The sequence below is a fragment of the Stegostoma tigrinum genome, chromosome 36 (assembly GCF_030684315.1).
Source record: "Stegostoma tigrinum isolate sSteTig4 chromosome 36, sSteTig4.hap1, whole genome shotgun sequence".
NCBI lineage: Eukaryota > Metazoa > Chordata > Chondrichthyes > Orectolobiformes > Stegostomatidae > Stegostoma > Stegostoma tigrinum.
Genome location: NC_081389.1, coordinates 21,575,457 through 21,863,814, shown reverse-complemented (window position 1 = coordinate 21,863,814; position 288,358 = coordinate 21,575,457). Strand labels below are relative to the sequence as shown.

At 48.6% G+C, this 288,358-nt stretch overlaps 3 protein-coding genes across 4 annotated transcripts in view; 2 read left to right on the top strand and 1 right to left on the bottom strand.

Annotated features, from left to right (window-relative positions):
* Positions 1–2,178, top strand: part of ppip5k1a (diphosphoinositol pentakisphosphate kinase 1a) — a 160,264-nt gene extending 158,086 nt beyond the window's left edge. Inside the window, exon 17 of the mRNA XM_059640191.1 lies at positions 1–2,178. This exon is cut by the window's left edge and continues 4,600 nt beyond it. The gene's annotated coding sequence lies outside the window, so the exon portion shown is untranslated.
* A 50,686-nt stretch (positions 2,179–52,864) lies between these two features.
* Positions 52,865–179,981, bottom strand: map1aa (microtubule-associated protein 1Aa). Of its 2 annotated transcripts, XM_048520872.2 has the most exons (7): positions 179,721–179,981; positions 164,124–164,225; positions 78,672–78,754; positions 77,499–77,636; positions 65,706–75,753; positions 62,181–62,413; positions 52,865–61,247 (listed from the first exon to the last, which is right to left on the bottom strand). In XM_048520872.2, exons 1-7 carry the CDS (start codon positions 179,929–179,931, stop codon positions 61,092–61,094), a joined length of 10,971 nt encoding a protein of 3,656 aa, XP_048376829.2. In that variant the 5' UTR covers positions 179,932–179,981; the 3' UTR covers positions 52,865–61,091. The 2 variants fall into 2 exon arrangements, with proteins under 2 accessions (XP_048376829.2, XP_048376830.2); XM_048520873.2 differs by lacking the exons at positions 164,124–164,225; positions 179,721–179,981 and adding an exon at positions 97,642–97,678.
* Positions 179,982–194,121: 14,140 nt separating this feature from the next.
* Positions 194,122–288,358, top strand: part of tp53bp1 (tumor protein p53 binding protein, 1) — a 128,269-nt gene continuing 34,032 nt past the window's right edge. The window contains 16 exon segments of the mRNA XM_059640190.1: positions 194,122–195,481; positions 199,175–199,362; positions 200,392–200,476; positions 203,710–203,803; positions 207,535–207,623; positions 208,648–208,791; positions 209,369–209,447; positions 213,079–213,251; positions 215,556–215,670; positions 216,928–217,022; positions 219,958–220,175; positions 221,752–223,174; positions 225,229–225,345; positions 226,339–226,548; positions 228,326–228,374; positions 231,470–231,562. Coding sequence (XP_059496173.1) covers positions 195,406–195,481; positions 199,175–199,362; positions 200,392–200,476; positions 203,710–203,803; positions 207,535–207,623; positions 208,648–208,791; positions 209,369–209,447; positions 213,079–213,251; positions 215,556–215,670; positions 216,928–217,022; positions 219,958–220,175; positions 221,752–223,174; positions 225,229–225,345; positions 226,339–226,548; positions 228,326–228,374; positions 231,470–231,562 — 3,248 coding nt within the window. The 5' untranslated portion in view covers positions 194,122–195,405.

Below are 288,358 nucleotides of genomic sequence, written 5' to 3'. Positions count from 1 at the left end.
CCAGTATGTACAGTTGTTCCAGAATTACTCCAGCAGGGATTATTACTTTGGATTCATTACCCTTACAAAACTTGCCTGCCAAAATGTATCAACCTTAGCTTTGAAAGGTTGATTTGACCCCTCAATGCAACACCTCTTTGAGATGAGAGTTGCAGGTTTTCACTGCCCTTTGTGTGAAGACTCACTTCCTGATGTTACTTACATTTTTAAAAAATAATGTATATGTAGAAGGATTAATTTTCTACTGTCAACCTCCTGCACTTAATAATGTAGTAAAACATCCCAAATTTTTCACAGCACAGTTATTGACAACATTTGGCACTGAACCTCATAAGATGAATTTAGGACAGATTGTTAAAATGACTTTGGTTTGAAAGAGTATCTTAAAGAATGAATTGGGGTCCAAAGGATTAGGGAGTGTATCCCAGAGCTTGAGGCCCAGGGAGCTGAAGATATGGCTGTGAGCAGTGGAGTGACAGAAACCTGGGATCGTCCAGAGGCTGGAATTAGATGAGAGCAGATATCTTGCAAAGCTACAGAGCCAGAGGGCATTATGGAGAAACAAGAAAACAAAGAAGAGGATTTAGAATCAAGGTGCAATTCAACTGTCAAACATATAGAGTGATGAAATGAATGAGATAGTTGGGATATGGGCAGCAGAATTTCAGATGATCTTAGGTTTCTGTTTGATTGAACAGAGAAAGATGGCCGGGAGTATGTGGCTGTTGTAGAGTTGAGCTATAACTGAGGCATTCTTGAGGAGAATGGGTGTGATAGGGGCATCTTTGTGATTTAAGGAAAAATTGAAGAACAAAAGCCATCTAGTAGTCCCAAGCAGCCCATCTGTTTTGATCAATCTCAATTGTTTTGATCAATCTCAATCCTACCTGAACAACTCCACACCGCACATTCCCATCCCTTTAGTCAACTGTAGGACCATCCAATTGTTTCCTGAGCATGTAGCTATTGCCCATTTTGTTGTGAATTAATTCTACAATTCTGACCTTTTGGATGAAAGTGCTTCACGTGGCCCGACTTCCTGTTTCTCTCTGGAGTTGCATTCCCTCGCAGTTCGATCTGCTGCAAATTGAGTGAGGAAATTTGAAATTTCTTTCCTGAAACCAGTTTGACACACACTGTCAGTGAGTTACATTTATCACCTAGGCAGAAATTGCACTGTTTGCTGATATTAAACAAAAAATTATTTACACATTCTGTACATGTTTTTAAGGAAAATTCCAGAACAATATATTTGACTTAGATAAATTTGTGTAACTGAATCAATTTTTAGTTTACTGTTGAAGGCACGAGACTAAGCAAGGAAGTGTATCTTAGAATGATGAGCAGTGAAGCAAGTCAAGTGATGGCAGCCATCAAGATGTGTATATTCAGTGAGTATCTCATCTGTCTTTGGTTAATTGTTACTTGAAGTGAGCCTGCTCAGCTTGCTAGAATGATATCTTGGTGTACTGTTGTGAGCTTATGGGTCATTGCAATTGGCAGCTGAATGCAAACAAAGCATATCAAAGCGGCAGCCCTCCAGAAGGTTAAGCAAACGTCTGCTTTCAGCTCTGGGACCTCCTCCCCCACCCGCCCAATCTTGTTGATACTCCACATAGACATGATTTGTTCTAAAGTGAGTTATTGCAACTTGTTTTTGTATGAAACAGGTTTCCAAAATCCTTTTGCTGCCAAAAACTTTGTGTGTGACTGCCAGAGGGTTTTGACATTAAATTGTTTTCAAGCTGATTTTATGGACAGCGCAATAAGAATCTGATCTTGAGCTTCTGTTTGCAGCTGTAGCTCAGAGAAAATGGTCAGATTTGGAGAGGGTAGGGGGTATGATGAACCATTCTGTTTCTTTTGTCATCCTTCCAATATACTCAACTGTGGATAATAGATTAGCTTGTTGCTGGGAAATCACCACAATTGTTTGTCTTAGTCTCGCGTTTGTAATTCATTTTCTATGGCAAAACTTGTTGAGATCATTACACTGGTGAATACAGTTAATTTTTTTTTCTAAAAAAAGGCAATGAAAGACTTTCTATCATACATATGATTTGGGCTGTGGAGAAATGATGTGAAATGTTCATGGAATCATGCTGTGTTAACTTATTAAAATAGTTCCCATTTGTGTGGTTTTTAAATTATTTCATTAATAAAGCTTAACAAATGTAACCAAGCGCTTGCAATGTGTGGTGCATATACATGGGCCCCTCTGTTTAACTTGCTGCATTCTGCAGGCTATATGAATGTGAAATGTACAGCTTCCAGAACCTGTCTAACTGCAGCAAGTATTATGACCCTTTCTGTCAAAACTTGATTCTGTAAATCCTTTTAAATTCCACGTGAGGTTAAGCGTGCATTATCACAATCCCATCCCTTACTTCCTGTTGTCACAATTTGTTGCCCGTACTTTTCTGTCTGTGTTTCCCATTGTAAAATGATATGTCAATACTTGCTGCTATAAATCTGTCACACCAGTTATCACAGCTAATGGCTATTTTCTGAAGCCCATGTCGCAAATCTGTCACAAATGTTCATGTAAGCTAAATTACTTAATCCATTAATGAATAATAATAATAAACAGTTATATTGCTAAAATAATTCAGTAAATTATGACTAATTCTGTAATTCAAATGATCTGATTTCACTTTTTGGACCAAATTCTCACCTCTGTTAATCACATCACTCAGCTCAAATTAGCGTGGAAAACAGTCGGTGAACTAGTGCATATTGTACCCAAGAAGATATCGGTATTTGAAATAAATAGAATTGAGAATTTTTCAGCACAGAGACTGAGGCATTCTGGTGGTGCAAAGGATCCAGTTGATCCATATCTCCTGTTTATTCCCCCCCCCCACCCCAACAAAAGACTTTCTAATTTCTCCCCTTTGTTTATTTGTTCCCTTTAGTAACATCCTTTTGCCCCAAGTGGTACTGTAGCACATCCACAAGAGGACTGCTATTCACAGTGTATGAAGTTGATATAGACTGTCCCTGTTTAAAAATTAATATGTAGAAACTTTTAAAGGAATTGGCAGAAGGTGCAGCAGACACGAGGTTTACTTATTAGGTCAAAAGTTTACATCATACTTATTAGGTTAAAAGTTTACATCGGCAAAACCTGTCATCAGTTATGGAGATTTATAATAGGAAAAGTTCAGACATAATTTAGCAACATAAATGATACAGCCATAAACTGGAACAAGTATCCACTCCTTACTCCCTCAAATATGCTTCAGTGAATGAGACCATGGCTAATTAATCTACAATCTAACTCCATGTAACCACCTTTGCCCCATGTCTTTAGCACCTCAGAATCTCAGATTTAAAATTTGCAATTAATCTGGCATCCATTGCCTCTTGTAAGGTTCCACTGCTGTAAGCTTTTGGATACAGAAGATTTCCCATATTTTGCACCGGTAAGATCCACTTTTTTTGAGCTTAGCCTATCCAACCAGCAGAAATTATTTCCCTCTCTGTCTCACCCTAACTATCCTCCTTACATCTTAAAATTTGATCAAATCAGATCTGAACCTTCTAAATTACAAGGAGCACAATCCTTTTATGTGCAACCTCTCCTTGTAATTTAACTCTTGGGATCTTTCTGATAAATCTATGCTAAATTCGAGGGAGTTACATCTTGCTCCAAGACAAACGTGTTTTTATAAATTGCAGTGCCCAAAGTTGCTGGTGGTATTCCAGGAATAGTCTAGCCCAAGGCTTTATTTAGTCAAAGCATGGCTCCTCTACCCCTTTCATTCTAGCACTAGCCTTTCTGATTACTTTATCTGCCTATTCATAATATGTTAATGACTTTTATACCTGGGATCTCCAAATACGGTGTGGACATAGATTCTTCAGATATTGATCAAGGCTTCTATAATTGCTTGGCTATTGGTATACGCATGTGAGGGGTTTCTTAGCTTTTCAAACAATTTAATAATTTTATTCTTAGTTAAAATGTGCATCCACTGTTCAAGCAAAATTGCTTTTGTTGAGGCCAATTTCTAAGCAGAAAAATTCCCAGGTTTACTGAAGAGGCAGAAGGTCACTAGAAATAGAAATGTAGAATCACAGTGTGAGACAGCTCATACTGAGTAGTGCCCCCATGCTGTCTGTCTCTGCTTTGGATAAATAAGCTGCTACTCTCCTCCCTGACATTTGCGCTCCTGGGCCAATTGTTTTCATTTTCCTTCCAGATGCAGACAAATCAGGCCACAATCAAACTAGCTGAAGCTGGTGTGCACTCATCGTCTTGGTGCCTTAGAAAAACACGAGACTAATGTCTGAATCGTAACAGTCACACTGAGAAAACAAGAGATTCAATTCAAGGTCAAGTCAGGTGTTGCAAATAGCTTTCCTTGTACACCTGTTGTCCCTGATTCCATTGGTGTGGCATGTTTGTCTTTGTCTACAATATGGATGTGTGCCTCTCTCCTTCCCTTGTTTGTGCTGTATCTCTTTTTTTTTGTCTTCCCTCTTTGCCTGTTATTTGTACATTTCACAGGTTCTTTTGTGCATCACATCCACAGCATATTAATCAGATCATTAAAGACATTCAAGGATCAAATGCAATAAAACCATGCAAAATATTTAATGATTGAATGGTAAATGAAACTTCTCTCTGCTGGGAAGCTTGCAGTGTTAACTCATTCTGAGCCCTTTACTCAGACAGATAATGCTAAGAATTCAGAATAGCTGTACCAATTTATAATGTCAAAGATTGTCAGATATAATATGGTAGTAGAGATATGAAATTAGCTGTGTTCGTTCTTTAAAAATGCGACTACCTTGCTGTTAAGTGAGTTGATGTAATCTCATAAATAGTTACCTACACAGTCACAACCATTAGGATATTGAATCTGCTATTACGTGGCACAGTCTTTCTGAGAAGGGATTGGTGTTTTTGATCAGTTTAATTCAGTGCCTGTAAATAATGCCAAAGAACAACTTTGTTTCCTCATCTCGCTAATTCTTACTGCAGTCCCTGAATCCTGCAAAATGGTGAAGCTCCTTGTTGCTAGGGATGACAGGATGCTGACACCTGGGATATTCCTCTTAAAAAGGCGACATCATGGTCTGAATAGTTTGACCTCTGAATGTTTTTTGATATTGATAAGTATTACTCTGAGGCCAGTGAATCAAACACTAAAAAAAAGCAGCAAAATGCTGGAAACGCTCCAGGTCCGAGCAGGAGATTAAGGGGTGAGTTAATTGAGGCATTTAAAATGATTAAAGGATTTTATAGCGTAGATTGAAGAGAAACCATTTCCTCTGGCTGAGAAGCCCAGAACAAGAATGATTAACTGTTGAAGTAGAGCTAAGCTGTTCACAAAGTCCAGAAGTACTACTTTACAGAAAAGGTGGAAGTCTGGGCTTCTGTCCCGATGAAAAACGCTGTAGAGGCTGGGCAGTTGAATTAGTATTTTGTAACTGTGATTAATGGTTTATTTAGTTAAGGATATCAATATTTTGGAATCTCTGAGGATGGGGTTAAGGTACATATCAGCCATTATCTCACTGGAAAGCAGGGCAGATTCAGGGCTGAATGGCCTCATTCTGTCCTTGTGTCAAACAGAAACTGGGGAGAGAAATTGGTGGACTTTCATCAAGGCCAAATAAAATGCCATTCCGACCAGCAAAATTGACAACACACCTTTTTGTTTGCCAATATAATGACTTTCAGATGTAACCATACAAACATGGCAACATATTTACTGACAATTAGATTTGCCAACTCTTTAGGTTTGCTTTGGAGTCTCCAGGAATTAAAGTTCAGTTTCCTGTGTACTGCAACAAGCCACAACGGAGTAAAATCATCATGGTATTAATATTTTAGCTGAAAACACACAGTAATGCTGTCATGTGTTAAATATCAGCTCCTTGGTGTTTAAAGTCAATATTGAGGCTGTTTGCAGTGTTTGCAGTTTTTGAACTCTCCCGAACTCACCCAACAACCAAAACAAACCAAAGAGATGATCTTCCAGCAAATTCAAGGATAGGTTCACAACAATCCTTTCCATGTCAAAATCAATTATCTCTGATTCACACTTTCTCAACTCAGTGGACCTCCTGGTCTTGCTCAGTCCTCATACAGAGTTTCATCCTTTAAAATCCAGGTTTGGACATTTCAAGAGACATGCTAAGTTTTATCCAGTGAATAACTCTGGTAAGGAGTCCTCAGAGTTTCAAGATTTCTCTACACACTGACCCAAGCTAAGTTAATTCTCTGCATTCCTGAGTAAGAGAATGGGCAAACCAAGTGGTGAGAGTGACCCCTATCTGATCGTATCTTTCTGCACAAGTTCATACTGGTGTTGGGTTTATTTTTTGTCCAATGTTGAGAGCAGATGCCCCCAACACCCTATCCCACCTCACCCCAAGTTTCCTGGTCAACATGTTCCTTTTTCCCCATTTGCCAACACTTCTAAAAAGACATCAATTGATAGTGTTTCTCATTACAGTCCGTGGGAGCTTGATGGTTGCAGCATTTGTGATAGTCAAACAATGACGTTAATCAAAAGTAAACAAAAACTGAAAGAACTGTGAATGTTGGAAATCTGAAACAAAAGCAGAAATTGCTGGAAAATCTGTCTGGAAGCATCTGTGGAGAGAAATCAGAGTTAACATTTTGGCTCCAGTGGCCTTTGGGGGTCACTAATTAATTTAGTTAATTAGCTGTAGGTTAAGTTGAGGTGATAGAAGAGACTATATAAAGGAAGGATGTTGTTTTTTGCATTATTCAATAATGTTAACCAGGTTGGTGTTTGGGATAGTCTGTGGAGCAGTCTCTATGTTCATCCTCAGACTTTATTCTATTGAAGGACCCCAGATGATTCGCCCTCAGAAGTGCTGCCAAGATTGAGTTAGAAAAGATGGTGCTTAAACTGCCCTAAATGTAACTTCTGTTCCCTGGGAATGTGTAATTGGTAAAGGTTCCAAGAGTAGAGCTGCAGAAATGGTCCCAATCTCACTTTTCTCACAGTAATTATTGAATAATTGATTTAAATTATTTTTGAATTCAAAATCTTCTGGCTGATTCACCATGAGTATGTCAAGCCAAAAATAAATTTCAAGTTATTTGCATCATGGTTAACCAGTTGAAGAATAAAGTAGGTTATCATTTTTTAAACTATGCCCCTTTCATAAAGACAATGGTAAAATCAAATCAAAGTGTTGGAAATGCAGAGTCTGGCCTGAACTATCAACAGCAAGTTGCATTATTGTTGTGTCTTTCAGAGTCCAGGTGCCTCAAAGCCAGTTATTTTTAAAAGCCTTTCATTAATCTAATGCAGGATATGGACATCACTGGTTGGTTATTGATTCTTGAGAAAGTGGTGTTGGGCTTCCACCTAAAACTGTTTATGTCCGCGGGGATTGGGTGCATTCACAATGCCGTTAGGGAGGCAAGTCCAGGATTTTGACCCAGTGACAGTGAAGGAATGGCGATATATTTCCAAATCAGGATGGTGAGTGGCTTGGAGGGGAACTTGCAGGGGGTGGTGTTCCCATGTATCTGCTGCCCTTGTCCTTCTAAATGAAGTGGTTGTGGGTTTGGAAGGTTGTGTTTGAGGATCTTTGGTGAATTTCTGCAGCGCGTCTTTGTAGCTGGTGCTACTGGGCATTGATGGTGGAGGGAGTGGATGCTTGTGGATGTGATGCCACTCAAACTGTCTGTCCTTTGTGAAGCTTCTTGAGTGTTGTTGGAACTTGACCCATTCAGGTAAGTGGGGAGTATTCTATCACACTCCTGACTTGTCAATATATGTGGAACTGGAAAAGCACAGCAGGTCAGATAGCATCTGAGGAGCAGCAAAGTCAATGGAAACCCTCTGTCAGGACCTGTCACATTCCTGGCTTGTGCCTTGTTCACAGTGGACAGGCTTTGGGGAGTCGGGAGGTGAGTTACTTGCTACAGGATTTCCAGCCTCTGACCCGTTGTTTTAGCCTCTGCATTTATACTGAGAGTCTAGTTCAGTTTCTGGACACTAGTAATGATATTCTTATCTCAACTGGAGAGTTACAAATTAGATACCTTTTACAGGACTAAGCACAATGTTAAAGCCACATTGCTACTAATTTATACATTCTCTGTCTCTCTCTCTCTCTGTCTATAGCACACGAGAGGTTGCGACTTGGTTAATTAAACTCTGCACTAAAATTGACTGCTCCAAGTGCCCATTCCAACTGCCTGCCAAAGTGCCAAGAATGATGATGTTAATTGTTGGTACTTTTTAAAAAAATTGTAAATGACTTACTGTACTGCCTTTTTGGTCGAGACTCTTGACTTGTCACTTGGCACCTGCAGAGCATCACAAGCGATTTCTCACTCGGATCACCTCTGGGAATTGTCTGTGATCGAGCAAGAATATAAAATACCCAACCATAAGATTCTGCTTCCAGCTGTTTTTATAATTCCTGTCCCAGTATGATATCCCTCCCATGACTCATTTTCCCCTACTCCTACTGTGGGGTCCCTGTATAAGCCAGTATTTGCACCTGTTATAGCCCCCTTCCCCATCTGTCAGATTTAGAGAGGGGAAGCCGTTGGAGCCAGTCGGATGTACAATGCTGTAAATACAAAGCCTGTATTCTGTAAAGGGTTGATGGGTGGGTGGTGATGTCTGGAGGCGGGAGCGTTGGGAGGGGATGGGAGCTCCCACAAGTGTCACAAGGACAAGTGTCTCATTTCCTGGTGCCAGATAGCCAGCCAGCATTGGGCACCTTGTATCTCCACAGCTGCTGCTCCTAGCCTCTAACACCGTTCTGACACTGATCGCTGTGCCATTCCCCAGTAATGAGTAATGTGCAGTAATGATAGGGTTTCGATATATTCCTGATTGTAGGTTTGAATTGTTACAGCAAGCCCACGTTCCTCTGAGCCTGACAGAACCTAATATTAAGAGGTGGAACGAGTTGAAAATATGAGCAGAATCTGAATGAAGCTTCAATCACTGGACAAACACCTTGGTATTTACAGTGTCAGAGCGAGTACATCACTTTATACCATCTGTGTGTGAGAGGGAGAGAGAGAGAGAGAGAGAGAGAGAGAGAATGCAACCAGACTGGGAATTTCTGTTCACTCCACTCTCTCCTTAGGGTCTCAACTCTTTTTTCCTTTCACCCATCAAATGAAGGTGTCGCTGCTAGACAGCATTTATTGCCCAGCCCTAATTGCCCAGAGGGTAGTGAAGAGTCAATCACATTGCTGTGGGTCTGGAGTCACATGTAGGCCAGGACAGGTAATAGAGGACAGTTCCCTCCCCTGAAGGGCATTAGTGAACCAGATGGGTTTTTTCTTGAACCCAGCTATTTATTGAATTAAATTCCACCATCTGTCATGGCAAGATTTGAACGTGAGTCCCCAGACATTAGACTGTTAACCCAGAAACCTCTCTGTGATATTATCACTGGCCCATCACCTCCTTGTGTGAGATAAAGGAGCAGCTTGTAACCCCTGTAATCCCAAAGCTGAGCTGGCCCTCTCATAGAAATATGTAGGCGGGTTGCTCCACACATCACCACTGCTGCACCGCACCCCCCCCCCCCAGTCCGGGCAGAAGGGGGCTCAGCAGGATGACGGTTTGGTTACTTGAGTGAGCCTCTGCCTTTGGGATTGTGCCGTCCAAGCATGCTGCTGTCCCCAGTGGAAAGTCTGTGGAGAGTAGATCAGTCCCCATGGCTTTTGCTGACTGCTGGCATGGAAATTAGCTCATGTACAGGGGTCTGTGTGTGTGGGTACAGAGCTCCAAATGGGAATCTGCTCCACAGTCTGCGGCTGGTGGCTCTGACAATTTCCCACCCAGATATCAGACCCATTCCGGAGCTAGCTTCCAGTCGGCTGGTAACATAACAGGGAAGACCATGGATGGGGACGGAGGGTGGTGGTCTAATCCTGAGGGGGGGTGGGGTGCGTTTTAATTGTTTACCCTGTGTGGAGAGTTGATTGAAAGTAGCTTGTGGACCCAGTGCAAACATTCCTACTCCTCTTGGCCCACAGTTCTGCAGTTACCCTCTGTCTGAAACCGTCCTCATCTCCTTTCCACTGCCACTGCCTGGTTTTCCAAAGTTTGGGAATTCCAGTGCCCACTGCACAGTGGGTTCTGTCAGAGGCTGCCATCTTAGTTAATGTCATTAAATTGCTAACCTGCTTTTATGAAAAGTCCCCTTTGCTGTGAAACAGCAGCTGCAGTAATCTTGGGCCTAGTGCAGGGAAGTGGAGTTGAAATGCCCATCAGCCATGATTAAAATGGCAGAGTGGACTTGATGGGCCAAATGGCCTTACTTCCACTCCTATGTCTTATGGTCTTATCAGACCACCTCCGTCCTCCACCCACCCCGAGTCTACTCCCTGCCCTGTCCTAGCAGAGCTGCAAAGAGACCCTCTTGGGCCCCACCCCTGGACTGAAAGACCTGGGTTCAAGTCCCACCTGCCCCAGCATTGTGTACTAACATCTCTGAACAGGTTAAGCAGGTGGGGAGAAAAAGGGTTAAATTTTTTAAAAATCTGAGGGGATTAGCTGTGGCCCCATTCACAAGCAAGATTATCTGGGAGAGGTGTTTGGTGTCTCTGTGGAGCCTGGCCTTGCCCGAAGTTCACACCTGCAGAGCTGGCCCTGCTGGAGCAGTATTGAGGGAGTGCTGCACTGCTTCACTCTCAGCAGATGTGACAGATCGACTGTACAGCGACGATTGGAGGAAGGACAGGGGAGTCATTCCTGGTAACTTGGCCAATATGTATCATGTGATCAACATCATAACCAAAACAGACTCCTTTCCTGGGAGGTTGCTGCTGTATTTCCTCCATTTTAAAAGTGTATCATTGGGTGTAAAGCACCATGAGATATTGTGAAGCTGCATGAGTAAGCCCCATGTACTGGGTGATGTGTTCTTTGATAATTATCCCCTCCTTTGAAAGACAGTACTCCTCCAGTTATGGAGCTTCATCAGAGAGGTAGCATTTCAGCAGAGAATAAAAAATGGGAGCAGAATGAACAGATTTCTATTTCTGTGGCCTCTATTTAACTGCATTCCAACTAACCAAGATTTCAACTCCAGTTAGAACAGAAAGAAACTGGGCCAAACCGGAATGTGAACAGTTAGTGCATTTGGAAAGGATTGTTGCCTCTCTAAGTGTTCATTTAATGGGTGAGAGGATGTGAGACAGTGTGTGTTAGGGAAATGAACTGGATTAATGTGAGATACACGGCGACTGTCTGTCTTTAGCAAGTATTTAAACAAAGCTGTTTCAAATTTGATACAGCCAGTTGTGTTTGAGTTTTTGTGGGTAACTGGAGAATGTGGAAATGGGACAAAGCAAACTCTATGATGCTGCCTGGCCTGCAGTGTTCCTCCAGCTCCACACTGTGTTGTCTCTGACTCCAGCATCTGCAGTCCTTGCTATCTCTGGTGATTTTTCTGTGGGTGCTTCTGGTTTGAACTTTGCACCTCCCTAGGCCTGAGAGAGACCAGCTTGCTTCTACATTCCTCCTTCTCTCTCTGAATCTGGGAGCTTGAATATTCAGTACAACTCCCGCCTATCCCCCACAAATCTCCTGAATAACTGTCCCAGCCCCAATGCAGCATTGTGAGTCACTCTGACCAAAACCTCCCAGTTGGGCCAGCTTTGCCACTCCTCAAATAACAGAGGGGACAATAAGTGAGGAAGATGCTCCCAATTGCTGTACAGTTCTGGGGCTCGAGAGGATGGGGTGATGCATTCACAGTCAATTAGCCTGCTGACATTCTGTGATGAGGCTTTCCATCTAGGGAATGATCCCAAACCTGAGGGGTGGTTTATTAGAAAAGGTTAAAAAGGCTGGGACACTTTTGCCTGGATGTGTTAGGATTAGGATTAAGGGTGACCTGTTCGAAGTCTTTAAGATCAATAAAGGATTTTAATACAGGAGACATGGAGAAAATGTTTTCACTTGTGGGTAACACCAGCACTGAGGGCTCAGGGCATAATATAAGATGATCCATTTGGGAATTCAGGAGAAGCCTGTTCCCAAGCAAGTGATGGGAATAAGGGACATGCTCCCACAGGGAGTGGTCGAGGTGAGGCAATGCGTTAAGGAGAAGCTGGATGAACATTTGAAGAGAAAACAGAACTGAACTATATGCTAATGGAATGAGGTGATGGGGGTTGGTGTAACGGAGTGGGGAAACTTCATGTGGCGCACCATGGACGAGCTGGTCCAAATGGCCAGTTTGTGTGGGGGAACCCACCATATGGGTAAGGTACAAGGCTTTTCAGCTCCAGAGAACAAGAGTCTCGGAGTGGGGCTTCAGGAGACCATGGGGGGAAACTGCAGGAGCAGAAACCCTCACAGGTTTAAAAAAACAAGGGGCCAACTTCATCACAGCATTAGCATCTTCAGTTGCCATGGCCAAACTCGAATCTATTCCATTTTAATTACAGCTGAACATTCTTTGGACAATTTCATGCCCGATGATTTATTCAGGAGTAAAGATCCTTCCTTTGTTCACCTTCGGTGACTGATAGAAGCTTTCTCACCACTATCCCTTCTTGCCTCAGTACCACTGCTGATTGACAGACAAGGAGATACTATTGAGTCACTGGGTGTTAAACGTTGACAAAATGGGGAATTCCTGAAAGATGAAGGATAAAGAAGGGAAACGCAGACCACACTGTACTGGAATCAATCTACCTGCCCACTTCGGGCCTACCGTACAGAGAAGCCTCACTCTATACCAGTGGATGCAGAAAGATTTGAAGTTGCCATGGAAACCTGTTTAGCTGCTGGAACCAGGCCTGCTATTTTAAAAAAAAGGGTCCAGCCTTGGCTTTAATAAAAATGTATAAAACGGCGCACGGTGGGAATTCATGAACCAGCTGAGTTACAGCGATGTATACTCAATTAAAGAAGGAGCTGGAAGAGGCCAATTTCCATAAATTTTCATCAAGATGGGCTTTGTTCAGCAAATTAAAATGAAGTGAAATATTTTGACAGATGATGTTGATTGTGGAGAATCTCAGCAACAATTCTCTCCCCACCCCCATCCTGTTAGTTCCCAGGGTTCTATGATTCTCTCTTTTTGCTCCACTACAGCCTGCCTTATAAATCCATTATTTATCTGAGATATATTTCCACAGGCTGCTGTGAATGCCATCATCTGATTGTTGCAGTCATTTGGAAAAGATTAACCTCCAGCAAATAACAGTCCAAATTTGAAATTTGCGAACAGATAGCAGTAAAGCAAACGGTAGTGCACTGGCACCTTGATTAATGCCGTCCCCACCTCCGACATGTACAGACCCCAATTAACCTCCCCTCTTCCTCTCTCTCTAACCACGCACTGGCACTTATGCTCACACACATGGACAGACATGCGCACGCACACCCACACATACACACATGTGCGCACATTGTGTCATATACACATGTGTTCGCATGCACGCACACTGTCACATACTCTCACAGACACACATACAGTCTCACAGACACACATGCGTGCACACACTGTCACACTCTCACAGCACCCACACAGTTTTACACACACACACACACACAGTTTTACACACATATTGACACATACACGGACACACACTGTCACACATTGACAGCGCATGGTTCTTATCCTCAGGAAATGGTTGTGAATTTTTCCACTATTCAGTGTTATGGATACTCCATCATTGAATACAGGTAAAGCTGGCACCCACAGGTATTTGGGTTTTTCAAAATCGATAGGTGAGTGGACAGAAAGGGGAGTCAAAGCCAAAGACCAGCAGTAAGACCATAAGACATGAAGCAGAAGTGGTCCATTCAGCCCTTTAATGAGATCATAGCTGATCTTATAATGAGGGAGTAGACTTGATGGGCTGAATAGCCTACTTTTTAGCTGAATTCTCATCTACTTACACCAGTCACTAGTGGTGTACCACAAGGGTCGGTGTTGGGTCCACTGCTGTTTGTCATTTTTATAAATGACCTGGATGAGGGCGTAGAAGGATGGGTTAGTAAATTTGCAGACGACACTAAGGTCGGTGGAGTTGTGGATAGTGACGAAGGATGCTGTAGGTTGCAGAGAGACATAGGTAAGCTGCAGAGCTTGGCTGAGAGGTGGCAAATGGAGTTTAATGCAGACAAGTGTGAGGTGATGCACTTTGGTAGGAGTAACCAGAAGGCAAAGTACTGGGCTAATGGTAAGATTCTTAGCAGTGTAGATGAGCAGAGAGATCTCGGTGTCCATGTACCCAGATCCTTGAAAGTTGCCACCCAGGTTGACAGGGCTGTTAAGAAGGCATACAGTGTTTTAGCTTTTATTAATAGAGGGATCAAGTTCCAGAACCAAGAGGTTACGCTGCAGCTGTACAAAACTCTGGTGCGGCCGCACTTGGAGTATTGTGTACAGTTCTGGTCACCGCATTATAAGAAGGATGTGGAAGCTTTGGAAAGGGTGCAGACGAGATTTACTAGGATGTTGCCTGGTATGGAGGGAAGGTCTTACAAGGAAAGGCTGAGGGACTTGAGGCTGTTTTCATTAGAGAGAAGAAGGTTGAGAGGTGACTTAATTGAAACCTATAAAATAATCAGAGGGTTAGATAGGGTGGATAGGGAGAGCCGTTTTCCTAGGATGGTGACGGCGAGCACGAGGGGCATAGCTTTAAATTGAGGGGTGAAAGATATAGGACAGATGTCAGAGGTAGTTTCTTTACTCAGAGAGCAGTAAGAGAATGGAACGCTTTGCCTGCAATGGTAGTAGATTCGCCAACTTTAGGTACATTTAAGTCGTCATTGGATAAGCATATGGACGTACATGGAATAGTGTAGGTTAGATGGGCTTGAGATCGGTATGACAGGTCGGCACAACATTGAGGGCCGAAGGGCCTGTACTGTGCTGTTATGTTCTATGTACTTCAGCGCTGACATTGACGCTCTCCTTTTGAAATTTTAGCCTAGAACGTCGAGGGGACTGTCTTACTCCAGGGCAGCTTCACACTTTCCCTAACACATCCAAATCCTTTGCTTTCAGAGTGTCCAGTGAATCTTGGAGTCATTAGTTGCCTTGTCTGTAATAGTGTTTCCAAAGGAATGCTGCCACATAAACTTCATGTTAGTTACTGTAGCTAAGGGGAAAAGAGTGCATGGCTCGGCATGACGACCAGACTAAAACTCAGAGCTTGAGGGGGTTTCTTTTTTAACCATGAACTAACAGTTTGAATTGGAACAACATAAAGCACCTCGTTTTCTTTCCAAGACATGTCCTAAACTTCATCTCAAAAAAAACGTTGCCATAGTAACCCCTCTACCCTATGCAAAAGCACTTCAATAGGCCTTGGTTTCTGGGGCCTTAAGTAGGCCCTGGCCTGGTTCCCTTCAATGCTCAGCTGCAGCAAACCTCAACCATCTGCTTTAAGTGTCATCTGGGGACGTAAAGTGCAACAAGTGGGGCTTCCACAACATAAACGCGGGGGGAAAAGCAGGCTGACTACTTACCACAGGGTCTTCACAACAAGGTCTGTTGCAACGTTTCTGCTGACACACAAGAATACAATTAGATTCTGTCAGAGAATCAGGAATTCCAAAGGAGCAGCTTAGAGGGTGTGGAAAATGTTGTTTTCACTTTGTTGAACAAACAATGTCCACTACTCAACAAGAATCTCAGAAAGACAGAACATTGGAAATAGCGAACTCTCGACCTGTCTTGTATCTGTCGAAATGAATCTCCAATGCGACCATTTCCATGCATCACAGGTTCCAGTTACCGTCATTCACAGTCTGGACGGATTGAGGGTTTGTTTCTGGTGTATACTCCTTTCTGATTGTCTCAATGTGGATAGATATACAACAGGAATGTCAGAACCACGCGCATTTTTGTCTCCTGGGATAATGGGAACTGCAGATGCTGGAGAATCCGAGATAACAAAGAGTGGAGCTGGATGAACACAGCAGGCCAAGCAGCATCTCAGGAGCACAAAAGCTGACGTTTCAGGCCAAGACTCTTCATGGGAACCCTGCAGCCCGACAGTATCAATGTGGATTTCACAAGCTGCAAAATCTCCCTTTCCCCCCCACTACATCCCAAAGCCAGCCCAGCTCATCCCTGCCTCCCTAGCCTGTTCTTCCTCTCACCTATCCCCTCCTCCCACCTCAAGCTGCACCTCCATTTCCCACCTACTAACCTCATCCCGCCCTCTTGACCTGTCCGTCCTCCCCGTACTGACTTATCCCCTCCCTAACTCCCCACCTACACTCACCTCTACTGGTTCCACCCTGCACCTTTAACTTGCCTGTCTCCTCTCCACCTATCTTCTCCTCTATCCATCTTCGACCCATCTGCCCGTCTCTCCCTATTTATTCCAGTTCCCTCACCCCATCCCCGTCTCTGATGAAGGGTCTACGCCTGAAACGTCAGCTTTTGTGCTCCTGAGATGCTGCTGGGCCTGCTGTGTTCATCCAGCTCCACACTTTGTTATCCAGTATTTTGTCTCCTGTTTGACTGGACCCAGGTATTTTGAGGTCAGGAGCTGGACTGCCTGGTTTCCATTTTATTTTAGCATTAATGGGTTTTTGTGATTTTTTTGCAGGGGTTTGCAAATGTCAGAGTGAAATCTGACCCCATTTCAATGAGTGTAGGAACATAAGCAGACTCGGAGCTTCAGAATGAAGTGGTTACAAACAGTGAGGAGCGTGAATCAATACAAGGGGCAGTGAAAATCTCTTCCAACAACGACGCACTCAAACATATAGCAGGAGTAGGCTATTTGCCCCCCTCAAGCCTGCTCTGCCGTTCAATAAGACCGTAAGACATGGGAGTGGAAGAAAGGCCATTCGGCCCATCAAGTCCACTCTGCCATTTAATCAAGGTTGATGGGCATTTCAACTCCACTTACCCGCACCCTCCCTGTAGCCCTTAATTCCTAGTGAGATTAAGAATTTATCGATATCTGCCTTGAAGACATTTAACATCCCAGCCTCCACTGCGCTCCGTGGCAATGAATTCCACAAGCCCACCCCTCTCTAGCTGAAGAAATGTCTCCTCATTTCTGTTTTAAATTTATCCCCTCTAATTCTAAGGCTGTGCCCAGGGGTCCTAGTCTCCCTGCCTAACGGAAACAACCTCCCAGCGTCCATCCTTTCTAAGCCATACATTATCTTGTAAGTTTCTACTAGATCTCCCCTCAACCTTCTAAATGCTAATGAATACAATCCCAGGATCCTCAGCGTTCATCGTATGTTAGGCCTACCATTCCAGGGATCATCTGTGTGAATCTCCACTAGACACGTTCCAGGGCCAGTATGTCCTTCCTGGGGTGTGGGGCCCAAAATTGGACACAGTATTCTAAATGGGGCCTAACTAGAGCTTTATAATGTCTCAGAAGCACATCGCTGCTTTTATATTCCAACCCTCTTGAGATAAACGACAACATTACATTCGCTTTCTTAACCATGGACTCAACCTGCAAGTTAACCTTTAGAGAATCCTGGGCCAACACTCCCAGATCCCTTTGTATTTCGGCTTTATGAATTTTCTCACCGTTCAGAAAATAGTCCATGCCTGTATTATATTTTCCAAAGTGCAAGACCTCGCATTTGCTCATGTTGAATTTCATCAGCCCTTTCCTGGACCACTCTCCTAAACAGTCTGAATCTTCCTGCAGCTTCACCACCTCCTCAGTACTACCTGCCTGTCCACCTAACTTCATATCATTGGCAAATTTCGCCAGAATGTCCCCGGTCCCTTCATCCAGATCATTAACATATAAAGCGAACAGCTGCAGCCCCAACACCGAGCCCTGCGGGACACCACTTGTCACCGGTTGCCATTCTGAAAAAGAGCCTTTTATCTCAACTCTCTGCCTTCTGTCAGACAGCCAATCCTCAATCCATGCCAGTAGCTCACCTCGAACACCATGGGCCCTCACTTTACTCAGCAGCCTCCCGTGAGGCACCTTATCAAAGCCCTTTCGGAAGTCTAGATAGATAACAGCCAATGTTTTCCCTGGTCTAACCTACTTGTTACCTCTTCAAAGAATTCTAACAGGTTTGTCAGGCACGACCTCCCCTTACTAAATCCATGCTGACTTGTTCTAATCTGACCCTGCACTTCCAAGAATTTAGAAATCTCATCCTTAACAATGGATTCTAGAATTTTACCAACTACCGAGGTTAGGCTAATCAGCCTATAATTTTCCATCTTTTGTCTTGATCCTTTCTTAAACAAGGGGGTTACAACAGCGATTTTCCAATCATCTGGGACTTTCCCTGACTCCAGTGACTTTTGAAAGATCACAATTAGCTTTTCTAGCGCTTTCTCTTTTGTAATGCCTACCATACTCAACTCTGCCCCCGACTCTCCTTAATTGTTGGGATATTACTCATGTCTTTCACTGTGAAGACTGACACAAAGTACTTACTAAGTTCTTCAGCTATTTCTTTATCTCCCATCACTAGCCTTCCAGCATCAATTTGGAGTGGCCCAATATCCTACTTTTGCCTCTCATTTGTTTCTAATGTACTGAAGGAAACTTTTTACTATAATTTCTAATATTATTAGCTAGCCTACCTTCATATTTGATCTTCTCCTTCCTTATTGTTGTCTTTGTTATCCTCTATCTGTTTTTGTAGCCTTCCCAATCTTCTGATTTCCCAGTGCTCTTGGCCACTTTCTCGGCTGTCTCTTTTTCTTTGATATATTTCCTGACTTCCTTTGTCAGCCATGGCTGTCTAATCCCACCCGGTACAACCTTTCTTTTCTTTGGGATGAACCTCTGTACTGTGTCCTCAATCACACCCAGAAACTCCTGCCATTGTTGGCCCACTGTCTTACCCGCTAGGCTCTGCTTCCAGTTGATTTTTGTCAATTCCTCTCTCATGCCCCTGTAATTACCTTTATTTAACTGTAACACCACTACATCCGATTTTGCCTTCTCTCTTTCAAACTGCAGACTGAACTCTACCATATTATGATCGCTGCCTCCTAAGTGCTCCCTTGCTTTAAGATCTTTTATAAAGTCTGGCTCATTACATAGCACTAAGTCCAGAATAGCCTGCTCCCTTGTGGGGTCCATCACAAGCTGTTCCAAAAAGACATCCTGCAAACATTCCATGAATTTCCTTTCTTTGGATCCACCGGCAACATTATTCACCCAGTCCACCTGCATGTTGAAGTCCCCCATGATCACCGTGACCTTGCCTTTCTGACATGCCCTATTTATTTCTCGGTGCATCTTGTGCCCCTGGTCCTGATCACTGTTGGGAGGTCTGTACATAACTCCCATTATAGTTTTTTTGCCTTTGTGGTTCCTCAACTCCACCCACACAGACTCCACATCTTCTGACCCTGTGTCATTCAGTGCCATAGATTTAATTTCATTCTTAACGATCAAGGCAACCCCACCCCCTCTGCCCACCTCCCTGTCTTTTCGATAGGTTGTAAATCCTTGGATGTTTAACTGCCAGTCCTAAACTCCCTGCAACCATGTCTCTGTGATGCCTACCACATCATAATCATTCAGGATGATTTGTGCCGTTTATTTATTTACTTTGTTACGAATACTACGAGCATTTAGGTAAAGTGCCTTAATGCTAACTTTCTTATCATTATTAGAGATATTGGACATCATAAGATGTCCTAAGTTATCCTTCCTTTTTGCTGCATTCCTAGTCTGCCTCGAGCTTAAACCCACCAGCACACATGCTATCCTGCTGCTTATCTTTCCATTTAACTCCATACTCCCAATCGCTTTCACTTTCGCTCTTCCTTCCCCCCGACGCAGAAGTTTAAAGTCCTACTGACCACCCTATTTATCCTTTTCGCGAGAACATTGCTTCCAGATCATGGCTGATCTGATGATAAGCTGAAATCCACATTCCTGCTTACCCCAGTAACTTCTCACCTTACCAACTGTATCTTTTCCTGAAAAATACTCAAAGACTGTACTTCCACCACTTTTCAGGAAAAGCATTTGAAATGTCTTGGTCTTCGAGAAAAACTGTTTTACCTCAGCTCTGTCTTAAACTTAAATTTTAAACAGTGACCCTGGTCCTGCACTCGCCCCTATTGGAGAAACATCCTCTCCACATCTACCCTTCAGAATCCCACGTTTCAGCTGAGGCGGCTTCATATTGTGTATTCCCTGGAAGTGGTTTCTATTGCGTGAGCTCAGAGTGCCCTTGCTGCAGAGCGCAGTACAAAAAGGATATGGTGGCATAGTGGTAGTGTCACTGGGGTAGAACTCCAGAGTCTCCGATGAAATCCCTGGGATCATGAATTCAAATCCCAATGAGGTGGAATTAAAATTCAATCAGGAATTCTGGAATTGGAAGCTACTTTCTGCAAAGGTGACCATAAAATCACCAGCAATTGGAGTAAAAGCCTATCAGTCCCAAAGGGGAGGTAATGGTAGCCTGGTGACATTAATGCTTGACTGTTAATCCAGAGATGCAGGTAATGTTCCAGCAGCTTGGGTTTGAATCCCACCGCAGCAGATGGTGGAATTTGAATTCAATAAAAATCTGGAATTAATAGTCTAATGATGACCATGAATCTATTGTTGATTGTCAGGAAAATCCCATCTAGTTCACTAATTTTCTTTAGGGAATGAAATCTGCCATCCTTACCTGGTCTGGCCTACATGTGACTCCAGGCCCCATCAATGGAGTTGACTCTTAACTGCTCTCTGGGCAAAAAGGATGGGGGGGGCAACAAATAAAAGTTTGCTAATGCCCTTCCTTCAGGAAAGGGAATCTGCTGTCCATACCCATTCTGGTCTACATGTGACTCCAGCCCTACATTCACTCTAAGCTGCTTGGCCACCTGTGAGTCTGCACAACCCTGACGCATCAACTTCTGGTTTCATAGGAAGGTTCCTAGTCCTTCAGGAATGTCTCTTGTACGTTGCCTTAGCTGCCCTCTGAACATGGCAGCGTTCAGTGGCAATTAGTATTGGGTGTCAATGCCAGCAGTGTTGCCCATATACCATGAAAGAATTTAGAAAATAAACAGGAAAAACCACTGCCACAACTGACCAACTCTCAGAACTGCACGCGGACCAATGCCAATCAGGTGCTATCTGAAGCCTCTGTTGCTTGTTGTTGGCTGTTGAACACAGTGGGTTTTCAGCTTTCAACAAGGAAGGCTCAATATCTGCAGGTCATGCCCCACAACCTCAAGCCATCATTTTATTATTTTCCCAAAACAGGATTCCCAAAATCGAATACAGTGCTCCAACTGCAACCAAACCAATGTTTTATAAAAGCTCACTCTGTATTCCCTGGTTTTAGTTAAAAAAGCTTCATTCTTTTGTACACATTATCAACAATTCTCTCAGTCTGCAGTGCCATTTGTACACATATGCCCCAGGTCCCTCTGTTCCTGCACCATTTTTTTAGAGTTGTACAGTTTGTATTAAATTGCCTCAGAAAGTTCCTCCCGTTAAAATACATCACTGGACAGTTCCCTGCGGTTAATTTCATTTGCCACATGACAGCCCCTTTTCTCAGCTTGCCTCTTAATGACATCCCTGGCCAGAGCTGGGGACTTTTTAAAAATTCTTATGCAGGATGAAGACATCGCTGGCCAGGCCAATATTTATTGCCCATCCTTAATTGCTGAGAGGGCAGTTAAAAGTCAACCACATTGCTGTAGGTCTGGAGTCACATGTAGGCCAGACCAGGTAAGAATGGCAGTTTCCTTCCCTCAGGGACATTAGTGAACCAGATGGGTTTTTACATGCATTCATACCAGTTTCATAGTTCCCATTAGGCTGTTAATTTCAGATTTTTATCGAATTCATATCCCACCATCTGCCATGACAGGGTGCAAACCCAGGTCCCTAGAGCATTGAGCACGTCTCTGGATTACTAATTTAGCAATAATACCATGTGGTCCATTATACCCTGAGTCCTTCTATTTAAGAGCAAGAAATAGGAACAAGAGAAGGCCGTTCGGCCCTCGAGCCTGCTCCACCATTTAATAGAATCATGAATGATCCACATTCCTCATATTTACTTTCCTTCCCCTTTCTCACAACCCCCAATTCACATTGTGCCCAGAGATAATGACACTGCAGATGCTGGAGAATCCAAGATAACAAAGTCTGAAGGTGGATGAACACAGCAGGCCAAGCAGCATCTCAGGAGCACAAAAGCTGACGTTTCGGGCCTAGACCCTTCATCAGAAAAGGGGGATGGGGAGAGGGAACTGAAATAAATAGAGAGAGAGGTGGAGGCAGACTGAAGATGAATAGAGGAGAAGATAGGTGGGGAGGAGAGTATAGGTGGGGAGGTGGGGAGGGGATAGGTCAGTCCGGGGAGGACGGACAGGTCAAGGAGGCGGGATGAGGTTGGTAGGTGGGAAATGGAGGTGCGACTTGAGGTGGGAGGAGGGGATAGGTGAGAGGAAGAACAGGTTAGGCAGGCGGGGATGAGCTGGGCTGGTTTTGGGATGCAGTAGGGGGAGGGGACGAGCTGGGCTGGTTTTGGGATGCAGTAGGGGGAGGGGAGATTTTGAAGCTGGTGAAATCCACATTGATACCATTGGGCTGCAGGGTTCCCAAGCAGAATATGAGTTGCTGTTCCTGCAACCTTCGGGTGGCATCATTGTGGCACTGCAGGAGGCCCATGATGGACATGTCGTCTGAGGAATGGGAGGGGGAGTTGAAATAGTTCGCGACTGGGAGGTGCAGTTGTTTATTGCAAACCGAGTGGAGGTGTTCTGCAAAGCGGTCCCCAAGCCTCCGCTTGGTTTTCCCAATGTAGAGGAAGCCACACCGTGTACAGCGGATGCAGTATACCACATTGGCGGATGTGCAGGTGAACATCTGCTTGATGTGGAAGGTCATCTTGGGGCCTGGGATGAGGGTGAGGGAGGAGGTGTGGGGGCAGGTGTAGCACTTCCTGTGGTTGCAGGGGAAAGTGCCGGGTGTGGTGGGGTTGGAGGGGAGCGTGGAGTGGACAAGGGAGTTGCGGAGTGAGTGGTCTGTCTGGAAAGCAGACAAGGGGGGGTGGAAAAAATGTCTTCGGTGGTGGGGTCGGATTGTAGATGGCGGAAGTGTCGGAGGATGATGCGTTGTATCCGGAGGTCGGTGGGGTGGTATGTGAGGATGAGGGGGATTCTCTTAGGGCGGTTGTGGCGGGGGCGGGATGTGAGGATGTTGCGGGAAATGCGGGAGACACGGTGGAGGGCGTTCGCGACCACTGTGGGGGGGGAAGTTGTGGTCCTTGAAGAACGAGGACATCTGGGATGTGCGGGAGTGGAATGCCTCATCCTGGAAGCAGATGCAGCGGAGGTGAAGGAATTGGGAATAGGGGATGGAATTTTTGCAGGAGGCTGGGTGGAAGGAGGTGTATTCTAGGTAGCTGTGGGAGTCGGTGGACTTGAAATGGACATCAGTTTCTAGCTGGTTGCCTGAGATGGAGACTGAGAGGTCCAGGAAGGTGAGGGATGTGTTGGAGATGGCCCAGGTGAACTTGAGGTTGGGGTGGAAGGTGTTGGTGAAGTGAGTGAACTGTTCAAGCTCCTCTGGGGAGCAAGAGGCGGCGCCGATACAGTCATCAATGTACCGGAGGAAGAGGTGGGGTTTGGGGCCTGTGTAGGTGCAGAAGAGGGACTGTTCCAGGTAACCTACAAAGAGGCAGGCATAGCTGGGGCCCATCCGGGTACCCATGGCCACTCCCTTTGACTGTAGGGTGGCATCATTGTGGCACTGCAGGAGGCTGCTGTTCCTGCAACCTTCGGGTGGCATCATTGTGGCACTGCAGTGCCACAATGATGCCACCCGAAGGTTGCAGGAACAGCAACTCATATTCCGCCTGGGAACCCTGCAGCCTAATGGTATCAATGTGGACTTCACCAGTTTCAAAATCTCCCCTTCCCCAACTGTATCCCTAAACCAGCCCAGTTCGTCCCCTCCCCCCACTTCACCACACAACCAGCCCAGTTTCCCCCCCCCACCCACTGCATCCCAAAACCAGTCCAACCTGTCTCTGCCTCCCTAACCTGTTCTTCCTCTCACCCATCCCTTCCTCCCACCCCAAGCCGCACCCCCATCTAACTACTAACCTCATCCCACCTCCTTGACCTGTCCGTCTTCCCTGGACTGACCTATCCCCTCCCTACCTCCCTACCTATACTCTCGTCTCCACCTATCTTCTTTTCTCTCCATCTTCGGTCCGCCTCCCCCTCTCTCCCTATTTATTCCAGAACCCTCACCCCATCCCCTTCATCATATGTCAGCTTTTGTGCTCCTGAGATGCTGCTTGGCCTGCTGTGTTCATCCAGCTCCACACTTTATTATCTTGGATTCTCCAGCATCTGCAGTTCCCACTATCATAGAATCAATGAGAGCTTGCTCTCTCGCCTTTGATACTTCCTGACCTATCACATTTTGTTTTCAGTACAGAGTCCAGCGTCTGCATAATCTGCTCCGAAAATGTCAGGTGCTGTTGTTTGGAACGCAAATAAAGTCTAAATCATGTCTGACTTGAACTATGGGCCCTGAGTATAAGACGGACATAGATAAATCCAACAGCGAATTCACCCTGAAAGTGGAGCAGTATATCACAGGGGATACTGCTTAGCACAATATAGAGCGAGCACGACATAGAACAATGTGCGACAATAAAATGTGTTGGGGACAAAGGGACCGACGGATGTGGTGGTAGGGTGTGGTGAGGAAAAACAGGAGGGAGAATCATGTGGAGCTTAAGCACTCGGCCAGTCCTTAATGGGGCGAATGGCCTGTCTGAGCTCTTCAGATTCTCTCAGACAGACATCTGGGTGAGAGACTGACTGAATCTGCAGCGCTGTCTAATTAATATGCAAATCACCAGCCTCCACTATAAAAGGTTTCCAATATTAAGAGATAATGAATCCTCCAGGTCTTACATGTGTCAGCCCTGCCACCTGCACGTGTTTACCTAACTATTCATTAAAGTTAGGACCAAAAATATACTAAATTTACCGCCAGTGGCATCAGCTGAATGTTGAAAAGCTGCCTCACTAACATCTTATTTTCTCCCACCAGATGCCGTTTCACGAAAAGAGCTGGGGCCAGATTTTCAGATTTTTGTTATATACATCAGATTCAAAAAGTTTATTATATTACACCAACTCCGTCACAGAAAGTTCAGCAAACTCTATCCAGACTATTTGCAGCATTTAACGAACCGAACAGGGCGATCTGTCCCGGGACGTTTTCAGGTTTTTTTTTCCTGGGACTAGTCTAGGATGAGACGTTTTAATTTCTCTCTCGGAACCAGCTCACTGACCCACAGTTGGGTGGGCGTACGACTCCATCTGCAGGTCATACATACGTGCATTTACATAGCGCCGTCCGCGACCGCAAGTGTCCCAAGGCACACTTTACTTTCCAATGTCGTCGTTTTTCTTTCGTCGAGTTGCAGTCACTGATGCAATAATGTAGGAAAATGCAGTGGCTAGTTTGTGCACAGCAAGATCCCGCAACTAGTGATGCGATCCCACCAGATAATCTGCCTTTGTGATATTGGCGGGTGTCGGGAAATGCTGGCTCCAAACTAAAGCTTTGGGGATACGGTTTCAATGACAGCTAATTAACTCCTTTATGTTTCACGAATAAAATCTGCAGCTGAAGTGAATCTCTATGATGGTGACAGTTAAATGATCTGTTTCATTAATGCCCTGTGAAGACAGAGGCCTACCGTCCTTAGCCAGTTCGGTCTACACGTGACTCCAGACCCGCTGTAACTCTGTTGGCTTCTGCCTTCTAAAGACTGTTGCTCCATGTATAGGATGAGAGAGCTGCCAGACCAAGTAGTGGAGCCAGGTGCAATTGCAGCATTTAAAGGGCATCTGGATGGCTACATGAATAGGAAGGGTTTAGAGGGATATGGGCCAAATGCTGGCAAATGGGACTAGATAAGTTTGAGGTGTCTGAGTCAGCACAGATGCGTTGGATTGAAGGGTCATTGGGACCAAAACATTAACTCTGATTTCTCTCCACAGATGCTGCCAGACCCGCTGAGCTTTTCCAACAACTTCTATTTTTGGGCCAAAGGGTTTTGTTTCCATGCTTTGTGATTCTATTTGAGCCTAATCCATTCTAATCCTGTCTGTGTCAATGGAGCACCCTCTCTGTGTTGCTGTGAAATCTAGATTTTGAGCTGAGTTATGTTCAACTGTACATCATGAAGCCATTCAGTGTAATGGCCTATTTTGTTATATATGGTTCACACAAACCATCTCTTTGTCTATTTATTTCAGAGTCATTTATTGTACTAAAGGGGCTATTCGGCCCATTGTAACTATGCAAACCTGTGTAGAGCCTTGCTTCCCCAACCCTTTCCCATTGTGACCTCTTTTTGAGGTTTGAAATGTTGCTTCTTCTTAGGGAGTGGTGACAGAAGGCAAGAGAGATTAGGAGGTGGGTTTTTAAGGTGGGTGGGGACAACCATTCAGCTCACAATCCCGAAATTGCAGTTTGCAACTGCATTTGAAGTCTCAATGCCCACTTTAGAAGCCCTGCTGTGGAGTAATCCAGACCAGCCCCAATTCCCTGCTCTGTCATGTGTGAAAGGGCAACTATTGGAAAAACTCTGAGCGACACATACAGGCTGGGGGTTGTTTTCCTAAGAACAGAGAAGGCTGACCTGTTAGACTGAGGTATAGCAAATTATGACGGACATAGACAGGGCAGATGGAAAGAAACATTTCTCATTGAGCAGAGCGGTCAATGACCAGGGGACATGGACTCAAGGTAAAAGGCTGAAGGAATAACATTTTCACCCAGAAGGCGATGGGAATCTGGAAGCAGCTCACTGAAAGGGTGGTCAAGGCAGGAACTGTCATAACATTTCAGATGTATTTAGCCAAACATGTGAAGCACCAGGACATTGAGTCTCCAGGCCAAGTGTTGAAAAATGGATAGGTGTTTGATGACTGGCACAGGCTCAATGGGCCAAAGGGCCTTGTTCCATGCTGTAATACTCTATGACTTGATCCTTGCTGCTGGCAACTTTATTCCCTTCAAGTGATTCCCTTTTGAAATCACTGACTGATTCCATTTCCAAAGCCCCCAACGTCTTGATCATCTCACTCCCAAGTGAAAAAGATTCTTCTCAAAGGCTGGCTCTGCTCCTCTAGCTTGAAATCTGTGATCCCTGCACCACCCCTCCCCATCCCCCTGTCCTTGTAATGGTGCCTGTTTTTCGTGGTCCACTTCATCCCAACCTCTTCAGTTGGGTAAAACCTCCCCACAATCCCCAAGGAGAACAATCCCACCTCCCCCAATGTAACCTTGTCACTTAAACCACCCCATCCGGAAGCTGGGGAAAAACCCTCCACTCCCCTCTCGAGGACAATCATTCCTCCCCTAAAGAATAGTGACCAGAAGCAGTTGATGCTTTAGGAAGGATGATGGGAAACTTGACATGGTTCAGAAACGATTTACGAGGATGTTGTCAGGGTTGCAGGGTTTGGGCTACAGGCAGAGGCGGAATAGGCTGGGGCTATTTTCCCTGGAGCATCTGAGGCTGATGGTGACCTTACAGAGGTTTATAAAATCATGGATAGAGTGAATTGTCAAGGCCTTTTCCCCAGGGTAGGGGAGTCCAAAACTAGAGGAGCAAAGGTTTAAGGTGAGAGGGGAAAGACTTAAAATGGACCCAAGGGGTAACTTTTTCACACTGAGAGTGGTGCACGTATGGAATGAGCTGCCAGAGGAAGTGGTGGAGGCTGGTACAATTACAACATTTAAAAGGCATCTGGATGGGCACATGAATAGGAAGGGTTCAGAGGGATATGGGTGAAAAACTGGCAAATGGGACTGGATTAATTTAAGATATATGGTTGGCCTGGACGTGTTGGACTGAAGGGTCACTTTCTGTGCTGTACGTCTCTATGACTATGATTCTAGGTAAGCACATTGTGGCCTGACCGGGTCTTTGTAGAGAGTCAGTCAGCTGTAGTGAGGAGCATTGACCTGTTGGCCTGTTCCTGTGAGCTGTTGGCATGTTCCTGTTGGCCTGTTTCTGTGACCTGTTGACCTGTTCCTGTGACCTGTTGGCCTGTTTCACTGAGCTGGTTGGCCTGTTTCACTGAGCTGTTGGCCTGTTTCAGTGAGCTGTTGGCCTGTTTCTGTGACCTGTTGGCCTGTTCCTGTTGGCCTGTTTCAGTGAGCTGTTGGCCTGTTTCAGTGAGCTGTTGGCCTGCTTCTGTGACCTGTTGGCCTGTTCCTGTTGGCCTGTTTCTGTGACCTGTTGGCCTGTTCCTGTGACCTGTTGGCCTGTTCCTGTTGGCCTGTTTCAGTGAGCTGTTGGCCTGTTCCTGATGGCCTGTTCCTGTGACCTGTTGGCCTGTTCCTGATGGCCTGTTACTGTGATCTGTTGGCCTGTTGCTGTGAGCTGTTGGCTTGTTCTTGGAGGTACTGGGACAGTGACAGGAATTCCACTCCTGACCATTTGATTAATCTGTGTGTTTGTCAGGGAGGAAATTGTGATACTTCACACAAAGCCGCTGACACTTTAATTAAATTCATTCCATCAAAGCGCATGGCTTCTTTTTAATTTCACGACAAATCCCTAATTACATTGGGGATCTTCGACATAATCTGCCTTTCGATGGAAAACAACAGATTCTCTGTCTTCAAGGATGGGGGTCTTTATCCTCTGACAATCATTATAATCTGCAACAAACTTCACTCAGAATTCTTCAAAGCTCAAGTTATTTATTAATCAGGCTTCAGTCTAGTCAACAATAATGTGGGGCACATCTGCATGACACACCATTCACATTTCTGCATGGGACTTCTCCCAGTGGTTTGCTGGTTAACCGGGACCGAGGTTTACTCACAGTCCCAGGGGACCACAGGGCCGTGCCCTCATTAGAGAGACAGATACTCCTGGTGGTGGTTTAACCTGAGGTTGAGATAGAGGGTCCCTTGTGTTAACTTCAGCCAGTGTAGGAATCATGCTGTTAGCATTACTCTGTGTTGCAAACCAGCCATCCAGCCAACTGAGCTAACCAACCCCCAATTAACCCTGTGCTGTCCATCTCCTGGGAGTGTTTGTTGGGAGACTTTTACTCTGAATCTAACCCCATTCTGTCCCCTGTCCTTAGAGTGTTTGACAGGACAGTGTAGAGAGAGCTTTACTCTGTATCTAACTTTGTGCTGTCCTGCATGTGTTTGACAGGACAATGTAGAGAGAGATTTACTCTGTATCTAACCTTGTGCTGTCCTGCGGGTGTTAGTGGGGACAGTGTAGAGAGAGATTTACTCTGTATCTAACCTTGTGCTGTCCTCCTGTTTGGAGAGCGTTTGATGGGCTTCGAGTAAAGGGAGATTTATAACCTTGTCCTGTATAGATCGGGTATCATTTACACCCCGAACCTTCTGGGAATGAAGCAAAATGTGCTTTAAAAAAGAGAAATCCCGGGGCCAGGAAAGTCAATGTTTAGCCCAAAACATTGACATGCCAGCTCCTCGGATGCTGTTTGACCTGCTGTGCTCCTACAGCTTCACACCAATACACTCTGGCTTCCAGCATCTGCAGTTCTCATTGCCTCCCAGAAATCCCAGGAAGTTTTGTCCCTTCGAGAAAATATCGTTGAGTATAAACATTCCTCACGTCAATGACATCCCGAGAGAGGACTAGATCTGGAAGCAGTGATCATGTGCAGCCTCAGCGCTCAGCAGAGCTGTTTCTGAGTGGATTCAGAGAATCAGGTCCAGCAGGGTCTGAGTCCAGGCAGCAATCTTGCTCATGCCAGCTCCCATTACTGTTTATTCACACACACTACACAGGCTTCAGCTGTGAAGATGCTGCTACTGGGAGTGATTCAACAGATATGGAAGTTTACCAACAAATTCTGCCAGCATCAATGCAACGAAACCTTTCCTACACAGAGGCATGCACAATTATATACTGATCCATGTATAACACACATGCTTCATACATAGATAAACATGCTCATGTATATAACCACACTCATAAAAGTTATTGGACATACTTATACATGTATGAATATGCATGAATAGTCACATTCATACATAACTAAGTGCGCTCACGCTCTCATGTAGATATTCTCACGTATAAACGTGCACATTGACAAACAGTCTGAAGTAGGGTCCCAGCCCGAAGCATCAACATTCCTGCTCCTCTGATCCTGCCTGGCCTACTGTGGTCCTTCAGCTCCACACTGTGTTATTACATAGACACACACACACACACACACACACACACACACACACACACTTATGTAGACACATGAGTAGTTAGAGCACTAGGGACCAGCACAGTGAGGGCTGCAAGCTGGTGCTACAGGCTGTTCGGATCAGGAGCTAAAGGGTGTCGGGGTGGGGGTATCAGGGTGGAGGGAGACAGAGTGTGGGTGTGTAAGGATGCGGGTGAAGGTGTGGGTGTCGGGGTAGGAATGTGTAGGAGGGGGTGTGAAGGTGTTGGGGTGGTCAGTGTGGGAGTTTCGGAGTGGGGTTGTAAGAGTGGGGGAGTGGGAGTGGAGGAAGCTTGTGTCGGTTGGAGTGGGTATCAGGGTAGGGGGTCTTGGGGTAGGGTTGTGGAGTTGGGGTAGGGGTATCAGGGTGGAGGGAGTTTGGATGAGAGTGTTGGTGTGGAGGGTTGGGGTGTATGTGTCAGAGTTGGGGCGTGTGGGAGGGGGTATGGGTGTGGGGTCGGCGGAGGTGGAGGTGATTTGGGTCCTCAGGGTGGGTGTAGGGGCGTTGGGTAGGGTTGGGACTGGGGGAGTCGGAGTGTCAATGTGAGTGGGGTGTGGGAGTGGGGGGTGGAGTCTGGGGGTTAGGGAGATTTGGGTGTCAGAACGGGAATAGGGGTGTCGGTTTGCAGGTGGGAGCTGTAAGCGTGTGGGAGTGGGGATGTGGAATTGGGGGAGTCAGGGTATGGGTGTGAGAGTGTGAGGATGGAGGCTGGAGGGTGGGGGCAACTTGCGTGTAGGGGTGTTGGTGCAGGATTGAGAGGGGTAAGGTGTGGCTATTGGGGTGTTGGAGAAGGGGAGTGGGGGAATGGATTTGTGTGTAGGGGTGTGGAAGTGTGGAGGTGAGGAATGGAGGCTGGGATAAGGGTGTCAGTACTGAGGTGTCGGTGTGGGTGTGGGGATGGGAAGTGTAAATGAGTGGGATGTGGATGTGTGTGTGGGGATGTGGGAATTTGGGGATGGGGAATGGAGGCTGGGGTGTGGATAGCTTGGGTGTCAGGGTTGAGGTGTCAGTGCACGTGTGTTGGTGTGGGGGTGGGAGGTGTAAGCGTGTGGCTGGTGAGGTGTGGATGTGGGACGGTGGTGCTGGTTTTTGAGGGGTGGGGCTGTGGTCCAAACTCAACAGGAAAGGCTTGTGATTGGAGGAAGAAGTAAAGAGTTGGGTTGGGGGGAGTATTGGAACATTGTCCTTGGGGTTCACATTCTGGAAATGTTAGCAATGGGCCAGAAACAGGAACACTCTCCAAACATCACTCCCTCACAGAAATCCCTCTCTGGAATTGCACCTTGATGTCGTGCCTGGTTTCACTCTGAGCTTGGATTATGGGAAGTATTTGTGCTGCAATCACAGCGATTCCAGGTCCATGCTGTGGGGGTTCTGCAATGTCAACGGTGCTATCTTTCAGTGAACACATCAGACTGAAGTCCCACCAGCCTGCCTTGGACAATACTGAAGATCGTTGACATTGCTACAGAGGGAGTCCCTGTTGTTCTCTCTCAACACTCAGGTTAGACTGTGTGGAACCGATACATTTCACAACTGGAAATGCACTTTGAAAGTCATTTTTAGTAAATGTAGCAAATTGATGGAATGATTTCATGATCATTTTGCCTTTTCAATATCAAACATTCCCAGGGTAGAACAGCGCAGGTTGTGATACAGAGTCAAGCTTCCTCTACACTGTCCTCAGCAAACACTCCCAGGACAGGAACAGTATGAGGTTAGATACAGAGTAAAGTCCACTCTACAGTAAGACGGATTGACTCCAAAGTGGAGTAACTGGTGAGTCTGATATAGTAGGAACTGCAGATGCAGGAGAATCTGAGATAACACGGTGTAGAGCTGGATGAACACAGCAGGCCAAGCAGCATCAGAGGAGCAAGAAGGCTGACGTTTTGGGCCTAGACCCTTTTTCTGAAGAACTGGTGAGTCATTCATGTTTAGGGTAGCGAATTATAAGCACTAAGTTTTCTAATGTTTCCAAGAATGAATTGATTAGACTGTGTGTCCCTGGAGTGAAGGCATGTCAGTTGGACAGTGCTACAAGGTGTTATGATGGTGGGGTTTAAGAATCTCAAAAAATCCTGAGTTGGTTGGGCATAAATGAACAAATGGAAAAGAACAACTAAAGGACCTGGAAATTTTCAGTGGCTCAGAAAACTATGAGCAGCTAAAGATATAGATATTCGGTCTGCACTTAGCTCCAATATTGGGTCGTATCTGTAGATTCATCCTCTCTCCACTTCAAATGCCAATCTGTTGACTGTTTTATACTCACTGAAAAGAACAATTTTTTTCCCAAGCCAGTTTTTTAAAAAGAAATGCCTTCTGCTTCTATAAAGACTGAAAGTGTCATTTGTGTTTTCAGCTGTAGATGTTTCCTGCCTGGATGTGCACAGATCCGTGTGGAAGGTCCGAGATAGTAAGAACTGCCAGAGATAACACAGTGCAGAGCTGGAGGAACACAGCAGGCCAGGCAGCATCAGAGGAGCAGGAATATCAGGATCCTTCTTCAGAAATTTCTGCTGCCTTCCTCCAGCTCCAGACTGTGTTATCTCTGTGAGGAAGATATTTCTTCTCTTAGGTGTCACTGATGCCGGAGTTATATCTATTAAACATGACATTTTTATAAATAAGCTTCAATCCAACAACACATTACCAGATCAGAAGTCTCAAAGACCTTTGTAAGACTATGAATAGTGAGAGGAGCATGGGAATCCCTGGCTGGATCAGAATTTACGCTCTTCCCTAGTTGCCCTTGCGAAGGTGGCGGTGAACTGCCTTCTTGATCCACTGCAGTCCATGTGCTGTAGGTTGACCCACAGTTCCATTAAGAGGGTGTTCCAAGATTTTCACCCAGTGACACTGAAGGAACAGCGATACATTTCCAAGTCAGGATGGTGAGTTGTTTGGCGGGGATTTTGCAGGGCGTAGTGCTCCCATGCATCTGCTGCGCTAGCCCTTCTAGATGGTAGTAGTTGTGTGTTTGGAAGGTGCTGTTTAAGCATCTTTGGTGAATTTCTGCAGTGCATGTTGTAGATGGTACGCACTGCTGCTGCAGAATGTCAGTGGTGGGGGGAGTGTATGTTTACAATGGTGAATGGAATCCAAAAGAACAAAGCATGAGTGGAAGAGGGTCACACTGAGAAAGATTTTGAAGACAAGCGCATCACCAAGAGCATGGAGGAGGTTGTTTATGGTGGAACAGGTTGACTGAAGGAGAAGTGATAGAGAGACAATGAGGATGGAGAAGACTGGAGGGTATACCCAAAGGCTGGAAGATTCCTCAGAACAGGTCAAGCTCCATTGGTTTATCTTCACTGGAAATTATATGTTTGGAATTCCAGTGAATACAGCCTAGCCTGCCTAACCTTTCTTCATAAGACAGCCTGATGAATCCACGTAATAGTTTAGAAAATCGTCTCTGAACTATTTCCTGCGATACTGTACACACTTCTCCAAATGTTATCTCGCCACTGCCCCATAGAACTGAGGCATGATCTCAGACTTTTTTCGTTCAATCACCCTTTGCAATAAACAATTAAATTCCATTAGCTTCCCTGATTTCTTGCTATACCTGCAGACAAAGCCTCTACGGTTCACACACTAGAACTCCTAGGTCCCTCTGCATCCCTGAGTTCTGCAGCCCTCACCATTTTGATCAGATGCTGCTTTTTTAATTCTTTCTGCCAAAATGGACAATTTCATGTCTTCCCGCTTCAAACCTCGATTACTCTTTGCAGTTCAAAACCACTGTGTGAAAGCAAAATGTGACCAATGTTGGAGAAACTCCATCAGCCTCGCAGAGAAAAAAATAGACCCAATGTTTCGGATTGAAGTCCTTACATTTGAATAGCTTCAATCTGACACGTAGTCCCGTTTTTCTGGTCCTCCAGGTGTAAGTCCAATTGTTTTTTGATTATTTTCGGTCTCTGTTGGTGATCTTTTTAACCGTTGAAGTATCTGGAGTCCTGAGTCTCTTTGGACACCCACAGTTTTTACCAGACAGTGCTCCTCTCTGCCCATTTGACCTTACATTTGTCAATATTAAAAATCATTTTCCACAGTTTTGCCCAGTCATTGAATCTCCTCAGATCTCTATGTAATTTTATTCTCCCATAAACTGTGCCACGCCACTCACTTTCTCTGCCACATCATCCTCCTAACTTCTCACCCCAGGAGGTAAAGCTGTTTTTAAATATTTGCAGGGATGGGAAATCCAGTTCATTAAATGCAGGAATTTCAGCCTCCAGTATCACTGCTTTCCTGGGTTTTCCAAACAAACTGATATGTTTAAGGCCTTTTTTAATTTCAGCCTCATTAATGAGGTCTAATAAAGGTGCTGACTCTCTCCTATGTAGCAATGAATCTGAAGCTGATGTGGTTGCTACAGCAACACTTTTCAATGAAGGTTAGGAGCCGGCCTAAAGATCAGCGATGAGAAGCATGACGCAGGCAGATTGAAATTTATTCTTCTGGGTATTGAAGAATAGAAACCTGGGTTAAGAAGTGATAGTGTGTTTGCTTCTGCATGTGTGTTTTGTGTGTGTGTGCAGGTGGTGGTGTAATTTTTGCTTGTTCTGTCTGTGTCTTTGTGTGCATGTTCTGTCTGCATGCGTCTGTGTGTGTGTCTACATGTATTTGTGACCCTGTGTGCGTGTGCGTGTGTGTGTGTGTGTGTCTGTGTGTGTGTGTGTGTGTGTGTGTGTGAGTGCATGCTCTATGACTGTGTGCTGTTCCAGTTTGCCTCAATGTGTTAGAGAAACTGTGTATTGTGACTCTGTTTCTCTGTGTGTGTGTGTGTGTGTGTTTTTGTGCTATCTGTGACACTGTGTATGTGTGTGTGTGTTTCTGTGCTATCTGTAACACTGTGTGTGCGTGTGTGTGTGCTATCTGTGACACTGTGTATGTGTGTGTTTCTGTGCTATCTGTAACTGTGTGTGTGTGTGTGTGTGTGTGTTTGTGTGCTATCTGTGACACTGTGTATGTGTGTGTGTTTGTGTGCTATCTGTAACACTGTGTGTGTGTGTGTGTGTGTGTGTGTGTGTGTGTGTGTGCGCTATCTGTGACACTGTGTATGTGTGTGTGTTTCTGTGCCATCTGTAACACTGTGTGTGTGTGTGTGTGTGTGTGTGTGTGTGTGTGTGTGTGTGTGTGTGTGTGCGTGCGTGTGCGCTGTCCCTTCACAGTCAATTGCTCACTGAGTAAATGTTCTGCCCACACAAAGTAGCAAAGCCTCAGACCCCAGATTAGTCAAGGGGACTGATGGGAGCTGGAGTCTTCACTTAGACACTTTTACCTTAACTTTTCCCTCACAGATTCCTCAATCCATTTCCTCACATTTTTGTGAATTTCCTTGAATCCCTGGGAAACAGAGTGAGGACCCCAGTGAATCCCATCAGATTGTACTAAACCAACAGCCTTGTCCCAACCTCACAGCAACAACTGGAAGAGGCAGATGGTTACAAAGCCCAAAGTCAGACTGGGCAAAATATAGAGGGAGAGCCAGCTGGCATATCAAGAGCGGTCACTTTGTGAAAATGCTTTGATAAACCTGAATGATGGACAAATAGTAATTAACATCTCCCACAGCCTTAGGTAAATATGTGTAGAAAACTTGTACCATCCAATTTACAAGATTTTATAGAAGCCCTACAGTGTGGAAACAGGCCATTCAGCCCATCAAGTCCACACTATCCTTCTGAAGAGCACCCCACGCAGACCCATCTCCCTGTAACCCTGCATTTCCCATGTATAATCCACCTAACTTACACGCCCCTGAACACTATGGCCATCCATCTAGCCTGCACATCTTTGGACTGTGGGAAAAAACCCACCCAGACATGAGGAGGGCATGCAAACTCCACACAGACAGTCGCCCGAGGGTAGAATTGAACCCAGGCCTTTGGTGCTTCGAGGCAGCCGTGCTAATCACTGAGCCACCGTGCCACCCAGTGAATTTCTAGTGAACTCTAAAAGCTTTGTGTAAAGATCCTGTTACTGAGTCAAGAGTGAGGTGACATGAAGGGAGTAGGGAGGTGTTTTGGGTGAAGATCAGACTAGATGGAGCACGTAGTCTCTTCCTGTGCTGAAGACATCTACAAAACGAATATATTTGCTACAAAGCCTTTGCATTGGGTTCTGTACCGGGTTAAGAATCTTCTTTACTATCTCCCAAACTTCTCATTTGCATATTTTCTCTGGAACAGTTCGAGAGCCAGGTACGAAGCTTCATGTGTTGGTGTAGCCAACACTGTCATCTCAGCCCTGACCATTTCCTGCTCTTTTGGGAATTCCTTCTCTCCGAAGGCACTTGCTGTTACAACATGCCGTGGCCGCAGAGCATGAAGAGGGGCCATAGAGAAAACTCTCTTCACTTCTTTATTTTCATATTTAAATTCTATTGCTCTTAAAACTAGTCAAATTTGATGGAATTATGAAATGACCAGGGCTGATTTATTTCCAGAAGCTTCTGCACTGCATAGACATTCAAGTACAAGCTGAAACAAAAGGCTTTGAAAGAGGCCATCATCTCCATCCAGCTCTGGACAAAAGAAAATAATAAAACCTATTTTGCTAAAATAGGCACAGATGCTTTCACCTCTCAATGGAAACTCTGACAGGAGAAGATAAAGCTAAGCAATTAGTACCCTGAGCTGGGGCTGGGACCGTCACCGTCACCATCACCATTTTGAGTGAGTTACTGTCCAACCTCCAGAGGGAGTGTCAGACTCTAGGCTGAGGTGGTTTCTTGCTTCTCATCCTCCACTGCTCTATGCAAGTCACTAGCTGGAAGGAAAATTTCACTTTGCCTCATAGAAGAGAAACTAGTGGGCCAGCTCACTAACAAAATAATCATTAGCCACTGATCACCAGGAAACTGTAACTTCCATCAACTGATTTTTGTCTTGTCATTTATAACCTATTTCCTCTCTTGCCCTAATAGGCCAGGCAGCATCAGAGGAGCAGGAAAGCTGACGTTTCGGGCCTGGACCCTTCTTCCATTTCTGAAGAAGGGTCCAGACCCGAAACATCGGCTTTCCTGCTCCTCTGATGCTGCCTGGCCTGCTGTGTTCATCCAGCTCCACGCTTTGTTATCCCCAGCATTTTGAATGTTTTGCTAATAAATCTTATCTTAAAGGATTTTGCTATGAGTTTATTTCAGAAATTGGAATCTGTAAACCCAGGGTTTGACATACTGCAGTGCGAGAGTATAAAGGTAAGGGAGTATATCGTATAATACCCTGTTGTCTTGGGTTTAAGAAAAGAAAAACAATCATACCTTTAATTCACTGCTTTGTCTGAGAGAGGGGAACTAGTTCCATGATCCAAGCACCCAATCCCTAGAGGTTAACAAACGGTGAGTTTCCAGTCCAATCCCACTATTAGTTAATGAATGATATGGGATCCTATGAGATACAAATAGAGGCGCAGAGTGCTAAGGCCAGGAACTTTGTAAAATACAAGTTCACCCTCCCCTTGAAACAGTTGGCCTGTTTCCCCTGCCCCAGGTGAGGGGTTGTATCCAGCCCTGGGGCCCTGCTCTTTAGGAATGATCCTGGGGACCTGTCCTCTTGCCTTGTCCCATACTCGGTGAGAATGGGGATCCCCCCAGGCAGGATGATGACTTATTTCTCATTAACAGCCTTTGTTTTTTATTCATTCACAGGATGAGGGCAGCGCTGGCCAGACCAGCATTTATTGCCCATCCCTGATTGCCCAGAGGGCACTTTAGAGTCAACTACATTGCTGTGAGTCTAGAGTCACATGTAGGCCAGACCAGGTGAGGACTGCAGTTTCCTTCCCTAAAGTGAAATAAGTGGTTGGCAATTGATACTGGGACAGATTGGGGAGGTGATAACTTAGTGGTCTTATCACTAGATCATAATCTAGAGAGCCAGGAAATACTCTGGAGACATGGATTGGAATCCGGTCAATTCTAGTGGAATTCGAAATCAATTAAAATCTAGAATTAAGATCTAATAATGACCATGAACCCATTGTTGATTGGTGCAAAAACCCATCTGGTTCACTAACGTCCCTTAGGGAAGGAAACTGCCTTCCTTACCTGGTCTGGCTTACATGTGACTCCAGTCACACAGCAATGTGGTTGACCCTGAACTGCCCTCTGGGCAATCAGGTAAATGCTGCCTGGCCAGTGACACCCTCATCCCGTGAGTGAATGAAGCAAACAGAGGGAGCTGCCTGTGGGTAGAGAAAATGTGACACTTTGTGAAGACAGTAGCAGAGATTTGCTAAAATGGCTACAGTGACACACCGAAACTGAAGCAGCTGGGGTAGAGTGAGGAAGAGTGCTGGTAGAGATGTTAAAGCCTTCGAAGTGGGTTGCTTTCTCTGGCTGACGGGTCAATAATCGAGAGTGATATGGGAGAAACATGATTTTATAAAACGTGGTTAAGGTCTGGAATGCTCTGCTTGCTGGGGCGATGGAAATGTGTCCAATAATCGTTTTCAAAATGGCAATGGCATGAGGGAAACATTTGACAGAGAAACAGAATTGTAGGGGTGTAGGGGGTGGGGGCTGAAGACTGGAACCAGCTGCATTGCTTGCTGATGGAGATTGAATGGGATGGTTGGTCCCTTTCTGTGCTGTGCAGCTCTGTACGTCCAGCGTTTAACACCCAGCTGGATGCTTGTCCCACCACTGGGTAAAGTGGATGCAATGACTGGGAGCTTTCTCTCCCTTGTGGAGCTTCAGGGCTAGTTAGGCCCCTCCCAACACCCTCTCTGTGGTCAGCCACCTTAGCAAGGATACCACAATACCATTGAATTAGCCTGCCATCCCACAAAGTATACCATCACTCATTGGACTCCAGGGGGAGTCATGGAGCCAGCTTGGGTACAGGGCTACTTTTGAACAGGGAACCTATTCTTTGCGTAAGCGAGCTCCGGATTGATTCAAGTGCACAGCCTTGGTTTGGATCACTGAGCATTCGCTGCACCTCAGATAACCTCGGTAGCTTATGGCTGAACTGTCAGCACACAGCAAGCTGGTAGATGCTGATGGGTGGAAACACAGACAGATTACATAACACAAGATATAAACATTGAAACAGTTAGACAGATTTTTTTTTGGTCCAATTAAGTGTCACATTCGGGAGCTGGGACTTAGAGACGCCCCAAGGCAAAACACACAGGCTTCACATTGATAAATGTCCCAGGTCTTTCTCTAAGGCTCCATCATTGTCCAGAGTGGCAGGAATAGAAAGGGATTGTACAGTCTATATTTTCTGAATATTTATCTAGCCATTTAACTTACTGACACTCTCTGAATGCAGTGTTTATACAAAAATTGCCAAACAGCTATTGGAATTGGCTATTTTCAAGCATCCTTCAGGCTAATATTATCAAGAGTTTCAGAAACCTAACAGTGAGACAGTAGTGCCTAAACTGAAGCCATTGAGTCATAAAAAGAATTATAAAGACAGGGAGGATGAGTTGAAATGAAGCTGCTGGACTTACTCCCCAGATCTGTTAGGAGTGTGTAGCGGAATTAACAGCTCAGGTCAATGACTTTCATTAGAAGTGAGAAAAATTGCAAAGGTTTGAAACAAAGGCAGAGGCTGGGAAGGGAGGAGGGGCAAGAAAAGTGGGGGAAAGGAGAGTGAAGGTTTCCAACAGAGTAGGAAGCTGAGAGTTTCTAACAAATGTAACAAAAACAATGGTACAAGCGAAGGGAGTAATCGGGGAAGAAAAGACTGAAAGGAGGTGCTCAGATGACGTGTCAGTGATCTTGAAATGTTAATTCTGTTTCTCTCTCCACAGATGCTGCCAGACCTGCTGAGTTTCTCCAGCAATTTCTGTGATTGTTTCAGATTTCCAGCATCTACAGCCCTTTGCCTTTTTAAAGAATAAAAGGTGTGTCTGAGAAGATGTTAATGGGAAATTTCTGCAGTATTACCGACAGCTGCCATTCGAAAACTAAATCAGTGAAGTGAGAGGTTTTGATCTGAAATGAATGAAATTGATGTTGCTCCGAAAGCCCTCACTGAAGGATGGTCTCACGTTGCAGTGGCTAGTGCTGCTGCCTCTGAGCCAGGAGTTTGATACCAAGGATGCTCAAATAGGGCGATTTTCAACCTGTAAGTGCTTCCAATGCACCAGTGGCTGCTGATGAGAGCAGGAGAGTTTCCTGGCCATCAACCGACAGCTCCAGAACAACAGTCTCTCCCACGTTAAAGCTCTCCAATGTGCAGGTTCTTGCAGCAAGCAATCGTAATCCTCATTCCGAGGGGATCCCCAGTCTCTCATATCCACACACGCGCATCCTCCCAACACACTCACACACACACACGCATGCACACACACACACCACCCCACACACACACATACACATACACACGCAGACACTCACACACACACACAGACACTCACACACACACACACACACACACACACACACACACACTCACGCACATGCACACACACACCCACACACACACACAGACACTCACATACACACACACACACACACACACCCACACTCACACACACAGACACACAGACACTCACATATACACATACACACACACTCACACACACACACTCTCTCTCACACACACACATTCACTTACATAGACACATAAACACATACACACACACACACACACACACACACACACACAGACACTCTCACACACACACTCTCACTCTCACACACATACACACACAGTCACACTCAATCTCACACACACACACACACACACACACCCAGACACAGGCACACACACATATACATACATGCATGCACACATGGACAGATAAAGACACGCAAAAGGCACAGACACACAGACACATATACACACATGCGTACAGACATGCGCACATACAAACACATACACACACATACGTACAGACATGCACACACAGACACATACACACACATACGTACAGACATGCGCACACAGACACATGCACACACATACGTACAGACATGCACACACAGACACATACACACACATACGTACAGACATGCACACACAGACACATACACGCACATACGTACAGACATGCACACACAGACACATACACACACATACGTACAGACATGCGCACACAGACACATACACACACATACGTACAGACATGCACACACAGACACACAGACACATACACACACATACGTACAGACATGCGCACACAGACACATACACACACATACGTACAGACATGCGCACACAGACAAATGTATGATACACGTAGGCATATGCATGTATGGACACACACACAGATATCACACAAGTACAGACACATGTACACATTTAAACAGACGTACACACCTGCATGGGGATGAGGTGCTGTTGTTGCTCTTTGACTGAGAGGCCCATGTGAAACAAAACAAAAACAAAACAAATATTGCAGAGAAACTCAGCAGGCCAGATAGCATCTGTAGAGAGAAAAAAAACAGTTAACGTTTCAGGTCCAGTGACCCTTCTTCAGAGCTGATTGTCGCTTGGAAAGAGTTGGTAGGTGTGCTGAAGTTTGGGTGGGGAGGGGGTAGGGGGAAGTTGTGAACGATACACTGAGATGGAGCCCAGAGGGAGAGAGAACGGCAGTTGGACAGACAAAGTAATGGGTAAAGGTCAGCCTGGGGTAATAAACATTTGCTAATGGGGATCATAGGGGCTAACAACAGGTTGTGTGTGGTAGCGACCCATATGATGACAGGGTCATGGGGGTGCAGGGTCCCTAAGAGGCGAATGAGGTCCTGTTCTTCTAGATGTCGCTGGAGCACTGCAGCGAGCACGAGACAGGGATGTTGGCTGGGAAACATGGAGCTGTGTTGGAATAGCAGATACCCAGAAGCTCAGAGTCTTTTTTGCCGACACAGCATAGGTGTTCTGCATGGTGTGTTTGGGATCTTAAATAGTGAGGAGCAGGGGATAAATAAACATGTTTTCTGTGATTGTACGGGAAGGTGCCATGGGACAGTTGGGGGTGGAGGGAGTAACAGAGGAGTAAACCAGGGAAAGGTTCCTGCGGAAGGCGGACAAGGGAGGGGAGGGGAATATGTGTCTGGTGCTGGCATCCCGCTGGAGGTGGTGGAAATGGCAGCTTAAAAATCTTTGGTTTTTGGGGTGGGTGTGGTAAGTGAGGAGCAGGGGAACACATTGTTTTTGTGGGAGGGAAGAGAAGGGATCAGGGTCGAAGCGTGGGTGATGGGTCAGGCATGGCTCAGGTCGCTGTGAACCACAGAAATGGAGAATTCTCAGTTGAGGAAAAGGTGGACATTTTGGAGATTAACCTTTAGCTAGCTACAATCGGTTCTGAGGAAATGTCACTGGATAGGAAACGCTAACTCTGCTTTCTCTCCACATTTGCTGCCACTGCTGTTATTTCAGATCTCCAGCCTCTGCAGTTCTTTGGAGATTTTCGCCAATGTGCAATGAGTTTAACAATAGTCTCAAACTTGCTTGTAGCCAGCCTGGGTAAACACATCAGAACTGAATTGCCACAAAATGAAGGTATCTAACACATCATCATGTCTTGATCACTTGGACGGAATAAACCTGACCAATGGTCCTTCTATTTGCTATTTTTCTTTGCTTGTTATGTTCAAACTAGGCCAGTTAGTGTTCACGTTACTGTTGGGTAAAGCATTACAGTTAATCTGCTGATACAGTGTGGAGCTGGAGGAGCACAGACCTGAGATAACAAAGTGTGGAGCTGGATGAACACAGCAGGTCAAGTAGCATCTTAGGAGCACAAAAGCTGACATTTCGGGCCTGCTGTGTTTTTCCAGCTCCACACTGTGTTATCTCTGACTCCAGCATTGGCAGTTCTTACTGTCTCACAGTTAATCTGCTGTGCATGATTTGAATAGTGATTGTGAAGTGTCAGATGAAGTGTTAAGAGTGTATCTTGTTTATTAGCCTAGGTGGAGAATTAAAGCTTCCACAATGTCTTACAAGAGGAGAATGCTCCTGATGACCTGATCAACATCTCCTCGCAACACCGCTCCCCCCGCCACCCCAGCCTCCTTCACCATGAGAAACAATTCTTTGGGAAACAGTTGACAAGTTGTTGCTTTAACTCCAAGTCGATGTGTCAGTGCACCTTTTAAGAGTTATGTTCCTCATACCATCTGTACCATAGTCTGTGAACTGGGGGTAGGAAAGTCTCAGGCTCCATCTTACCTCAGATCACTGGAAGCATGCCACTCTACTGGCAGCATGTTGCTCTGTTATAGGCCAATGGCTTATTGTTAGGCCAGACACTTGTGGCCTGAGGAATGTTTGTACTCAATCATGTACAAACACCTGCTGGATTTGTCAATTCCATAATTCTGGAAGCAAACACCGCGCCCCCCAGAGACAAACTTACTGCACCAATCATAAATCCCATAGCTGTTACTGGGATCTTGCTGTGTAGCAGGTAGCTGTCTTGTCAGCTGCCACAGAGACAAGCCATTGCATGTGAACTGTTTTCTGTTTAACCCCAAAGGCTCAGTATGAATGTAACCCCTCCCAGTGTGTGGGGACATTGATCACACCGTCACACACTGACGTACAGACAGACAAATTATATTCCCTGTGTGTGAGGGACTGCTCACAACCTGAGTCCCTCATTATCCCTGGGCGATGATGCAAAGCCTGTTTCAGGATGGGATTTTAATCGTGGGTCTTTTAGAGATTCTAATTCAGCCTGCGTTGTCTGATTGCACTTGATTTAAAAGGGAAATTATAACAAGAACAATGATTTGATATTTGTAGTGGTTTAGGAGAATCGGGATTCAGGAAGTTGCTTTCACACAGCCATTGGGAGACTCAAGAGATAAGACACCAAATGCCAGATTGACACAACACAGTTTATACAGGGCACTGCTCTATGATGGAATCTTCAAACCTCCTTTCCCCATCACCATATTCTCATATTCCCTTCTCCCTTATCCAACTTCTTTTTAAAAATATTAATACTGATAAGTTATTGCTTCTAGCTATATCAAAAACTAACATTAAGAAAATGGGTGTGAATATCATGGTATTGAAGTATTCAGCAGAAATTTGCAACATGTTCACAGGCACCTCAGTGTCTGGGATAACATTAAGTCATTAGTTGCAACAGGACAACAGTTTCAAGTAGCATCATGCTGGCTCAGTGGTTAATGCTGCTGCCTCACAGCACCAGGGACCTGGGTTCAATTCCACCCTCGGGCATCTGTGTGGAGTTTGCACATTCTCCCCGTGTCTGCGTGGCTTTCCTCTCACAGTCCAAAGACTGCAGGCCAGGTGGATTGGCCATGCTAAATTGCCCAGTCTCTAGGGCTGTGTGGGTTAGGTGGATTAAAAATGGGAAAAACAGGGATAGGATAGGGTAGGGGTGTGTGTTCAGGGTGGGACCCTCTTTGGAGGGTGGTGTAGACTCATTGGGCTGAATGGCTTCTTTCTGTGCTGTAGGGATTCTATGATTTACACGATGCAGTGCAGAAATTTACCATGGCTCCTTCAACAGCACTTTCCAAACCCATGACCACTTCCATCTGAAGAAAAGTTAGGCAGGCTAGTCTTGTATTCACTGGAATTCCAAACATACAATTTCCAGAAAAGATAAACCAGTGGAGCTTGAGGAATCTTCCAATTTTGGTTATATCCTCCAGTCTTCCAAAGCAGCATGCTTCTCCCTCCTGATCGCCTCTGCTTCACTCTCCATCGTTTCTCCTTCAGTTACCCTGTTCCACAATGAACAACTTCCTCCATGCTCTTGGTGATGCACTTGTCTTCAAAATCTTTCTTAGTATGACCCTCTTCCATTAATGTTTTGTTCTTGTGGATTCTGTTCACCATTGTAAATATTCACTCCCTCCACCACTGACATTCTGCAGCAGCAGTGCGTACCATCTACAACACTCACTGCAGAAATTCACCAAAGATGCTTAAACAGCACCTTCCAAACACACAACTACTACCATCTAGAAGGGCTAGCGCAGCAGATGCATGGGAACGCCACCCTCTGCAAGATCCCCGCCAAGCCACTCACCATCCTGACTTGGAGCTGTGTTGCTGGGTCAAAATCCTGAATAGGCTGGGGATAATTTTCCCGAAGAGTTGGAGGCCGAGGGGTGACCTTATATAGAGGTTTATAAAATCATGAGGGGCATGGATAGGGTGAATAGCCAAGGTCCTTTTCCCTAGGGTAGGGGAATCCAAAACTAGAGGAGCATAGGTTTAAGGTAAGAGGGGAAAGGGGCCTAAGGGGCAACATTTTCACTGCTGTCCCTTCATCCAACACTTTCTTCCTTCTTCCTCACAGTTTACTCCCCCCGCCCGCACCCCCCCCCCCACCCCCCACCAACTCTCACTCCTCTTTCTACAACCTGGGGAGAAGGGATTGGGCTTCTTTCTTCAAGTTGCTGAGTTAAAAGAAAATGTTTCTGTTAAACCCAGTGTTTAATTCTTTAATTCTAAAGCACTGAATGAATGTTTCTGGTGTCCCTTTCTCCTTCCTCTGGCATTAATGACAATGGGGTTGAGTGATTTATTGACAAATAAAGTCCCAATCACAGACTCTAATTGGATTACCTTTTCAGAATTACATGCTTAATAAACATCTCTTACTTTGTTGATTCGATTTGGCCGCTTTCACCAATTAACCTGCTCACAAATGATCTGCTCCAGGAACTAGAGGGTCAAATGCAGACTCAACAAGATTGGTGCCACGGTAAACTGTTTGCCTACAGGCATTTCACATCTAGTGCCAGCAGTCGATGTTCTGGAATATTCTGTGGGGAAGCAGTGGCACCATGTATCTATGCTGCTGCTGCTATTTGCTCTAATGAGAAGAACAGTCTGATGATTCCAGTAGGACTCTGGAGATTTTACTTCGATTTGTTTCATCTGGCAAGATCGAAGCGCCGGGCTCTGGGCATATACACTGTTATATATATCCTGTAACCTTGACTCTCTCTTCCCCTTAGCCCATAGACTATCTTTGCTCACACAGAGACTCGATTCCATTGTTAGGATAGTCTGAAGATATGTGAGCTGGGCTACTTGTCTGCAACCGCCTTAAATCGCATATTTAAAATATTCTAAAAGCAACACTATTCCCGGTCTGTTTCAGTCTATTTGAGTTAGGGAGATCTTCTGTGGCGGAGGGCGGGGGTGGGGGTGGGGTGGGGGTGGGGGGGTGCACAATCCATGAGATACTAACTTTTAAAAAATTGTCAGTGCTCATTATCAGAGTTGTATGTGGGTGGCTAGCTTAGTAAATAATGGGCTGTTTAGTGCAGCTGGTAAATGGTGCAGAATGTTCACAGTAACATGGATTCAATCCCTTTTCTGGCTGTGGGAGTTCAGGAGACTCTCATTTCTTACCTTTTCCCATTCTGGCTGTGGAATAGTATTCCTCACAGAGAGGAAGTGGTGGAGGCTGGTATGATTACCACTTTCAAAAGGCATCTGGATGGGTATATGAGCAGGAAGGGTTTAGAGGGATATGGACCTAATGCTGGCAAATGGGACTGGATTTACTTAGGATATCTGGTTGGTATGGACATGTGGGACTGAAGGGTCTGTTTCCATGCTGTACAGCTCAATGACTCTATAAATAACTACTTGTTTCTCACTGAGAGAGATGTCAATGCTCTCTTACAGAGTTTGATGACTTTGCCACAAGGAGAGCTGGCCAATGAAGACAGAATAAATCAAAGCCAATCGATTCTGAACCTTTCTGCAGCCATGTCTTGGGCTATCAATGGTATGGAGGCAGAGGGAGAGAGTTATAGGGATCAGTTTCCTTCGTAGTAAACGTCTACAGGATCTCCCATTATCTCAGTCTACAGGATCTATTTGAAATAAAACTCCGTTGACGACAACAAACAGAACTTGTGAATGAACATTCAGAAATGCCTCAGATTTGGGGACTTCTTCGGTGAGATTTAATAATTGGAAGATAATTATACAATAAATATAACCTCCCCCCCCCAAAAAACAAATCCAATTTGGAAATCAGGAGACACTTCTTTACCAGGAGTGATGATAATGAAAATCTCACTCCCAGAATGAACAACAACTATATTTTGAGAGTTAGAAGAAGGAAATCAGCAATGGAGGAGTTAAAATTAAAAAAAGCTTTCTCTTTTAAATTTAAATTTAATCTCAGCCCCACTCCCCCCACAAGGACATTTCCACACAATCTGATCTCTCTACTTCACTGAATCCGACCTACACAGGACAAGTACAAGATGAGAGCTGTCCTGTTAGTACCCTTTAACCCACCTAAGGGGTCAGTCAGCTCAGTTGGTTGGATAGCTGGTTTGCAATGCTGAATGATGTCAACAGTACAGGTTTGATACCCACACCAGCTGAGGTTAGTGTAAAGATATTCCATTGTCAGGCCCTCCCCTTACCTGAGGGGCAGTGACCACCATCAGTCTCTCCCTGTAAGGTGAGAGCAATGGTAAGTTCCCCTTTACCTTTGGACCAGAAAACACTTTCCCTCACAAAGGGGCTTTGGAAATCTGGAATGTTTACCTTGAAAAGGAAGGAAGATGCTGCAGAACTCGGTTATGGTGCTCAAGACCGAGATTGTCAGGGAGTTTTATTGGGTTAAAACGCCAAGTGGCAGAGAGCGAATGTGAGTAAATGGAGTTAAGGATCAAGTCAGCAATGAGATGCTGTGTTTCTGATGGCTGGGATCTACTAGATTTCTGTCTCTGGTGACTAACCTGTGAAGGTCAGAGAAACTCCATTCAATAGGCAAGGAGCAGTGAGGGGATAGTTGTTAGATTAAATGTCCAGGATTCTTATTGATGGCAACCAGTAGCTATGGAGCATGAACTCCACTGACATTGCTGCTGAAACACTTTGGTGAATGGAAGCCACTGGATAAGGTCAATCAAATACACCTCGTGCTATCCTGGTAGTTATGTGATACCTGACAATGGAAACGCTTTATTGTGAAAGCAACTTTCTGTGTGGAGTTTGCACGTTCTCCCTGTGTCTGCGTGGGTTTCCTCCCACAATCCAAAGATGTGCATGTTAGGGTGGGTTGGCCATGCTAAATCGCCCATAGTGTCCAGGGATGTGCAGGCTGGGTGGGCTAGCCATGGGAAATGCAGAGTTACAGGGATAGGGAGAGGGGATGGGTCTGGGTGGGATGATGTTCGGAGGGTCAGTGCAGACTCAATGGGCCAAACAGCCTCTTTCCGCACTGTAGAGATTTCATGATTCTGTCTATGAACAACGGACTGCCACAAGAGTTGAGGTAAAGCCCCAGCGGTGCAAAGTTTTGGGAAGAATAGATTGAAAAACCCCCATTCCCCGTTACACAGCTCACTCTGCGTGTGTCAGCTTCTGTTCTCCATCAGGGAGAGGCAGAAAGCAATGGAGTATTGAAGGGAAGATGTATGAGTGACAGGGATTCGGGGCTTGGACCCTGACCTTTCCCTCGAGCAGGCCCCATTGCCATTGTCCTCCGAGTCTGTGGCTCCAAGTTGTTGCTGCCGTTGACATGGGGCTGGGAACTTTTATGAGTGGATTCGTCTCCCCTGGGTGCTGATGCGTCAGTGTATAAATCCCGCAGTAAACTTTTTATTGGAACTGCAGCCTCTTACAACCCTTGTGTCTCATCGGAGCTTCCCCGTAGCAATTCATTGGCCCTTCATTAGAATGTCAATGGGTGGCACCGTCTCCCGTGCAAATCATTCTTCCAGACTGAAGTAATCTGTTCTGCTCGACTGAGGGAGATTGTTAGGCATCGTTCCTCCTTTGCCCTAAGTCAGGGCCTCCTGCCTTTCACTATGTTAGCTCCCTCACTTCAGCACAATGCCTGTTTTCTTCAGCAGGCCCATTGTTGGGATGAATGACAATCCTGTCCCCTCTCTGCATGTGTTAAAAAAGACCCTGTGAGTCATGGCATGATGTAATCGGTAGACCATTCAGTGACGGCCAGCACTGTCTCTGTCTAAAGCTTCTCAAAACAGCTTTTCCTGGCCAACAAACAGCCAGACACCAACCCCCACCCCCCCCACCGCCCCGTCTTCACTGAGGGAGATTATACCATTGTCATCTGGAAAGAATATGAGTTTGTTGGAAGTCGAGTCAGAGCCTGTGACTGAGCAAACATTTCGGGGATGTTTTTCTCCTTTCTCGCTGTAACATTAAGCTGTTTGTACTGGATGGGGATGGAATAATAAATCTCATCTGATGTGCCACAAAAGGTGACAGTGTTTCTTTAATAAGGCTAAAGGAATGAACAAATCTTCTCCTGTTCTCCATGCATTGTGGGAGCTTGACCAGATCTGTTCTCTTCTCCCTAGCCCATTTTAACCCCTTCATCCTCACTGTTTGTCCTCCAGACCCTGGCTCAGACAGAACTTGTTCACATTCAAACGCAAGCAAACAACTGCTGGATGCTGGAGACCTCAAACAAAAGCACAGAGAAATTGCTGGAGAAAACTCAGCAGGTCTGGCAACTTGTGGAGAGAGAGAAAAACAGAGTTAACTAGTTCTGAGCTACCAGTTGAAGTTCTGAAGAGGCATCTCACCAGGACTCAAAATGTTAACCCTCATCCCAACTCCTTACCTACACTCACCCTTACTGGCTTCATCCCTGCCTCCTTGATCTGTCCATCTCCTCTCCCACCTATCCACTCCATTATCTACCTGCTATCACCGAGCCCACCTATTTATTTCAGAGCCCCCTCCCCTTCCCCCATTTCTGGAGAAGGGTCCAGACCCAAACGTCAGCTTTCCTGCTCTTCTGATGCTGCCTGGCCTCCTGTGTCCCTTCAGCTCCACAACTTGTTATCTCAGACTCCAGCTTTGGCAGTTCCTATTATCTCCAAATGTTAACTCTTGTTTCAGATGCAGTCAGACTTGCTGAGTTTCTCCAGCATTCCCCCTCCCTCATGCAGGAGCTCCGACAGCAATCGTTGGCAAGCCCTTTGTGCAGTGAAACATTCAATTGATCCTGTCTCCCCGTCTCATTCACACCACGAGCAGGACGGGAAATGAGGAACTGAGATCTCGCTTGTTTTTCAGCATCAGTTACAGTGCGAGACACTCTGCTATTCATTGGCTGAGCCGTTGTGGGAAACTGTACAATTTCAGAATTCCTAATCCAATCGCCAGTGGACAAGACTAAGAATTCTCCTGTTAATCCCGCCAGGATTCCTGTACACCTTTCTACAATGATACCAGGCATAAGAATTTACATTTGTATACCACCTTTTACAAATGCAGGGCATCCCAAAGTGAGGAGGAACATCATCCCCCAAAGGGTTGTGAATCTGTGGAATTCCCTGCCCCGTGAAGCAGTTGAGGCTTCCTCGTTGAATGTTTCAAATGCAAAGATAGATTTTTGAACAGTAAGGGAATTAAGGGTCAGGGTGAACAGGTGGGTAAGTGGAGCTGAGTCCATGAAAAGATCACAAATGATGAAGCAGGCTGCTTTAACACCAGTGGAGTATTTTTGAAACATCACCGGTGTTTTAACAGAGGAAAGGCAACAGGCAACTTGCCTCCTTCAATGTTATGCACCCCCACAAGCTTAATACAGAGGGAAAACTAACCCAAAGGAAGTCTGGAGAGAGATGCAAAGGCTTTTGTTGAGGTTTGTCGCGTGACTCGGGACTCTGTGCTCTACGGGATGTTCCCCAGGACACACACCCTGAGACAAAAATCGACTGCACCTGGAGGACTATCAACTCGATGAAAGATGCTGCCGTCAAAGAACACTGAGCTGGAAAAGCACAGCAGGTCAGACAGTATCTGAGGAGCAGGAATGGCAACATTCGGGCCAAAACCCTCCATCAGGGCTGGGGAGGGCAGCTCAGAAGTAAATGGGGGAGGGGGGGAAAGCGGGGACGTGAGATGCAATAGGTGGATGCTCGAAGGGGCTTATTGTGCTTGGTCAGCAGGAAGGGTGGAGTGGATAGGTGAGGAGGAAGATGGACAGGTTGTGGGTGGAGAGATATTGAAGCAGGTGAAGTCAATATTCAGGCTGTAAGGTGCTGTTCGTCCAGTTTACACTTGGCCTTATGCTGACCATGGAGATGGCCAACGATGGACATCACCAGGGGAGTGGGAGGGGGAGGGGGACTAAAAGTGGATGGCAACCAGAAGGTCAGATTGATTGGTGTGTGCAGAGCGCAGATGATCCACAAATTGGTCCCAGCATCAGCATTTGGTCTCCCCTCTTTCATCTGTCCAAAACTTGATCTTCCAGAGCAAGAAGGTTGACCCCGACCGAGGCTAGCAGACTGGCGCAGTCCAAGGTCCAGGGCTACATGCTGAGGGATGCACTAAAGCTTGGGACAGCTTCAACCAAAGCGTAGCGGGGCAAAAGACCAACGTCTAAGGTCTTTCTGCCTAAGTCATCAGACCCACTGGGTGCTGCAAATATAGTCGTGTTTAAGTAAGAAATGCCTTGGGCCTGTTTGTTCTCCATCCCTGGCCATCTCTACGGTCAGCATAAGGCCAAATCAATCTGGTGCATCGATTTTAAAACATTATGAAAAGGTGCTGACAGTAATCAAGAAAGCTAATGGAATGCTGGCCTTTGGATCTGGAGGAACGGAGTCCAAGGATGCAGAGGTTATGCTGCAATTATGCAAAACCCTGGTTAGGCCCCCCGCCTTGGAGCTCTGTGTGCAGATCCAGGTACCACACCTTGGGACAGAGAGACTGGCCTCAGAGGGAGGACCATGTAGGTTAGCAAGGATAATGGCTGGACTTCAGGCCTGTTTTCTCTCAAATTTAGGGAAGGTTAAGGGGGTGATTTGATTGAAGTCTTCAAGATATTAACAGGAAAAGACAAGGTAGATAAAATACTTCCACTGGTTAGGGATTCTAGAACTAGGGGCACAGACTGAGAATCACGGCCAGGCCATCCAGTTGAGATGTTAGGAAGTGCTTTGGCACTTCAAAGGGTGGGAGACGTTTGGAACACTGGCAGTGGACACAGAATGAGTTGTCAATTTTAAGTTGGAGATAAATAAATTTTTGTTAAGCAAAGGTATGAAGGGATATGGGCCAAAGGCAGGGATATGGAGTTAGGTTTCAGGTCAGCTAGGATCTCACCAAATGGTCAAACAGACTTGAAGGGCTGACTCCTACTCCTTTGTGAATAGGAATTTGGAGAGTGATCAGGATTCTTACTGAAGGCCCCTCAAGCAGTAAACAAGGTAACAACCAGATAGTCTTTGGGGAGCAGTGCGGGAGGTTTTAGAGTTTGCATACAGACAGGGAGTTCATTCAGGATTGGTCTCCACTCTTACTATCTCCTCTCCCTAGGGAAACATTCAAGTCTTTCACCCTGCACGCAAATCAAAAACAAAATGTGGACACTTATCAAGTGTGTGAACAGCTTGGAACACCCCAAGTGACTCTCAGACTTGCACACAGCATAGGGAGAAGTCACACGATCCCAGGTTATAGTCCAACCGGTTTATTAAATTCACACGCTTTCGAAACGCTGCTCCTTCATCAGGGGCAAGGTCAGACTTCACTCGATGAAGCAGCAGTGCTCCGAAAGCTTGAGGTTTCAAATAAATTTGGAGGACTGTAACCTGGTGTCATGCGACTTCTGACTGTCCACTCCAGTTCAACAGCAGCATCTCCACACCATAAAGGAGAAATCCAAGGCAGGGTGGGAGATGAGATTGTAACAGATCTGTCACATGTAGGGACTGAAACCACTAAAGATGCTCTTATGACTAGGTTTTAATAGATGTACTTTTTTTATTGGCGATAATCAGACTGTTCCCTTTTACAATAAATTTCAGTAGTTCGCGATTAAGAGATACAGAATATTGCACACAAATTCTGAACTAAATATTAATATTGCGCAGAGAAATGATCACTACAGTATTGTTTTTACACCATGAAACTGAAAGGAGGAAAGCTTCAGGATGTTTACAAGTCCATCTGATTACAGTTAAGTTGCTTTTTATATCTTTTTCAATTTTTTAAAACTATTACATACAGGAATATAACATAGGGATAAATGTCACATGCAAAAACCAAGCAAGAGGTCTCTTTTCCTTAAAAAGTTTTAATTAAATTCCCAATGTCCTATTCTAAACAGGGGTGTGTCTCAAATGTAATATCATCTTTGTATTAAATCTAAAGAGTTTTGACAGGCTCTTTTTAAAAAAATTTTTGCTGAATTACAATTCTTTCCCCCATATTTGAAAACCCCAAACTCTCCCGTTGAACTTCCAACTGAAAAATTAAAGTGGAAATGTGCTGAATTTAGCTCTTTGTATCTCCCACGGGATTGCAAGGGTTGATGTATTCACAGTTAGAGACAGTAAACACAAATGGTATTGTCAGAGAGGTCAATATTCTTTAGCTCACAATACATCCTTTGCCAGTTTCTACACTCACATGTACATCTTTGTTTTTTTTAAGTATTCAGTACGTTCTTTTTTTTAAACACCTATCTGTGCTAAAATGGATAGCCTTTATGGAAAATTTTCATTCACACCTTTTTTTTAAAACTTGAAATAAAATCAAATAGCTTTTTCACATATATATAAATTTTAAAACACACTGGGAAGACCCAGTCAACATGCCTTGGGCTCTTTCAGAAATGTTCAGTGGCATCCACCTCATCTCTAAAGAAATGGTGCCTTTGAAATCTGAAGATTAATGGTACGGTTGGGGGGAGATAAAGGGATTAACCTTTTAAAATTTGAATGGTGACCAGTTTACTGCAAACAGAAACTGGTCAGTGGAGTCTTCAAATCAGAAGGAGTCAGTAGTTTATAAACAGACAGATACTGGTCACAAGGAAAAGGGTCTTTTTTGCAAATAATTCAGTCACACACAAAGCAGGGAATGTTCAACATTAATTTCGACTATTGCTCTCCCCACTGCCTCAAAACAATTCTGATTAGAATGTGCATTGTAGGAGCTGGGATGAGGGCACTCATTGATAAATGATGAATAGTTGGGTCCCTTTTGGATTCGTGTGTTAGAAAATGCAGTTGAAAAGTTAAATTAAAAATAATCAAAATCACTGTGACGGAAGGAAGAATAGGATGCTCGTGTTGACGTCGACAATGTACAAGATTTTGAGACGGTTAATAGAGAGGAACAAGATAAAAAGACTACAACAGTACAAGGCCGATTTAGGGTCATTGTCTGCCACTATTAGTGGAGTAGGACCATCCTAATAAAAGATGGCAGCAAGCAAGAGGCTTGTCCTAATGCCAAGGCAAGGATAAACTATGGTGCATTTGACAAGATTCACAAAAACCTGCTTCTCAATTCTCTTGACTAATGCTCATTAAATTTATTGCTGTGTAAACAACGTGGAATTACTGTGAACTTGGCAGCAGGCAGTACCAGTCTAGCTCGCTATCTTTGCGAGCGAACAGAAAACTGAAGCTTGCACATCATACGTAATGCCCAGAGCATTGACTCTGGGGGCTCAGGAAATTGGGGCAAATATTTGGGGTGGGGTAGAGGGAATATCTTTTGAACATCAATGGAGCATCTTCCACAACGTTGCTTAATACTGGCCTTCAGCATTCAGGCAAACTTGGCAAAATCCAACCAGAGAGGGGGGCAGGTGCAGAATTTTATTTGTTTTTAAAGGCAATTTATTGGGATACCGCAACATTATATTTGTTATCCCGACCAGGATTGAGTGGGTTAAGGTTGTACCGTCAAGCTAACACAGAGTAAAACTTAAGGAGCTTCTGGATTCTGAAGTCAAATGATGATAAAAGATTAAGGAAGAGGGAGTGCAGTCAGAGAACATTGGGCCTATATATTAATACCTACCCTCCTCTGACTCCCACTCCTGTGCCCGTTCCCTAGTTTCACTTTAATGTTTGGTCCAATGGAAGGAAGAGATAAAATTCCCACACTCTGGAGGATTCAGACAGCATTATGTGACTGAGTTCACTGCACCTTCTGAACTGGCCACTGCCCATCTAAGCGTCTTAGGGTCTAAGAGTTGCTCAAACTCTATTAAACAGAAACAATAAATAGTTTGAAAACAAAAAGCCCAAAAACCAGAAACCGAATTCTGAAACTGTCTCTGAAAAAGCAGCTGTTCTACAAAAGATATCAATCCAATATCTTGGCTTTGGTTTATCTGTCCAGCTGATGGCTAGACGTTTGGGAACCAGCTTTCAAGGGATTTTGCAATTAGTTATCCAATTACAGAATGATACAGCAACAAGGCCATTCAGCCAATCGCACTGGTACTAGCTCTCTGGAAGTTATCTAATTAGTCTTACTCCTCTGTTCTTTCTCCATAGTACTGCACTGAACATCTTGATCCATTTTTCCTTGGTCCTGCCAAGACGTACATCTCTATCTCTCTCTCTCTCGATGTGGTGATGATTAGATTGTCAGAACTGAACAAACTTGCACAGGAATGAGATGAAAGAAACCACCTCCCTGTGGGAAGGGCTTGAAATAACACACAACTGAACGGAGTCAATACGTACCACCATGGCCACCCCATAACAGAAAACAGCACAAAGGCCAAGGCAGCATGAAAATAATTACTAGGACACGAGAAAAGGCAAGTTGTTTGACACACTGTTGGAGATTTGGAAATTGAAAGACTGCAGAACTTCACTTAGTCCCAGAGTGTTAAGGATGCATTTTATTAAAGATCTGAGGCTGATGTCTGGTTGGCAACAGTTTAGACATTACAAGACTGGATTTAGGCTGAGCTGGTCCCAGGGGTCAGACGCATTCTCTGTAGACAGGTTCTGGGCTCATCCTGTAAACTGCGGGTTAGGATGGGATAGTTTGATGCAAAATTGGAAAGAATATTGTGGGAGAACTTTGCTCTATGTCAAACAGAATATGGAGATTTACAGGGGAACCAGGGAGAGTGTAATTAGGCTGCAAGAAGACAGGGAACAGGTGAATAGTCACCGATAGGGAAGGTGGAGGGGGTGAGAAATGTATTTAGGCTGCGAGCAGACTGGCAGTGGTAAATTGAGTGGTCATTCCTTCAGTGTGAATGAAAACAATGGAGGAATTAAATATATCACAACCAAATTATGACCTTTCGGGATCTGTGTCAATACTCTCCTGGAAGTGGAAGGGGTGGGGGAGAAACTTCTTCAAGAAAAAAAGTTACTGAAAAATCTCACGCTAAACTGGAAGTTCAGCACCTTTCTTTAAACAACAGAAAATGTATTTGTGATCGAAATGAGAAGAGAATTTGTTCCATTGACTCTTAGACTTCAGAATTAAAATATAAATGCAAATGAACCCATGTGAAAGGCATAGCCTCTATAAATGGAGTGCAAACAGACTATGTAAACATGTCATCCAACAATACTGGTTAGAGTTGTGCTTATAAATTAACAAACTATAAATCTATATAAAACACTGATTATAATCTACAAGACAAATAAATTATAAATTACGCTTCACAAGAACTGATCTCCCTTTGGACTTCAGTTATGTTCCCTATAATCTAATGATGAATAACTCATGTTGTAGAACGTCATGGTCAAACATATACAAGGTTTTGTACTGAAGAAATATGGTTAGAACACTGTCACGATGAAAAGTGCGGGCCCACTCCTTTTGAGGAGAGGATCTTGAAATAACAAAGTAAACATATTAAAAGAAGAAAAAAACCTTTTACATTTCTCAAGTTATAAACAACCCAAAACTAACAATACTCCCTTTAGTACCTTCTTCTAATCTGCACTTTCCCCTTGTTCAAGATGAAGTCCTAAATATCTTGGGGGTGGGGAGGGGGCAGAGGGGATTTAAGGATTCCAGAACCAGGTGGTTGGTAATCTGGAGGGAAGTAATGCAAGAATAAATTGTTGCCCTCCTATACGTTGGGATACTGGGGAGAGGACTCCGTATTCCTGGTGCTACGGTCACTGTGGAAAGTCTACTTCACAATCCGTCATCTATTTCAGTGTCAGTGCTACTCTCTGAAGTGAAAAAGCTGTCAACTGGAGAAATGCCAATTCACTGACATCAAATGCACATTTCGAATGCTTTCCTCTCCATGTTTAGTACCACAGTGCCTCCTAACACTGTACAATTTGTTTAACATGCTAATGAGATAAAGTATCAGATCAAAACAGACTTTACACACTTCCTCTGCTAATCTAAATGCCTCCCTCAATTTTGGATAGCACTACGTTTCAAAAGAAAGAATGATCTACAGCCAACAGCACAGACCAATCTGTTCAATCTGTGGGCTTCACTCTCAAACACTGATCTGCTTTTGGACAGATCCAGTACCAGGTACAATACATCTCACTTTTTATGCATTACATTATACACTGACCCAACAGAGGCTAAACTACAGATGTTTATACACTGTGTTAAAGACTTCCAAATGCAAATCTAGATGCCTTGAGATCGGATGCTTGGGACATTCCATTGTCATCCTATTGAGCTGCCTAGATGCACATACATTAAATATATACAAACCCACATTATACATCCATACCAACCCGCTTCCAACACACACACACACACACACACACACACACACACACACAGAGGGAATGACTCAGGTCCTCAACATTTCCCTCTGCTATAGACAAGGTTAAATTATGTGCGTCGAGATCCTGTGCTTAACAAAACCAACACATTGTCACATTGCCTCAATTTCCCTGCTCCAGCAATGAACAGGAACCAGAGTTGGTCACTATCCCATAACAGAAGCCCAATACTGTGGACGCTGGGGATTTGAAGTGAAAATAAAAAAATGCTGGAGCGACTCAGCTGTTCTTGCAGCATTTGTGAAGGGAGACACAGAGGTAATGTTCTGGATCTGATACAACTCTTCAGACGTATCCAGCAATGAAACAGTCTCAAATATAATTAGTGCACAGTGTAACCAACTCATACTTTGCAAGCAACTCAGTTCTGAAGTCATACTGCACTCTATATATTAACTGTCTTTTTTCTTTCCACAGATACTGCTAGACCCACTGAGTTTCTCCAGCACTTTCTGCTACTGTTTTTAAATCCTAATTCTTGCTTCTCTCTTCCTTTGTCAGTTTACTTTTTTCCGCAGTGTTCTTTTTTTCCCCAGAAGTGGGCATTTAACTCTATTAGCTTCAAAACTGAAAGGGAAATTCTTACACACCCACCCCAGCATGTTCAGAACAAAAAAACGTATCCCCCAATGCTCCCCAAAATCATTCTGCCAGACTAACTGGAAGATCTGATTCTCAGAGTGTGACTGTTTAACTTGGTTGACTATTTGTTACTTCAGTTGTTTGGGGGTTGTTCATATTTAGCTAGCTTCAAGTGAAGGTACTCGAGAAAAGCAGCCTCTATTGTGTTGAGCACCTATTATTTTGACAACAGACGCATCCAGAGGGGTGTCAGTCTGCAGTGTAATTAGTGACTAATCTATTGTTCAAGGGACTCCGTGCTGGGTAGAATTAGCCATCACCTGATGGAACTTACAGAACTGATAAGAGGTGACAGGAGAAATAAAAGGGGCAAATAGTTCTGGTCGAAATTGTTTTAGACTAACAACAGCTGCAATGAAATGCTTAGGAAATGGAGCACCTACATAGCTATATGAATCGACTGAAAACAACAGTAAAGCCAAAGACTTGTTCAACCTACTGTCAGGGAGTCGTTCCCCTACGCTGCACAATTTTATCACAATATTACTCTTCCCTTAAATCCGAGTTGGATATAGATTTGGTCCCCTACACTATTAGTTTAAACCTCTTGTGGGATTTTAAGGAAATGACACAACAAAAACAGAACTCCCTCGAAATCGACAGTGGGACCACACTGCCCGAAATATGCCCACGAACAGAGCGCAGTAAATTGGCAACACAAAAACAACACAGCCAGTCCCAGCTCTGCATTGCTGCAGCAGTAGTGCATTAATTTAGCTACATTCATCCTAATGTCTAAGGCAACCACACCTGATATTTAAGCACAATGGAGGTTCCTCACACTTCCTTTGGTTTGTTTAAAAGGCAATATCCAACTTTAACACCCCCCCCCCCCCACCTCACCCTGCCGTTGTCATTAAATCCCAATACTCAAAATAGGGAGCTGTCTGGTCATGGTATCCTGATCTCGTACAACATGCAGTGGTCTAATCGTCCATCGATTGCTGTGTCACTGAGGTCATGACCACTACCAGGAGTTTGAGGCGGGGAGGGGTGGTCAGATCCAGTGAGAACTTAACACTTGGCTCTAAGCAACATTATCAACATCAAGACATCATCATTTTCGATTTGCCGAAGAATCAGAACTGCCCCATGAAAAACCATGGGTAAAATCTGATTCGATGGCTAAACAGGGAGGTCACTGGAATGCAGCTCGAGATGTATTACACTGAGATGGAACTATTACAGTGAACCCCCTGCACCATAGCTCACTGCTTTGTACACTTTGTTTATTGGTCCGCAAAGCACACAATACACTGCATCAGTGATGTGTTCCGCTCAGTCCGGCAAGCTTCAAACGCCTTTGACAATAAGCTCACATTGAGGATGTCTGTTGGGAAACACACAGGAATCATCACTAGCCTTTCTAAAGCACACTTGACCTGTGGGATCAGAATCTGCCCAGTGAAGTGTGTGTGCTTAAAGACTGATAACTTTAAGTAGTACTATTTAAAACCAGATATTGCCTTCTTAAAGAGACAGGCCCCCTTTTGTTAGCTTTGATAGGTTGTGTTTAGCACTTGAAACAAAACCCCTTTAAAAGGTAAATTCTCAGTTCCAAAGTCAGAGTTTCTTTACACAACTCAAACAATTTAACTAATGTGATGGCTAGAAATAAAGTGAATTGATCTTTAGTCCAAGTTCTGTATTTGTATTTTATGCAGGGATAGTTTTTGTCGTCCAGTTTGAGGTGACTGGTACAAAAAAGGATTCTGTCTCTTTAAATATATATCAGTATCTATTGCTCATGTGTCTTGTTCACAGTTGCATTGTAACTCATGGCAAACACTGAAAATGCCTGAATAACTGACAGGCTTCCACACTCATGGAAGTATTCCCTGCATAGATTGCCCCAAAACATGATCAGTCCCCGCTTTTAAGGAAATTTTGGACAACCGATAGAAAAATAATTTAAATACTTTGTAACAAGAGGACTGACAATACCAGGAAGTGGACTGTTTGATCTCCAACCCAATTAATCTGAATCCCAGTGTTAACACTGTCTCAGTTTCAGCTGCTATACCAAGTCATTACATCTAATGCTCCCCTCTATGATCTGACTTTTGGTACTTGTCACCCCCAAGGTTAGACTTGTAACAGTCTGCAGTTCTGACTCTGGAGCATCATTACATCATGGCCAGTTTACAGAGCGGAGAATCGAACGAGGAACTACTAACTCGCCCCCTCTTCCAACTCTATGTTGCTATCGCACATTTTCACCACCTGCCTGAAGTTAGAGGGTAGAGAAGGGTGTGGATGCTACTCTGGAAATGAAAGGTGTGTTTTCGTTCGAGCCTAGGAGGCAAAGTTTCCTTTTCATACAAAATGTACTCTTAAAATTAAGTTCCTCAAAACCATCTTAGTCCCTTAACCTGCAAAGGGAATCATTGAACTGGACATGTTCACTTGGAGTGAAAATCTGACAATCATCTTAAGTTAAGCAGGCAGCCTTCCACATCTATGAAACCATGCAATGAGTATAGAAATAAACTAATTATTTCAATGGTGTCCCAGTTCCAATCGTCGATGTGCAGAAACAGTAACATCTTTGAGATGATCCACAGTAAAATGAATCCCCCAACAGCAAATCAGTCTCCAAACTAGTCCCCTTTTTGTGGAGGCTGTCACACTCATTTTGTTTCCTTTTCTTAACATTAAGCTGCAAATATAGCCTTAAAATGCGCTTTTGACCTTAGTTTAAAAATAAAAATTAGTGTAGGAAGATAAGAAGGGAATGACAAAGCAGGGTTCCTCCATCAGGTTGGCAAGCAGGGTGATTGGAGGTGGGTGAGCTCAGAATTCAATCTTGCATGCTGGGAACGACTCATCCTGCATTACCACCGTGCTGCTGCTGGCCAGCACCATGACGTTTAGCTCTTGCTGTCGCTCGTGGGTCTGTTGGTACCACTCCCGCGTCACTTCCGTATCATGGGTTGGTATTAGAGTCACCTAGAACAGGCAAACAAAGCCTCCCTGTTACTGAACTGCAATAAATAGAGACATTGTAGTACAGAACACGAGTCTCACTGAAAAGGAGGAGATGTTGCCAAAAGTCTTGTGCGCGTCAGGACAAAAGACAAGAATGCCAAAATTTCAAAACGTCACAACAACTTGCACTACAGTTAAAATAAAAAATGGTGCTGATTGTCTGGAAAGCTCACTCTGACTGGGCAAAGCGTTGCCTTTTCACAACAACAACTTGCATTTACATAGCGTCACTCAGAGAGCAAAACACTTTTGCAGGACCAGTGCTGCATCAGGAGATACTGGGCTGGACAGTTGTCAAAGAGTGGCAGGTTTTTCAAGGAGGGAGGGAGGGAGAAATGGAGGGAATTCCTGAACTCGGGCCCCAAGCTACTGAGAGCACAGTGCCAATGGCAAAATGCTTAAAATGGGGATGCTCAGGAGACCAGAGTTGGAGGAGCACATATTTCAGAGGGTTGCAGGGTTACAGGGTGGAGGGATTCAAGGGGAAGATGTTCCTTTTGAAGCTGGCTTCTACAAGCACTTTGGTTGGTGTATGCTGGAATAGGTAAAGCAGCAAAACAGCATGGAATTCTCTATTCACCTCTTTGTAGGAGACATAGAGGAAATATTTCCACTTGGAGGGAAAAACATAATTGTACACCATCAATGTGGAACCATCACTAATAAACAGGGTCAGGAAATCAGGGAAAGAACCCCTTTATCCAGAGAGCGGTGAAAATGTGGAACCTGCGAGTGGAGGGGAAAATAGTGTTGGCACAGTTAAGGGGATAAATGTCTGAGGGAGAGACAGGAATAGAAGAATTCCCTAATGGGTCAGATGAAGTAGATTCAGAGGGATTTGATGGATTGTTTCCGAGAGGGATGGGAAAGACAACTTCAATGGTTGATACCCACCTGAAGATTGTTGCCCCATTGGGCCTTTCCTTCCAAAAGGGCATCCAGCACAGCTCTGCTTGGTTCTCCACTCCCAGGGTCATTCCCGCTCACCACGTAATAGGAGGATCGGACACGTTTGAAGAATTCCAGGTCTACGTTCTTCCCGCTGCAGTGGTTGGGAATGTAGGCCAGGTCCACGTACACTGGAGGGCCTGGGGGCACTGTCGAGCTGGGCTTGGAGTTGGTAGAGGCTGTCAAAGGACCGACAAGTGGTTAGACAGTTCAACGCGGGCCCTGCACTGTCCAAGACAGCAGTCAACACGCAACAAAGCGACGGGCAGAGACCTCCAAAATCGACTGCTCCAGCTCATTAATAGGGAATAGCGGGAGGAAAATCCCAAAGGGGGTGGGGAAGAGGATGCAGAATGCACCACTGCCTGAAAATCAACCTAGGAGCAGATGGCACAGTCTCCGAACAAAGGGGCACCGATCTACGACTGAGATGAGAACGGATTTCTTCTCTCAGACAGTAAGTATTTGGAACTCCTTGCCAAAGAGAGCCGTGGGCAGATTCCTTGTGTACACTTAAGGCAGGGATACAGACATTTTTGTCGGTTGAGGAATCAAGGGTTACGGGCAGAGGGCAGCAAAGTGGACACCTGGGGAAAAAGCCTCATACATCCCACTCTATCCATGCCATTCCCAATCTTATCAGGTCGCCCCTCAACCTGCTGCATTCCAATGAAGACAAAGCCAGAATACAACCTTTCTTCATAGCTAAAACCCCCCAGGCCAGGCAGCATCCTGGTGAAACTTCTCTGTACCATCTCCAAAGCATCCACATCCTTCTGGTAGTGTGGTGATCAGAACTGCACACGATATGCTAAATGTGGCCTAACTAAAGTTCTATAAAGCTGCAGCATAGCTCGTCTATCCTTACAGTCCGTGGCCCTTCCAATAAAGGCAAGCATTCATAGGCCTTTTTTGACTGCCTTAACTACCTGTGCTGCTACCTTCAGGGATCTGTGGACCTGCACACCCAGATCCCTCTGCATATCAATGTTCCTAAGGGTTCTACCATTCACCGTATACTTTCCACCTGTACTTGGCCTTGCAAATTGCAGCATCTATGACCTGACGAAAGTGATGAATGTAAGTTCAGTGTGTGCAACTGATTAATTTGCTGTGTTTATACAACATAGAACAGTACAGCACAGAACAGGCCCTTCAGCCCACGATGTTGTGCCGACCATTGATCCTCATGTACGCACCCTCAAATTTCTGTGACCATATGCATGTCCAGCAGTCTCTTAAATGTCCCCAATGACCTTGCTTCCACAACTGCTGCTGGCAACGCATTCCATGCTCTCACAACTCTCTGTGTAAAGAACCCGCCACTGACATCCCCTCTATACTTTCCTCCAACCAGCTTAAAACTATGACCCCTCGTGTTGGCCTTTTCTGCCCTGGGAAATAGTCTCTGGCTATCAACTCTAAATACGCCTCTCATTATCTTATATACTTCAATTAGGTCCCCTCTCCTCCTCCTTTTCTCCAATGAATAGAGTCCGAGCTCAGTCAACCTCCCTTTATAAGATAAGCCCTCCAGTCCAGGCAGCATCCTGGTAAACCTCCTCTGAACCCTCTCCAAAGCATCCACATCTTTCCTATAATATGGCGACCAGAACTGGACGCAGTATTCCAAGTGCGGTCTAACCAAAGTTTTATAGAGCTGCAACAAGATCTCACAACTCTTAAACTTAATCCCCCTGTTAATGAAAGCCAAAACACCATATGCTTTCTTAACAACCCTGTCCACTTGGGTGGCCATTTTAAGGGATCTATGTATCTGCACACCAAGATCCCTCTGTTCCTCCACACTGCCAAGAATCCTATCCTTAATCCTGTACTCAGCTTTCAAATTCGACCTTCCAAAATGCATCACCTCGCATTTTCCAGGTTGAACTCCATCTGCCACCTCTCAGCCCATCTCTGCATCCTGTCAATGTCCCGCTGCAGCCTACAACAGCCCTCTATACTGTCAACGACACCTCCAACCTTCGTGTCGTTTATGTCTGATCTATGTCAGAGAACCTGTGCTCTTCTTTGTTCCTGAGATAATTGCAGACCAGGGCAAAACAGATCTTTAATTTGTTCTTAACTGATCACTTGAGGGCCTCAACTGGCAGTCGCTGGTCATTTCCTTCCTTCACATCACACCGGTGTCCAGTTTTTTAAATCAACTTTCCCGCGACGTTATAACACACTTTCGGAACGGGTGGGACTTGAATCCAGATGATCTAGACAAGATGTAGACACACTACCACTGCACTAGAGGGCCCTATGCATTCTGTTTACGTGAAAGCTGACCCATCTAGGCGCAGTCCTTTCCTCTGGCCTTCAAGTGAGATTATTCTCACTGAGGAACATAATTCATCTTCTCTCTTTTAATTCTGTCTACAGAATTACAAAACAGAAAACTTCATGACAACTAGAATCATAATTAATTAAGATGTTGGTGTTAAGGATAAAGGCGAACACACTATAGTCCTACTGGATCATATGGATGCTCTCTCTCACTACCAAGAATAGACTGGTGGTTTAACCTGAGGGTCTCCACTGAGGGGAGAGGTACAGAAGGGCAGCCCTTCAGTAACTTCAGTGGGGGCAGGAATTGAACCCACTCTGTTGGTGTTAGACTCCTGTCTTGGTGGCAGTGTTTTAGGGGAAGGAGGAATACTGAGTAACTTGCTTATGATGCCTGCTGCTCTCAAAGGGACAGAGCATTTGCTGCTTCTGAAGCAAAACTGAAACAGATGGTGCGATATAAAGGAGCCTCGTGGCTGGGGCAAGATTTCAAGCGTTTGGACCTGACATCTTTTGATATAGCTAGAAGCCAAAAGAACTGCAGATGCTGTAAATCAGAAACAAAAACAGAAATTGCTGGAAAAGCTCAGCAGGTCTGGCAGCATCTGTGCTGTGAAGTCAGTGTTGATATTTCAGATTGTGACCCTTCCCTAGAACTGGGCACTGGAACCCAAACATTAACTCTGATTTCTCTCCACTGATGCTGCCAGACCTGCCAAGCATTTCTAGCATTTGTTTTCATCCTTTGGAAGAGCATTTGCTTCTTAAAAAGAAAGCTCTGCATTAACATAGCAACTTTCACAAGCCACAACCATCTCAATGCATTTAAGGTATTGTTTGAAAGGCAGTCGCAGCTACAATGCAGGAAAGACTGTAACCAATTTGCACTCTGTGAACTCCTACAAGCAACTGTGCAATAAGGACAAGGTCATCTGTACCTGGAACGTCGACTGGGAGATAAATATTGGTGCAAAGCAGGAGTCTCAGCTGAAAATAGGGTCCTTGGGCAGTGGAGCTCTCACCCAGCGCTCCAGGAGGCTCCAAGGGTGGGATGTGAACCGAGGACCTTGTGATTGTGAAACAAACACAATAGACTGGACCACAGCTGGTGCCGGGGGGTGGGTGTTGGTGCGGGTTTGGGTGGGGGGGGGGGGGGGGGGGGGGGGGGTTTCTCACCTGAATTTGACTTGATCCCATTGACCATAGCCTTGCCCATGCTGGGCTGGCTGGACCTGGAGATATCGTCTCGGTCATCGGCCCGGGACACGTGAACATCGCTTGCCCTGGAGGCTCGCACTTTTTCAGACGGCTCTTTCTCCTTCTTCTTTGTCGAAGCTGCCTTCGGCGATTTCTCAGCGGAGTCTTTGGCTGGAGACGGCCTGGCAGGGGCTGCCGGCTGCTTCCCCTTCAACTCCACTTTCCGTCCGGGAGACGCCGACTTCGACTTGTTCATCGTTTTCTTTGTGCTCTTCACCTTGTCTTTCAGGTCCTTCTTCATCAGTCGTTCCGCCTTGCTGATGTTCTGCTCGTTGGCCAGGACATCTGGATCGACCATGCAGACGTCCGGCTGTGGGGGGTGAGGCTGAGGGTCCACCAAGGGAGCAGGTGGTGGGTCAAGGCCTGGTCGCGCAGCTGAATGGTGAGCTGAGCCAGTGGTCTTGTCAACAGGAAGGTAGTCTGCATCTTCGTCAGAGTCAATGGCAGCATCAGCAGTGATTGAGGGACACTCCTCGGTTTCAGGGGGGACATCAGAGTCAGAGTTCAAGGGGAATGATTCGCTGCCTGAGGTAGGCGGCGTTTCTTCACCCAGGGTCACATGGGGTTGGTTACCCAACAGCTGGGGGGCGCAGTGCTTCTGGACCGAGGTACGGACATCGTCCTGGGAATGGCCGTCGTCATCGTCGTCGGACAGCTCGTGGGGGCTCGGGTTGATGAATGAGGGCGAGAGCTCGTCCTTCTGGTGCTTGTACTCGCTCGAGGTGAAGCCCAGCTTGTGGTCAGACATCGCCCCCGGGCACCCTTCCAACTCATGGGCAGCGTCCCCCTGGTCACCTGCCATGCTGCCCCTCTGAGCATCCGGCAGAAAGGGCCGGAAGGTCTGGTCAGCGGAGGTGAGAGAGGACGGCCGGACTAGACACTCTGCCTCGTCCTCGGAGCAAGATTTTCCGTGCTCGGAGCCCGGGCTGCTTTTGTCGCCTGACATTGCTGAGGTGCTGAAGGAGTCTCGATCTTTCTCCGGGGTGCCCTGCGCCGACAGGGGGCTGAAGCTCATCTCCGTCGGGCCATTGCTGGTGGCTGGCAACTGCTGAGTTGGAGGAGGGGGTTGGAACAGGGTCAGCGGCTGAGCTGCCCTGCTTTCCTCCAGCAGCTGCCCAACCTCCGATGGCACCACTACCTTCTCCAGTGTTGTTTCGCGCGCAGAGGGAGAGGCCTCTGACCGTTGGCATTCCACCCGACAGGATAGCGTGGAGTCTTCAATGTCACACAGGTAAGCTGAGCCATGTTCCACGGGCAGAGGCAAGAGGTCCTCCGCTTCCTCAGACTGGGAGGCTGCCTCGTCTGCTGGGACCAGGGCAGAGACCTCATCCAGGCTTCTCCCTTTGGCTTCACCGGGAGTTCCCGGCAAAACCGTGGTGGCGCAGGAAGGCAAGGGAGGCTGGAGGGAGGATTGTTGGGGCTGAGCTGAGGCACAGTGACCTTCCTCCAACTTTGCACCGCTCGGCTCCCCTGGATCGGCCTGTGGGAATGGTTTACATTCCACAAATGGACTCGGAAGTGACATTAGAGATTCACCTTTTGGCGACACCTCCAAGTATTCATCCTTTATCCTGCTGTCTTGTAACGGTGCAGCCAGGAACGGTCTCTCCTCCATAAAGGAGGAATATTCACATGGAGCCCCGGAATGCTTTACACTCTCCAGCTCTGGGCATTTGGATTTTGTTGTCCACGACTCTGCGAGAACAGCAGGTGGGGACTGCTGAATAGATCCGAGAGACTCCTGATCCCGGCCAAGGCAGAGATCGTCCGGAATTGGCTGCACCTGTCCCTCCCGGAGTCTGGTTTCTTCAGGATCTTTCCCTACCTCTTCGGATGGCACCGTGCCCCGAGGCTCGGTGAAGGGGAACATTTGTGGCTGGGATCTGACTTGCTCTTGATGCCCTGCATCGCTGCCGTCGGTAGGAGGGTGCTTTAGTCCGTGGGAAAAGCCTGCGAGATCGCCGGGGCACAAGACATCCTTTTCCTCACCGCTGGAAGTAAGCTGCTCTTTCTCGGATTTCGGTAGCTGCAGCTCCTTCTGAGTCTCCTCATGGCCACATTGTTTGGGGACACTGCCTACTGTACTCAATGTGTACCCCCACGGCTGCTGGCCAACACTGGGGCACACAGCGATCCCACCCACTTCCTGCATTTCCGAGTAGGAAGCACCCTGCTCCTTTTCTGGGTGAGATTTTCCCAATGGAGATTCTTTCTCGGATTTCTCTTTGGCACCTTTCTCTAACTCCGAGTCGCTGCTGCTTTCATCGGCTTCCTTCTCATAATAGCCCAGGATATTTGAATCTGGTTCTCTTTGCCCCATTGAGGTGTATTCAATGCTGCTCCCTAAGGCAGTAACGTCTAAATGTGGGATCTCAGTATAAGGCAGTGATGGGGTGGACCTGTCTTCTGACTCTATGATGCTTTGAGCTGGGATCTCTCTGTCTTCGAGCTGAGCAGGACGATGCACTAAGTCTGCTTTGGCTTGCCCATCCTGACCAGCTTCCACTGTTGTTTCAGAGAGCTCCCAACCCTTTCCTTGCCCCAACGCACTCAGCGAGGCTTCTTTCAACGTTGGAGATGGAGGTCCATGCACGTCTGGAATTTCCGTACAGCAAACCGACTCTTCAGCTCTCGGCTCACCTTCCGAAAGTGGAGGCTTCATGGTTGGTTCCTCTGGTGGAAAGCTACAAGGCGATAGATCTTTCTGCGTGGGTGCTGAGTCCATTCTAGGCTGCCCAGCCTCCCAGGTCATTTCGAAGGGCAGCTCTCTCTCCCGGGAGAGGTAGTCAAAATCTCTCGATTCCGCTTCCCTCTGAGACTTTGCCAGGTTTTCAAGGCCCAGAGCAGTGACTTTCTCATCGATCTCTGTGTAGGTGAAGGCTTTCCTCCCAGCTTCAGGGGCCTTGGCTGATGAAATATCTTCCAGCGCAGTCCTGGAGTCAACTTCTGCAGCAGGCGAGGGGCTAGTTGCTTTCTGGGATGCAGGCTGGTAGTCTAACAGTAATAACGGATCTCCGAATGCTTCAGGTGGATGGTGAGTTAACCTACTGGAACTCACGACCTCTCTTTCTCTCAAAATATCTGCGTACTCATACTCACTAGGGGGAGGATAGACGTCCTTTTGCCCCAGGGCTCGCTCCTCGTCTTTAAACACAGCATCACCTGTAAAACTGTCCAGTTGCTTCCCTTCTTTTGTGAAGCTCTCCCCAGTTGGTTTCTTGATCGACTCTTCAGCCACACGTCCCATCATGGAAACAGCAGTAACAAGTTGCTCTGCGCGAGTCTGAGAACGTTCGGGTTCGGGAGGAAATGGAACCGAAGGCTTCAGCTCCTGGGGTAGGTCAAGTTCCTTTTCAAACATTGCTGCATGCTCAGATTCAGGCCCTTTCCCTACAGTCCAAGAGTAATCAAGCTCACTGGGAGATTCTCGCTTTTCAGCTTCATAGGAAGAATGCTTGTGCTGGCTCCCCATCACCACCTTCTTTTCAGTGAGTGAATCCTTCAGTGAAGATGACTTGGTTAAACAGGATTCCAGAGTTGGAACGGCAGAGTCCTTTTCCACATAATATTGCGATTGGTAGGAAGGTGGATCCCACCGAGTGGAGTCGAAGGCAGGTTGTGCGTACGTGCTGATTGGTTCAGTCTCACTTGCTGAGAGACTTCCAATCTCTGAAGGCGATTTCTGCTCTTCTTCTGGGCTGGTGTGTGCGCTGTCTGTTTCCCATATTTCTAGACGCTCTGTTGTCTTCTCTTCTGCAAGGTGGATGCATTCATTTTCCTGAATTTCTGACTTTGCTCCCGTTTTGGGTAAATCAGAGTCTGTTGCAGGTTTAGTCTGAAGATGTAGAGAAGTCTCTGATTGTAACCAATCATGTTCCTTTACTTCTGTGGGTGTAATTTTATCCACCGGAACACTCTGATAGTCTACGGGTGAAACGTCCTTAGGAACTGTTGGCTTCACAGAAAGGTCCCCCTCACTTTTTGGCATGGCTGTCTTTTCTGTAGTCAGTGGTAACTGATCTGCAAGTATTGTCTTACTTTCCATAATCACAGGTAGATCTTCATCTTCCGATGAATAGACTGACTCACACAGCATTTCTGTTTTATCTTTTTGTACACCTCGTGTCTCACCGATGGAGCTTACTGGTGTATCAGTTGGGGAATATGTAGACTTGAAACTGTCTGGTCGCTCACCATCTTTTGTTGCATGCTCCTTCTCTGGGGTATCGGTGAGAAATTTTTCAGTTGTTGATTGTTCTTTCACAGCTTCAACTTCCTTCTGAGGGATGTCTTTAACCCCTTTTTCCATCAAGTCTTCCTTTTCCTGCACACACTTTTCCATTTTCTCAGCCTCTGCAGGGATCTTGTCTTCTGTGGGCTTAGTAGAATCCACAAGTTCACTCATTAATATATCTTTGCCCAATTTTTCTTTATCCATAACTTTGGTTTCCTCAGTCTCTTTTTTCTCCTTCATGGCATCTGGAGTTTTCTTCTCTGGTATCTCCTTATCCATCTTCTCAACATCATCAGATTTCTTTGCAAAGTCCTCCTTTTCCACTTTCTTGATTTCCTCTCTGGTCAACAGTTCAACTTCAATTGATTTTTTCTGAGCTTCAATTTTTTCCATCTTTTCAACATCTTCAGGTTTCTTTTCCACATCCTCTTTTTCCATTTTTGCAACGTCTCCAATTTTCTTTTCCGCATCCTCCTTTTCAACTTTTCCAACATCTTCAGGTTTCTTTTCCACATCCTCTTTTCCCATTTTTGCAACGTCTCCAATTTTCTTTTCCACATCCTCTTTTTCTACTTTCCCAACATCTTCAGGTTTCTTTTCCACATCCTCTTTTCCCATTTTTGCAACGTCTCCAATTTTCTTTTCCACATCCTCTTTTTCTACTTTCCCAACATCTTCAGGTTTCTTTTCCACATCCTCTTTTCCCATTTTTGCAACGTCTCCAATTTTCTTTTCCACATCCTCTTTTTCTACTTTCCCAACATCTTCAGGTTTCTTTTCCACATCCTCTCTTTCCATTTTTGCAACGTCTCCAGTTTTCTTTTCCAAATCTACTGGCTTTTCTGCCAGGTCCTCTTTTTCCTGCTTTCCAACGTCTCCAGGTTTCTTTTCCAAATCCTCTTTTTCTACGTCTCCGATTTTCTTTTCAAAGTCTTGTTTTTCTACTTTTGCAACATCTTTGGGTTTTTTCTCCAAATCCTCTTTTCTCATAATTTCAACATCTCCAATTTTCGTTTCCACATCCTCTTTTTCTACTTTTCCCACTTCCCCAGGTTTCTTTTCCACATCCTCTTTTCCCATTTTTGCAACGTCTTCAATGCTCTTTTCCGCATCCTCTTTTTCTACTTTCCCAACACCTTCAGGTTTCTTTTCCACATCCACTTTTTCCATTATTCCAACATCTCCAATTTTCTTTTCCAAATCTATTGCCTTCTTTGCCAAATCCTCTTTTTCCAGCTTTCCAACATCTCCAGGCTTCTTTTCCAAATCCCCCTTTTCCATTATTCCAACATCTCCAATTTTCTTTTCAAAGTCTTCTTTTTCAACTTTTCCAACATCTTCCACTTTCTTCTTCAAATCCTCTTTTCCAATTATTTCAATATTCCCAATTTTTTTTTCCACATCCTCTTTTTCTACTTTTCCCACATCTCCTATTTTCTTTTCAAAGTCTTCTTTTTCCATTATTCCAACATCGCCAGGTTTCTTTTCCAAATCATCTTTTTCTACTTTTCCAACATCTCCAGTTCTCTTTCCCAATTCCTCTCTTTCCACTTTTCCAGCATCGACAGATGATTTTTCTTCCTCCAATCTAACCACAATATCGGAATCTGCAAGTTGCTTTTCTGCAGCTTCTGTTGCCCCTTTTTCAGCATCAGTAGATTTTTTCTCCAAGTCCCTAGTTTCCAGTTTTTCAATGGTTCCAGGTTTGTGCTCCAGAATCTTGGACACCATCATTTCAGCATCTGCTGGTTCGAGCTCTGGGATCCCTGTTGGTGCCTGTTCTCCAAAAACAGGCTTCTCCTCCACAACTTTTCCAATTTCCACTTTTTTCTCCAAGAACTCTTCCTTGTGTGTTCGGGTATCTGCTGGTTTTATTTCTGGTTCTGTCGCTTTGTCTGGGGTAGGCTTTTTCTCCTGAACATCTCTCTCCAGTTTCTCAGTTGGCGCATGTTCAGTCTCATGGGCGTCTTTCTCCATTTTTTCTGTTGCTCGCAACTCCTGCTCGTGGAGCATTTTCTCTTTTGAAGTCAGCTCAGGCTCATAGGCATCGGAGTCCAGGACAATAGGTGAATAGGGCAAGAAATGTTCCCTGAATAGCTCAGGTTTCATTGGCAGGTCACTAACAGGACTCTGATGAGAACTAGGTAGCATTGTGTCTTTGCTCGGTGCCAGCTTGTCGGGGAGTAGGGAGGTTTGCTCTGGAACCTGTTCAATGAGTTCTGCCTCAACAGAGTCTGTTCTTTCCTCAACCGGTGACTGATGGAATGGCGTATGTCCAGCACTAGTTGGTCCTGATTGAGTTGGCGAGGCCATTTTCACCGTGCTATCGTCTGGGCTGATGCATTTGTCATCGCTTTCGGGCAAGTCTGCCTCAAAGTGTAAGGAAGGCTTAGGTTTCTGCTCAGTGCTTTGGAAGTCAGCACTGTGGCCGTCAGTAATGTATTCACCCAGTAAGTAGGGAGCTGGTGCGCTCTTTTCTGGAAACATCGATGCGTATTGGTCTCTTAGCTGTGTCGGGACCTCCACATTTGGCGTCTGGTCTTCATATTCTTCTTCCTCCTCCTCAGTCTTCGCAACTTCGGCCACAGGGTGGAAATCTTCAGAGGGTGGAGATTTGAAGTATTTGTCCTCCTCCAGAGAGGAGGTGGGCGATATCGTGCCTGCAGATGGGACATAGTCCCTGCCTTGAGTGGCCTCGGTCCTGGAGGAGGCCATGCTGTTGACTGTGTCCAACAGCAGGGAACTCTTTGCTGTCTCCTCGGTCTGGGGCGCGGTTACCGACGCCACTGATTGGTCTTCTGCCACCGAGGTAGCAAAGGAAGAAAGCTTGTCACACTCGGTGATGGAAGCAGCAGAGGAGATGTGCTCCTCTTCAGCGAGTGGGGCAGCAACAATCTCCGAGGGGTACACAATGACGACAGGCTCCTCTCTGGCAAAACCCTTGGCCCCCGTGTCAGCTGCTGACAAAGCCTTCATCTCCTTCATCCCATGGACCGTGTCGAATGACCGCGTGTCATCAGGCACAGAGATGTCATAAGTGTCCACTTCATACTTCAGGTGTGACATCTGATCTTCCTGCTCGTCATGAATTTCCTCGTCAGAAATAGTTTGCTCAGTCTCAGAATAGCCCGGAATGGTCTCGTCCTGAATGTATGAGATTGGTTCAGTGGCCGCCCCCACTGGTGTTGGCTGGGGAGCTGCTGTTAGCTCTTCCTTACTCTCAGCACCTTTGTCCCCTGGTGTTGAAATTTCCTTTTTCTCTGTTGGAGGCTTTTCATCTTCAGCGATATCCTGGAGTGGTTTGTCACTGACTTGAAGCTTGGTTTTAAGGTCTTCATCAAACACTGCTTCTTTCTCTTTGATTTTGACCTTATCTTCTTCTGCACCTTCCACTGTTTCTTCCAGTTCTGCTTTCTCCACCACCTCTTCTCCCTCGCTCTCCTCCACCTGCTCCTTTACTCCCAACGTTTCAATGTATCTCTCACACTTTTCCATTTCTTCTACTTCATCCTTCCTTCCGACCTCTCTCTCTGGTTTTTCTGGTGTTTTGTCTTGTTCCTCAACAATGTGGTCTTTTTCTTCACCAAGTTGAACTTTGAGCCTATCCTTAACGAAACTCTCTTTATCCTTCTCCATCCTTACCACCTTCTCTTCCAATTCGCTCATTTCCAATGATTCCTCCATTCCTGCAACTTCATCCTCAAACCTCTCTGCTGTGGCAGGTTCAGGTCGGCCAACAACCTGTTCTTTGTGTGGTGGTTCTCCCTCTACATCAGTTGTGTTGATCCCTTCATCTGGAGATAGAAGAGGGATCTTTGCATCGGTAACGGTCGGTGCTATGATCATGTCCTGCTGAGGGCTAGGCACTAACGCATCAGGAAGGAACTCCCCTCCCAAAGGAGTTGTATCTTCTACAGGGACAGGGCCTTTGCCTGGCTCCACCGAGACAGCCTCCACCATCCCTGCCTCTTCGTTTCTCAGCTGTTCAAAATCCTTGGTCAGATCCTCTGGCGACGACATGATGGACCTCTCCTCCTGTAACTGGGAGGCCGCTTGCTCAGCTGTCAGGGCACCAGGAGCCGAGGGCTCAAGCTTTTGCTCGGTGGCGGTGGCCTCTTTTGCTGCTTTGGTTTTACTGGAGTCGATTTTCTTCCCTGGCCCTTTCACCTTGTGTAACGTTTTCCTCACCTCAGGCGTGAACGGCTTTAAATCAGTTTTGACTGATTTCTTAGATTCCTTCTTGGCCTCTTTTTCCTTCTTTTTCTCATCTTTCTTCACCTCCTTTTTCTCTTCCCTTTTTGCATCTTCCTTCTTCACCTCCCTCCTTTCCTTTTTGATCTCCTTTTTCTCCTTGTCCTTCTTTTCTTCTGATTTGGCCAATTTGTCTTTGGTGTGTTTTTTGACAGTTTTCTCCTTGATCAGCTTCTTCTTTTCTGTTTTGATTGCATCTGTCGTTGCTTTCTCCACTTCAGATTTTGCCTTCTTCTCCTCTTTCTTTTCTGGTTTGTCCTCCTTCACTTCTTCTGTCTTAACCTCCGGCTGTTTTGGGAGCGCCTCCTCCGCTGGTTCCTCCTTCCTCGCTGCCCTGGCCACCGAAGGCTTGGGCGAAGATTTGAGGCTCTCTTTGCTGTCTGTCCTTTGTCTCATTTTGGTCTGCTTCACTATGGGAGTTGTCACACCAGCAGAAAGGTCCTTCTGAGTGGCGACTGGGTATTTGAGGAAGTCCAGGTGTTTCAGTTTCTCCAGCCCTTCCAAGATTTTATTCTGGGGGGCATTGCCCGGGAACAGGACGCGGACTATCTTCTCTGTGGGATTGGCAGGGTGCCACACAACTAGAGCCGTGATGGATGTGAGATAAGGGACTGAAATCTCTCCTTCCTTGCCATTTGGTAGCATGATGCCAGTCTTTGCTTTACTGTTGCCTGCCCACTTCTGCATCAGGAACTGCATTTCCTTGCTGTCTTTCACTGGGTTGAGAATATACATATCTAACCTGCCAACTCCCATCTTGTGAAACAATGGGATGGGGTCAATTGTGGCACCGACAATCCTGTTGAGGGGTTCTGGTTTAACACCTAGTTTGGTCAAGTACTGTAATGTTAGACAAGCCTCTTCAATGCTCCTTTTAATCTTCATAGAGGATTCATGCATCTTTAATTTGTCAGGCACATTGAAAAAAACCACTCCCAACTCAGGGGAGATAAGGTTCTTGATCCAGTCACTGTACGTGGTGGACCCTTGGGATTGCTCCTCATCCTGTTCAGCAATCTTTCTCTGGAGCAGTCCATTAATTCCAGGTAAATTGTCAGCACCTATGTGTGTCAGCAGTATGGAGTCAATCCTGTCCAAGTGACGGACCAGCTTCCAGAAGCAGGACTTCCTCTCGGACCCTCCATCCACGAGGATGTTGAACCCGTTCACGGCAAAAAGTGCTGAGTCGCCCCTCCCCCCGGGGAAGATGTAGCAGCAAGGTTTGGACAACTTGAGGAAGCCCCCCGAGGTCGGAGGTTCTAGCAGGTCAAAGGGCGAGGGAACCTCCACCGACTCTGTGAGGTATTCGGTAAACTCGGAGACGCCGTCCATCTCCGGCAGCATGGGGGCAGGGTTCACTTTGATGCTGATGAAACCCTGCAGGCTGTGTCGTTTGAGATCGCTCCAGTCTCCGTCTCCAGAGTGCCAAATGGTAATGCAGGCCTTGGTGTCAAGGTCAGTACTGCTCAGCACTTCTGTGACCTGAATCAAAAACAAGTAAACAACATTAGCCACACTTCACCCACCCACCAGAAGCACAACTCAGTCAGTCCACACAGTGGCTTCAACCTGAACTTAACCTTATTAAAGCATTCAAAACTCTTCCAGGACTTGACAGGTTAGATGTGGAAATAGGGTTCCCCGCTCCGCTCCCCCCACCATAGGCGGCACGCTGGCTCAGTTGGTTCGCACTGCTGCCTCTCAGCGCCAGGGGCCCCAGTTCAATTCCAGTCTCGGGCAACTGCACATTCTCCCCGTGTCTGCATGGAGCTCCCCCACTGCGGACCCCTGCACAGACGTCCAAAGGTAAATTGGCCATAGAATGTGCAGGCTAAGTGGGGTAGCCATGGGAAATGCAGAGTTACAGGGATAGAATGCATATGGGTGGGATGGTCCTCGGATGGTCAGTCTGGACCCAGTGGGCCGAACAGCCTGCTTCCGCTCTTTAGAGGGTCTATGACTGTGGGAGAGTTAAGGGCCAGAGGGTGATCATGTCAGAATAAGGGGTCTCACATCAAGTCTGAAACAAGGAGGAATTTCAGGGGGTAGCAAATTTGGAATTCTTTCCTGCAGAAGGCCGTCCAGGCTGGGTCAGTAAATACATTCAAAGCTGAGATACACAGGTTTTTAATCAGTGAGGGTTACGGGCGAAAAAAAGGCCGGGAAGTGGAGTTCAAAATTATCAGCCGTGATCTCATTGACTGGTAGAGCAGGCTTGATGGGCTGAATGGCCTACTTCTGCTTCTACATTTTAACAAGGATTGGAGGTACTTGAGATGGTACAAAAAGGGTTTACAGCCACAATGGCAGTGGCAGAGGATCAACAACCAGGAGGAGCCTCTTCACTCAGAGCAGGGAGAAACTGAACCTAATTCCCACAACAGAAGAGGTAGTTTGACTGGCTAAAGGCTCTGGACCGAGTGCTGGGAAATGGGCGTACAGTAGATAGGCGCCTGTATGGATACAATGGGCTAAAGGGTCTCTTTCATGCTGTAATATACTCTGTCAACGAGCAGCTGAGGTGAATTGTTTTGATATACTGAAGGAGGGGGGCTTGAGGGGGCAATGGGGTGAGATGACAGAGGATCAGGTGCTGCTGCGTCAATAGGGTCATGCCTGCCCAATAAGTTCCACCCGAAACTGAAAATGCTGAACACTTGTTTGTACTAAACTGAAGCATCCATTATTACTGATACTCCTCTCCCTGCTAAAGGCAGCGATTATAGCCGGGTTGTAGATCTTAGCACCCCTGAAAGCGTACTATCCATTGCCCAGCTAATACGCTTGAAGGACAGGCCAGCAGCAGTGCCGCTCAAAAATGGAAAACATGAGAGCTAAGATCAATCTGTCCCAAGCCAGCCTCTCCAGAAGGCATCCCGAGACCAGCAGTAAGAGTCTTGGATGCTTCTTCATTGTCCCCCAGTAGGGAGACAACGCCAATGGGACTACCCCTCATACAATGGGACAACGCCAATGGGACTGCACCTGTCCATAGGGGGACAACAATAATGGGATTTGTCCTTTGTACAGGAACAACACCAATGAAACTCTTAGTGAACTGGAGATCAGCCAAACTGGTTCTGACCAGCAATCGAAATGGGATCTGGGTCGGGCTGTTTATTGATTGAGCTACAGTACAGCTTTTCTCTCCTTTCCCTGACCTTACTTCACTCCTGCTTTTATTCATGGTGGTTCACGGACAGTGACTACAGGTTGGTAATTCTCACCTCTGGGTCTGCGAAAGTCTCAATGAATCTTTGAAAAGAGTAGGTTCCGGTCTGCAGAATGAGGTCTCCCTGGTCGGAGGTCTGTCCGCACAGTACCAAAAGCTTGTGGCGAGACGGGTCTGTCACGAGTGAGTGAACCTAGACCGAGACAGGAGAAACATCGTCATTGGAAACAGTTGCCTGGGTCTGCAGGGTCCCTCCATCCCGCCCTCTGCCCCCATGTTGCCTCTGAGCATGTAAAGGAGATGATGTCAGGGAAAGGAGTTCAAACCAACACCTTCGCACACACTGGAGAGGTCCTGATGGAAATCAAGCCAAGGAACTACCAGCAGCCAACGATGGAGGACGACCTTGAGAGCTTCATAACTCAATCGCTATGCCTTACAAATAGATCATTAGAAACCAAGAGGTTTGCCACGGTATGGAGCATGGAGGACCACTGTAGACACGAGCACAAAAGGACAGGCTATGTTTTCAAAATCATCGAAGGGAATGAAGGTGTCGCTGGCTGGGCCAACATTTAACAGTCAAACACATTGCTGTCTGGAGTCACATGTAGACCAGACCAGGTAAAGGAGGGCAGTTTCCTTCCCTAAAAGGCCATTTGTGAATCAGATGCATTTTTCTACAATGGATTCATATTCATCATTAGATTCTTGTTCCTTTTAATTATTAAATTCAAATTCCACCATCAGCCTTGGCAGGATTCGAATCCAGATCCCCAAAACATTATCAAGTCTCTTGACTAACAGTCCAACAATGCTACCACTAGGCCATCACCTCCCTGCTAATGTGGAGAGTTAGAACGGCCTCTGACTAGTTGTGATTGAATTCAGTCAAATTATCTACTGCCCAATCAAGAACCGAATCGGAGGACACTAAGAGAAAGTTTATTTGCACACATTTCTTTGTACGTTACAAATCTCCCACTCCTCACAAACTAGCCGCACCTTTCATTTGTATTTATCAAGGCAACATAAAAGAGTGTCAAAATTTCCTCTCACTCCTCCAATCATCTGCCTGAAGAGAGAGTCTTGACCTTTCAATTGATCTTCTCAGTGCTCCAGAGAGCTCCATCCCTGTCCCAGTTTCATAAAAAGACAATCTCTTGCCGTTCAGAGCAATGGGTAAAATAACTGAGCGCCTATGAATCCAGCAATCTGTCAGCATTACCTCAGAGGCCACTGTGTATTCAGCAGGATTAACTAGGACCACCGTCTCTAGGATGTCACTCCTGTGGTGAAGTGTCTTCTGACCTACAGCAAGAAGAAAACAGAATAGATTTCAATCACATAACACTCCAAAAAGTATCTGTCCGCAGCAGGTTACCAGGCTGCCAACTCTCCAGAACTCCCTGAAGTCTCCAGGAGTGCAAGATTCCCGGATTTCCAAGCCAGTGGCTGGGATTCATGAGTTGCCTGTTGCAGGTTGGACATTGCTGCAACAGTTCCAGTTCCAGACACATCTCACACTTGGAAATCTGTATTTCCCATGGCTAATCCCTCCCAGCCTGCACATCCTTGGACTGTGGGAGGAAACGGAGCTCCCAGAGGAAACCCATGCAGACATGGGGAGAAAATGCAAATTCCACATGGAGTTGCCTGAGGGTGGAATCGAACATGGATCCCTGGTGCTGTCCCCTGAGCCACCATGTTGCCCCATCCAGTGCCTTTCCAATTCAAGCTCAGGGTCTCTCCGACCGTGTAATTACAGTTTTCTGAATAAAAGCAGATGCTGGAAACAAACACAAAGTGCTGGAGAAACTCAACAAGTCTGGCAGCATGTGTGGGAAGAGAGAGAAACAGAGCGAACACAGACTCAAGATGGGTTTACTTGGTTCCTCCCTCCATAGATGCTGCCAGACCTGCTGAGTTCTTTCAGGATTCTGTGTTTGTTACTGAGTTGGAATCACTGTTGGAATCCGGAGAACAGGGAAGCCAATTTGTGCATAGCAACCTCTGCCAAATAGCACCATGATTATGACCAGATTGGCTGTTTCTGGTGTTAACAGAGGGATAAATATTGGCCTAAGACAAAAGTGAGCTTATTTGAATAGCATTGTGGGTTCTTAACCTTGATTTAATGTCACATTTTAAAGGCAGCAGTCCCTCAACACTGCATTAGGATGTGCTGTCCTGGATCATGCCTCGTGTATGAATTAAACACTTCGACCTTCTGACTCACAGGCAGAGATGGTCCCACTAGGCCACGACTGACAGTTCCGGGAACAACGCAGGAACACAAGAAACACAGATTAATGATGTCAGCGGTAAAGTTTGTCCAGATATTTGGTGCCGTTGGAGGGTAGAAACTGATATCTAATTGCTCCTAGCCACATAGGGAAAGGAAACATGAACTTCGCAAGAATGCAATGACTCACTCAGTAATCAGAACATATTTTCACTCGTGGGGGAAATATTAAGCTGAGGCTCATTGGTGTTGGGCGGCTCCCAATAATACAAGGTGGCAATTGTGGAGAAACCCCTTTGCCCAGTGAGTGCAGAAAATGTGAAGCTTGCTCCCATTGGGAGAGGTTGAGTAATATTTAAGGAGATAAACACAGGAGGGCAGACTATCATTCTTATAACGCTTTTCCCAAACTTACATTGAAAAATATTTCAGGAAGCACTTTCAAAAACAGCCACTATTTTAGATGTGGGAGAAAGTGGCAGCTAATTCGCAAACGGCAAATTAACAGCAATGGAATCAATGAGAGAAGGTAAACAGCACACCTGCAGCAATGTAGCACTCGATGGACCGCAGTGGAATTTAACCCCATACAGAAAGGGTGTCACCAACCAAGCCACAACTAACATGGAGGATGAACTATCCTGCAGGGAGTGACCAGGTTTAGTTCAGCTTCCTCCTGGCTGAAATATCCCCTCACTCTCACCCTTCAGTGTACCACCCAACAACACCAAGATGCAAGTTCCAATCCACGTTCTATAATGCTTTCCTCTCTTGTAATAGTGCTCGGCTGAGAAGCAGAAAGGTTTGTGTAAGTATGGCAAAAAGATTCTCTGCAAAAATTCCTCATGCTTTTCGATGGCGATTAGCTGATGGATGAAATTTTTGTACAAGTCACACAATGTGCCTTGTTCTATCTATTCTCTAAGAAAAAGTCTCTCCTGCTAACACACTATCACACCCCAGAATAAAAAAAATCCCAAAATGATATAAGTCGTGTTTACATAGAAGTCCAAGGCTTTTGAGAAACAAGTCTTGTTTGAAGCAAATTGGTAGCAGATATGTTTTGATTGAGCCTCAATGAGAGGTCAACCCATTGAGGATAAGAGTGAACATTTAGTACTCTGACTACAAGACTACAATGTTCTACTCACTGTGTCCAAATCAGGGAGTTTTGGCACCACATCCTCTCAATGGATTCTGGTCCATCTACATCCATTAACTGAAGTCATCCCTCCCACCACCCAATCATTTACCCTCCTTTGTAAAAGCCCAACTTCAGAAAGTTGCCCCAGGGATGGAGTGATATTATGGAGCACCAGAGTGCTTCACAACTAAGTCAGTATTTCTGAAGTGTGGTCACACTGTCACAAGGCAAGAGATTCAGCAGCCAATTCATCACAGTAAGCCCCCACACAGCAGCAATGTGATAAAGACCAGATCATCTGAGCTCAGGGTGTTAGTGCAGGGATAAATACTGGCCTGGAGACCAGGAGAAAACTTCTTCATAAAACTGCTTACTGCTACATTACTTGAATAAAGCCAAAAAGAGAAACAATTTTCCAAAGATACACACATTTTCTACAGACACTATAGCAACACTTCAGGGACATTTAGTCAGACACATGCATGGACAGGAAAGAGTGGGGATACACACCATGAGCAGGCAGATGGAATTCATTTAAAATGGCATCATGATCAGTGCTGACATGGTGGGCTGAAGGGCCTGTTCTTGTGCTATCGTGTTCTATGAAGCCTGATTGGCTAAGGCATTGCCATGCCAGAAGTGAAGGGGAACTATAGGCTCCCAAGCTCTTGGGTAATTGACCAGAGTCAACTTGCCAACCAAACAGCACCCTTTCCTCCTGTAGCGTAAATTGTTGTGGCTGTTTGAAATTTGGCATTCTTGTGCTGGTCCTGATTGGTGCAGGATGAGGAGCTTCAACAGGGTGTGTCTGTTTTCAGCAATATTTTTCAAAGTAATGGCACTGTGTTCTTTTACAGCCACCTGGAGCACAGCTGAGGCCTAGTTTTAATAACTTACTGAAAGGAAACCTACTGCTCACATGGACTAACCCAGAGGTTTCCATTTCAGTCAACTGCACAGCAACACGCTAAGATTAAATCACATTCAGTCATTGCCAATTGTCCCATCAGCTTGTCAATCAGAAGCAGGTAACCCCTTTCCCCACCATTCAATAGCAACATAACAGGCTACCATTTATACTGAAACCACATCCTGCCCATTATAAGGACCCTATATTTGAATAGAAGTACCTACTCCCACTTGCTTTCTACATTTAACATTCGAACTGCAGTTCATCGATATTCTCACATTTTTATTATAGGTCATATTTCAAAATAAAGTACTGCATTGGCTCTAAAGTATCTTATGGAGGCAAAATATGCAATACTAAAGCTAGACACCCAGTGATTATGGATGAGAAGGAAGCCATTCAACACAATAAATCCATGCCAGGCCTCTAAGTCAGTCCCATTCCCACACTCTGTTCCTATTGCCCTGGAAGTCTGCTTCCTTCAGGTCCCTGTCCAATTTCCTTTGGAACTCATTCAGCATCTCTTCTTCCACCCCACTTCACAGACAGCAGATTCCCAGAGAATTAAAACTCTACAGCATGGATAAGTTCATCTTCGTGCCTCCCCTGAATCTCTCTCACAACATCTAAAACCTGGGTCCCCTCACCACTACACTATTATATAAAACTTTTTGATTATGTCATAACCAAACTACTTTTTCTTTCTTTTCCCAGGTTCTTCGGTGTGAAATACTTTGCGTACGGGAACCAGAAGTAAATATGAAGCTGCTGTCTGAATTTGACGTTCACAGCGTCATGAGTCCAATGACTAATCACCAAATTCCCACGGAAGGGGTCAGAGCCAGAGATGTACATTTCCCAGGCTGGTAACCCCTGTCAGTCACGGAACTGCAGTGAGTCGATTACAGACAAAACTGGGAAATTATACTCGACGCAGAAATTGAATTTCAAGGTGGTTCCTTCCTTTGTGTAAAACTGTCTCTCTTTATGCAGCCCATAATGGCTGTGGATTAAAATATCCCAGGATTAGTTCTCCCATTTTAGTCAAAAGGCTCGAAGAGATGCCTAGCACCTTTCAAGGAACACAATGTCTCGCCTGAACACAAAGACCACTACTGTGCAAGTAACACAACCCAATTAGTCAGTGCTGCTAACGTAGAATGGGATTCAGTCAGTATGCAGCAGCTGAACATATACAAAGGGCTGGCTTCCCCCATTATGCATCAGCCCAGTCTGCAGAGCGTGAGAGGGAGCATCCAGCTACTTCCAAACAACAGGCTCCATCCCCCATCAGCCTTTACCTTCCTTGTCTGCTCAAGCCCCGAACCCTCCTCCCATTTTTTGGAGCAAACCTATTTTCTAACCAACCTGCTCAGCCATGTTATCACACACCTCTGCAGCAGGTGCGACTTGAAAACAGGTCTCCTAGCTCAAAGGTAGGGACACTATCACTGCAGGCCAAGAGCTGTAAGATGACTCAGGGTTCTTCCCCACTAATGCCATGAACATTACTGATTATAGTACAGGGAGTTTTCATTAGCAGCGGAGAGATAGGAGGGGCCAGTGTGATTTGGATTTCTTCTGTTTGAGAGAATGTTTTACCATCGAGGGCAATCCTTGCATGGACTGTCCCTGGATCCTTCTAGTTTGATAAGTTAACCTGTTCAATGTTATGACACTCCTTCAGGTCAGGTGGGACTTCAACCCTGGCCTCCTGATCCAGAGGAACGGTTACTATCACTGTACCACTAGATACAATTAAGACCAGAAGAAATAGGAACAGGAGGCGGCCATTCAGCTACTCCAACCTATCCCATCATTCAATAGGAGTGTGGTTGATCCAACATTCCTCACATCTGCTTTCCTGCCCTTTCCCCATAACTCTTCATTCCTTGACTGATGAAGAATCTCTCTATCTCAACCTTAAATTTATACAAGGACTCTGCCCCCACAGGTCTCTGGGGCAAGGAGTTCCAAAGACACTCAACCCTCAGAAGAAACTCCTCCTCATCTCCACCCTAAACTGGACCCCCTTAATTCTGAGACTATGGCCACTGGTCCTCGACCCTCCCATGAGGGCAAACATCCTCTCAGCATTGACCCAGTTTCCTTCTGCACATTTATCCTGTCTTCACAGCAAGACCCACCATACGGTGCCTCACAAGAATTCATACCTTCTCAAGCTCCTGAAAACTGGGCAAGTCTCTCCTGCTTCACCTTTCACTCGCTTACTGAGCTCTGACCTGATCATCTCTCCCAGTGACTCCACCTTGATGGGCCTACTTTCAGGCCCAGAGCCTGGCTTTGTTAATTGAGGAGAATGATTGGCCTTGCATAAGTTTCATAAACAGACTCTAGTCCCACTTTGACTTCTGCCATAAAGAAAGGTTTGCATTTAAATAGCACTTTGCACAACTCATCAACACAATCTGTTTTATCACCAATGAAGAGCTTTTAGAAGGGTGGCCACTGTTACAATTTAAGAAGCACGACTGCCATTTTAGGAACAGCAGGGTCCCGTAAACAACAGAGCAATATTACCCCAGGAATTTTGTTTTGTTGATCAGTAACATAGATAATAGGCCATTCAGCCCTTCCAACCTGCTGCACCATTTGCGGCAGCCTAGGTGCACACAGCAAGCCTCCACAAATGGTCAATGTTACAATAGCTTAGATTGATATTGGCTCCCACAGAGAACTCCCCTGCTCTCCTTCGACCTTGTAGCATCCAGCACCAAGAGCAGGCCCAACCTTGGTATGGTATCATAGGGTGAAGGGTCTCAGAGCATCTAACAGTGCAACACTCCCTCACGTTGTCCCGGCTGTCTGAACCTTGTGGTGAATTACACATGATAACTTCATGTGGAAAGAGTCTGTATGTGGGGCTAAACTGGGTCAGTCACTTGCAAGCCTGCTAGACAGTAGTCACTAATTGATTGCAATCTAATAGTTTGAAATCAGGAATGCGCTGCCTAGAAGCAGATTTAATAGGAGCTTTCACAAGGGAATTCAGTTAATAATAATACTTAAAGGAAATATAAGTAATTGCGGACAGAATGACTGGCAGAGAGAGAAGATTGGGGAGTGGGACTAACTGGATTATGCTGTCGGGGAGCTAGCAGGAGTACAATGGGCTGAAGGGTTTCTGTTTGTGCACAGCATTGCTGTACAATTCGAACATCAGAGATATATCAATACCAAAGAGCACCCCATGCAGTTGTGGCATGAACAAATGCAGCAAGAACCTGACCTCCCCCAAAGCCAGTCTACCATCTTATGATGGAATACTTGGTCTGGATGGGACAACACGCGAGAAGCTCAACACCATCCAGGACAAAGTGGCCCCCCACTCGATTGGCACGACATCCCTTAACAAACAGCCTGATATTTCTCCACTACCAATAGAGAATGCCATCTACATACCTTTGTACTAAATGTTGTGAGGAAATTTTTTGGTAAACAACACCCTTTCTTTATACATGCCTCACCCACTCAGGCCTGCATCATAGATCATCAATTCAAACAATTCCCTTGTAATTGCATTTGACAGAAATAGGGAACAACTGCATCGAGGATGAGTGAAATCAAACTCCATGAGTTTTATAATGTAGAGATGTCCCGTTACAGCCAAGATCCCAAAGGGACATAGGACTGCGATTTCCAGTGGTATGAGACACCATGCACCACCCGTAGCAAACTGTTCTTAGCACAACACTGTCTCCATCCTGGTGGGGGTAAAACCTCAGACCAAGGGCACAAAAAGGGCATCTACAGGGCTCTGCATACACGGGCACGGGCACACACACACATGGGGGTCCACGTACACGGGCATGGGCACAGGCACACACACAGGGCTCTGCGTACATGGGCACACACACACATGGGGGACGGCGGGCATGGGCACGTGCACACACACACAGGGCTCCGCGTACATGGGCACGGGCACACACACACATACATGGGGCTCCGTGTACACGGGCATGGGGGCGTGCACGCACAGGGCTCCGCGTACACTTGGAATGCCACTAGGCCAGGCTGGTGCCAGGTTCGATTCTGGTTTGTGGCTCTGTTGCACTGACAAATCCTCAATCCTCTGGGACCCTTGACTATTTTCACAGATACCACCACCCCACCCCGCACCCCCTTGAAAAAGTAACTCCTGTGCCTTCGTGTTTCTATTTCTGTTTACCAAACATCTCCCAATTACCCGACAACTACAGCACACCCAGGATTTCTCAAGCAATGCTGCAAGTACGTTGCTATGACCGCAGGCTCCAAGGCCTCTGACACCCCGATTGAAAAGATGGCAAAAAAAAATCACTCGCTCACTGTCAATGATTTAATTAACCATCCACCTCCAAACATTCCACATGTTACTCTGACGGTATTTCTTTTCTAGTTCAAAATTACACACTGAGCAACAACCACCGCTTCAATCCATCACTATGGTTACCAAGGAGTTATTAGACGCTCAGAGACTCCCAGCTAGGCCACAATCAAACAAAGTGAGTCTGTCTGTGGAGGACACCGTTCACTCACACATTAGGGAGTACGAGTTACTCTAAAGGTCAGCTCTGAAGCATGTTGGGATGTCTGCAGGCTGTGAAATGTGCTTTTAAAAGCAAGTTTCTTCTTTAATTTCATTTAAACCCAAGACCAGTGTTAGTAAATGACTTAGATGCAGGGACTGTAGGGTATGGTTGCTAATTTTGCTGATATGTAGGGAAACAAGGTGCAAAAAGAGAACATAAGGAGCTACAACAAGATCCAGGTAGGTCTAATGAGTGGGCACAGACGTGGCAAATGTACCACTGGATAGCAAAACGTGAAGTTGTCCATTTTGGCAGCAAGTATTAAAACAAAAGCAAATTAGCTAGAAGGGTGCAGAGCTCCAAGATGCAGAGGGATTGGAGTGTCCTCGTGCATGCATCACAAAATATTAGTCTGCAGGTACAGCAAACAATTAGGAAAGCTAACAGCAGTCTATTATTTATTACATCAGAAGTCAAACGACACCAAGTTATAGACCAACAGGTTTATCAAAAGCATTGAGGGTTGCTCCTTCATCAGGTGAAATGTCGCTTCTGATTCCGTCCACCCCAGTCCAACACCAGCAGATTTACATCGTTATTTATTACGAAGGGAACTGAATTTAAATGTGGAGATTATGCTTCAGTTATACAAGATGCTGGTGAGAACACTTTTGGAGTATGTGAACAGAATCGGTTGATAATGTAAACGCTTCGGAAGCAGATTTGAGAAGGTTAACGAGACTGATACCTGTGTGGGAATAAGTGGGTTGTCTCATGAGGAAGATTGGTCAGGCCAGACTTGCATTCAGTGAGATTTAGCACAGCAAATGATTTGAGACATTAAAGTTATTGAGGGACATCGACAAGCTACTTATTTCAAAGGAGTGTTCCACTCATGATAGGTCCTTATTTCAAAATAAAGAGTCACCCATTTGAGAGAGAGATGAGAAACTCTTTCTCAGAGCAGAATGAGTCTTTGGAATTCTCTTCCTCAAAATGATGGTGGAAGTAGAGCCTTGAATCTTTGCAAAGTTGTGCTAACTAGATCTTTATGGGTTATGAGGACAGGTAAGAATTTGGAATAATCCAATTAGCCATGATCCCACTGAATGGTGCAGCAGGCTCCAGGGGAGGAAAGACCTGTCGTTGCTCCTCATTTGTAATTCTGTACGTTAAAATGGACAGAGACACATTTTATTGGGTAAGGGTTCGAGGAATATGGAGTTTTAGAGATTAAATCTTGTTGAGGTCCAGATTGAGTTGAACAGCATGGTATCAGTTGAGGGACTGAATGGCCTCTTCCGAAACACCCTCTCTCTCTGACCAGGTTTCCTGCCATTTTGTTCCCCGCAATCATTCAGTTGAGGGCATCGTCTGGTCAGACAAGCATTCATTGTCCAATTCCTAATTGCCCAGAAGGTAATTAAGAGTCAACCATATGGCTGTAGGTCTGGAGTCACACGTAGTCCAGACCAGGTGAGGGTGGCAGATTTCCTTCCCTAAAAGGATATTCGTGAACCAGATGGGCTTTTCCCCAGACTATAGACATAATTTGACTCGTAATTCCTGATTTTTATTGAATTCAAATTCCATCATCTGCCAGCTGTAGGATTTGAATTCAGGTCCCCAGAACATTACCTGGGGCTCTGAATTAACTGTCCAGAGATAACATCGCTTGTGCCATCGACTCCCCACTCCAACTATCTCTTTATTGCAGCTCAGCACCATATCGTTTGATAATCGCTCCGTGTAATGTTTTAGTGCATTAATAATCAAATCTCATCCACAAACGAACGGCAAGAGAGAGAGAGACACTCAATGGGCATCAATCCAGTCGGATTGGGTCAGATATGGAATCAAATTCACCAAGAATTCCCAAGATCGGTGTGAGGACTGAAACCCCGTTGTTGACGTCTTTCTGCATCACACTGAACTGGTTGACCCCCTCTGTTAAAGATGCTATATAAATGCAATTAATCAGGTCTGATTTTTTTTAAAAGCCCAGTCAGGGCCTGGGTTGGAGATGGGCATCACTATCCCACATGTCAGTTCCTTGCCTCCATCATGTCCACAGGCTATTCTCAGAGGATGGGTGAGAGTGAAGGCAGGCATGTGGATTAATGTCATTCATGGACAGTGACTGTCAATTCCTTGGGACCTTCCCATCAGCTGCTGGTCCCCTTCGGGCAGTCGAGAGGCAGACCAGTGCACCAGGCAGGCAAGGTAAGGTGTCCTTTTCTGCTGGAGGCCAGGGCCTGCAGAAGGGGAACACCCCCTCCCTCCCAAAACCTACATTCCTTGCATCCTCCTGTCTGTCTCTCCAACATGGATTCCCACTGCACCTGCCAAACCAGAAAGCCTCCAACTGTGCCAACCTGCTCAGGGGTTCAATTATGCACAGCTCTGACGGGGCTGGGACTTGAACCTGGGCCTCCTGGTCCTGAGGTGGGGACATTATCACCACATCGGAAGAGCCTGAGCCCGCCTCCGCCTGACCTTGCAGCTTGGAAGGGAAACACTGGAAAGGAAGCCCCCTCCCCAACTCCACTTGCTATCTCTGGCCATCAATTTTCACCCACTTCCTGGGGAAGGAGGAAAGGAAGTTTCCCAAACAGTGAGGGTACGTGTCCCACACTTGAGTCTGGAGATGGGGTTCCAAAGCCTACAGGGAAAAAACTGCTTGCTGATGTAACCCATTTCAATGGCATTGCAAACTATGACCCTTTGTCACCGCTGTGTCGGGGGTCTGTGTGCGATTCCACCCTCAGTCAGCTGTCGGCGTGGAGTTTGCACGTTCTCATTGGGTCTACATGGGTTTCCTCCAGATGCTCCTGATTCCTCCCACAATCTGACAATGTGCAGGCTGGGGTGGATTGGCAGCGTTAAACTGCCCATAGCACTCATGTGCAGGCTTACGTGAGTTAACCAGGGTGGGCGGTTTGGGAGTGGGGGGGGTGGTTAGGTCTGGGTGGGATGCTCTGCGGAGGGTTGGTGCCTACTCAAATGCACCAAATGGCCTATTTCCACACAGTAGGGATTCTACGATCTGACTCCCAGAACAGAGGGAGGAATTCCCATGCTCCTCTCCAAGCCTTTAACTGTTTCCTGTGAGTTCCCTCACTTTGCTGAGCCCCTTACGAAGCCTGCTTTTCAAAATCCAGTCCTTTGTGCACACAATGCAGTGGGAGCTTCGGGTTTTGCTTTATATTTCCTCCCCACCACCTCCATTATGGCTGTTGTTGATAAACACACGATGGCTTAGTAATCCCGACAGCTGAGTTAAGCACTCAAAATAATTCCTTCCTCCCTCAGACAGGAATTCAGCCAACAACACTGAGGGGTCAGAAGTCACATACCTCAGATCATTCTTAAGTAAACAGAACATGAGGGGCAACTCCATGAATGGAAAATGATTCAAGCTCTCATTTCAGTTCTTGTCAGGGGTCACTTTAGGAACTGTGTCTCAGTTCTATGACCTCCGAATCTACCACTGACACATAAAGGAGGTAGAGAACGACACAGAGGAAGTATTTTAATGCGTTACGCCAATACGATCCACTCTGGTTTTCTTTGCAATTCAACCCCTGTGGGCTCTGTCAGAGAAAAAAAAACTGTTTCCAGGAAGGAGTTAGAGTTAGATACAGGTCTTACAGCTAAAGGGATCAAAGCTTGTGGGGAGAAACTGAGATGAACAGCCATGATATTGAATGGTAGAGCAGGCTTGAAGGGCTGAATGGTCTACTCCTGCTCCTATTTTCTACGTTTGACAGCAGCTTTTGTTGCCCATTAAGAGTTACTTTTAACAGATGGCCTTAAAGCACCTCTACTAACCTCCCCCTTCAACTTCCACACTCAGGACTAGGCCACTCAGCCCAACAAACCTGCTCCAGCACTCAATGGCTCAATTCCACTATCCCACTTGGTCCCTACGGCCCTCGAGTCCCCGAGATGCCTTGAAAACTCGGTTACTCCCAAGCATAAATACGTTCAACAAATGAAGCATCCACCAGCCTCTGGGGTACAGCATTTCATAGATTTTAAAGTCCATCTAAATTGCCCCCACCACACGCCTTTATTCCCCCATCACCATCGGGGGGTGGGGGGGGGGGTGTGCGGCGATGAGGCTGGGGTTAGAGGTTTCTCGAATGGGGTCCGGGTCCATTCAAACCCTCTCCCATTCCCGTTCCAGTAGGAACCCTCAATGTGAGAGCAGCTCAGTGGGTTCCATCGCATCACTGGAAACACTGACCAAATTAAAAGGGTGTTTTGATGCTGACTGTTGGAAACTTGGGCCACCGTGCATTTATCTAGTGTCTTTCCTATCCTGAAACTTCCTGAGGTACTTCACAATGCTGTAGTCAGACCTGAATCTGACGCCAAGACTGAAGAAAACTTCCCTCTGAAGGTGAGGGGCAAAGCCAGAGAAAGGGGGAGTGAGGATGAGAAAGAGGAGGAAAGTGAATGAGCAAGAGGAGACTGCAGCAAATGAAGGGGATAGGGAGAGAGCAGGGGTGAGGCAAGGGGATGATGGGGAGTGAGCGGGGGTAAGGGGTCAGGAGGGGAGGGGAGGGGACGCGAGGAAGGGAAGTGAGCAGGGGGGAGGGGACGGGACGGGACGGGAGGAGAGGGGTGGGGAGGAAGGGGAGTGAGCAGGGGGGAGGGGACGGGAGGAAGGGGAGAGAGCAGGGGAGGGGAGTGAGTGAGGGAGCATGAGGTGGGACTTTTGTTTTGTTGGGCTGAAGTAAGAGACTATTTTCCCCAGGATGTACACGGGGTTTCCCTAGTCTGATGAATGTGACATTTGTTTCTGTCTTACACTGTAGCAATAATTTCTATTTCCAAGGTCACCTACACAGGGGTGGGACTGTGGCTATTCACAGTTCAGGGTTAAGACCTGGTGTAGATCGAAAAGATACTTGAATGATCTTAGACGCTGCATTTAACAGTGACATGCATTCTGTCTCTGAGTTCCTATCTCTGGGTCAGGGTCACAAGTTCAAATTCCCCTCCAGAGACCAGAGTACAATCTACAGTCTATGCTCCAATGGAGGGCTGAGGGAGAGCCCAACGCTTTCGGAGTGGGCACTGAGGGACTGCTGCACTGTTGGAGGAGCCCTCTTTTAGATGAGAGGTTAAATTCACCCTCTCAGGTGCACTCAGGAAATGGCACTGTTTCGAAGAACAGGAAGATTATCCCAAAGCCCCCAGACACGTCTTTAAAAAAAAAGATTGTCTGGTTGCTGCGCATAAATTGGCTGTTAGAGGGGTTTCCTGCAGTAAGCTGTTGAAATTCCCTTCAGAAATATATTAACTCAGGGGTCATCAGAGGACACTGGAGGTGCTAGGGAAATGTAAATTCTTTCTTGATAAAAATGGAACTGGCCCCGATGATGCTAAGGACACCCACCCTAGGCTAAAGGTGAGATATACACTGTGCTGATCAAACCACCTTCAACTGTCTAAACTAGAGGGAATTGCTATCCTGCCGGTCTGTAGTTACTCTCAACAAGCTGATAAATGATGGGCACCGCCACAGCTTAAAAGCCCAGCAGCAGGCCCTAGCTGGCACAGAGTGCTGACAGGCTGTTTGACTACATGAAGCTTTATAGCTATGTCCTCATCTGAAGTCTGGGCCTGCCCTACCTCAGTTTTTGGGAAAAATCAGGAAAACCTTTACCCTGTGTGGATGAATCTTTGAAAATGTAGATCAATACTTACTGTTGAAACAATACAGATCGAAGCTGTGCTGCAGACACAATGGTGGGTTTGTAGGTGGGTGGGGGGGTCCCTTGAAGAACAACACAGTAGCCTGTCCCACTCAACACCCAAATGCAGGTATATGGTTAAGGGCACAACTTTACAGGGGCTTTAGGCATGTTTATTGTTCCCAGGTACGCCCAGTGGTAACCCCACTTTAACCCTGGATACTATTCCTTAGGAGGTTTCCAAATGTGTTAAACTCAGTGCCTAAGGCTCAGAGATTGATCGCCAAGAGGAGAAGAATCTTTCAGATTCCTGAACAATAAATTCTATCATTCTCTGGTCTTTCTACTCCTTTCACAGAAGCACCTTTACCTTCTCATGTAAGTTTAATCCTCTGCCTGCTGATCTCCATCAGACAATGATGGAATTGGCATTTCCTGCACGTTGAAGCTTCCCCAACTTGGGAAGAACAATAAAAAATTCCATCCTCGATCTCCCGACTGCCACCTCAGGCTGCAAATCCAGCAGAATCCAACCACTCAATTAACACAGGCATAGCCAGCTCCCATTAAACTGCCAACCACGGAATGGCAGAAATTTATGGATGAGGTCATTTGCTCCATCGTGACCATGCTAACCCAATACAAGCTACCTCTGTCCTTTGGAGATTTCCACAGCACTGCTGCAGATGGAGAAATGACTTAATGAGATCAATTCAGCCTTGACGCTCTTACAAAACAGCTACAGCTCACCACAAGGCTGTTCTGAGGAAGGGTCACTCAATCCGAAACGGTAACTCTGAATTTCTCTCCACAGATGCTGCCACACCCGCTTAGCTTTTCCAGCAATTTCTGCTTTTGTCACCTCCAAGCAGGTCTTTTAGTTGAAGGTAAAGCTCCTGACAACATTATTTAGAGAGTTGGAGAGACTCTCCTGATCCTGGCTAGGATCAGTGCATCATTTGCTCCCTGTTCAGCTCACAACAATGTGCATTTAACTAACACCTTTAAACAAAGTGCCCACTAGGTAGTCCACAGCAGTGATTAGCAACCAGGGTTTCGGCATTGAGCTACTCAAGGAGACATTCACACAAGGTCCCTAAACTTGGCTTGAAGAAGTAGCTATTATACACCTCTATCTCAGGGCTGTATGATTCCACTGATCTTAAAGGAAGGGGGAAAGAGGCAGAGAATGGTTTGGGGACTAGGATTCCAGAGCTTTGGGCCCCAAGCAGCTTACAGTACAGCTGCCAATGGAGAAGTGGCTAACATAGGGATACACAAGTATCCAAAATTGGAGAGATGCAGATATCAGAGAGATGTAGGACTGTGGGAAATGGCAGAGATACAGAGGGAAGAGGTTAGGGAGGGATTTACAAAGGCTGGGAATTAGCATGTAGCTTGTACAGCGATGGAATCCAACACCGGTCTTCCTAGCCCCGAGTGTTGGTGAATTGGACAGAGAGCAGGTCCTCCCCTTATCAACCCGAGTCAAGGGAAAACAGGTTGTCAAAGTGGTCCAATCCAGTCCCATCCCAAATAAATTCACCAAAACTCCATCTCCTTCAACTCGAGATGGGGAGGGACCCACAACCATCAACATGGACCATTCCACATTATACCAGCTATAATGGGGAGGCAATGGCCTAATGCCATTGTCACTAGCCTATTAACCCAGAGACCTGGATTCAAATCCCAGTGACTTAAAACAAACATAAAAAGTCATTCAATATGACTTCATTGTAGTAAAAACCCAGCTGGTTCATTAATCCCTTCCAGGGAAGGAAACTTGCCATCCTCCTGAGTAAGGGTCACTGGACCCAAAAAGTTAACTCTGATTTCTCTCCACAGATCTGCTGAACTTTTCCAGCAATTTCTGTTTCTGCTTCCAATTTACAGCATCCGCAGTTCTTTTGGTTTGTATTAAACCTGCCATCCTTACCTGGTCTGGCCTACACGTGACTCCAGGCCCACAGCAACGTGGGTGCCCGTAGGTGCTGCTGAGCCAATGATGCCCACATTCTGAGTGTGAATTTAAAACAAAACTGCGACTCCACCAATGCTGAAGATTTCTGGAAATAGCGGGTATCTGGAAGTTCTTCAGAACTAACAAAAAACTTTCAGTAAACGATTTGCACATACATACATGCATTATGCATAACATTCTCAGCTGGCAGGAGGGACTGCTCAATAACCCGGGCTCACAAAGGTGTGACCTTGGGAGTTGAGACTGGAAGGGTTAACACTTTGAACCTCACTGTCCAGTACTCACCAAAAACATGGATTCTGACAAATGTTTTAAAAACACGACAACTTAGCAAACCATCCTTCTGTTATTGCTGGTTGTGTGGACGCACCGCATATCGGGTGTGATCTTACAGCTGATTAGGATGTTCCACAGGCTCATTCTGACCAGACACTGGCTTTAACATAACTCTCCTGTGCACCAGCAAAGTCAAAACTGCATCATCATTGCTACAGATCCATGATATATTAACCAGGAGGGGAGTGTCAGAGAGAGGGGAGGGGGTGGTGTGGGAGGAATGGGACAAAGTAGTGGGTAAGGGGAGGGGGGAAAAGAGGAGAGTGGGAGGGGAAGGTGAGGAGAGGAGTAGGTGGAAGTGGCGAAGGTGGAGGATCTGAATGTGGCAGACATGTATGGAAAGTGCAGGGGGATGGGGCCATGACAGGGTGAGATGGGGAGCCAGTGGTTGGTTTGGAATGGGTGGGGGCAGGGTGCAAGAAAGGGGATGAGAGAGAGAGTGGGGATGACAATTGGGTGGGGGGGGGGCAGTATGAGGGATAGGAAAGAGAGAGAGAGTGTGTGGCACGGGGGGGGGTTAGGGAGTGGAGTAGGGGATAGATGAGGGGTGAACAATGTAGGTGCTAAAAATGAAGATTGAGAAAGGGGCATTGAAAGCAAGGGTCGAGGTTGGTGCCAAGGAGGGCTGAGGGGGTTTGAGAGACGTCAAGAAGGGAATCAAAAGTGGTGAGAGGTAGAGCAAGGGGAAATGGGAAGAAAGAAATGTGGGAGAGAGAAAAAAAGTGAACAGAGAAGGATGAGGGGAAAGCAGCAAGAACATATCTTCCTGTCAGAAGTTTGTCTATTGCATGGATGTGCCACACAGACAGGCAACGGGATCACTGTGCTCCATCTGCAAGCTCAGGAGTGTGAACAGAGGGACTGCTGAGACACTGAGCAGCTCCCTTCAGACAGTCAGCAACACACGCAGGCACTCGTTAAATAACGTCAGCTTGGACCTGGCTGGTGGATGGTGGAAGGTGTCAGACCTCCTTATAGAGATCCAGTCCGCCTTTTCTATCCTGCCACTGCAGTAAGCTCCAATACTGGGCACCTGCAGCAGCAACTGGGCGTCATTAATAAATAAAACCGCAGCAGCTAAGGCACTCCTGGCGTTTCCCAATCATTCTTCAGCAAAAAGGAGAGAGAGCACAAAGACAAATCAATGGAAAAGAATTTATCGCAGATAGGCTAAATAGAAAACCTCTGTAAAATTACAATGATCGGGTTTATCTTTCAGAGAGACAGATGCCAGATCTATTTGAACAAGGAACAAAATACTGTAAAACACTTAGATCCAAACTGGCCACACACTCTCTCTGTGTCATAATGACCTGTGATATGATACAGAGAAAACATTCCAGTGTGGAACCAGACTCCAGCTGTTATACCCTCTTGTTGAGTGCTCACAGGATGAACAATAAGGAAGTGAATGTTTGCACCTTACGGCAAGACCATTTTCAGTCTCCATCCTCCATCTCCAGACAAGGCCAGCTTCATCAGACAGAAACCGCTGGTCTCTCACAGCCCAGAAACTGTCACACAGTGTAAACCTGTCCATTTAACACCATACCCCGACTTCAACAATCCAGAGACAGAGAGAGACTGGGACCATCTCATGACAGCAATGGGACTGTATTTGAAACGTGACTAAGTCTCTTCTGTCTCAGGCCTAAGGTTTTACATTTGAGCAGCTTCTGTTGAGAAATGCTGAATTGTTGCTTTGCAGCTCAAAGCAGAATTCCAGGAGCCAGACCACGCATTGGCAAAAATGTTTCAAATTTCACCTCCCTGCACTCCCCTGACCCCCAGTGGGGTAAGAGAGGGGTATTGTGTCTTTATCCAGAAGAGGGTCCCGCAATAGCACTCTCTCCCCCCCCCCAGAGCCTCAGTCTTTCGCGCACTCCTGAATCCCCGTCATTTTCAAACATCCACCTTTACAGGCATCGTGCAAATTAAACCCACGAGCACTGATCCCACTTCCTCCAGGTTATAAACTGCTGGGGCTTCACGAACTGTTCCAGAACTTGTAATCAAACACCAAAACCTCAAGCTTAGTCTGGGAGGCTGCAGCACTGTGTGTCAGCCTCACTGCGCCAGTAACACAGGGGCAGAGAGGCAAGTCTTTACATATAACACCAAGGGGTGAAAGGATGGGAGGCGAGAGTGATCATCTCTTTTTAAAAAAGATTAAGGACAGTATAAAACATTAAGGTCACCAACACTGCAAAGTCTGCCACCCCCAGCATCACTTTACACAGTATGGGGGGGGGGGGGACTGAAATGTAGAGCTACGGTCATTGGGGGGGGGGGGGAATGGGACTAGACAGACAGGGAGAGTCTCTGCAAGCAGGACCATTCCTGCAGGGACCCGAGCTTTCTCCTTGCATTCCAAGGTTGAGTAACAGTACCAACGATGGTCATCACCCTTCGTCGCAAGCGGCAAATGAATAAAAAGGTGCGAATATATTGGAACAGAACCAACAATGAATTAAATAACTAGGTCCGCCTTTACATTACTGCATATCTAAAACACTTTGGCAGCGGAAATATATATTCTAAAAATGGTTTGAGGGTTAGTGAATAAAATACTTTTTAAAAACAATTAGAGATGTTTTCTGCCCCTTGATTTGGGACAATAAAACGGATTTTCTCGGCGATTAAGGTTGTTTTGAGGGGTTTGGGAGTGGGGGGAGGTGAGGAGACACTGCAGAGTGTGTCTGGAGGAAACAGACAGACTGCAGATCTGCCGCAGTCTCTCTCATTCCTTTGTGGTCCCTTCATCCAGCTCCTTCTCCCGGAACCATTAAAGTCTTCGATTTTGAACAATTTAAGTCTTCCCATTTTGCGTTGCATTCTGAACGCCACACTCCGGCTGCAGCGGTTACACTCAGAAAAATATAAAACGCATCATTTTCTCTGATTGCCAGCGAAGGGAGGGGCAGGGCACAAATGAAAAAGATATTAAACTCCTTCTCATTCTTGTAATACTCGGACGATTTTTGGAGACTGCGACTAGTCACTGACATGAATATACCAACAACATCCCTGGAAGCCAGGACTGTAACAGATTATGTTAATTGTGGAAACTGAGCAGACAGAAGGGGCAGGAGAAAGACTAAAATGGACAAGTGAAAATAAAACCATGTTTTTATACACGTCCTCCCCATACTTTAGAGCTGACAAGGCTAGGTCCTGACAAACTGAGTGGTACCAGTCAATTCCCCCGGCTGAATCAATCCCACTTCCAAACTCAACCCCATTTCTCTTTTAAAGCTGAGCCCAGCGATTTTCCTGCATTGATCGCACTCCACATTAAGAACTACGCCAGCCTGTCTCGGTTTCCGAGTGTGTGGATCTTACCCGTTGTCCAGAACCTTCTCCCTTCCCGGGCACCCGCTCGGTCTTCACTCAAACCTCAGTCTGCAGTTTCCAGCTGCTTCGGCTCGACTCCAGGGCGGAGCCGCCCCGCCTCCCTCTCACACACTTCCCCAATGCAGCAGCTGCATTAACCCCCACAGCACTGAGACAGGCAGAGCAATGTGTATCGCTGTCTCTTTACACTGGGTCTGGACAATTACAGTGACAGAGGGATACACATGAACTCAAAATGGGACAGGGAGTGAGGAGGAAAAAGAGAGAGACAGAGACCAACACAGAGGGGTAGACATTACAAGGGGTACAGATAGACAGGGATCCAGACAGAGACCAGCATTGAAATCCGGCAGACAAGCAGCCCCAGAGAAAAAAGGGGAGGCTCTAAGAAGGGAGAGAGAGAGAGCCAGACAGAGACACAGGGAGGCAAACAGGGGGAGAGAGGGACACACAGGGAGACAGACATGCAAACAGAGGCATCAAGACCCACATAGACAAAGAGTGAGAGAGACAGAGAAAGGGAGAGACAGAGGGAAGTCACACACTGACATTGAGAGAGACAAATGGAGAAAAATGGATAGATTGAAGAGAAAGGTAAGAGATAAGCTGGGAGGGAGGGAGCAAAGAGACAGAAATAGGAGAGAGTGAGACGGAGAGAGGCACTGAGGGAGAGGAGAGACCTCTGTGGGTTTAGAGAGATAGAGAATGAGGGTTAATTTCACCTCTTCCCTCAAAGAGTGAATGCACCATTGGGTATGACATTGAGAAATCGCTGCAGGAAGCTCTCAGGCTTGTGTGTAACTCGTTGGTTTATCTGCAGGATAAGGTAACTATTTGGAATGCTTGAAGGAGTAAGACTCCAAAAGTTTGCATTTTCAAATAAACCTGTTGGGCTATAACCTGGTGTCGTGTAGTTTCTGACCTTATTCGGAACAGGATGAGGTACTTGTTTCCATCATTGCCCTTTATGTGGCTGACTGTGGGTGTGTGGGCAGTGAGTGAGAACACATTGCGGGTCTGAGTGTCATGGCCCTCTGCAGTTGAACTGCCTCTTTTTGGTTGCACTGCGTAGACACCAACTTGAGGAAGGTCCTGAATCAGTGGCTGAACATGAGTCAATATTGAAGGTGATGGAAAGGCAGGTCCAACATCATGGGCCAATCCATATCCCCCAAATAGAGAACTGAAAGTCCTCCCCTTGACATCCTATGGCATTACCATCACTAGCTCTCCCACCAGCAAATTCCTAGAGATTACCATTGACCAGAAAGTGAACTGGATTCACCATATATTGTGTGTGCAAGAGCAGGTCAAAAGTTAGGAACCCTGCAGTGAGTAACTCACCTCCTGACTCCCCAAAGCCTGTCCACCATCTACAAGGCACAAGTCAGGAGTGTGACGGCATACTCCCCAATTGCCTGGATGAATGCAGCTCTCCTGAATCTTTTTAAAACTTCTTTCAATCTCACATTGGGCTTTTGACTCCCTCAGAAGTGGAAACATCTCAACATCCACCCTGTTGAAATTTTTCAAAATCTTTCAGGTTTCTATTAAAACATCTTTCGCATTTCTGAAGGAAAGAATTCCTCATAGATATATCCTGTCACTTTCAGGAAGTAATTGTTGCTACTTATCCTGATGCTAATAAGCCATAAGAGAGTTTCGATCGTTAAGGAGGCAGTGGGAGGTGCTGTGATATTTGTGTTAGACTCAGTGGGCCAGCTCTCAGCGTCTGATGCCTCCCTGATAGAGAACATAAGACTTATGAGCAGTAGACCATTCAGACCCTCAAGCATGCTCCACCATTCAGTAGGATCATGACTGATCTGACATTCCTCACATCCTCTTTCTTACCCTGTCCCCATAACCCACAATTCCCTGTCTGATCACAAATGTATCTGTCTTGCTATACATATACACAACACTGCACAGGGCAGGTGAACAAAAGCTTGGTCAAACAGGAATGTTTTAAGGAGTGTCTTAAAAGGTGAGAGAGAGTTGGGGAGGTTTAGGAAGGGCATCCCATAGCCCAAGGCTCAGTAGCTGTAGGTGTAGCCATTAATGGTGGGGCAGAGGAAATTGGGGATGTGCAAGGGGTCAGAATTGAAGATATCCATTTAGCTCAGGAGCGAGTTTTGAGAATTGAGAGATTGGGAAGGGTTGAGGCCACCAAGAAAGTTGAAAATGAAGATGAGAAGTTTAAAACTGGAGCTGCGTCAATGTAGGTCACATTGGGAGTTACAGAACAAAGGGTGAGGTGAAGTGGGCAGACTGGTGTAGTTGAAAGAATAATCCAGATGAAAGTGAGTGCAAATCCCACTAATCTTTAAAAATCATTTTTAAAAGCTGGCATCAGTAAATGTGACTGCTAACCTGTCTGATTTTCACAGAAACCAAACTGATTAACTCTCATCATTCAGCAAATGAAGCTTGTTGCCCTTACTGGGTCTACACATGACTTTGGCCCATGGCAGTGCGAGTGACTCCAAACCGGACCGTGGAGTAGCCAGATGGTTTGGCAAATTAAACTCTGGGGTATCTATGGATGAAGAACAAACACCGACAGCACTCATTCCTCAAGAATGTGTAAACTGAAAAGCACTATGCCCCTATGGAGGTAAATGAGAACATAGGAGAAGGAGTAGAGCATTGAGCTCCTCAGATCTTGGCTGATCTATGGCCTAACTCCATATACCTGCCTTTGGCCATTATCCCATATTACCTTTGCTTAACAAAAAATTATCTATTTAAATTTAACGACAGGAACTTTTCTACAGGGAATTTGATAAATATGTGAAAAAGGAACATGTATAAGACCAGTTGGAAACAAACCAGGAGGAATGCGGCCATTAATTTTTTCTCAGAGATGGCACAGTCACTTCATGGACTTCTTGCGGGCTTTTACCCACTTACGATCTGACAGTGTGGCCCCTGAGGAGCATCTGATCCATATTTTCTCCCTCGTTCTCCATCCAAAGGCAAGTCTGATCCACAGCACCGCACTGTCCAGCACAGGTAGATCCAATAGCCACCCAGAGCAGTGTCGTCACCAATCTGATCTACACTAGCCACCACGAGATCCCCCACCCTGGGAGTCCCAGGTACAATGGCTGGGTACGTTTTTTTTTAACCTACATGTTGTAGCTGGGAGCTGTGGATGGGGGAGTAGAGGGTCCCATTTCTTTTCATCATCCTATTGATTCTCAACCTGTTTTGCCGTGTTACGAGCACACCTCTCTGGGCCACGATGTCCTTGAATGGGACTTAACCGATGGCATCTGGCTCACAGGTAGGGACACCTTCCAACGCTCCACAAGATCTCCTTTCAATGTCTTGTACTGCAACAATTTTCAAGAACCTTTATTTTTAAGGAGAGAATGTTATAATTTGTCACAGTTTGTACGGTGTGTGTGTTACAGCCAAACTCTGCCGCCCCTTAATTTATTTTATATATATCTGGAGGACTGGAGTGCAAAGATGCACAAGTTATGTTGCAGTTATACAAAACCCCAGTTAGATGCCACTTTGGAGCACAGAGCAGAATTGGGTATCACACCTCAGGAAGGATAGAATGGTCTTGGAAGGGGTACAATGTAGGTTTGCGAAAATGATACCTGGACTTCAGGGGTTACATTATGAGTTATAAAGCACACGAATTAGACCTCTTCTTCTCTAGAATTTAGAAGGTTAAAGAGTGATCCGTTCAAAGCCTTCAATATATTAAGAGGCAGGATAGATAAAGATAAACTATTTCCACTGGTTGGGAATTTTACAACTAGAGGCATGATCTGAGAATTAGGGCCAGATGGTTCAGGACAGATGTTTGGAAGTACTTCAATACCAGAAGGTATAGGTCTAGGGTGAGAGGGGAGAGAAACAAAAGGGCACAGAGGGACATTTTTCCCCCCATCGAGGGTGGAGAGTGTCTGAAATGTGCTGCCAGAGGTAGAGGTGGGAGCGAGTACAATTTTAATATTTAAGAAACATTTATACAGGTATGTGGATGGGATAGAGTGATATGGATCAAATGCAGGCAAATGGGACTGTTTTAAATTATGAAAACTTGGAGGCACGGCAAGTTGGGCTGAAGGGCCTCCATGCTGTAGCCCTTAGGACTCTGCGACAGTCTCAGAATAAAGGGCAGATGAGCAGGGGTTCTTCATTCATAGGGCAGTGAACCTGTGGAATTCCCTACCCCAGAGGGCTGTGGACTCATTCAGGCAGAAATCCACAGGGACTTAGTTACTAGGGGCTTCCAGGGATATGGGATAGCACACTGAGGTAGATGACCAGCCATGATCTAGAATGACAGAGCAGTCTTGAGAGGGATGAATGGCCTACACCTGCTCACTGTTCCCTTGTGTGGAGCAACAGCTTCCAAAATGGGAAGTTGATGCTGGGAATGCATCAGCATCCCGAATGGCTTGCATGGAATTTATAAGCAGCTGTACGGTCACACAGTTCAGAGGCAACATTGTTGCGGCTACTATGTTCCTCATTTCTACTCAAGTGGGTGTTTCTTCTGTCGATTATCATAAATCTTTTGTCCTCTGGTTACTGATATCCAGAGCGAATGCAAACAGTTTCTCCCTATCTACTTTGTCACAATCCTCATCACTTTGATCCCTTCAGTAAATCTCTAAAGATCCAACTGGAACAATCCCCTACTTCTCCAATCTCTCCAGATCTCAGAGGTCCCTCACTGCTCACTGTAACATTCTGGTAAATCTCTGCATTTTTCTCAGGGAAGTCTGGTGTTAACAATTTAGGTTGAGGGAAGGGTAAGGAAGATGGATTTGTTTTTCTTAAGAGTAAGCAACTTCTCTGAATGACCTACTTAAAGTGCTTCATAAGAGCAAAACTACTTTTATTGGCCTCAGGTTCAAGTCCTAGGAGATGGCAACGAGGCCGATGGCAGATCAATGACAAGCTTATGGAGTGGTGGGTGCAGTCTTGAGGGGCCGAATTGCCTATTGCTGATCCTATTTATTATGTTCTTACATAAAAATAGGGATTTGAGGAGGAACAAAAAGGAAATTTGGGATTAATTTCCCTATAAAGAGAATGGATTTTGCAGTATTAATTACCAGGGAAGTATATAGAAGCAAATTGTTTATTTGGGTTCAAGAAGCAATTAAAGAAAGAATTTCAGTATAAAATCTTCCAGGACATCCCAAATCACTGCACAGCTGATGAAGTATAGGCCCGTAAGAAACACAGCAGACACTTTAGCCACAGCAAGCTCTCAAATATTAGCCAAATGATAGCAGGCAGATCATTTATATTCACCTGTTGGATGAGGGGTTTAAGGTTGACTTGAAATATCAAGGACAAATTCCTCTGCTTATCTCCAAAATGGGGTGGCACAGTGGCTCAGTGGTTAGCACTGCAGCCTCTCAGCGCCAGGGACCCGGGTTCAATTCCAGCCTCGGGCGACTGCCTGTGCGGAGTTTGCACATTCTCCCTGTGTCTGTCTGGGTTTGCTCCAGCTTCCTCCGACAGTCCAGAGATGTGCGGGCTAGGTGGATTGGCCATGCTAAATTGCCCAGGGTGTGTGGGTTATAGGGGGAATGGGTCTGGGTGGGATGCTGCAAGGGGTGGTGTGGGCTTGTTGGGATGAAGGACCTGTTTCCACACTGTAGGGAATCTAATCTAAACACACCCTTTTTGGGAAGAAAGTTCCAAACTCTCTCAACCCTTTGAGAAAGATAATTTCGCTTCATCTGTTTTAATTGGGTGACCCCTGATTTTTAAACAGTGACCCTAGTTCTGGACTCTCCCGATAAACAGGAAAAGTTCTCTCCAGAGGATGCCTCAGAATCATATACATTTCAATCAAGTTTTGCCTGTTATTCTTCTCAACCCCAGAAGTAACAAGCTCCAGCTTTTACAACCTTTCCTCATAAGCCAAACACTAATTCCAGGTGTTGTCGTGTAAGCCCTCTCTGAATTGTTTCCAATGCACTCATTTCTTTCTAATTGCCTAAATAAAGTTACTAATACAGGACATGGTACACCAATATGGTTGCACCTGTGCTCTCTATAACTGGAACATAACCTCCTTACTATAGTATTCGGTTCCCTTCATGATAAATAATGACACTTACTAACTGTCCTAATTGCTTGCTATACCTGCAGACCAAACGTTTTGTGATGCATGCACTAGGACATCCAGATCCCCCTGCATGCCAGAGCTCTGCAATCTCTCAGCTTTTAGATAGTACGCTTCTTTTTTTGTTCAGATTTTTCTACATAATATCCCATTTATCACATATATGCCCACTCACTGAAATGTATCTACGTCTTTTGATAGCTTACTTACGTTGTCTTCACAACTTTCCCGTCTACCTTTGTGTCATCAGTTAATTTGGCAATCGTAATTCAATCCGAATCATTTACATAAACTGTAACCGGTCAGATTCCCAGCAGCAATTCCTGTGCAAACTGGAAAATGACCCGTTTATTCTCCACTTCTTGTTTGCCATCCCAGTCTTCTATCTATGTCAATGTGCCACCCACCACACCACATCTATTTCACATTCATACTGATGGGGGCAGACATGCCCTTTATTTAATTGCCTAGAAGTGCCATCTCCTTCAGACCGCAGCAGAAATACCAAACGAGATTTCATGGTCAACAGCCCAATGCCAGTGTCGAATCTTTGGTACATTTAGACAAAAGCAGGATGCAACAGAATTGGTTAGAAAGTGGGGCAGGCCGGGTGAAAACCAGAGCTTTACAAAGTTGCATATCCCAATCACCGAGCATTCTGCACACTCTGCAATGACCTGGTTTTAGGATCATCATTAAATACAGTGTTACAGGGGCCAGGGAACTGGTGGGAAATGTTGGAGCTCGTGTTGCTTAACAGTAAAGGTTCAGCTGAGTTGGCTCTGCAATGGTGCATCTCTTTGTCTGAAGCTGTGAAAATGGACGGAGATAAGATCAAGTGAACTCCCAATTCTTCATATTTATTTAACGGTGGCAGAAATGATCACCTCTTTCCCCTCTCCTTTGAACACCCAGGACTGAGAAAGATGACTCAGTGGTTAGGACAGCGCTGGAGATTTGGGTTCGATTCCACCCACCCCGAACAATCGTCTGTGTGGAATTTGCACATTCTCCCTGCATCTGCGTGGGTTTCCTCCAGATGCTCCAGTTTCCTCCCATACTCCAAAATTGTGCAGCTTAGGGTGGATTGGACATGCTAAATTGCCTGTAGTGTCCAGGGATGTGCTGGCTAGGTGTGTTAACCATGGGAAATGCAGGATTACAGGGATGCTTTTCAGAGGGTTAGTTTAGATTCAATGGGCCAAATGGCCTATTTCTACACTGTAGGGATTCTGGTTCTGACCCACTTAACAAGCACAGTGAGACTGAAAAATGACCGTGCACTTTTATAGCATCGGGGACCCCTAATTTTCTCTTTCAGCCTTTACAAGAGACAATGGCCAATTGCTGCATCAGACTGCACAGAAAGAGGCCATGGGTTCTGGTTCCTTGGTTTGAGCTAATCACATTCCCCATTTACCCTGTAATTTGGTTTTTCAAATATTTATCCAACCGTCTTTCAAAGGTTATTGGGTTTGTGCTGTGCACCCCAGCTCACAATAACACGCTGATGTAAACAAACAAGATCCCTCGTATTGGCTTTATTGCTTCTGTAAATCACCTTAAATCTGTGGCACATTTCCCGCTTGATTTTGTTCCAAATTACTGTCTCTTAAAGGTTGCCCCAGCTGATGGTTGGTGGATATATCCACCTGACCTATGGTAAACAGGGCCAAGACATTTTCAGTTCTCCAGCACTTCCTCTGTATCCAAAAGAGGATTGGAGGATTGCGATTGGAACCTCCATAATTTCAACCGCTCAATGGTCCAGGATGCATCCTATCTGGACTTCTCTGCTTTGAGGACCAGCGTTTTTTCAAGTGCCTCCTCTCTATCTCTCATCCCAATGTCACTACCACTTCTGAAGGAGGGCCTATGCCCGAAATGTCAGCTTTCCTGCTCCTCTGATGCTGCTTGGCCTGCTGTGGTCATCTGGCTGTACACCTTGTTGCCTCAGGTTCTCCAGCATTGGCAGTACCTACTATCTCTCACTACCACCTCTTCTTTTTACTCCTTGGCAGCATTATCTTGCCTAGTGAAGGCAGTTGGAAAGTTGGTCCCCATTTAGCATCACAACAAAGACTCCTGGCTGTGCAAGAAAGCTGAGGCAATGAGCAGGGCAGAGGAGGCTTGTGCGAAGAATAAACCCAGGTGTGGATCTACTCTCTCTGTGGATCTTGGACTCTGCCTCTTTAGGTTCCATTGGGCTACTATGGGCTTCCATGGGATTGATCCATGTTTATCTTTGGCAAACATTGCAGTTGTTTTCCAGGACCTTTTGCAAGACCTGGAATTTCCCTCAGGCTGACCACCTTCCATTGGATGGAAGGGAAGGAAGTACAGGATAACCCCTGTCTGGTGACCTGACGAATGCACCTTTCTTGGTCGAGTCGTACTTGACCCTGAAACAGCCTGATCCTGGCTCAGAGGCTGTGAAGCTACTGTGTCTCACCAGACCTTCTCCAAATACAGGAGCAGTGGATACAGCCACCGTTCCAGCCAGAAGACTTCAATTGCATTGAAAAAGACAGAAATTTGGTACAAATGGGAGGGGTGATGGCCGAGTGGTATTATTGCTTGACCTATTAATCTGGAGACTAGGTAATGTTCTGGGGGCCTGGGTTCAAATCCTGCCGTGGCAGACAGGGGAATTCGAACTTAAGTGAAAAATTTGGAATTAAAAGTCAAATGATTACCTCTTGTTGGGTTTTAACCCATCTTGTTCACTCATGTTTTTTAGGGAAGGAAACCGGTCGTCCTTACCTGGTCTGGCCTCCATAAAGTTCCAGACCCACAGCAATGTGGTTGAATGTGCTCCGAGTAACTAGAGATAGCCGATAAATGCTGGCCCAGCTAACAACACCCACAGACTATGAATGAATTTTAAAATAATATGTGATGCCCACCTCTGTTCACATCAAGCAGAGTATGTGAGTTTGCAGAAAGAAGACTGGTTTGATATCAGTGTGTTATTAACTTTGAACAGATTTAAATGAGCTTCGAAGAAAATTCCTTTGATTTTGTGCCCATTTTAAGTGAAGAGCAGATAAAGGAATTTCACTTGAATGTGATCTTTGTTGATACTATCCAACATCATTTCAATTTCTGTATGCCATGGTAAATATGTATATATTCTTGGATAAATAAAGCACTCAATTTTTGACTTGCTTCATGTCTGTATTTGTGCACCTTTTTAATACTCTGATTAACAGAGATATACTAAAGAGAAGCTACATGAGGTCAAATTGGAATAGAAGGATGTGGTGAAAGGGATGAAGAAAAGGTCCATTTGGAGCATGAGCACCAATGGACTGAACAGCCTGTTTCTGTGCCCAAAAAGTCTACATAATTCTACGATCAACGAAGTGTGAGAATTCAAGTTGACAGCGTCTGATGTCTTCCTTTCACCAGTCGTCAGGAGGGACTGGATCATTGGGGGTGAAATTAACTTACTTTCTTTCAGAGAGCTGTAGTACTGGCAGGGACTCGCAAATACACCCCCCTCCCCACTCCACCACCTCACACTCTCCTTCCCCCACTCCCCTCCCCACTCCGTACTGTGTACCCTCTCTGGATAGGAGTGCAACAGCTGTCCAGTAGGGACACGTGCCTGGCTTTTGTGATCTTATGTACTGGAATGGTGGGGGGTTTGGGATGGAGTAGGGGGATCAGGTTTCCCACTCTGCTGTTCTCAAATTGAGTGCCATTTACTGCTTATTTGCTAGTTATAAACTTACCGGATCCTCTTGATCACTTGCAGTGATTCACTGTGGAAGTAACAAGGCTGCTGTCTCCTGAAATATTGCGTTCCATGATTTCAAAACAAGACCACCATTAACTTCACTTTGAAAGAGGAACTTGTTTTTCTTTAACCTGTTGGAGATCACCTCATGATAATGATCCTAATGTTGTGTAGACTTATTTGATTCAAAGTTCATCTCCTTTACCAATATCACACTTGTTTGAGTGGGGGTCGGGGTCTTCAAATTTTATTCAACCTCCAAAACTTAGTAATGAAACTATATAATCCTCTAAGTTATTAAATGGGAAAATCAAGATGCAGCGTTCATGTTTAGGTTTCGGGCTGCATATCTGAAGACCATTGCATTGGAAAAAGTCTTGTTGGAAGATGCACACAGGTGTACTCCTTATTATGGCAAAAGAAGAAAAATCTTGAACTCACATGTAGGGTAAAGTCAGAAGTAACATGACACCAGGTTCTCATCTAACAGGTTTATTTGAAATCACATGCTTTCACCTGAGGAAGGAGCAGTGCTCCCTCCAAAAGCTTGTGATTTCAAATAGACCTGTTGGGCTATAACTTGGTGTCATATGACTTCTGATTTTGTCCATCCCTGTCCAGCATTGGCACCTCTATTTTGTTTGCTGGATAGAAAGTTGGGTCCAGTTGCTGGGGACAGTAAAAGCAGGGGTCACTTACCCCTTGGGCTGTGAATGCAAACCGTTTTCTGTAAAACAATGGGTAATTTGGTGATGGTTTAAAAAAATTCAGAAGTGGGCATAAGCATCTGTAGATACAGCAAGCAAAAACTAGGGGCCACCATTGTAAGGCAGTTGCTAATGAATCGAATGGAGTAATCAGAAGGAACTATTTTACTCAGGGTTGTGTCTATGGGCTGTGCCAACAATAAGTAGAAGTTTGCAATCCATGTGGGTGACGAGAGAGTTGCACCCGACTGGGGTGAAACATGCCTATTGTGTTGAAACTCATTCCAATCGGAAACAAGTAACCAGACCATAAGGAGTTCTTACATTAAACGTTAAACTAGTTTAAAGAAACAAAAACATAAATTGCTGGAAAAGCTTAGCAAGCCTGGGCAGCGTCTGTGAAATCAGAGTCAATATTTCAGGTCCAGTGACCTTTCTTCAGAGCTCCGAGGAAGGGTCCCCAAACCCGAAATCACTGCTGCTAGACCTGCTGGTCTTTTCCTGCAACTTTTGTTTTTCTTTCTGATTATACTTGTTGCAGTGTTTTCCTGCTACAAACAATTAAAATGTAATGCTACACTGGCATGTCATGAATGCAGCTTGGCATGTGCATTAGGAACAAGCAGATGTGTGTGTGCTAGGGACATATTTTCTGTTTGCCCACAGAGGGGGCAAAAATGTGGGACTCAGTCACACTCTGTGGCTGTGAGGGGAGTGGTGTTGATGTATTTGAAGGGAAGATGGATAAATGCACGATGGAGAACGAAATAGAAGAATATGCTGATGTGGGTTGAAAAGGATGAGAAGAGTCTCAGGTATAGAGTAAAAATGGTCATAGGGTAGTTGGGCCAAATAGCCTGTTTCTGAGCTGGGAAATTCCTGTTAAAATCCATTATTACTCACTAACTGAGGAATGATCCATCTTGAATATTGCTGGAAAGAGAGATGTTGCTGAAGATTTTCCCTCATCAGGACAAAGAATGCCAAATTTCAAACAATCACAATAACTTATTCTACAGGAGAAAAGGGCACTGATTGGTTGGCAAGAGAATGGTTACACGACTGGGAGGTGCAGTTGTTTACTGCGAACCGAGCAGAGGTGTTCTGCAAAGCGGTCCCCAAGCCTCCGCTTGGTTTCCCCAATGTAGAGGAAGCCACACCGGGTACAGTGGATGCAGTATACCACATTGGCAGATGTGCAGGTGAACCGCTGCTTAATGTGGAAAGTCATCTTGGGGCCTGGGATGGGGTGAGGGAGGAGGTGTGGGGGCAAGTGTAGCATTTCCTACGGTTGCAGGGGAAGGTGCCAGGTGTGGTGGGGTTGGAGGGCAGTGTGGAGCGAACAAGGGAGTCATGGAGAGAGTGGTCTCTCCGGAAAGCAGACAAGGGTGGGGATGGAAAAATGTCTTGGGTGGTGGGGTCGGATTGTAGATGGCGGAAGTGTCGGAGGATGATACGTTGTATCCGGAGGTTGGTGGGCTGGTGTGTGAGAACGAGAGGGATCCTCTTTGGGCGGTTGTGGTGGGGGCGGGGTGTGAGGGATGTGTTGTGGGAAATGTGGGAGACGCGGTCAAGGGCGTTCTCGACCACTGTGGGGGAAAAGTTGCGGTCCTTGAAGAACTTGGACCTCTGGGATGTGCGGGAGTGGAATGCCTCATCGTGGGAGCAGATGCGGCGGAGGCGGAGGAATTGGGAATAGGGGATGGAATTTTTGCAGGAGGGTGGGTGGGAGGAGGTGTATTCTAGGTAGCTGTGGGAGTCGGTGGGCTTGAAATGGACATCAGTTACAAGCTAGTTGCCCGAGATGGAGACTGAGAGGTCCAGGAAGGCGAGGGATGTGCTGGAGATGGCCCAGGTGAACTTGAGGCTGGGGTGGAAGGTGTTGGTGAAGTGCATGAACTGTTCAAGCTCCTCTGGGGAGCAAGAGGCGGCACCGATGCAGTCATCAATATAACGGAGGAAGAGGTGGGGTTTGGGGCCTGTGTAGGTGCGGAAGAGGGACTGTTACACGTAACCTACAAAGAGGCAGGCATAGCTGGGGCCCATGGCCACCCGCTTTGTTGGCAAGTTGACTCTAATTGGCTGAGACACCAGCCTGGAGAGAAAACAATGGAGAACTATAACTAAAACTAAACATCTTACAAGTACAAAGTTTAAACATATTCCTTTTATTTGCAGAAAATGGGACACTACGAAAAATCTCGTTCTTTTAGTGAGAGTAGGTAAGCTGCAGAATGAGTTTGACTGATTACCTTATTGAACAAAAGACTATTGTGTTTTGTGAAAATAGTGAGCTGCCTCACTGATAGGCTCAGTTAGATGAGTTGCAAAGGGAAGTTGGTGGTTGTCTAATACACACACTCTGTGACATCCTGCCCACAATCTGTAATGTGGATGTTGTACAATGACAGGGTTTAATCCTTCTCTCCTGCATAAAAGGAGGGTGATGTCACTCGTGGTCACCCAGCCATCCACTTGAGAAGGATTCTAATTGTGGATGGCACGTATGGAAACCTATCGCAGCGCTTAACCATTGCCAAACCTGCGGATGGACATCTGCCCACATGCGGGGTTTCCAATATCTGAATAGGGAGCACAGTCCTTCCACCACTTAACTCCAAAGAGCCGAGAATGAGTGAAGTCTCAGGAACAACTGTGAGGTGCAGATAAAACTGGAACTGATGTAACGGTGTATTGGTAAGTTAACCCCAACCTGCTGCCTTATGAAGACTACCTACTCATGGGTCTGACATAACTAGGTGTAGAGCTGGATGAACACAGCAGGCCAAGCAGCAAAGCTGATGTTTCAGGCCTAGACTCTTCTTCAGAAAAATCACTTTTCTGAAGAAGGGTCTAGGCCTGAAATGTCAGCTTTCCTGCTCCCTCTGATGCTGCTTGGCCTGCTGTGTTCATCCAGCTCTACACCTAGTTATCTCAGATTCTCCAGCATCTGCAGTTCCTACTATCTCTATTCATGGGTCTGTTGAAATTGTCTACCTATTGAGAGGATTGGAGGATTTAATTGAACCAACTAGCTCTGTGCCTGAAAATTTCCTCCTTAAATCTTCCCTCCTTCAAAGACTATCCTCAAACCCACCTCTTCAATCAAGAGGTTGACCATTTCCCTGATTCACTACCCAGATAACTTGATGCCATCCTTCCTCTGTTGGCCCACCTGTAAAGCTGGATGCTTGGCAAGTTTTGCCCCTTTAAAAGGGGCAATATTAGGGCATGTGGTTAGCGTGACTTTCTTAGGCCAAATGGGCAGACTCTCTGCAGTGGATACAATGTGATTGTGATGTGATGATTCAAAGGGCAAACGCAAGTTAGAACGAAGCAAATACAAAGATTCCAGCCCTAGCTGAGAGCGGTACCAATGCCACCTTCATCTTTATACTCATTTTTGTGTGTGGTTGCATTCAGAGGGCTTGAGTGGTAGAATGGTAATGTCCCTGCCTCAGAGCCAGGAGACCTGAGTTGAAGTTCCAGAGGTGCACCATGTCGTCTCTGGAACAGGTCGAGTAGAATTATTCACAACCAGTGTTCAGTTTCTAGTTGGAAACGTACATTCAAACACACTTGAATTTATCACAAAGCTTGAACTTTGTGTGAACAGCCGTTGTAGTCAGATAGTGGTCGCAGTTCTCGAGTAGCAATCTGGACGGACAATAAATGCTGGCCCAGCTACAGTCCTTAAAGGCATTAACAAAAAGTCTGAATCCCCACCTTCGGAAAACAAATTCAGAGGGTCTGTTGGCAGCCATCAAATAAGGTTATTACCATATAAAGTCATTAGATTATCATCTAAATCCAACTGTTTCAGTTAACTGCTACAGGGAGGTCCAAACCTTGTCTTGACACTGGCTTCACACTGAATTATTGATTCCTATGCCATAAAGGCTACATAATAGACAATGCATTGTCTTAACTTCATGTTTATTGTGCTAGACAGGATATGGGAAAAGGAGTTGTCTTCATTGGTTCAGTCAGTCAATGAGGACTCTCCAATCTAAATCTTAGAGTGGTTGTCGGACACAAGGAGGCGATTCAATCCATCATTTCAATGCTGGCTCTCTGCAGGAGCAGCTCAGCTCATCCAACTACGCTGAATGAATAAAACTCCTCAAATCTATCCATGTCATCCATGAAACTATTCTGGTGACTCTTTCTTGCTCCTCTGATGCCTCCACACCCTTCCTGAAGTGTGGTCCCCAGAATAGAACATAATGCTCTAGTTGAGGTTGAATTAGTGTTTGATGAGGGTTCTGCCACAAAAGCGTTGACCACCTTGATCACGTGCTATTGGTTGACATCAGCCCTACATATAACTTACTCCAGTTTACCCAAAAATCCAGTGAGGCTGCTGTGGTCAGACAGTCTGAAATGGCCTCCCAGCCCTGTCAATGTCTTTGGGAAACCTGTAAACATGAATGAGTCATCCTTTAAGTGTAGCTCCTGGTCTCACTGGCCTGTAATGATAACTCCCCCTGGTTTTAATGTGCTGGGTCTGCCTCTACATTGCTGAATCTAATCATTACTTAAAACAGATCATGAATCATGCCATTCCAAACTTGCTTCCTGCAGTTTGGATCTAGCCATCTTTATCTTTAGTTCAGTCACGTCCAGCAACATAAATCACTGCTTCTGTCCCTCACGGAATCAGTTCCATTTTTAACACTTAGCTCTTAACATGCAGCATGTCTTCCCCATTAGTTGTTTTACATTTTTCATAGGATTTGGGCAACACTAGCTAGGCAACATTGCTAATTACCCAGAGGACAGGGCCGAGAGTCAACCACCTTTGGTGCGGGTCTAGAGGCCAGGACAGGCCGGGTGAAGATGGCAGATTCCCCTCCATAAAGACCATAGGCGAACCAGATGGATTTTTTATAAAATGATAGTCACAATTGGCCAGCTGTTTATCCCAGACTTTTGTTGAACTTATATTTCACCATTTGCCATGGTGGGATTTGAACCCCTATCCCAGAATGTCAGCAGTTTGGATTACTCATCCATTGATGTTACCATTACGCTATCACTCCTCTAATTGTGGTCACTTCAACATCGACGATTTCAATCGGTCCATCATAGGTGGCCGTGTGTGGGCCCCAAGTTATGGGATTTCCTTCCTAAACATTACCACCTTGTTACTCCTTTAAGGTACTCATTACCAGTTACCTCTTTCACCAAACGTTTGCTCAGCTGACCCGAGATCTTTTTCCACAGGAACTAGGAGCAGCAGACCATTTGGCCCCTCGAGACTGCTCATCCCTTCAATGAGATCACAGCTGACCTGTTTATGTTTTGAATTTCACATTTTCATCTCCTCCCTTCAATAACCCTCTATTCTCCTGCCTAACAAGAATCCCCCTACCTCTGTCTTAGAGCATTCAATAATCCCTAGCTCCACTATCTCCCAAGGCTGAGAATTCCAAAGTACACAACACCCCTCCCCCAAAAGAGATAACAATTCTCGTCATCTCTGTCCTGAAAGGAGGACCTCTAATTATAAAACAGTGCCTCCTAGTTCTGGTTTGACCCACAAGAGGAAACATCTTTTCCAGGTCAATGGTGTGTGCTATCAGAATTTGTGATTATAGCAACATTTCGTTGCATTGTAGGTGATGTGCAAGCCAACATGATTGCTGTTCTGGACATACAGGCTGGAGGGTTTACTCCTGATCCTATGATACTCTAGATGTGTTAAAAACACAAACAGGCCCTGATCTACAGATATAAAGCGAAGGCCTTTCAGTGGACGTGGGTGTAGTTTGATTGGGTTGAAGAGAGGCAGAGTTGCACACAAGAATGTTCTTTGATGTTAATTTCATCTTAATCATCAGCAAAGGCTCTTTGAATTTCAGTCATACTCTCTGAGCAACTGTTTGCCCACACATCTAAATGTTGCCTGCAATTTTACCCTGTGTGTGCCGGTTATTTGCAGATACAGTGACATGCTTTTGGGTAAAAGAGGGTGTGGGGTTGGACTGCTGGTCACTGCAGCCTAATACAATCCCAAACCCCTCCCCTCCGTTAGTTCCCTGCTCCATTCATCATCCAGATTCACTCCATCACTACAGCTTTCAGGGATGAATCTTAAGAGTAGTCCGGGATGGATGTGATCATATCGCCTCCCAGTACAAAACACAATTCACATGCATTCACCTGTCGAGTTAATCCTCTGGCATCGTTAGAGCCAATCCATATCACAGGTATGTAATGAGTTTGATCCGTCATTTTGTAGAGCAAAAGGTTGCACTGATATTGCATTTTTCACAACCTCAGCATGTCCACCAACATGCCCTAAGAGCTGCTGAAATGCTTTCAAAAGTGCAGCCACTGTTGTGGGAATGGGTGTCTGACCCATGAACGGCAGGATCCCAAATACAACAATAAATCATACAACTCCCACAGCACAGAAAGAGGCCATAAGTCAGCACCTAGCCTCCAAAGAGCATTCCATCCAGACCCAGCCCCCTAATCCCATCATCCCACATTTACCACAGCTAAGCCTGCACGTCCCTGGGCACTGTGAGCACTATAGCATGGCCAATCCACCCTAACCCGCACATTCTTGGAATGTGGGAGGAAACTGGAGCACCCGGAGGAAACCCACGCAGACACAGGGAGAATGTGCAAACTCCACAGAGACAGTCACCCAAGGGTGGAATCGAACCCAGGTCCCTGGTGCCGTGAGGCTGCATTGCTAACCACTGAGACACCACGCTGTCCTATGAGATAACAAACAGATCATCTGTATTCTTTTGAGGGATAATTATTGATCCTGGGCACCAAGCAGTTCACCTCTGTTCTACTATGAATGTTGCCGTAGTATGTTTTACATCCCCTACACCTCTCCGCCTCCCCCACCCTGAGGGGGCAGAGGGATTTCCATCGAATGCCTCCTCTAATAAACAGCTGGTCCAGCAGTGCAGCACTCTGTCAGCACAGTACAAAGGCTGTCAGCCTGGACTACCACCTCCTGCTTTTGGAGTCTGAGGCACAGCTAACGTCATCTAAATTCAGTTCTTAGGCAATAAGGGGTTTTAAGCAAACAAACCAGAGTCATGTTGCAAAACAATTCTAATTTTAGTGAAAACAGCACTATTTGGAGAAACATTGACTGAGAAGGGGGCCATTAAAATTCAAAGACAGAATAAGATTGCAGCAGATTACATTCTGTGTCAGTGAGCTGCAAGGTTTTGATTGTTTGTACTTGCGAACATGCAGATTGAAAAGCCACCCAAAAACTGGGTTCAATGTATCTCCTATCCTATACCAGAGCACAGTGGTAGCGTCCCTACTTCCCAGCCAAGAGGCACAGAATCAAGTCCTATCTGATCAGAAAGGAGAAAACAAAACACAAACTACTGTGGTCCCCACCCCATTCCACTCTAAATCACAATCATCCTTGTGTGCATACCAGACTCAAATAGAAATGAATTAGAGGGAGGGCAATGCCGGGGGGCTGTGGCTGGATTTACTCATTGCCTGGTGCTGCAAACATACATTCTATGACCCAGCTGCTTCAAACTCTCTGTTCTGGAACAGAATGCAATCAGAAAAACATTGTTGCAGTGTGCCTTGTGCTAGTACACACTGCTGCCATTGTACAATCTCCCAGGCTCCTATAGCAGCACCTTCCAAACCCAAAACCTCTCCCATCTAGAAGAGCAAGGGCAGCAGATGCTTGGGGACATTGACCCCATGCGAGTGTTCCCCCAAGCCACTCACCGTCCTGACCTGGAACTTACCTTCACTGTCACTGGGTCAAAAGCCAGGAGCTCCCTAATGGCACTGTGGGCCCACCCACAGCGCATGGGCTGCAGCAGTTCAAGAAAGCTCACCAACACCTCACCACCTTCAAGGATAATTAGGGATAAAGTCATAAGATATCAGAGTACAATTAGGCTATTCAGCACATCAACTCCACTCTACTAATCAATCATGGGTTATATGTTTCTCAACCTCACCCCAGGTGATTAACTACATAACCATCACCTTCCGAGAAACAGCAGGATGCAGCTATCTGATGAACACAGTCATCTAGACTTGAAACATTAGCTTGCTCTCTCACTACGCATGCTGTCTGGCCCCAGTGTGATCACCAGCATTTGTTGTTTTCAGTGCTGGTGGAGGGGGAGGTGATGACTGGATTGTTATTACCACTGGACTGTTAATCAGAGACCCAGTTAATGTTCTGGGGACCTGGGTTCAAATCCTGCCGCGGCATATGGTGGAATTTGAATTCAATAAATGTCTGGAATTAAGAACCTAATGACAACCATGAATCCATTGTCAATTGTCAGAAAAACCCATCTGGTTCACTAATGCCCTGTAGGGAAGGAAACTGCCATCCTCACCTGGTCAGGCCTACATGTGACTCCAGACCCACAGCAATGTGGTTGACCCTGAACTGCCCTCTGGGCAATTAGGGATGGACAATAAATGCTGCCAAGCCAGCAATGTCCTCATCCCATGACTGAATAAAGGAGGTATTGAGCCTTAATCCAAACTCAAGCAGCTGAACAGAGTTAGAATTTCAATGCAGGGCTGAGGGAGTGCTACACAGTCATGGGCATCAGGATGTTAACACCAAGGGTCCCTGTGACCTGTTCGGCTGAGTGGCACTGCATGAACAATAAGATTTCCTGGCAAACCATCTCAGGTCCTGCCATGGGATCTTGCTGCGTGCAAAGTCAGTTATCCACAAACCAACAGCTACAAGTTGCGCTACAAGCTGTCCAGAGGGTGGAACCAAATATTAGATAAATATAAGTCCTTTCTTTCATGATAAATGTGGAGAACTCCCGAAAATCCATTTTTTAATTATTTCCTAGGATGTGGGAATGCTGGCTAGGCTAGCATTTGACTGTCCCTATTTCAGCTCGATAGTGGGCCAGGTCACAAATGAGACAAAATCCATCATCGTCACTATCCCATGCGGATATTAATTTTCCACATCTGTCTCAGTTACAGAATTACAAAAGGTATATGTCCAGATTAGCACAGATAGAATTGCAAGGGCGAAGGAGGTCATTCTGTACTTGTCACAGAAACATGCTGCCTATCGCCAAAAGGTAGATGGGGCTGTTGCATTTCAGTGATTTGCTACCGTCGTTATTCCAGATTTATCCGCGAAAATTTCCAGCCTCAGCCTCTCGGATTTGGCAGAAGGGGTTTGCTTTCTCTTCATCTAGTTCTGAACCTCCTGTCAATGCTCACTGTCATCAGATCAGGACTCTGTACTGAGCTCCAATGTTGGACACCCATTAAGACAAGCTGATCAGGCCCCCGGGGGTATGTCCCCATGCACCTGAATCTATTTCAACCTTTGGGTCACTCATTATAGTTAAGGAGAGGTTTCATCATTGGGGGTGGGGGTGGGGGGAGGTGGCAGGGGGTTAATTTTGTTTTATTCTTCCATGGGATGTGGCCATCATTGGCAAGGGCGGCATTTGTTGCCCATCCCTCACTGTTCTTGAACTAATTGGTTTGGCAGGTTGTTTAAGAGGGCAGCTAAGGGTCTACCATATTGTTACCACGCATGAAGGCCAGGCTGGGTAAGGATGGCAGAGCTCACTCCCTAAATAAAGATCATTAGTGAATCTGATGGGTGTTTACTACTGACATTGATCACATTGTTACCACTAATTAAAATTTCACTGTCTGCTGTAGATGGATGTAAACAGACGTCCCTGGAACATGGCCTGGGGTCCTGGGCTGCTAGTCCAGTGACATTATCACATGTCATCACCTTTCCTTTGATATTAATGTACCCTCACTGTGCAGGAGGGAGCTAATTTTGCTATAATGATGGTTCAGTGAAAGCCCGGTTTTCATAAGCTTGAGGGGTAGAGAGCTGTTTGGATGTTTGGGGTGCCTGTTCCGCAACTGGGCTGTAAGCGCAGAATTCGGCACCAAATGCAAACACCTCCAGGATCAGTCACAACAAAGCAATGTTGTACAGCTAAAACCAACAGGCACAGGGTCCCCTACAGCTTAACCCCAGGGGGGTCCCCTACAGGTAAAACAAGTACACAGTGTCCTAAAGGAACACAGGGCTCTCCATGGGTATCACAGACCCAGGATTCTTTAAGCTAACACAGGTTAGCTGGGGAGGTGATGTCCTACTGGTATTATTGTTAGACTGTTAATCCAGAGACGTAGATAGTGTTCTGGGAACATGGGTTCAAATCCTGCCATGGCAGAAGGTGGAATCTGAGTTCAATAAATATCTGGAATTAAGAGTCTAATGACGGCCGTGATTCCATTGTTGATTGTCAGAAATACCCATCTGGTTCACTAATGTCCTTTAGGGAAGGAAACTGCCATCCTTACCTGGTCTGGCCTACATGTGACTCCAGACACACAGCAATGTGGTTGACCCTGAACTGCCCTCTGGGCAATGAGGAATGGGCAATAAATGCTGCCTGGCCAGCGATTCCCTCATCCCATGAATGAATAAAGGGAAAAAGGTTCAGGGCTCTCTCAGGTAATGCAGACCCAGGACTCCTAACAGATGATACAGTTACAGATGTCACTATGATAGGCCCATAGTTCTGTATTGGTAACACAGGTGTAAATGTTGAGGAGAGTTTTGAAGCCAGGAGACAGATGGCAGACAGCAGACAGCCTTTGGCCAGTGTACTGAAGTTAGACATTTCAGCAATGCGGAATGCTGTATTGCTAAACTGAAGCAGACAACAGACTGAATTTAAAGCAGGAGACAGTGTCAAAAATCTCAGCATAGGCAGTAAGGCAGGTTTGATGGGGAATTAGGTTACAAGGGTCTCTCCTCTCTGCGATTTAAAGCAGCAATTCAGGAATTGACCAGTTGTGCACATGTGTCTAAATCCCAAAGAGGGGCCAGGTACAACCCAGTGATTCACTGACCATCTGCTGTCAGATTGGGAACAGATCGGCCCTTTCAGGCACAGCTGTGGTTCTCAGTCAGATCGATATTAAATTTACTGCAGCTTTGAATTGACAATATTAGGACGAAGGGGCGGGGGGAATGAGGTGGAGAGGAAGGAGTAGCACATCAATTAACCCACAACAGTCAGGAAAAAAGCAAGCCCCTTTGCTGCATATCCTTAACTCATACCTGCTCGTGTGTAGTTCTAGTTCATTCTTGTTAACACACGTTTTCACATCTGTGTGTTCATCTGCACATTCCTGGTTCAAATCCCACTGCAGGGCCTCAGTGCAAAAATCTGCATGTTCCCCTGCCAGTACTGAGGGAGTGCCACATTGTTGGAAGACAAGGTACCATCTGCCTAATTCAGTGGCAGATCCCATGGCCCTATTTTAGAGAACAGCAGTCTAGTAACCCTGGTGCTTTGGTCTGGTTATATTCCTCATCAACAAAGACGCGCACACACAGAGGAATTTATGAGTTATATTATGAAAACTAGGCTTCAAAAGCACTTGATTTGTTGTCAGCATGAATCGAAACCACTGGTGGTTGTGAAAATGCTAGCACAGAATTGTTATGCCACAGAGAGAAGCCATTCAGCCCATCTTGCTAGCACTGCTTCTATCACCAAGCACCAATCTCCTGCCTTTTTCCCCCATAACCCTGCACATTGATTCTCATTCAGATAACAAACCAACACCCTCTTTAAAGCCTCAATCGATCCTGCCTCCACCATACTTCCAGATAGTGCATTCCAGACCCTAACCACTCGCTGGGTGAAAGAACATTTCGTTCACATCATCCGTTTTGCACAGCACTATCGAAATGCGAGTTCTTATATCAACTTTTCACTGATTAGTTCACATATCTCCTCCTCTCCCAAAAGAGATGGGGACTCCCCCCTTACCCACAACATCCAGTCCACAGTCAGTGGTCAACATGCAGGGTGTCCTGCATGTTGATAGGTGGTGTAGCGGTGATGTCACAGGACTGGTCATCCAGAGGACCAGGCTAATGGCCTGTCGATTAGAATTCAAATCCACTAATTTAAACTTAAATTTATTTTAAAATCCTGAAAGTCCCCATGATGGTGACCATACAAGCAACAATAATTGTTTAAAAATTCATCCCATTGACCAATAGGCTTCAGGGAATGGCAGCTGCCATCTTTACCTACGCTGGTCTAAGTGTGACTTCAGACCCAGGCTGACTTGGATGATTCTTAACTGGCCTCTGAAATGGATTGGCAAAGCCACTCAGTCCAGGATTGAGCAGTAAATGCCAGTAAAACCCACAGCCTGTGAAATTTACAGGGAAAACAATGTTAAGGGGGAGGATCAATACAGAACAAGCTGGTGTGAAGAGAAGAGGAAAGAAAATGATGGCGTTGAGGGCAAGTGGGCCAAGCCACAAATCTAAACGCTATGTCTGACTTTTATGAGATGTGTAACAGGGGAGCACAGCATCCAATTATTCAGTGAGATCTCAGCAAACCTGGCCTTGTTATTCCCAGTGCAATTAAAAAGAAGTTAACATGTCATTACACAGACAAAGCTATAAATTTCACTTCTGAATGATTCACGGGTGACTCAGCAAGACTAATGGGGCGATTTTCATCATCTGTTACAGAACAATTAACATTGGGGTGCCATTCTGAGCCCCCTCAAGTTTGCCCAGGCATCGCTCTCTGACTTGAAGATTAACCTTGTGGCTGCCTTAAGACGGGCATTTTTAAAAGAAAGATCCGCTTTCTAAGCTACAAAATATTCAAGAGATTAGTGCAATGCAAGTATGTTTGACTGGGCGGCTGGAAATCAAACAGAATCCTTCGTGTGGAAGCAGGCCATTCGGTCCATCAAGTCTCCACTGACCCTCCAAAGAGCGTCTCACGCAACAAAAACAAAGTTGCTGGAAAAGCTCTGCAGGTCTGGCAGCACCTGTGGAGAAGAAAACAGAGTTAACGTTTTGGGCCCAGTGACCCTTCCTCTTCTCCACAGATGCTGTCAGACCTGCTGAGCTTTTCCAGCAACTTTGTTTTTGTTGTGAGAGATGCTCTTTGGAGGGTCAGTGGGGACTTGATAGACCGAATGGCCTGCTTCCACACTAAGGATTCTATGTTTGATTTTCAGCCCTTCTGAGCTTTTCCAGCAACTTTGTTTTAGTTCCTAATTTACAGCATCGGCAGTTCTTTCAGTTTTTATTTAGCATCCCACACAATCCCTGTAACCCTGCATTTCCCATGGCTAACCCACCTCACCTGTACACCATGGGGCAATTTAGCATGGCCATTCCATCCTAGCCTGCACATCTTTGGACTGTGGGAGGAAACCAGAGCACCTGGAGGAAACCCATGCAGACGCGGGGAGAACGTGCAAACTCCACACAGACAGTGGCCCGAGGGTGGAATCAAACCTGGGTCCCTGGCACTGTGAGGCAGCAGTGCTAACTACATTACTACTGCACTACCCAGCAGGAACCCAACCAGACTTGGCAGCCAGGGACTACTGGGTGGAAGGTCGGTGCTGCTACTCGCCCTGGTCCGTGTCTCAAGCATGTTCCATAAATGCAGAGGTGTCTGTTTGAAGTAGTTGGGTAATATTGCCACGGCCAGTGAACTCCACTAAGAGTTCTCCAGGTTATATCAAAGGAAAGATAAAACTGACACTGGAGGCAGTCCAGAGAATGTTCACCAGGTTGGTTCCATGGAGCAAAGGCACCATTTTATGAGGAGGTTGAGCAGTTTGACCCTGTACCCATTGGAGAGTAGACGAATGAGAGATGACCCCATTAAAAGATTTTAAAACAACTTGCCGGGGTATATGCAGAGAGGTTGCATTCCCCTTCTGGGAGAGTTTGGACCAAGAGTATAATCTCTGATACAGAGGTTGCACATTTAAGACAGAGATGAGGAAGAATTTATCATCTTCAAGGATTGTGAATCCATGGAGTTCTTTACTGCAGAGCACTGGAGAGGTTGGATCGTTGAGAATATTCAAAAAAAGGTGGAGATAGAAAGATTTTTAATCAGTAAGGGAATCGAAGGTTATGGGAACAAGGTAGGAAGGTGGAGTTGAGGATTATTGGGTCAGCCACTTGATGGGCTGAATGGTCTCCTTCTGCCCCTACCTGCTGGTCTTCAAGCCCTGGACAATAGATGAAGACAATACAACTCCAGCCAATGGTTTAGGAGTCCCCCAAAATTCGATATCTTCCCTTTGTTGCACCTACCATCTTTCAACAAAGGAATGCAAAACCCATAAAAAACTTGAAAAATGAGACATACTGGTTCAAGTTGTCTTGCACACATCAAAATGGAGGTCCAGCACAACCAGTGTGATCATTTCCAAGTATTACTGGTTTTTTGTTTTTCTTCCCTCAAGGGGTGAAGGAAGAGTAGTGTTCCTGGAATGGTTGTAGCCACCTTTATGGGCAGCAAAATGGAGCTGTACATTACCTGATCACCATGAAGTGAACTGGTGGAGCTCACAATGGGCTGAATGGCCTACATCAGGAAACCGTCCTCATCTTGTGTGTCACCACCGCATTCTGAAGGGCAGTTAAGGATGGGGAATAAATGCGGCCCAGCCAATAACATGCACATCCCAAGAACAAATCAAAAATATTTCAAGGAGTCACAGACAGAACGAGCACAACAGAAGCTCAGAATTACAATATAAATCAGAAATTGGGTTGCCAACTCTCTGTGGACAGAACCGCTAGGAATATATCAGGTGTTGTCCTGTCCTGCCCTTAAACTCCCAGCATTGGTTCCCAGACAAGCTCGTCACAAAGCCCTTTCAACCAGGAGGTGAATATTAGATAAGGAAGTGCCTGATTTGGATGATTCTTGCCTCTCAGTCAGACATCATCTTTTCATAACAATGAGGAAAAACTTGTGCCATTGATTCAAAACAAAGTGCACAGATTTTTAAGTCAACCATGACTGTTTTCCCGAGGGTTTCTTCATCATTAATCTTTAATTCCTGACCCTCCGACAGCACAGCACCCCCTCAGCACTGACCCTCTGACAGCACGGCGCTCCCTCAGTGCTGCGATGGGGCATCAGCCTAGATACTGTGCCTCATGTGGGGTTAGCCACAGATTAGAAACAGGTGCAGAGTACAGGCAGAACCCCAGAGGAAAGTGAGAAGACCAACCCCCATTAAGAGGCAGTTCTGAAGACCTGTTACTGGACCAGAATCCGTTTCTCTCCCCACAGACCTGCTGAGTTTCTTCAGCAATTTCTGTTTCTGTTAAAGGAGCTGGGATGAAAATGATGACAGAGAATAGTGGTTCGCACTGCTGCCTCTCAGCGCCAGGGACCCAGGTTCAATTCCACCCTCAGACAACTGTGTGTGTAGAGTTTGCACAGCACATTCTCCCTGTGTCTGTGTAGGTTTCCTCTGGGTTCCTTCCACAGTCCAAAGATGTGCAGGCTGGGGTGGATCGGCCATACTAAATTGCCTGTAGTGTTCAGGTATGTACAGATTAGATGGTTGGGGGGGGGGGGGGGGGGGGGGGAGTGGCGGTGGGTGAGCGGGTCTGTATGGGATGCTCTTTGGAGGATCAGTGCGGATTTGTATCAGAGATAATGGGAACTGCAGATGCTGGAGAATCCAAGATAACAAAGTGTGGAGCTGGATGAACACAGCAGGCCAAGCAGCATCTCAGGAGCACAAAAGCTGACGTTTTGGGCCTGGACCCTTCATCCCCCTCTCTGATGAAGGGTCTAGGCCCGAAACGTCAGCTTTTGTGCTCCTGAGATGCTGCTAGGCCTGCTGTGTTCATCCAGCTCCACACTTTGTTATCTTGGTGTGGATTTATTGGGCTGAAGGGCCTGTTTCCACACTGTAGGGTTTCGATGAACACGAAATGAGAGATACAGATGGAAAGTGAGGGGTCGGAGCTATAACCTAACAAGAGGACTGACTTGCTTTTTCCTCTAATACTCCTTGATCAGTATTGGGCTCAGGGAGCGCACCCAACCTCGCAGTTTCTCACACTGTATAATTCTGCTGCAAAAAAAACAGAAGAGAGGATTGGGGACTGCTCCTGATCTAAATGCTGAAACTGCCCCCAATCAATCAGTCAAACTTAGCACTGCAGCTAAATCTGGACACCGCAAATATTAAGAGCTTTAAAAAAATCACCTACTTTCCCAGAACAAAACACCAGAGCAGGAGAGGCTGCGTGACTGAGATCAAAAAGCCATGCTGGCCGTTTTTTAAAAAAAGTGCAAGACATTTTTTAAAAAATTATAAACTTAGAAAACAAGAATTCAATTCAGGTCAAAGGCTAAGGCCTGGTGGAAGATCCACAGTGGGTAAGCCTTCTCTGAGCTGGGACTACACTCTCTGCACTCCTATAGATGCCGGGCGTACTGCATCTCTTCTGCCCAGCAACGCCTCAATCCCCCGACACTCCCTCCCCAACACATTGAAGATCAAAGGCAGCAGCGTTAGGGAGGAGGGGTATGGGGAAGAGCTGCAGGACCCTCAGCTGGGTGAATGTGAGGACGAGGGGGTGGGATTTGGACCCATCACCCACGGTGGATGACTGGCTGAGAGACAGAGGTGAGGATCAGTCTGGGAGTTCAGACTCATTCCGTAGATCGGGCAGCGAGCCAGGAACAGAAAATGGAAGCAGATCTATTTGAGCTGAGTCACTGTGAGCGGTGCTTTAAACAGCACAGAGAGAGGACAGACTCGATCACTATACCTCATCATTCTGTTAGGGGGCACACTACCGGGGAGAGAATCCTTCTGCAGTTTAGTTGCTAAATGGGCTGCCTTTTTAAAATAAAAACAAAAAACGATTCTCTCTTTGTCACTGACATTTATTGTCAATCCTTAGTTTACAAATCATACATTGCAAGAGACACCATTCGACCCTTTGACCGTCCCATGTGAGAGCTGTTCCAGTTGCACAGGCCTGCGATATCACTATACAGTGCATTATTCCTCCTCTCGTATCGATTTAATTGCGACTTGAAAAGTTGCTCATCTATGCTATTTTCATTCATTCACTGGATGTGGGGGTTACTGGCTGAACCAGCACTTAGTGCCCTTGAGAAGGTGATGGGGAGCTGCCTTGTGGAGCCACTGCAGCCCACGTGCTGTAGGTTGTGACCCATAACGCTCTCAGGGAGGGCATTCCAGGATTCCGACCTGGTAACCCCGGAGGCACAGTGATATATTTCCAAGTCAAGATGGTGAGTGGCTTGGAGGAGATTTTGTGGGAGATGGTGTTCCCAAGTATTTCTAGATAATGTGTTTGGATCTTAACAACCTTCTTTGTGAATTTCCCCTCACTGCCCTTCCTCATTACGTTTAAATCTGTGAACTCTGCTCAATCTGCGAGGAAACAGCTTCTCCCCATTTCAATCTTCAACACGCTACAGGCAATAAACTCGGTCTCTCCACACAACACAAGCCCCTCATCCCTGGTACCATGCAAACTGAATTCCTCTGTCACTCTGTTGTCTCCATCAGCTGGCTTCAGTGCAGTGCACAGGATCTGAGGCACGCTAAGGCCCAAACCAGAGATTTGGAAAAGTTTAGCGTGATGCCATTTTATGTTCATCACCTTTATCCAGGGAGTAAAGTGAAATCCCTGACAGGACTAGTTGGTACGACAGCCCAAATGTGGGGCTGTCCCTCTCAGTGTGAGGCATCAAGATCCAGGGCAGTCCTCAAGCAATGATGAAGGAAAGCTCAGTCCATGTTTGATCCATAGAATCCCTACAGTGTGGAAGCAGGCCATTTGGCCTATCAAGTACACACCAACCTTTTGAAGGTCATCCATGCTAATATCCCTGCATCTTCCACGACAAATCCACCTGACCTGCGCATCTTTGGACTGTGGGAGGAAACCAGAGCACCCAGGGGAAACCTACGCAAACACAGGGAAAATGTGCAAACTCCACACAGTCACTCACCCGAGGCTGGAATCGAACCTGGGTCCCTAGTGCTGTGAGGCTGCTGCAGTGCTAACCACTGAGCCACCGTGCTGCTCCTGGGGTGTAATGCGACGGGGTCACTGCCTGATTCTGTAAACTAGGAACTGACAATAATGATCAACTTTGTCCATGGCAAAAAAAAAGTTAAAAAAATGATTTTCTTTAAAACAAAACAAAAACGCAGCCCATTTACCAACTACCCTGCAAGGAGAGACCCTTTCCTGGGAGCTGTCTAACAGAATAACAAGATATAATGAATAAATCCGTCTGTTCTCCAAATGCCAGGTAGCACCGCTCACACTCTGCCTTGGTCTCACAGTGACTCAGCTCAAATGGATCTGCTTCCATTTTCAGCTCCTGGCTCACTGCCCAATGCACTGAACATTTGCTGAAGTCCCAGACTGATCTTCGTCTCTGTCAGCCAGCAAATCACCTCGGATGATAAATCTGAATTGCTGATCCTCACATTCACCTCACTGAGGGCTCTGCAGCATTTCATCTCTCTCTCTGTCTGTCTCTCTCTCTCTCTCTCCCCCCAGGTTGGAGCTGTTCTGTGTTTCTTAAACTGGTCTATGTTTCCTCAGCTAGCTTTCAGTATCTGTTTCTCAGTCCCCCCCCATTTTCCCATCATCTTCAGCCTGCCAGAAGGTAATACTTTAATGAAAATAAATACAAACATTTGCAAATCAGATTCATAAGAGAACAAATCAAGCATCATTAAAAACCAGGATTTTATTAAATCACTTTACTAAGTCAAATTATTGAAGACCTGTATTTATATAGCATCTCTCAGAACCTCAGGATGTTCCAACATGGTCTGTAGCCAAAATGTTTGAGGTGCAGCGCTGTCACAATGAAGGAAGGTTCAACAAACGTTTTCTAGCCAACGGCTGGAGCTAAACCTGGACTCCTGGTGATGTGAGACAGCAGTGCTAAACAACGTGCCACTGTGCTGCTCTTATCTTGGTAAGAATGTTCTGTAGGAGCCCATGCCAGTGTTGGGAGATTTGTGGCTGATATTCTTGTGATTCACTGAAGCCCCATTATACGGGGTGATAAATCTCAGCCTGAGCGTTGGTGTGTTTATGGAAGACATCATTTTGTGTGGCCCAGAGGTCAGAGGCACATCCTCTACAGCCTCCCCAATGACTGATCAAAGATATATTTCCCAGTGATTCCCACTAACTCCTTAATGCACTTCCTCTGAAAAACAATCTTCCAATTCCAGTCTCCTCCGACTCTACAACGGGCCCCATCTGTCTAATACTCTCAGTCCAAGTAGTCCCTTGTATTAGAAGGTCCCCTCTGTTGATCACCATACACACCTCTCACCCTCCACCTGTACATCTGAAACTTCCCTCTTTGTAAGCAGCCCCTATGCAATATCCTGAAACCCCCTTAGCAACAGTTTGAAACTAATCCCTTCACTGACCCAAAGATGGTCCTGAGTTTGGGGGGTGTGGTCTCTGGACCCTTGCTCCCTCTGTGCTGACATTTAGAAGTGTATAAGGTCAGGAGAGGCATGGGTAGTGTAAATTCACTCAGCCTTTTTCCCTCGGGTTGGGGAATCAAGGACCAGAGGGTATCAGTTTAAGGCAAGAGGGGAAATAACACATGGGAACCTGAGGGGCAACTTTATTTTAGACGGAGGGCAGTATGCATTTGGAATAAGCTGCCAGCGGAGGTGATTGAGGCAGGTACATTAACAACATTTAAAAAGGCATTGTGCACATACATGGGTAGGAAAGGTTTAAAAGGATACGGACCAAGTGCAGGGAAATGGGGTTAGAGTGGAAGGACATTTTGGTCGACATCAGCCTGTTTGGGCAAAGGGCCTGTCTCTGTGCTGTAGGATTATGACTGCATCTGGAGGACCATCAACTCAGAGAGCAGCTCTTTGGTCTGCCCAAGACCTGTTGGTCTCGCAGAGCAAGGTTTTAACCCTCAGCTGAGGGTTGCAGACTGGCACATTCCAAGGTCCAGGACTACCTGCTGAGGGATGCACTAAAGCTTGGGGCAGCTGCCACCAAGGCACAGTGGGGAAAGACCACCATCGGAGGTCTTTTTGAAGGTAAATGGGGGTCCAGTGCTTCACATATGTAAACATACTTAACATTTTGGTTCTGGTGACTGAGGAAGGGTCACTGGACCTGAAACGTTAACTCTGATTTCTCTTCACAGTTGCTGCCAGATCTACCGAACTTTTCCAGCAGATTTCTGTTTTTTGTTCCTGATTTACAGCATCTGCAATCTTTTCATAAAAATTCCTTTGCAACTATAGTCTTGGAGGCAGGAAGGATGCAGATGCTGGAAGCCAGAGAGAATCAACAGATGTGGAGCTGGAAAAGCGAGGTCAGACAGCATCAGGGGAGCAGGAAGGTCAATGTTTCGGGCCAAGACCTCTCATCAGGACCGGGGTGGGGTGGGGGGTGGGGGGGTGGAATCCTAGAAATAAATAGAGGGAGGGAGGGGGGGAAATGGGTATAGGTGGATGCAGGTAAGGGGGGGCTATTGAGAATGGTCATGGGAAGGGTGGAGAGGATAGGCAAGTAGGAAGATGGACAGGTCAGGGAGGAGAGGGGGTGCTGGATATGGGATAATGCTGGGGGGGCAGGGGGGTGCGATTTTGAAGCTGGTGAACTCAACATTGAGGCCATCGGGTTTAAGCTCCCAAGGTGAGCCCACTTCACCAGCTTCAAAATCCCTCCACCCCCAGCATTATCCCATATCCAAAACTCCCTTTCCTCCCTGACCTGTCCATCTTCCCACTCACTTATCCACTCCACCCTTCCCAATGGCCACTCTTAATAACCTGCCACCTACATCTATCTATCACCACCCTCCTACCCCCCCACCAGCCCCTTTATTTATTTTTGGGATCCTCTCTCCAGTCCCGATGAAGGGTTTTTGCCCGGAATGTTGCCTTTCCTGCTCCTCAGGTACTGTCTGACCTGCTGTGCTTTTCCAGCGCCATATCTATTGACTAAGAGATGCCTTGGGTTTGTTTGCTCGACAGAGTCAAACTCTACTATTTGTTTGTTCTTCATATACTACAGTACAGAACCAGACTGCTTTAGCGACTATGCCTGTATATAAAAGATATTTTCATGAATAAAGTATTTTTTTAACATTAAGAAAAATCAATTGGTTTGAAAGACGATAAATCAGAATCTGTTAATTCTTGCTCTGCAGTCTCACACAAGAGTTGTTGGTCTCCACGAGATGATTACCCAAACCAGCAGTGATCATTACCTTAGTCAGGTAGTGACTGCCCTAACCAAAAGTTGGTAACTACCTCAACCAAGGGCTGTAATAACCAGCGGTGGTAACCAGGCAATTAACATGCCAACCATTCAATGAAGCAAGCTCAGACAGCTAACAGAGTGGGCGATTAAATTTGGAACATTCTAAATATGCAAGAACCAGTGAGCCTTAATGAGAAATCACAGCAGCGTGGGGTGGGGGGAAACAGTGAGGACTTGGTCTATACTATCGTGGCCTTCTTCCCTAGAGACAGCCTGCGACACAGATATAACCACAGGCCTGAGACAGAGAGTAGCTGAGATCTGGAGAAAACATGGTTTGTTAATGAAATACAATGACACTAGGTATGAAGCAAAACACATCGGCTTTCAATTATTGATTTCCACACACAGAATTGCTTCAGCTCTCATTTAGTCCATGGAAGAAATGAGGCACAGCCAGATCATTCCATGATTCACTGAGGTGCAGTGTCCTGGAGCTGGATCTAAGACAGAAAAGGGCTGGAAACACAGTGGCTTAAGGAAAAGGACAGACACTTAGTGAGATTGTTTACAGGGATAGAGGGGATTCTAGTCTGAGCTCACCCGCTCCCTCCAAACTGCACAAACGTAAATCGACATTTATGTGATTGATATCCTACATCCTTGTGAACTCCTCTAGCAGACCTGCCCTAAAGCTCTTGTGCTTGAAAAGCAATTGCAAACCCAATTCTCTTATCCCAGACAGCTAGCCCTGCTTTTATTTTCAGTACTTAATCTCCACAGTAGTGGGCCCTGCAAACTCCTGGCTCCTTTCCAAACAGCTGTCAGGCCAAGGCAGTGAATCAATCAGCGTCGAGTTCTCACTGCAGCCAACTCCTATATTGGTCAATGTTCAGCAATAATTTATTCATTTGGAAGACTAAAGTTGATGCAGAAATGGAGTCGCTGACACTTATGGTCTGACTATTGGATTTTCCCCGAACGAAGTCAGTATTGGAGTTCACAATGTCTACTTCATAATCCTACAGAGTGCCCAGCGTAAAAAGGGGGCCACATGACCCATTAACTTTGCAAAGGTGACTCAGTTAGTCACACTCCTCCACCTGTTCCCTGGGGAGGTAGGGTATTTTTGAATGATTACTGAACACTCCTTTTCAAAGGTACTAAATGGCATGTTATAACTGGTGATGAACGCAGGCTGGTTCCGAGCCAGACATCACTATCACATATGGTCCATGGTCAATAGACACACTGGAACCCGAAGCATCTTTATCTGTCTATACACAGTCCCCACCCATAAATCCAGGGACAGTGAGAACCACTGAAAAGGGAAGTAGAATGGGCTAGTACTGTACAGAGTTTAGGAAAATGAAGGTGATCTTATGGGAACACAAAACTCTTCAGGGGCAAGACGGGTAGATACAGAACTGCTGTTTCCCCCTTTTGGGAGAGTCTAGGACCAGAGGGCATCATCTCAGAATAAAGGGGTCACACATTTAAGACAAAGATGAGGAGGAATTTCTTCTCTCCAAGGGGAGTGAACCTGTGGAATTCTTTACTACAGCAGGCTGGGTCATCCAGCACATTCAAGGCTGGGATAGATTTTTAGTCAATAAGGGCATCAGGTGTTTGGGAGAAAAGGCAGGGAAGTGGAATGGAGGATGATCAGATCAGGCTGATCTTTTGAATGGCAGAGCAGACTCGATGGGCTGAATGGCCTATATCTACTCCTGTGTGTTATGGTCTTCTGGTCTTAAGCTCCAGCCAAGTGGGATTTTGAAATCATGGTCTTCTAACTGAGAGGTGCAGAGTGCCAGAAACTAAAAGTCTGGACAACAAAATCCCAGCAGTTAGAAAGATGGTACCCCTAGCAAGGAGATTTCACTCAAATTGGACAGGCACAGATGATTCACTTGCTGGGAACCGGAGAGGTCTAAACCTGCTGCTATTTAAAGATATCCACATTATTAAAGAAAGACAGAGGGACAGAGAGAAACAGCAAAAGAAAGAGAGACATTGGGGTGGGGGCTGGTGGGGAGGACAACTCTTTATTCCTAAAACAGGAGCCACACACTCGATCAATTGGAAGGCAGTTCCGCACCACAGCTATTTACAGAAGTCCCATGGTGACAATGTCTCCTTGTGAAATCAACAAAGCAATTAACTAGCCACCACTAACACCATGTTGGGTATGAGAACTTCTGAAAACAGCAATGACTCATCTCCTTAGCTCCAGCCAGTTCACTTACTGTCTTTTCTGGCTCTCTGCCTTTCCAGCAGTATCCACTTAGGAACTGGTTTCTTAAAAGTAACAAAGCTGCTCCTGGTTTTTGATTCCTCAACGCCAAATACAGCTGCGACCATTTATTACAATTTAGGGACAGCTCCAACTCCCAGGGCAGCCTGTCTTCCCCAGCCAGACCTTACACAACTCGATTCCTCCTCCAGAGATCTGAGCAGACAAGTCAGACCATTACACAAGTGCAGTGATGAGGGAGTGCCGTACTGCCGCAGGGTCGGTGCTGGAAGAGTGTGGAGGTGTTAGAGATGTCACCTTTTGATTTGGCATTATACCAAGGCTCTGGAGCAGTCCATATAAAAAGGGTAATGGAACATTGAAAGGGTAGCTAGTCAAAAATCTGAAGGACAGCAGAATACAAAAGATACAGTAGAAGGAGAGGGCGGGGGAAAAAGGGAAAAAAAGAGGGAGGCAGAGGGGAGAGAGGGAAAAGGGGGAAGGTAGAGAGAGAATGTCGATAGACAGAGAAAAATGTAGAGACAGAAATTGAGAGCAAGAGAATGAAAGATAGGGGGCGTGAGAATCAGAGAGAGAGACAGAAGAGAAAAAAAAAGTGGTGAATATGACAGGAGTGGGAGACTGTGAGCAAACTCAGAGCTGTAGCAGAGATTGCTGAAGCCATATCAATGACTGACAGCAGCCTCCTTCAAACCAAGTATAATAACAGAGATAAAACAGGACAAAAATCAACAATTCTTAATAAAAATTAATGAGCGACCTGATGGTGCTCCACCTGGTGGCTGGGTCAGCAATTGAAAATTAAAACAGCAAGCCTGTGACTGGTCTTAAATGGAGCAAATTACTGCTGGATCTGTACTGAAAACAACAAATGCTGGGGATGCTACCAGATGAGGCAGCATCCATGGAGAGAAAGCAAACTAGATGCCACTTCAGAGGTCAACTGGTTCTGTTTCTTAACAGAACAGTCACCCTACGTACAGGATAACAAAGAGTGGAGCTGGATGAACACAGCAGGCCAAGCAGCATCTCAGGAGCACAAAAGCTGACGTTTTGGGCCTAGACCCTTCATCAGAGATCTGATCATCCTGAGGTGCTGCTTGGCCTGCTGTGTTCATCCAGCTTCACATTTTGTTATCCTGGATTCTCCAGCATCTGCAGTTCCTATTATCTCTAGTCACGCTATGTACAAATGGATGTCTCATTAAAGTCTGCTTTTCCTGAGGGGCAATCTGTACAAAGAACACTAAGAGTAAGACGTGCATTGACATAGCACCATCAGGATGTCTCAAAGCAATTCACAACCAATTAAGTAAGTTTGATGCTCAGTTGCTGTTGTAATCTAAGAAATGCAGCACCCAATTTGCACTCAGCAAGCTCCCACAAACAGCAAAATGATAATGGCCAAAATCCTCCTTTCGGTGATTCTGATTGAGGAATAATTATTGACCAGAACACCAGAGAGAATTGCTCTGCTTTTCAAAACAGTGAAAACAGGCTCAATATGAACGTGAAGGAGAGAGAAAGAAACGTGATCTGAGTGAGGATAGTGGTTCAGTGGTTAGCACTGCTGCACCACAGGGACCCAGGTTCAATTCCAACCAGGGGTGACTGTGCAAACTCCACACACATTCTCCCCATATCTGCGTGGGTTTCCTCTGGGTGCTTCTGTTTCCTTCCACAGCCCAAAGATGTGCAGGCTAGGTGAACTGGCCATGGGAAATACAGGGTTACAGGGATAGGGTAGGGGAGTGTGTCTGGTTGGGATGCTCTTCAGAGGGTTCGTGTGGACTTGATGGAATGAATGGCCTGATTCCACACTGTAGGGATTCTGAGAAGATGAGAGACACACAGAGGCCACAGTGGTGTTGGGGGGGGGGGGGGGGGGTGGGTGGTGGAGGTGGGGTGGTGCGGTGGAAGAGTTGGGGAAGAGACAGAGAGAGATTCAACCTGGAAGGGAGGACGTGGAACAGACAAAGAGAGATAGCAAGTCAGAGTACAAATGCAGAAAATTGGTTTTATGCTTTCTACCCTGAATTTGGCTGACAGCACAGATTAATGACATGGGGTCTGAAAGCTGTTTCCTGCTGGGATGATGTCCTTTATTTCACTTCCGTAAGGTGGCTCACTGCAGTTAGGGACTGGATCACACTGTTCAGCTCTGAAAAAGCCTAGGCTAAAGTGATCATCACAATGGAATAGACATTGCAATTATTGCAGTGCAGGTCAAGCAACGACTTCATTTTAACATTCTCACCCTTGGCCTTCCCCTTCTCTAATCTCCCTCAATGCCGCAACCTTCCAAGATATCAGCGCTCCTCCATTGTAGCATCTCAGCTGGTTGGGTCCCAACTTTTGAAATTCCCTCCTTCAACCTCTCTGTCTCCACTTAAGACATGTCTTGAAACCCTACCCCTTTGACTGAGTTTCTGGTAGATGCCTAGCAGGAGGCTGTTCAGCCCATCATGTCTGTACGGGCTCTTAGACTGATTCCATGTTCCAGCTCTTGGCACATAGCTCTGGAGGTTAGGGCAATGCAAATGAATATCTTAATACTGTGATACAAGGTTTTTGACTTAACCACCCTTTCCAAGCCAGACTCCCACCACCCTCTGGACGAAAAACAAACATTCTCCTCCCAACCTTCGACCTGCCATCTTAAAACTACTGCCCCCAGTTTTATGGCAGCTGACATCTCGTTATGTGGTGTGGTGTCAATGCTCCTGAGAAAAGGTTTGAGCTGTTCTCATGTTGAAAAGCGCTCTACAAGTGCAAGCTTCTTTTTTGTTGACTATGGGTTGGCAACAGCCTGACATGACATCAATATGCTCCTCGTCAAAGACTCTCACGAGTGCCATGGCGAAATCACAGGTATACATGGGTGAGACAAGTAAACAGATGGTTAGACAAATGGAAAGTGCTGGACAGAAAGTTAACGTTTCAAGTCTGATGCAACTCTCCTTTGGAAGGATGTAAATTGGTTCTAATAATTCAAACAATTTTCAGATCTGAAGTTTTATTAAATTTAATCTCGTGTCTCTGACACACACGTTACCTAGACCTGAATTTCCAGAACTTTTTACTGAAGAAATAAGTTGCTTTCTCCCGTGTGACAGAGCTTCCTTCACCAAAAAAAAACTTTCTGCTCTGCTTCTGAATCTCATGAAAAAAGTAGCAGACGGCTGTTGGTGAGTCAGCATTACAGACAAAGACAACTGCTTTGAAGGGTTAAATAATCGTTAAAGTTCAATTACTGGGCACAGCCTGTCCCTGAGTAATCCGATGTGCTCAATCCCATCGTCTCTGGGCTTCAGGCTCCATAGGCCTGTGGCCATAGATAAATATTTATTTGTAATTTTGATACTGCAGTGCACTGAAGCAGGAAAACTGCACTTGGCTGCAATGCAGAAGAATCTCAAGCAGATGCCAGGTACACTGTGCAGTCACATACGCACAGATTTTTTAAAAAATATACTCTCTCACTCACAGGCCGAGATGAGGAATCTTGTGGCAGTGCTTGGGACTAATCCTTATGCAGGTCCAAAGGAGCTTTCAGTCTGGAACTGAGCTCCTTCTGGGCCAGACTAAATAAAAAGGTTTGATTGATGGTGTTCTCACTGTGCAGGGATGCTGGCTGGTCTAAGGCATGGAATAATTGGACTGATGCAGCAGGGTGTAGGCTATTGAATAAGCATCTATTAGAAACAGTATAGAAGGAGCTTTACTCTGTACCTAAGCTCCTGCTGTAACAGCCCTAAAAGGTGTTTGAGTGTGTGTAGAGGGAAAATTAGTCTGCGTCTAACCCTCTGCTGTCCCTTTGCTGGGAGTGTTTGACAGGGAACAGTGTAGAGTGAGCTTTACTCAGTGGCTAACCTTGTGCTGTCCCTATCCTGGGATTGTCGGAGGCTCTAACTGTCCAATAGGTTCTGCTTGTGGCAGTGACCCTGGCCAAAGAGAATAGCCATGTTATGTTAATATCACAGCAAATGTGGAGGCAATTGTCTGCTGGTTTTTATGAAGTTCCGTGTGCCCAGTGCTAGCAAATCGTTTTATGCATGTTGCTGCCTTATTTCTAGGCAGCGCCTCCACTAGGGGACCAGGATTGAAAGCCAGCCATGGTCGTACAGAATAGGATACAAGTCCCAAGGAGCCGTGTGGCTTACTCTGGTTTCTGCTTTCTAATGTTCTTACTTGCAATTAGCAAGAAGTTTACCACAGAGACAGACTGTCCAATCTTGGGGATGCTGCATTTTCCAGCTTTTGGTATCATCGTTAATGCACACACTAATGGAAACATGTATAGATTGTTCCATTACCCACCAAGCTCAGATAACATGAGATCATGTTCTTCTTTAAGTGACCTCCCCATCTCTGCAGTTAGTACATTATTCATTACGTATGCATGGTCATCTTCAATCCTGCAGAGCACAGGGGAAGAAGTAAAGCTGCAACAATCTATAATTAGAGAAAACAGACTGACTCAGCATAAAAAGTGAAGCTCTTACAGGGTGTTTAGGCACATTCTGAAATCAATTATATTCATGGTGTACAGGGAACAGTGTACCCCCATCTCTTCTGGTTTTATCTTTGCAAATGCTAGCTTGAGAAATTTAGAGAAGGGGGTACTTCAAGTGGAGCTCCATGGAGTGTATTTTAGTGCCTTGCTGTTTTGCGGAGCCCTTGTGCTGCGGTGGGTGAAGGGTGTCCCTGTCTCCGAGTGAGAGACTCTTGGTTTAAATCCCACTGCAGGATTGGACAGCCAAGGATTTGGGCACACATTGTGCAGACCAACAGACTGAGGATGGATTTGTAAACAATTCCAGCAGACACCAGGTGGTAGTAAGTGCTGGAGAGATTCCCACTCAGTTTCATTGTGGACTTTCCTTAAATTAGCAACTAGTTCCGGCACTCGCTGTCTCAGCCTCACACATCACTAGATGCAAGAAAACCGCCACATTTCAGTGTACATAATAAAATGTACTTCACAAATGTATGTAATAAAATAGAAATGTTAGCAGAATTTTACACCTGCCTCAGCAAAAGCAAGGAGGCAGCTTTTATACATTTCCCCTTGCCACCAGGAAGGCACCGAATGCAAGCCATCCTTTGTCCTCACCATTGACCTCATGCCAATTACCTTCACTCTGGAATTCCTTCCCAAAAGCCCTCTACCCTGCCTTCTCCTCCTCACCTGCAGCTCTTTCTGTTGTCTGTTCCTAAGTCAATCATTGCATGGATACTTTGAGTTCAGCTCCAAAATAATTCAATAAGGTGATTCACCAAATGACAAAGCTGACTCCTGCCCACTGCAATTTCAAGCTCGGTTTTGTGCTGGCTGGCAGATTTTTCAAAGATGCAAAGTAAATACAATAACCATTAACTCTGGGATTTACCTCATTTGTCATCTGCAGCTGATTACACCTCATTCAGTAATAATGTGTGGGCACTGAGCAGGTACATGAATGTACCACAGCAAAACATTCAGCTTCTTTAGATCAGAACACAAACTGACAAAATACAAGCCGGGAGCAGAAATAGGCCTTAGCCCCTCTCCAATCTGTTTCACTGTTCAATAAGATCATGACTGATCTATTGAAACTCAACTCCATATCCTACATACCCTCTATAACCTTTCACCTTGCTGTTCCATGAATCTATCCTCATCTTGAAAACAATTAGACTCTACTTCCGTCATTTTTTTTTGATAGAGAGTCCAAAGACTCAAAATACTTTGCCTTGAATTTTAAATGAACGACCCTGATTTTTAAACAGTGACCCCTCGAGCTCTCCAACTGTCAAGTTCTCTCAGGATTTTATATGTTTCAATGAAGTCCCTTCTTATTCTTCTGAAGTTCAGCTAAAGAAAGTCCTCAGAAGAAATCTGCCCCATTCCCGGTAATAGTCTGGTAAGCCTACTCTGAACTGATTCCAATGGATTTATATTCATCCGTAAACAAAGTGATCAGTACCATGCACAGAACTTCAGATGTGGTCTCACTGTCCTGCATCACCTGTGTACTTGTGTCCAATCGCCCTTGCAATAAAAAGAGAACATTCGATTAGCTTTCCTAATTATTGCTGTACCTGCATCATAGTGATCATGCACTTGAACACCCACATCCTTCTGCATCTCCAGGTTCTCGAATCCTTCACTATTTAGATCAATTTTCTTGCCAAAATGGACAATTTCACAGTTTCCCACATGATACTCATTCTCCTGATCTTTGCCCACTCACTTGACCTATCTGTATCTTTTTGTTCGCTCCCGATGACCTCTTTACAACTTATCTTTCTACCTATCTTTTCATCCACAGCTTCAGCAACCATATCTGCAGTCCCTTCATCCAAATCATCCACATAAATTCCAGAAGGAAGCCCTGTGCCACACCATACACTCCAACGCACCAACCAAGAGAAAGAGTTACTAGAAATAGCCTTTCTTTTAGCTAGAAAAATCTTCTATCCATGCCCATACATTACCCCAATGAGCCTTTTATTTTTCATAATAACCTTTGATGTAGTGCCTTGTCGTATATCTTAGTACATCCATTGATTCTGCACCTGTCCAAGAGTGTTTGATCAGGACGCTACCTTACACTGTTTCTAACCCTGTGCTGTCCCTGTCCTGGAAATGTTTGATTGGGGCAATGTCGAGGGAATTTTACTATGTCTATCCTTGCGCAGACCCTGTCCTGGGAGTATTTGGTGTGAACAGACATTTCCCTTCCTCTGCATTCTCATTCCTCATCCAATAAGCCCGCTGTTCAAACATGATATACACATTTCTGTTACATAGATAGTAGAAACTGCCGATGCTGGAGAATCTGAGACAACAAAAGGTGTAGAGCTGGATGAACACAGCAGACCAAGCAGGACTTCACAAGCTTCAAGATCTCCCCTCCCCTGACCGCATCCCAAAACCAGCGCAGCTTGCACCCACCTCCCTAACCTGTCCTCCCACTTCAAGCCCTATTTCCCATCTCCTACCTACTAGCCTCATCTCACCCCCTTAACCTGTCTGTCCTCCCTGGACCGACCGATCCCATCCCTAACTCCCCACCTACACTCACCTTTACTGGCTCCAACCCCGTCTGTCTGCTCTCCACCTATCTGCCTCCCCCTCTCTCCCAATTTATTTCAGAACCCCCTTCCCCTCCCCCATTTCTGAAGAAGGGTCTAGACCCGAAACGTCAGCTTTCCTGCTGCAATGATGCTGCTTGGCCTGCTGTGTTCATCCAGCTCCATACCTAGTTATCTCTGATACATTTCAGTGTTGAGTTAACCATTACAAGCAATAAAGCTTTTCAAAACTTGTGATCAGAGATAATGGGAACTGCAGATGCTGGAGAATCCAAGATAACAAAGCGTGGAGCTGGATGAACACAGCAGGCCAAGCAGCATCTCAGGAGCACAAAAGCTGACGTTTCAGGCCTAGACCCTTCAGAGAGGGGGATGGGGAGAGGGTTTTGAAATAAATAGGGAGAGAGAGAGAGGCGGACTGAAGATGGATCAGGAGACGATAGGAGGAGAGGAGAGTATAGGTGGGGAGTGGATAGGTCAGTTCAGGAAGAACAGACAGGTCAAGGGGGCGGGATGAGGTTAGTAGGTAGGAAGTAGAGGTGTGGCTCGAGGTGGGAGGAGGGGATAGGTGAAAGAAAACAGGTTAGGCAGATGGGGACAAATTGGGCTGGTTTTGGGATGCAGTGGGGGAGGGGAAGAGCTGGGCTGGTTGTGTGGTGCAGTGGGGGGAGGGGACGAACTGGGCTGGTTTTGGGATGCGGTGGGGGAAGGGGAAATTTTGAAGCTGGTGAAGTCCACATTGATACCATTGGGCTGCAGGGTTCCCAAGCGGAATATGAGTTGCTGTTCCTGCAACCTTTGGGTGGCATCATTATGGCACTGCAGGAGGCCCGGGATGGACATGTCATCTAAAGACTGGGAGGGGGAATTCATCTAAAGAATGGGAGGGGGAATTAAAATAGTTTGCGACTATGAGGTGCAGTTGTTTATTGCAAACCGAGCGGAGGTGTTCTGCAAAGCGGTCCCCAAGCCTCCGCTTGGTTTCCCCAATGTAGAGGAAGCCACACCGTGTACAGCGGATGCAGTATACAACATTGGCGGATGTGCAGGTGAACATCTGCTTGATGTGGAAGGTCATCTTGGGATGGGGGTGAGGGAGGTGGTGTGGGGGCAAGTGTAGCACTTCCTGTGGTTGCAAGGGAAAGTGCCAGGTGTGGTGGGGTTGGAGGGGAGTTTGGAGCAGACAAGGGAGTCACGGAGAGAGTGGTCTCTCTGGAAGGCAGACAAGGGTGGGGTTGGAAAAATGTCTTTGGTGGTGGGGTCGGATTGTAGATGGCGGAAGTGTCGGAGGATGATGTGTTATATCCGGAGGTTGGTGGGGTGATATGACAGGATGAGGGGGATTCTCTTAGGGCGGTTATTGCAGGGGCGGGGTGTGAGGGATGAGTTGCAGGAAATGTGGGAAACATGATCGAGGGTGTTCTCGACTACTGCGGGGGTGGGGGGAGCATTGCGGCCCTTGAAGAACGAGGACATCTGGGATGTGCGGGAGTGGAATGCCTCATCCTGGGAGCAGAGGCGAAGGAATTGGGAATAGGGGATGGAATTTTTGCAGGAAGGTGGGTGGGAGGAGGTGTATGCCAGATAGCCGTGGGAGTCGGTGGGCTTGAAATGGACAACAGTTTCTAGCTGGTTGCCCGAGATGGAGACAGAGGTCCAGGAAGGTTAGGGATGTGCTGGAGATGGTCCAGGTGAACTTGAGGTTGGGGTGGAAGGTGTTGGTGAAGTGGATGAACTGTTCGAGGTCCTCTTGGGGGCATGAGGTGACACCGATACAGTCATCGATGTAACGGAGGAAGAGGTGGAGTTTGGGGCCAGTGTAGCTACGGAAGAGGGACTGTTGCATGTAACCAAAAAAAGAGGCAGGCATAGCTTGGGCCCACGCAGGTACCCATGGCCACCCCCTTTGTCTGTAGGGTGTGGGATGTGGGAGAAATCCAAAGAGAAGTTGTTGAGGGCGAGGATGAGTTCGGCTAGGCAGACGAGGGTGTCGATAGACGGGGACTGGTCGGGTCTGCGGAAGAGGAAGAAGCGGAGAGCCTTTAGGCCATCTGCACGGGGAATGCAGGGGTATAGGGACTGGGCGTCCATGGTGAAAATGAGGTGTTGGGTATCGGGGAATTGGAAGTTCTGGAGAAGGTGAGGGCGTGGGTGGTGTCACGGACGTAGGTGGGGAGTTCCTGGACCAAGGGGGAGAAAATGGAGTTCAGGTAGGTGGAGATGAGTTCGGTGGGGCAGGAGCATGTGGAGGCAATGAGTCGACCAGAGCAGGCAGGTTTGTGGATTTTGGGAAGGAGATAGAAGCTGGCCATGCGGGGTTGGGGAACAACGAGGTTGGAGGCGGTGGGTGGGAGGTCACCTGAGGTGATGAGGTCATGGATGGTTTGGTGCTCGGGGGTGGGGTCATGATCCAGGGGCGGTAGGAGGCGGTGTCAGAAAGTTAGCGTCTGGGTTAGCGTCTGGCCTCAGCGATGTAGAGGTCAGTGCACCATACTACCACTGCGCCTCCCTTGTCTGTGGGTTTGATGGGGAGGTTGGGATTGGAGCGGAGGGAGCTTTTCAAAACTTATTCATTTGTGACCAGTCGATGAACTGTTTAAGGTTTATCCCAGTTTTAATCTCATATTTTACAATAAGATTAGGTTTGTCTTTTGTTGAAGATTAGGTTTCATTAAAAAATATAAATTAACTGTATAAAGAGAAACTGTTTAGAATATATTTGAATTAATTAATCCTTAAGTAAGGGAATGTTTCGAAGTGTTGCACTCAGCTATGTCAGTGCAATATTGCCATTAGCAGTATGTAATTTCACACTAATTAAGAAATGTTTCTCCCCCCGCCACCCCCAAGTTTGCTGAAGTTGTCCTTAAATTCTTGTCTCTCATGAGAATGCAAACATTCTAGCTTTTTGCTTTCCTAAATCATTAAAAGGGTATCATTAAAAAGTACAAATTCTGACAGTGCTATTGTCATCAGTTTGTGAATGAGAAACAAAGGGTTACACTCAACACCACCATTGGAAGATGCAAATGGAAGCATTTGTATTTTGATAGTGCAGTTCACAACCTCAGGAGGTGTGGAGGCGTCTCAGCCAGTTTAGTACTTTTTGAAGTGCAGGCGCACAGCAGGTTCTCACAAACAGCAACCAGATAATGGCCACACAGCCAGTTATTTGTTGTTTCAAGGATAAATATTGCCCAGGATACTATCGAGAACATTCCCTATTCGTACGTTACTTTCTATTTCTACACCCAACCATGCGGCGCCCCCTCGGCACTAATTGTGGCACAGATCATTTCAAATTTGAAGCAAAACCAATTTGACTCTTGATGCCATCAACCCCCCCCGGCCACAATTTTGAAATGCCACTTTATCCTCCACTAAGAATCTGACCAAACACTCCCACCTAATATCTAGGTTCAGCGGGTAACTGAAAAAGCAAAGAAAATGCTGGCCTTTATTTCAGGGTGAGGGATGTTATGCTAAGTATTCACCTTTCTCTTTCTGAATGGCCCATTGAAATTTCCCAGAATTTTGATTCTGGAAGATGTTTTGTTACTCCTGTCAAAAGGTACAGGAGCCTGATGTGAGTAAGGGTGAAGTGGGGTGGGAGCTTGTGTGGGATGTGAATTTTGGCAGGTTATCTTTAACAATCAGATCTTATGAAGGAATGTTTTATCAGAGACTAAAAATAAATAGGATTTGACAGCTCCTCCTGTTGAAACGAGTTCCTCTATCAGATTCTAAAGTGATGAGTCACTGCATCATGGGTCCTGTGGAGGCTGACAGAACATCTTAAAGAACTGAAGAATGAGAAATTAGAGATGATTTAAAAATTGGTTAATCCTTCCTTTTAAATTCAACTGAGGCATTTGAGGTAGCATTGGGAAATTATTTGCATAGTAATAGTGTGCAAAGGTATGGTGAAAAAAGCAGGAGCTCAGCATTAGGTAATGATTCTTGTTTGAGGAGTCAGTACAGACAATGATGGACCAAATGGCCTCATTCTGGACTGTAACTTTGCTTTGAAAATCAGCTGAACACAATGTGTTGTTAAGCCTCCTGCTGTCTCTCTGTGGTGTAACATCACATGCAAAAGATTAAAACCAGGTAGATACTCCAGACCCGAAACATAAACTGATTCTTTTTTCCTTCACAGATGCTGCCAGACCTTCTGAGCTTCCAGCAACTTGTGCTTTTCTCCCCCCGATTTATAGCATCTGCAGCTCTTTCGGATTTTATGAGAGACATTAAAGCAACAGTATTGGTGCTCAGGTGCATTGTTTTGTTGCACAGTGTAGTGCTCCTAGTAGGCCAAGAAACTAGATGAAGGGTCTAGGCCCGAAACGTCGGCTTTTGTGCTCCTGAGATGCTGCTTGGCCTGCTGTGTTCATCCAGCCTCACATTTTATTATCCTAGATACAAGTCCCACCTGTTTCAGAGCTGTGTGTAGTAGCATCTCTGAACAAGCTGGTGAGAAAATATCAACAAGCCCCTGCCTGGAGTTTAGCTGCCTCAATGGTCATCCCCAATGCTTCATCGCCAGCTCCTGGGAGGCACTACTTTAGTTAACACCCACCCAGTTTAACCAACCCCCAGCATCGACAATGTAAATCAATAAACTAAAGCACTCAAAGTAAAATGCAAGAATTTCACACCCTACGGCTGTATTCACGTGTCCAATCAGAGAATTCACGACAATCCTGGAGACTGCTAGCAACTTTAACCACAGCTGCTCCTGGCTTATGTAACACGACCTGCCTATCCCTGAATGCCTTTTGGGAAATGAATTCTGGACTTAACAGAGAGACCCATAGGAAAAGTTGAGGGATATGGGCCAAACACAGGTAAGTGGAATTAATCTAGTTTGGGAAACTTGTTCAGCATGGAGGAGTTGGATCGAAGGGTCCATTTCTGTGCTTTATGACTATGAGTAACTGATTCATTTGGAAGATTTATTTTGTTTGGGGGGGGGGGGGGGTGCAGTGTGGAGTTGCATTGGGGTAGATAATAAAAGCTATATACACCCGGCTTGTGACTCACAGGGACTGCAACTGCAAAAGTCTCAGTCAGTCATTCAGTTGCAGGCTGGCACCACGGAAGTGAACAGTTGTAAAACTCATCCGGGGGAACGCAGGCAAGGTCTGCATTTATCACCTAATCCTCACCGCCCTCAAGAACGCTAAGCAAGGACCCCTTCCATTGTCTTAAACAATGCAGGAGCTGCTCAGCTCATTCAGGAGGCCAGAGTCAACCACTCTGGGAGGGAAGCACGAGGCACGATTTTCCCTCATACTTTCCTGGGAGGTGGGAAGAGAGAAGATGCAATAATGGAGAGAGTTAGCCCTGAAGGGAGGCTTACCCATTTCTCCAAACTTCAGTAATTTATGAACTGGGCGAGATGATCCATGGGACTCTTCCAGAACATGCCAGAAATGAAAGATCTTAAACAGCCAATTAAGGCCACTCCATACTCACATCCCTAATCAACTAACTTCCCTAATGGTAGATAAAGGACAACCAGTAGCTGCAACATATTTAGATTTCCAAATGGCTTTTGATATTCACCATATATAAGGCTACTTAAGATTAAAAAAGAACTGTTTTGGCTGTTGTATATTAGCATAGGCAGGGGATCGACTCACAATGAAAACCTGTAATTAGTGGAGAATCACAGGGCTCAGTGTTAGAAACAAAATTACTTACAATATTATTACTGGCTTGGATAAGAGAAGCAAATGTACTGTTGCCACGTTTGTGGACAACACAATAGATAAAATTGTGGGGCTGGATGAACACAGCAGGCCAAGCAGCATCTTAGGAGCACAAAAGTTTCAGGCCTAGACCCTTCATCTTTTCTGACGAAGGGTCTAGGCCCGAAACGTCAGCTTTTGTGGTCCCAAGATGCTGCTTGGCCTGTATTGTTCATCCAGCCCCACACTTTGTTATCTTGGATTCTCCAGCATCTGCAGTTCCCATTATCACTGACAACAATAGATGGGAAGGCAAGTGGTGAGGATAAGCAAAGACACTACAGAAGGAAATAGATAGGTTAAGAGTGGGTAAAGACTTGGCAGATGGGCTATAATAGAACACAGAAATATACAGCACAGGAACAAGCCCATGATATTGTGCTGAACATAATGCCAAAATTAAACTAATCCCTTCCGCCTGCCCTTGATCCATATCCCTCCACTCCTTGCATATTCGTGTGCTTCTCTAATAGTAACTTAAATTCTCATATCTACCTCCACCATCACCCCTAGCAGCACATTTCAGACTCCTACCACCCGGTGTTAGGAAACTTGCTCCTCACATCTCCTTTAAAAGCTTTCCCCTCTCACTTTAAATGCATGCACCCTGGTACTAGACATTTCAACTCTAGGAAAAAGAATCTGACAGTCAACCCTATCTATGCATCTCAATTTTATAGACTTCTATCAAGCCTCCCCTCAGCCTCTAGAGAAAACAACCCAAGTTGTTATGGAAAAATGTGAGGTTTGTACTTTGGTAGGAAGGGTAGAGGAGCTAAATATTATTTAAAATAGAGAAAGACTACAGGAGATTATGGGACAGAGGGATTTGGGACTGTCAGAAAAAGCTAATATTGAAGTTCAGTGGGCAACTGCAAAAGCAAAGGGAATGCCGGCCTTTATTTCAGGGAGAATGGAATATAAAAGTAGGGATGTTACGCTAAAGATATACAAGGCACTGGAACACTGAAGTCTCCTTTTCCGAGAAAATATACACTGGCACTGAAGGCAGTCCAGGTTCAATACGTTGATTCCAGGTTTGGAGGACTGTCTTATGAGGGGAGGTTGAGTAGGTAGTGCCTGTACTCATTGGAGTTTAGAAGAATGAGGTGGCCTCATTAAAACATGCAAGATTCTTAGGGACTTGACAAGGTGGAGGAGAGATTACTCCCTCTTCCACAAGAGAAACCAATCGCAGAATAAGGGGCTTCCAAGATAATAAAATGTGAGGCTGGATGAACACAGCAGGCCAAGCAGCATCTCAGGAGCACAAAAGCTGACATTTCGGGCCTAGACCCTTCATCAGAGAGGGGGATGGGGAGAGGGAACTGGAATAAATAGGGAGAGAGGGGGAGGCGGACCGAAGATGGAGAGTAAAGAAGATAGGTGGAGAGAGTATAGGTGGGGAGGTAGGGAGAGGATAGGTCAGTCCAGGGAAGACGGACAGGTCAAGGAGGTGGGATGAGGTTAGTAGGTAGATGGGGGTGCGGCTTGGGGTGGGAGGAAGGGATGGGTGAGAGGAAGAACCGGTTAGGGAGGCAGAGACAGGTTGGACTGGTTTTGGGATGCAGTGGGTGGGGGGGGAAGAGCTGGGCTGGTTGTGTGGTGCAGTGGGGGGAGGGGATGAACTGGGCTGGTTTAGGGATGCAGTAGGGGAAGGGGAGATTTTGAAACTGGTGAAGTCCACATTGATACCATATGGCTGCAGGGTTCCCAGGCGGAATATGAGTTGCTGTTCCTGCAACCTTCGGGTGGCATCATTGTGGCAGTGCAGGAGGCCCATGATGGACATGTCATCTAAAGAATGGGAGGGGGAGTGGAAATGGTTTGCGACTGGGAGGTGCAGTTGTTTGTTGCGAACTGAGCGGAGGTGTTCTGCAAAGCGGTCCCCAAGCCTCCGCTTGGTTTCCCCAATGTAGAGGAAGCCACACCGGGTACAGTGGATTCAGTATACCACATTGGCAGATGTGCAGGTGAACCTCTGCTTAATGTGGAATGTCATCTTGGGGCCTGGGATAGGCGTGAGGGAGGAGGTGTGGGGACAAGTGTAGCATTTCCTGCGGTTGCAGGGGAAGGTGCCGGGTGTGGTGGGGTTGGAGGGCAGTGTGGAGCGAACAAGGGAGTCACGGAGAGAGTTGTCTCTCCGGAAAGCAGACAGGGGTGGGGATGGAAAAATGTCTTGGGTGGTGGGGTCGGATTGTAAATGGCGGAAGTGTCGGAGGATGATGCGTTGTATCCGGAGGTTGGTAGGGTGGTGTGTGAGAACGAGGGGGATCCTCTTAGGGCGGTTGTGGCGGGGGCGGGGTGTGAGGGATGTGTTGTGGGAAATACAGGAGACGCGGTCAAGGGCGTTCTCGATCACTGTGGGGGGAAAGTTGCGGTCCTTAAAGAACTTGGACATCTGGGATGTGCGGGAGTGGAATGTCTTATCGTGGGAGCAGATGCGGCGGAGGCGGAGGAATTGGGAATAGGGGATGGAATTTTTGCAGGAGGGTGGGTGGGAGGAGGTGTATTCTAGGTAGCTGTGGGAGTCGGTGGGCTTGAAATGGACATCAGTTACAAGCTGGTTGCCTGAGATGGAGACTGAGAGATCCAGAAAGGTGAGGGATGTGCTGGAGATGGCCCAGGTGAACTGAAGGTTGGGGTGGAAGGTGTTGGTGAAGTGGATGAACTGTTCGAGCTCCTCTGGGGAGCAAGAGGTGGCGCCGATACAGTCATCAATGTACCGGAGGAAGAGGTGGGGTTTGGGGCCTGTGTAGGCGCGGAAGAGGGACTGTTCTACGTAACCTACAAAGAGGCAGGCATAGCTGGGGCCCATGCGGGTGCCCATGGCCACCCCCTTAGTCTGTAGGAAGTGGGAGGAGTCAAAAGAGAAGTTGTTGAGTGTGAGGACGAGTTCAGCTAGGCGGATGAGTGTGTCGGTGGAGGGGGACTGGTCGGGCCTGCGGGATAGGAAGAAGTGGAGGGCCTTGAGGCCATCTCCATGCAGAATGGAGGTGTACAGGGACTGGACGTCCATGGTGAATATGAGGTGTTGGGGGCCAGGGAATTGGAAGTCCTCGGCTTCCTCTACATTGGGGAAACCAAGCGGAGGCTTGGGGACCGCTTTGCAGAACACCTCCGCTCAGTTCGCAACAAACAACTGCACCTCCCAGTCGCAAACCATTTCCACTCCCCCTCCCATTCTCTAGATGACATGTCCATCATGGGCCTCCTGCACTGCCACAATGATGCCACCCGAAGGTTGCAGGAACAGCAACTCATATTCCGCCTGGGAACCCTGCAGCCATATGGTATCAATGTGGGCTTCACTAGTTTCAAAATCTCCCCTTCCCCTACTGCATCCCTAAACCAGCCCAGTTCGTCCCCTCCCCCCACTGCACCACACAACCAGCCCAGCTCTTCACCCCCCACCCACTGCATCCCAAAACCAGTCCAACCTGTCTCTGCCTCCCTAACCGGTTCTTCCTCTCACCCATCCCTTCCTCCCACCCCAAGCCGCACCCCCATCTACCTACTAACCTCATCCCACCTCCTTGACCTGTCCGTCTTCCCTGGACTGACCTATCCCCTCCCTACCTATACTCTCTCCACCTATCTTCTTTACTCTCCATCTTCGGTCCGCCTCCCCCTCTCCCTATTTATTCCAGTTCCCTCTCCCCATCCCCCTCTCTGATGAGGGGTCTAGGCCCGAAACGTCAGCTTTTGTGCTCCTGAGATGCTGCTTGGCCTGCTGTGTTCATCCAGCCTCACATTATATTATCTTAGAATTCTCCAGCATCTGCAGTTCCCATTATCTCTATCGCAGAATAAGGGGCTGTCTATTTAAAATAGGGAGGAGGAAGAATTTCTTCTCCCAGAGGCTAGTTAAGCTATGATTTTGTTTTTAAAAAACAGCAAAGAGTTGTTTAGTTTGGATTATTAGGTTTGTTCAAAGCTGAATTAGACTGTATTTATTCACTTACTGAACAAAATACTGAGGGAAGTGGAGATGAGGATTGAACAGACCTGATGGGCTGAATGGCTTACTTCTGCTCCTACAACTAATGGTTTAACATTAGGTCAGCCCTGAGACTGTGCTGTGTAGAATATAATTAAGGCTCATCTTGGAAGCTTTGCCTACACAGGATCACTACAATAGCAGAAGAAATCAGAGATGAGGCTGATTGATTGGTGTTCGGAGGGCCATACCTGGGAGGAGACTCGTGAGCTATGTAACCGATCAGATGGGCTGAACAGCCAGTTTCAGAGCTCCAGTCTCAATGCACTAACTGCTTTGGCTCCTTTAGAAGTTGGACGAGGCTTGTGTCAATGAATGTGGAGCTGTACCTCTGCTGGAAATGTGACATGACGCCAGACAGATTTTCTCGCACTTGACAATTTTTCCAACAAAAATAGCTGTGCAGCGAGCCATTGCCTGGCTCCTTGGCCAGTTTCAGCAAAGTCTATTGTCTAGGCTCCTCACCCATTGCAACCTCCAGCTGCATCGCCTCCTGTTGTTAGCAGCTGTGCCTGCACATGCTGTACTGGATGATTATGGGATACTGGCCCATTTGCAATCATGGCAGGTGGATGCCAGGGACAGTGGGATGTGGCAGATGGCCAACTCATTGGAGTCGACAGATGCGACCCACTCTCTATTGCTTTAAAGAGAAGGACAGGCAGAAAAAGTCAAAGTGATCACCTTGGCACTCCACTGAGAACTCAGCTGCCCATGTCCTAAGCCATGCCAAGTTCTGCCTGCTCCTGTGCCCACTGACCAACAATGAGCTCCTTGTCCAGGCTCAACCACCTCAAACATTTACATTCTCACCTTTGTTTCCAAATCCCACCATGGCTTTCCCCTCACCATCCCGGAAACCTCAACAGCCCTCTGAAATGTTTGCGCCTCTCTCCATCTGTCCTCTTGCACTGACCCTGTTTCACCCTCTGGTCTCTGGGGGCCTTGCCTTCAGCTGCCAAGGCCCCTGGACTCCCATTTCCAAAGCTCATCGCTTCTACTCATGTCGCCACCTCCTCAGAACCGACCTTCTGACTCACCTCCCCTTAGGGTCAGGTTTGTCTGGTAACAATTCTGCGCAAATGCCTCAGGACCCTGGCTCTGCAAATGGTGCTACACAAACGCAGTTTGTTTTTATCTAAGGAGCAAATTTCAAAGCACAGCTCAAGGTGGGGGGTGTGGCAAATGAACTCTCAGCTTCAAACAAAAAAAAGTCTGTTTTAAGTTTCCCTTGACTCATTTTTATTGCTCAGAGATGGGGAGAAAAGATTGTTCAACCAAGTGGGGCAGTTGGAGGCTGGACTATTGGATAGGATGGCCAGGAATGAGTTAATTCTGAGCAGAATAGCTCAGGTGGCCTGACTCTCTCAACATGTCGCTGTTCCTGTGAGGCAATCCCTCCACCCAGTGAGCTCTCTCCAGAACCCAAGGTCAGAACTAGCAGCTGTTCTATCAGCCCAGCTGGGAATGGGAGTACACAACAGGAGGCCTTTCAGCCCTTTGTACATGCAACACCATTCCATTTACCCGTTATATGCTGTTGAAAACATGGCATTTATTTAACACTTTACACAGCTGATGGATATCTCGAAGGCCTTGGCAGCCAGAGTATGTTTGGAGTAGCAGGCTGTTTGAATGGAGGGAATGCTACAGACCAAACCAGCACACAGCAAGCCGCTATCCGATAGTAGCCCAGTCACATGGTTGGGTGATTTTTGGCGAAGGATCAGGACACCAAGGAGAACTCATCTACCCTTCCCCTAAGTGACAGCTTTGACACCTGCTAGGCACCCTGGTTACGGGTGTGGGGGCACCCCCAACCCTAGCCTGAAAGACAGGGCGCTACCATCCTTCACACTGTACTGGAATGTCAGCCCCGGAGTGGGTCTTGAAGCTGCATCTGCAACAAAACAGAAGTTGCTGGAAAAGCTCTGGCAGCATCTGCGAAGAAAATTAAAAAAAAACATTTAACGTTTTGGGTCCGGTGACCTTTCCTCGGAGTTCTCCCTCCTGGGTTCTGGGGAAGGTTCACCAGACCTGAAATGTTAACTTATTTATTTCTTCACACAAGATGCTGCCAGACCTGCTGAGCTTTTCCAGCAACTTCTGTTTTTGTTCCTGATTTACAGCATCCACAATTCTTTCGGTTTCCAATCTTAGAAATCCCTGGATTTGCAAAAAACTTTGGGAAAGACCACCTTGTAATTCCTCATGGCCCAGCCTGAATTTTAAAGGGCACGCCCATTTATTCTGGCCTCACTCGTCACAGAGTAAAGCTTCCTTGCTCAAACCCTTCAACATCAGGCACCTCAATTCAATATCTCTCTCATACACACACACCTGTTCCCAGCCCATTCACCCCCACACCAACCTCCTCAACCTAACAGAATTGGAAGGGTTTCAGAGATAGTAGGAACCGCAGATGCTGGAGAATCTGAGATAACACAGCAGGCCAAGCAGCATCAGGGAGCAGGATGGCTGCCATTTCGGGCCTGGACCCATCTTCAGAAAATTCTGATTTTTAAGGGTCTAGGCCCAAAACGTCAGCCTTCCTGCTGCTTGGCCTGCTGTGTTAATCCAGCTCTACACCTTGTTATCTCAGAATTACAAGACAAGCACTTTGCAAACAGAAGTTGACTCAAATTCCTGTAGCACAGCATGTGTTCCCCTCTACCTGAGGGTTAAGCCGTCCCTGTGTCATCTCTACAGAAAACAACGGTGTGTCCCACTTTTTAAAAAGTTACCTCCCAGTGCCACAGCACTGCTATTTTGGGACCACAACCTAGTTACATTCAGCACGTAACTCCCATTCTGTGGCTGTAGCTGCTTACTGGTACTGCAAATATCCAATGCTGCAAACAGTCAGCTCAGTAAATGGCCCAGGAACACTTGGAGCTTTTGATGTAATCTGCAGAGCATGCCGCACAGTGTAAAGCTAATCAAAAGCCACCAACAAAAAGAAGTCTGCCTACATTCTACTCTTCCGAACCCTTCTTTAACAGGCATTGGAAAGGTCTGGAACAAGCAGAGGTCACAAAAAGCACTCGATAAACACAAACCCTCCAGCTTCAAAACAGCGCTGGTTAATGGCCTTTAGGGACGTTGGCTGCAGAAGGCGTGGCACATTCTAAAGCAATAATACTGGCAGCTCTTTCATTAATTAACTAACTACATTCTCAGACCACCCCCCAACCCCCACCAAACCCTCTTTCTGGCAGCTGTTTTCCATAAGGGGACGCTGTTCACAAAGACTTGATTGCTGTTTGGTGTCTGGTTAATCCAAGTGAATCACCTCGGGTTGGGGGGTAGTGGAGAGGGTTTAGCAGTTAATGTGTGCAATGACAGGAAGGATCCTTAAGTGAAGCCCATTACCCCATACACACCCCCAGCAGAGGCAGGGTGGGGGTGGGGCAGAAGTATTGTTAATCAACAACTTACATTTATATAGCTTCCTTAATGTTATAGTAGGTGGCGAAACTTGAATGTTAGATCTAGACTCTAATGGTGACCAAGAATATCAATAATGTCCTTTTGGGAAGATTACCAATTGGCCCTACCTAGTCTGGCCCACGCAAGACTTCAGACCCATAGCAACGTGGTTGTCTCTTAACCACCCCTGAAATGGCCTAAGACAACATTCAGTTCAAAGATGATTTAGGATGGATGAGAAATGCTGGCCCCACTAGTGATACCCGCATTGCACGGATGAGTATTTAAAAAAAATACCAGAAGTTTGTCACGAAAATGCAGAGGAGATTGAAGGGGATAGGGTCATACAGCACGAAGACAGATCCTTCGGCCCAACCAGTCCGTGACCATAATTCTGAACTAAACTAAAGTCCCGCCTTCCTGCCCTTGGCCCAAAGCCCTCCAAACATTTCCTATTCTTGTACTTATCCGACTATCTTTTAAACATTATAACTGTAGCTGCATCCACCAGTTCCTCTGGAAGCTCATTCCACACACTAACCACAGGGTGCAAAAAGTTGTCCCTCATTTTCTTTTTAAAATCTTTCTCCTTTCACCTTAAAAAGATGCCCCCTAGGCTTGAAATGCCCTGCCAAATCACCTTCTATATACCCCTAATGGCATTATAAACCTCCTTAAGTTCACTCCTCAAGCTCTCATGCTCCAGCGAAAACAGTCCCAGCCTATTCAGTCTCTCCTTACAACTCAAAGCCTCCATTCCTGGCAACGTCCTGGTAAAAGAATTTTCAAAGAACATTGAAAGAATGGGAAAACTTTAGCAATCAAAAATATTGGATGGGTGTGGGGTGTTTTCCTTGCATCAGAGAAAGGGGAGGGTGGCTTAACTGAGGTGCATCAAAACATGAGGCATGTAGACAGAGGTAATCCACTTAGGTTTTCAGAACGGTCAGGACCATGGGGCACAGATTTGATACAATAGGTAGAAGGGAGAGGAGGAAGTGCTTTTTCCACGAAGATGAAGTGCAGCCTGAAAAAGGATGAAAGAGGCAGAAACCCCTCATTACTTGCAAAAAAAAAAATGTACTTGGATGTCTATTTGAAGAGACATGACCTGCAGGGCCAGGAAGGTGGGATTAGACTGGGTAGCCTTTTTCAATCAAAACCCAATGGGCTGAATGGCCTCTCTTGTCGGAAATCTTTTGGCATCTCAGTAAGGGGATACAAGGACTGCAGAGGCGGCTGGGGCCTTAAGGTCTTTCTTAAAGCAAATGGAGGGCGAGTGAGAGGTGGTGAGGTTTAGGAAGGGAACTCCTGAGCTTAGGCCCCAGGCAGCTGAAGGCACAGATAACAATAGCAAGGAATGGACAAAAGGCCAGAGTTGATGTAACAAATTGGCACCCTGATTGAGTGCTGGCTGTCCCAGCTGAAGAGCCTGTCTGCACGGCCCATCTATAATTCACCAGAAACCTGCACCTCCAGCTGAGAATCTCTGCTGTGTACAGCTAGCCAATGGGGTCACCAAACCAACCACCAGTAAGCGGAGTTCAAAGTTCACCTCAGTCATAACCATCACCTTTCTGTCTCTTTGAAACCTTGAGAGTTCCTCAGCCTTATACTGCCAGTAAACCTTGCTCTCGTTTAGGCCTCTGTGGTTGTCATGGCATCTCCACCACAATGCATTATGGGTAAACTCTACTTAAGAATTCCACACTTCTTGTTTTCGATCACCTCAGAGCATGGAGCCAATGAGCAAGGTTCCCATGGCAACTGTGAACTTATTTACTCAAAACATTATACCAAGCATAGCCTCCAGAGCAACTGGCCTGTCGCAGATAGCGAATGAAGACAAGGTAGCATCATCACTACAATGTTTCGACTAGGGCCCTCTACATCACTGGGGACCGCTCTCTCGCTGGGAGAATGTGAGCACAGTGGTCCAGTTACCCTAGGTGGCATTCTGGACTCTTGTGCTCCATCATTCCAAGCCAGCTGATACAGACTTCAAAATTTGACAGGCCAATCTACCCCTTCTCTCCAAACCCTTCCCTTCCAGTTCTCCTTGCTTTGTGATATCCTTACTAACTTACATGGCAAAACCCCACAACCAACTGTGTGATTGTTACAAGATAAATCTTATTTAAACGATGTCAACTTGGGAAGAAATATTGGTCAGCTGGGGCGAGTGAGTTGTGGGGGCAATCTCCCCTGCTTTTCTTCGATATTAACTTTCAGGATCTTTAATGGCCCCTTGAGACGCCAGATTTGCGATGTTTCGTCTGAAAGATGGCACTCCTGGTATTGCAGCTCCCCCTCAGCACTGCACTGGGAATACAAGTTGAGAATATGCACTCAGGTCTGTCTGGGGAGGGGCTTGAACTCTCAACCTTGTAACTCAAGAGATAAGAGCTGGAGAGAGAAGAGCAGCTTCTCTGCCAAGGTCTGACAGGGCATCCAATCAAACTGAGGAGACAGCAGGACAAATAGCAAGGCAAGGCTCCATTTCAGTTCTCCCCTGGCAATGTCACCTTCTCTCCACTACCTTATGTTGCAGCATCTGTCCCAGGGAAGAATGGAGAGATGGTAACGAATTGAACAATGGTCTTGTTCTTGGGGGCCGACTCCTGGTACTGCCCAATCAAAACCATCTGCAGAGAGGCGTGTTTCACCATCGTTTTTTAAAATCACCTTTTTCCCAGACTTGTAGGTGGATCTCCTCCAGCCACACCACCTAGACAGGAGGTTGGGAATGGCAGGAGTTGCCCTCATCCAGGCAAGTCGCATCCCTTATTGGGCAACAGTGGAGGTAATGCAATGACACTTGGCACCCAGAATAGTCAGCCACGCTTGGTCAGATCAGTCTTAAGAAAGACAAGGGGGATTTCAAAATGCTGAATCAACTTGATCTAAAACAAAATCAGGCAGCTGCCTGGGGTATCTGAGAAGGGAAATTTATCAGGCCTGCTCTTCGTTTTCTGAGTTAGGGTCTAGGCCTGAAAAGTCAGCTTTCCTGCTCTTCTGATGCTGCTTGGCCTGCTCCACACCTTGTTATCTGCTGTACATTGCAGCCTTTGTGTAGCCTTGAGCTAGGATATTAAGGGGCGGTATCTCAGAGATATTTCACATGATTAAAGATCGTGATGGAGGTAGAGCGAGAAAAAGTTTTGCCCGAGTTTGGAGAACGGGAGTTAGGTTTGGGTGGGTAACTGCTGTCCACACTAAGGGGATAGACCCGATAGGCGACAGCTAGTCTGTCGGGGGTGAGGGAAGAGATCTGGAAAGAGCTAACGAAGGATATTAAAGTTCAAGAGTTCAATAGAGTGAGGAATGATCGCAAAGAATCTTACAAAATCTGTAACAGAGTGCGAGAGAGGGTGGTTTAGAAAAGTCGTCTTCCTGGGCTGGGGGTTGGGACAACAACTCACTACAAACAGGGACAGCCTCTGAATAAGGAACAGGCGTTCGGAGACTGAGATGAGGAGCAATGTCTCCACTCGGGGCGGGCGGGGGTGTGAGTCTTTAGAGTTCTCTCAGTCAGAGGCCTGTGGAAGCACAGCCATGGAACTGGCTCAAAACCAAGATCAATAGTTCCCTGGAGACAAGTGACATTAAAAAGGACATGGAGATAATGTGGGAAAATGAGGTGACTAAAAGCGATAAGTTTAGAGGGCTACAAAGATTGGGCTGGAGGGTGGTACTGGCAGTGTAGCTCTTTTGGGAGCCTCCATAGACATGATGGGTCGAATGGACTCCTTCTGTACTGTAAAATGCCAAGATCCTATCAGCTGTGACCTAACTGAATGGTGCAGCAGGTTAGAGGGGCTGAAAGACTTGCCCCTGATCCTAAGTATCTTACAGATCCGAGATGGGTGGATCGGGTGAAGATAACTGAATGGTGGAGCATGCCTAAGGGTCAGTTCTGTCCAGCCTGGGAACCCAGAGAAACCCAGCCCCTGGACCCTGAGTAAAGGCAGGCACACGGGTTCCCATTATGTACTGCCCTCTGCTGGCTTCTTTAATGATTACCCCGTCTGCCCTCGGCCACTCCCACACCACTTACTCTAACATTGTTGCTGAGTGACCAAGATAGCATCAATAAGCTCATTCTGAGACACTGCAGAGGGCTCAAGTGCTGAGCGCATTGTACAGGCAAAGCAGCTTGGCACACCTTTAAGCGACAGTCCCTCCCCTGTCCCACCTCACACCCATCATCCCCCTCCACCATTACTCAGTGAAAGAGCGGAAGACCTAGGAAAAGGAGCCTCTACCCTAGCAGTTAGATTGATTTTTATTATGTGTACTCAAGTCCAAAAGTACGGGACTGCAGTGAAGAGTGTATAATGTCACCACACAAGGTGTTATCTTATGATTCTGTACCTAGGTACTTGAACCTAAGAAAAAAGTTAAAAGTTAAACATTACAGTAATTCTTAGGATTAAGTAGAAAACTGAAGAAATAAAGCTAAAAGTAAAGGTTAGTCTGTGGGATGCAACTGGAAAGGATACCCTGTTGATAGTGTGATGAGTGAGGGAGCAGAGACCCTCCACAGATACCAGGTACCAGGAACCTCTGCCTCTCATGAATCCTCAGTGATGAGCCTGGATTTGAAAGCAGAGGGGCTGCACCAAGTTCAGGAACATGAAAGACAGAATAAAGACCAGCAACGTTTTGTTCCTGGAAAAGCTCAGCAGGTCCGGCAGCATCTGTGAAGGAGAAAACAGAGTTAATGTTTCGGGTACAGTGACCCTTCCTCAGAACCGAGGAAGTGCCACTGGACCCAAAACGTTAACTGTTTTCTTCTTCACAGATGCTGCCGGACCTGCTGAGCTTTTCCAGCAACTTAGTTTTTGTTCCTGATTTATAGCAACCACAGTTCTTTTGGTTTTTATTATACAATAAAGATCAAGGTGGAAATGCTAACTCCCAGAAAGGGGGGGGGGGGGGGGCAGGGTACTAATCTCCTCGTTTAAGCCTCCATTAAAACCCATCTAACATCTACATCTCCTCTCTCATGGCATCTGTTGATCTCCAATTCTCTGTACACCTTGAGGTAGTTAAGTAGCTCCTTGATGTTTTCATTCTCACCTTTGTTTTCAAACTCCCCAAACCCCATCTGTCACCTCCTCCAGTCCCACAACGCTCTGAGATATCGGCTCTCCTCTAATTCTGGCCTCTTGAACCAACCTAATTATAATCCCACCAACATTTATGGCAGTTTTCTCTGTTGCCTAGGCTCCACTGTCTAAAATTCTCTTTTTAGACCTTGCCACCTCTCCCCCCGCCTTTAAAAATGCTCCTTAACACCTCTCTCACACTAAATCTTTGGTCACCTGATTAACTTTGGAGTCATGCTTCATCGTATGATGTGCCTGTGAAGAGATTGGGACGTTTTATTATGATACAAGGGTAATACGGGGTAGTACAAGATCACGTTAGAATTAACGTTAGGATAAGTGCAAGCGGCTGAATGCCAATCACTGATCAAGCTCTGATTGTGGCCACAGGTTTCGTGAGCTACAGAGGATAACAGCCTTGTGTTCCAGATGCAATTTGATCTGTCAAACTAACAGTTGAAGCAAACACACTTTATTCTTACACTATAGTTAAAGTCCAAACAATGGAAAAAGAGAATTGATAAAACCTAACTAACTATTTGAAAACTTAGTAATTAATAGGTTAAGTTAATTACTAAACAGCAATATAGTAACATTTCCCCCCCCCCCCCCCCCCCACCCCCCGCGCACATGCACCTCTTGGCAAAGGCAAATCCAGGAAAATAAATTGAGTCATGAGCGATTCTCCAGTCCTGGTTTCTGCCCTTTACAACACCTACTGAAAGTTAAACTGCACCCCTGGTTCTGAGAGAGCTTGACCCCACCCCTTCATGCCGCTGTTATCATTCCAACTTCAAACAAAATCAAAGTTCACTGCGTTGCTGACAGCTTGTTCCCAAGTTTCTAACACTTGGCTTCAAAAGAAAAGGAAGAGGAAAAAAATCCTTCTTAAAGGCACATCTTGTAACACACTGCTCTAGTCAGAATCATAGAATCCCGACAGTGCAGGACAGTAAAGTTGTGATAACCAGAATCATGCACAGTGCTAGGAATGAGAACTAGTAAAGGTTTAATACAATTCTATCACAACCTCTCTGCTTTTCAATTCTATTTCTCTAGAAATGAATTCCAAAGCTTGGTTTTCTAACCCTAACTCACCTTTGCTTTTTGTAAAGGAAATGGATGATCTCATATCGATCAAGCACAAGTCAGATTGGCTCTGGTTGCCGATTCCCATGGAATTATTTTAAGGAATAATCTGGGATCCAGCAGTCGCTCAGATGTGTGATCTAATTATCACCTTCCACAATCATGTCTGAATAATTCAGTTAGTTATTGGGACAGAGTTCTGCAAAGTCAGCTACAGGCTGATTCTGGTCACAAGGCAATTTATCAGACAATTTCTTGGGCATTATACCATGAGGTGATATAGGAATTGCAAAGCAGGGACCACGAACCAAATTACTTCTGGGAAAAGTTTTGGGCAAAGAAGTAATCACCAGGTGGGAGATTTTCTGCCGCTGGCTGACCAGACATTAGGCAAGCAATGTTGTATTTTGCAGTGTAGACCAGTTAGTTTTATACTGCACTGTCCTCCCCACCCCACATTTCCGAACCTCCATAGGGTTGGAGGTGTCTTTAGTGGGCAGGTCTCAGTCTTGAATTGGGATGCTGGTGGGGGGAGGGAGGGGTGGGTAGGTGCAGGAGTTACCACCTCAGAGAGCTGAGTATTTTTTAAATAAAGCTGACATTCCAGTGCCATTGAGGCTGCACGGTTGATGGGATGGGGAGGTCCAGGATTTTATCCCATGACCATGAAGGCACAGCTGATATCATTCATGATCCACGAGTGTAAAGCCATTTAGGACAGACAACGAGAAATGTCTTCACCCAGAGTGGTGAGCTTATGGAATTCTCTGCCACAGAAAGCAGTTGAGGCCAAAACATGGTTTCCAACAAGGAGTTAGAGCAAAAGGGATCAAAGGATATGAGGAGAAAGCAGGAACAGGGGATGAGTTGGGTGATCACCCATAAATGGCAAAGCAGATCCAACTGGCCAAATGGCCTGTTCCTGCTCCTATTTTCTATGTTTCTAAGTCAGGGTTGGAGAGAAATTTCCAGGAGGTTTCGTCGCTATTCTATCCTTGCCCTTCTTGGTGGCAGAGGGTACAAGCTCGGACGGTGCTATCAGAGGAGCCCGGGGTAGTTGGTGAACGCGCATCTCGTAGATAGTATACTCTGTGCATGAATAGTGGAACAAATGGACACTGAAGGGTGGTGGAGGGGAATGCTGATCAAGTGCGCTGCCTCTTTCCTGAATGATGTTGAGCTTACTGTGTGTTGTTTATCCTCCCTCATTGTTCCCCGAGGGCATTTAAGGTAGACCAATGGCCCACTGCCAGGCTGGAGTGCCATCCTGGGACACCAGCTTCTGCAGGTCAACAATTGGCTCACCTCACCTGTGACCCTATCTGGCAGGTAGAGCCAGCTCAGGTTGAGGGGTCATGTCAATCTAGATTAAAGTCTGATCAGGTGAAAATGCCGAGAGTCAAGTTGAGATCTTGTACGTGGACCTGGGAAGATGATAAAAGAAACTAAAATAAAATAATTAGTAGAAAGAACATTTGAAACAGACTGCCTTAATGTTCTTGAGAACAATTTGACTGGTCCATGATATCACATTAATGGCAAGAGCATGTCTACATTACTTTAATTGTCCCCCATTTGCTACTCACTCATTCTAATATCGAAGAGAGTGAGAAGGGACCATTTATTTCAGGAGAAAATGGGCAAAAATAATTGACAATGGAGCTCTGTGATGTTACTGACAAAATCTGACAAGAGACTCAGGTCATTACAGGAGTGGGACACATTGAAACAAAGAGGTCTCCACTCATTCTAACTCATTTTACAGATGCACCAAATCTGGATGCATTATGGCTTTGAACAGCAACAGCTTTGCCTAGGACCTTAAGAAACTGCAGAAGTTTGTTCACACAACCCAACCTCCCATCCACTGATTCTATCTACACGTCTCATTACTGTGGGAAGGCAGCCAACATTGTTAAAGACCCCGCCCACCTCAGCTATAATCTCTGCCAATCTTTTCCATCAGGTAGAAGACGCACAAGATTATACACACGCACCAATGGCTTCAAGAACAGCTTCATCCCTGTTATTAGACTTCTGAGTGGACCTCTCAAATTTCAAATCTAATGCTGATCTCACCTACACCCGCAGATAAGCCTCACTTGGTTCAATCACCCTATATCTGTATATCTTCGTGTGTCATGGTCTGCCTGTATTGCACACAAAACAAAACTTTTCACTGTATATAGGTAAATGTGTCAATAATAAATCAAATCAAATACTTGTTAGGGCAGAGATGGAAATTCAAGCAAACAAGATGGACTTGAAACAATTGAGTCAGTGTAAATGGTGAAGGACCAGGTCTGTTGAATAAATGGCCAGCAGCACCCTCTACAGGATACAATATTAAATAACCAGGTGAATCCCAACCGAGTATTTTCTGAGATAATAAAATGTGAGGCTGGATGAACACAGCAGGCCAAGCAGCATCCCAGGAGCACAAAAGCCGACGCCCCAGGCCCAGACCCTTCGTCAGAGAGCTATTATCTTGGATTCTCCAGCATCTGCAGTTCCCATTATCTCTGAGTATTTTCTGAAGTGTCTTAACCCGAAATGTCAACTTTCCTGCTCCTGATGCTGCCTTGCCTGCTGTGTTCCTCCAGCTCCACACTGTGTTATTCCTGGATATTTCTATGTCAGGAGCAAGTTTTGTGATGGCCATATCCTGAATTGGCCACATCCAGATACGGTGTACAATCGTGGCCACTAAACCCGAACAAACGTAGGGATACGGCATGATACAGGGTTTATCAGAATGTGACCAGGGCTCCTAGACCTGGTGGAGACTTTGAACATAATTGAGGGGATGTACAGAGTTGCAGACACTCCAACCTCCAAAAACAACATACTGAACATCTGAGATAGTAGAAACTGCAGATGCTGGAGAACCTGAGATAACAAGGTGTAGAGCTGGATGAACACAGCAGGCCCAGCAGTGAGCAGGAAGACTGCCGTTTTGGGCCTAAACCTTCTTCAGAAAGTAAGAAATTTTCTGAAGGCGGCTCTAGGCCTGAAATGTCAGCCTTCCTGCTCCTCTGATACTGCTTGGCCTGCTGTGTTCATCCAACTCTACACCTAGTTATAGCTGAGCATCTGGGCTGAGACAGACACCGCAAAAGCTCTTTGGAGGGCTTACTGTCTAAGGCTCTCCGGCTGCAATAAACTGAGAGACTGGAAACTGCATTAAAAAAAAACTGACTGTTCGTTTGACGTGCACACATGTTATAATGTAAAATTGCATTAGACATTCAGACCCTCTACTATTGATGCTCAGTAGTAGCAGTATGTACTGTCTACAAATGCACTGTACTAACTCACTAAGGCTCCTTCGACAGAGCCTTCCAAATTCATAACCCACTTCCACCTAGAAGGACAGCAGCAGACGACATATGGGAACACCAACACCTGCAAATCCCCCTCCAAGCCACTCGCCATCCTGACTTGGAAATGGATCACCATTCCTTCGGCGGTCGCTGGGTCAAAATCCTGGTCCTTCCTTCCCAAGGGTACTGAGAGTCACCCACAGCTCACTACCATCTTCAAGGTAGGGAGGGGCAATAAATGCTTGCCCCGTGGTGCACATATCCCATGAATGATTAAAAACAAACTTATTTGCATTTATGTGGTGCATATCTATAAATTTTAAACCAATAAATTGTGTTTGTTGAGGAAAAATAAATGACATGCATAATAAAGACAAAGGGTGATAACCTGAGAGCACGAACAACGTGGGTTAGGGTAAGAAATGTGGTAGAATGAGGTGTCTCTCTCAATGTGGGAGAAACAGTCTTTTTACTCAGCTGCAGGTGCTGAAGCATGGCCCTCACTAGGGAGTAAGGAGCTGCCTAATAAGATGGTTATTTCCTGCTAACGACCTTATTGTCAACAAATCTCACCGTAACGTGCAGCTTCCTATCCTACCACCCCCCGCCAACAAAATTCTCAACACTCAGCAGGAACCTGGGGTACTCAGCTTGCTGCTTACGCCAAAGGGCCTCTGTGTTGGACTCCAGGCACGTGTCAGGGCACACTGCATTGGCACAGGACACTCACACTCTACATCCCTGAGCATTGGCAGCCAGTACAGGCCCCATGTGGTATGTCTCCTGTCCCTTTACAGGACACACTGCCCTGGTGACTTATTGTAACGCTGCAGCAAGGACAGTGCGCTCAGAGACACACCTCCAGCACACAGGCTAGTCACTTGCTTTCACAGTCTGAGCCCACCCAGATGCTCCCATTGCCTTGCCTTGCTGCACCTTGTGCATTCAGCCAGAGAGATCAAGCTGTACTGCTGGATCGTTTAGCATAGACACAAAGCAGGAAGATTAGTCAAGTCAAGGGAGATACCTTCCATCGTTGAGTCTACAAGATGTGATTTAAAACCCACAGGCTTGTGAAAGTTACCAATCTGCTGTCTTTGCACTACAATTTCCAAGAATTAAAAATAAATTATCTTTGGGATGCTGGAGAAACTGAAAAGGGACATTAAAACAGAAACATGTTGGCCTATTGCCTGAGATAACATGGTGTAGAGTTGGATGGACACAGCAGGCCAAGCAGCATCAGAGAAGCAGGAAGGCTGACGTTCTGAAGGTGGGTCTAGGCCCAGAATGTCAGCCTTCCGACTCCTCTAATGCTGCTTGGCCTGCTGTGTTCATCCAGCTCCACATCTTGTTATCTCAGATTCTCCAGCATCTGCAGTTCCTACTAGCCCTAAAAATAGCTATTAATATACGAAAAAAGAGGAAATTAAAGGTTGTCTGACTGGGAGTCCTATTGATCAGAGACTGATCAATTGAGCAAAGCGTCTCCTTCAAATTATCAGCTTCAGGCATGCTTGGTGATTTCTTGGTGCTGCTTTGAAGAGGAGTGTTGGATATTAAGTACCACATCTACACAGCATCAGATAGTCTCCTGACCCCACACAGTGCAGACTGCAAGTTTTGTTAACATTACTAGGGAAAGCATCTCTTGCACGCTGTCTTACTGTGACTTATTGATGCTTTCCCAGTGAATGTAGCCCACAAGTCTGCTTCACAATCAATACACTTCTATCGTGTGTTATTTTATGTACACCAATTGTCTCAAAATTGCACCTCTTCCCCCACCCCCCCCCCCCCCCCAGGCAGGTTTAATCTAGCATTTGTGGGATAAAAAAATAAATTGATTTAATCCACAAAGCGCACTTCATCAATAGCAGTGTCTTCACTTATTGTGTTTGCAGACGTCCTGCGTGGACTGCGGAGGTTCAAGAGGCAACTCGCCATCACAGGAGCTAGTAAGGGTGAGCAACAAATGCTGGCTCAGCCAGTGACACCCACAAAATAAACTTCAAATACTAGATTAGAGGGTAATAAGTGTTCCTGGAATTCACTACTGAACTCCTGCGGCCAGCTCCGTTCATAGCCACTGGGTCGAAATCCTAGCACTCCCTCACGGATAACATTGTACGCGTCCCTACACACCCACGGACTGCAACGGTTCAAGGAAGCAGCTCAGAACCACCTTCCCGGGGCAGTTAGGGATGGGCAATAAAACCAACCATGCTCTTACTTGAGGAAGGAATATTACTGTTTAAAACAAATGGGTTAACGCTATACCGGAATAATGCTCAAAGGGAGTTCACATCAACACATTTGACAAAACACTCCAGGAAGAGATTTTTTCAAAAAATCTTTTAAATTATTAGCGTTGCTATGACGACAACCACGTAACCTAAATCTTGAAATAAGTGTGACGTTAATTTTACATTTGTTTTTAAAATAAAATCTCAAAATTAGCATCTTAATGTCTGCGCTTCTAAATTAGCAAACAGTAATTCCAGATTCTATCGAAGGTGCTAAATTCATTCTTACAGTTTAACAGCGTAATCTCTTTACTGAGAAAGCAGCAAGGTTTGGGGGGGGGGGGGGGGGGGGGGGGAAAGAGTTCTCAAACTACTTACTGTAGCGAACCAGCGGCTCCAAGTCAGCATTTAGGATCTCCTCCCTGACCTAGTTGTGAACGTGCTGACCTGGGGCCTGAAGTGGGCTCGGGAGTAGGGAGAGGGGGGTTGCATAACCTCACCTCGGGTCTCGGCGGAGAATTGGGCCGAATGCCTGGTCACGAAGAGCCGCAGCTGTTGGTCGAGGTTGAAAGATGTGAGGTCGACATCCCAGGATCGGAGTCCTGTTTTTTTTGGGGGGGGAGAGAAGAGACAAACAGACCGTCAGTTACTCGCTCCCGAGTTAGACACAGCAATGAAGCCAATCCACGGCCATTCTTTTTCACACAGAGAAAGGACAACTCTAACATTGTTGGACGACCACCCACCCATGATAATCATTGAGTTCCGGGGCGGGGCGCGAAGGACAGTCAGAGGCCCCCTGCAGAGCATCCTACACAGACCACTACACTTCCCTACCATTTCACCATCCCTGGACACCATGTGCAATTCCCACGGCCAATCCATCCAACCTGTAGATTTTTAGACTGTGGGAGGAAACCCGCACAGACACGGGGAGAACGTGCAGTCGGCCGAGGGTGGAACTGAAGCCGTGTCCCTGGCGCTAATTCCTAACCGCCGAATCACACAGCAGAGCCGGAGTGCTGGTGAAAAGGGCCTTCTGGGTCAGCCCCTATAATTGCAACCCCCAAGCTGGCTCGGACTTCTGTTGTGTGAGTGATAATGGGAACTGCAGATGCTGGAGAATCCGAGATAACAAAGTGTGAAGCTGGATGAACACAGCAGGCCAAGCAGCATCTCAGGAGCACAAAAGCTGACATTTTGGGCCTAGACTCTTCATCAGAAACGGGGGATAGGGAGAGGGTTCTGAAATAAATAGGAAGAGAGAGGGAGGCCATTTCCCGTGATAATAAAATGTGAGGCTGGATGAACACAGCAGGCCAAGCGGCATCTCAGGAGCACAAAAGCTGACGTTTCGGGCCTAGACCCTTCAATCAGAGGTCTAGGCCCGAAACGTCAGCTCTTGTGCTCCTGAGATGCTGCTGGGTAGACCCTTCATCAGAGGTCTAGGCCCGAAACGTCAGCTTTTGTGCTCCTGAGATGCTGCTGGGCCTGCTGTGTTCATCCAGCCTCACATTTCGGACTTCCGTTGTATTGGTTTTGTGGGATCTTGCTGTGCTTAAGTTACTGCCTACACAAGCACAATCCCAGAACCCTAGGATAATTCTACACCAAAACCTAACTCCCACCCCCTGTAGGTGCCCAATCCACCTACCACATCTGGCCAACTGGACATACACAATTTTACCCCGCTGTATCTCACGGCAGAAACAGCCTGACCTAGACCCCCACCCCAGGATGCAGATAGATGTCGTGAGTGAGAAAGGGGCTGTAGTTAGGTTTGGGGGTCTGGAGCTGGGACACAGCGAAAGGCGTTATCCTGTGACCAGGCTTTCCTTTTTAATTCAGCCGCGAGTGCCAGCAGGACCGGTCACTAATTGTATCAGAGATAATAGGAACTGCAGACGCTGGAGAATCCAAGATAACAAAGTCTGAAGCTGGATGAACACAGCAGGCCAAGCAGCATCTCAGGAGCACTCTGATGAAGGGTCTAGGCCCGAAACGTCAGCTTTTGTGCTCCTGAGATGCTGTTTGGCCTGCTGTGTTCATCCAGCCTCACACTTTGTTATCCGGTCACTAATTGCTCAGTTTACATAGCTCACTTGGCCATTTCTGAGCTGGTTAAGTATCATTCAGTGAGGCACAGGCAGGTAGCGAGACTAGACTTGCTCCCCCCGGTGAACCGAGCCTCTATAACAATCTAGTAAATATTCCTCACAAGACTATCATTAATTCCAGGCTTGTTAATTAACCAATTTTAAATTCGGAGAACTGCCGTGATGGGGGTTGAACTCTTGTTTACAAGGCACGAGGGCCTGGCTTTAGTTTATTGATCCAGTAACGTTGCCGTATGCTGTGGTGTTGAATGTCCTGGGCAAGTGACAGGCAGACAATAGGAACAATATACTGCAGAGGCTGGAGGTCACAGCGGTTCAGGCAGTGCCCATGGACAGAGGCCAAGCTAACGTTTGGATGCTGCTTGAACCACAAACGCACAGCATTTTTGTGCTTTCAGACAATTGACTGATGCCTTCAGTGCGCTAATAGCTTTGACCCCATTCCCTGTTTAGGTGCGGGTGTTTGTGGGGGGGAACTGGGGATGGGGATTATCCTCAAAACAGGAATAAGAGTATTGGTGGGGTGGGGGGGGGTGGTGTGGCATTAGCTCTCAGCTGACGTGGACCTGCTCTCTGCAGCTGTCAGGTTGCGAATCAGGAGAGTCCCAGGATCAGTTTCCCCATCGATCTAACATCCGCTTGATGGTGTCGCCTGTCACTATCAAGCAGCTTCTTGTGAGGTGGGACCTCCTTTTCTGTGCCAAATGCCCCCGACACTGGCATTGCTGCCTGGCCAGGGAAGAGACGCGCAGTCATACTACAGCAATGCCTCTGTTTAACTGACTACGTGTTTGCTCACAGAGCTGGCCAACAGCTTACCTCTGTAATATCACCCAGTGCCAAAAGCTGCATTCCTACTGCTATCAGTCAGGCTTCCTGTTTATTTTTGCTGAGTCACTGTTGGGCGCACAGGCAGATGCTCGCCAAACCTTCCTGAACCTTATCTCACAGCACGCTGCATACACAGAAGGGAAATGGCTTCAAATGTTACTCCAAAGACTCTAAAACAAAATCCCAGCACAGTAGTAAGGGAGTGCTGCTCTGCCAGACGTGCTATCTGTCGACTGGAACACCAAATTGAGGTTCTATGTATTTGCTTAGGGAGATTATTTGAAAAAAATCCCATGGTATTAATTTGATGGAGAGTTCTATTTGGTGTCCTAGCCAACATTAATACCTCAATTAACATCAGTATAAACCAGACTATTTGGTGTTAGTTGTGGGATCTTGATGTGCAGGTGTTGGCTGCCACGTTTCCTGTTTTTTTCCCCCCTCATACTTCAAAAGGCACACCATCAGCTGCAAAGCACTTGGGATGTCCTGCAGCTGGGAATGGTGCCATATATATCCAAGCCTTTCTTAGTTGGCACACTCCGGCGCCATGTGATAACTACTGTGTTTAAGGTGTACCTGAAGGGAGATGACAACATTGAGGAGACAGCGCGGGATGAAAATGTTTGATGATATAGGCAGCCAGCAGAAGGAGCCTAAACTGAATGCGGACGTTCAGTTGGTAGATTCAACAACAACCACTGCATTTAAATAGCAGCTTCAATGCAGTACAATAACACTGGGAGTGTTTTCAGACAAAACAGGCAGATAACCAAAAGTCTCGTCAAAGACATCGATTTAAGGAACACCTTAAAGGAGGGAGGGGCTGGAGAGAGCGAGAGAGATTTGGAATTCCAGGGATTGGGACCCCAGGCAGCTAAATGCTGCCATTAGTGGAATAATGGGAATTAGGGGGTTGTGAAGCTGGAGACCCAGCGAGGAGTCAGGGGCCATGAAAGGATTGGAAAACAAAGATGCGAAATTTAAAATTGAAGCACTACCAGACTGGGATGTAGTAAGTAGACCAGCGAACACGGTGCCTGGATGAGATTGTCAACATAATATATCACTGAAACGAAACAACCCTTTGCAAAGTCAGCTGATTCTCAACAATTACATTCTGATAATGTGAACAACAAAGAGGAATGTTAGAAACTGCAGCCCTCCTTACGATTACGGGCCCCTACAACTTGGGATTCTGTTGCCCACTGACCATTCATTGTCCTTCAATTTGCTGTGGCCTACTCTTGCGCCCACCTCGGGGGAAGGGTGGTCAGCTGACATCTTTTTGAGTCCTTATTTCAGAGACAGCAATGGGCACCGTGGGGCTAAATCTGAGTCATTTCAAGAGTGCATCCATTCTCAGAGTACACACCCCTTACTGTTATTTCGTGGGGGGTGGGCACTGGAATGGCTGGGCAGACTGGGCTTGTTTCTGCCAGAGTTTAGAGGAGTGAGGAGATTGAAGTACTTGAGATCCTGAATGGTCTGGATGAGGAGGATGTGGAAAGGATCCTTCATTTAATGGATAAATCCGGAAACAAAAGGCGGCATTTAATAATTAGGGAAGACTTTTTAGGACAGAGCTAGAAATCCCACTCCCACATGCTGCGCATCTTTGGAACTCCCTACCTCAGGAAATGGTGGAAGTTGGACCATTGGATATTTTTTAAGGTGGAGATGGATAGCTTCTCATTGGGCAGGGGAATCAAAGGTTATCATTGGATAGAAAGTGTAGTGATTGTAACAAGGTCAGCTGTGAGATCCCTGATTAGAGCTGATTGTTAGTCTCATCCAATCAGGGAGCCCTGGCTCACAGATATGAACAGGAGTGTCAGGGACTGCTCTCTCACTCAGATTGATCAGTGTCAAGGATGCTCCACGTGTACGTAAAGGGGCGATTGCTGACAGGCTCAATGGCCTTCTTCAGCATCTGCAGTTCCCATTATCACTGCCTCTGGAGTCGGTTCAGTGTGGGATTCGCAAATCGAAACACAAACACAAACGGCTCGAGGGACCACGTGGCATTTTCCTGTCCCTGATGTGTACCTTTCTATCAAAGAAAAGAATAGAGGTAGCTAGGTTATATTTATTGTTTCTCGTGTAGCTAGCTCCAGTTAATCTCACTTGAAAAGCTAATCCCAAAGATACGGATCTGGAGGCACGTGTCGGCCCAGACTGGCTAAGGATGGTAGTTTTCCTTCCTCGGGGGAACATTAAGCGAACCAATTGTATTTTTTAAAAAAACAATAATCCTTTATTGAATTGGATTCCGGGTATGTTTTGAGCCCAGGTCCTCTGGCTTAATGGCTCTGGAACATGAGGACTGCAGCAGCAGATGGGTATAAACGCTTGGTGTCGCTACAATTCTTAATTGCAGCAAAAATACGAAAGCTTTTTTTGTACAGTGGCTGCATCAAGCAGACAGAATGGGAGCAGCTGAAATCGATTGTTCCACTGCCTTCAGCATCTGCCCTTGCACTCGATAATCTCTCAGCACGGAATGATAATAATAAAAAAAACAAGGCGAGAGGGAGGGGATCTGACTGCAGAATGACATTGTACCACATCCAAGCTCAGTCTGGGGTTGGTGCAGACTTCCTTTTCCTCTGGAGTTTGGCAGACAGCACATGGTTACTGCGGAGAGAGGTGGGCAGACACACTGCACCAGCGGCTGGCTCGTTCTCCCTGTCCTGAGGGGACTGTCTCCTGCTGGGGGAAACGTGGTATTTCACTGATCTCACCTTCGCCCCCCCCCCCCCCGCCACCCAAAACTAAAACACACCAACCGCTCCCCTTCAGTACCACTGAAAATTATTTTTATAGTTTAAATTATTTTAATCCTAACTTTTGAAGGGCAGTTTAATTTTCTTCTCGCGGTTTTAGAGATAGTTACTAAACTCTACAAAGTCCAGTAGCTCGTTATTTTCTCTGCCCGCAGAACAAAGTATTTCATATGTGCATTGTACTAGTGCCATTAATGCTATTCAACTGTGAGAGGCATTGCAACCAACCTGGTATTCCAACGCGCCCACCCCCCACAAACCGCCAAATTAAAGCATGCACCTTTTCCAGCAGGGGTCACTAACCAGTAGCAAAAAAAATGAGACCTCTTCCCCCTCTAAGTCACTGGTTGTGAGGTTTACTCTAGTCCTTGCCTCAGAGTTAGTCACGGATCAGTGCACTGGGACAATAGACAATAGGTGCAGGAGTAGACCATTCGGCTCTTCAAGCCAGCCCACCATTCATTATGATCATGGCTGATCATCCACAATCAGTATAATAAAATGTGAGGCTGGATGAACACAGCAGGCCAAGCAGCATCTCAGGAGCACAAAAGCTGACGTTTCGGGCCTAGACCCTTCATCAGAGAGGGGGATGGGGGGAGGGAACTGGAATAAATAGGGAGAGAGGGAGAGGTGGACCGAAGATGGAGAGAAAAGAAGATAGGTGGAGAGAGTATAGGTGGGGAGGTAGGGAAGGGATAGGTCAGTCCAGGGAAGACGGACAGGTCAAGGAGGTGGGATGAGGTTAGTAGGTAGATGGGGGTGCGGCTTGGGGTGGGAGGAAGGGATGGGTGAGAGGAAGAACAGGTTAGGGAGGCAGAGACAGGTTGGACTGGTTTTGGGATGCAGTGGGTGGAGGGGAAGAGTTGGGCTGGTGTGTGGTGCAGTGGGGGGAGGGGACGAACTGGGCTGGTTTAGGGATGCAGTTGGGGAAGGGGAGATTTTGAAACTGGTGAAGTCCACATTGATACCATTAGGCTGCACAGTTCCCAGGCGGAATATGAGTTGCTGTTCCTGCAACCTACGGGTGGCATCATTGTGGCACTGCAGGAGGCCCATGCTGGACATGTCATCTAAAGAATGGGAGGGGGAGTGGAAATGGTTTGCGACTGGGAGGTGCAGTTGTTTGTTGCGAACTGAGCGGAGGTGTTCTGCAAAGCGGTCTCCAAGCCTCCGCTTGGTTTCCCCAATGTAGAGGAAGCCACACCGGGTACGGTGGATGCAGTATACCACATTGGCAGATGTGCAGGTGAACCTCTGCTTAATGTGAAATGTCATCTTGGGGCCTGGGATGGGGTGAGGGAGGAGGTGTGGGGGCAAGTGTAGCATTTCCTGCGGTTGCAGGGGAAGGTGCCGGGTGTGGTGGGGTTGGAGGGCAGTGTGGAGCGAACAAGGGAGTCACGGAGAGAGTGGTCTCTCCGGAAAGCAGACAGGGGGTGGCCATGGGCACCCGCATGGGCCCCAGCTATGCCTGCCTCTTTGTAGGTTACGTGGAACAGTCCCTCTTCCGCGCCTACACAGGCCCCAAACCCCACCTCTTCCTCCATTACATTGATGACTGTATCGGCGCCGCCTCTTGTTCCCCAGAGGAGCTCGAACAGTTCATCCACTTCACCAACACCTTCCACCCCAACCTTCAGTTCACCTGGGCCATCTCCAGCACATCCCTCACCTTCCTGGACCTCTCAGTCTCCATCTCAGGCAACCAGCTAGAAACTGATGTCCATTTCAAGCCCACCGACTCCCACAGCTACCTAGAATACACCTCCTCCCACCCACCCTCCTGCAAAAATTCCATCCCCTATTCCCAATTCCTCCGCCTCCGCCGCATCTGCTCCCACGATAAGACATTCCACTCCCGCACATCCCAGATGTCCTCGTTCTTCAAGGACCGCAACTTTCCCCCCCACAGTGATCTAGAACGCCCTTGACCACGTCTCCCGCATTTCCCGCAACACATCCCTCACACCCCGCCCCCGCCACAACCGCCCAAAGAGGATCTCCCTCGTTCTCACACACCACCCCACCAACCTCCGGATACAACGCATCATCCTCCGACACTTCCGCCATCTACAATCCGACCCCTCCACCCAAGAAACCATTATCTCTCATCCACAATCAGTAGCCTGTTCCTGCCTTATCCCCGTAACCCTGATTCCATTATCTTTAAGAGCTCAATCCATCTCTTTCTTGAAAGTATCCAGAGACTTGGCCTCCACTGCCTTCTGGGGCAGAGCATTCCATATATCCACCACTCTCTGGGTGAAGAAGTTTCTCCTCAACCCTGTTCTAAATGGTCTACCCCTTATTTTTAAACTGTGTCCTCTGGTTTTGGACTCACCCATCAGTGGAAACATGATTCCTGCCTCCAGACTGTCCAATCCCTTAATAATCTTATACGCCTCAATCAGATCCCCTCTCATCCTTCTAAACTCGTGTATACAAGGCCAGTCGCTCCAATCTTTCAACGTATGATAGTCCCGCCATTCCAGGAATTGACCTCATGAACCTACGCTGCACTCCCTCAATAGCCAGAATGTCCTTCCTCAAATTTGGAGACCAAAACTTCACACAATACTCCAGGTGCGATCTCACCAGGGACCTGTACAGCTGCAGAAGGACCTCTTTGCTCCTATACTCAATTTCTCTTGTTATGAAGGCCAGCATGCCATTAGCTTTCTTCACTGCCTGCTGTACCTGCATGCTTGCTTTCATTGGCTGATGTACAAGAACACCTAGATCTCATTTTACTTCCCCTTTACCTAACTTGGCTCCATTAGATAGTAATCTGCCTTCCTGCTCTTGCCACCAAAGTGGATAAACACACATTTATCCACATTAAGCTGCATCTGCCATGCATCCGTCCAATCACCTGTTCAAGTCACCCTGTATTCTCATAACATCTTCCTCACATTTCACCCTGCCACCCAGCTTTGTGTCATCGGCAAATTTGCTAATTTTACTTTTAATGCCTTCATCTACATCATTTATATATATCGTAAACAGCTATGGCCCCAGCACCAAACCTTGTGGTACCCCACTGGTCACTGCCTGCCATTCCAAAAGGGACCCGTTTATCACTAATCTTTGCTTCCTCTCAGACAGCCAATTTTCAATCCAAGTCAGTATTTTTCCCCCAGTATCATGTGCCCTAATTTTGCTCACTAATCTCCTATGTGGGACTTTATCAAAGTCTGAAAGTCCAGGTACACTACATCCACTGGCTCTCCCTTCATAGTTACATCCTCAAAAAATTTCAGAAGATTAGTCAAGCACGATTTTCCCTTCATAAATCCATGCTGACTCTGACCTATCCTGTCAACAGAGTGAGCAAGGTAGAGACAGCACCTCACCCCCACCCCCACAGGCAGAAACTGCTAGGTTGTTGTCTCTGGTATTGTGAAATTGGAAATTGCAGTGCAACACTGGCCAATCATTTCACTGGGGTGTCGTGGATAGCACACTAACAATGTAAGTGTTAAGTTTTCAAAATGTAGTTGAGAGAATTGACTGAAATTCCAGAAAGGATGCAATGGAATGTGCACAGACGGATGTGTACATAGCGCCTGAGCAGAACAGCCAAGGAATTTTGTTTCTGAATGATGTTGCAATGTAGAAAATGCAGTGGCTAATTTGCTCATCAGAGAGGCAGCTTGAGATTAGTGATATTTCCACAAGATCTGTACTGGATCACAGCATTTCAAACAATGCATAATGTGAGTAGGCTGAAGGAAGACAGACCTGTGTATCAAAATCTGCTGACGACGCTAAGTGGCACGGTAAGTAATATGAATGGGAACAGAAAGTTGCTAAGGGGCATCGATAGATCAATCAAGTGGGCAAAACAATTGTAAATAGAGTCATGTGGAAAATGTGAGCTCATCCACTTTTGGACTCAAGAATGATGAGCCAGAATATATTTTGTTTAAACCGTTGGAAACCGCAGAAGCGCAGAGGTTTTGGGTTCACGGATAGATATTGTGGCAAATTAGCAGACAGATATCAAATCTAATAAAACAGGCGATTATATGAAGTTCTAGTTGACTTCACCTGGAGTAATCGTGCTCAGTTTGGAGCACCCCAGGGAGGCTGTATTGGTCTGTGAGGCACAAATTCTCTAGAATTATTCCAAAGCTGGAAAATCTAGTTGTGATGTTTAAAATGCTGAATGGATATGTTAGAGCTTAAGATAGTTAATTACATGTAGATTTGAACTTGTCTAAGTATTGAATACTGACAATACTGGGACAAAGGAAACAGGAAGGAAATTGAAACTGGAGTATGGCAACCACAAACAGAATAAAACCATTCCTGTGGATACCATCTTGATAACATCAGAAATATTAGTCAGACATAAAATGGACATTGAGCTAAAGACATTAGACAAAACCGTAGCATTGGAGGTTAAGAATAATGGAGAGAATTGTAGAGGGTTGTAAGTTAGGGGAACATATTCAACATGGGACTGAAATCAAGAGGTTCATTACCAATAACTATTTGAATGGTTACTTTAAATAAATGATGCTAATAAAGTGCTTCAATTAAATTATGCTAATGATGCGTAATGAATTTATGCTAATAAGCATATGACAATGAAATTATGCAAATGGTTGCAGGAGGACATCATTAACCCACCAATTATTGTACCACTTTCCAGCGATTACTCCATTTCTTAGCTATGCGCCATCAGGGAAGTGCTAAAGCTGACAAACACTTCAGAACAATATTACCTACATTTGCTTAAAATCTGTTGACGTAATTCTGAGCAATGGGGCTCCCCAGTTATCTTTTCTTCCCTCACAGGTCCCTCTTATAGAGTCAAGTTTTGCAGTTCACTAACTTTCACTGTTGTTTTCTTCACAAGGGTGACACCACATGCCCACTGTGACTTGGTGTTTGCATGATGTAGACCAGATCCACAGGCTAAGGTTCAAATCCATCTTACCATCTGTCCTCAGTTAGAATCAAAGAATAGAACAGCACAGGAGAAGGCTATTTGGCTATTTTGAACAATTACTTCCAGTTCCTCATGCTTCTCACTACATCTTTGCATTTCTTTTGGAAAACTGCTGTTGAATTTGAATGCATCAGCCTATCAGGCAATGCATTGTACTACTTATTGAACAAACTAATTCCACCTTTGGTCTTTATTTGCCAGTCACCTTAAACTAAACATTTTGATTCTCAACCACATAGCCATTGGAAATTCTGCCATAGTTGTTAGTCTCATTTGGATGTTTTGGTTCAGAATTGCTGTGACACTCTTTACCCTCCTGGCTTTGTGGTGCATTAACATTCATCCCAGTTCATCTAATGTTTACAGAGTTCCAAACTCAAGTTAAGATGAACAAGGTTAATTTAACTGAAAGGGTTTATCCCTTATGGCCTTTCCATTAACCCATCCCATTGTCCAGAGTCTGAACTTCTGTAATATCTCATCCAACAGATTATTTCCACACAGTCACTGTCTTTCAGTGAGAATAATCTTCAAGGATCCACTTTAAGTTGACTTCTGAGTCTGATGTAAATTTTCATGCTCTCCTTTTGAGCCATCACTGTTGCTATGCCCTGTTATGCTTAGGATTTTCTTTTTGGTTGATGAATTGGGTGTTATGTAAGTATTATTTGTTCTTTCAATTGCCTATTTATTTATAAATGCACTGATCAGTGCAAAGCAATATCTTGGTGTGGTGCCGAATCTAAAGATGACAGGGTTTTGTTTCAATGTACCACGCTTCTGAATGTGTTACTTGTGACTTCAGGGCTTTGATCGAACTCTTTCCCAGAGGCTGTGCTTATGTATCGAGTTTCCTCTCTAAATCTCATTTGCCTGCAATGCAGGATAATTGGATCCCTATTAAAAGGACCAAGAACGTACAGCCAAGTTCTAAAAAAAGACAGACGCTATGAAGTGATACACTTTATTTCTCTCCTTCACCTCCAGTCCATTAAATTAGTCAGGGTTGAATAACATGCGCAAAATATTGAGTCACTCTGACATTCTGCTGAAGTGGACACAACTTTGCCAAAGGGTGAAATGGACAGTCAAAATCACATTTTATCATGTCAGGGTAATTCTAATTAGACCCAATTTAATGCAATGCTCCTGGGATTAGCTTTCTATTTTTACGCCATTCATTCTACATAACACTTGTTCATGTGAAGTGTTTGTGCTGTACGGGACAGTCAGATTCATTGTGAACATTGTCCATCTGGGAGGTGACATCAGGGAGAATTCTTGTACCCTACGTTGAACTAGAGCAATGAATTATCTATGTCACAATTGAGAAGGCAACATCTCAGCTGGAAGATGGCATTCCCTCGGTACTACCTTTCTGTTAACTTTGATCTTTTGCTCAAGCCTCTGGAGTGGGAACCTCTGACTAAGAGTCAAGTGCCTTGGCTGACTCAATGTGCACTGAGGATTGAGCCTGCCTGGTCTGTTTAGCTAAATGTCACAGGGTTATTGTCCATTCCAAGAGGGACAAATCATGGCTCAATGTCTTAATAGTGCTACTCATTACTAGTTCCTCCCTAATAGTTCCAGACACAAAGATCACAGTTGCAATATAGAACTAAACTGGTGCACAATTCAATGCACACAAAATGCACCTCACGGGGCTGCACTGAATTTTTAAATTATTGATAGAAATTTCAGTGAGGGACCAATGTCCCTTAAAGAAGGTTACAAAAATAATTCTGAATAAGAGGAAAAATGGTGGTTAGGTAAGTTTTGAACTAATGCAATAAGGCTGCTGCCTCCAATAATCAGCCGTTGTTACTCATATGAATCAGACTTTAAAACGTCAGTTCAAATCCAACCCCAGAGACTTTCTTCAGTTCATGCAGGCTGATTCACCTGGTATAAAAGAAAAACACTGCAGATGCTGGAAATCTAAAATGAAGTAAAAACAGGGAATGTTGGAGAAACCCAACAAGTCTGACAGCATCTGTGGAGAGAAAAAAAGTTACCATTTCAGTCCAGTTCTGTAGAAAGGTCATCCTGGACTTGAAACATTAACTATTTCTCTCCACAGACACAACCACACCTGCTGAGTTTCTCCAGCATTCTCTGATTTTCCTGGTGCTGCCTCTCAGATGAGATGTTAATTTTTTAGGCCCCCATTTGATGTCTCATGGGGATGTCAAAGATACCATGGTCATGGTTTGAGGACAAACAGGAGCTCACCATAATACATCAACTAATACTCATCCTTAACCAAACGTCATTCAAACTGATGATCTGGTTGTTATCATATCATTGTTCGCACATGTTGGCAGCCAAATTTCCTACGTTACGACAGGGACTGCACCTCAAAAGGACTTTACTACTCAGGTGAATTTGACGCATTGAGGAAGGCACTACATAAATGCATTCTTCTCTTTTCTTTAGTAATAGCCACAAATATTAAATGTTGGAAAAAGGGTGTCTCTGTCAGAACGCCACTGTTCTTTTTGGAAGTAAGGATTAATCACTGGCAGCAACCCCCGAACGTGTGGTGGGGTGGCACTGAGTGTACATCAGTTTCAGGAGTCAGCAAACCCCACTTTCCTGACTGGGTTTGGACAATGCAGCAGGAAGCAGCCTGGCCTGCCAAGTAGCAAACACTGACAAAACCAAGTCAGGGATGGTGCAGACCAACTGGCCCAAGTGGGGAGTTATTGGCCTCGTTGTGTTATCACTGAACTACTCCAGGGAACCAAGCAATGGTTTGGGGAAATCTGGGTTCAAATCTTGCCACAGCAGATGGTGGGAGTTCAATTCAATATATTTTTTAAAATCTGGAATTAAGAGTCTAATGAACAGGACTCCATTGTCAATTGTATGAAAAACCCATCTGGTTTGCTAATGACCTTTAGGGAAGGAAACTGTTGTCCTCATCTGATCTGGCCAACATGTAACTCCAGATTTATATCTGTGGTTGACTTTTAACTGCCCTCTAGAAAACTAGGGATGGGCAATAAATGTTGGCCCAGCAAGTGATGTCCTCATTTTGTGAATTTTTTTTAAAAAAAGCCTGGATTCTTATGGGGAATGTTGCAAATTCCGTGGGTGAAATGCCATGTTGGTTGATTGAAGACAAGATGATTGTAACCCCATATCATCTCGATCTTTGACTTTCAGTGTTTCACACTGGATTTTTAAGATGCCTTGATGTTTATCCTCACACAAATGCTGCAGAAAGCTCTGTGAGCCAGTCACAATGTAGCTCTTGTCTTCTGCTCAACATTGTTCTTTAACTGGTCAGTGTTCTCTGATAAGCCCAACACAGATAAAACTGTATTTTTTGGAAGTGCAGTTGAGACAAGTTATTCAATGTTTTGTTACAGATCTCCCACAACACAATTACTGACTCAGACTGACAGATGGAGCTGCAGATATGTTCAAGAGATTGTGCCCCTCCTGCAATGGATAAGGGAATGAGAGAACTCAGTATTTTCATATCAGGCTTGTGCCAGTGGTATTAAAGTGCAGCTTGCACAGTTTGCTGGGCCCCAAACTCTGGAATTCTCCCACTCTGATAGAACAGATTTAAAGGGGCTGAATAGACTCCTCCTTCTCCCCACCTTGGCTGCAGTTGGCAGGTCTGGTGTACAAGGGTTGTCCTGATGACACCACAAAGAATTCACAGCCCTGAATGCCAAGAAACGCAGTTTCTATCAACACTGACATATTCCTTCCTTAAGCCCTCTTATAGAGGCTGGGTCAGATTGTTCATTACCTTGGCATCTACATGCACTTAAATTTTCACATGTGAATGGATTGTTACCTTGTATGATTTCTTCCATTATGGAGAAGGTGCTTGTGCTCTGCACAGCATACAACAGGTTGCTGCATGAGCTGCAATTCCATGCAGCTTAGAGGGGTCACTGACATCCTAATTAACTCTGAGCTAATCATCTGACTCAATATCCTATCCATCACCATGCTCATTTCTACCTCTGTGGCATTGCTCAGACATCTGCCAACAAGTCTTGTTAAACCAGCAGCCTTGTGCTTACCGACCTGCACTGACTCAATTTTTGAGCCTTTTCTGGTCCCTTTCTCAATAATTCCCTCCAGCTCTATAACCCAGGATCCTCTAGTTCTGGCCTCTTGCAAGCTTGGAGGGCTGAACAGCCTATTCTTGCTTGTTAATCCCGGAGACTCCCTACTTTTATGCTCATTTAAGATATACCTCTTTAATTGAGCTTTAGGGCACCTCCCTAATATGTCCTTAAATGACACCATGTCAAATTATGTGTGATGAAGCATAGGGGAAATTTTATCCCTAGGATTTGGAACATGGGTTATGTCTCTCTCTTCAAATCCCAGAATATTAACACAGCCCCATGTGGGCCCTGCACGTATTAACCTGCTCCCGGGAGAGCCTGCCAATACTGACAGACTCCCACGTGAATACAGAGGTATTCTCTGGGACCTCTTGAAATACCAACATATTGCAGCAAATAGCAACATACACCCTGGGACCCTTGAAAATAGTGCTGCACATATTCTGACTCCTTCCCCAACTTGCAAAAGTCAGCGACCAAGGCCCAGAGGGAAAGCAGTTGAAATAAGATTATAAACAAGTTTGAGAACAGGATGAACACAGCAGGCCAGGCAGCAGCGGAGGAGCAGGGAAGCTGACGTTTCCGGTCTAGACCCTTCTTCAGATCTATCACTATCTCAGTTGAAATAAGTTTTTTTTATTAATTAGGAAACAGCTGTTAGAAGGTTCTGGTGACCAACACATCCAGGAACCTTATGGTAAATGGTGAGATATGTTGTGATTTAGCGTGCACAATATTCAAATCCTAAAGCCACGTGTAGCAGGACTGGAGTTACGGTTCTTGTGGTGCAGTGGTAGGGTCGCTACCTGGGTGGCCAGAAACTCCGGGTTCAAGTCCCATCTACTCCAGAGATGTTCAGTTGTATCATAATACATGTTGATTAAAAATAGCGGGGGTACCTTCATACTTTGAAACGCTTCAGTGATTTCAAGAGAGTTAGCAAACCTCCGCAACATTTCTCCAGAAAATGTCGCTCAAAGACAATGCTGGAAGGAGGAACAGGCGGCTGAAAAAGAGGAAGGGACGGAAGCTGCACCGCCTTCAACATCGTGGTGATGGGGAAAAAGAAGTTGAACTGTCACCAAAAAGTGAAAAATAATCTTATTTCAGCAAAACTTTCTATTTGCAACACGCTGGGATTAAGTGGCTGCCATTTAAATTGCATTGAAATAGCTTACAGGCAATAGAAATATTTTGATCTTCGAAACAAAATAGAATGCAGTTCGCCCAGTTCCAGACAGGTTCCGGTTGGAGCATTATCTTAATCATTTAATCCTTTCTTATTTTATTACTTGGGCGGTCTCCTCACCTTGTTCAACGTGGAGAATTGCTGATCTCAGTTGACTATCTGTGGCGATTTCTCCAACGACAATCAGAACGGAGTAAGTGTGCAGGTTGCACGGCGCTGGGGACTGCGGTCGCTGTCCGTGGTGCTGAACCTGATCCGGGGACTGCTCGGCCGCCGCCGCTCGCTGCTCCGGGGCAGCGGGGAGCATCGCTTCCCCGGCCGCCGTCGCCATCGCAACCACGCCAATCAAATCGCCAACACAACTACACCCTCTCCATCCACTCACACCTCCCAGAGCCTTCTTAAACAAGCTGAGACCCCGCTGGATTGGCTTGGGATCTTGACTGACATTCGGATGATGTCAACTGGGGCCAATCCCGAACGTCAGGAGCAGACGAAAGGTGGGATTTTAGGGAAGGGGTAGGCGAACTTACTAGAGAGAGAAGAGCACAACGCTTTTTTCAAAAAAAATTCTGCGACAGTGCAAGACTGGGCTGAAAATGGTGCAGTGTACGCGTGTATGGTGTTTTGCAACCATTCTATTCTACATCTTCGCATTAAAATCTATTGCAAATAAAACATTGTCAGTACAACAAAAAGCCTGGGTTGGATTGCAAGTTTTGGAGGTGATTAGGTCCCACATCCAATGTGCAGAGACAGTTAGTGTAGGATACATCAGATAGAGTGGCAAACCTGCATCATTTTATACCACTGAACGCTGTCCATTCCTTCATGCAGCAAACTACAAGGCATGGTGCATAGACCCCTCGCCCACGATAGAGGCTGAAGGGACCAAAAGGCTGAAATTGAAATAGATAATGCTGCAAATTGTAATGGCCAAGAGAGGAGTTCACAGATTCACACTATGTTTTAATCGGAATTAATAGAGGAGCATCGTTCACGTTGAGGATGTTAACCTGTGTCTACTTCAGAAGATACCTAACCAGCCATTCATTTCCAGAACCTCTGCTTTTGACAAATTGCAACACCCTGCAATTGTCCAATGCTCATTTCATGTATGTATTAGATTGAGGGGGAAAATCAGTGTTTTGAGAACAGCAGCAAAAGATGTTAAGCATCTTAAAGGTTAATGGGAGAGCTTGTTGACTTTGAAGTTAGGAGGGTAGTTTCCAATAACCAAAGCAATTGCCTTTTCAGAACCACATATATGATTGTCTATGGCAGATGCAAGTATAAAATTTACCCCAACAAAATTCATCCACCCATCCCAACTTCTCCCCATGAAATTCCTCAATCCACATCTGAACTCCTTCCCACACTCATGACATTGCTTCACCCATTTCAGATTCTCCCCGTTCCCCCCGTTACGGAAGACGTGTCAATAGCAGCATAAAGCTGGGAATTCATGTTAGCCTTCACTCTGAAATCTGGCTCTGGCTGGTGTTGGCACTGAATCGCAGCGTCTGCTGGTCACTAATCAAAGCATCATCAATCAGATCACATTGCCCCAGCTTTCTGCTGACACAATGTGAATCACTGTTGCATTTAATAATGCACTGTAGTTCTGGCTGAAGTGATAACAACTCACGGTTAGTAATAATTGTGCCTCTTATTCCCTTCGCTACGAACATTCTAGGAAACAAAAATTTGGAAAGTGGTCTTTGAGGATTTCCAGACATTGTGTTCATGACAAATTGACTGCTGTGGAATTGGACAGTGGCATTACAGAGTGCAATCCAGTAGATTTTGTACAGTGCTAGCCAAGTCTGAAGCAAGTGGTAGGAATAAGAGCACAGAATATTCCAGATCATTGGCTGTCGGTTCTCTCTATGATTCAGCATAAGTAGCTATTTCATTGACACATATTTAATTTTGCAGAGAATTCAGTTTCTTTCAGCACTTTCCCCTCCCCCTCTTTTTTCTTCTCATCTCCAAGTAACATAAGGTTTGTTGGATCTCCCTGTCCACATTTCCTCTCCCAATATCACTGGCCCATCCCCTTCAGATCCCTAAGGTTCCCATCCCCCCAGTGATCAGTCAGAATCAGTGGCAGCTGGGGAGGGAAATCACAGTAAAATCATGCAGCACTTACAGCAGAGATTAGTGGGTATCTCAAAATTCTTGGGGACCAACACACTGTCCCTTTCAATGTTTCCTATTCTGAAAATGTGATCAGACAAGTTGAGGCTGACATCCCAATGTGGCACTGATGGAGTGCTGCACTGTTGAAAATGCTATTTTTCAGATCAGATGTTAAGGAAGGGTCTAGGCCCGAAACGTCAGCCTTACTGCTCCTCTGATGCTACTTGGCCTGCTGTGTTCATCCAGTTCTACACCTTGTTATCTCAAAGTCTGCTCTCTCAGGCGGATGTGAAACTTTTAGAATAATGAGGCCTGGATAGAGTGGACATGGAGAAGATATTTCCACCAGTAGGAGAGGCTAGAACACAAGGACACAGCCTCAGAGTGAAGGTGCTGAGGGACATCCCTTGAGAAATGAGATGAGGGGGACTTTCTTCAGCCAGAAGGTACTCAATCTGTGGAACTCATTGCTACAGAAGGCTGGGAAGGCCAAATCATTGAATGTATTTAAGACACAGATCAATATGTTCGTGATTAATATAGAATTAAAAGTAATGGGGTGATAAAGATATTAGCCAAGATTGAATGGCAGAGCAGACTTGATGGGCCAAATGGCCCCATTCTGTTACTACATCTTATGGTCTTTGTGTAAGATCTGAAGGTGATTTTGGGAATAGGGCAGGAGAGGTCTCCCTGGGTTCCTTACCAATATTTGTTCTGCAGCCAACATTAAAAACAGATTTCCATGTTAATAATCCCATTGCTTTTTGTGGGGCCTTGCTGTGTACAAGTTAGATACCACTGACCTTCCCTCTTGGCAGTGCTACCTCGAGGCAATCTAAACATTTTTGAACAGGCTAAGTCTCACTTGATATTACAACACACGCCTTCAAAAGTGCTTGATTGACTGTGAAACACTTTGGGGACTCAGATTGTGAAAGTGATAGATAAATGCAATTCTCTCTTGCCAGCTACCTCAGTTAATACACAAATTCAATGGATACAGAGACCAATCCCACCAGCAACAGCAAATGGCCATCAACAAGATCAACCCATGGTAAGAGACTAAATGGGAGGTTGTGGCATGGTAGTAATGTCATTGGCTTAGAAATCCAGAAGCCCAGGCTAATCTTCTGGGGGCATGGTTTCAAATCCCACCATGGTTTGATCTAGAATCCTGGAATTAAAGAGATGGTTTAATGGTGACCCTGTTGCCACAGTCATTTTATAAAAAAAACTGGTTCATCAATGCCTTTTAGGGAAAGAATTCTGCTGGTCTGGCCTCCGTGACTCCAGGTCCACAGCAAGGCAGTTGACTCTTAGTTGCCCTCTGGGCAACAAGGGATTAGTAATTAATACAAGCCCAGTATGTGACAACCAGATCCTGTGAATGAATTAAAATATATATCAACTGCGGCAAGTAAAAGATTACACCAAGCCATGCACTTAGTGATGGAAACATTGAGGGAATTGCTTGAATCTTTTAAGTTAGAGGACTTAACACTAGTACTTAATTCCAACTGAATCATCAAGGATCAATTACATCTGGTCAGCCTATAGCAATATTAGGTTTCACTAAGCAATCCATTAACGCAAGGACAGCATTCATAAACTCCATATGTCTGCAATACCCTGCACTTCTGAGCATCTGATATCACTACTGCACTCTGATCCACTTCCCTCCTCCCCGAGGGGAATGTCACCTTCAGCACAAAGGTCAAGAGGAGAGGGCGAAATGACTTTGAGATGGATCAATCCATTGAGTGCCCCTATGATTTGTTAGAGGTTATTTAAGGCTCCTAAGAAGTTTGAGATGGCTGACTTAGGGAATATGTTCTTAGAAAAGGTGGGGTGGGGGGTGGGGCGGTCATAAATATACACAGTCACAACAAATCCGATAGGGAATTCAGCAGAAATTTCCTTACTCAGGGTGGTAAGAATGTGCTGATAGATAAATTTAAAGGGAAGTGGGACAAACAAGAGAAGGCGAGGAATCAAAGGATTTGTTGATAAAATAAGGTGGAAAAAGCCTGGTGTGGAACATATAAGCAAGCATAAATATGTTGTTAAGTAGCCTGTTTCTTGCTGTAAATATTGTCAAACAAACTTCAAGGATTTTGTTCACTCTGCAGCTGGGAGTGCTGCACTGTCAGATGCACAATCCTTCAGGAGAGATGTTAAGCCACATCTGTCCACTCATCTGGATGGGGCCACTCCAAAGAAAAGGGGCCTTCTCTCAGATGCCTTGCTCAATATTTAAACAAAATCACTGTAGCAGATTTTCTGGTCATCCACATGTCAGTATGTCCAACAGCATCACACTCCCACAGTAGTGCACTAGAGGACAGGCCTGGCTCATTCTCAAGTTGTTGAGGTGGAACTTGAGCTGTCACAAGATAAATTCATCAGCTTTCATATCAGTTACCTTCTGAGAAAGCAGCTTGTAATTAATAACACTGATTAAATAAAACTAGTGGATCTTTAGCCAGACTAATGTTGATCTCCATTGGTAGTTATGGTATAATAACTAGGAACTGATAAGGAGTAAAATTATAAGATCCATTGAATTCTTCTTCCACTGCCCTGAGTAATTTGATACAAATGATAATGGGAGTTATTGAAATAATCACAGTGATCAATCTCTATCAATAAGTCTACAACAGACACAGGCAGGAGGCAAGAAATGTTGGGGAGATTCAGGAACAATTGGCCCAAAGTCACCTACTTTTCCTGATCCTACTGCACCAACCAAATACTAATAGCTGCAACCCAAATTATAATTGCCTAAAGAATTTTTATTAATTCCATTTGAAACACTCAATCAATGCAATATGCTTCCACCATCTCCCCAGGGAACCTGTTTATAGATTGACCACTGACTCACTGAGATATTATTTCTGCAGCAAGGCTAAATTATGAAGAGAACTAACACAGAGGGTTGATTCCACAAGGAGAAACAGGTGCCTACATTTTGTTCAGCTTTCCGTTATCACCCCTGATCCCCCCACCCTTGCTGCTGGGGTACAGTTCTCAAGATGCTAAATGGTTAGAGAAGCAGGCATGGCAAAGGTTTAACATCTCATCTGATGAATGGCACTTCTGACAATGCAGCACACCCTCCATGCTGCTCAGATTCCTTGGGTGGGACTTGAACGCACACACACACTTCTGATTCAGCACATGATAGTCTTGTATACTACAACAGCACACTTTGCCTATCCTAACCTGGCAGCTGGGTGAAAGCTTTATTGAAGTTGAAGTCTATCACCTTGGCAGAAGATTAACTGATACTAATTCATCCAAGTAGCAGCAGTTTTAATTCAATGTAACGTAGTTACATCATGGAATGGGGGGAAAACATGGGGCAGGAATAAGGGGAGAAGCTAAAAACTTAGTTGCAGGGCCTCCAAATGCTGAGAAAGGGAGGTAGAGATTTCTTGGGCCAATATTTACTCTTGAAGGAACACCATGAAAAGAAAATGTTATTATCACATTACTCATTTACAATTTGTTCATGGGATGTGGGTGCTGCTAGGTCAGCATGAATTTTCATTCATAATTGCCCTGGAGAAGATGGTGAGCTACCTGCTCACTGAAGTCCTTGGGTTATAGGGACACCCGCAATGCTGTTAGGAGGGGAGTACTAGGACATGACCCAGCAACAGCAAAGGAACAGGGATATAATTTCAAGTCAGGATGGTGTGTGACTTGGAGGGGAATTTATAGGATGTGATGTTCCCATGTATCTGCTGCCCTTGTCCTTTTGGGTTTGAAGGTCATGGGTTTGATTTTGCTGTCAGACAGCCTTGGTGACTGATGTAGATGATACAAAAAACAAATTGCTGGAGAAACTTAGCACATTTGCCAGCATCTGTGGAGAGAAAGCAGAGTCAACATTTCAGGTTCAGTGACTCTGCATTAGAACAACAGTAGTGAGGAAAAGGTGGTATGTATGCTGAAGATGAGGGAAGGGTGGTCAGTATAAAGGAGTGAGAGGACAAGTAGAGAGAGCCCAGACAAAAGATAAAGACAGTTAGACAAACAAAGGGATGGATAATGGTGAGCTAATGAAGGAGAAAAGCTGTTAATGGGGACCATCACTAGAGGAAAGTGGTTTGGCTGTGCTTAGAATAGCTCACATGACGACAAGATCTGGGATTTAGCAGTGGGCAAAGGACATGGAAGGTGGTGCTCAGTCCTAAAATTATTGAACTGGATATGGAGTCCTGAAGGCAGCAGAGACCTCAAGCAGAAAATGAAATGTTCTTCCAGCTTGAGCCCCACTGAAGCACTGCAGCAAGCCTGAGAGACAGAAATGTATTGTTTCTGTAATTTTTGAAATTTGTTAATACATTAGTTAACTCAGCCACATTAGGGGCATTTAAACAGTCCTTGGATAAGCACATGGATGATGATGGGATAGTGTAGGGGGAGGGGCTTAGATTAGTTCACAGGTCGGCGCAACATCGAGGGCTGAAGGGCCTGTTCTGCGCTGTATTGTTCTATGTTCTATAGGTCATAGAGATGCAACAGATAGCACACACTGCTACTACTAAGCATTTGTGGCAAAGAGAGTAAATGTAATAGGTGGATGAAGTGCCAATTAAGTGGGTTGTTTTTGTCTTAGATGATGTCAACTTTTGGTTCAAATTTTTCTTGGAGCTGTACCCATCCAGACAAGTGGAGAGAGTCTTTCATCACATGCCTGACTTTGCTTTATAGGTGATAGACAGATTTTGGGGGCAGACCCACAGGAAGCGAGCTACTGTCCTCAGTTCTGTCTCTGGTCTGCTCTTGTAGCTGCAGTATTTATATGGCTGGTTCAGTTCAGTTTCTGATTAACAGTTATTGGATTGATTTCTACTTGTAAATTCTTCCATTATGCACAGATTATCCTGAAAATCAACTTTCGCTGCATTTCAAAAGTACTTAATTGGGTGCATGTCACTCTGGGTTATCCAATGATAGTGATGGGTACTGTACAAGTGCAAACTCATTCCTTAGAACATAGAACAGGGCAATACAGGAACAGGCTCTTCAGCCCACTATGTTAGTACTGACAATGATGCAATTCTGAACTAATCCCATCCGCCCACACATGGCCCACATCTACTTATTCCCTGCCAGTTTATGCATCAGTCTAAATGCCTCTTAAAAGCTGCTAATGCATCTACTTCGACCACCTCCCTTGAAAGCACAGTCCAAGCACCCAACACCTCAAAAAAAATCTGGTCTTGTACGTCTCCCTTGAACTTTTAACCCCCCCACCCCCCACATATGTTGCCTAATATTTGACACATCCATTCTGGGAGCAAGTCTCTGACTATCCATCTTATCCATGCACCCCAACTGTATACACTATCAATCTCCAATCTCTGCCACTCTAGCAGAAACTATCTAAGTTTGTCCAACCTCTCCTTATGGCTAATACACTCCAATCCAAGTTTCTTGGAATGCGTATGGGGGTCAATGTTGCCAGTTTCCCAACAGTATTGGATTGAACAGATTTTAAAGCTAACTGTTCAACTCCAGTGTGAAGTTTACGGTACACTCAGGCGTGTGCAATATTGATGTGTGTAATTTCTCTTCCACGTCCAGCAGCGCCCCCGCTGGTACAGCGCTGCAGTGCAGTCTCGGAGCTGGGGAAGGACTGCAGCGAACACCATCTGATTTTTCAATCACCCAGCCTCACATCAAACAGGTAAACAAAAAACTGTATTTACATCCCTTTCGTTTTATACATGCGTCTTTGCTAAAAGAAAACATGCGCTTGTCTTTTGCATTGCGCCCTTTTCGTTTTTTTGTTTTAAAAAAGGATGATTTAATCTGCAGATTGATTTCAATAACTAAGGCAATATCTGATTTATTAAAACGTTGCTGGAATTATCTTACAGTCAATGTTAAAAAGACGTCTCTGCCTGCGCAGCTTCATTGCAACAGTGCTTATCCATTGCATGTTTGCCAGATGTTTGAAATTTACGAGGATTTGTAAATATACTTTGGATATTTTAAGATCTAAAATCCAACATTTTAAATGTGATACCGACTCGTATCATGACGTTGGATAAAGCACCAGGCCATATTATCGAGAGCAAAATCGACCTTGCTTTTTAAAAAAAAATTTACAGTTTAGGCAGATGTTGGAAAAATGCACGCATCTGGAAATGCCAGACCATGACAGATGTGCAGTATTTCAAAAATGCATCTCAAATATAGCAATGCGAATCAAGGGGTTTGCTTTCATTTTATAAATAAAATTTTATTTCTGAACTTGTACGTTTTATTAAAATGCATACCGTATTTTTTTAAAGGCAGGCAGTGAATTTGATGGAAATGGCTTTGCGTTTTGAGGGGAGAGGTGTTGTTAATGTTTTCGAAGTGAGTGTGGGGCTTTTGGGGGAGGGCGAAGGTTGGAAGTTGGAAAGGTCTCCTTCAGAAAAAAAATCTATCGCATCAGGAACCACAATGAATGGTACTCTAATATCAGTAACCCCACCCACTGCAGAGAAAACACCTGGAAACACTAGGGGCTGGGGGATTGTGTTGGAGAGGAGGCTGAGGCACAAGTTGTTCCTTTGACAGGCTTCCTGACCCACCCAGGTTTCTCATTGAAGTCAGCACACCCACAGGTTAGAGATGTCACTTGAGTAGGTCAAGGTAAAGTCACAATAAACTTACCAGACCATTGGGGCTGCACTCTCATGAGCGAGAGAGACTACTGGCTTAACCCGAGGATCACCACACCTCAGATTGTTGGGTGAGGGGAGGTGGGGGGGGGAGCATGGTGGGAGGCAATGGTTGAGACGGTGGGACCTTTGTGGTAACCTCAGCTGGTATGGGAATTAACCATTGTTGGCGTCACACTTCATGGTCACCTAGCCAATTGGGGTGGACCACACCTTGGTGCTCCTGCATTGTGTCAGCTTGGAATTTTGATTCTCAAATCAGGCAAATGGAGTGAGATAGAAGGTGGGCTGCAATTAAGAGAGAAGCTTATCTTTTGTTAAAGATTTTAAATTTGCAAGAACTAAAAACGCATTCAGATTTGGAGGAGAGATGAAGCAAATAGTACATATTTATCTCTGCTCACTGTCTTCAAAGCGTAGAGTTGGATGGGCGTTTGGTTTCAAAGACATCAGTAGCTTTCAGTGAACCCAACAGCACACTAGTCAACCTTTGGAGCAGGGCCACGGGTAGTTAAACACAAGATTCTAAAGCACGGCTCCCCATTCCCCCCAGTAGAGGAGTAATGTAGCAGTGAAGATGGTCGCTTGCTCAGGGGTGCTAAACTCTCTGCCTGACATCAAAGCAACCCACCACAGGCTTGGGATCAATCATTCTCAATGGGGTGGAGGGTAGGGCCAATTTGTGCTCAATATCCATATGTCAACATTTCCTACTATTAATCTCACCAAAGCCCCCCACCCCTTGACCCACCAAAGCCACACCCTGTCCAACTTGATTTTGCTTGTCACAAATACAATAGCATTGAGGCTTTGATCTGAAGAGTGTTGACTCATATTTCTGAGATGAATCCAGTTTGTGTTTTGATTGTGTTTGTAGGGGAGCCCAAAACCAGAAGACAAAGGTGTAAGGTAACGACTTAAAAAGGACATGAGGGCAGCCTGTTCACACGCAAGGTGGTGATGTTTCCATGCTGTTTGACTTTGTGACTATTTAACTGCAGCAGGATTCATAACTAAATCTGTTGCTGCCATTACTGACTACCTATTGTTAGTCACTAACAGTCTCCATTAACAGCTATTCACCCTCCTAACCAGATCGTTATGAATTCCTTTGTCTATCCATCTTCGATCCGCCTCCCCCCCTCTCCCTATTTATTTCAGAACCCTCTCCCCATCCCCCTCTCTGATGAAGGGTCTAGGCCCGAAACTTCAGCTTTTGTGCTCCTGAGATGCTGCTTGGCCTGCTGTGTTCATCCAGCCTCACATTTTATTATCTTGGATTCTCCAGCATCTGCAGCTCCCATTATCTCTGATCTCTATCAAACTGCTGTTCGCTCTCTTTGGACTCTATTCCCACCTATCATTTACTCCTTACCACCTCCCCTCACTCTGTCTACAATATAAACTGACATTTTCCTAGCTACCATCAGTTCTTAGGAAGGGTCACTGGACCTGAAATGTTAACTCTGACTTTTCTTCACAGATGCTGAGCTTTTCCAGCAACTTCCATTTTTGTTACTGATATACAGCGTCCACAGATCTTTCAGTTTTTTTTCTCCTGTCCTTTCTTGGTGTGTCCAGCAGAGGTCAGCAGACACCAGTCTGGAGTGGCGATTGTGTCTTAGCCTTGAGATAACGACTTTCCCTGTTGCTGCCTCGAATGACTAAACTGCCTGTGGTCATGCCGACGGCTGCAATGGACTTTCAACTAAAACTCTCTGCCTCTCTCTTTCTTTTCTCCTTTTAAGTTGCTTCTTAAAAACTAACCTCTCTGCCTAAGCTTTTGCTCGCTGTTCTAATAGTTCACCTGCAGCCTGGAGTCAAATATAGTTTGATAATATTCCTAGGTTGAGGGTGCTTTGTAAATGCAACTTATTGTTGATGTTAGCAATGAGTTTAGTTGATGGAAAGTTCTTTCTATATGGATATGTTCATTCTGATAATTCCACTGTTTGATACCAAGGCATTTCAAACAGCTTGGCCTAGGGATGGGAGTGTGCATTTTTCTGCAGGGACATTTTCTGGGGGAAAGGAGTGGGGGGCGAGAAAGGTGATGAGGGGGAATTCGTAGCCAAGGAAAAGTCATTTCCCCTCTCTCTGGCAAAAGCGCTGTGTTAAATATTTGTGCTTTCTTTATCTTACTTAAGTGGTGACATCTATACAGGGGAAAATTACTCACTTGGGCAAGGAACTACAGGATTGCCAGCTGTCACCCCTCCTATCCCCCCCACACTGGTAAATAACTGCAGCGAGGCACACTGGGGTTGGGGAATATGGGAGCAGGGGAATGAAAAACCAAGGAGAAAGAAGAATAAAGGAATGGAGGAGGAGGAGGACAGGGAGGATAAAGGGGAAGATAGGAAGAGAAGAAAAAAGAATAAGGGGCAGTGAAGGAGGAAAGAAGGGAAGGTTGAGAGAGGGGGGGAATGGAGAAGATGAAGGAGGTAGGTGAAAGGTGGGGCAGGGATTAGGAAAGGGGGAAATTGGCAGGGATTGAGGGATGGGGTGGGGAGTGATGGGGAATGGGCTTTAGGGGGTGGAAGTTTGTGGGGGAATGGGTGGTGGTTGTGGAGGGGGGAAATGGGGCAACAGAGGGTTGAGGGGGGGAATAGGGAGGAGGAGTGGGAATAAGGAAGGAGTGGGAAAGGAATAGTATCCGGAAGGATGACCAGTGAAGATGGTTGAGATTGTGCAGGAGGGAAGGAGACTGGAAATGGGGGTGGGGGTGTGTGTGAGAGGAGGGCAATGGATGGGGGTTGAGGGAGAGGGAGTGGTGGGGCGTGAGAGGGTAATGAGGGGATAGGGGATGAAGGGAATTGAAGATGGGGAAAGCAATAAGGGCAGGGCATAAGTAGGGAATAGAGATGAGAGGGGAATGTGAGTGAGGAAGGCAATGGGGATTGAAATGTGGGAGATGAGACGTTGAGTAGGCAGGTAGAGTTTGAGGGGACAACAGAGGATGAAGGGGGAATGGGTTTCAGGGGTATGAGGGGGGCAATAAGGAGAAGGGGGTGTGGACCTGATCACCAGTCTGTGCTAGAACCGGGATTTCCTGCTGGTGATTGGCCAGTGTGTGCCTTTTAGTGACGCACATCCGGCTGGCTAGCCAATAGGGAGGGCGGGAAGCTGCGGATTGGATACAGTAACAGTTTGGGAATCCCGCAGAGAGCGGCGCAGCGGCCGGGCCTGGGACCCGGGAGCGCAGGTAGAGAGCTCCCCGGAGCTGGGGAAACATTTGCCCCATGTTCCCGGGGCTCGGGCTAACAGCCAGCCCCCTGAGAATAAAAGCCGCAGCTTTCCGATCGGGAAACGTGGGGGGAGGCGGGCCGCATTGATCGTCTCGATCAGTTGGACTGTAATGTGGGTGCTTGGCCTGCGTACACAGACTGTGGGAATAAGGGGCCAGCGAGGTGTAGAGAGAGTGCGGCTGCACACAGCTATTTAGCAGCCCTGCAACGTAGAGGGTAGTGTAGGCTGATGGAGGGGGAAATAATAGTGTATCGCTCGCCTCACAGTAACTCCAACATGAGATCCGGCTGTAATACCGCCCATTGGGAATGTGATGTCGACAGTTTGACTGATGAGATATGGCCTGTATGGCACAAGCAGGCAAGATGTTTATGATAGGGGTATGGTATGGCCTGTAACAGCTATGTAATAAATGTGATAAGAGACTGGCAAGTGTGGGATATTGGTTGTAACATGGGAATTTGACAGGATGCATGGTTTTCATTAACATACGACTATGTATGACGTGGGTGAGAGATATTGATTGACTGGATTATGATAGTTTTGTGTGATATTCACTAATGCAAGATATTGACTGACATGGGATTATGGCACCTGTGTGTTATGGTCAATATTGCAGAAGTGCACAGGGGTACAATGTTGACTGTTACAAGCAGGACCAGCAGCTCTCTGATATGGACTGACACAGGAGCATTGTACAGCATGTTTGTCTTATCAGGTGTTAGTACTTGTTTGAATATTAGACATGGTAACAGTTTGTCCTACTGGTTTACATTTTAATGATTTTGTATTTTTGGCCTTTGACTTTGTATCTTTCCCAGTGGTGGAAGTTTGGGATCCAGGAAGATTTGTAATCTCTACTTGGAGTTTCATTGATGTCTGGATCCAGAGTATAATCTGAGATGGTCATAGTTTTTTAATCACATGACCCTGAGTTGCATTCCTTGTGTTTTGTGAAAGAATTGCCTCCCAGAGGTTATCCTTTGGATCAACAGTTTGAAACTCTGCTGGAACAGCACATGATGTTCTTGAGTTGCATGGTGTTTGCAAGGGAGAGTCTTGGCCAGTAAAATGAGAGAAAAAATATCTCTTTTGCAGCACCCTTTGTGAGCATGGGGTGTCCCAAAGTCCCTCCCAGACAATTAAACACATTTAAATTGCAGTTACTTACTGTGAAGTAAAGACAGTATTCAAACAGCAATATAATAATAACCTGTTTGTATATTTGTTTTTTTTTGGCCAAGGGATGATCATTGGCGCAGGGAGAACTCTGGTCTTCATAATAATGCCAGACAATTTCTCATGCATATGTTTGGGTGTGAGCTGCAGCTGAGGGAGTGCTGCACTGCCTAGGGTTAAAGTAATGCACCTCACAGGTCGCACTTAAAAAAGAGCAGCAGCTGTCTGTACTGTATCCCTCACTCTAATCCAACATTGACCCTTCAACTGATATCACAGGGACAGATGATCCGGTCATTATCACATTGCTGTCGGGGATCTTGCTGTGCCCAAATTGGCGATCTATATTGCAATAGTACGAGAAGCAGAACCTGCGTAATATTTTGGAAGTATTTAGATGTACGCTTACAATACCAAGGCATACACAGCTAGGGGCCAAGTGCTGGTAAATGGAATCAGAATAGTTAGAACAAATTTTTGGGGTGGCACGGTGGCTCAGTGATTAGCCCTACTGCCTCATATTGTCAGGGATCTGGGTTTGATTCCAGCCTCGGGCGACTGTGTGGAGTTTGCACATTCTCCCCATGTCTGTGTGGGTTTCCTCCAGTTTCCTCCCACAGTCCAAAGATGTGCAGGCTAGGTGCTAAATTGTCCATAGTGTTCAGGGATGGGTTATAGAGGGACGGGTCTGGGTGGGATGTCTGAGGGTTGGTGTGGACTCATTGGGCCGAAGGGCCTGTTTCCACACTACAGGGATTCTATGATCTATTCTTAATTCTCTATGTTGTGTGAAGAATTCCTCCTCATCTGTCACCGCATGTCTGACCCCTTATTCTGAGATGATGCCCTCTGGCCCTAGATTCTCTGTATCCTGTTGAGTCCCCTAAGAGGCTTGTATAACTTAGTAAGGTTGGAACCCCCCCCCCCCCCCCCCCCCCCGGCCCTTTCCATTCTCCTGTCTTCCAATGAGGATAGACCCAATCTACTCCTCTTCTCCTCTATAAGACAGTCCCTTCATACCTGGTGTCATCTGAATGAACCTTCTTTAGACTGTCTGCAATGCCATATCTCTCTCTTTACATGAGGGGTGCTGCATTTCATGAATATTTCACTGCAGAGCACTTTGGGAGTTACGTAATTGTGATTGGTGCTATATAAATGGAAATTTAAAACATTTTGTCCTGCGTGATGAATTAAGTGATAACCTCTTGAGTCAGTTAAGATGGGGGAGGGGGGGAGCGGTGCTACTTGATATGAAGTAAACACTGGAATCAAATAATTATAGAGCATGGAAACAGGCCCTTCGGCCCAACCATGCCGACCAGATTTCCTAAACTGAACTAGCCCCATTTGCCTGTGCTTGACCCATTTCCTTCTAAGCCTTTCCTATCCCTATACTTGTCCAGATGTCTTCTGAGTCTTATAATTATGCCACCCTGTACCACCACTTCCTCTGGCAGCTCATTGCATATGCACACCACCCTCTGTGCGAAAATGTTGCCCCTCAGGGCACTTTTAAATCTTTCCTCTCTTGCCATAAACCTTTGACCTCTAGTTTTGAACTCCCCTGGCCTGGGGAAAAGACCTTTGCCACTCATCTGATCTATGCTTGTCATGATTTTATAAACCTGTTAGCCTCCTACATTCTTGGGGGGCAGAGAGCTGGGGGGAAGCCCCTGTCTATTCAGCTTCTCCTTATAACTCAAAACCTCCAGCCTTTTTTTTTTAAAGGGCTGTCCTCCTCTCCTGTCTCCAGCTAGATGTTTACAATATTTTGTCTATTCAGAAACGAGCATTATCAGCTCAGTTAATACACAGAGGAGGAATTGGAAAATCATTCCTGGCAGGTAATGTCACTCATTTCCCATCAATTGGGTTGGGATTGTTCCAAGCATCTTCACTAGAGACACTTACTGACCGTGGAGGGAAGTCGATGGTTTGTTCAACAGAGGCTGATTTGTCTTTGAATGGGCCTTAGGCCACGAATGAATACCAGTTTCCGACGCGATAAAATGTCTCCAAATCTTGGAACAGCAAAGCCTCACTGTGCTGCCCTCCCACATTTATGTGCCTTCATTGGTCAGAGCGTTAAGTGCAGGAGTTGGATCATGGTATTGCGGTTGTACAAAACAATAGTGAGGCCACTTTTGGAGTACTGTATACAGTTCTGGTCGCCCTGCTATAGAAAGGATAGTAATAAATTAGAAAGGGTACCGAAAAGTTTTACAAGGATGTTAGAGGGACTGGAGGGTCTGAGTTATAAGGAGAGGCTGCATAAGGAGGGATGTTTTTCCCTGGAGTGTAGGAGGTTGAGGGGTGACCTTGGAGATTTATAAAATCACAAGAGGCACAGATAAGGTGAATAGCCCGTGTCATTTCCCTAAGGGAGGAGAGTCCAAAACTAGAGGGCATAGGTTTAAGGTGAGAGGAGAAAGATGTAAAAGGGAGCTGACCGAAGCGTCTGTTTCTGCGCTGTGACACTCTCTATCATTTTACTTACTCATGATATTGCACCTCGACTGTCTTCCTGGCGCATTGCCAACTTGGAAATGCCACTAACAATCAACAATTTGGTTGAACCATTGAAAAGAAACAACAAAGAGATTTTGAAGAGACAAAGAACAGGTCAGTTGTTGATGCAGAGGGGTGATGTGTAGATTGATTCAACATTTGTAAAGCAGGCCTGAAATTATTGGGTGTCTTTTTTTAAAAAAAAAGACCAGATTGTGCTTGTTATGTACCATTCTTGATAATTGCATGATACATTGGGATTGATCAATAACAGCGTTACTCAGCTTCAAGCTCTACCAATGAGACTGTACCAGACTCTGATGCTAGCGAGGAAAACCCCTACTGAACACATTCTATTCCTATGTATTATAGGAAGGATATTATTAAACTAGAGAGGGTTCAGAAAAGATTTACCCAGGATGTTGCTGGGTTTGGAAGGTTTGAGTCATAGTGATAGGTTGGGACCTTCCTCGCTGCAGTGTTGGTTGAGGGGTGAACTTATAAAACTTTATACTGCCATGAGGGGTATAGATAAGGTGAATGGTGGGGGGGATTTCAAGTCGAGGGGTTTTTGAGGCAAGAGGAGAAAAATTGAGAAAGGACATGAGCGGCAATAGTTTTTACACCTGGAGTGGTTCGTGTATGGAATGAGCTTCCCAGAGGAAGTGGTGGATGTGGGTACAGTTACAATGTTTAAAAGGACATTTGGATAAGTACGTGAATAGGAGCAGTTCGGTAGAGTATGGGCCAGGAGCAGCATGTGGGACGAGTTTAGCTTGAGATTATGGTCAGCGTGGACTGGTTAAATGGAAAGATCTGTTTCTGTGCTCTGTGAATTTATTTGCTCTGGTTCAAATGACCCATGCACTGGACCTCAATACATTATTTTCTGTTTTTAAAAAAAAAATTCCTAAAGCACACTTTAATGACTGCTCAATCACCCTTGTTTCCTTACCTGTCCCCGAAGGGGAACCTGGCCTATAGATTTATCACTCTCAGACTGAAATAATGTTTTATTTTCCAGTTTACCCCTCCTTCAGGCAGAGTCTGTGTCCTTGTGATCTGCTGACCTGGAGGAGAGGAAATAAAACGTCACGGTCTGCGTTGTCTGGAATCCTAAAAAAAGCAAGAATGTCGCTTTGCAGCTCCCTGCTTTCCAGTGAGAAAATGCCCAGTTTACAACATTGCTCCTTTAAATACAATCTCTCCAGCCCCTTGAGGCATTTCTCATACTCCAACCTTTTTTAGTACCTGCTATGAACTGTCTGTACTGTGGGGATCAGAATTTTACACAGCTTCCTGAGTGTGGTTGCACCACAGATTCATAAAGTTACAGGATTATCTTACATTTTTGGCTCAAATTTCCATAGAATTCCTACAGTGTGGAAAGAGGCCATTTGGCCCATCTCGTCTGCATTGACCCTCTAAAGGCCATCCCGTCCATATCCACTCCTATTCCTGTAATGCCCACATTTCCTGTGGCTAACTCACTGAGCCTGTACATCTCTGAACACAGTGGGCAATTTAGTTCGGCCAATCCACCTAACTGGCACATTTTTGGACTGTGGGAGGAAACTCGCACAGACACGGGGAGAATATGCAAACTCCACACAATCTAACTGACTGAAACGGCCAGTTTAATCAATGTCCTTGCTCTGATGCAGTCTGGTTAATCCTGCCAGACCCTCCATGCTGTTGCAGTGCAGATAAAGGGGCTGCAACCCCTCTTCTAACTGGCTATGGGACCTCTTACACATCTTTAACTTCAGGCGATTAGGAGTTGATCGGCTTTTGAAAATCGCACACTAATTGCATGCAATTACTGCACGTCACCTCCCCTGGCGGTGATGGTGTGGTTCAGATGTGGCTCTTACAGCATGTGGCCAAAGTTCAATTCCTGGTCAGGGATGACAACTTATAATTAGCTGTGATATCCTGTTGAATGGTGGAGTAGGCTTCAATGTCTGAATGGCTTATATCCGCTCCTAGTAGACTGAGAAACAGTCTGAGCTCGAATAAGGACAGGTACAGGGTCATGGTTTTGGCTTTTACTGACATTTAATCAGAATGCCCAGTAATTGTGGATAAAGGTCAAACACACACCTGTGTTTATTGTAGGGATCATGCCATCTACTCTAATCTGCAGATGAGGTGTTAACTCGATCCTGCTCCTGCCCCCGACTTGAAAACATTAAAATCATAGAAAAAATATAGATTATTATTCCCACTACAGTCCTGAGGGAGTGCTGCACTGCTGAAGATGCTGACTTTCAGAGGACTCGTTAATCTGATGACTGTCTCCTCTCTAGGGTGAAAGATTCGTGGCCACAAACAGGAGGGCTGTTACCCCCACCAACAGTGTCCTGCCCGATATTTATCCGTCCAACCAACAACCCACCCCCCCCACAAAAAAATCCTGGTCATTATCCCGTTGTACAAGGAGCAATACAGCACAGGAACACACCCTTCAGCCTCCAAGTTTGTGCCGACACATTTTGCCCTTCCAGACTAAAACTCTCTTCACTTACAGGATCCATATTCTATTTCCTTCCTATTCGTGTATTCATCCTGGTGCTTTGTGAATGCTGTTTTATGGGGGAGCATGCTGTGCGCAAACTGGCTGCCACATTTCGAAAGTAACTGAGATACAAGGGATGTCCATGAGTTGTGAAAGGTGCTATATAATTTCGAAGTCGGTGATAATAGGATAATGCTATTGGATTCAGAATGTGATTAAACATAACCAGCTGATTTTCGAGACTTGCATTTCAATAAGTTTGCACATGCATGTGTCTGTCCTTGGTGTTTGGAGGTAGTTAGTGTGTATTACATAATATTCATATTACTTTAAGCAGCGTCTGCTTCTTGCTGACATTTTTTCATACAGGTGAGTCACCTTCTCTTGTTTATAAATTCCTTGGCCCTTATCTTCCCTTGTAACTGCCCGTGTCAACATCTTATGCATAAAGGCCCATATAAGAACATATCGTGTTCTAGCAGGAGTAGGCCATCTGGCCTGTCGAGCCTACTCTGCCATTCAATAAGATTCACGGCTGATCTTCCTGTGGACTGAGTTCCACTTGCCTGCCTGCTGACCATAACCCTTCATTCCTTTACTGTTCATCAGTCACAATCTTTGCCTTAGAAACATTCCATGAAATAGCCTCAACTGCTTCACTGGGCAGAGAATTCCACAGATTCACAACCCCTTGGGTGAAGAAGTTCCTCCTCAACTCAGTCCTAATTCTGCTCCCCCCTGTTTTGAGGCTATGCCCCCCCCCCAGCTCTAGTTCCACCCGCCTGTGGAAACTGCCCTTTAGCTATTTCCTTCGTAGCTATATATGTTTCTATAAGATTCCACCCCCCCCCCATTCTTCTAAATTCCAATGAGCATAGTCCCAGTCCTCATAAGCCAACCCCCTCAACTCTGCAGTCAGTCTAGTGAACCTCCTCTGCATTTAAAAGCCGAGAGAGACAGACTTTTACTCAAGAAGGGAATGGAAGGTTATGGGGAAGAGGCAGGAAAGTGGAGCTGAGGATTATCAGATTAGCCACGAATGCATTGCAAGACCGAGCAGACTGGATGGACTGACTACCTCCTGCAAATTGTTAGGATATTCTTAGGGCTGGAATCGATTAGCCTTCGGTCTTTCAGAATTGAGGGAAATCGGGATTGGGCAGAACGGTGGAGTTGAATCCCAAGACAAGCCACGATCGTATTGAATGTTCGAGCAGGTACACTGGGCCAGATGGGCTCCTGTTTCATGTCTATTTCTGCCTGTGACAGTCTGTTGTTTCTCAGTCTAGTTCAGCACATGGACCCTAACGGTACACAGTTGGAATCCGAGCTGTCGCAGCAAGATACCCCGTGCCTGATTGTAGAGGACTCGCAGGCTGAGAGTGTGCTGTCGGAGGATGACCCTGACCAGAGCTACCGGAATCTGCAAGCCAGGTGCCTGTCGAACCTGCAGACCCGCACACGGAGCCCCGTGCTGGTGAGTACACCCAGACTGTTCAACAAAGCTGCAGGATCACTGAAAAACAGGTTCTGGCCCAGGGTGTGTATTCTCAGGGGCAAAATGGTTAAACATCAAATTTCTTTACTCTGTATCCAACCCCGTGCTGTCCCTGTTCTGAGGGTGCTTGATGGGGGACAGTGCAGAGGGAGCATTACTTGCTATCTAACCCAGTGCTGTAGCTGTCCTGGAAGTGTTTGCTGAGTGCAGGAGGCTTTACTTTGAGTTTAGAAGTGTAGAATATTCTGAAGTCTGTTGGTCTTGTTGTCTTATGAATGTGGTCAAGTCACTAACCGTGCATAGTTGTCTAGTGTATTGGCAGACGCAGCTTGCTCAGGAAATGCAAGCGTGAGAAGTTTTTACAGTAACTCTTCCAGAACAACACTTGGGTCTCATCTTGAATTCATCACACAAGGGCTTCACAAAAGGAGACGTGTGCTGGGCAGCTTGCTCTTAGCAGGCGTTCTCCAGCTAACGCCAGAATGGAAATTCCAAGCCTGTGGAGACTCCCGCAACCAAACAGCCACAAATCGTAGCAGTGAAACAGCCACGTTCCCTTCCTGCAATGTTTTAGGCAGCCAAGAGCAGCGATTATCACAAATCACCCAATTTCTAAGGAGTCTTGTTTTAAATAGAAGTTTTGATATCTTTTCCCTGACTATATTTTTTTGGAAAGTGAAAGCATCAGGGGGGCATGTTTTTAAGGTGAGAAGGGAAAGATTTAAGAAGTGCAACTCTTTTCAGAGAGTGGTTTCTGTATGGAATGAAGCGCTGGATAGAATACAGTTATAACATTAAAAAGACATTTGGACAAGTACATGAATAGGAAATGTTTTGGAGGGATATGGGCCAAGTGCAGGCAGGTGGGGCTGGTTTAGTTTGGGATTATGCTTGGTATGGACATGTTGGACCAAAGGGTCTGTTTCCAGCTGTATGACTGTATTGGATGTGATGTGGTTTGTATGATGGCTCAGGCTGTAAGGTGGCCCTGTGTGTTGGATGTTGCAGGAGCTGATTGCTGGCCCACAGGCAGCCAAGACTTCAGCAGGAGGTGACAAGGCGCCTGTTGCCCGGAAGGAGATGCACCACAAAGGTAAGGGATGGTGGGACTGAAGTCCCAGTTCCTCCAGTAGCCTTGCTGGGACCTGATTGGTAACTTGTCAGGTTGCTGAGTAAGTATCCCTCCCAGCCGTCAGTCAGCAAGTTAAGGGTTCAAATCCCAATTCAGATGCACAACCAGAAAAGCTGGCGCTAAGCGGTACCAACTGAGTGCAGCACTACTGCGGGTGAAGCCGCCTTAGACGAGGTGTTGAAATGAGGCCACTGCTGCCCCAAAAGTTAGATGTAAAACAACACTATTCCTTTGAAGAGCAGGGCTGTTCTCCCTGGTCAGTATTTACCCCTCAACCAACATCACTCATACGGACTACCCAGTCACTGTCACCTTTATAAGTTGTGGGAGCTAGCTGTGAGCAAATTCAGAAAGTGTGTCATTTGTTGAGAAAGGTGCTATATCAATGCGGGTTTAGGAAAGAAAAACACTTGGTGTTCTTGTAGTGCAGGTGTGGCAGCATTGTCTTTGTTTTGCCATGGAGCGGGGTGGGGAAGGGTGTGGTAGTGGTGTAGATTGAGGGAATAGGCAGATTGGACTGGAGAACAAAGAACAAAGAACAAAGAAACCTACAGCACAGGAACAGGCCCTTCGGCCCTCCAAGCCTGCGCCGATCAAGATCCTCTGTCTAACCTGTCATCTATTTTCTAACGGTCTGTGTCCATTTGCTCCCCGCCCGTCAGATAGTGTGCTGTTCGCAGTGTAGAGGAACAACAGTCAGGAGGCTGTGTTTATTGGGGAAGTGGGAGAGGAGAAAAATCACTAAAACCACTTGAAGAGATGCACAGGTAATTTAGAAAGTTGATTGGAACGTTAGCCTTTAACCTGGGCTGTGTGCTCAGTCATAGGGACCTTACCCTGAAGGGGTGAATGGGCTTTGGACTGGTGCTTATGGGGTTAAGTAATTAGGACTGGTTGTGTGGGCTTGTAATGCTTGAACCAAAGGAGGTTAAAAGATAATCTAATTAGGCTTTTTTAAGAAAAATAAAGGATTTGCTGAGATGGAGAGGGGATCTTTCTCGTGTGGAAAGAGAGAGGTGGGGTCAGATCTGGGATGAGAAAGCAGTAGACACACAGAGCAGGCCCTTCAGCGGTGATGGCTGAGGTCGGTGGGGGTGACAGGGTGTGAAACCTGTAGCCTGCAACCACCCCCCTCCCCAGCCCTCAACAAGCTGCTGAGACTGGAGGTGGGGATGGGTGAGGTCAATTGAAAATGTCAAAGCTGAGATGGTTAGCTTTTTATTTGTGTTAAAGGTTATAGGAGCAAGATGGACAGTTAGGACAGAGGTCTACAAAGAATGGGCTTGAGAGGCAGAACGATCTCCCCATGGCTGTCATGTCAGCTCTTCAAAATCAGTAACCGCTTTCCCCACTGGGCGCGTCATCCAGGGCTGACGGTCCGGGGGCCTACTGCAGCAGCTGGTGGAATTTAATCCTCAATCAGTATCCGCTGCACTGAGGTCTCTTGTGGCAGTGATAGTGTCCCTGTGTCTGATCTGGGAGGCTGGGGTTCAAGTCCTGTGTGCTCCAGAGATGGGTAATAACAGCTGTGAATGGGCGGATTAGAAAATAACTGTATACTGGGATTGAAAACTAGCCTCAGTGTCAGTGACTGTGAAAGTATCTCTGTTGTTGTAAAAACCCATTTGCTTCACTAATGTCCTTCAGGGAGGGAAATCTGCCACGCTTACCGGGTCTGGCCTTCAGACCCACAGCAGTGTGGGTGACTTTTAACTGCCCTTGCGAGCCATTCTGCTCTTGGGCATCTAGCTACTGCCAACAGTGCAGTGACACCTACATCCAATGAATGAATAAAGGGAAATAAAAGAGGATGGGTTGCAGTATATCAGGGCTCTGGTGGGACCAGACTTGCTGTGGCCTGTGCCTGCTCTTTTCTTCCAAATACCTTTTTAACCTGGCAAATCCTTGACTAGTCACCCTATCCATGCCCCTCATTGACTTTATAAACCTCTATAAAATCATGAGGGGCATGGATAGGGTGAATATCAAAGTCTTTTCCCCAGGGTTGGGAGTCTCAAACTGGAGGGGCATCGGTTTAAGGTGAGAGGGGAAAAGAGATCTAAGGGGCAACTTTTTCATGCAGAGGGTGGTGTGTGCATGGAATGAGCTGCCAGAGGAAGTGGTGGAGGCTGGTACAATTGCACCATTTAGAAGTTGTCTGGATGGGTATGTGAATAAGAGAGGCTCAGTAGGATACTGGCCAAATGTTTGCAAATGGAACTAGGTTAATATAAAATTCCTGGTCAGCATGGACAAGTTGGACCATAGGGTCTGTTTCCATGCTGTGTATCTCTTTGACTCTAATTCTATCATGTAACCATTTGGTGCAGATGGTGGAAGGGGGTGTGTGCTGTGTTGGCAAATCAAACCCAGTCCCAGTTGCTAAGCATGAAAGCTATGTCAGCACACCCAACCACACTGTCATTCTGCCAAATACTGAAGCAGAGGTGAAGCTGCCTCCCCAGGGGCTGAGATAATATGGGGCAATCAGAGCTTTTTGGTGATGGGCACGTGGAAAGTGCTGCCGGCAGTGGTAGAGGAGTCAGATACTTTAGAAACTTCTAAGCGACTCTTGGATAGGCACGTGGAGGATAGTAAAATGTAGGGTATGCAGGGTAGAATGATCTTAGTAGGAACATTGTGGGCTGAAGAACATAGGGCCTGTGCAGTGCTGTACTGTTCTATGTTCTTCGGGCGTTGGAGGCTGAAGGGTGACCTTGGAGAAGTTTATACAACCACGAGGGGCGTGGCTAGGGTGAATAACAAAGGTCTGTTCCCTCAGAGCTGGGAGGGGCACTGAGGTCCACAATTAGAAGTCATATTTTAAGGTCAGAAAAGAAAGATTTGAAAAGGACATGAGGGGCAGCTTTTTTTTTTACACGTAGTGGTTTGTGTGTAGAGGAAGTGATGGATGCAGGTATAGTTAGAACATGTAAAGGACTTTGGATAAGTACACAATAAGAAATGTTTGGAGGGATATGGGCCAAGAACAGGCGGGTGGGACTAGTTTAGGGTTATGTTCGGTATCGACTGGTTGGGCTGAAGGGCCTGTTTCTGTGTTGTATGACTCAATGACAATGTTCTACCCTTCAGAGCTGAAACATTGCACCAGAGCCTCTCGCCACTGTTGAATAACCTTTCAACTCTGCCCCTTAGCCCACATTCACTACATTTCTGTTTCTTTTTCCTTTCAGTTCTGGGCGCTATGGAAACAGTGGTATGTCAGAAGCCTGGTGAACCGTCCATTCCTTCGATGGGGCCTCTGTCGCGGCCAAAGGGGCAAAGCCAGTGAGTGGCTTTAACATTTCGTGCGAGCGCTTGCGTGTGTGTGCGGTGGGGTGGGGGGGGGGCACTGCTTGGTGAAGTGTATCTTACTGAGGGAGAGAGGGGAGCCACTGCCCTGTGTCTGTTTGCAGTCACTGAACTGTCAGCAAGTTGCCTGAAGGTACCAGCTGGGCCGTAGTGGGGAGCAAAGACTCACGTCTGTGTCGACTCTTGCCCTCAATTGTTCAGCAATTGTCGCATTGAGGAAGTGCAGCAGTGTCTGAGGTGCAGTCTCTCGCCATGATGTTAGACTAACATCTTATCTATAGTAAGATCCCAGGACAGTGTTTGAAAGGCGAACAGCAGGGTGATTCTCCCCTGGTGTCCTGGTCAGAGTTTATATCTGAAACAACATCATGGAGATGCGATCATGACAGTGTTCCTGTCAGTGGGACCTTGCTGTGCACAGTTTAGCTGCCGCTTTTCTGACATTACAACAGTGCCTAGACTTGGACCGGACTTTATTAGCTAAAGAGCAGCTCGGGACATCCTGAGACAAAACAAAGAACTGTGGATGCTGGAAAGTTGAAACAGAAACTGGGGGAAACTCAACAAGTAGGGCAGTATCTGTGCAGAGGCAGAGACGGAGAAAGCTTTTCAAGTCCAGTTCTGAAGAACCAAATTTGAACCATTAACTTTATCTCCCTCTCTCTCCACAGATGCTGCCAGACCTGCTGAGTTTCTCCAGCACTTCCTGTTTTTGTTTCGGACATCCTGAGGTTGCAACAGGTTCTACGTAAATGTAAGAAATGATTTGTACCTCAGTGAAGACTTGCCAGGACCTGGTTGTGCAGGAGAAGATAACAAAGTGTGGAGCTGGATGAACACAGCAGGCCAAGCAGCATCTCAGGAGCACAAAAGCTGATGTTTCGGGCCGAGACCCTTCATCAGAGAGGGGGATGGGGTGAGGGTTCTGGAATAAATAGGGAGAGAGGGGGAGGCGGACTGAAGATGGATAGAGAAGATGATAGGTGGAGAGGAGAGTATAGGTGGGGAGGGGATAGGTCAGACCGGGGAGGACGGACAGGTCAAGGAGGCGGCTAGAGGTAGTAGGTAGGAAATGGAGGTGCGGCTCGAGGTGGGAGGAAGGGATAGGTGAAAGGAAGAACAAGTTAGGGAGGTGGGGATGAGCTGGGCTGGTTTTGGGATGCAGTGGTGGGAGGGGAGATTTTGAAGCTGGTGAAGTCCACATTGATACCATTGGGCTGCAGGGTTCCCAAGTGGAATATGAGTTGCTGTTCCTGCAACCTTCGGGTGGCATCAGTGTGGCACTGCAGGAGGCCCACGATGGACATTCCATCTAAGGAATGGGAGGGGGAGTTAAAATGGTTCGCGACTGGGAGGTGCAGTTGTTTATTGTGAACCGAGCGGAAGTGTTCTGCAAAGCGGTCCCCAAGCCTCCGCTTGGTTTCCCCGATGTAGAGGAAGCCACACCGTGGATACAGTATACTACATTGGCGGATGTGCAGGTGAACATCTGCTTAATATGGAAAGTCATCTTGGGATGGGGGTGAGGGAGGAGGTGTGGGGGCAAGTGTAACACTTCCTGCGGTTGCAGGGGAAGGTGCTGGGTGTGGTGGGGTTGGAGGGCAGTGTGGAGCGGACAAGGGAGTCACGGAGAGAGTGGTCTCTCCGGAAGGGAGACAAGGTTGGGGATGGAAAAATGTCTTGGGTGGTGGGGTCGGTTTGTAGATGGCGGAAGTGTCGGAGGATGATGCGTTGTATCCGGAGGTCGGTGGGGTGAAATGTGAGGACGAGGGGGATTCTCTTCGGGGCGGGGTGTGAGGGATGTGGTGTGGGAAATGCGGAGACACAGTCGAGGGCGTTCTTGACCACTGCGTGGGGCGGGGGAGAGGATGTTGCAGTCCTCGAAGAACGCGGCCATCTGGGATGTGCGGGAGTGCAATGCCTCATCCTGGCAGCAGATGCGGTGGAGGCGAAGGAATTGGGAATAGGGGATGGAATTTTTGCAGGAGGGTGGGTGCAAGGAGGTGTATTCTAGGTAGCTGTGGGAGGCAGTGGGCTTGAAATGGCCATCAGTTTCTAGCTAGTTGCCTGAGATGGAGACTGAGGTCCAGGAAGGTGTTGGAGATGGCCCACGTGAACTTGAGGCTGGGGTGGAAGGTGTTGGTGAAGTGGATGAACTGTTCGAGCTCCTCTTGGGAGCAAGAGGCGGTGCTGGTACAGTCATCGATGTAACGGAGGAAGATGTGGGGTTTGGGGCCTGTGTAGGTGCAGAAGAGGGACTGTTCCACGTAACCTACAAAGAGGCAGGCATAGCTGGGGCCCATGCGGGTACCCATGGCCACCCCCTTAGTCTGTAGGAAGTGGGAGGAATCGAAAGAGAAGTTGTTGAGGGTGAGGACGAGTTCGGCTCGGCGGATGAGGGTGTCGGTGGAGGGGGACTGGCCGGGCCTGCGCGACAGGAAGAAGCGGAGGGCCTTGAGGCCATCTGCATGAGGAATGCAGGTGTATAGGGACTGGACGTCCATGGTGAAAATGAGGTGTTGGGGGCCTGTGAATTGGAAGTCCTGGAGGAGATGGAGGGCATGGGTGGTGTCACGGATGTAGATGGGGAGTTCCTGGCCCAAGGGGGAGAAAATGGAGTCCAGATAGGTGGAGATGAGTTCGGTGGAGCAGGAACGGGCTGAGACAATGGGTGGACTTGACAAGTTTCAAAATCTCCCCTTGCCCCACTGCATCCCAAAACCAGCCCAGCTCGTGCCCACCTCCCTAACCTGTTCTTCCTCTCACCTATCCCCCCCTCCCACCTCAAGCTGCATCTCCATTTCCCACCCACTAACCTCATCCCGCCTCCTTGACCTGTCCGTCCTCCCCGGACTGAACTGTCCCCTCCCCACTTCCCCACCTATACTCTCCTCTCCACCCATCTTCTCCTCTATCCATCTTCGGTCCGCCTCCCCCTCTCTCCCTATTTACTCCAGAACCCTCGCCCCATCCCCCTCTCTGAAGGCTCTAGGCCCGAAACGTCAGCTTTTGAGCTCCTGAGATGCTGCTTGGCCTGCTGTGTTCATACAGCTTCACGCTTTGTTATCTTGGATTTTCCAGCATCTGCATTTCCCATTATCCCTGGTTGTGCAGTAGTTCTTGTGTTACTGAGATGGCCTTAATCCCTGCTCACGCCAGCCCTGTTTACCCCACTCCAACTATTGCCTCCTAGTGGCACAGGCTCATGGGGATTTCGTCACCTGCAGGTTCCCCACCGAACCTCTGCCCATCCTAACTTGCAAATCAGTCACCAGTCCTTCAGCGTCCTGAGTAAAAGTCCTGGAACTAACTACTCCCTACTCCCCAGGGACAGCCGTGATCCAAGTAGGCAGCTCACCGCCACTTTCAGGGGGCAGTTAGGGATGGGCAATAAATGGTGCCCTGGCCAATGATGCCCTGTGAAAGAACAAATAATTAAAAAAAAAGCCTTGAGATTGCTGGATGGTGGTCCCGAGCAGTTGGTGGGGCAGGGAACTTGCTGAGGGGTTTGGTTGTGTCAGAAGTGATGGAGGACTATCTGACAAAGTGGGCTGTGTTTACCCTGCATCCAACATTGCCCGTCACCCCCCCCCCCCCCCCCCCCCCCCCCACCAACCGTCCTTTTGTCCCTGTCCCCAGGAAAAGTGCTTGAAGAGCTCCAAATGAAAGCGGTGATGTGATGGATTTATTTCCTCTTTTCCTGGCAGCCCTATCTGTGTCCGGCCAAGCGCGCAGGAGGGAGAAGCTGAAGACACTCGTGTTGCGGATTCCACCACCAACTCGGTCCCTGCTGAAGGTAAGCTTCGGTCTGTTCCTGCAGGAGCTGGACTGATCTCTGATCTGTTGTTGGCCGTGGCTGCTGTGTCGTGTGTCGTGTCGTGTGTGTGCATGTGCGTGTGCGTGTCTTAAGCGTCTCGAGAGGGGAGCACTTTCTGTTTGCAGCTTTCGCCAGACAGCAGATAAAGTATCGTTTATCTCAGCAGCCATGCAACTTGGGTACAGAGCACTGGGGTCTGCCCTCTCCTCTCCCCTTACAGTAAAATGGGCTGTTGACCAGACTGGAGTGTGGGGAAGGACCCATGGGGTGAAGCGTCAGCGTCTTACTTACAGTCATACAGCACAGAAACAGACCCTTTGGCCCGACCAGTCCCATGCTGAACATAACTCCAACCTAAACTAGTTCCAGCTGCCTGCTCCTGGCCCATATCCCACCCCACCTTTCCTATTCACATACTTATCTGAATATTGTTTAATCATTAACCCACCACTTCTTCTGGAGGTTCATTCCGCACATGAACCTCTCTCTGTTTTTTAAAGAACGTTGCCCCTCAAGTCTTATTAAAAACATCTTCCTCCTCTGATTACACCTGTCCACCTGATCTCACTGGCCTGGGGTCTCACCAGCATTGCTGGGGGGAGTGGTCACAATGATAGTGAATGTTTGGAAAGTATTGATTGAGAAGGCCAAGGGCAGCAGACAGATGGGAACCCCACCTCTTGCAAGTTCTCCTCCAAGCCCCTCACCATCCTGACTTGGAAATATATCGCCGTTTCTTCAGTGTCACTGGGTCAGAATCCTGGAGCTCCCTCCCTGTCCGCACTCCGTGGGTATTGGTAGGCAAAAATGGCTCAGTGCCACCTTCTCCGAGCAATTAGAGATGGGCTTGAAATCCCGGCCCAGCCATATCCCAAAGTCAGTGATTAAAATGAATCTTGTGAGGGAATTTTACATCCTTTTTTAGGTGAGACAGCATAGACTGTTTTGAATGGCCTCCCTCATCCATGAAGACCCTGGGGATTTGTTTTGCTTTTTTTTTCAGGTTTGTCACAAGCTGGTCTGGGACTGCTTGAATTGCCCGAAAGCCAAGGGAGCGATCCCGAGGCGAGTGCCAACAAGACGGGTGGGAGCACTCATGGATCTGAGGAGATCAATGTGGACGTCTGCAGTGAGGAGCAAGAGCCCGGTAGGAGGTGCTTGGTCATTGGCTGAAGGCGACTGATTCTGGTGAAACTTGTTGCTGTGTGAGGGGAAGGGTTTGTCCAGTGGGTAACTGTGTTGGGGGAGTGGGGGTGGGGAGAGGGGTGTGGTGATGTTGCTGGGTGACCACTGGACTTGGGATGCTTACCCATCTACATTATGTGCTGCCAGGTAACTTATATGGGCACGGAATGGGGCCTGTGACTGTGGTGGAACCCTGTAGGATGATGCTTCTTCCCAGAGGAACCTTTAGTACAACAGACTATTGTGCATTGGGCTCGAGGATCAAGTCACCAAGTTACAAAGAAACAGGAGGAGGCCATTCAGCCCCCCTGAGCCTGTTCCACCATTCACTGGCTGATCTGTGGCCTAATTCCATATATTTGACTTTGGCCGGTATTCTGTAATAACTTGACAAAACTTTATCCATCTCAGAAGTAAAATTAACAATGATCCAGCCATATTGGACTGTTAAGAGCAGGGTTCTGCCACAGGCTCAGTGTTATCTAGATGAAGAAAAACAACTTTTTTTTTAAACAATGCCATGTCCTGATTCCTCATAGACACCATGGCTGGGTCAGCTGGGCTAACAGTGAGTGAAAAGCCTTTAACTGGGACTGGAAGCAGTCACCGGATTGAGAGGTATGTTGCAGGTTCAGTGTTTTACATGTGACCATGTGGGGAGGTGTCTTTTTGAAATTCTTTACTCACTGAATTTGGGCCACCATGTACTTCCATTTCTCTTTGCCCCTGGAAAAAGTGCCTCTTTGAACCACTGCAGGCCTGGGGTTTACATGAACCCACAATGCCCTTAGGGAGGGAATTCCAGGATTTTGATCCAGTGACATTGAAGGAACAGCGATAGATTTCCAAGTCAGGATGGTGAGGGGAACTTTCAGGGAGCGCTGTTCCCAGGTGTCTGCTGCCCTTGTCCTCCTGGATAGACGTTGTCATGGTTTTAGAAGGAGCTGTCTGAGGATCTTTGGTGAATTTCTGCAGTGCATCTTGTAGATAGTACACGCTGCTGCGACTGAGCGTTGGTGGAGGGAGTGTATGCTGAAGGTGGTGTATGGGTGTCTTTGGGGAAAGGGACCTGAGGGGCAGCTTTTTCTCACAGAGGCCGGTGCATGTATGGAACAGGCTGCCAGAGAAAGTGGAGGAGGCTGGTACAGTTACGACATTTTGGACAGGTATGTGAATTGGAAAAGTTTAGAAGCATATGGGCTGAATGCCACTAAGTGGGACTAGTTCAGTCTGGGAAGCCTGGCCAACATGGATTAGTTGGGCCGAAGGGCCTGCCGCTGTGCTGTATGACTCTGCTCATCAAGTGAGTGATTTTGTCTTGGGTGATTGGTGCTGATGTAGTTGCTTGTGAACTGCTCCAGCTGCTGGCGGAGTCAAAGCAGAACTGACGCTGAGGAAAGGATTGCTTTTGTTTCTTGGGATGTGAGTGTTGCGCGGCTAGTATGGTTGGTGTGGCTGTTTCAGAGGGCACTTCGGTTTCACGCACATTGCTGTGTGTCTGGAGTCATCTGTAGGCCAGAACAGGTTAAGATGGCAGATTTCCTTCCATAAAGGACATCGGTGAAACCGACTGAGTTTTTAAAATATTAACTTTTTTTATTTTTCTAGTGCTGTACCGCTTTATTTCTTGTACATGTAAGTTTTGACCGGAGACACCTTTGAGTTTTGCCATGTGTTTCATATACAAATGCTGACTTTTCGGAAGACCATTACAGCTATCTGCTGCCCTTTGTGTGAAAGAAGAAATCTTCATTTTGTCTGTGATCAAACTGGCTCTAGTTTTAGTTCTGAGCCCTAGCTCTAATCTCGGCTCTTCCTAGAGAAACTTGTCACTGTCCATCCTGTCATGTCCTTTTTTTAAACATTTAAACACTTCAGTACGTGCCCTGAAATGTCCCAAACTCCAGGGAATGTGAGCCAAGTTGATGCGACCTATTTAATCCTCAGTCCTGTCCTGATACCACGGATGCAACCATTCTATCCCAAAACCAGGGCACCTTCCTGAAGGTGTGGTACCCAGAACCAGTCTGATCCTGGGCTTGAGTGAGGGCAAAGCCAGCGAGCTGCGCAGACGTGATTCCCGTCGGAAAATCATGGAGGATGCAAAATCGATCCTGGCTTTTGCAAGGAGCCTGTGAAATAGTTGAGAGGGACCCGAGTGAAGGGCTATTGAGGATTCAGAACAGGCACAATAGAAACACAGAAATCCTGACAGGCTGGATGTAGAGAAGCTGTTTCTGTTTATGGGATGGCCAAGAGTAAGGGTCATGGTTTTAAGAATAAGGCATTGCTCATTTCAGACAGAGATGAGGAGAGCTATTTTTCTCATAGAGGGTCATGAGTCTAGGAACTCTGTTCCTCAAGAGATGTTGGAAGCAGAGTCTTTGAATATTTTGAAGAGTGAGGTGGATAGATGCTTAATTAATAAGGAGGGTCAAAGATTAAAAACCGAATGAACTGCCGATGCTGTAAATCAGAAACAAAAGGCAGAAATTGCTGAAAAGCTCAGCAGGTCTGGCAGCATCTGTGCAGAGAAATTAAGAGTTAACGTTTCGGGTCCAGTGATCCTTCCTCAGAACTGAGGACCCTTTTGAGGACTGGTCACAGGATCAGAAACGTTAACTCTAATTTTTCTCCACAGATGCTGCTAGACCTGCTGCGCCTTTCCAGCGAGGGTGTCGAGGTCGTGGGAATGTGCAGATATCGGATCAGCCATCGTGCGTTGAATGGGAGAGCAGGTTTGAGGGGCTGAATGGCCTGTCCATTTTGTGTGTTTGCTCTTTGTCCTCCTCCTCCTCCGAAACATTCTGTGGTTCAACTGTGACTCGTAGGTGAAGTGATTGTTGATCCATAATCTTCCTCTGAAACCATGGAAACTAGACCAACAACACTGTGACTTGTGTCACAGAGACACAGTTCAGTCCCATCAGGTACTTGTGGATCGATGACCACGACCCAAAATGTAGGTTCAATGAAAGACTCAGCAGCCCAGTGTTGGGGGTGTGTTGGGATTTTTTGTACCAGGGTTACAGGCTGAGTCTCAGTTGGGGTAACAGCTGTGGTAACCTCGTCCCATCCCTGCCCCCTTCCTTCAAATACTTCCAGTTTCCTCCTTTTGGAGGTGGAGTGTCCTTCCTTGCTGTGTCTCCTGGGACATCCTCCCACTGTCCCTTTCCGTAAACACACCGCCGCTGCTCGGCAGTGAGGTAATAAACTCTCCCCTTGAAGTTCACGGCCCCACTCCAGAACCATGAGGACACAGGCCTGGCTGACACTCCCAGGGGAGCGCCGTGCCGTTGGTGGGTCGGTGCCGAGGGAGTGCCGTGTTGTCGGATCTGCTGTCCTTTTAGATGGCATTAAAGTGAGGCCCTGCCTCGCGGGGGTGTAATGGATCCCATGGTTACCATTCTGAAAAGGTGGTGGAGGATTCGCTGGTGTCCTGGGCCAATGTCAACCTCATCAAACAGCAGCTTTTTAATTAAACACTCTATTCATGAGCTCTCTCGTTGATCATTGTGGGAGATAGCTGTGCACTAATTGGATTCTGTATTTGCTACATTACAAAAATCGTGACACTCAAAAGAAAGCCGTTCACTGACTGAAGCATTTTTGATATCCTGAGGATGGGGAAGGTACTATATAAATTCAAATAAGCAACAAAGCTAATGGAGTGCTGGCCTTTGTATCTGGAGTACAAGGATGCTGAGGTTATGCTGCAGTTTTACAAAACCCTGGTTAGAGCCCCCCTTGGAGCCCTGTGTGCAGATCTAGATACCACACCTTAAGAAAAAATAGACTGGCCTTAGAGGGAGGACCATGTAGGTTAGCAGGGATGATGGCTGGACTGCAGGGGTTACGTTATGAGAAGAGACGGTACAAATTGGACCTGTTTTCTCTCAAATTTAGAAGGTCAAGGGCGTGATCTGTTTGAAGTCTTCAAAATGTTAACTGAAAAAGACAAGATCGATAAACTATATTACCTCTGGTTGTATAGAGCTAGGGGCACAGTCTGAGAATGAAGGCCAAACCGTTCAAGAGAGATTTCTACCCCCAAAGGGTTAGGAGAGGTTTGGAACTCTCTCCCACAAACGGCAGTAGATGCTGGATCATTTTGTTATATCTAAATCTGAATAAAATAATTTTTTTGTTGAGCAGAGGTATTAAGGGATATGGGCCAAAGGCAGGGATATGGATGGCGATTAATCCTGACTGTATCAATTCAACATTAAGCCCAGGTGAAATGTTGCAGGTCGGAGATTACCTCAAGTGTATCCACGTGGCAAGTGGAGCTGGCAGCTGACCAAGAGGCCCATTTCCTGATGCCGTCTGGACTGCGGATTGAGGGGCCTCCATCCAAAGCAGGCCCGGAACGTTCCAAGACCGTCCTGTCAGAGGAGGATGCTGTGGAGCCCAGTCTGTCAGGTAGGTTCGACATGTGCTGCGTTCACTGACTCACACTCTCTGCCTTTAGACAGTCGGTGTGGCTGGGGCTGGGAGGTTGGCTGTGTGGTTCGAGTCCCGCGACAAAATCTTGACAGACATGCCCCAGCGTGCGACTGCAGCGTCAGTGTCCGTGCAACAAGATGGCTAGCCTAATCCCTTGTTTGTCCCCTTGAATGGCAGTAAATGGTGCTATTTGAAGACAAGGAGGCCTGAAAAAATATTTGTCCATCAGTTGACATTGCAAAAGCAGATTATGTGGTTTGTATCAAATTGTTGTTTGTGAGATCTTGCTGTGCACAAGTTGACCACTGCATTTCTCAGTGCATGTACTTTAAAAGCAATTCATTTGCTGTTTGGGGACCTGCTGATATTGTGAAAGGTGCTATGTAAATAGAGGATCTTCTTGGGATATATTGTAACTCCTTGTCTAATTGAGCTTGTGGGATAGTTCTCCCAGAGAATTGTGTCAGAGCGGACTTGATACCCCTGTCAGAAAAGACTAGACAGACCACGTGGCTCAGTGGTTAGCACTGCTGCCTCACTGTGCTGATGACCCAGGTTCAACTGTTGGGGTGACTGTCTGTGTGAAGTTTGCATGTTCTCCCTGTGTCTGCGTGAGTTTCCTCCGGGTGCTCCGGTTTCCTTTCACAGTCCAGTGATGTGCAGGTTAAGGTGCATTGGCCATGGAAAACGCAGGATTACAGGAATAGGGTCAGGTGTAGACTGAAAGGACAGAATGACCTGCTTCCACACTAGGGATTCTCTGATTCTACAGGCTGGAGCTGTCTGTTTCAGGAAAGCTCAGTCAGTGACTTGGTAAAGATCAGTAAGAATCTGAAAGGATTTGCCAAGCAGGTATCAGAAAACATTCACACCTGTGGGAGAGACTATTACAAAGCTTGTGAAATGCAAATGAATTTCTTCTTTTGGGAGGGTGACAAATCTATGGAATTCTCTACTTTTCCCCCCAAGAGAGTTGTGGAGCCTAGACCACACAGTATTGAAAGAGGAGACAAGTATTTTGAAAGACCGAGCCGATAAGGGCTATGAGGAGCTGGCACAAGAGAAGAACTGAGGCCTGGGGCAGTTCACTCACGATGGTTGAGAAGGCAGGGACTGTTGGCCTGTATCGACCCTCTGCCTTGGAGCACCCGTTCTGCTTTATAGCTGATTGGCAGGATCTCCGTGTTACTGACAAGGCCTTATCTAGTGACAACAATAATGGCTAGTTGCATTTATGTGGCACCTTTTGAAATCATGAAATGCCTCGAGGTGCCTTTGCAGGAATACTCTCAAACCAAATATGACACTAACGCACCGACATACAGCACCATATAGAATGGCATTGCAGGATTGAGGGTCTTAAACGGCCTACTCCCTTTTTTCTGTGATAACAAAGTGTGGAGCTGGATGAACACAGCAGGCCAAGCAGCACCTTAGGAGCACAAAAGCTGATGTTTTGAGCCTAGACCCTCCTTCAGAAAAGGGGAATAGGGAGAGGATTCTGAAATAAATAGGGAGAGAGGAGGAGGCGGACTGACGATGGATAGAGGAGAAGCCAGGTGGAGAGGAAAGTATGGGTGGGAAGGTAGGGAGGGGATAGGTCAGTCCGGGGAGGACGGACAGGTCAAGGGGGCGGGATGAGGTTAGGTGGTGGGAAATGGAGGTGCGGTTTGAGGTGAGAGGAGGGGATAGGTGAGAGGAAGAACAGGTTAGGGAGGCGGGGACGAGCTGGGCTGGCTTTGGGATGCAGTGGTTTTTCTGTGTTCTTTTATAAATATGAATCCAATAGTGTGTCCAGGAGACACCTCTGTATGAAGGGAGTGGTGAGAATGTAGGGCTTGCTCCCAAGGGGAGTGGTTGAGGAGCCTCAGAATGACATTGAGGGGAAGCAGGATAAATATGAGGGACTGAGGAGAAGGAAGGTATCCCATGCAGCGTGAACTGTCCCACGTATTGCATTAGCACAGACATGGATTGATTCAGTAAAGTGCCCTGTTTGTGGGTGAGGAACCTCAGTGCGAATATGTTGAGCTGTTACTGTCCTGGACACTGCCCTCTGTGTTTCTTTTCCACCACAAAGACATATGAATTGAACCATCAATGAATTAAGTCCCTTGGGTTCTGCGTGCCGAGGGATCAGTTGCTTGTCTCTTTAACATCTTCTTGCTGTTCTCTCTCTCTTTTTCTCTCTCTTTTTTTCTCTCTCTCGCGCGCTCTCTTGCTTTTTCTCGGGCTCGCGCGCTCGCTCTCGCTTTCTGTCACTCTTTTTCTGTCTCTCAGGTGCCAGTGCAGGAACTCCTCCAAGAAATGAAAGTCTTTTGGCTGCTCGTGTAGATCGCCTGCAGGTCCTTCATCTTTCAGGGCAACAGACGCTGGTGCAGGACAGTCTCTCAGAGTAAGTGCATAATGTAGTGGAGTTCACGCGTACACTGTGTTGCTCAATATTTGTCTAAAACCTAGATCTGGCAATGCCTTGCAATCAAAAATTCCCATCCTCATGACCAGATTCCTGATTGGCATTGCCTTTCCCAATCTGTGTCATGTCCTACTGCTCAGGAAACCTCTCTAGCACGATGGCTGAGGAGTTAGCACTGCTGCCTCACATCACCGAGGCCCTGGGTTTGATTCCAGCCTTGGGTTACTGTCTGTGTGTAGTTTGCTTGTTCTCTCAATGTCTGCGTGGGTTCGCTCTGGTTTCCTTCCACAGTCCAGAGATGTGCAGGTTAGGTGGATTGGCTGCGGGAAGCACAGGTTGCAGGGATAAGGGTAGGGTGTTGGGTCCGGCTGAAATGCGCTTTGGAGGGTTGGTCCGGACTCGAGGGGCTGAATGGCCTGCTTCTACACTGTAGGAACTTGATTCGATTCTAATCTAACTTCAGACCTGGCCATTTGCGTATTTCCGTTGGCACACCATCGGCAGTCACGATTTCAACTGTCCAAGCCCAAAACTATGGCTTTCATTTCCTGAACCTATCCATTTTCCAGGCATGTTTTATGGAGGGCCTCCAGTACAGCAGGTAGTGTCCCTCTGCCTTTGAGCCTGAAGCCCCAGTTGGAGTCCCACTCCGAGACTTGATGGGGTCAAGGCAAGTCTGTTATAACAATGTCTTCCAGCAGCCCAGTAGAAAATACATCGAGAAAAATCTGAGTGTGTGTAGCAGCTGGGAGAGTTACAGCAGCTTCCAATCCTGCTGAGTCCCTTGCAATAACTGCTGCAATTAATGAAACCAAACTGGAAATCCTGGTTCTGAGAGCTTGATCACGCCCAGCCATGCTGCTTCCGTTGTTCCCAAAAAAAGCCAAGGCCTCACAAGCTGTTTACTGAAGTGGCTTGGATAGACTGCTTGTCACCTCTGCCTTAAAACCTCTCTTTTCAAAAAAAAATCAGAAAGTACACCTTTTTAAGGCCACAGTGTTGTCGCAGCCCTTAGCCATCTCCACTCTCTAAGGAAAACATTCCCAGCCTATGGGTTTCCCTCTCCATTGCTGAGTCCCTCCAGCACAGATAACACCCCGATGCCTCTCCTCTGCACCATCTCCAGTGTTGGTGAGTCAAATCCCACTGTGCAGTACCCCTCAGGGTTACCTGCCCAGGAGCGCTTGGTTGTTGAATGATTAACATCTCCCTAACAATGCACTGATTCTTTTACAGAAGTTCCAACGATGTGATCGATCCATCCCAGGAATCCTTTGGACCAACCCCCATCATTGTTCCCAGCAGCCCGACCAATCAAGACGAAGATTTGGGTAATGGTGACGGGAGGGGTGGGGGGGGGGGGTGTGGTGGTTGTTTTGGTGGAGGAGGAATGGTTGAGAAGGCAGGGATTGTTGGCCTGTATCGACCCTCTGCCTTGGAGCACCCGTTCTGCTTTTATAGCTGATTGGCAGGATCTCCGTGTTACTGACAAGGCCTTATCTAGTGACAACAATAATGGCTAGTTACATTTATGTGGCACCTTTTGAAATCATGAAATGCCTCGAGGTGCCTTGCAGGAATACTCTCAAACCAAATATGACACTAACGCACCAACAGGGCCAGGTGACCAAAAGCTTGGTCAAAGAGGTCTTTAAGAAGTGTCTTAAAGGAGCAAGGTGGAGGTTGAATGTTGCAGCTTTGGGCCATAGCCTCCATTAGTAAAAAGACAAAAGTTGGGGATGGCTCAGAGGTCAGAGTTACAGGAGTACAGAGGAATATGGAGCTGGGGAAAGATTACAGACAGACAGGCTGGAGGCTGTGAAGGGATTTGAACGTGAGAATGAGAATCTACTGGCTCTTGGGAAGGTGGTGGTGAGCTGCTATCTTGTATCACTACAGCCCGTTTATTGTCTGTAGCACTTTGACGCAAAGGAGTGGTTTGTCAGAGGGGTATTGAGAACAGATTGTTGATTCGGATCCCACTCCAGCTCTCTGCCCACAGGGCCCATAGCCCTTCACCTTGAGTTTTGTCTCCAATTTCCCAACCACTCCCCATTTCCCTCGATTACCTAAGAGACCAAAATCTGTTGGCTGCAGCGTTAAATATAGTCTCTGGCTGCAGCGTTAAATATAGTCACCGGTAGATCATCCATAGCTTTGTGGCGGAGAAAATTCCAAAGATTCACAGTCCTCTGAGTGAAGGACTGTCTCCTCATCTCAATCCCGAATGATCAGTCCCTTCTCCTGAGCCTGTGTCCCGATCTGTGTCTGTCCTGTGATACTCCTTTCAGAATCGCATATGTTTCACTGTCTGTTCTCTGCGCTAAAGACAAATAACAGACCTGACCAGCTCAGAACGACAATCCCCTCATGCCAGGACCAGTTTGTACAATACCTTGGCTGCACCACCTTAAACACACCACCTTAAATATGATGATCAGAACTGCACTCAGTATTCCAGAGTTGGCAACATCCTGGAAGGAAACCTTGCTGGGTTCAGGTCCACAGAACCTAGTAGTTCCCAGTCTGCACCTCCATTTACTTTGGCTGGAAATGTTTGAGGTGTATCTGATGCTGGGAGTCCCAGCTGAGCTCAGTGCTTTCACATAGTTAGTCTGTGGCTAGACACTGGTAGACAGGGTGGTTAGGAAGGCAATTAGCACGCTCCCTTCATTGCTCAGACTTCTGAGTGTCGGAGTTGGGATGTCATGTTGAGGTCACCAGGACGTTGGTGAAGCCTGTTCTGGCATATTGTGCCCATGTCTGGTCGCCCTGTTTTCGGAAGGATATTATTAAGCTGGAGAGGGTTCAGGAAACATTTACCAGATGGTTAAGAAATAATAAGATGTAGAGCTTCACACTTTGTTGTCTTGGATTTTCTAACATCTGCAGTTCCTACTATCTCTGAAACAATTTTAACCTTTTACCAGGATGTTGCTGGGGATGACAAGTTTTGAGATGTTGTAAAGATTAGAAAGGCTGGAATTTTTTTTCATTGGAATGTAGGAAGTTGAGGGGTGATCTTTATAGAATTTTAGAAAATAAAGAGGGGAATAGATGGAGTTAATGGCGGGTGTCCTTGCCCTAGAGTGGGGGATTTCAAGATTGGGATGCATATTTTTATGGTGAGAGGAGAAAGATTTTTAAAAAGAAAATGAGGGGCAGTTTTCTTACATAGAGAGTGGTTTGTGAGTGGAATGAACTGCCAGAGAAATTGACAGCTGCAGATAGTTACAATATCTAAAAGTTTTTTAGACAAAGTTCATGAATAGGAAAGGTTTAGAGGGGGAAATGCCAAATACAGGCAAGTGGGGTTAGTTTAGTTTGGGACCGTGGTCAGCACGAATCAGTTGGACTGAAGGGTCTGTTTCCATGCTGTATTATTCCATGATTCTGTAGTCCTCTAGAAAATGAACCGTAAACAAAAAAAGTTGCTGGAAAAGCTCAGCAGGTCTGGCGGCAGCATCTGTGGAGGAGAAAGCAGAGTTAACGTTTCAGGTCCGGTGACCCTTCCTCAGTTCTGAGGAAGACTCAACTTTGAACTGAGGTTCAGAAGTGAGGAAGGGTTGACGGACCCGAAATGTTAACTGTTTTCTCCTCCACTGATGCTGCCAGACGTGCTGAGCTTTTCCAGCAACTTTGTTTTTGTTCCTGATGTACAGCATCTGCAGTTCTTTTCTGGTTTTTAGAAAGGAACCCAGACTGACTTGAAACCTACATGGTCTTGGGTATATGATAACCATGGCTCATTAAGACCTAAGTAACTGCATGGACTGGGGGACTGCTATGTTCCTACAGCCCCCAGAGCCACACTGGGCACCAGATCTTCATTAACATGGTCATCGGGGACAGCAGTTTTAATTCCATTTGTTTTGTAGCTGTATTTAAGATATGAGAGTGGGAGAATTGTAATCTGAGGGGATGGTGTAGAAATTCAGAAGGCCAGAGAAAATTTGGTAGAGTGGGTGGATAGGAGGCAGATAAAATGAAATATGGAGAAGTGTGAGATGATGCAGTTTGTTATAAAGGACACAGACGCAGCTCCCTTGACTCTTTTAAATTGAAAGTAAAGCTCTCTCTACACTGTCCCCCATCAAACACTCCCAGGACAGGAACAGCACGGGGTTAGCTAGATGCTGGATCAGATGAAATGGTTACCGTGGCGAGCTGTGTTCCTGAGAGTGATCTAAAATAAAATCTACCTTTTGTTACAAATTCCGAGGAGGAAATAGAAACAAACAGAGTCCAACAAATATTTTGTTCCAGCAGAGGAGCCGATGGATACCTCGGTGCCAGCTGCCAGCCAGTCGGGAAAAGCTCCCTGTGAGGAGGAGGAGGAGCCAATGGAAATGGACCGGCCGGTGGAGCAGACGGAGCGTGCTCCAGTCCGAGCTCCGCAGTCTTCGACCCCAGTGTCCGAGAGCGTTCCTGTTTTCACAGCGGGACAGCTGCTCCCTGTGCCATCACTGCCCGACCTGTCCCATGTAAGTGCCCGGGGCTTACCGAAGGTTTACAAAGCTCTGTGTCTCTTCCGCCGCCCCCACCCCCTAAAGTATAGCTGGGGAGAGGTTGGTGATACTACAGGGTCAGAACTCTTGTCTGTAAAAAGCACCTTCACTTGACTCAATAACTATGCACTTCCTGTGATGTGTTTAAAGATGAATCTGTGCCCAAAATGCAGTGACCGCCTGATTTTTGTTTTGATCGTGGCTGATTATCCAATTCTGTCCCCTGTTCCTGCTTTCTTCTCCCCATACCCTCTGATCCCTTGAAACTGAACTATATCTAACTTTTTTCTTTTTGAAAATGTTCAATATTTTAGTCTCCACTGATCTCTACGGCAGTGAATTCCACAGGCTCCCCTTTCTCTGGCTGAAGGTCTTTCTCCTCGTCTCAGTCTGAAATGGCCTATCCCCTCCTTAATGTAGTCTTACCCCCTCCTCTTCTTCGCCCAGTCCCCTCCTTCCCTTCGTCTTATTCCAGTCCTGAGACTGACCCCCTGGTTCTGGGGTCCTCTTTAGTGTTTACCCTGTTTAGTCCTGTTAGAGTTTTGTAGGTTTCAATGAGATGCCCCCTCGTTCTTGTAAGGTCCAGTGAATATAATCCTAACTGATCCAGCCACTCTTTGAATGTTATTTACAGGCCATTAACGGTGAGTGACTCGTGGATAATTTGATTCTAGGTTCTGCTGGAGCTTTCAAAACTTGGAATGATAAGATTTTTGTCAGATTGCAGAGCAAAGGGAAGTAAATGGGCTTGAGGTGGAGGTCAGCCATGATCTAAATGGTGCAACGTTATTTGATGGGCTGAATGTCCCTCAGTGGATGCAATTTTTAAGAAATAAAAATGTAGCTCCTGTTGTTACATGGCAACAAAATTGCACGGGGATCTCCGTCCACGTTGGGGGAATTTAATCTTCGCCATTGACATGAACTGCTGCCCACGTGGGCTAGCACAGACTCAGTGGGCTGAATAGCCTTTGTACTGTAATGATTCAGTGGTTATTTGTATAGTCTTGCTTTCGAAATGAAATGAGGGATAAATATTTGTCATGATGTGGGTTAAAACTCCCTGCTGTTCTTTGGATTAGAGATTTTTTATCCCCCCCAGCTGGGGCAATTCCAATGTTGGTGCATCTTATCTGAAAGGTGGTCTTTCTGCCAGGGCAGCGATCCCTCTGCCAGGCATTGCTGTGTTAACCCGAGATTTCCAAACTCCAATCCCACACATCCTCTTGCCTCAGAGACAAAATGCTGTCCCCTGCTCTCTTCCCTCCTATTCATTTTATGCATTATTTGTACGTCAAGCGAGATATTTTATCCGAGTTAAGCACTGAACTTAAAAAAAACAAAATCAACAGAACCTCAGATGCTGGAAATTGGAAACAAAAATGGAAATTATTGGAGGAACTCGGCAGCATCTTTGGAGAGAGAAAAACAGAGTTATCGTTTCGGGTCCAGTGACCCTCCTTCAGAACAGTTTTGTTTTTGTTTCTGTATTTTATCTGAGTTACTGCTTGCTTCAGCTGGTGAAATAACAGCGGCATGTTTGTTTTTGAAGGATATCTTTGTGCCCACACCCAGCTTGAGAGAAGGAAGTGGCTGTGATGAAGGCGTCAGGTCAACTGCAGCTTTGATGGGAAGTCTCTCCAGGATGCCCAAGGACAGACAGGAGGAGGAGGGAGAGAGGCAAGACCGGGGGCAGACTGGGAGCTCAGACTTCGCGGTTGTCAAGAAGCGCAACAATGGAGCCGGGGAGCCTTTCGAGCTGAAATTGTCGGCCAGTGGGCGCTTGCAGCCAATGGAGACGGACGACAGTGAGATCCTGACTGAGGAAGACAGCCAGGCTACACAGATTGAAGGAGGATCGGGTACGAACCCTACCGAGGAAGGCGAGCTGGAGGGGAGTCACAGCATTCACCTCCGATTGACAGGAGAGAGCCAGGCGCTGAGCCTTCAAGCTTCCGAGGCCTCAGTTACAGACGCTCTGGAAGGCGAGAGAGCGGAGGCTGAGTGTGGCACAGGTGAGATGCCTGGCAGACCCCGGCAAACGAGCCAACTGTCGCCCCCCTGCCTCAGGCCCTCACGCCTCCTCCGCCCCAGCTCTCCCTATGGTGACCTGCCCAAAGGCTCGCTCGCGGAGAGAGGAAGAACAGCGAACGAGGCACTGACGGAAGACTCGGAGGCTGGACCCGGGGCTCCAACTCTGGAGGAGCATGAGGTGAGGCAAACTCCCCAAGGGGAGGGGAGCGAAAGTGCCCAGAGAGTGACCCTCCCTCTTGAAGCTTCACCATCTGCGACACTCCGCAAAGAAATGCAACTGAAGGAAGATGAGGAGCCGATGGAGCAGGAGCCCATTACACCATCTGACTCGGAAAGTCCTGGTGAAACAAGGGCCCCTGCAAAACCAGAGTGTTCCAAGCCCCCGGACCCTCCAGTTACAAGTTCCGAATGTTCCCGAGACAAAGGCTTGCGCACTGAGGGTGAGGCAGTGGGTGCTGTTTTCCAGAGCCATGAGGTGCCCGGTGAGAGCGCACGTGAAGGTGGTCAGCTGGTTCCTACTGAGCGGCAAAAACCGGTGGAGATGTTCCCTCCATCATCAGAGAAAATCCACGGAGCGCCCTCGGGACACCAGGATAGTTCTTTGATCGACGCAGAGCTGCCGCCTTCACCAGCTGCCGGCGACGCCGAGCCTGGGAAGGATCTCCAGGCGGAGCTGGTCATCAAGATGCAAGCTGGAGATCCGGGCACTTTGAAGGAGCCAAAGAATGTGAGCATCCGGAGCCCAGGGCACGAAGTGAGAATCCCAGAGGGGCAGAACCACCAGCTGGAGGCTGAGGAATTCCCAAAACCCTGCAGCGTTGGCCTGATGATGGGATCTCCAAAGCCGGAGGTGGAAGCTGATGAGCAGGCTCCGAGTGTGGGTGTTACAGATGTTCAGCAATTGGAACAGTCTGCAAAGAGCCTGCTGGACAGTTCTGGAGGTGGGTACACTGTAGGGATTACTGTAGATGCTGACGTTTTAGATTAGAGGCTGGCGGAGTGAGGGTGGCATGGCGGTAATGCCACTGATCAGTAATCCTTACACCCCAGCTTGATTCCTCCAAGGATCTGGACTTGAATCCCACCAATTGCAGCTGGTTTAAAACCCCACTGGGCTCACTAATGCCCCTTTAGGGAGGGAGATCTGCAATCCTTACCCAGTCTAGCCCACATTTTTCTTTATTCAATCGTGGGATGAGGGTGTAGCTGACCAGTTATTGCTCATCCCTAATTGCCCTCTGGGTCAACTACATTGCTGTGGGTCTGGAGTCACATGTAGCCCAGACCAGGTAAGGATGGCAGTTTCCATCCCTGAAGGACATTAGTGAACCAGATGGGTTTTTGCCCACAAACGACAGTGGATTCACAGTCATCGTTAGGCTCATAATTCCAGGTATTTTTATTGAATTCAAATTCCACCATCTGCCATGGCTGGATTCGAACCCAGGTCCCCGCAATGTCATCTGGGTCTCTGGATTAACAGTCCAGCGATAATACCACTTGATCATTACTGCCTCCCCTCCAGATGCGTTAATGGGGCTGACTCTGAAATAACCGAGCAAGCCAGTCAGTTCAAGGGCAGGTGCGTGGGGGAAAGGAGACAGGACATTTACGACCCTCTCTCTGTTCTTTCTCCCATCTTCACGTGCCCTCACAGACTGTCTACCTTTGATGATGTTGGCTGCCAAACAGGAGGCTGGAAGAACACAACAGCAGCATCTGGAGGAAAGGAGCAGCCAATGTTTCGGGTATTACCCATCTTTAGGACTGAGTGCTGAAGAAGAGTTATACCTGAAACATTGACTGCTCCTCTCCTCCAGATGCTGCCTGGCCTGCTGTGTTCTTCCGGCCTCCTGTTTGTCTACCTTAGATTCCAGCATCCGCAGCAAATTTGTCTCTAACATCATCTAAGACCTCTCCCATCCTGGTTATGATCTCTGAGCCTTTCCGTCAGACAGTAGATGTAAAAGATTAAACACACATACCAACAAGCTCAAGAATGGCTTCTTTCCTTTTGTTATTGGACTTCTGAATGGACCCACTCAAATTTTGTGATCTCTTGCGCTCTGTGCACCTTCTCTGCAGCCGTAACTTTGTATACCTCGCTCTGGTCTATTACCCTAATGCACTTTGTATGGTATGATCTGCCAGTACCGCACACAAAACAGAACTTTTCACTGTACCCAGGTACACGTGGCAATAATAAACCAAATCACACACGTACAGACACACGCGTAGACACAGCCACGCGCATGTGTAGACACAGACACACAGGCACACGCATAGACACAGGCACGCGCATGCACGTACACACGCAGACACAGACACACATGCATGTAGACACAGACACACATGAGCTGTGCAATGAGCAAAGTGAGTGGATAGGGTTTGGAATACACTGTCTGGAAATGTGGTGGAAGCAGGTACAGTCAAGGCATCCAAGAGGGCATGGGATTTATTTTGGATAGCGATAAGAATATGGGGAAACGGGTGGAGATTGACACGAGACAGTGGAGCCAGGGAACTGGGAACAGCTGGTGCTGGGGCAGCAGTCATTTTATTTATTTTAGAGGTCATCCACCCCCCTGGCTGGTGCACCAGCTGTAGATCCCAATTTGATCCTGCACTGCAGGAGGCGGCCATTGGGCCCGTTGTCTCTATACTAGCCGTGTCTGTGAGAAACATGTGATTCTGAGTCGAGTCAATGCTCGCCTCCCCCAGTTGCAGACACGTGAGGAGAGGGGCCGAGTGAGGAGTTTTGCACCGAGGCAGTGACTTTCAGGATGGTGGTCAGAAACTTCCAAAATTAGGAGTAGGGCATTGTGTTTGCATGACCCTTCAATCAGGAGGAGCGATGGGAAAACTCCCGGTGTTGGAGGCAGTGATTGGGTTCTGATGGCTGTCAGCAGCTTCGGTTCTGGCTGTGGGTGGCGCGGTTCTCCCTGTTTACCATGAGCCATGAATTGTTTGCCCCGTCTTTCTTCCCTACTCCCAGAAATTCCGTTCCACTTCACGCTACCAAAGGAGGGCGATGTTATTCAGCCGATAGTCAGCGGTACCCCGCCTCTTGTTGGTTCATTGAAGCAAGGCCCCCGACACAGCACTCCCATTGGTAAGTTCCCTCAGATGGAGGGTCCTGCGCAGTGTGTTTACAGCCCAGAAACAGGCCATTTGGCCCATCCTGGTCAATGACATTCCACCCCAGCCTCCTTGATTCGCCTGATTAGCAACACCCTACTTAATGCCTCGACCTCCCTCCTAAGTTTATCTGTCCTCCCCACTTCTACCTATTGATACATTTCACTCCCGACCCACCCCCACCCCCACCCCCTTCACTCATGTTTCTCCTGTATTCCTGATTGGATTCATTGGCGATCTATCTTCTAATAGATGGTGCCCAAGTTCATAGATCAGAGAGGCCATTTGGCCCATCAAGCCCACACCCACTCTCTGAAGATCAACCCCCTACCTTATCCCTGTAACCCCACATTAACCGTGGCTTGTATGTCCCTGGACGACCTGGGGAATTTAGCGCAGCCAATGCACCCTAACCTGCACATCTTTGGACCGTGGGAGGAAACCCTCACAGATGCGGGGAGAACTAGCAAACTCCATGCAGACAGGCACCCGAGGCCGGAATTGAACCGGGGTCCCTGGCGCTGTGAGCTAGCACTGCTAACCAATTGAGCCACTGACCTGGTGCCTTTTGCGTGAGGAAGTAAGGCAGGGCACCGGGGAGAACTGCTGCGCTTCAAAAAAGTAGCGACAGCATCTGTGATGTCTGGCCGAGAGGGCGCAGCAAGATGATCTGACATCTTGCCACCTCCAACTGTGTGGCACTCCCTCACCACTGCACTGGGAGAGTTTGGGTGCTGAGCTCGAACCTGGGGGTGAGGGAGTGTTACTGAGGCTGTGTGTTTTTATCTCCGAGTTTTGTTGGGAAGCTCAGGCACAGGGTCAGCTAAGGTATAGCTTGAGATCCAGTGAGCATCGTGTTCAGTAAAGACCGGGTCACTGTTGTAAAGGGTAAGGAGAGACCTTGATCCATTTCTGTGCTAAAAACCCAGTAGATTTACTCCCTTTTTCTCCTCTGTCTCTTGTTCAGAGCTTGAAGGCCGCGCCATAGCAACGACTGACGTCACTCCTGACAACGCCATGGCAACCAGTGATGTAGCAGCCGAGGGGAGTGTGCGAGGGACCTCAAATTCCGAATCCCCCTCAGTGGCAACAGCCAATAGCAAGCTGTGCCTGAAGATGCAGCTGGAAACCCCAGTCCAGGAAGATGGGACCCACTCGGCTGTCTTCAGCCTTGAGAGTAAGACGGTGGGGACAAAGGGCCCAAGATGTTCATCTGTGTTCGTCTTTTTAACGAGCCCGCTCCAACCCAGCCCTCGTCCTGACCCCCCCCCACCCCCAACAAACCAATTCCTCCTCCAGTGAGCGCAGGTACCTCGCCGGTCAGCAAGTGAGAAACTGCAGACCGCTCGACTACGGTGGGCACCACTGACTTCCCAACCCTGTCCTCGAACCCAAACACTTTGCACAAAATTTGAGCACGCCACAATGTGGATATGTGTGTGTGTGTGTGTGTGTGTGTGTGTGTGTGAGAGAATACATGGAAATCAGGGGAGGATCTGAACTGCCCCCTCCTAAAGTAAAGCCTGCCCTCCATTCAGCGATGAACAGCCATTTTAACAGACCTGTGGCTGTTTAGTGTGATGTGCAAGGTCTGGTGTTAACCGCTGAGAGAGGTTAGTGTGGTAATAGCTATGGTTTTGAGGTTTGTTTATGAGGATGTGAGCACGTGGCACTCGGACTGAATGGTCTCCAGAAAGAGCACATGGTGACCTGGAAATCGGCAGTGTGCCGTTTTCAGAGCCACCCCTCACCACCACCACCAGTCTGCTGTTTGACACATGGGATTAGATGAGATTAGATTCAATTCCCTACAGTGTGGAACCAGGCCCTTTGGCCCAACAAGTCCACACCGCCCCTTGGAGCAACCCACCCAGACCCGTTCCCCCTATAACCCACACACCCCCTGAACACTATGGGCAATTTAGCATGGCCAATCCACCTAACCTGCACATCTTTGGACTGTGGGAGGAAACCCACGCAGACATGGGAAGAATGTGCAAACTCCACAAAGACAGTTACCCGAGGGGGGAATTGAACCCAGGTCCCTGATGCTGTGAGGCTGCAGTGCTAACCACTGAGCCACTGTGCTGGATGAGCTGGACCAGTATGTCTCGACCACCAGTTTTACTGGTTTCTCCTCTTCAGATATTTGATGTGTAACCTGTGTTTACGCACTTCTTCTATGCACTCTCTTTCCTCTCTTTCCTCTCTCTCCCTCTCTCTCTCTTTTCTCTCTCTCTCTCTCTCTCTTTTTCTCTCTCTCTCTCTCTTTTTCTCTCTCTCTCTCTTTTTCTCTCTCTCTCTCTCTCTCTCTCTCTCTCTCTCTCTCTCTCTCTCTCCTCTCCTCTCTCGCTGCCCGCTCTCGCTGCCCGCTCTCGCTGCCCGCTCTCGCTGCCCGCTCTCGCTGCCCGCTCTCGCTGCCCTCTTTCCTCTCTCGCTGCCCTCTTTCCTCTCTCGCTCTCTCTTTCCTCTCTCGCTCTCTCTTTCCTCTCTCGCTCTCTCTTTCCTCTCTCGCTCTCTCTTTCCTCTCTCGCTCTCTCTTTCCTCTCTCGCTCTCTCTTTCCTCTCTCGCTCTCTCTTTCCTCTCTCGCTCTCTCTTTCCTCTCTCGCTCTCTCTTTCCTCTCTCGCTCTCTCTTTCCTCTCTCGCTCTCTCTTTCCTCTCTCGCTCTCTCTTTCCTCTCTCGCTCTCTCTTTCCTCTCTCGCTCTCTCTTTCCTCTCTCGCTCTCTCTTTCCTCTCTCGCTCTCTCTTTCCTCTCTCGCTCTCTCTTTCCTCTCTTTTTTCCTGATCCCCCCATTTTTTTTTCCCTGTTCCCCATCCCCCCACTCTTTCCTCTACTCCTCGCCTGTCCTTCCCTCTCCCTCCCACCACCCCTCTGTTAATTGTGTTTAATTCCTGACGGACCGATTGGAGCTTCTGTTCTGAACAATGTTGGCTCTTTTACCTCTTTGCAGAACCTCCTCTGGCAGGAGCACCAACATCTGCTGCTGAAGCCGTTGCCAGGTAACAACAGCTCTTATTCAATATTGCGCTGCGCTCCTGTGGAAGCACATTTTGGTTGTTTTCTCTCTGCTCATCGTTTCAGCTCTGTTTGCACAAAACCAGTGCGCTCTCTGCTTCTGCACTTATGGACACAAATGCTTCTAGTTTGTGACGTTTTTTTTTTCAGCTTTTTACGGATTTCCCCGTCATCGTCCAGGACATGGGAACAGGCTACTCTGTCCATCAAATCCCTGCTCCAGCCTCTAGCCTCAGCTGATTCTTCTGATCCTGTCTTCCCCTGTGTGATTATCCAGCTCCCGCCACTCCCCACCTCAATGTATCGATGCCGTGCCCCTCGAGCACTCCCTGGGAGAGTGAGTTCTGCACTCATTCCCCCCCATTTCTCTGGGTGATGTCCTCCTCCTCCGTTCCCAATTTGGGTTTATTATTTAGCAATCACAAAAAGTTGGCTTGCAGATGCAGCAAGTGGCAGCAAATGGAATATTGTCCTTCATTGCTAGAGGGATTGAGTTTAAAAGCAGAGAGGCTATGTTGCAGCTGTACAAGGCGCTGGTGAGGCCACACCTGGAGTACTGCATGCACTTTTAGTCTCCTTACTGGAGAAAGGATGTCCTGGCACTGGACAGGATGAGAGGAGATTCACTAGGTTGATTCCGGAGTTTGAGGGGGTTGGCTTATGAGGAGAGATTGAGTAGACTGTGGCTAAACTTGTTGGTATTTAGAAGAATGAGGGGGGATTTTGTAGAAACATACAAATTTCTGAAGGGGATAGATGAGCTAGAAGCAGGGAAGTAGTTTCCACTGGCAGGTGAAACTAGAACTAAGGGCATAGTCACAAAATAAAGGGGGAGCAGATTTAGGACAGATTTGAGGAGGAACCTCTTCAACCAAAGGGTTGTGAATCTGTGGAATTCCCTGCCCTCTGAAGCGGTTGAGGCTTCCTCATTAATTGTTTCTAAGGCAAAGATAGATTTTTGAACAGTAAAAGAATTAAGGGTTATGGTGAGTGGATGGGCAAGTGAAGCTGAGATCTTGATCATGAAAAGATCAGCCATGATCTTATTAAATGGCGGCGCAGGCTCATGGAACCTAGTCCTGCTCCTGGTTCTTATGTAGACAGATATTTACAGAGCCAGGTTTTATTATTTCCCACAAGTGGAACCATCCTATCTACGTCTGCCCTGTTGAACGCTTTTCCATGATGTTAAAGTGTTGTTTGGTAAATCCTCTCCATTCTCTGTAGTGCCCTCGTAGCTGCGTTTCGGATGTTCACCAGTCTCTGACTATACTTTGAATAATTCAGAGACTGGAATTGTCTTCCGTCATTCGAGCATGGCTTAACCAAGCCTCCAAACCCTTACGATCTGTCTGGTCCCAGTATTCTGGAAGAGAACTCTGGTGCCTGCTTAATGGCCTCAATCATTGCTCCTTTCTCTTGTGGGGGTCGCTGTCTGGGCCAGCATTTTTTTTTGCTTATCCCTGATAGCCCCTGGAATGATTGGCTGTTGAGGCCATTCCAAAGGGCAATTAGGAATTGCCCCTGTTGCTAAGAGTCTGGCTCTCTCACACAGGCCAAACCAGATTTCCTTCGCTGAGGGGCATTACTAAGCCAGATGGGTTTTTACAACAATTGACAGCAGTGACACGGTCAATCTTTGACCTAGTATTGTTTTAATTTTATTCCAGATTTAACCAAGTTCAGATTTTACCATCTGTCATGGTGGGATTTGAACCCAGAGCATTAGGAAGCAGGCACATGCCTGCTGTCACTTCTATCATTTATCACTAAGTCACCAGTGAGCACACCTCTCGTATAGTAAAGTTTTTTACTTTCTCTTTAGCTGTAACACTCTGTTCTGCTCTAATAGAATAAAAGAATCCCTGCAGTGTGGAAGCAGTCCATTTGGCCCATCAACTCACATACTGACCGTCTTGAAGAGCATCCCCCCAACAGCCCCCGACAAGCCTAACCCTGTAACCTTGCTTTTTCCAGTGGCTAACCCACCTAATCCACAGTCAAAAACTGTGGAGCTGGAAAAGCACAGCTGGTCAGTCCTGATGAAGGGTCTTGGCCCAAAACTTTGACTTCCCTGCTCCTCGAATGTTGTCTGACCAGCTGTGCTTTTCCAGCTCCACATTTATTGACTCTAGCGTCCAGCACCTGCATCCTTACTGTCTCCAAGCCACACAGCCTGCGTACCCATGGACACTGTGGGTAATTTAGCACGGCCAATCCACCCTAACTTATTACATATAATATGTAAGTATTGGAAGTGTGCACACTGGGGTAGAGCGCCTTCTGCCTGAGGTTACCGTACATGATTTGTGGGAATTACCCTGATGTGTTCGTTGGTGGGAAATTGATGCCCTGTATAGAGGATGGCTGTCCCCTTCTCCCAGGACTGGCACAAGAGACTACAATATCAGTATTAACCAAAGTTGCCATGGCACGTCTCTGGAAGATGACTCAGCGATACAGGACAAAGATCAATCAGAGCATCCCTATAGTGTGGAAGCAGGCCATTAGGCCCATCGAGTTTACACTGACCCTCGAAGGAGCATCTCAACCAAACCCATCCCACTGCCCCTATAACCCTGCATTTCCCATGGCTAACCCACCCAGCCCGTAGGTCCCCGGACACTGTGAGAAATTGAGCATGGCCAATCCACCCTAACCTGCACATCTTTGGACTGTGGGAGGAAACCGGAGGAAACCCATGCAGACACAGGGAGAATGTGCGTACTCCACACAGATGGCCACCTGAGGGTGGGATCAAACCTGGGTTCCTGGCACTGTGAGGCAGCAGTGCGAACCACTGAGCCACCGTGCCACCGTGAACGACTGGGCCCCTGCTGCCTGCTGCTTCTGAGATTGTAGCTCAACCAAGATCGACTGCCTGGGAATGACTCAGATGGTCCCCTCCCTCTCCCGCCCACCCCGCCCCCAGCCCCCTCCCGACCCCCTCCCAACGTCTTGCTGTTTCTGGAGCACAGTGTGTTTGCAAATTGGGACAGTTGCCGGAAGCACTCTGTCGCTGACAGTGGGTCAGTATTGATTGGCAGGGACTAACTGATGCCCATTTCTCTCCCTGCAGCGTGGCGAAGAGCCAGTCAGTGTTCAGTCGGGTCTGTGAGGTGAGGAGGGAAACAGAGGCACGGGAGCGGGAGGAGGTCACCAGCCTGTTTAGGTAATTTTGCTTTTCGCTTTGGAGGGGGGTGGAGCGGGGGAAGGCGCGGGATGTTGGGAGAAGGAAGGATGCATCTGTTCTCAACGTTCTTCCGGTCGAGACACAGAGTGAAGGAACATTGCGGCATGTGCAGCCCAGCTCCGAATTGTTATGGCTGACATTCTGGCTGGGGAGGTGCAGTTGGTGTTTGTCAACGGTGAGGGGTGGGGTCAGGTTTAGGGTTTGTGAACGGCGGGGTCAGGCTTAGGTTTTGTGAACGGCGGGGTCAGGCTTAGGTTTTGTGAACGGCGGGGTCGGGTTTATGGTTTGTGAACGGCGGGGTCGGGTTTATGGTTTGTGAACGGCGGGGTCGGGTTTATGGTTTATGAACGTGAACGGCGGGGTCGGGGTTAGGGTTTGTGAGCGTGAACGGTCAGGGTCGGGGTTTGTGAACGGTGGGATCAGGGTCAGGGTTTGTGAACGGTGGGATCAGGGTCAGGGTTTGTGAACGTGAACGGTGGGGTCAGGGTGTGTGAACGGTGGGATCAGGGTTAGGTTTTGTGAACGTGAACGGTGGGGTTAGGGTCTGTGAACGGTGGGGTCAGGGTTAGGGTTTGTGAACGTGAACGGTGGGGTTAGGGTCTGTGAACGGTGGGGCCAGGGTTAGGGTTTGTGAACGTGAACGGTGGGGTTAGGGTTTGTGAACGGTGGGGCCAGGTATAGATTTCGTGAATGTGAACGGTGGGGTCAGGGTTAGGGTTTGTGGACGGTGGGGTCAGGGTTAGGGTTTGTGGACGGTGGGGTCAGGGTTAGGGTTTGTGGACGGTGGGGTCAGGGTTAGGGTTTGTGAACGGTGGGGTCAGGTTTAGGGTTTGTGAACGTGAATGGTGGGGTTAGGGTTTGTGAACGGTGGGGTCAGGTTTAGGGTTTGTGAACGTGAATGGTGGGGTTAGGGTTTGTGAACGGTGGGGTCAGGGTCAGGGTTTGTGAACGGTGGGGTCAGGGTCAGGGTTTGTGAACGGTGGGGCCAGGGTATTGGTTTGTCAACGGTGGGGCCAGGGTATTGGTTTGTCAACGGTGGGGCCAGGGTATTGGTTTGTCAACGGTGGGGCCAGGGTTATGGTTTGTCAACGGTGGGGCCAGGCTTATGGTTTGTCAACGGTGGGGCCAGGCTTATGGTTTGTCAACGGTGGGGCCAGGGTATTAGTTTGTCAACGGTGGGGCCAGGGTTATGGTTTGTCAACGGTGGGGCCAGGCTTATGGTTTGTCAACGGTGGGGCCAGGCTTATGGTTTGTCAACGGTGGGGCCAGGGTATTAGTTTGTCAACGGTGGGGCCAGGGTATTGGTTTGTCAACGGTGGGGCCAGGGTATTGGTTTGTCAACGGTGGGGCCAGGGTATTGGTTTGTCAACGGTGGGGCCAGGGTATTGGTTTGTCAACGGTGGGGCCAGGGTATTGGTTTGTCAACGGTGGGGCCAGGGTATTGGTTTGTCAACGGTGGGGCCAGGGTATTGGTTTGTCAACGGTGGGGCCAGGGTATTGGTTTGTCAACGGTGGGGCCAGGGTATTGGTTTGTCAACGGTGGGGCCAGGGTATTGGTTTGTCAACGGTGGGGCCAGGGTATTGGTTTGTCAACGGTGGGGCCAGGGTATTGGTTTGTCAACGGTGGGGCCAGGGTCAGGGGTTGTCAACGGTGGGGCCAGGGTATTGGTTTGTCAACGGTGGGGCCAGGGTATTGGTTTGTCAACGGTGGGGCCAGGGTATTGGTTTGTCAACGGTGGGGTCAGGGTATTGGTTTGTCAACGGTGGGGCCAGGCTTATGGTTTGTCAACGGTGAGGTCAGGGTATTGGTTTGTCAACGGTGGGGTCAGGGTATTGGTTTGTCAACGGTGGGGCCAGGCTTATGGTTTGTCAACGGTGGGGCCAGGGTATTGGTTTGTCAACGGTGGGGCCAGGGTATTGGTTTGTCAACGGTGGGGCCAGGGTATTGGTTTGTCAACGGTGGGGCCAGGGTATTGGTTTGTCAACGGTGGGGCCAGGGTATTGGTTTGTCAACGGTGGGGCCAGGGTATTGGTTTGTCAACGGTGGGGCCAGGGTATTGGTTTGTCAACGGTGGGGCCAGGGTATTGGTTTGTCAACGGTGGGGCCAGGCTTATGGTTTGTCAACGGTGGGGTCAGGGTATTGGTTTGTCAACGGTGGGGCCAGGGTCAGGGTTTGTCAACGGTGGGGCCAGGGTCAGGGTTTGTCAACGGTGGGGCCAGGGTATTGGTTTGTCAACGGTGGATCCAGGGTATTGGTTTGTCAACGGTGGGGCCAGGGTATTGGTTTGTCAACGGTGGGGCCAGGGTATTGGTTTGTCAACGGTGGGGCCAGGGTATTGGTTTGTCAACGGTGGGGCCAGGGTATTGGTTTGTCAACGGTGGGGCCAGGGTATTGGTTTGTCAACGGTGGGGCCAGGCTTATGGTTTGTCAACGGTGGGGCCAGGGTATTGGTTTGTCAACGGTGGGGCCGGGCTTATGGTTTGTCAACGGTGGGGCCGGGGTCAGGGTTTGTCAACGGTGGGGTCGGGGTATTGGTTTGTCAACGGTGGGGCCGGGGTATTGGTTTGTCAACGGTGGGGCCGGGGTATTGGTTTGTCAACGGTGGGGCCGGGTTTATGGTTTGTCAACGGTGGGGCCAGGGTATTGGTTTGTCAACGGTGGGGCCAGGCTTATGGTTTGTCAACGGTGGGATCAGGGTATTGGTTTGTCAACGGTGGGGCCAGGCTTATGGTTTGTCAACGGTGGGGCCAGGCTTATGGTTTGTCAACGGTGGGGCCAGGCTTATGGTTTGTCAACGGTGGGGCCAGGGTATTGGTTTGTCAACGGTGGGGTCAGGGTATTGGTTTGTCAACGGTGGGGCCAGGCTTATGGTTTGTCAACGGTGGGGTCAGGGTCAGGGTTTGTCAACGGTGGGGCCAGGGTCAGGGTTTGTCAACGGTGGGGCCAGGGTCAGGGTTTGTCAACGGTGGGGTCAGGGTATTGGTTTGTCAACGGTGGGGCCAGGCTTATGGTTTGTCAACGGTGGGGTCAGGGAATTGGTTTGTCAACGGTGGGGTCAGGGTATTGGTTTGTCAACGGTGGGGCCAGGCTTATGGTTTGTCAACGGTGGGGCCAGGGTATTGGTTTGTCAACGGTGGGCCCAGGCTTATGGTTTGTCAACGGTGGGGCCAGGGTATTGGTTTGTCAACGGTGGGGCCAGGCTTATGGTTTGTCAACGGTGGGGTCAGGGTATTGGTTTGTCAACGGTGGGGTCAGGCTATTGGTTTGTCAACGGTGGGGTCAGGGTATTGGTTTGTCAACGGTGGGGCCAGGCTTATGGTTTGTCAACGGTGGGATCAGGGTATTGGTTTGTCAACGGTGGGGCCAGGCTTATGGTTTGTCAACGGTGGGGCCAGGCTTATGGTTTGTCAACGGTGGGGCCAGGGTATTGGTTTGTCAACGGTGGGGCCAGGGTATTGGTTTGTCAACGGTGGGGCCAGGCTTATGGTTTGTCAACGGTGGGGTCAGGGTATTGGTTTGTCAACGGTGGGGCCAGGGTCAGGGTTTGTCAACGGTGGGGCCAGGGTCAGGGTTTGTCAACGGTGGGGCCAGGGTCAGGGTTTGTCAACGGTGGGGACAGGGTATTGGTTTGTCAACGGTGGGGCCAGGCTTATGGTTTGTCAACGGTGGGGTCAGGGAATTGGTTTGTCAACGGTGGGGTCAGGGTATTGGTTTGTCAACGGTGGGGCCAGGCTTATGGTTTGTCAACGGTGGGGCCAGGGTATTGGTTTGTCAACGGTGGGCCCAGGCTTATGGTTTGTCAACGGTGGGGCCAGGGTATTGGTTTGTCAACGGTGGGGCCAGGCTTATGGTTTGTCAACGGTGGGGCCAGGGTATTGGTTTGTCAACGGTGGGGTCAGGGTATTGGTTTGTCAACGGTGGGGTCAGGGTATTGGTTTGTCAACGGTGGGGCCAGGGTATTGGTTTGTCAACGGTGGGGCCAGGGTATTGGTTTGTCAACGGTGGGGCCAGGGTATTGGTTTGTCAACGGTGGGGCCAGGGTATTGGTTTGTCAACGGTGGGGCCAGGGTATTGGTTTGTCAACGGTGGGGCCAGGGTATTGGTTTGTCAACGGTGGGGCCAGGGTATTGGTTTGTCAACGGTGGGGCCAGGGTATTGGTTTGTCAACGGTGGGGCCAGGGTATTCGTTTGTCAACGGTGGGGTCAGGGTATTGGTTTGTGAACGGTGGGGCCAGGGTATTGGTTTGTCAACGGTGGGGCCACGGTATTGGTTTGTCAACGGTGGGGCCAGGCTTATGGTTTGTCAACGGTGGGGCCAGGGTATTGGTTTGTCAACGGTGGGCCCAGGCTTATGGTTTGTCAACGGTGGGGCCAGGGTATTGGTTTGTCAACGGTGGGGCCAGGCTTATGGTTTGTCAACGGTGGGGCCAGGGTATTGGTTTGTCAACGGTGGGGCCAGGGTATTGGTTTGTCAACGGTGGGGTCAGGGTATTGGTTTGTCAACGGTGGGGCCAGGGTATTGGTTTGTCAACGGTGGGGCCAGGGTATTGGTTTGTCAACGGTGGGGCCAGGGTATTGGTTTGTCAACGGTGGGGCCAGGGTATTGGTTTGTCAACGGTGGGGCCAGGGTATTGGTTTGTCAACGGTGGGGCCAGGGTATTGGTTTGTCAACGGTGGGGCCAGGGTATTGGTTTGTCAACGGTGGGGCCAGGGTATTGGTTTGTCAACGGTGGGGCCAGGGTATTGGTTTGTCAACGGTGGGGCCAGGGTATTCGTTTGTCAACGGTGGGGTCAGGGTATTGGTTTGTGAACGGTGGGGCCAGGGTATTGGTTTGTCAACGGTGGGGCCACGGTATTGGTTTGTCAACGGTGGGGCCAGGCTTATGGTTTGTCAACGGTGGGGCCAGGGTCAGGGTTTGTCAACGGTGGGGCCAGGGTCAGGGTTTGTCAACGGTGGGGCCAGGGTCAGGGTTTGTCAACGGTGGGGCCAGGGTCAGGGTTTGTCAACGGTGGGGCCAGGGTCAGGGTTTGTCAACGGTGGGGTCAGGGTATTGGTTTGTCAACGGTGGGGCCAGGCTTATGGTTTGTCAACGGTGGGGCCGGGCTTATGGTTTGTCAACGGTGGGGCCGGGCTTATGGTTTGTCAACGGTGGGGCCGGGCTTATGGCTTGTCAACGGTGGGGCCGTGGTATTGGTTTGTCAACGGTGGGGCCAGGCTTATGGTTTGTCAACGGTGGGGCCAGGCTTATGGTTTGTCAACGGTGGGGTCAGGGTATTGGTTTGTCAACGGTGGGGTCAGGGTATTGGTTTGTCAACGGTGGGGTCAGGGTATTGGTTTGTCAACGGTGGGGTCAGGGTATTGGTTTGTCAACGGTGGGGCCAGGGTATTGGTTTGTCAACGGTGGGGCCAGGCTTATGGTTTGTCAACGGTGGGGCCAGGGTATTGGTTTGTCAACGGTGGGCCCAGGCTTATGGTTTGTCAACGGTGGGGTTAGGGTATTGGTTTGTCAACGGTGGGGCCAGGCTAATGGTTTGTCAACGGTGGGGTCAGGGTATTGGTTTGTCAACGGTGGGGTCAGGCTATTGGTTTGTCAACGGTGGGGCCAGGGTATTGGTTTGTCAACGGTGGGGCCAGGGTATTGGTTTGTCAACGGTGGGGCCAGGGTATTGGTTTGTCAACGGTGGGGCCAGGGTATTGGTTTGTCAACGGTGGGGCCAGGGTATTGGTTTGTCAACGGTGGGGCCAGGGTATTGGTTTGTCAACGGTGGGGCCAGGGTATTGGTTTGTCAACGGTGGGGCCAGGGTATTGGTTTGTCAACGGTGGGGCCAGGGTATTGGTTTGTCAACGGTGGGGCCAGGGTATTGGTTTGTCAACGGTGGGGCCAGGGTATTGGTTTGTCAACGGTGGGGCCAGGGTATTGGTTTGTCAACGGTGGGGCCAGGGTATTGGTTTGTCAACGGTGGGGCCAGGGTATTGGTTTGTCAACGGTGGGGCCAGGGTATTGGTTTGTCAACGGTGGGGCCAGGGTATTGGTTTGTCAACGGTGGGGCCAGGCTTATGGTTTGTCAACGGTGAGGTCAGGGTATTGGTTTGTCAACGGTGGGGTCAGGGTATTGGTTTGTCAACGGTGGGGCCAGGCTTATGGTTTGTCAACGGTGGGGCCAGGGTATTGGTTTGTCAACGGTGGGGCCAGGCTTATGGTTTGTCAACGGTGGGGCCAGGGTATTGGTTTGTCAACGGTGGGCCCAGGCTTATGGTTTGTCAACGGTGGGGTTAGGGTATTGGTTTGTCAACGGTGGGGCCAGGCTAATGGTTTGTCAACGGTGGGGTCAGGGTATTGGTTTGTCAACGGTGGGGTCAGGCTATTGGTTTGTCAACGGTGGGGCCAGGGTATTGGTTTGTCAACGGTGGGGCCAGGGTATTGGTTTGTCAACGGTGGGGCCAGGGTATTGGTTTGTCAACGGTGGGGCCAGGGTATTGGTTTGTCAACGGTGGGGCCAGGGTATTGGTTTGTCAACGGTGGGGCCAGGGTATTGGTTTGTCAACGGTGGGGCCAGGGTATTGGTTTGTCAACGGTGGGGCCAGGCTTATGGTTTGTCAACGGTGGGGCCAGGCTTATGGTTTGTCAACGGTGGGGTCAGGGTATTGGTTTGTCAACGGTGGGGTCAGGGTATTGGTTTGTCAACGGTGGGGTCAGGGTATTGGTTTGTCAACGGTGGGGTCAGGGTATTGGTTTGTCAACGGTGGGGCCAGGGTATTGGTTTGTCAACGGTGGGGCCAGGCTTATGGTTTGTCAACGGTGGGGCCAGGGTATTGGTTTGTCAACGGTGGGCCCAGGCTTATGGTTTGTCAACGGTGGGGTTAGGGTATTGGTTTGTCAACGGTGGGGCCAGGCTAATGGTTTGTCAACGGTGGGGTCAGGGTATTGGTTTGTCAACGGTGGGGTCAGGCTATTGGTTTGTCAACGGTGGGGCCAGGGTATTGGTTTGTCAACGGTGGGGCCAGGGTATTGGTTTGTCAACGGTGGGGCCAGGGTATTGGTTTGTCAACGGTGGGGCCAGGGTATTGGTTTGTCAACGGTGGGGCCAGGGTATTGGTTTGTCAACGGTGGGGCCAGGGTATTGGTTTGTCAACGGTGGGGCCAGGGTATTGGTTTGTCAACGGTGGGGCCAGGGTATTGGTTTGTCAACGGTGGGGCCAGGGTATTGGTTTGTCAACGGTGGGGCCAGGGTATTGGTTTGTCAACGGTGGGGCCAGGGTATTGGTTTGTCAACGGTGGGGCCAGGGTATTGGTTTGTCAACGGTGGGGCCAGGGTATTGGTTTGTCAACGGTGGGGCCAGGGTATTGGTTTGTCAACGGTGGGGCCAGGCTTATGGTTTGTCAACGGTGAGGTCAGGGTATTGGTTTGTCAACGGTGGGGTCAGGGTATTGGTTTGTCAACGGTGGGGCCAGGCTTATGGTTTGTCAACGGTGGGGCCAGGGTATTGGTTTGTCAACGGTGGGGCCAGGCTTATGGTTTGTCAACGGTGGGGCCAGGGTATTGGTTTGTCAACGGTGGGCCCAGGCTTATGGTTTGTCAACGGTGGGGTTAGGGTATTGGTTTGTCAACGGTGGGGCCAGGCTAATGGTTTGTCAACGGTGGGGTCAGGGTATTGGTTTGTCAACGGTGGGGTCAGGCTATTGGTTTGTCAACGGTGGGGCCAGGGTATTGGTTTGTCAACGGTGGGGCCAGGGTATTGGTTTGTCAACGGTGGGGCCAGGGTATTGGTTTGTCAACGGTGGGGCCAGGGTATTGGTTTGTCAACGGTGGGGCCAGGGTATTGGTTTGTCAACGGTGGGGCCAGGGTATTGGTTTGTCAACGGTGGGGCCAGGGTATTGGTTTGTCAACGGTGGGGCCAGGCTTATGGTTTGTCAACGGTGGGGTCAGGGTATTGGTTTGTCAACGGTGGGGCCAGGGTATTGGTTTGTCAACGGTGGGGCCAGGGTATTGGTTTGTCAACGGTGGAGCCAGGGTATTGGTTTGTCAACGGTGGGGCCAGGGTATTGGTTTGTCAACGGTGGGGCCAGGGTATTGGTTTGTCAACGGTGGGGCCAGGGTATTGGTTTGTCAACGGTGGGGCCAGGGTATTGGTTTGTCAACGGTGGGGCCAGGGTTTTGGTTTGTCAACGGTGGGGCCAGGGTATTGGTTTGTCAACGGTGGGGCCAGGGTATTGGTTTGTCAACGGTGGGGCCAGGGTATTGGTTTGTCAACGGTGGGGTCAGGGTATTGGTTTGTCAACGGTGGGGCCAGGCTTATGGTTTGTCAACGGTGAGGTCAGGGTATTGGTTTGTCAACGGTGGGGTCAGGGTATTGGTTTGTCAACGGTGGGGCCAGGCTTATGGTTTGTCAACGGTGGGGCCAGGGTATTGGTTTGTCAACGGTGGGGCCAGGCTTATGGTTTGTCAACGGTGGGGCCAGGGTATTGGTTTGTCAACGGTGGGCCCAGGCTTATGGTTTGTCAACGGTGGGGTTAGGGTATTGGTTTGTCAACGGTGGGGCCAGGCTAATGGTTTGTCAACGGTGGGGTCAGGGTATTGGTTTGTCAACGGTGGGGTCAGGCTATTGGTTTGTCAACGGTGGGGTCAGGCTATTGGTTTGTCAACGGTGGGGCCAGGGTATTGGTTTGTCAACGGTGGGGCCAGGGTATTGGTTTGTCAACGGTGGGGCCAGGGTATTGGTTTGTCAACGGTGGGGCCAGGGTATTGGTTTGTCAACGGTGGGGCCAGGGTATTGGTTTGTCAACGGTGGGGCCAGGGTATTGGTTTGTCAACGGTGGGGCCAGGGTATTGGTTTGTCAACGGTGGGGCCAGGGTATTGGTTTGTCAACGGTGGGGTCAGGGTATTGGTTTGTCAACGGTGGGGCCAGGGTCAGGGTTTGTCAACGGTGGATCCAGGGTATTGGTTTGTCAACGGTGGGGCCAGGGTATTGGTTTGTCAACGGTGGGGCCAGGGTATTGGTTTGTCAACGGTGGGGCCAGGGTATTGGTTTGTCAACGGTGGGGCCAGGGTATTGGTTTGTCAACGGTGGGGCCGGGCTTATGGTTTGTCAACGGTGGGGCCGGGGTCAGGGTTTGTCAACGGTGGGGTCGGGGTATTGGTTTGTCAACGGTGGGGCCGGGGTATTGGTTTGTCAACGGTGGGGCCGGGGTATTGGTTTGTCAACGGTGGGGCCGGGTTTATGGTTTGTCAACGGTGGGGCCAGGGTATTGGTTTGTCAACGGTGGGGCCAGGCTTATGGTTTGTCAACGGTGGGATCAGGGTATTGATTTGTCAACGGTGGGGCCAGGCTTATGGTTTGTCAACGGTGGGGCCAGGCTTATGGTTTGTCAACGGTGGGGCCAGGCTTATGGTTTGTCAACGGTGGGGCCAAGGTATTGGTTTGTCAACGGTGGGGTCAGGGTATTGGTTTGTCAACGGTGGGGCCAGGCTTATGGTTTGTCAACGGTGGGGTCAGGGTATTGGTTTGTCAACGGTGGGGCCAGGGTCAGGGTTTGTCAACGGTGGGGCCAGGGTCAGGGTTTGTCAACGGTGGGGCCAGGGTCAGGGTTTGTCAACGGTGGGGCCAGGGTCAGGGTTTGTCAACGGTGGGGCCAGGGTCAGGGTTTGTCAACGGTGGGGTCAGGGTATTGGTTTGTCAACGGTGGGGCCAGGCTTATGGTTTGTCAACGGTGGGGCCAGGGTATTGGTTTGTCAACGGTGGGCCCAGGCTTATGGTTTGTCAACGGTTGGGCCAGGGTATTGGTTTGTCAACGGTGGGGTCAGGGTATTGGTTTGTCAACGGTGGGGTCAGGGTATTGGTTTGTCAACGGTGGGGTCAGGCTATTGGTTTGTCAACGGTGGGGTCAGGGTATTGGTTTGTCAACGGTGGGGCCAGGCTTATGGTTTGTCAACGGTGGGATCAGGGTATTGGTTTGTCAACGGTGGGGCCAGGCTTATGGTTTGTCAACGGTGGGGCCAGGCTTATGGTTTGTCAACGGTGGGGCCAGGGTATTGGTTTGTCAACGGTGGGGTCAGGGTATTGGTTTGTCAACGGTGGGGCCAGGCTTATGGTTTGTCAACGGTGGGGCCAGGGTATTGGTTTGTCAACGGTGGGGCCAGGGTCAGGGTTTGTCAACGGTGGGGCCAGGGTCAGGGTTTGTCAACGGTGGGGTCAGGGTATTGGTTTGTCAACGGTGGGGCCAGGCTTATGGTTTGTCAACGGTGGGGTCAGGGTATTGGTTTGTCAACGGTGGGGTCAGGCTATTGGTTTGTCAACGGTGGGGTCAGGCTATTGGTTTGTCAACGGTGGGGCCAGGGTATTGGTTTGTCAACGGTGGGGCCAGGGTATTGGTTTGTCAACGGTGTGGCCCGGGTATTGGTTTGTCAACGGTGGGGCCAGGGTATTGGTTTGTCAACGGTGGTGCCAGGGTATTGGTTTGTCAACGGTGGGGCCAGGGTATTGGTTTGTCAACGGTGGGGCCAGGGTATTGGTTTGTCAACGGTGGGGCCAGGGTATTGGTTTGTCAACGGTGGGGTCAGGGTATTGGTTTGTGAACGGTGGGGCCAGGGTATTGGTTTGTCAACGGTGGGGTCACGGTATTGGTTTGTCAACGGTGGGGCCAGGCTTATGGTTTGTCAACGGTGGGGCCAGGGTATTGGTTTGTCAACGGTGGGGCCAGGCTTATGGTTTGTCAACGGTGGGGTCAGGGTATTGGTTTGTCAACGGTGGGGCCAGGGTCAGGGTTTGTCAACGGTGGGGCCAGGGTCAGGGTTTGTCAACGGTGGGGCCAGGGTCAGGGTTTGTCAACGGTGGGGCCAGGGTCAGGGTTTGTCAACGGTGGGGTCAGGGTATTGGTTTGTCAACGGTGGGGCCAGGCTTATGGTTTGTCAACGGTGGGGCCAGGGTATTGGTTTGTCAACGGTGGGCCCAGGCTTATGGTTTGTCAACGGTTGGGCCAGGGTATTGGTTTGTCAACGGTGGGGCCAGGCTTATGGTTTGTCAACGGTGGGGTCAGGGTATTGGTTTGTCAACGGTGGGGTCAGGCTATTGGTTTGTCAACGGTGGGGTCAGGGTATTGGTTTGTCAACGGTGGGGCCAGGCTTATGGTTTGTCAACGGTGGGATCAGGGTATTGGTTTGTCAACGGTGGGGCCAGGCTTATGGTTTGTCAACGGTGGGGCCAGGCTTATGGTTTGTCAACGGTGGGGCCAGGGTATTGGTTTGTCAACGGTGGGGTCAGGGTATTGGTTTGTCAACGGTGGGGCCAGGCTTATGGTTTGTCAACGGTGGGGCCAGGGTATTGGTTTGTCAACGGTGGGGCCAGGGTCAGGGTTTGTCAACGGTGGGGCCAGGGTCAGGGTTTGTCAACGGTGGGGTCAGGGTATTGGTTTGTCAACGGTGGGGCCAGGCTTATGGTTTGTCAACGGTGGGGTCAGGGTATTGGTTTGTCAACGGTGGGGTCAGGCTATTGGTTTGTCAACGGTGGGGTCAGGCTATTGGTTTGTCAACGGTGGGGCCAGGGTATTGGTTTGTCAACGGTGGGGCCAGGGTATTGGTTTGTCAACGGTGTGGCCCGGGTATTGGTTTGTCAACGGTGGGGCCAGGGTATTGGTTTGTCAACGGTGGTGCCAGGGTATTGGTTTGTCAACGGTGGGGCCAGGGTATTGGTTTGTCAACGGTGGGGCCAGGGTATTGGTTTGTCAACGGTGGGGCCAGGGTATTGGTTTGTCAACGGTGGGGTCAGGGTATTGGTTTGTGAACGGTGGGGCCAGGGTATTGGTTTGTCAACGGTGGGGTCACGGTATTGGTTTGTCAACGGTGGGGCCAGGCTTATGGTTTGTCAACGGTGGGGCCAGGGTATTGGTTTGTCAACGGTGGGGCCAGGGTCAGGGTTTGTCAACGGTGGGGCCAGGGTCAGGGTTTGTCAACGGTGGGGCCAGGGTCAGGGTTTGTCAACGGTGGGGCCAGGGTCAGGGTTTGTCAACGGTGGGGCCAGGGTCAGGGTTTGTCAACGGTGGGGTCAGGGTATTGGTTTGTCAACGGTGGGGCCAGGCTTATGGTTTGTCAACGGTGGGGCCAGGCTTATGGTTTGTCAACGGTGGGGCCAGGCTTATGGCTTGTCAACGGTGGGGCCAGGCTTATGGCTTGTCAACGGTGGGGCCGGGGTATTGGTTTGTCAACGGTGGGGCCAGGCTTATGGTTTGTCAACGGTGGGGCCAGGCTTATGGTTTGTCAACGGTGGGGTCAGGGTATTGGTTTGTCAACGGTGGGGTCAGGGTATTGGTTTGTCAACGGTGGGGTCAGGGTTTTGGTTTGTCAACGGTGGGGCCAGGGTATTGGTTTGTCAACGCTGGGGCCAGGCTTATGGTTTGTCAACGGTGGGGCCAGGGTATTGGTTTGTCAACGGTGGGCCCAGGCTTATGGTTTGTCAACGGTGGGGGTCAGGGTATTGGTTTGTCAACGGTGGGGCCAGGGTCAGAGTTTGTCAACGGTGGGGCCAGGCTAATGGTTTGTCAACGGTGGGGTCAGGGAATTGGTTTGTCAACGGTGGGGCCAGGCTTATGGTTTGTCAACGGTGGGGCCAGGCTTATGGTTTGTCAACGGTGGGGTCAGGGAATTGGTTTGTCAACGGTGGGGTCAGGGTATTGGTTTGTCAACGGTGGGGCCAGGCTTATGGTTTGTCAACGGTGGGGCCAGGCTTATGGTTTGTCAACGGTGGGGCCAGGCTTATGGTTTGTCAACGGTGGGGTCAGGGTATTGGTTTGTCAACGGTGGGGCCAGGGTATTGGTTTGTCAACGGTGGGGCCAGGCTTATGGTTTGTCAACGGTGGGGCCAGGGTATTGGTTTGTCAACGGTGGGCCCAGGCTTATGGTTTGTCAACGGTGGGGTCAGGGTATTGGTTTGTCAACGGTGGGGCCAGGCTAATGGTTTGTCAACGGTGGGGCCAGGGTATTGGTTTGTCAACGGTGGGGTCACGGTATTGGTTTGTCAACGGTGGGGCCAGGCTTGTGGTTTGTCAACGGTGGGGCCAGGCTTGTGGTTTGTCAACGGTGGGGCCAGGGTATTGGTTTGTCAACGGTGGGGTCAGGGTATTGGTTTGTCAACGGTGGGGCCAGGGTCAGGGTTTGTCAACGGTGGGGCCAGGGTCAGGGTTTGTCAACGGTGGGGCCAGGGTCAGGGTTTGTCAACGGTGGGGCCAGGGTCAGGGTTTGTCAACGGTGGGGCCAGGGTCAGGGTTTGTCAACGGTGGGGCCAGGGTCAGGGTTTGTCAACGGTGGGGCCAGGGTCAGGGTTTGTCAACGGTGGGGTCAGGGTATTGGTTTGTCAACGGTGGGGCCAGGCTTATGGTTTGTCAACGGTGGGGCCAGGCTTATGGTTTGTCAACGGTGGGGCCAGGCTTATGGCTTGTCAACGGTGGGGCCAGGCTTATGGCTTGTCAACGGTGGGGCCAGGCTTATGGCTTGTCAACGGTGGGGCCAGGGTATTGGTTTGTCAACGGTGGGGCCAGGCTTATGGTTGGTCAACGGTGGGGCCAGGCTTATGGTTTGTCAACGGTGGGGTCAGGGTATTGGTTTGTCAACGGTGGGGTCAGGGTATTGGTTTGTCAACGGTGGGGTCAGGGTATTGGTTTGTCAACGGTGGGGCCAGGGTATTGGTTTGTCAACGGTGGGGCCAGGCTTATGGTTTGTCAACGGTGGGGCCAGGGTATTGGTTTGTCAACGGTGGGCCCAGGCTTATGGTTTGTCAACGGTGGGGTTAGGGTATTGGTTTGTCAACGGTGGGGCCAGGCTAATGGTTTGTCAACGGTGGGGTCAGGCTATTGGTTTGTCAACGGTGGGGTCAGGCTATTGGTTTGTCAACGGTGGGGCCAGGGTATTGGTTTGTCAACGGTGGGGCCAGGGTATTGGTTTGTCAACGGTGGGGCCAGGCTTATGGTTTGTCAACGGTGGGGTCAGGGTATTGGTTTGTCAACGGTGGGGCCAGGGTCAGAGTTTGTCAACGGTGGGGCCAGGCTTCTGGTTTGTCAACGGTGGGGCCAGGCTTCTGGTTTGTCAACGGTGGGGCCAGGCTTCTGGTTTGTCAACGGTGGGGCCAGGCTTCTGGTTTGTCAACGGTGGGGCCAGGCTATTGGTTTGTGAACGGTGGGGCCAGGCTTCTGGTTTGTCAACGGTGGGGCCAGGCTTCTGGTTTGTCAACGGTGGGGCCAGGCTATTGGTTTGTGAACGGTGGGGTCAGGGTATTGGTTTGTCAACGGTGGGGCCAGGCTTATGGTTTGTCAACGGTGGGGTCAGGGTATTGGTTTGTCAACGGTGGGGTCAGGGTATTGGTTTGTCAACGGTGGGGTCAGGGTATTGGTTTGTCAAGGGTGGGGCTAGGCTTATGGTTTGTCAAGGGTGGGGCCAGGCTTATGGTTTGTCAAGGGTGGGACCAGCGTCAGGGTTTGTGAACGGTCGGGCCAGGGTCAGGGTTTGTGAACGGTGTGGCCGGGGTCGGGGTTTGTGAACGGCGGGGGCGGGGCCGGGGTTTGTGAACGTGAACGGCGGGATCGGGGTCGGGGTTTGTGAGCGTGAACGGTGGGGTCAGGTTTAGGGTTTGTGAGCGGCGGGGTCAGGCTTTGTGAACGGCGGCGTCAGGGTTAGGGTTTGTGAGCACGAATGGTGGTGTCATGGTCAGGGTTTGTGAGCGTGAACGTTGGGGTCAGGGTAAGGGTTTGTGAACGGTGGGGTCAGGGTGAGGGTTTGTGAACGGTGGGGTCAGGTTTAGGGTTTGTGAACGTGAACGGTGGGGTCATGGTTAGGGTTTGTGAACGTGAACGGTGGGGTCAGGGTGAGGGTTTGTGAACGTGAACGGTGAGGTCAGGGTGAGGGTTTGTGAACGGCGGGGTCGGGGTCGGGGTTTGTGAACGGCGGGGTCAGGGTGAGGGTTTGTGAACGGCGGGGCCGGGGTCGGGGTTTGTGAACGGCGGGGCCGGGGTCGGGGTTTGTGAACGGCGGGGCCGGGGTCGGGGTTTGTGAACGGCGGGGCCGGGGTCGGGGTTTGTGAACGGCGGGGCCGGGGTCGGGGTTTGTGAACGGCGGGGCCGGGGTCGGGGTTTGTGAACGGCGGGGCCGGGGTCGGGGTTTGTGAACGGCGGGGCCGGGGTCGGGGTTTGTGAACGGCGGGGCCGGGGTCGGGGTTTGTGAACGGCGGGGCCGGGGTCGGGGTTTGTGAACGGCGGGGCCGGGGTCGGGGTTTGTGAACGGCGGGGCCGGGGTCGGGGTTTGTGAACGGCGGGGCCGGGGTCGGGGTTTGTGAACGGCGGGGCCGGGGTCGGGGTTTGTGAACGGCGGGGCCGGGGTCGGGGTTTGTGAACGGCGGGGCCGGGGTCGGGGTTTGTGAACGGCGGGGCCGGGGTCGGGGTTTGTGAACGGCGGGGCCGGGGTCGGGGTTTGTGAACGGCGGGGCCGGGGTCGGGGTTTGTGAACGGCGGGGCCGGGGTCGGGGTTTGTGAACGGCGGGGCCGGGGTCGGGGTTTGTGAACGGCGGGGCCGGGTTCGCGGTTTGTGATCGGCGGGGCCAGGGTCAGGGTTTGAGATCGGTGGGGCCAGGGTCAGGGTTTGTTCACGGTGGAGCCAGGCTTATGGTTTGTCAACGGTGGGGTCAGGGTATTGGTTTGTCAACGGTGGGGTCAGGGTATTGGTTTGTCAACGGTGGGGTCAGGGTATTGGTTTGTCAACGGTGGGGTCAGGGTATTGGTTTGTCAACGGTGGGGTCAGGGTATTGGTTTGTCAACGGTGGGGCCAGGGTCAGGGTTTGTGATCGGTGGGGCCAGGGTCAGGGTTTGTGATCGGTGGGGCCAGGGTCAGGGTTTGTGATCGGTGGGGCCAGGGTCAGGGTTTGTGATCGGTGGGGCCAGGGTCAGGGTTTGTGATCGGTGGGGCCAGGGTCAGGGTTTGAGATCGGTGGGGCCAGGGTCAGGGTTTGAGATCGGTGGGGCCAGGGTCAGGGTTTGAGATCGGTGGGGCCAGGGTCAGGGTTTGTCAACGGTGGGGCCAGGCTTATGGTTTGTCAACGGTGGGGCCAGGGTATTGGTTTGTCAACGGTGGGGCCAGGGTATTGGTTTGTCAACGGTGGGGTCAGGGTATTGGTTTGTCAACGGTGGGGTCAGGGTATTGGTTTGTCAACGGTGGGGCCAGGGTCACGGTTAGTCAACGGTGGGGTCAGGGTCACGGATTGTCAACGGTGGGGCCAGGGTATTGGTTTGTCAACGGTGGGGTCAGGCTTATGGTTTGTCAACGGTGGGGTCAGGGTATTGGTTTGTCAACGGTGGGGTCAGGCTTATGGTTTGTCAACGGTGGGGTCAGGCTTATGGTTTGTCAACGGTGGGGTCAGGGTATTGGTTTGTCAACGGTGGGGTCAGGGTATTGGTTTGTCAACGGTGGAGCCAGGCTTATGGTTTGTCAACGGTGGGGTCAGGGTATTGGTTTGTCAACGGTGGGGCCAGGCTTATGGTTTGTCAACGGTGGGGTCAGGGTATTGGTTTGTCAACGGTGGGGTCAGGGTATTGGTTTGTCAACGGTGGGGCCAGGGTATTGGTTTGTCAACGGTGGGGCCAGGCTTATGGTTTGTCAACGGTGGGGCCAGGCTTATGGTTTGTCAACGGTGGGGCCAGGGTATTGGTTTTTCAACGGTGGGGCCAGGGTATTGGTTTGTCAACGGTGGGGCCAGGGTCACGGTTAGTCAACGGTGGGGTCAGGGTCACGGTTTGTCAACGGTGGGGCCAGGGTATTGGTTTGTCAACGGTGGGGTCAGGCTTATGGTTTGTCAACGGTGGGGTCAGGGTATTGGTTTGTCAACGGTGGGGTCAGGCTTATGGTTTGTCAACGGTGGGGTCAGGGTATTGGTTTGTCAACGGTGGGGTCAGGGTATTGGTTTGTCAACGGTGGGGCCAGGCTTATGGTTTGTCAACGGTGGGGTCAGGGTATTGTTTTGTCAACGGTGGGGCCAGGCTTATGGTTTGTCAACGGTGGGGTCAGGGTATTGGTTTGTCAACGGTGGGGCCAGGGTATTGGTTTGTCAACGGTGGGGTCAGGGTATTGGTTTGTCAACGGTGGGGCCAGGGTATTGGTTTGTCAACGGTGGGGCCAGGCTTATGGTTTGTCAACGGTGGGGCCAGGCTTATGGTTTGTCAACGGTGGGGCCAGGGTATTGGTTTGTCAACGGTGGGGCCAGGGTATTGGTTTGTCAACGGTGGGGCCAGGGTATTGGTTTGTCAACGGTGGGGTCAGGGTATTGGTTTGTCAACGGTGGGGTCAGGGTATTGGTTTGTCAACGGTGGGGCCAGGGTCACGGTTTGTGAACGGTGGGGCCAGGGTCACGGTTAGTCAACGGTGGGGTCAGGGTCACGGTTTGTCAACGGTGGGGCCAGGGTATTGGTTTGTCAACGGTGGGGTCAGGCTTATGGTTTGTCAACGGTGGGGTCAGGGTATTGGTTTGTCAACGGTGGGGTCAGGGTATTGGTTTGTCAACGGTGGGGTCAGGCTTATGGTTTGTCAACGGTGGGGTCAGGCTTATGGTTTGTCAACGGTGGGGTCAGGGTATTGGTTTGTCAACGGTGGGGTCAGGGTATTGGTTTGTCAACGGTGGGGCCAGGCTTATGGTTTGTCAACGGTGGGGTCAGGGTATTGGTTTGTCATCGGTGGGGCCATGCTTATGGTTTGTCAACGGTGGGGTCAGGGTATTGGTTTGTCAACGGTGGGGTCAGGGTATTGGTTTGTCAACGGTGGGGCCAGGGTATTGGTTTGTCAACGGTGGGGTCAGGCTTATGGTTTGTCAACGGTGGGGTCAGGGTATTGGTTTGTCAACGGTGGGGTCAGGGTATTGGTTTGTCAACGGTGGGGTCAGGCTTATGGTTTGTCAACGGTGGGGTCAGGGTATTGGTTTGTCAACGGTGGGGTCAGGGTATTGGTTTGTCAACGGTGGGGCCAGGCTTATGGTTTGTCAACGGTGGGGTCAGGGTATTGGTTTGTCATCGGTGGGGCCATGCTTATGGTTTGTCAACGGTGGGGTCAGGGTATTGGTTTGTCAACGGTGGGGCCAGGGTATTGGTTTGTCAACGGTGGGGCCAGGCTTATGGTTTGTCAACGGTGGGGCCAGGCTTATGGTTTGTCAACGGTGGGGCCAGGGTATTGGTTTGTCAACGGTGGGGTCAGGGTATTGGTTTGTCAACGGTGGGGCCAGGCTTCTGGTTTGTCAACGGTGGGGCCAGGCTTCTGGTTTGTCAACGGTGGGGCCAGGCTTCTGGTTTGTCAACGGTGGGGCCAGGCTTCTGGTTTGTCAACGGTGGGGCCAGGCTTCTGGTTTGTCAACGGTGGGGCCAGGCTTCTGGTTTGTCAACGGTGGGGCCAGGCTTCTGGTTTGTCAACGGTGGGGCCAGGCCTCTGGTTTGTCAACGGTGGGGCCAGGCTTCTGGTTTGTCAACGGTGGGGCCAGGGTATTGGTTTGTGAACGGTGGGGTCAGGGTATTGGTTTGTCAACGGTGGGGCCAGGCTTATGGTTTGTCAACGGTGGGGCCAGGGTATTGGTTTGTCAATGGTGGGGTCAGGGTTAGGGTTTGTGAACGGTGGGTTCAGGGTTAGGGTTTGTGAACGGTGGGTTCAGGGTTAGGGTTTGTGAACGGTGGGGCCAGGGTCAGGGTTTGAGATCGGTGCGGCCAGGGTCAGGGTTTGAGATCGGTGGTGCCAGGGTCAGGGTTTGAGATCGGTGGCGTCAGGGTATTGGTTTGTCAACGGTGGGGTCAGGGTATTGGTTTGTCAACGGTGGGGTCAGGCTTATGGTTTGTCAACGGTGGGGTCAGGCTTATGGTTTGTCAACGGTGGGGTCAGGGTATTGGTTTGTCAACGGTGGGGTCAGGGTATTGGTTTGTCAACGGTGGGGCCAGGCTTATGGTTTGTCAACGGTGGGGTCAGGGTATTGGTTTGTCAACGGTGGGGTCAGGGTATTGGTTTGTCAACGGTGGGGCCAGGCTTATGGTTTGTCAATGGTCGGGTCAGGGTATTGGTTTGTCATCGGTGGGGCCAGGCTTATGGTTTGTCAACGGTGGGGTCAGGGTATTGGTTTGTCAACGGTGGGGTCAGGGTATTGGTTTGTCAACGGTGGGGCCAGGGTATTGGTTTGTCAACGGTGGGGCCAGGCTTATGGTTTGTCAACGGTGGGGCCAGGCTTATGGTTTGTCAACGGTGGGGCCAGGGTATTGGTTTGTCAACGGTGGGGTCAGGGTATTGGTTTGTCAACGGTGGGGCCAGGGTCAGGGTTTGAGATCGGTGGGGCCAGGGTCAGGGTTTGTCAACGGTGGGGCCAGGGTATTGGTTTGTCAACGGTGGGGCCAGGGTATTGGTTTGTCAACGGTGGGGTCAGGGTATTGGTTTGTCAACGGTGGGGCCAGGGTATTGGTTTGTCAACGGTGGGGCCAGGGTATTGGTTTGTCAACGGTGGGGCCAGGGTATTGGTTTGTCAACGGTGGGGTCAGGGTATTGGTTTGTCAACGGTGGGGTCAGGGTATTGGTTTGTCAACGGTGGGGTCAGGGTATTGGTTTGTCAACGGTGGGGTCAGGGTATTGGTTTGTCAACGGTGGGGCCAGGGTCACGGTTTGTGAACGGTGGGGCCAGGGTCACGGTTAGTCAACGGTGGGGTCAGGGTCACGGTTTGTCAACGGTGGGGCCAGGGTATTGGTTTGTCAACGGTGGGGTCAGGCTTATGGTTTGTCAACGGTGGGGTCAGGGTATTGGTTTGTCAACGGTGGGGTCAGGGTATTGGTTTGTCAACGGTGGGGTCAGGCTTATGGTTTGTCAACGGTGGGGTCAGGCTTATGGTTTGTCAACGGTGGGGTCAGGGTATTGGTTTGTCAACGGTGGGGTCAGGGTATTGGTTTGTCAACGGTGGGGCCAGGCTTCTGGTTTGTCAACGGTGGGGCCAGGCTTCTGGTTTGTCAACGGTGGGGCCAGGCTTCTGGTTTGTCAACGGTGGGGCCAGGCTTCTGGTTTGTCAACGGTGGGGCCAGGCTATTGGTTTGTGAACGGTGGGGTCAGGGTATTGGTTTGTCAACGGTGGGGCCAGGCTTATGGTTTGTCAACGGTGGGGCCAGGGTATTGGTTTGTCAACGGTGGGGTCAGGGTTAGGGTTTGTGAACGGTGGGTTCAGGGTTAGGGTTTGTGAACAGTGGGTTCAGGGTTAGGGTTTGTGAACGGTGGGTTCAGGGTTAGGGTTTGTGAACGGTGGGGCCAGGGTCAGGGTTTGAGATCGGTGCGGCCAGGGTCAGGGTTTGAGATCGGTGGTGCCAGGGTCAGGGTTTGAGATCGGTGGGGTCAGGGTATTGGTTTGTCAACGGTGGGGTCAGGGTATTGGTTTGTCAACGGTGGGGTCAGGGTATTGGTTTGTCAACGGTGGGGTCAGGGTATTGGTTTGTCAACGGTGGGGCCAGGCTTATGGTTTGTCAACGGTGGGGCGAGGGTATTGATTTGTCAACAGTGGGGCGTGGGTATCGGTTTGTCAACGGTGGGGTCAGGGTATCGGTTTGTCAACGGTGGGGTCAGGGTATCGGTTTGTCAACGGTGGGGTCAGGCTTATGGTTTGTCAAGGGTGGGGCCAGCGTCAGGGTTTGTGAACGGTCGGGCCAGGGTCAGGGTTTGTGAACGGTGTGGCCGGGGTCGGGGTTTGTGAACGGCGGGGGCGGGGCCGGGGTTTGTGAACGTGAACGGCGGGATCGGGGTCGGGGTTTGTGAGCGTGAACGGTGGGGTCAGGTTTAGGGTTTGTGAGCGGCGGGGTCAGGCTTTGTGAACGGCGGCGTCAGGGTTAGGGTTTGTGAGCACGAATGGTGGTGTCATGGTCAGGGTTTGTGAGCGTGAACGTTGGGGTCAGGGTGAGGGTTTGTGAACGTTGGGGTCAGGGTCAGGGTTTGTGAACGGCGGGTCAGGTTCAGGGTTTGTGAGCACGAATGGTGGTGTCATGGTCAGGGTTTGTGAGCGTGAACGTTGGGGTCAGGGTAAGGGTTTGTGAACGGTGGGGTCAGGGTGAGGGTTTGTGAACGGTGGGGTCAGGTTTAGGGTTTGTGAACGTGAACGGTGGGGTCATGGTTAGGGTTTGTGAACGTGAACGGTGGGGTCATGGTTAGGGTTTGTGAACGTGAACGGTGGGGTCATGGTTAGGGTTTGTGAACGTGAACGGTGAGGTCAGGGTGAGGGTTTGTGAACGTGAACGGTGAGGTCAGGGTGAGGGTTTGTGAACGGCGGGGTCGGGGTCGGGGTTTGTGAACGGCGGGGTCAGGGTGAGGGTTTGTGAACGGCGGGGTCGGGGTCGGGGTTTGTGAACGGCGGGGTCGGGGTCGGGGTTTGTGAACGGCGGGGCCGGGGTCGGGGTTTGTGAACGGCGGGGCCGGGGTCGGGGTTTGTGAACGGCGGGGCCGGGGTCGGGGTTTGTGAACGGCGGGGCCGGGGTCGGGGTTTGTGAACGGCGGGGCCGGGGTCGGGGTTTGTGAACGGCGGGGTCGGGGTTTGTGAACGGCGGGGCCGGGGTCGGGGTTTGTGAACGGCGGGGCCGGGGTCGGGGTTTGTGAACGGCGGGGCCGGGGTCGGGGTTTGTGAACGGCGGGGCCGGGGTCGGGGTTTGTGAACGGCGGGGCCGGGGTCGGGGTTTGTGAACGGCGGGGTCGGGGTTTGTGAACGGCGGGGCCGGGGTCGGGGTTTGTGAACGGCGGGGCCGGGGTCGGGGTTTGTGAACGGCGGGGCCGGGTTCGCGGTTTGTGATCGGCGGGGCCAGGGTCAGGGTTTGAGATCGGTGGGGCCAGGGTCAGGGTTTGTTCACGGTGGAGCCAGGCTTATGGTTTGTCAATGGTGGGGTCAGGGTATTGGTTTGTCAACGGTGGGGTCAGGGTATTGGTTTGTCAACGGTGGGGTCAGGGTATTGGTTTGTCAACGGTGGGGCCAGGGTCAGGGTTTGTGATCGGTGGGGCCAGGGTCAGGGTTTGTGATCGGTGGGGCCAGGGTCAGGGTTTGTGATCGGTGGGGCCAGGGTCAGGGTTTGTGATCGGTGGGGCCAGGGTCAGGGTTTGTGATCGGTGGGGCCAGGGTCAGGGTTTGAGATCGGTGGGGCCAGGGTCAGGGTTTGAGATCGGTGGGGCCAGGGTCAGGGTTTGAGATCGGTGGGGCCAGGGTCAGGGTTTGAGATCGGTGGGGCCAGGGTCAGGGTTTGTCAACGGTGGGGCCAGGCTTATGGTTTGTCAACGGTGGGGCCAGGCTTATGGTTTGTCAACGGTGGGGCCAGGGTATTGGTTTGTCAACGGTGGGGCCAGGGTATTGGTTTGTCAACGGTGGGGTCAGGGTATTGGTTTGTCAACGGTGGGGTCAGGGTATTGGTTTGTCAACGGTGGGGCCAGGGTCACGGTTAGTCAACGGTGGGGTCAGGGTCACGGTTTGTCAACGGTGGGGCCAGGGTATTGGTTTGTCAACGGTGGGGTCAGGCTTATGGTTTGTCAACGGTGGGGTCAGGGTATTGGTTTGTCAACGGTGGGGTCAGGCTTATGGTTTGTCAACGGTGGGGTCAGGCTTATGGTTTGTCAACGGTGGGGTCAGGGTATTGGTTTGTCAACGGTGGGGTCAGGGTATTGGTTTGTCAACGGTGGAGCCAGGCTTATGGTTTGTCAACGGTGGGGTCAGGGTATTGGTTTGTCAACGGTGGGGCCAGGCTTATGGTTTGTCAACGGTGGGGTCAGGGTATTGGTTTGTCAACGGTGGGGTCAGGGTATTGGTTTGTCAACGGTGGGGCCAGGGTATTGGTTTGTCAACGGTGGGGCCAGGCTTATGGTTTGTCAACGGTGGGGCCAGGCTTATGGTTTGTCAACGGTGGGGCCAGGGTATTGGTTTGTCAACGGTGGGGTCAGGGTATTGGTTTGTCAACGGTGGGGCCAGGGTCACGGTTAGTCAACGGTGGGGTCAGGGTCACGGTTTGTCAACGGTGGGGTCAGGGTATTGGTTTGTCAACGGTGGGGTCAGGCTTATGGTTTGTCAACGGTGGGGTCAGGGTATTGGTTTGTCAACGGTGGGGTCAGGCTTATGGTTTGTCAACGGTGGGGTCAGGGTATTGGTTTGTCAACGGTGGGGTCAGGGTATTGGTTTGTCAACGGTGGGGCCAGGCTTATGGTTTGTCAACGGTGGGGTCAGGGTATTGGTTTGTCAACGGTGGGGCCAGGCTTATGGTTTGTCAACGGTGGGGTCAGGGTATTGGTTTGTCAACGGTGGGGTCAGGGTATTGGTTTGTCAACGGTGGGGTCAGGGTATTGGTTTGTCAACGGTGGGGCCAGGGTATTGGTTTGTCAACGGTGGGGCCAGGCTTATGGTTTGTCAACGGTGGGGCCAGGGTATTGGTTTGTCAACGGTGGGGTCAGGGTATTGGTTTGTCAACGGTGGGGCCAGGGTCAGGGTTTGAGATCGGTGGGGCCAGGGTCAGGGTTTGTCAACGGTGGGGCCAGGCTTATGGTTTGTCAACGGTGGGGCCAGGGTATTGGTTTGTCAACGGTGGGGCCAGGGTATTGGTTTGTCAACGGTGGGGCCAGGGTATTGGTTTGTCAACGGTGGGGTCAGGGTATTGGTTTGTCAACGGTGGGGTCAGGGTATTGGTTTGTCAACGGTGGGGTCAGGGTCACGGTTTGTCAACGGTGGGGCCAGGGTCACGGTTTGTGAACGGTGGGGCCAGGGTCACGGTTAGTCAACGGTGGGGTCAGGGTCACGGTTTGTCAACGGTGGGGCCAGGGTATTGGTTTGTCAACGGTGGGGTCAGGCTTATGGTTTGTCAACGGTGGGGTCAGGGTATTGGTTTGTCAACGGTGGGGTCAGGGTATTGGTTTGTCAACGGTGGGGTCAGGCTTATGGTTTGTCAACGGTGGGGTCAGGCTTATGGTTTGTCAACGGTGGGGTCAGGGTATTGGTTTGTCAACGGTGGGGTCAGGGTATTGGTTTGTCAATGGTGGGGCCAGGCTTATGGTTTGTCAACGGTGGGGTCAGGGTATTGGTTTGTCATCGGTGGGGCCATGCTTATGGTTTGTCAACGGTGGGGTCAGGGTATTGGTTTGTCAACGGTGGGGTCAGGGTATTGGTTTGTCAACGGTGGGGCCAGGGTATTGGTTTGTCAACGGTGGGGTCAGGCTTATGGTTTGTCAACGGTGGGGTCAGGGTATTGGTTTGTCAACGGTGGTGTCAGGGTATTGGTTTGTCAACGGTGGGGTCAGGCTTATGGTTTGTCAACGGTGGGGTCAGGCTTATGGTTTGTCAACGGTGGGGTCAGGGTATTGGTTTGTCAACGGTGGGGTCAGGGTATTGGTTTGTCAACGGTGGGGCCAGGCTTATGGTTTGTCAACGGTGGGGTCAGGGTATTGGTTTGTCATCGGTGGGGCCATGCTTATGGTTTGTCAACGGTGGGGTCAGGGTATTGGTTTGTCAACGGTGGGGTCAGGGTATTGGTTTGTCAACGGTGGGGCCAGGGTATTGGTTTGTCAACGGTGGGGTCAGGCTTATGGTTTGTCAACGGTGGGGTCAGGGTATTGGTTTGTCAACGGTGGGGTCAGGGTATTGGTTTGTCAACGGTGGGGTCAGGCTTATGGTTTGTCAACGGTGGGGTCAGGCTTATGGTTTGTCAACGGTGGGGTCAGGGTATTGGTTTGTCAACGGTGGGGTCAGGGTATTGGTTTGTCAACGGTGGGGCCAGGCTTATGGTTTGTCAACGGTGGGGTCAGGGTATTGGTTTGTCATCGGTGGGGCCATGCTTATGGTTTGTCAACGGTGGGGTCAGGGTATTGGTTTGTCAACGGTGGGGCCAGGGTATTGGTTTGTCAACGGTGGGGCCAGGCTTATGGTTTGTCAACGGTGGGGCCAGGGTATTGGTTTGTCAACGGTGGGGTCAGGGTATTGGTTTGTCAACGGTGGGGCCAGGCTTCTGGTTTGTCAACGGTGGGGCCAGGCTTCTGGTTTGTCAACGGTGGGGCCAGGCTTCTGGTTTGTCAACGGTGGGGCCAGGCTTCTGGTTTGTCAACGGTGGGGCCAGGCTTCTGGTTTGTGAACGGTGGGGTCAGGGTATTGGTTTGTCAACGGTGGGGCCAGGCTTATGGTTTGTCAACGGTGGGGCCAGGGTATTGGTTTGTGAACGGTGGGGTCAGGGTTAGGGTTTGTGAACGGTGGGTTCAGGGTTAGGGTTTGTGAACGGTGGGTTCAGGGTTAGGGTTTGTGAACGGTGGGTTCAGGGTTAGGGTTTGTGAACGGTGGGGCCAGGGTCAGGGTTTGAGATCGGTGCGGCCAGGGTCAGGGTTTGAGATCGGTGGTGCCAGGGTCAGGGTTTGAGATCGGTGGCGTCAGGGTATTGGTTTGTCAACGGTGGGGTCAGGGTATTGGTTTGTCAACGGTGGGGTCAGGCCTATGGTTTGTCAACGGTGGGGTCAGGCTTATGGTTTGTCAACGGTGGGGTCAGGGTATTGGTTTGTCAACGGTGGGGTCAGGGTATTGGTTTGTCAACGGTGGGGCCAGGCTTATGGTTTGTCAACGGTGGGGTCAGGGTATTGGTTTGTCAACGGTGGGGTCAGGGTATTGGTTTGTCAACGGTGGGGCCAGGCTTATGGTTTGTCAACGGTGGGGTCAGGGTATTGGTTTGTCATCGGTGGGGCCAGGCTTATGGTTTGTCAACGGTGGGGTCAGGGTATTGGTTTGTCAACGGTGGGGTCAGGGTATTGGTTTGTCAACGGTGGGGCCAGGGTCAGGGTTTGTCAACGGTGGGGCCAGGCTTATGGTTTGTCAACGGTGGGGCCAGGGTATTGGTTTGTCAACGGTGGGGTCAGGGTATTGGTTTGTCAACGGTGGGGTCAGGGTATTGGTTTGTCAACGGTGGGGTCAGGGTATTGGTTTGTCAACGGTGGGGTCAGGGTATTGGTTTGTCAACGGTGGGGCCAGGGTCACGGTTTGTGAACGGTGGGGCCAGGGTCACGGTTAGTCAACGGTGGGGTCAGGGTCACGGTTTGTCAACGGTGGGGTCAGGGTCACGGTTTGTCAACGGTGGGGCCAGGGTATCGGTTTGTCAACGGTGGGGTCAGGCTTATGGTTTGTCAACGGTGGGGTCAGGCTTATGGTTTGTCAACGGTGGGGTCAGGCTTATGGTTTGTCAACGGTGGGGTCAGGCTTATGGTTTGTCAACGGTGGGGTCAGGCTTATGGTTTGTCAACGGTGGGGTCAGGCTTATGGTTTGTCAACGGTGGGGTCAGGGTATTGGTTTGTCAACGGTGGGGTCAGGGTATTGGTTTGTCAACGGTGGGGCCAGGCTTCTGGTTTGTCAACGGTGGGGCCAGGCTTCTGGTTTGTCAACGGTGGGGCCAGGCTTCTGGTTTGTCAACGGTGGGGCCAGGCTTCTGGTTTGTGAACGGTGGGGCCAGGCTATTGGTTTGTGAACGGTGGGGTCAGGGTATTGGTTTGTCAACGGTGGGGCCAGGCTTATGGTTTGTCAACGGTGGGGCCAGGGTATTGGTTTGTGAACGGTGGGGTCAGGGTTAGGGTTTGTGAACGGTGGGTTCAGGGTTAGGGTTTGTGAACGGTGGGTTCAGGGTTAGGGTTTGTGAACGGTGGGTTCAGGGTTAGGGTTTGTGAACGGTGGGGCCAGGGTCAGGGTTTGAGATCGGTGCGGCCAGGGTCAGGGTTTGAGATCGGTGGTGCCAGGGTCAGGGTTTGAGATCGGTGGGGTCAGGGTATTGGTTTGTCAACGGTGGGGTCAGGGTATTGGTTTGTCAACGGTGGGGTCAGGGTATTGGTTTGTCAACGGTGGGGCCAGGCTTATGGTTTGTCAACGGTGGGGCGAGGGTATTGATTTGTCAACAGTGGGGCGAGGGTATCGGTTTGTCAACGGTGGGGTCAGGGTATCGGTTTGTCAACGGTGGGGCCTGGGTCAGGGTTTGAGATCGGTGCGGCCAGGGTCAGGGTTTGAGATCGGTGGGCTCAGGGTATTGGTCTGTGAACGGTGGGCTCAGGGTTAGGGTTTGTCAACGGTGGGCTCTGGGTTAGGGTTTGTCAACGGTGGGTTCAGGGTTAGGGTTTGTGAACGGTGGGCTCACGGTGAAGGTTTGTGAACGGAGGGGCCAGGGTCAGGGTTTGTGAACGGTGGGGCCAGGGTCAGGGTTTGTGAACGGTGGGGCCAGGGTCAGGGTTTGTGAACGGTGGGGCCAGGGTCAGGGTTTGAGATCGGTGGGGCCAGGGTCAGGGTTTGAGATCGTTGGAGCCAGGGTCAGGGTTTGAGATCGGTGGAGTCAGGGTATTGGTTTGTCAACGGTGGGGTCAGGGTATTGGTTTGTCAACGGTGGGCTCAGGGTATTGGTTTGTCAACGGTGGGCTCAGGGTATTGGTTTGTCAACGGTCGGGCCTGGGTCAGGGTTTGTGAACGGTCGGGCCAGTGTCAGGGTTTGAGATCGGTGCGGCCAGGGTCAGGGTTTGAGATCGGTGGGGCCAGGGTCAGGGTTTGAGATCGGTGGGGTCAGGGTATTGGTTTGTCAACGGTGGGGTCAGGGTATTGGTTTGTCAACGGTGGGGTCAGGGTATTGGTTTGTCAACGGTGGGGTCAGGGTTAGGGTTTGTGAACGGTGGGGTCAGGGTTAGGGTTTGTGAACGGTGGGTTCAGGGTTAGGGTTTGTGAACGGTGGGTTCTGGGTTAGGGTTTGTGAACGGTGGGGCCAGGGTCAGGGTTTTAGATCGGTGCGGCCACGGTCAGGGTTTGAGATCGGTGGTGCCAGGGACAGGGTTTGAGATCGGTGGGGTCAGGGTATTGGTTTGTCAACGGTGGGGCCAGGCTTATGGTTTGTCAACGGTGGGGCCAGGCTTATGGTTTGTCAACGGTGGGGCCAGGGTATTGGTTTGTCAACGGTGGGGCCAGGGTATTGGTTTGTCAACGGTGGGGTCAGGGTATTGGTTTGTCAACGGTGTGGCCTGGGTCAGGGTTTGAGATCGGTGCGGCCAGGGTCAGGGTTTGAGATCGGTGCGGCCAGGGTGAGGGTTTGAGATCGGTGGGGTCAGGGTATTGGTTTGTCAACGGTGGGGTCAGGGTATTGGTTTGTCAACGGTGGGGTCAGGGTATTGGTTTGTCAACGGTGGGGTCAGGGTATTGGTTTGTCAACGGTGGGGTCAGGGTATTGGTTTGTCAACGGTGGGCTCAGGGTATTGGTTTGTCAACGGTGGGCTCAGGGTATTGGTTTGTCAACGGTGGGCTCAGGGTTAGGGTTTGTCAACGGTGGGCTCAGGGATTGGGTTTGTGAACGGTGGGCTCACGGTGAAGGTTTGTGAACGGTGGGGCCAGGGTCAGGGTTTGTGAACGGTGGGGCCAGGGCCAGGGTTTGTGAACGGTGGGGCCAGGGTCAGGGTTTGAGATCGGTGGAGTCAGGGTCAGGGTTTGTGATCGGTGGGGCCAGGGTCAGGGTTTGTCAACGGTGGGGCCAGGCTTATGGTTTGTCAACGGTGGGGCCAGGCTTATGGTTTGTCAACGGTGGGGCCAGGGTATTGGTTTGTCAACGGTGGGGCCAGGGTATTGGTTTGTCAACGGTGGGGCCAGGGTATTGGTTTGTCAACGGTGGGGCCAGGGTATTGGTTTGTCAACGGTGGGGCCAGGGTATTGGTTTGTCAACGGTGGGGCCAGGGTATTGGTTTGTCAACGGTGGGGCCAGGGTATTGGTTTGTCAACGGTGGGGCCAGGGTATTGGTTTGTCAACGGTGGGGTCAGGGTATTGGTTTGTCAACGGTGGGGCCAGGCTTATGGTTTGTCAACGGTGGGGTCAGGGTATTGGTTTGTCATCGGTGGGGCCAGGCTTATGGTTTGTCAACGGTGGGGTCAGGGTATTGGTTTGTCAACGGTGGGGTCAGGGTATTGGTTTGTCAACGGTGGGGCCAGGGTATTGGTTTGTCAACGGTGGGGCCAGGCTTATGGTTTGTCAACGGTGGGGCCAGGCTTATGGTTTGTCAACGGTGGGGCCAGGCTTATGGTTTGTCAACGGTGGGGCCAGGCTTATGGTTTGTCAACGGTGGGGCCAGGGTATTGGTTTGTCAACGGTGGGGTCAGGGTATTGGTTTGTCAACGGTGGGGCCAGGGTCAGGGTTTGAGATCGGTGGGGCCAGGGTCAGGGTTTGTCAACGGTGGGGCCAGGCTTATGGTTTGTCAACGGTGGGGCCAGGCTTATGGTTTGTCAACGGTGGGGCCAGGCTTATGGTTTGTCAACGGTGGGGCCAGGGTATTGGTTTGTCAACGGTGGGGTCAGGGTATTGGTTTGTCAACGGTGGGGTCAGGGTATTGGTTTGTCAACGGTGGGGTCAGGGTATTGGTTTGTCAACGGTGGGCTCAGGGTATTGGTTTGTCAACGGTGGGCTCAGGGTATTGGTTTGTCAACGGTGGGCTCAGGGTATTGGTTTGTCAACGGTGGGCTCAGGGTATTGGTTTGTCAACGGTGGGCTCAGGGTATTGGTTTGTCAACGGTGGGCTCAGGGTTAGGGTTTGTCAACGGTGGGCTCAGGGTTAGGGTTTGTCAACGGTGGGTTCAGGGTTTGGGTTTGTGAACGGTGGGCTCACGGTGAAGGTTTGTGAACGGTGGGGCCAGGGTCAGGGTTTGTGAACGGTGGGGCCAGGGTCAGGGTTTGTGAACGGTGGGGCCAGGGTCAGGGTTTGAGATCGGTGGAGTCAGGGTCAGGGTTTGTGATCGGTGGGGCCAGGGTCAGGGTTTGTCAACGGTGGGGCCAGGCTTATGGTTTGTCAACGGTGGGGCCAGGCTTATGGTTTGTCAACGGTGGGGCCAGGCTTATGGTTTGTCAACGGTGGGGCCAGGGTATTGGTTTGTCAACGGTGGGGCCAGGGTATTGGTTTGTCAACGGTGGGGCCAGGGTATTGGTTTGTCAACGGTGGGGTCAGGGTATTGGTTTGTCAACGGTGGGGCCAGGGTATTGGTTTGTCAACGGTGGGGTCAGGGTATTGGTTTGTCAACGGTGGGGCCAGGCTTATGGTTTGTCAACGGTGGGGCCAGGCTTATGGTTTGTCAACGGTGGGGTCAGGGTATTGGTTTGTCAACGGTGGGGTCAGGGTATTGGTTTGTCAACGGTGGGGTCAGGGTATTGGTTTGCCAACGGTGGGGTCAGGGTATTGGTTTGTCAACGGTGGGGTCAGGGTATTGGTTTGTCAACGGTGGGGCCAGGCTGATGGTTTGTCAACGGTGGGGCCAGGCTGATGGTTTGTCAACGGTGGGGCCAGGCTGATGGTTTGTCAACGGTGGGGCCAGGCTGATGGTTTGTCAACGGTGGGGCCAGGGTATTGGTTTGTCAACGGTGGGGCCAGGGTATTGGTTTGTCAACGGTGGGGTCAGGGTATTGGTTTGTCAACGGTGGGGCCAGGCTTATGGTTTGTCAACGGTGGGGCCAGGCTTATGGTTTGTCAACGGTGGGGCCAGGGTATTGGTTTGTCAACGGTGGGGCCAGGGTATTGGTTTGTCAACGGTGGGGCCAGGGTCAGGGTTTGAGATCGGTGGGGCCAGGGTGAGGGTTTGTCAACGGTGGGGCCAGGCTTATGGTTTGTCAACGGTGGGGCCAGGGTATTGGTTTGTCAACGGTGGGGTCAGGGTATTGGTTTGTCAACGGTGGGGTCAGGGTATTGGTTTGTCAACGGTGGGCTCAGGGTATTGGTTTGTCAACGGTGGGCTCAGGGTATTGGTTTGTCAACGGTGGGCTCAGGGTATTGGTTTGTCAACGGTGGGCTCAGGGTATTGGTTTGTCAACGGTGGGCTCAGGGTTAGGGTTTGTCAACGGTGGGCTCAGGGTTAGGGTTTGTCAACGGTGGGCTCAGGGTTTGGGTTTGTGAACGGTGGGCTCACGGTGAAGGTTTGTGAACGGTGGGGCCAGGGTCAGGGTTTGTGAACGGTGGGGCCAGGGTCAGGGTTTGTGAACGGTGGGGCCAGGGTCAGGGTTTGAGATCGGTGGAGTCAGGGTCAGGGTTTGTGATCGGTGAGGCCAGGGTCAGGGTTTGTCAACGGTGGGGCCAGGCTTATGGTTTGTCAACGGTGGGGCCAGGCTTATGGTTTGTCAACGGTGGGGCCAGGCTTATGGTTTGTCAACGGTGGGGCCAGGGTATTGGTTTGTCAACGGTGGGGCCAGGGTATTGGTTTGTCAACGGTGGGGCCAGGGTATTGGTTTGTCAACGGTGGGGCCAGGGTATTGGTTTGTCAACGGTGGGCTCAGGGTATTGGTTTGTCAACGGTGGGCTCAGGGTATTGGTTTGTCAACGGTGGGCTCAGGGTTAGGGTTTGTCAACGGTGGGCTCAGGGTTAGGGTTTGTCAACGGTGGGTTCAGGGTTTGGGTTTGTGAACGGTGGGCTCACGGTGAAGGTTTGTGAACGGTGGGGCCAGGGTCAGGGTTTGTGAACGGTGGGGCCAGGGTCAGGGTTTGTGAACGGTGGGGCCAGGGTCAGGGTTTGAGATCGGTGGAGTCAGGGTCAGGGTTTGTGATCGGTGGGGCCAGGGTCAGGGTTTGTCAACGGTGGGGCCAGGCTTATGGTTTGTCAACGGTGGGGCCAGGGTATTGGTTTGTCAACGGTGGGGCCAGGCTTATGGTTTGTCAACGGTGGGGCCAGGGTATTGGTTTGTCAACGGTGGGCTCAGGGTATTGGTTTGTCAACGGTGGGCTCAGGGTATTGGTTTGTCAACGGTGGGCTCAGGGTTAGGGTTTGTCAACGGTGGGCTCAGGGTTAGGGTTTGTCAACGGTGGGGTCAGGGTATTGGTTTGTCAACGGTGGGTTCAGGGTTTGGGTTTGTGAACGGTGGGCTCACGGTGAAGGTTTGTGAACGGTGGGGCCAGGGTCAGGGTTTGTGAACGGTGGGGCCAGGGTCAGGGTTTGTGAACGGTGGGGCCAGGGTCAGGGTTTGAGATCGGTGGAGTCAGGGTCAGGGTTTGTGATCGGTGGGGCCAGGGTCAGGGTTTGTCAACGGTGGGGCCAGGCTTATGGTTTGTCAACGGTGGGGCCAGGGTATTGGTTTGTCAACGGTGGGGCCAGGCTTATGGTTTGTCAACGGTGGGGCCAGGGTATTGGTTTGTCAACGGTGGGGTCAGGGTATTGGTTTGTCAACGGTGGGGCCAGGGTATTGGTTTGTCAACGGTGGGGTCAGGGTATTGGTTTGTCAACGGTGGGGCCAGGCTTATGGTTTGTCAACGGTGGGGCCAGGCTTATGGTTTGTCAACGGTGGGGCCAGGGTATTGGTTTGTGAACGGTGGGGTCAGGGTTAGGGTTTGTGAACGGTGGGTTCAGGGTTAGGGTTTGTGAACGGTGGGTTCAGGGTTAGGGTTTGTGAACGGTGGGTTCAGGGTTAGGGTTTGTGAACGGTGGGGCCAGGGTCAGGGTTTGAGATCGGTGCGGCCAGGGTCAGGGTTTGAGATCGGTGGTGCCAGGGTCAGGGTTTGAGATCGGTGGCGTCAGGGTATTGGTTTGTCAACGGTGGGGTCAGGGTATTGGTTTGTCAACGGTGGGGTCAGGCCTATGGTTTGTCAACGGTGGGGTCAGGCTTATGGTTTGTCAACGGTGGGGTCAGGGTATTGGTTTGTCAACGGTGGGGTCAGGGTATTGGTTTGTCAACGGTGGGGCCAGGCTTATGGTTTGTCAACGGTGGGGCCAGGCTTATGGTTTGTCAACGGTGGGGCCAGGGTATTGGTTTGTCAACGGTGGGGTCAGGGTATTGGTTTGTCAACGGTGGGGCCAGGGTATTGGTTTGTCAACGGTGGGGTCAGGGTATTGGTTTGTCAACGGTGGGGCCAGGCTTATGGTTTGTCAACGGTGGGGCCAGGCTTATGGTTTGTCAACGGTGGGGCCAGGGTATTGGTTTGTGAACGGTGGGGTCAGGGTTAGGGTTTGTGAACGGTGGGTTCAGGGTTAGGGTTTGTGAACGGTGGGTTCAGGGTTAGGGTTTGTGAACGGTGGGTTCAGGGTTAGGGTTTGTGAACGGTGGGGCCAGGGTCAGGGTTTGAGATCGGTGCGGCCAGGGTCAGGGTTTGAGATCGGTGGTGCCAGGGTCAGGGTTTGAGATCGGTGGCGTCAGGGTATTGGTTTGTCAACGGTGGGGTCAGGGTATTGGTTTGTCAACGGTGGGGTCAGGCCTATGGTTTGTCAACGGTGGGGTCAGGCTTATGGTTTGTCAACGGTGGGGTCAGGGTATTGGTTTGTCAACGGTGGGGTCAGGGTATTGGTTTGTCAACGGTGGGGCCAGGCTTATGGTTTGTCAACGGTGGGGTCAGGGTATTGGTTTGTCAACGGTGGGGTCAGGGTATTGGTTTGTCAACGGTGGGGCCAGGCTTATGGTTTGTCAACGGTGGGGTCAGGGTATTGGTTTGTCATCGGTGGGGCCAGGCTTATGGTTTGTCAACGGTGGGGTCAGGGTATTGGTTTGTCAACGGTGGGGTCAGGGTATTGGTTTGTCAACGGTGGGGTCAGGGTATTGGTTTGTCATCGGTGGGGCCAGGCTTATGGTTTGTCAACGGTGGGGTCAGGGTATTGGTTTGTCAACGGTGGGGCCAGGCTTATGGTTTGTCAACGGTGGGGCCAGGCTTATGGTTTGTCAACGGTGGGGCCAGGGTATTGGTTTGTCAACGGTGGGGTCAGGGTATTGGTTTGTCAACGGTGGGGCCAGGGTCAGGGTTTGAGATCGGTGGGGCCAGGGTCAGGGTTTGTCAACGGTGGGGCCAGGCTTATGGTTTGTCAACGGTGGGGCCAGGGTATTGGTTTGTCAACGGTGGGGTCAGGGTATTGGTTTGTCAACGGTGGGGTCAGGGTATTGGTTTGTCAACGGTGGGGTCAGGGTATTGGTTTGTCAACGGTGGGGCCAGGGTCACGGTTTGTGAACGGTGGGGCCAGGGTCACGGTTAGTCAACGGTGGGGTCAGGGTCACGGTTTGTCAACGGTGGGGTCAGGGTCACGGTTTGTCAACGGTGGGGCCAGGGTATTGGTTTGTCAACGGTGGGGCCAGGCTTATGGTTTGTCAACGGTGGGGTCAGGCTTATGGTTTGTCAACGGTGGGGTCAGGCTTATGGTTTGTCAACGGTGGGGTCAGGGTATTGGTTTGTCAACGGTGGGGTCAGGGTATTGGTTTGTCAACGGTGGGGCCAGGCTTCTGGTTTGTCAACGGTGGGGCCAGGCTTCTGGTTTGTCAACGGTGGGGCCAGGCTTCTGGCTTGTCAACGGTGGGGCCAGGCTTCTGGTTTGTCAACGGTGGGGCCAGGCTTCTGGTTTGTGAACGGTGGGGCCAGGCTATTGGTTTGTGAACGGTGGGGTCAGGGTATTGGTTTGTCAACGGTGGGGCCAGGCTTATGGTTTGTCAACGGTGGGGCCAGGGTATTGGTTTGTCAACGGTGGGGTCAGGGTTAGGGTTTGTGAACGGTGGGTTCAGGGTTAGGGTTTGTGAACGGTGGGTTCAGGGTTAGGGTTTGTGAACGGTGGGTTCAGGGTTAGGGTTTGTGAACGGTGGGGCCAGGGTCAGGGTTTGAGATCGGTGCGGCCAGGGTCAGGGTTTGAGATCGGTGGTGCCAGGGTCAGGGTTTGAGATCGGTGGGGTCAGGGTATTGGTTTGTCAACGGTGGGGTCAGGGTATTGGTTTGTCAACGGTGGGGTCAGGGTATTGGTTTGTCAACGGTGGGGCCAGGCTTATGGTTTGTCAACGGTGGGGCGAGGGTATTGATTTGTCAACAGTGGGGCGAGGGTATCGGTTTGTCAACGGTGGGGTCAGGGTATCGGTTTGTCAACGGTGGGGCCTGGGTCAGGGTTTGAGATCGGTGCGGCCAGGGTCAGGGTTTGAGATCGGTGGGCTCAGGGTATTGGTCTGTGAACGGTGGGCTCAGGGTTAGGGTTTGTCAACGGTGGGCTCTGGGTTAGGGTTTGTCAACGGTGGGTTCAGGGTTAGGGTTTGTGAACGGTGGGCTCACGGTGAAGGTTTGTGAACGGAGGGGCCAGGGTCAGGGTTTGTGAACGGTGGGGCCAGGGTCAGGGTTTGTGAACGGTGGGGCCAGGGTCAGGGTTTGTGAACGGTGGGGCCAGGGTCAGGGTTTGAGATCGGTGGGGCCAGGGTCAGGGTTTGAGATCGTTGGAGCCAGGGTCAGGGTTTGAGATCGGTGGAGTCAGGGTATTGGTTTGTCAACGGTGGGGTCAGGGTATTGGTTTGTCAACGGTGGGCTCAGGGTATTGGTTTGTCAACGGTGGGCTCAGGGTATTGGTTTGTCAACGGTCGGGCCTGGGTCAGGGTTTGTGAACGGTCGGGCCAGTGTCAGGGTTTGAGATCGGTGCGGCCAGGGTCAGGGTTTGAGATCGGTGGGGCCAGGGTCAGGGTTTGAGATCGGTGGGGTCAGGGTATTGGTTTGTCAACGGTGGGGTCAGGGTATTGGTTTGTCAACGGTGGGGTCAGGGTATTGGTTTGTCAACGGTGGGGTCAGGGTTAGGGTTTGTGAACGGTGGGGTCAGGGTTAGGGTTTGTGAACGGTGGGTTCAGGGTTAGGGTTTGTGAACGGTGGGTTCTGGGTTAGGGTTTGTGAACGGTGGGGCCAGGGTCAGGGTTTTAGATCGGTGCGGCCACGGTCAGGGTTTGAGATCGGTGGTGCCAGGGACAGGGTTTGAGATCGGTGGGGTCAGGGTATTGGTTTGTCAACGGTGGGGCCAGGCTTATGGTTTGTCAACGGTGGGGCCAGGCTTATGGTTTGTCAACGGTGGGGCCAGGCTTATGGTTTGTCAACGGTGGGGCCAGGGTATTGGTTTGTCAACGGTGGGGCCAGGGTATTGGTTTGTCAACGGTGGGGTCAGGGTATTGGTTTGTCAACGGTGTGGCCTGGGTCAGGGTTTGAGATCGGTGCGGCCAGGGTCAGGGTTTGAGATCGGTGCGGCCAGGGTGAGGGTTTGAGATCGGTGGGGTCAGGGTATTGGTTTGTCAACGGTGGGGTCAGGGTATTGGTTTGTCAACGGTGGGGTCAGGGTATTGGTTTGTCAACGGTGGGCTCAGGGTATTGGTTTGTCAACGGTGGGCTCAGGGTATTGGTTTGTCAACGGTGGGCTCAGGGTTAGGGTTTGTCAACGGTGGGCTCAGGGATTGGGTTTGTGAACGGTGGGCTCACGGTGAAGGTTTGTGAACGGTGGGGCCAGGGTCAGGGTTTGTGAACGGTGGGGCCAGGGCCAGGGTTTGTGAACGGTGGGGCCAGGGTCAGGGTTTGAGATCGGTGGAGTCAGGGTCAGGGTTTGTGATCGGTGGGGCCAGGGTCAGGGTTTGTCAACGGTGGGGCCAGGCTTATGGTTTGTCAACGGTGGGGCCAGGCTTATGGTTTGTCAACGGTGGGGCCAGGGTATTGGTTTGTCAACGGTGGGGCCAGGGTATTGGTTTGTCAACGGTGGGGCCAGGGTATTGGTTTGTCAACGGTGGGGCCAGGGTATTGGTTTGTCAACGGTGGGGCCAGGGTATTGGTTTGTCAACGGTGGGGCCAGGGTATTGGTTTGTCAACGGTGGGGTCAGGGTATTGGTTTGTCAACGGTGGGGTCAGGGTATTGGTTTGTCAACGGTGGGGTCAGGGTATTGGTTTGTCATCGGTGGGGCCAGGCTTATGGTTTGTCAACGGTGGGGTCAGGGTATTGGTTTGTCAACGGTGGGGTCAGGGTATTGGTTTGTCAACGGTGGGGCCAGGGTATTGGTTTGTCAACGGTGGGGCCAGGCTTATGGTTTGTCAACGGTGGGGCCAGGCTTATGGTTTGGCAACGGTGGGGCCAGGCTTATGGTTTGTCAACGGTGGGGCCAGGGTATTGGTTTGTCAACGGTGGGGTCAGGGTATTGGTTTGTCAACGGTGGGGCCAGGGTCAGGGTTTGAGATCGGTGGGGCCAGGGTCAGGGTTTGTCAACGGTGGGGCCAGGCTTATGGTTTGTCAACGGTGGGGCCAGGCTTATGGTTTGTCAACGGTGGGGCCAGGCTTATGGTTTGTCAACGGTGGGGCCAGGGTATTGGTTTGTCAACGGTGGGGTCAGGGTATTGGTTTGTCAACGGTGGGGTCAGGGTATTGGTTTGTCAACGGTGGGGTCAGGGTATTGGTTTGTCAACGGTGGGGTCAGGGTATTGGTTTGTCAACGGTGGGGTCAGGGTATTGGTTTGTCAACGGTGGGCTCAGGGTATTGTTTTGTCAACGGTGGGGCCAGGCTTATGGTTTGTCAACGGTGGGGCGAGGGTATTGATTTGTCAACAGTGGGGCGAGGGTATCGGTTTGTCAACGGTGGGGTCAGGGTATCGGTTTGTCAACGGTGGGGCCTGGGTCAGGGTTTGAGATCGGTGCGGCCAGGGTCAGGGTTTGAGATCGGTGGGCTCAGGGTATTGGTCTGTGAACGGTGGGCTCAGGGTTAGGGTTTGTCAACGGTGGGCTCTGGGTTAGGGTTTGTCAACGGTGGGTTCAGGGTTAGGGTTTGTGAACGGTGGGCTCACGGTGAAGGTTTGTGAACGGAGGGGCCAGGGTCAGGGTTTGTGAACGGTGGGGCCAGGGTCAGGGTTTGTGAACGGTGGGGCCAGGGTCAGGGTTTGTGAACGGTGGGGCCAGGGTCAGGGTTTGAGATCGGTGGGGCCAGGGTCAGGGTTTGAGATCGTTGGAGCCAGGGTCAGGGTTTGAGATCGGTGGAGTCAGGGTATTGGTTTGTCAACGGTGGGGTCAGGGTATTGGTTTGTCAACGGTGGGCTCAGGGTATTGGTTTGTCAACGGTGGGCTCAGGGTATTGGTTTGTCAACGGTCGGGCCTGGGTCAGGGTTTGTGAACGGTCGGGCCAGTGTCAGGGTTTGAGATCGGTGCGGCCAGGGTCAGGGTTTGAGATCGGTGGGGCCAGGGTCAGGGTTTGAGATCGGTGGGGTCAGGGTATTGGTTTGTCAACGGTGGGGTCAGGGTATTGGTTTGTCAACGGTGGGGTCAGGGTATTGGTTTGTCAACGGTGGGGTCAGGGTTAGGGTTTGTGAACGGTGGGGTCAGGGTTAGGGTTTGTGAACGGTGGGTTCAGGGTTAGGGTTTGTGAACGGTGGGTTCTGGGTTAGGGTTTGTGAACGGTGGGGCCAGGGTCAGGGTTTTAGATCGGTGCGGCCACGGTCAGGGTTTGAGATCGGTGGTGCCAGGGACAGGGTTTGAGATCGGTGGGGTCAGGGTATTGGTTTGTCAACGGTGGGGCCAGGCTTATGGTTTGTCAACGGTGGGGCCAGGCTTATGGTTTGTCAACGGTGGGGCCAGGGTATTGGTTTGTCAACGGTGGGGCCAGGGTATTGGTTTGTCAACGGTGGGGTCAGGGTATTGGTTTGTCAACGGTGTGGCCTGGGTCAGGGTTTGAGATCGGTGCGGCCAGGGTCAGGGTTTGAGATCGGTGCGGCCAGGGTGAGGGTTTGAGATCGGTGGGGTCAGGGTATTGGTTTGTCAACGGTGGGGTCAGGGTATTGGTTTGTCAACGGTGGGGTCAGGGTATTGGTTTGTCAACGGTGGGGTCAGGGTATTGGTTTGTCAACGGTGGGGCCAGGCTTATGGTTTGTCAACGGTGGGGTCAGGGTATTGGTTTGTCAACGGTGGGGTCAGGGTATTGGTTTGTCAACGGTGGGGCCAGGGTATTGGTTTGTCAACGGTGGGGCCAGGCTTATGGTTTGTCAACGGTGGGGCCAGGCTTATGGTTTGGCAACGGTGGGGCCAGGCTTATGGTTTGTCAACGGTGGGGCCAGGGTATTGGTTTGTCAACGGTGGGGTCAGGGTATTGGTTTGTCAACGGTGGGGCCAGGGTCAGGGTTTGAGATCGGTGGGGCCAGGGTCAGGGTTTGTCAACGGTGGGGCCAGGCTTATGGTTTGTCAACGGTGGGGCCAGGCTTATGGTTTGTCAACGGTGGGGCCAGGCTTATGGTTTGTCAACGGTGGGGCCAGGGTATTGGTTTGTCAACGGTGGGGTCAGGGTATTGGTTTGTCAACGGTGGGGTCAGGGTATTGGTTTGTCAACGGTGGGGTCAGGGTATTGGTTTGTCAACGGTGGGGTCAGGGTATTGGTTTGTCAACGGTGGGCTCAGGGTATTGGTTTGTCAACGGTGGGCTCAGGGTATTGGTTTGTCAACGGTGGGCTCAGGGTATTGGTTTGTCAACGGTGGGCTCAGGGTATTGGTTTGTCAACGGTGGGCTCAGGGTATTGGTTTGTCAACGGTGGGCTCAGGGTTAGGGTTTGTCAACGGTGGGCTCAGGGTTAGGGTTTGTCAACGGTGGGTTCAGGGTTTGGGTTTGTGAACGGTGGGCTCACGGTGAAGGTTTGTTAACGGTGGGGCCAGGGTCAGGGTTTGTGAACGGTGGGGCCAGGGTCAGGGTTTGTGAACGGTGGGGCCAGGGTCAGGGTTTGAGATCGGTGGAGTCAGGGTCAGGGTTTGTGATCGGTGGGGCCAGGGTCAGGGTTTGTCAACGGTGGGGCCAGGCTTATGGTTTGTCAACGGTGGGGCCAGGCTTATGGTTTGTCAACGGTGGGGCCAGGCTTATGGTTTGTCAACGGTGGGGCCAGGGTATTGGTTTGTCAACGGTGGGGCCAGGGTATTGGTTTGTCAACGGTGGGGCCAGGGTATTGGTTTGTCAACGGTGGGGTCAGGGTATTGGTTTGTCAACGGTGGGGCCAGGGTATTGGTTTGTCAACGGTGGGGTCAGGGTATTGGTTTGTCAACGGTGGGGCCAGGCTTATGGTTTGTCAACGGTGGGGCCAGGCTTATGGTTTGTCAACGGTGGGGTCAGGGTATTGGTTTGTCAACGGTGGGGTCAGGGTATTGGTTTGTCAACGGTGGGGTCAGGGTATTGGTTTGTCAACGGTGGGGTCAGGGTATTGGTTTGTCAACGGTGGGGTCAGGGTATTGGTTTGTCAACGGTGGGGCCAGGCTGATGGTTTGTCAACGGTGGGGCCAGGCTGATGGTTTGTCAACGGTGGGGCCAGGCTGATGGTTTGTCAACGGTGGGGCCAGGCTGATGGTTTGTCAACGGTGGGGCCAGGCTGATGGTTTGTCAACGGTGGGGCCAGGGTATTGGTTTGTCAACGGTGGGGCCAGGGTATTGGTTTGTCAACGGTGGGGTCAGGGTATTGTTTTGTCAACGGTGGGGCCAGGCTTATGGTTTGTCAACGGTGGGGCCAGGCTTATGGTTTGTCAACGGTGGGGCCAGGGTATTGGTTTGTCAACGGTGGGGCCAGGGTATTGGTTTGTCAACGGTGGGGCCAGGGTCAGGGTTTGAGATCGGTGGGGCCAGGGTGAGGGTTTGTCAACGGTGGGGCCAGGCTTATGGTTTGTCAACGGTGGGGCCAGGCTTATGGTTTGTCAACGGTGGGGCCAGGGTATTGGTTTGTCAACGGTGGGGTCAGGGTATTGGTTTGTCAACGGTGGGGTCAGGGTATTGGTTTGTCAACGGTGGGCTCAGGGTATTGGTTTGTCAACGGTGGGCTCAGGGTATTGGTTTGTCAACGGTGGGCTCAGGGTTAGGGTTTGTCAACGGTGGGCTCAGGGTTAGGGTTTGTCAACGGTGGGTTCAGGGTTTTAGGTTTGTGAACGGTGGGCTCACGGTGAAGGTTTGTGAACGGTGGGGCCAGGGTCAGGGTTTGTGAACGGTGGGGCCAGGGTCAGGGTTTGTGAACGGTGGGGCCAGGGTCAGGGTTTGAGATCGGTGGAGTCAGGGTCAGGGTTTGTGATCGGTGGGGCCAGGGTCAGGGTTTGTCAACGGTGGGGCCAGGCTTATGGTTTGTCAACGGTGGGGCCAGGCTTATGGTTTGTCAACGGTGGGGCCAGGGTATTGGTTTGTCAACGGTGGGGCCTGGGTATTGGTTTGTCAACGGTGGGGCCAGGGTATTGGTTTGTCAACGGTGGGGCCAGGGTATTGGTTTGTCAACGGTGGGCTCAGGGTATTGGTTTGTCAACGGTGGGCTCAGGGTATTGGTTTGTCAACGGTGGGCTCAGGGTTAGGGTTTGTCAACGGTGGGCTCAGGGTTAGGGTTTGTCAACGGTGGGTTCAGGGTTTGGGTTTGTGAACGGTGGGCTCACGGTGAAGGTTTGTGAACGGTGGGGCCAGGGTCAGGGTTTGTGAACGGTGGGGCCAGGGTCAGGGTTTGTGAACGGTGGGGCCAGGGTCAGGGTTTGAGATCGGTGGAGTCAGGGTCAGGGTTTGTGATCGGTGGGGCCAGGGTATTGGTTTGTCAACGGTGGGGCCAGGCTTATGGTTTGTCAACGGTGGGGCCAGGCTTATGGTTTGTCAACGGTGGGGCCAGGCTTATGGTTTGTCAACGGTGGGGCCAGGGTATTGGTTTGTCAACGGTGGGGTCAGGGTATTGGTTTGTCAACGGTGGGGCCAGGGTATTGGTTTGTCAACGGTGGGGTCAGGGTATTGGTTTGTCAACGGTGGGGCCAGGCTTATGGTTTGTCAACGGTGGGGCCAGGCTTATGGTTTGTCAACGGTGGGGTCAGGGTATTGGTTTGTCAACGGTGGGGTCAGGGTATTGGTTTGTCAACGGTGGGGTCAGGGTATTGGTTTGTCAACGGTGGGGTCAGGGTATTGGTTTGTCAACGGTGGGGCCAGGCTGATGGTTTGTCAACGGTGGGGCCAGGCTGATGGTTTGTCAACGGTGGGGCCAGGCTGATGGTTTGTCAACGGTGGGGCCAGGCTAATGGTTTGTCAACGGTGGGGCCAGGGTATTGGTTTGTCAACGGTGGGGCCAGGGTATTGGTTTGTCAACGGTGGGGCCAGGGTATTGGTTTGTCAACGGTGGGGTCAGGGTATTGGTTTGTCAACGGTGGGGCCAGGCTTATGGTTTGTCAACGGTGGGGCCAGGCTTATGGTTTGTCAACGGTGGGGCCAGGCTTATGGTTTGTCAACGGTGGGGCCAGGGTATTGGTTTGTCAACGGTGGGGCCAGGGTATTGGTTTGTCAACGGTGGGGCCAGGGTCAGGGTTTGAGATCGGTGGGGCCAGGGTGAGGGTTTGTCAACGGTGGGGCCAGGGTGAGGGTTTGTCAACGGTGGGGCCAGGCTTATGGTTTGTCAACGGTGGGGCCAGGCTTATGGTTTGTCAACGGTGGGGCCAGGGTATTGGTTTGTCAACGGTGGGGTCAGGGTATTGGTTTGTCAACGGTGGGGTCAGGGTATTGGTTTGTCAACGGTGGGGTCAGGGTATTGGTTTGTCAACGGTGGGCTCAGGGTATTGGTTTGTCAACGGTGGGCTCAGGGTATTGGTTTGTCAACGGTGGGCTCAGGGTATTGGTTTGTCAACGGTGGGCTCAGGGTATTGGTTTGTCAACGGTGGGCTCAGGGTATTGGTTTGTCAACGGTGGGCTCAGGGTATTGGTTTGTCAACGGTGGGCTCAGGGTTAGGGTTTGTCAACGGTGGGCTCAGGGTTAGGGTTTGTCAACGGTGGGTTCAGGGTTTGGGTTTGTGAACGGTGGGCTCACGGTGAAGGTTTGTGAACGGTGGGGCCAGGGTCAGGGTTTGTGAACGGTGGGGCCAGGGTCAGGGTTTGTGAACGGTGGGGCCAGGGTCAGGGTTTGAGATCGGTGGAGTCAGGGTCAGGGTTTGTGATCGGTGGGGCCAGGGTATTGGTTTGTCAACGGTGGGGCCAGGCTTATGGTTTGTCAACGGTGGGGCCAGGCTTATGGTTTGTCAACGTTGGGGCCAGGCTTATGGTTTGTCAACGGTGGGGCCAGGGTATTGGTTTGTCAACGGTGGGGCCAGGGTATTGGTTTGTCAACGGTGGGGCCAGGGTATTGGTTTGTCAACGGTGGGGCCAGGGTATTGGTTTGTCAACGGTGGGGTCAGGGTATTGGTTTGTCAACGGTGGGGCCAGGCTTATGGTTTGTCAACGGTGGGGCCAGGCTTATGGTTTGTCAACGGTGGGGTCAGGGTATTGGTTTGTCAACGGTGGGGTCAGGGTATTGGTTTGTCAACGGTGGGGTCAGGGTATTGGTTTGTCAACGGTGGGGTCAGGGTATTGGTTTGTCAACGGTGGGGTCAGGGTATTGGTTTGTCAACGGTGGGGTCAGGGTATTGGTTTGTCAACGGTGGGGCCAGGCTGATGGTTTGTCAACGGTGGGGCCAGGCTGATGGTTTGTCAACGGTGGGGCCAGGCTGATGGTTTGTCAACGGTGGGGCCAGGCTGATGGTTTGTCAACGGTGGGGCCAGGCTGATGGTTTGTCAACGGTGGGGCCAGGCTGATGGTTTGTCAACGGTGGGGCCAGGCTAATGGTTTGTCAACGGTGGGGCCAGGGTATTGGTTTGTCAACGGTGGGGCCAGGGTATTGGTTTGTCAACGGTGGGGCCAGGCTTATGGTTTGTCAACGGTGGGGTCAGGGTATTGGTTTGTCAACGGTGGGGTCAGGGTATTGGTTTGTCAACGGTGGGGTCAGGCTTATGGTTTGTCAACGGTGGGGTCAGGCTTATGGTTTGTCAACGGTGGGGTCAGGGTATTGGTTTGTCAACGGTGGGGTCAGGGTATTGGTTTGTCAACGGTGGGGCCAGGCTTATGGTTTGTCAACGGTGGGGTCAGGGTATTGGTTTGTCATCGGTGGGGCCATGCTTATGGTTTGTCAACGGTGGGGTCAGGGTATTGGTTTGTCAACGGTGGGGCCAGGGTATTGGTTTGTCAACGGTGGGGCCAGGCTTATGGTTTGTCAACGGTGGGGCCAGGGTATTGGTTTGTCAACGGTGGGGTCAGGGTATTGGTTTGTCAACGGTGGGGCCAAGCTTCTGGTTTGTCAACGGTGGGGCCAGGCTTCTGGTTTGTCAACGGTGGGGCCAGGGTATTGGTTTGTCAACGGTGGGGCCAGGGTATTGGTTTGTCAACGGTGGGGTCAGGGTATTGGTTTGTCAACGGTGGGGCCAGGGTATTGGTTTGTCAACGGTGGGGCCAGGCTTATGGTTTGTCAACGGTGGGGCCAGGCTTATGGTTTGTCAACGGTGGGGCCAGGGTATTGGTTTGTCAACGGTGGGGTCAGGGTATTGGTTTGTCAACGGTGGGGCCAGGGTCAGGGTTTGAGATCGGTGGGGCCAGGGTCAGGGTTTGTCAACGGTGGGGCCAGGCTTATGGTTTGTCAACGGTGGGGCCAGGGTATTGGTTTGTCAACGGTGGGGTCAGGGTATTGGTTTGTCAACGGTGGGGTCAGGGTATTGGTTTGTCAACGGTGGGGTCAGGGTATTGGTTTGTCAACGGTGGGGTCAGGGTATTGGTTTGTCAACGGTGGGGCCAGGGTCACGGTTTGTGAACGGTGGGGCCAGGGTCACGGTTAGTCAACGGTGGGGTCAGGGTCACGGTTTGTCAACGGTGGGGTCAGGGTCACGGTTTGTCAACGGTGGGGCCAGGGTATTGGTTTGTCAACGGTGGGGTCAGGCTTATGGTTTGTCAACGGTGGGGTCAGGGTATTGGTTTGTCAACGGTGGGGTCAGGATATTGGTTTGTCAACGGTGGGGTCAGGCTTATGGTTTGTCAACGGTGGGGTCAGGCTTATGGTTTGTCAACGGTGGGGTCAGGGTATTGGTTTGTCAACGGTGGGGTCAGGGTATTGGTTTGTCAACGGTGGGGCCAGGCTTCTGGTTTGTCAACGGTGGGGCCAGGCTTCTGGTTTGTCAACGGTGGGGCCAGGCTTCTGGTTTGTCAACGGTGGGGCCAGGCTTCTGGTTTGTCAACGGTGGGGCCAGGCTTCTGGTTTGTGAACGGTGGGGCCAGGCTATTGGTTTGTGAACGGTGGGGTCAGGGTATTGGTTTGTCAACGGTGGGGCCAGGCTTATGGTTTGTCAACGGTGGGGCCAGGGTATTGGTTTGTCAACGGTGGGGTCAGGGTTAGGGTTTGTGAACGGTGGGTTCAGGGTTAGGGTTTGTGAACGGTGGGTTCAGGGTTAGGGTTTGTGAACGGTGGGTTCAGGGTTAGGGTTTGTGAACGGTGGGGCCAGGGTCAGGGTTTGAGATCGGTGCGGCCAGGGTCAGGGTTTGAGATCGGTGGTGCCAGGGTCAGGGTTTGAGATCGGTGGGGTCAGGGTATTGGTTTGTCAACGGTGGGGTCAGGGTATTGGTTTGTCAACGGTGGGGTCAGGGTATTGGTTTGTCAACGGTGGGGCCAGGCTTATGGTTTGTCAACGGTGGGACGAGGGTATTGATTTGTCAACGGTGGGGCGAGGGTATCGGTTTGTCAACGGTGGGGTCAGGGTATCGGTTTGTCAACGGTGGGGCCTGGGTCAGGGTTTGAGATCGGTGCGGCCAGGGTCAGGGTTTGAGATCGGTGGGCTCAGGGTATTGGTCTGTGAACGGTGGGCTCAGGGTTAGGGTTTGTCAACGGTGGGCTCTGGGTTAGGGTTTGTCAACGGTGGGTTCAGGGTTAGGGTTTGTGAACGGTGGGCTCACGGTGAAGGTTTGTGAACGGAGGGGCCAGGGTCAGGGTTTGTGAACGGTGGGGCCAGGGTCAGGGTTTGTGAACGGTGGGGCCAGGGTCAGGGTTTGTGAACGGTGGGGCCAGGGTCAGGGTTTGAGATCGGTGGGGCCAGGGTCAGGGTTTGAGATCGTTGGAGCCAGGGTCAGGGTTTGAGATCGGTGGAGTCAGGGTATTGGTTTGTCAACGGTGGGGTCAGGGTATTGGTTTGTCAACGGTGGGCTCAGGGTATTGGTTTGTCAACGGTGGGCTCAGGGTATTGGTTTGTCAACGGTCGGGCCTGGGTCAGGGTTTGTGAACGGTCGGGCCAGTGTCAGGGTTTGAGATCGGTGCGGCCAGGGTCAGGGTTTGAGATCGGTGGGGCCAGGGTCAGGGTTTGAGATCGGTGGGGTCAGGGTATTGGTTTGTCAACGGTGGGGTCAGGGTATTGGTTTGTCAACGGTGGGGTCAGGCTTATGGTTTGTCAACGGTGGGGCCAGGGTATTGGTTTGTCAACGGTGGGGCCAGGGTATTGGTTTGTCAACGGTGGGGCCAGGGTATTGGTTTGTCAACGGTGGGGTCAGGGTATTGGTTTGTCAACGGTGTGGCCTGGGTCAGGGTTTGAGATCGGTGCGGCCAGGGTCAGGGTTTGAGATCGGTGCGGCCAGGGTGAGGGTTTGAGATCGGTGGGGTCAGGGTATTGGTTTGTCAACGGTGGGGTCAGGGTATTGGTTTGTCAACGGTGGGGTCAGGGTATTGGTTTGTCAACGGTGGGCTCAGGGTATTGGTTTGTCAACGGTGGGCTCAGGGTATTGGTTTGTCAACGGTGGGCTCAGGGTTAGGGTTTGTCAACGGTGGGCTCAGGGATTGGGTTTGTGAACGGTGGGCTCACGGTGAAGGTTTGTCAACGGTGGGGCCAGGGTCAGGGTTTGTGAACGGTGGGGCCAGGGCCAGGGTTTGTGAACGGTGGGGCCAGGGTCAGGGTTTGTGATCGGTGGGGCCAGGGTCAGGGTTTGTCAACGGTGGGGCCAGGCTTATGGTTTGTCAACGGTGGGGCCAGGCTTATGGTTTGTCAACGGTGGGGCCAGGGTATTGGTTTGTCAACGGTGGGGCCAGGGTATTGGTTTGTCAACGGTGGGGCCAGGGTATTGGTTTGTCAACGGTGGGGCCAGGGTATTGGTTTGTCAACGGTGGGGCCAGGGTATTGGTTTGTCAACGGTGGGGCCAGGGTATTGGTTTGTCAACGGTGGGGTCAGGGTATTGGTTTGTCAACAGTGGGGTCAGGGTATTGGTTTGTCAACGGTGGGGTCAGGGTATTGGTTTGTCAACGGTGGGGCCAGGCTTATGGTTTGTCAACGGTGGGGTCAGGGTATTGGTTTGTCATCGGTGGGGCCAGGCTTATGGTTTGTCAACGGTGGGGTCAGGGTATTGGTTTGTCAACGGTGGGGTCAGGGTATTGGTTTGTCAACGGTGGGGTCAGGGTATTGGTTTGTCAACGGTGGGGCCAGGCTTATGGTTTGTCAACGGTGGGGCCAGGCTTATGGTTTGTCAACGGTGGGGCCAGGCTTATGGTTTGTCAACGGTGGGGCCAGGGTATTGGTTTGTCAACGGTGGGGTCAGGGTATTGGTTTGTCAACGGTGGGGCCAGGGTCAGGGTTTGAGATCGGTGGGGCCAGGGTCAGGGTTTGTCAACGGTGGGGCCAGGCTTATGGTTTGTCAACGGTGGGGCCAGGCTTATGGTTTGTCAACGGTGGGGCCAGGCTTATGGTTTGTCAACGGTGGGGCCAGGGTATTGGTTTGTCAATGGTGGGGTCAGGGTATTGGTTTGTCAACGGTGGGGTCAGGGTATTGGTTTGTCAACGGTGGGGTCAGGGTATTGGTTTGTCAACGGTGGGGTCAGGGTATTGGTTTGTCAACGGTGGGCTCAGGGTATTGGTTTGTCAACGGTGGGCTCAGGGTATTGGTTTGTCAACGGTGGGCTCAGGGTATTGGTTTGTCAACGGTGGGCTCAGGGTATTGGTTTGTCAACGGTGGGCTCAGGGTATTGGTTTGTCAACGGTGGGCTCAGGGTTAGGGTTTGTCAACGGTGGGCTCAGGGTTAGGGTTTGTCAACGGTGGGTTCAGGGTTTGGGTTTGTGAACGGTGGGCTCACGGTGAAGGTTTGTGAACGGTGGGGCCAGGGTCAGGGTTTGTGAACGGTGGGGCCAGGGTCAGGGTTTGTGAACGGTGGGGCCAGGGTCAGGGTTTGAGATCGGTGGAGTCAGGGTCAGGGTTTGTGATCGGTGGGGCCAGGGTCAGGGTTTGTCAACGGTGGGGCCAGGCTTATGGTTTGTCAACGGTGGGGCCAGGCTTATGGTTTGTCAACGGTGGGGCCAGGCTTATGGTTTGTCAACGGTGGGGCCAGGGTATTGGTTTGTCAACGGTGGGGCCAGGGTATTGGTTTGTCAACGGTGGGGCCAGGGTATTGGTTTGTCAACGGTGGGGTCAGGGTATTGGTTTGTCAACGGTGGGGCCAGGGTATTGGTTTGTCAACGGTGGGGTCAGGGTATTGGTTTGTCAACGGTGGGGCCAGGCTTATGGTTTGTCAACGGTGGGGCCAGGCTTATGGTTTGTCAACGGTGGGGTCAGGGTATTGGTTTGTCAACGGTGGGGTCAGGGTATTGGTTTGTCAACGGTGGGGTCAGGGTATTGGTTTGTCAACGGTGGGGTCAGGGTATTGGTTTGTCAACGGTGGGGTCAGGGTATTGGTTTGTCAACGGTGGGGCCAGGCTGATGGTTTGTCAACGGTGAGGCCAGGCTGATGGTTTGTCAACGGTGGGGCCAGGCTGATGGTTTGTCAACGGTGGGGCCAGGCTGATGGTTTGTCAACGGTGGGGCCAGGGTATTGGTTTGTCAACGGTGGGGCCAGGGTATTGGTTTGTCAACGGTGGGGCCAGGGTATTGGTTTGTCAACGGTGGGGTCAGGGTATTGGTTTGTCAACGGTGGGGCCAGGCTTATGGTTTGTCAACGGTGGGGCCAGGCTTATGGTTTGTCAACGGTGGGGCCAGGGTATTGGTTTGTCAACGGTGGGGCCAGGGTATTGGTTTGTCAACGGTGGGGCCAGGGTCAGGGTTTGAGATCGGTGGGGCCAGGGTGAGGGTTTGTCAACGGTGGGGCCAGGCTTATGGTTTGTCAACGGTGGGGCCAGGCTTATGGTTTGTCAACGGTGGGGCCAGGGTATTGGTTTGTCAACGGTGGGGTCAGGGTATTGGTTTGTCAACGGTGGGGTCAGGGTATTGGTTTGTCAACGGTGGGGTCAGGGTATTGGTTTGTCAACGGTGGGCTCAGGGTATTGGTTTGTCAACGGTGGGCTCAGGGTATTGGTTTGTCAACGGTGGGCTCAGGGTATTGGTTTGTCAACGGTGGGCTCAGGGTTAGGGTTTGTCAACGGTGGGCTCAGGGTTAGGGTTTGTCAACGGTGGGCTCAGGGTTAGGGTTTGTCAACGGTGGGTTCAGGGTTTGGGTTTGTGAACGGTGGGCTCACGGTGAAGGTTTGTGAACGGTGGGGCCAGGGTCAGGGTTTGTGAACGGTGGGGCCAGGGTCAGGGTTTGTGAACGGTGGGGCCAGGGTCAGGGTTTGAGATCGGTGGAGTCAGGGTCAGGGTTTGTGATCGGTGGGGCCAGGGTCAGGGTTTGTCAACGGTGGGGCCAGGCTTATGGTTTGTCAACGGTGGGGCCAGGCTTATGGTTTGTCAACGGTGGGGCCAGGCTTATGGTTTGTCAACGGTGGGGCCAGGGTATTGGTTTGTCAACGGTGGGGCCAGGGTATTGGTTTGTCAACGGTGGGGCCAGGGTATTGGTTTGTCAACGGTGGGGCCAGGGTATTGGTTTGTCAACGGTGGGGTCAGGGTATTGGTTTGTCAACGGTGGGGCCAGGCTTATGGTTTGTCAACGGTGGGGCCAGGCTTATGGTTTGTCAACGGTGGGGTCAGGGTATTGGTTTGTCAACGGTGGGGTCAGGGTATTGGTTTGTCAACGGTGGGGTCAGGGTATTGGTTTGTCAACGGTGGGGTCAGGGTATTGGTTTGTCAACGGTGGGGTCAGGGTATTGGTTTGTCAACGGTGGGGTCAGGGTATTGGTTTGTCAACGGTGGGGCCAGTCTGATGGTTTGTCAACGGTGGGGCCAGGCTGATGGTTTGTCAACGGTGGGGCCAGGCTGATGGTTTGTCAACGGTGGGGCCAGGCTGATGGTTTGTCAACGGTGGGGCCAGGCTGATGGTTTGTCAACGGTGGGGCCAGGCTAATGGTTTGTCAACGGTGGGGCCAGGGTATTGGTTTGTCAACGGTGGGGCCAGGGTATTGGTTTGTCAACGGTGGGGCCAGGGTCAGGGTTTGAGATCGGTGGGGCCAGGGTGAGGGTTTGTCAACGGTGGGGCCAGGCTTATGGTTTGTCAACGGTGGGGCCAGGCTTATGGTTTGTCAACGGTGGGGCCAGGGTATTGGTTTGTGAACGGTGGGGTCAGGGTTAGGGTTTGTGAACGGTGGGGTCAGGGTTAGGGTTTGTGAACGGTGGGGCCAGGGTCAGGGTTTGAGATCGGTGGTGCCAGGGTCAGGGTTTGAGATCGGTGGGGTCAGGGTATTGGTTTGTCAACGGTGGGGTCAGGGTATTGGTTTGTCAACGGTGGGGTCAGGGTATTGGTTTGTCAACGGTGGGGCCAGGCTTATCGTTTGTCAACGGTGGGGCGAGGGTATCGATTTGTCAACAGTGGGGCGAGGGTATCGGTTTGTCAACGGTGGGGTCAGGGTATCGGTTTGTCAACGGTGGGGCCAGGGTATCGGTTTGTCAACGGTGGGGCCAGGGTCAGGGTTTGAGATCGGTGGGGCCAGGGTGAGGGTTTGTCAACGGTGGGGCCATGCTTATGGTTTGTCAACGGTGGGGCCAGGCTTATGGTTTGTCAACGGTGGGGCCAGGGTATTGGTTTGTGACCGGTGGGGTCAGGGTTAGGGTTTGTGAACGGTGGGGTCAGGGTTTGGGTTTGTGAACGGTGGGGCCAGGGTCAGGGTTTGAGATCGGTGGTGCCAGGGTCAGGGTTTGAGATCGGTGGGGTCAGGGTATTGGTTTGTCAACGGTGGGGTCAGGGTATTGGTTTGTCAACGGTGGGGTCAGGGTATTGGTTTGTCAACGGTGGGGTCAGGGTATTGGTTTGTCAACGGTGGGGTCAGGGTATTGGTTTGTCAACGGTGGGGCCAGGCTTATGGTTTGTCAACGGTGGGGCGAGGGTATCGATTTGTCAACAGTGGGGCGAGGGTATCGGTTTGTCAACGGTGGGGTCAGGGTATCGGTTTGTCAACGGTGGGGTCAGGGTATCGGTTTGTCAACGGTGGGGCCAGGGTCAGGGTTTGAGATCGGTGGGCTCAGGGTATTGGTTTGTGAACGGTGGGCTCAGGGTTAGGGTTTGTCAACGGTGGGCTCAGGGTTAGGGTTTGTCAACGGTGGGTTCAGGGTTAGGGTTTGTGAACGGTGGGCTCACGGTGAAGGTTTGTGAACGGAGGGGCCAGGGTCAGGGTTTGTGAACGGTGGGGCCAGGGTCAGGGTTTGTGAACGGTGGGGCCAGGGTCAGTGTTTGAGATCGGTGGGGCCAGGGTCAGGGTTTGAGATCGTTGGAGCCAGGGTCAGGGTTTGAGATCGGTGGAGTCAGGGTATTGGTTTGTCAACGGTGGGGTCAGGGTATTGGTTTGTCAACGGTGGGGTCAGGGTATTGGTTTGTCAACGGTGGGCTCAGGGTATTGGTTTGTCAACGGTGGGCTCAGGGTATTGGTTTGTCAACGGTCGGGCCTGGGTCAGGGTTTGAGATCGGTGCGGCCAGGGTCAGGGTTTGAGATCGGTTGGGCCAGGGTCAGCATTTGAGATCGGTGGGGCCAGGGTCATGGTTTGAGATCGGTGGAGTCAGGGTATTGGTTTGTCAACGGTGGAGTCAGGGTATTGGTTTGTCAACGGTGGGCTCAGGGTATTGGTTTGTCAACGGTGGGCTCAGGGTATTGGTTTGTCAACGGTGGGCTCAGGGTATTGGTTTGTCAACGGTGGGCTCAGGGTATTGGTTTGTCAACGGTGGGCTCAGGGTATTGGTTTGTCAACGGTGGGCTCAGGGTATTGGTTTGTCAATGGTGGGCTCAGGGTATTGGTTTGTCAACGGTGGGCTCAGGGTTAGGGTTTGTCAACGGTGGGCTCAGGGTTAGGGTTTGTCAACGGTGGGCTCAGGGTTAGGGTTTGTCAACGGTGGGCTCAGGGTTAGGGTTTGTCAACGGTGGGCTCAGGGTTAGGGTTTGTCAACGGTGGGCTCAGGGTTAGGGTTTGTCAACGGTGGGCTCAGGGTTAGGGTTTGTCAACGGTGGGTTCAGTGTTAGGGTTTGTCAACGGTGGGTTCAGGGTTAGGATTTGTCAACGGTGGGTTCAGGGATAGGGTTTGTGAACGGTGTGCTCACGGTGAAGGTTTGTGAACGGTGGGGCCAGGGTCAGGGTTTGTGAACGGTGGGGCCAGGGTCAGGGTTTGTGAACGGTGGGGCCAGGGTCAGGGTTTGTCAACGGGGGGCTAGGGTCAGGGTTTGTCAACGGTGGGGCCAGGGTATTGGTTTGTCAACGGTGGGGCCGGGGTCAGGGTTTGTGAACGGCGGGGTCGGGGTCGGGGTTTGTGAACATCGGGGTCGGGGTTTGTGAACGGCGGGGTCGGGGTCGGGGTTTCTGAGCACGAACAGTGGTGTCATGGTCAGGGTTTGCGAGCGCGAACGTTGGGGTCAGGGTAAGGGTTTGTGACCACGAATGGTGGTGTCATGGTCAGGGTTTGTGAGCGTGAACGTTGGGGTCAGGGTGAGTGTTTGTGAACAGTGGGGTCAGGGTTAGGGTTTGTGAACGTGAACGGTGGGATCAGGGTGAGGGTTTGTGAACGGCGGGGTCGGGGTCGGGGTTTGTGAACGGCGGTGTCGGGGTCGGGGTTTGTGAACGGCGGGGTCGGGGTCGGGGTTTGTGAACGGCGGGGTCGGGGTCGGGGTTTGTGAACGGCGGGGTCGGGGTCGGGGTTTGTGAACGGCGGGGTCAGGGTGAGGGTTTGTGAACGGCGGGGCCGGGGTCGGGGTTTGTGAATGGCGGGGCCGGGGTCGGGGTTTGTGAATGGCGGGGCCGGGGTCGGGGTTTGTGAATGGCGGGGCCGGGGTCGGGGTTTGTGAACGGCGGGGTCGGGGTCGGTGTTTGTGAACGGCGGGGTTGGTGTTTGTGAACGTCGGGGTCGGGGTCGGGGTTTGTGAACGGCGGGGTCGGGGTCGGGGTTTGTGAACGGCGGGGTCGGGGCCGGGGTTTGTGAACGTCGGGGTCGGGGTCGGGGTTTGTGAACGTGAACGGCGGGATCGGGTTCGGGGTTTGTGAGCGTGAACGGTGGGGTCGGGTTTAGGGTTTGTGAGCGGCGGGGTCAGGCTTTGTGAACGGCGGCGTCAGGGTCAGGGTTTGTGAGCACGAATGGTGGTGCGATGGTCAGGGTTTGTGAGCGTGAACGTTGGGGTCAGGGTAAGGGTTTGTGAACGGTGGGGTCAGGGTGAGGGTTTGTGAACGGTGGGGTCAGGTTTAGGGTTTGTGAACGTGAACGGTGGGGTCAGGGTGAGGGTTTGTGAACGTGAACGGTGGGGTCATGGTTAGGGTTTGTGAACGTGAACGGTGGGGTCAGGGTGAGGGTTTGTGAACGGCGGGGTCGGGGTCGGGGTTTGTGAACGGCGGGGTCAGGGTGAGGGTTTGTGAACGGCGGGGCTGGGGCCGGGGTCGGGGTTTGTGAACGTCGGGGTCGGGGTTTGTGAACGGCGGGTCCGGGGTCGGAGTTTGTGAACGGCGGGGTCGGGGTCGGGGTTTGTGAGCGTGAACGGTGGGGTCGGGTTTAGGGTTTGTGAGCAGCGGGGTCAGGCTTTGTGAACGGCAGCGTCAGGGTTAGGATTTGTGAGCACGAATGGTGGGGTCATGGTCAGGGTTTGTGAACGTGAACGTTGGGGTCAGGGTGAGGGTTTGTGAACGTTGGGGTCAGGGTGAGGGTTTGTGAACGGCGGGTCAGGGTCAGGGTTTGTGAACGGCGTTGTCAGGGTCAGGGTTTGTGAACGGCGGGGTCAGGGTTACGGTTTGTGAGCACGAATGGTGGTGTCATGGTCAGGGTTTGTGAGCGTGAACGTTGGGGTCAGGGTAAGGGTATGTGAACGGTGGGGTCAGGGTGAGGGTTTGTGAACGGTGGGGTCAGGGTTAGGGTTTGTGAACGTGAACGTTGGGGTCAGGGTGAGGGTTTGTGAACGTTGGGGTCAGGGTGAGGGTTTGTGAACGTTGGGGTCAGGGTGAGGGTTTGTGAACGTTGGGGTCGGGGTTTGTGAACGGCGGGGTCGCGGTCGGGGTTTGTGAACGGCGGGGTCGCGGTCGGGGTTTGTGAACGGCGGGGCCGCGGTCGGGGTTTGTGAACGGCGGGGCCGCGGTCGGGGTTTGTGAACGGCGGGGCCGCGGTCGGGGTGTGTGACCGGCGGGGCCGGGGTCGGGGTGTGTGACCGGCGGGGCCGGGGTCGGGGTTTGTGACCGGCGGGGCCGGGGTCGGGGTGTGTGACCGGCGGGGCCGGGGTCGGGGTGTGTGACCGGCGGGGCCGGGGTCGGGGTGTGTGACCGGCGGGGCCGGGGTCGGGGTGTGTGACCGGCGGGGCCGGGGTCGGGGTGTGTGACCGGCGGGGCCGGGGTCGGGGTGTGTGACCGGCGGGGCCGGGGTCGGGGTGTGTGACCGGCGGGGCCGGGGTCGGGGTGTGTGACCGGCGGGGCCGGGGTCGGGGTCAGGGTTAGAGTTTGCGAGCCCTGGGGTCAGGGTTTGTGAACGGTGAGGGGCAGGGTCAGGGTTAGAGTTTGCGAGCCCTGGGGTCAGGGTTTGTGAACGGTGAGGGGCAGGGTCAGGGTTTGTGAACGGTGAGGGGCAGGGTCAGGGTTTGTGAACGGTGGGGTCAGGGTCAGGGTTTGTGAGCGGTGAGGGGTAGGGTTTGTGAACGGTGAGGGGCAGTGTTTGTGAACGTGAACGTTGGGGTCAGGGTTAGGGTTTGTGAACGTTGGGGTCAGGGTTAGGGTTTGTGAGCGGTGGGGTCAGGGTTAGGGTTTGTGAGCGGTGGGGTCAGGGTTAGGGTTTGTGAACGGTGAGGGGCAGGGTTAGGGTTTGTGAACGGTGGGGTCAGGGTTAGGGTTTGTGAGCGGTGAGGGGGTCAGGGTCTGGGTTTGCGAGCGGTGAGGGGTAGGGTTTGTGAACGTTGGGGTCAGGGTTAGGGTTTGTGAGCGGTGGGGTCAGGGTTAGGGTTTGTGAGCGGTGGGGTCAGGGTTAGGGTTTGTGAACGGTGAGGGGCAGGGTTAGGGTTTGTGAGCGGTGGGGTCAGGGTTAGGGTTTGTGAACGGTGAGGGGCAGGGTTAGGGTTTGTGAACGGTGGGGTCAGGGTTAGGGTTTGTGAACGGTGAGGGGCAGGGTTTGTGAACGGTGAGGGGCAGGGTTAGGGTTTGTGAGCGGTGAGGGGGTCAGGGTCTGGGTTTGCGAGCGGTGAGGGGTAGGGTTTGTGAACGTTGGGGTTAGGGTTTGTGTACTGTGGGGTCAGGGTTAGGGTTTGTGTACGGTGGGGTCAGGGTTAGGGTTTGTGTACGGTGGGGTCAGGGTTAGGGTTTGTGTACGGGAACGGTGGGGTCAGGGTTAGGGTTTGTGAACGGTGAGGGGCAGTGTTTGTGAATGGTGGGGTCAGGGTTAGGGTTTGTGAACGGTGGGGTCAGGGTTAGGGTTTGTGAATGGTGGGGTTAGGGTTTGTGAACGGGAACGGTGGGGTCAGGGTTAGGGTTTGTGAACGGGAACGGTGGGGTCAGGGTTAGTGTTTGTGAACGGTGAGGGGCAGTGTTTGTGAATGGTGGGGTCAGGGTTAGGGTTTGTGAACGGTGGGGTCAGGGTTAGGGTTTGTGAATGGTGGGGTTAGGGTTTGTGAACGGGAACGGTGGGGTCAGGGTTAGGGTTTGTGAACGGGAACGGTGGGGTCAGGTTTAGTGTTTGTGAACGGTGAGGGGCAGTGTTTGTGAACGGTGAGGGGCAGTGTTTGTGAACGGTGAGGGGCAGTGTTTGTGAACGTGAATGTTGGGGCCAGGGTTAGGGTTTGTGAACGGTGAGGGGGTCAGGGTCTGGGTTTGCGAGCGGTGAGGGGGTCAGGGTCTGGGTTTGCGAGCGGTGAGGGGGTCAGGGTCTGGGTTTGCGTACGGTGAGGGTCAGGGCTTGTGCACGGTGGGGTTATGGTTTGTGCACGGTGGGGTTATGGTTTGTGCACGGTGGGGTGAGTGACAGGGTTTGTTCACGGTGGGGTCAGGGACAGGGTTTGTGCACCGTGGGGTCAGGGACAGGGTTTGTTCACGGTGGGGTGAGGGACAGGGTTAGCGTTAGGGTCAGGGTTTGTGAACGGTGGGGTCAGGGTTTGTGAACGGTGGGGTTGGGTTGAGGGTTTGTGAACGGTGGGATCAGGGTTTGTGAACGGTGGGATCAGGGTTAGGGTTAGGGTTTGTGAACGGTGGGGTTAGGGTTTGAGAACGGTGGGGTCAGGGTTTGTGAACGGTGGGGTTGGGTTGAGGGTTTGTGAACGGTGGGATCAGGGTTTGTGAACGGTGGGGTCAGGGTTTGTGAACGGTGGGTTGGGGTTAGGGTTTGTGAACGGTGGGATCAGGGTTTGTGAACGGTGGGGTCAGGGTCAGGGTTTGTGAATGGTGGGGTTAGGGTTAGGGATTGTGAACGGTGGGGTTAGAGTTTGTGAACGGTGGGGCTAGGGCTTGTGAACCGTGGGGTGTGGGTTCGGGCTTGTGAACGGTGGGGTCAGGGTGAGGGTTTGTCAGCGGTAGGGTTAGGGTTTGTGAATGGTGGGGTTAGGGTCTGGGTTTGTGAACGGTAGGGTTAGGGTCTGGGTTTGTGAACGGTGGGGTTAGGGTCTGGGTTTGTGAACGGTAGGGTTAGGGTCAGGGTTTGTGAACGGTGGGGTGAGGGTCAGGGTTTGTGAACGGTGGGGTGAGGATCAGGGTTTGTGAACGGTAAGGTTAGGGTCTGGGGTTGTGAATGGTGGGGTTAGGGTTAGGGCTTGTGAACGGTGGGGTTCGGGTCTGGGTTTGTGAACGGTGGGGTTAGGGTTAGGTTTTGTGAATGGTGGGGTTGGGGTTAGGGTTAGGGCTTGTGAATGGTGGGGTTAGGGTTAGGGCTTGTGAACGGTAGGGTTAGGGTTAGGGCTTGTGAACGGTAGGGTTAGGGTTCGGGTTTGTCAACGGTGGGGTTTGGGTTTGG

Bases quoted from the DNA above. Each gene is read 5' to 3' on its own strand.
- map1aa (XM_048520872.2), bottom strand. From the start codon at position 179,931: ATGGCGACGGCGGCCGGGGAAGCGATGCTCCCCGCTGCCCCGGAGCAG. The intron at 62,414-65,705 runs GTGAGAAACCCC...GTCCTTTGACAG, and splicing joins TGGGATCAAGTCAAATTCAG to CCTCTACCAACTCCAAGCCC. The intron at 61,248-62,180 runs GTGGGTATCAAC...TGCCTGTTCTAG, and splicing joins AATGGGGCAACAATCTTCAG to GTGACTCTAATACCAACCCA.